The sequence below is a fragment of the Sphaerodactylus townsendi genome, linkage group LG12 (genome assembly GCF_021028975.2).
Source record: "Sphaerodactylus townsendi isolate TG3544 linkage group LG12, MPM_Stown_v2.3, whole genome shotgun sequence".
Lineage (NCBI taxonomy): Eukaryota > Metazoa > Chordata > Lepidosauria > Squamata > Sphaerodactylidae > Sphaerodactylus > Sphaerodactylus townsendi.
In genome coordinates this window covers 56,204,793-56,491,347 of record NC_059436.1, presented here as the reverse complement: position 1 = coordinate 56,491,347, position 286,555 = coordinate 56,204,793, and the positions used below count along the sequence as shown (strand labels likewise).

General features: G+C 45.7%; 6 protein-coding genes across 23 annotated transcripts; 2 read left to right on the top strand and 4 right to left on the bottom strand.

Moving 5' to 3' along the window:
- Positions 1–53,659: 53,659 nt before the first annotated feature.
- On the bottom strand, positions 53,660–151,263 carry SNAPC4 (small nuclear RNA activating complex polypeptide 4). Of its 6 annotated transcripts, XR_007245902.1 has the most exons (25): positions 151,211–151,263; positions 150,605–150,866; positions 150,276–150,319; positions 149,009–149,188; positions 146,793–146,918; positions 146,417–146,495; positions 146,120–146,201; positions 144,279–144,383; positions 143,343–143,415; positions 143,025–143,189; positions 141,893–142,040; positions 139,790–139,896; positions 138,154–138,248; positions 136,215–136,309; positions 133,742–133,827; positions 125,401–125,772; positions 118,383–118,475; positions 117,797–118,016; positions 115,914–115,984; positions 113,320–113,427; positions 112,808–112,943; positions 110,645–112,302; positions 108,626–108,712; positions 105,851–105,970; positions 53,660–54,323 (listed from the first exon to the last, which is right to left on the bottom strand). XR_007245902.1 is itself a non-coding variant. In XM_048512646.1 (24 exons), exons 2-23 carry the CDS (start codon positions 150,654–150,656, stop codon positions 108,635–108,637), a joined length of 4,173 nt encoding a protein of 1,390 aa, XP_048368603.1. In that variant the 5' UTR covers positions 150,657–150,866; positions 151,211–151,263; the 3' UTR covers positions 105,585–105,970; positions 108,626–108,634. The 6 variants fall into 6 exon arrangements, 5 of the variants coding, with proteins under 5 accessions (XP_048368603.1, XP_048368606.1, XP_048368605.1 ...); XM_048512646.1 differs by lacking the exon at positions 53,660–54,323 and having other exon boundaries at positions 105,585–105,970; XM_048512649.1 differs by lacking the exon at positions 53,660–54,323 and having other exon boundaries at positions 105,585–105,970; positions 112,919–112,943.
- On the top strand, positions 57,896–65,987 carry ABO (ABO, alpha 1-3-N-acetylgalactosaminyltransferase and alpha 1-3-galactosyltransferase). The gene is made up of 4 exons (XM_048512190.1): positions 57,896–58,011; positions 59,693–59,796; positions 63,514–63,667; positions 65,287–65,987. The coding sequence occupies exons 1-4, from the start codon at positions 57,896–57,898 to the stop codon at positions 65,969–65,971; spliced, it is 1,059 nt and encodes a 352-aa protein (XP_048368147.1). The 3' UTR covers positions 65,972–65,987.
- Positions 151,264–160,782: 9,519 nt separating the features above from the next.
- ENTR1 (endosome associated trafficking regulator 1) lies at positions 160,783–175,444 on the bottom strand. 4 transcript variants are annotated; one of them, XR_007245921.1, is made up of 8 exons: positions 175,274–175,444; positions 172,309–172,424; positions 171,090–171,479; positions 169,945–170,018; positions 169,276–169,387; positions 164,805–164,940; positions 162,988–163,127; positions 160,783–161,407 (listed from the first exon to the last, which is right to left on the bottom strand). XR_007245921.1 is itself a non-coding variant. In XM_048512815.1 (8 exons), the coding sequence occupies exons 1-8, from the start codon at positions 175,338–175,340 to the stop codon at positions 161,314–161,316; spliced, it is 1,053 nt and encodes a 350-aa protein (XP_048368772.1). In that variant the 5' UTR covers positions 175,341–175,437; the 3' UTR covers positions 160,783–161,313. The 4 variants fall into 4 exon arrangements, 3 of the variants coding, with proteins under 3 accessions (XP_048368772.1, XP_048368773.1, XP_048368770.1); XM_048512815.1 differs by having other exon boundaries at positions 164,805–164,867; positions 172,309–172,425; positions 175,278–175,437; XM_048512816.1 differs by having other exon boundaries at positions 164,805–164,867; positions 171,090–171,376; positions 172,299–172,424; positions 175,274–175,436.
- A 14-nt stretch (positions 175,445–175,458) lies between these two features.
- On the top strand, positions 175,459–194,789 carry PMPCA (peptidase, mitochondrial processing subunit alpha). The gene is made up of 13 exons (XM_048512806.1): positions 175,459–175,589; positions 176,639–176,844; positions 177,685–177,764; positions 177,974–178,056; positions 178,859–178,953; positions 179,305–179,405; positions 181,457–181,720; positions 183,201–183,293; positions 186,299–186,417; positions 190,600–190,690; positions 192,856–192,918; positions 193,713–193,857; positions 194,237–194,789. The coding sequence occupies exons 1-13, from the start codon at positions 175,543–175,545 to the stop codon at positions 194,404–194,406; spliced, it is 1,557 nt and encodes a 518-aa protein (XP_048368763.1). The 5' UTR covers positions 175,459–175,542; the 3' UTR covers positions 194,407–194,789.
- Positions 194,790–198,288: 3,499 nt separating this feature from the next.
- INPP5E (inositol polyphosphate-5-phosphatase E) lies at positions 198,289–220,333 on the bottom strand. Of its 8 annotated transcripts, none has more exons than XR_007245919.1 (12): positions 219,719–220,333; positions 215,959–216,784; positions 212,404–212,527; positions 209,806–209,903; positions 209,089–209,213; positions 208,459–208,578; positions 207,498–207,605; positions 206,224–206,385; positions 203,624–203,739; positions 202,589–202,725; positions 199,084–199,267; positions 198,289–198,747 (listed from the first exon to the last, which is right to left on the bottom strand). XR_007245919.1 is itself a non-coding variant. In XM_048512811.1 (11 exons), the coding sequence occupies exons 2-11, from the start codon at positions 216,219–216,221 to the stop codon at positions 199,135–199,137; spliced, it is 1,383 nt and encodes a 460-aa protein (XP_048368768.1). In that variant the 5' UTR covers positions 216,222–216,784; positions 219,719–220,333; the 3' UTR covers positions 198,289–199,134. The 8 variants fall into 8 exon arrangements, 6 of the variants coding, with proteins under 6 accessions (XP_048368768.1, XP_048368764.1, XP_048368767.1 ...); XR_007245920.1 differs by lacking the exon at positions 198,289–198,747 and adding an exon at positions 202,172–202,301 and having other exon boundaries at positions 199,172–199,267; XM_048512811.1 differs by having other exon boundaries at positions 198,289–199,267; positions 206,224–206,382.
- A 2,323-nt stretch (positions 220,334–222,656) lies between these two features.
- Positions 222,657–272,517, bottom strand: SEC16A (SEC16 homolog A, endoplasmic reticulum export factor). 3 transcript variants are annotated; one of them, XM_048512221.1, is made up of 32 exons: positions 272,211–272,511; positions 266,464–270,194; positions 265,043–265,182; positions 264,020–264,108; positions 263,177–263,312; positions 262,613–262,793; positions 261,661–261,835; positions 260,986–261,128; positions 256,836–256,897; positions 255,412–255,550; positions 253,299–253,541; positions 251,820–251,917; positions 251,533–251,614; positions 250,946–251,063; positions 243,502–243,613; positions 242,906–243,011; positions 242,064–242,204; positions 241,706–241,819; positions 240,958–241,162; positions 238,784–238,960; positions 237,758–237,846; positions 237,147–237,194; positions 236,840–236,989; positions 235,978–236,055; positions 235,427–235,483; positions 234,098–234,209; positions 227,312–227,449; positions 226,725–226,819; positions 226,391–226,465; positions 225,743–225,802; positions 224,494–224,556; positions 222,657–224,157 (listed from the first exon to the last, which is right to left on the bottom strand). In XM_048512221.1, the coding sequence occupies exons 2-32, from the start codon at positions 270,133–270,135 to the stop codon at positions 224,086–224,088; spliced, it is 7,170 nt and encodes a 2,389-aa protein (XP_048368178.1). In that variant the 5' UTR covers positions 270,136–270,194; positions 272,211–272,511; the 3' UTR covers positions 222,657–224,085. The 3 variants fall into 3 exon arrangements, with proteins under 3 accessions (XP_048368178.1, XP_048368179.1, XP_048368180.1); XM_048512222.1 differs by lacking the exon at positions 235,427–235,483 and having other exon boundaries at positions 272,211–272,517; XM_048512223.1 differs by lacking the exon at positions 225,743–225,802 and having other exon boundaries at positions 272,211–272,497.
- Between the last annotated feature and the right edge of the window lie 14,038 nt (positions 272,518–286,555).

Here is a 286,555-nt window from a genome sequence, read left to right as displayed (position 1 = left end):
GTTTCTCCTGATGCTTCCAATGCTTGTCTTTTCAGAGATAATTCATTTGGGGTGTAAATTCTGATTTGGGGTGAAGAACCACATGGAATTCAGTATGGTCTGGAAAAAGATATTTTCCCTTCAGATCACGGAAGGACAATCAATGCATGATTATGCAGATCTGGAGAAGAGCAACAGAACTCCTGTGCTCAACTAGTTATATGGAAATCTGAAACTCCTGGGTCTTATATCAAGGTTGTGTGCCTTGAAGTGGTGTGCTGGGGAGCATTTGGCCACCAGAAAACTGTGTTAATTGGCTCTGTGGTAAAGTTCAGGAGTGCTGCCCTGAATTTTGTGTGCAAACTTGTGAAATGAGGAAGAAAAAAACTGTTTATACAATCAGAGAGGAGTTGCATCCACCGCTCCTTTTATGTGCTCAATTGGTATAACAAATTATAAAGTGCATGTGTACATTAAAATCACAATACAATGTATGACGACAATGCAACATTTAAATCATATAGCCATTAGCTGCAATTGTAATCATAAAGGTGTCCGTATTTATACGTTGTAACGTCACTTTCCTTATCCGCGGTTCCGCGCTGCGTTCTCTCTTGGCGATACAAAGTCCTTCTGACTATATGGTATCCAAGAATCCAGCAAACAATCTGTGTGCGTGGATAATGAACGGAATGCGCTATTTAGTGACCGTTTCCGAATAATCTTCTTCTGTTTTATATCCTAGTAGCCATAAGCGGGGTCTATACAATCAATATTAATATTAATAAGTCATTCTTCTATATTTTCATGTAAGTATTGTATACATTCCAAATAGTTTAAACAATAAATATTTTATAACCATTTCATATAAATATCTAAAATCTCATTCCCAAGATCCAAAAGTTATATAAATAGTAATAAATATTAATAAATACATACTAATATCTATAAAAGCTCATAATAAAATTACCATTTAATATCATACTCACAATAAATAGTGGTGAAACCTTCACATTCATGTATCTCCCCAGCAGGCTCTCTAGTGTATGTGGATTCTTAAGTAGATCATTAAATACATTACTAAATGAAGCTTGGTTCTCATTCTTATCAGCTATGCTTCCTACATCCAACTCTTAAAGGTGTAAACTTATCTGGGATTCACAAATAGCATGAACAGTCTATTTCTCTATTGAGCCCATTTTCCTTGATGACTTTTAAATCTGTAAATCCATCTAGTTTCCCATTGCAATAAATGCTTTTTTATGTCCATGGATCCATAGGTTGGAACATCGCAGTGATATAGTATTACAAATGTAAAATCCGTCTCATCATGTCCTGCTTGTACAAAATGTGACACTAAAGGTGCTTCCATTTTTAAAAGTCTGATGTTCGATTTGTGTTCAATAATTTTCAATTTCAAATTTCTGGTCGTCATCCCAATATAAATAAATTCGCATTTGCACTGTATTAAATACACGCATTTTGGGGTAGCACAGTTGGAAAATTGTTTCAATTGCCACTTGTCGTTGGAATTGGGGTCAATAACTATTTTAGTATTTTGGGACTGATGACACACTGCACAATGCCCACATTTATAGTGCCCAACAGTAGGCGGATTGTATCTCAATGGTGGTCTATAATCTGATTTAATCAGTTTATCTTTCAGATTATCTGTTTTTCTGTATCCTATTTTTGGCACCATGTGGCAACCAGGTATATCTGACACTAAATGCCAATGTTTAAGTATCACATTTTTTATTCCTGGTGCTAGGGGTGTAAAAGTTAAAGCCCAATTAATAGGTATCCCTTAGATGTCTAGGATGATAAGAATTGTAATGTAGGGCATGATTAGTGTCAGTAGGCTTATGATAGGGAGTGAAGTGAATACATCCATTCCCATCAATATTAATGTAAGTGTCTAAATAGTTAATCTTCTCTGTATCACTGGTTGCTGTAAACCTTATAGAGGGATGACAATTATTCGACCATAACACAAATTCCGTTAGTTCCATGCCTGGTTTAGCAATAATAACTAAATCGTCTATATATCTTTTGTATAAGGCAATATATTTATAGTATGGGTTGACTCCATCTTGCATGATGAACGTTGTTTCGAACCAGTGCATAAAAATATTGGCTGCACTTGGAGCGAAGTTGGACCCCATACTCAAGCCTTTTATTTGTAAAAAGAAATCATTGTTAAACCGAAAATAATTCTTTTCCAATATTATTTCTACTAGGCATATAAGAAAATGAGATGGTGGAAATGGATCCTGCCTCTCACTTAGTCTTTGCAGGATAATATCTCGTATTTCATCGTGGGGGATGTTGGTATACAGGGACTCCACATCTAATGTAATTAAGATGGACCCCTTATCAAATTGTTTTCCCTCCAGTTTATTAATTAAGTCACCCGTATCCTTAATATATGATGTCATCATTTTTACAAATGGTTGCAGAAACATATCAATATAGTTGGACAGAGGTTCCAAAACCGAGTTTGTAGCCGAGACTAAAGGGCGTCCTGGGGGAGGACGGATGGTCTTATGTATTTTTGGTAGAATGTAGAATACAGGAACTCGAGGGTATTTGTTCATTAAATATATTCCTGTTTTTTTCATTGATCCAGTTCATTGTTATTGCTTCCTGGATTACAATTTTAATAATGAATTTAATATGTTCAGTTGGATCGTTCCCAATTGGTCTATAATAGGTGCGGTCCTGTAATTGTCTGTGTACTTCCTTGAAATAGTCTTCCCTGTCCCAGACCACCGTCGCTCCTCCCTTGTCTTCCTGTTTAATAATTATGTCAGGATCCTTCATGAGATTCTCCAGAACCTGTTTATCACGTTTACTAAAGTTGTTAAATGTTCTATTTTGATTCTGTGTTCTTTCTAACTTTTCTATATCTCGTAAGATAACCTTCTCAAACGTGGTAATTGCAGGATCTATGATGTTGGGGACAAAAGAAGATGGAGGTTTAAAGGGATTAAATTCTTCTGTACCCTCATTACTAGTGCCAAAAAATGCCTTCAGTTTTAGAAGCCTAACTAGCTTAAAGATGTTGATACCTTGTTCACAGCCAGGCAGATCCTGCATAAGAGGCCAGCACTTATGAACTATACATTTTTATTTTACTGCTAATGGATGTATACAGCAAAGAACACACAAGTCTGTCATTGCTCACATTTGGGAGTCATGAGATCTCATCTATCTAAAGAATCTGCTCTTATTCTAGAGTTTTTAATCACATTCCAAGGATAGTCCCAATTAAGTAACTGGGTCTCTGTAGATCTGGCAGGTTTCTTATAATCCTTCATAAAGGTACTGTTTCTCTTGTCTCTGAGAAGCAGATCATAAGAAACATTGTTCCTGAGATGTGTCCAGCAGAAAGAGTTAAAACATTGGTAAGAATTCCTGTCAGTCGGTGTCTTGTGCATGCAGACTTATAATTTACCATCATTGTCCACCTATACCAAAATGTGAAGAAAAAAACTGCTCTGTTGTCTGCTATGCCAGCAAACTTAATAGAGAGGCACAAAGTGTTTAGCCAACTAATGAGCCACTGGGCCTCCTGTGAGTTAACAAAACTCATAAATAAATACTATATAAAACATATGAAAAAAATAATATTTTTAAAAAAAGAATTAACGTGAGAACAAAAAATAGTTATGTTCCAACTGTCACTAACAAATTGACCACCGAGGGGTGCTAAAGGGCTGCTCATCGGGACACCTCGATTGTAAATAGGAAGTGCCATGGAATCTAAAAAAATTGTTCCAACACTAGGGCAATAATTCAATCAAAAAATGAGATGCGGGTGATAGATCCTTCCTTCCTGTTGACCTTAACATAGACATTTAAAGACAGAGCATGAACATGGTATATAACTACTTCCCTTGTGAGTGAAATGTTATTGGAACAATCCCCATAGTTATCAACAAAAAACACTGCCCTCTCCAGTGGCACCGTACAGGATTCTACCTTTATTGGCTTCAGAAAAGGCTAAAGCTCCCTTGAGCCAGCTCCAAATTAAGCCTAGCAGTAGTGACTATCAGGTGGGGAGGTACATAGTGAAGTAATCAGTACAGAAAAGAATTATACCCATGGCTTCCAAATCACAAAATTATTTGGATCTCTCCCCATATGTACAAGTGCACACAGACTTGGTAATGTGGTGACTGATTTCAGCTGTTGTAGCAATGGCTTGAATCTTATTAGAGTAATGCAGAGGTTTCTCTATTAGGACATATGCGGGAAAGGAGGAATGCTGTAAGCAACGCTGTCCACATTTAAGTTATTCATATTTGATGAATAAGAGATAGCTCGTGAACTGAGTTTATCCCATGTTGTGTGTTTTATTTTAAACTAGCAGCAAAAGCCCTTTGCGGGGGCGGGGGGAGGATGCAATGGGCTCCAGTTTTCCCTGGCAACGGAACATTCGCATGGATGAGCATTCACATCTCCTTATCTCAGCACTCCATGACAGCCATTTTCTTGGTGCCATCGGAGTGTTTTTTCTGGTTTCAAACATTTGGAAAAAGCTAGATCACTGTAGCATTGTAGTGCTATAACAATCCATTGCTATGATCTATTAGCTCCCAGCTTTCTTTTAAAAAAAACCCAACAACCACACAGACAAATGAGCCTCTGGCCCTTTTCATTGTGGATTTTTAAGGGGAAATATTCAGCCCGCATCTTTTCACTTATAACTCACCCTAAGGTCTAGAGATAAAAATGGAACATGCAAACTACTATATTGTTGCATAATGTAACTTTACTTTAAACTTTAAAAAAATCTCTCAGGGGCTGGGGAGAAAAGGCAGCCAAGGGTTAAAGGTTTTAATGTTTAGTGCCCATATTTATTTTGTATTTGGATTTAATTTATGAAGGCGCTCTATTTGTTCAGTTATGTTATGTTGTTGTGTTGTACACCGCCCAGAGCCCTTTGGGGGTGGGCATTATAAAAGTTTAATAAATAAATAAATAAATAAATAAATAAATAAATAAATAAATAAATGACCAGGAAAGGTTGGGCATCTTAGTTGATAGTTCCGTAAGACCATCAATACTCAATGCATGGCAGCTGTGAAAAAAGGCAAACTCTATGCTGGGGATAATTAGGAAAGTCGATGTCAAAGCTGCAAAGGATTGTCATGCCCTTATATAAAGCAGTGAATTAGGCACTGGAGTACTGTGTTCAGTTCTGGTGTACATCTCAAAAGGATATTGAAGAAATAGAAAAGTGCAGAGAAGGGCAAGGATGATTGAAGAGTTGGAGCACCTTCATATGAGGAAGAGCTGGCGTTTGGGACTCTTTGGTTTGGAGAGGGAGCGTCTACGAGGGGGGATATGATTGAAGTCTATAAAAATTCCATGCATGGGGTAGAAAATGTTGACAGAGAAATTTTCTCTCTTTCTCTGTCTACTAGAACCAGGGGCATTCATTGAAAATGCTGGTGGGAAAAGAGTGGTTAACAAAGGAAACACTTCTTCCTTAGCGTGTGATTGGTGTTTGGAATATGCTACCACAGGGAGGTGGTGATGGCCACCTGGATAGCTTTAAAGGGGGCTTGGACAGATTTATGGAGGAGAGTCAATCTATGGCTACCAATCTTGATCCTCCTTGATCTCAGATTTCAAATGCCTTAGCAGACCAGGTGCTCAGGGCAACAGCAGCAGAAGGAGCCATTGCTTTCACATCCTGCATGTAGGCTCCCAAAGGCACCTGGTGGGCCTCACAGTGTAGAATGCTGGACTAGATGGACTCTCGTCTGATCCAGCAGGCTAGTTCTTATGTTCTTATGTTCTTAAATATAACAATTATTCAACACAAAAGAGTTCTATCAGATTCTCCCATCATCTGCGAATTTCCCCAGAATCTCCAGGAGTCACTTTCAGTGCTGTTGGAAATCTTCAATTGTTCTATCAGTCCCAGTAGCAGACTCAGGCCTGTGACCCTGAACTGCTGCAAGCCCTTGGGACAGCCCACATGCAGAAAGAATCACCCGACTCAGCACAGCCACAACCACCTGTAGTCTTCTGGCATCACCACTGTACCTGTCACTCCACCAAAGTAAGCTGAGCATGATTGGTAGAAATCAGCAGGAACCTCAGGACACAGCAGAGCCTGGCCAGCCCTGGGCTTCTCTCTCAAGAGCAGAGCTAGGCTTCGGGACAGAAAGCCACTCCTCCGGCCAAAAGGCAAGATTTCCCTGTCACGGCACCTCCTCTCACAGGATGATGGTCACATCGTGAAATCTAGAGTGGGCCGGAGATGCCCGGGTACAGCTGATCTCAGATTATAGTGATCAGTTTCCTACAGTGGTTTCAGAGGGCATCATGTTGATCTACAGCTGGATTCAGATCAAAAGCACCATAGAGACCCACAAGATTCTTTGAGATATGAGCTTTCAAGAGGCTGCTGACTCTCAAAAAAGCTTGTACCCTCAAAATTTGTTAGTCTCTGTTAGCCACTGGACTTAAATCTGTCTGGAAATGGGTACTTTGGAGGGTGGACTCAATGGCATTATACCCTGCTGAAGAAGACCCTCCTTCTGCAAATCTTGCCCTCCGCCCCAAGTTTCATCCCTTAATCTCAGGAATTTTCCACCCTATAGTTATTAACCATAACAATAACAACAACTGCCTGTTAGCAGCCTAGAGAGAGGATCTGCCCACCTTCAAATCTGCTTGTTTTCAAAAAATAGACCCTGGGATTCATTATGAACCCATGTCCCTTAACCTTGCTATCCTCAAGAGAGCCCTGCTAGAAGTGAAAATCCAGTGAGAAAACAGTCTCTCTAGTTCATAAAAGTTGATGCTGAGAATGAGAATCTTGTTAGTCTTTAAGGTGTCATAATTTAATTTACAGATGACAGTGGAAGAAAGGAGGGCATTTGGATATTTGTTTTGTATAATTGCTTTTAGAAATACTGAGGTTTCCTCAACAGCTGTGAGCCACAAACATTGGAATGGACACGAGGTCTCGGTTTCCAGGGAGTGTTTCCAAAGTGGCCAAAGAGGCCCCCCTGTTATTTCCCAAAATGCTGGGATCCCCAGTTGCTGTGGCTTCATCCCTGCGTGAATTGGCATATTTGTAAACAAAGTAAGGGATCCTAAATGACCTGGAATGGCAGTTTATTACCTTCTTGTGGATTTTAGAATAACTGTATGTTATGAGGCCAGCATGGCATTCCTCAGCTAGTGTTTGCCTCCAAAAAAGTAGTGAAAACTTTTGGAAGAATGAACAAGCCAAAGAAAGGAATATGGAGTCTTTCCAGGCCGGCTTATCTGTCCAAGTGGCCCTGCCAGCCACCAGTGGAGCCTGGAGGGTGTGCCAGAATTACAATCCGTCTCCATGCTAGAGCTGTCAGCTCCTCTGGAGAAAAAAAAATTGCTTTGAAGGGTAGAACCCTATGACATTACTGTGTACCCTATCGAGGTTCTCCCTCTCCACGCCCCCACTCCTCTTGGCCTCCACCCCCAAATCTCTGAAAGATTTCTCAACCCAGAGTTAGCGGCCCAATGTCAGGTTGTTGACCATCTCTGAGCCATGGAGGTGAGGAGTAGCCAGAAGCAGCCAGCAGAGACAAAGCATTATCAGAGGAAAATTTTAAAAAACAAACTGCCAATTCTCACTGTAAGAAGCTTCCACACACCTACAGCCAACACTTGGCTTAAAAAAAGCCAGTAGCCCAGAGTTTGAGTTGCCTAGGCATGGCTGGAAGCAGTGGCAGAGGGCCGGATAAAGAGGCAGGGACATAGGGGGGCCCAGTCAGGGGGGCAGCAGGACGTGGATTCTGTGGAAAATCTAAAATTACATCACTCCTCTAGGAATCACTGGAACTTTAACCATAGAGTTTTGGGTGGTTCCTAGACGAATCAGTCGCGTCACTTTCAGGTTTGCTTGAGGTGACATTAGACAGTGGGCTGCTGATTTTTTAAAAAATTTTCATTGGCTGTCATTCCAAGTGGCAGCAGGAAGATGGAGTTGCCAGCAGGAAATCTCCAGCCATAAAGGGGGGCCCCTGACGCCTGAGCAGCATAGCCTTTAATTCATGCTTTCGGTTCCACCAGGCAAAAGCCAACTGATCTAAAAATGGAAAACTGTAGATAATACAACGAACAAGCTTCGTTCACTTATTTTGCTCTCCTCATGCACACCAGCTCCCTGAAGGGCTTCAGTTCAGGAAAAAAAAATTACGTGCAATCTATATATATAAGCGAAATACCACTCGCTGACTGACTGACTCATCAGCAGAACTCAAAACCACTGAAGCCACACACATAAAATTTGGCACACCTGTTTCTTCGTGCTCCAGGTGCTCACTAAGAAAAGGATTTCCCAAAATATTGGATTTCCCAAATACTTTCACTCACGATTTATTACCTATTTACTGTTTTAACTGCTCATCTCTGGCCATCTCATTGAACATTCTAAGAGGGCAAACCAACCCTCAGTCCACAGACATGCATGAACATTCTAGGGTGACAGTTCAACACCAGCAGCTTCATGTCCTTCTGCTGCACTCTACCACTGCCCTCCCACAACACCGTGAACCTATTTGAAAACAAAACCCATCAGTCAGGCAAGGCTGCAGCGAGAAATGTGCTGCATGTCACGAGTTCACAAACAGGCTGCAAAAAGTATGTTGAATGTCACCCTGAAGTTAACAGACGGAGCGTGAAAGAATGCTCCTTCACCCACTCTCCGCGTTAACTTAGCACCTTTACAGCTAGAGAAATACTATCAAAATAGATTACAAAACCACACACTATCACCTTGGACTACTAAACATTTGTCAGGTTTGCATATGGACATCAGATTGATTGTGTGGAGTCAAGTTTACTGCTCCTAGGCCTCCGATCACCCTGTGCTTGGTGTCGTGCTCGGAAGTGGTGGGATGCGTCCCCCCGTATGTGCTTCAGTGGCGGTGCAGTCAGCTCCCTGCCAGCCAGCCCTACCTGAACCTCTTCACAGCCTTCTCACTCATCAGCATCAATGGCAGAACCTTCCTTTCTGCATCCCGAGAAAATGGCGGCTGCTTCCACATGGCGTCTTTTGGAGCCCACCAGGTAGAAAGAGAGAAATGTACATTGCATTAGAAAAGACAACTACAGGAAGCTGCTGCATGTGAAACCCATCAGTGATCCTGAACAGGCTGTGAGGAAATATGCTGCATGTCACTACAAAGTTCACAGACAGGCTGTAAAGAAGTATGCTGAATGAAAAAAAAGATAGATGGATTAAATTTGAAAATGAGGATAAAATCTGAATATTGGTAGCTTTGGAATATATTCCAATTGTTCAAAAAACAGAAGACAAAACTAATAGGCCCTGAAAAGTGATGCTCCCGAGGTTTTAGGGGAATGGAAGAATGGATGCCAGGAGTTCTGGACATGGCACCAATAGGGAGGCATGAATTAGGAAGGAGGAGGCCAAGTAATAAGATCTCACAAAGACAAGGACTACAAAAGTAGCACATTTGTATAATGAAAAAAAGGGGATTTGATAAACATTTCCACATTTTATGGAAAAAGGAGGCACTGAGAACTGCTTGGTACTAGAGGCATTTGGGAAAAAGATAAAAGTTTCAGGATAGAAGTATAATGAAAAATTGTACAAAATATCACGATGAGAAAGGAAGAAAGAGGAAAAAATGCTAGGAGTTTTATATGAATATATGATAGAAGATCAAGAGTTTATAGTAGAGTAATGAAAAAATATGGCAACAAGATGGAGTAAAAGGCATAAATTTTATAAAACAAATAATGAAAACATAAAATAAGATAAAATAGAAATATGCAGAATTGGAGAAAACTAATATTAAAATGGTATAGAACATACCAAAACAGTTGTATATATGACCAGAAGTGGACTCAGCCCAAAATGCTGACATTGTGGGGATAAAAAATACGGTATACCCATATGTGGTTAGAATGTCAAATTAAAACACCTGTGGAAAATGTTACAACGTATATATGGAAAAAATATGTGAAATAAAAATAAAGATAAACATAGATCTATTATTTTATAGGTATACTGGATTATACAATAATAGAACAAAAGAAAGAATGCTATTTAAACTTATGATCAGAGCAGCCCATGCAGTAGCAGCATTAGAGATTACTTGGAAGGACAAAAGGAATCTGGACAATAGGAAATGGATTTGGAATATATATGGGAACAAAAAGAATTAGAAATTTTTTTGACATAATGTCAAGAAACCAAATATAGCAAAGAAAAACAAAAGATGAAGTGGATCTGGACTGAATTCAAAGACTGGTTAAGCAAATTGGAATCACAGAAGAAAAGCGGGGAAAAGACTAGAAAGAATGGACCTATGCGTTTAAAGAAGAGAAAAGAAGAAGGGGAAAGGGGGGGTAAAAGGATATGGAGGATGAGAAACATAAGATGTATAACATAAATCTGTAACAATCAAAATATCAATTAAATTTTTTTTTTTTAAAAAAGAGAAGTATGCTGGATGTCACCCGAAATTCATAGAGAGCCTGTGATGATATCGTGCTTGAAACACAGTGCCCTGCTAGTCTGTTATAAGAAAAAGTCTCTCAGAAAATCAAGGAGGAAGTTTTGAAATAGCTTGGAGTGCCCCATTCAGCCTTCTGTCTCCCTGCTATTTCATGGCCCGTGCCTGCCCCTTTTAAAACTGCTACCCAAAGCGTTTCTCTCTTTTATTCCCTCGTTCTGGACTCACAGCCAGTATCATCAGAAGGCTGCCTGGGATTGGATCTGACACACTCCCTAACCCTAATCTCAGATACATCAAGCCTTGGTAGTATTGTTCAGTGTTGAGAGGAAAAGATACTCTGCATATGAACAGGAGTACACTTGCATTGCTTATTGCTCTGCAAAATTAGCACATATGCATGAATTCTGAGTTTCTACCAGGGTTGGATGGATTTCAGGTGAGACTGTATTTGGACTGCAGTAGAAGAGCAAGAAGACAGGACCAAGATCATGTGGATGACTCTATATATAAAATGCATGGTTTGCCTCAGGGGTCTTGCAGGAGGAGAGACAGGGCTGGGATCTTCAAATTCCATTCCAGTCCTCTCTATTCTGAAACTGGTCTCTCTGCTTTAGCAGTTCAAATGAGAAAAAAGGCATGTCAGCTAAAAGCAGGAAGGTGAAATCTCACCCTCCAAGCCTTTCTACCTGCTGTAACCAATCTCATCATATTTTCTTGCTCTGAACCTTCGTCCCTGCCTTGTTCTCTGCAGCACCCCCCCTCATCATCTTACTGGGATAGAAGGTCTCAGTACTTATATAGATGAAACGGGGCATTACCACCCAGGGGGGAACTTATATGGGGGTCAAATGTCCTGGGCTGCAGCCATTTAGTCATGTGGGGGGGTGGAAAATGGCTTGCGCCTCTACTCTTCCACCTGTGTCCATATACTGACTTCCAGCACCTGGTGCAAAAAAAAGTTGTTTGGTTGTGGTGGGGAAGGGCAGCATACATATAAGAGTCTTGGGGATGGAAAAACTTAGATTTTGCACCAGGCTACATTTTTTCCCTAGATATGCCTCTGTGATGAAGGATCTTTAACTCTTAAAAGCACACTAGTTGGTCTCCCCCCCCCCATTTGCATGAAAAAAATCCCAATCCAAAACTCAAGATTTGAATCCAAGGTGCTACCAGACTCAAATCTTGGGGTTTTAGATGGACCCCTAATGCATATGAGGCGGGGAGAATCACCTAGTTAGTTTTCCTCTTTACAAAAGGTCATCAGATCTCAGAGTGCTGATTGGCTTTCCTGCAGACTTCCGTGGTTCTTTCCTCATTAAGTTGAAGGATGGCTCCTGTTCCAAGTCACCCTTTGCCAAGGGATTGCGCAAGTTTGTCAGATAACATAAAGGAGACTGTAACCTACATGTGCATAAATGAAAGCTTCTAATAAAGGCATTTCACCTTGGGGACAACCCATAATGTGAGGAAGGTTGAAACCTATAATGTGAGGAAAAGCGAAAACTGTTATGGACAGCAGCAGACTGCCGTCGGCCTCATGCAGCAAAACCAGCAGCAAAATTAGCTACAGACAAAAAGTGCATTAATGCTAAAGACAAACACAAAAAACCCCATCCAGTGCATCTGTCAAGATGAATCTCTCTCTCAGCCTGAGCTGGAAGTGGTATCAGGGCCCAAAGAGACATGACAGAGATGGTGTATATCAATCTGTCCATAAAATGCAAATATGCTTGAACTCTTGCAGCCTCAAGTTAATCTCAGGGCCATGCAGGAAGGAAGACAGGGGTTTAACTCTTCAGCTTCCATTCTGTTTGCTGTCCTGAAACTGGCCTCCCAGCTTTGTTAGTAGTGTTAGAAATGTGGGTTCAAGATCTCAAAATGTATAATAGGCAAATTTGGTAAAAGCATCAATCTTTCATTAAGATACATCCTTGCAAGCACAAGCGGCTGTCTTCAGGCAGGCAGGCAGGGAAGAGGCGAGCAGGCAGAAACGCAAGGAAGTGTGCAGCATGGTTTTTTTCTCTTTCCCGCCCAGATATTTTCTCCTCCCTCCATCTCTGATTGGGTTAGGGACATTGGGAGTTGCAACACCTATTCCACCTTTATATACTACATTATAGACCCCTACTCATATGGCTTTAAACCCATACAGCTTTGGTCGTGTCTTCACACTTATGCCTCCCAGGGGTGTGTCAGTAAACATACACTAGCTCATTCACATTCTTGATCTAGATTACCTTGGCCTTTTGGTCTTCAGGTACAGACTAATTTGACCTTCTCCTCTTGCAGTTGCTGTAGCAGGTAGGTATTTTTCCTGGCCTCTTGAGACATCTGCTCAGCCTGTTTTTTTCTAATTAGACCTATGCTTTTTGCAACAACTTCCTTTCCACATATAAGTTTTGCTAAGCGAGCCTTATTTTTCTGGTTTAGTCTTATGTCTCCCTTAGCCTTGGAGCCAACCATTTTTTCTAAACTAAAACCTCAGTATTCAGGTTAAATTGCCATGTTGGCACTTTGCAATAAATAAGTGGGTTTGGAGTTGCAATCCTGGGCACTCCCAGTCTCAAAAGGTTAGATCATCATAACTATATAATTTTGGCTGAAAAAAGTTATTTGTGAATCACCTGTCCCATAAAAGAACTCAGATTGATATGTGTGAGTACAGTCCCTGCTTCAATGTCTCGAGGTTCAATGAAAAGCTAAAATGTGCAACCCGCCACCTCAAATTTTCTTCTTGGAATAATTTCCCCAAAAATGATGGATTGAGCAAAATATGTCTTTTTTAGGAAGATAATAATTACATCATTTAAAAAAGCAAAAAAACCCCAACAAAATGCATCAATGCCCCACCCAACTTATAAATAATTTGGAAGGGTGAACAAATTATTTTCCTCTATCCAATATTTTTTAGAACTGGGAAGAGCCAGCCATGCTGTACCTTCTTGACCTCATTTCAAGCATCAATTCCAAAGCCTTTATTGGCGGTAGAATTGCAGAGTTAGTAGAAAAGGGGCATTTATCTACTAACTGAGACGATAAAACTTATTTCAAGCATCCCTAAGCTGTAATATGTTTGAATTATGCTTCATTTGACTTTCAACGTTCTAAGGAGAGGGATGAAAGTAGAAAGAGTCCCCTGGTTGGTGGGAAGAAGGGCTGTTCTTTAATCCCCAATCCATTCTCTCTGCATGAGGTTCCGTTCAGGTGGAAGCCCAGACTGCCATCATTTTAACAAAAAAAAAATTCTTGAAAATGGCACTCTGAATACCTGAAATCTTAGCAGCGATGATCCATCAGCAGCTTTATTAGCGTGGCATCCAGCTACCCATCACTCTGCAATTACAAGCACATCTCTTACTTCTGAAAGACGCTTCGGTCAATCCAGCCCCAGTCACCTGGCATCCACATGTATCCAGCAGAGCCTTTCATGTATTATAGAATTCCTGTGTATCTTCAGCTACTCAGTTATCTGGCTACTTGCTCTAAATCAACATACAGCCCCTTCCTCCTGCCTCCTTGCCCCATCTGCTGGCATTCCTTCTCTAGCTTTCTCTATATTTTCCTTCAGCACCAGAGCAGGCACCCCATTCTGTCACCAGGGCAGACAAGGAAGTGTCCTGCCCACGTCTGCAGTCTCAAATGAATAATTCACCCAGTTAGCATATGCATATGCTGTTCTTTATTGAAGCATTGCTTGGCAGGATAATGGCAATCAAGTATCCACCAATAAACAGATCTGAAAAGTTATGGCGGGCGAGGCATACGCCCACAAGGACAAGTGTTGTCACATGTCCTGAGCACCATACCACCTACTCCGTGGAGCGTGCCAGCCAATCCTTGTGCCCGGCCTCTCCTGCAGTGCGGTCAACTCACAAGCTTCAAGTGGTTAACCCAGCCGAGTTAGGTATGCAAATTAAACAAAATAAATAAATAAATAAATAAATAAATAAATAATAATAATAATAATAATAATAATAATAATAATAATAATAATAATAATAATAATAATAATAATAATAATATGTAATAATAATAACCTGGGCACCTAAGCTGGGTTTCGGGCAGTGAACCTGGGCACCATCACCAGCCTGGCACTCCTCTGTGAGATCAGCAGATGGCTCAATGGCTCTCTTCTGCTGCTGTATCTATAGGAAAATGGAGGCGGGGGGGGGGGGGGGGCACTCAGGCTCCATTCCTGGGCTCCACATTTCCCTAGGTGCGCCTCTGATGGCAGGCTATGCATTGATATACCCAGAAGAAGAAGAAGAAGAAGAAGGAGGAGGAGGAGGAGGAGGAGGAGGAAAGGAAAAGGAAGAGGAAGAGGAAGAGGAGGAAGAGGAAGAGGAGAAGAAGAGGAAGAAGAAGAAGAAGAAGAAGAAGAAGAAGAAGAAGAAGAAGAAGAAGAAGAAGAAGAAGAAGAAGAAGAAGAAGAAGAAGAATGAGAAGAGTTGGCTTTATATTCCCCTTTCTCTTCTGCAAGGAGACTCAAAGGACTTACAATCTCCTTCCATGCTCTGTAAACACCCTATGGGGTGGGTGGGGCTAGAGAGAGCTCAGAAGGAGGAACTTTGTGTCTTACTGTGACAAGGTCACCCCACAAGCTGGCATGTGTTGGCATGCACAAGTAATCATTTCCCCAGATAAGCCTCCACAGCTCAAATGGCAGGCCCGAGGGGAATCAAACCCAGTTCTCCTGTATATACTTAACCACTGCACCACACTGGCTCTATTGAATGTTCTGTGATATTTTATTGCTATATTGTTATCAATTACTGTTGTAAGCTGCTCTGAGTCTATATGGGAAGGGTGACCTATAAGTTGAATAAAATAAAATAACATGAAGATCTCCAAAATGGCCAGCTCAGCCTCCTATATGTAGATCAACTTGTGATTCTGTGCTGCTTCTGTAGTGTGCTAATACTGTTTTATTAATTCATACAGCAATGGGAATTCACTGTGGAGCTGAAACATTATTCTTATGTCAGGGATGCCTCTATCCCCAAGTCAATTTGGCACTGAAATGTAATTCTGTGTTTCCAAATCCAACAACGCTTTGTAGCCCGGCTGGGGACAACTTCACGTACCAACAACTGTCCTGCTTCAGTCACCCCAATTCCCCAGCCACCATTCATTGCCCAGAAACTGTCCCATAAGCAGTTATTTATTTGCTTATTTAATTTAATTGAAGGTGCAAGAGGAAAGGCTTCCTCATTATCACATTTGGTGATAAACACAGAGTTTTTTCTGGGATTAGTTCTTTGCATAATTTATATGATTGCATTATTTATCATGTTTTTTTAGTTTAACACAAAGCTAGCGATTTTGATGTTGAGCCATACAAAGGATATTTGGAGTGGAAAAGAGATTAAAAGGCCCCAAATGCTGACTTAACAGTCATTACTTATTTGCCCTCAAACTACTTAGTTGCCCGTTTACCACTGAGCACAATCAACCCAAAAGATACACCTCAGCCCATTAGAAAACAACAAGTTGGACCTCGCTGAACGGTGGGCTATTGCCCATGTATTGACTCAGTCAAAGGAAGCCATGGCTCTCTCTCTGCACTGACCCAAACAAGGCTCTGGCTGTGAGGACATTCTGGAGTCCTACTTATTTGGTTGGTATTTGGCAGATTACCAGTCACACCATTCCAGTAATGAAGGAGTTAATTTTGTGCATGCTAATTGGTCAGTGAGGTCAGAGTCAGTGTCCAGATAATTGACCCCTCTTGGTCAAGCAGACCTGTGAGCCTGCATGTAGACAAAATGGGTATATATAGTCTTTGTTGCTCTGCGTGCTCAGTGTGTGTAGTAGCTTATTAGCCGATAGTCAAGCTGAGGCTAGTTGATGAAGCTAACCAGCTAGAAATATATTTTCTTGTTTTGCATCCAAGTTCCCCAGCCTATCTTGTAGTTAGTAGGCTTTGTTTACAGTAAGCAACTGGCCATCTACCGTTGTGCAAAGTCTGCATAAGTAAGGAGTGTGATAGCCATATCACAATAAAAAATACATCACTTATTCATAGGGTTGCCATGTGAAAGTGACTTAATGGCAGCACACACACACACACACACACACACACACACACACACACACACTTCTATCACTTCTGTCCAAAGCTGGCTTGCAATGACCAGCCAATAGAACTATCACAACAAATGTCATTTAAAAGACTCTTGAGAAAGGGGTCAAGTCCAGGTCGGATGGAGTTCTGCTTGGCTGCCTCTTCTCCCTCTGCCCTCATTTATGTCATTTGGTGCTTGGAAACAGAAGCTTTCCCTTAATAGCTGGATCCAGTCATGGGTGGGGTGGGAGGCTAAATACTGTCTCTTCTCCATCCTAGCCCTCTAGGCTCATCACTTTTGTGCCCCTAGACCTTTTTTTCACAGCTGATCTTACTGGCTGTTATAGTCCAGGATTAGCAGTCATGCTAAACACAAACTGCCCGCATGTTTTCCTCATAATCTAATCTCCTTTTTCATTTTGAGCCCTCAATGGAATCTCTCCTAATTATTTTGGTAAACAACTCTTTTAGACGGGATGGGCCACTGATAAGAGCTTCGCATAAAACTCATTGGTATAGCAGAGGTCGGCATTATCACTTTTATAGCGTTCCATCAGTTCCAGACAGCCCACATTGTTGTGCCCTTTTATTGCTGCTGCTGTGGCTAGATGCAGACCCACAGCCACCACCAAGCAAAGACTGTTGGTTTTAATCAAACTGGAAACAAAGGTGAATTTGCACATTATACTCCACACCTTGTGTCTGGGGTCCCTACTCTCTTTCAATCAGACCTGAGTTGAGTACTTCCTGCCTGTATGGTGCTCAGTTCAAATTAGAACCATGGTACATGGAAAGATGGAGATTCCCACATACACATGCCCATACACACTATAGTGGTTACTTAGGTTGCCCACTATGGAGACGAAGCTACCCTCCTGGGGTCTGATGCTTTTATACCCCCTCCTGTGTGGAATCAAAATGGGGATCAACTATGGCCTCACTTCCTGTTCTGAAAACAGAGATGGCCTCAGAGTCTACAACTGTAGTTTTGAAGTCTCATCCCTCATTACTCACAAGAGCTGCCAGATTGTTTCCTCCTCCCTCCCTCACTCCCTCCTCCCTCCCTCCCTCCCTCCCACACAGAAACACATACAACATTTTCCTGACCTGAAATAGCCTTTGGGTGTTGTTGCCCCATTGGGGAAAAAAGCCATATAGTGCAGGATAGCAAAGGATTAATTTATGAATGGGTGCTGCAGTGGAGAGTGAGTGAACTAGGACAGGGTCATTCTTGCGATCAAAGCATCCCTTAAAATCTTTGGAAGTCGATATAGGAGCGCCTCTTTCTAGAAGTGACTTTTATTGGCTTCTTTGAAATAAAGACAAAGGAATAGGCCCTGTACCCACCAAGGAATGTTAGAGTTTCAGCATATCATATTTTAATTACAGGCATAAAAGTGCAAAGTCATGAAAGAGTGATTCACAAGACACAGTTATAATCCCTGCCTATAAGCTTTAGAATAAACTCATTTGTTCTGAGTGCAGACATTAAATAATGACAGAGTGTCTACCTCCAAGATTAAATAGACAATTAACTGCAAGGGTGGACACTTGAATGTGTGTAAAATCTAAGGATAAATGCAGGTGAGAGTGGGAGAGAGGGAGAGAACGTCAAAGAGCTTCCTCTGGCTGCACCACCAAAGAATACAGAACTCTGGCAGGAGTTCTCCAGCCTTCAGAGAATTGCTCCCAGCCAGGAATCATCCTCAGCCTCTTCATCCATGTTGACTGGGCCTCCTCCCTCAGAAAGATAATCAAGCATCCCCTGATTACTCTCTTTTGTGTGGGCATCTATTTTTTAATATGCTGGTTCCTTCTCATGCATTGTGCCCATATTAGCTTACTCTCTAGAAGAGCCACAGCGCCATTAGTGAGAGGCACCCTGTTTGTGGCTTCCACCTCTTTGGAAGGAATGTCTACGAGGGAAGTGGCTCCAGTTCACTTCCTTCCTCACAACTGCACACAGAGAGGCACCGAGAAGCCCAAACTACATGATACACCAGACAAGTGCCAGGTGACAGAGTGTGCAGCTGGACTCCCGATCGAGACAAACATTGGAGAACTTGCCTTAAAAATGCTCGTGCCACTGCCCCCATTGTGACTGAAACATGCTTGACATTCTCTGGAAATGGAGGTGGTGGTTAGAAACAGTTTGTGAACAAACTTCGGTTAAAGTGATTTGGAGTGTTTTCCAGTTATTGTTCCGTGTGTTCTTAAGACATAAAACTAAAAAAAATTGCGTCCTGCCATTTCCTGATTGGCTTATTTGCTCAGTTCCATAGGGACACAAGAAATGGTGAAAAGTTTCCCGCTGCCACAGTTTCTGCTGAGTAGAAACTAGGCGAAAACCAGAAACTCAGCCCTTCGATCGTCTTTTTGCAGTATCCAAGCAAATGGCAATTTTTTAAGAGTAGGTTCTAGATGTACCTCTGACTTCAAATCTAGTCCCGCACATCTATTGTACAAGTGGATGGTTGGTGAGAGCAGACTCAAAATTACCAGTACCAGAGTATCTGCCAGAGGACATGGGGTATCACATGTCCCAGGCGCTACCATCTAATCATGCGAGTGCGGGGACCAGGCGTGCTTACCGGCTGCAGGTGGTAGATCTCAGCACGGCTGGCTCTGGAGTGAAGCAGACTTGGGTGTTGGTGGTGGGGGGTGGGGGGGGCAGAAAATTAAGATTTTGGCTCCAGGCTCCATTTTCCCTACATACACCTCAGCTAGAGTACTCACCAAACCTTAGATCTTTTCCAAAAACAGGGATTAAGTTTTTTATTTAGGGAATTATAGGAATACAGGAATTGAAAAAGTCCAAGAATAGTGAAGTTGCCTCTTACAGGAGGCAAACCACTGATCCATCCGGGTTCAATATGGTTTTACTCTGACTGGCACCTGCTCTCCAGGACCTCAGGAGGAGGCCTTTCAGTCACCTTCTGCCTGGTCCTTTTTAAGTGGAAATTCCAGGAATCTTCTGCATGCCAGCCCCCCCTCCTCAGTAGAGCTAAAACATACCGGCCTGTAGGTGATTTCTGGGGCAGGGAAACCAGCCATGCAGTGAAGTAACTATAGAGCAAACTGGAGCCTGGGCAAAACCTGGAGTTGGATACCCCCCCAAGTGCATGCCGATTGTAGCGTGCACCCCGGCCCCCTTGTAGGTACCATGGCATATCTAGGCAAACTGGGTTTGGGCCCCATTGGCAACTGCCCTTTGCTGTCCAAGCAATGATTTTTTTACACCAGGTGGTTTCAAGTCACCATCACATTTATAAGAACTTAATGATGGCAAACCTTTTTTAGAGACTGATTACCAGGGGCAGAGCAGAGAGAAAACTGTATCTGAGGCACGTGTGCCTTGTGTGCCCCTAATCCTGCGCCCCCATCCTGCTCTGGAGATGCCCTGGAATCTTGCAGGCACCCCATCCATGCCCAGACACCCTCTAAGCCCCCCGCAGTGCTGTGCTTTGCACACCTTATAGTGCTGTCTGCTGCCAAGTGCCCAAACTGAGATGATGGCACGCTAACTAGCAAAAGGCTCTAGGTGCCTTACCTCTGTCCTACGTCTGTGGTTTGCGCCACCACTGTTATAAAACATGCCCCAACTCACAAATTTGAACACAACAATAGGCCCATACCACACCTTAGAAATTATTTTTTTGAAGCATTTTCAAAATGTTTTCAAAATGTTTTATTACTGCTATGAAAGCATTATAGTGTTCCCCAATTGGAAACAGCATCACTTTCAATATTATTAAGCTAAGGAATTTGATTTCCTTTAAGGTGGATTTAAAGGAGAATCTGGGCTCCTAGATTTAAACAAGTGATGTAGGTCCACCCCCAAAAAGCATCACTTTCAATGGTGTTTAAACTAGGGAGCCCAGATTCTCCTTTTAAATCACATGAGGAGGCAGATCCCGTTTAACATTGTAAGTTAGATTCTCTAGCTCTGAAACAACATACTTTCAATCTTTAAACTGGGGACCTCCAGATTCTGCCTTTGGCTCCCAAGGGGATTTAGGGAAAATCACAAGAATTTAAAGGGATGCCTGCCGTCAGAGTGCAATTGTAAAGCTAGCAGCAAAATGTCCAGGAGTATCTTTAGGAGACTCCTGATGATACCTCCCAGGTTCTAGTGAAGTTTGGTTCCAGGGAGTTTAAAGTTTATTGACCCTCAAGGTGTATCCCCATCTCCTGTGGCTCCCATTGCAAACAATGGGGATGCATTATCCTTTGGGAGTCTATAACTGGACTTCGTAAACCTCACCAAACCCTGGTGATAACATCAGGAGAGTCTCCCAAAGACCTCCTGGCATTTTGGTGCTGCTAACTAAAACTGCACACCTAGAACTAAAAATGCTTACTCAAATACAAAAAAAAAACCACAAAGCAGACCCTGCATTTTTGGCCCGCCCTGAAACAGCTACGGATTTAATGGGCATTCGCCTCCTGAAACCATGACATATACTTGGGAGTTGAGGGGTTTAATGACAAGGCAAAAGAGATCTGGGAAAATGAAATGAAAAGTCAAGTCTGTGAAAAAAGGAGGTTTGCCTGTTCTCAGTCTGTTGTACCAGGGCGGATTCGATTAGTGGTGATTGTAAGAGGTGGGGGTTGGATTTCTGCTCTTTCTGCTACTGGCCTTGGCGTTTCCTGGAATCCTGGGCTTTGTTGCAGGGGGTGGATTATGTATATGCTGTATTGTGTGTTTAGAGCTTGTTTCTACTTGTTCTGTCGTGGAAAACTGCTGGGGCGTTTGGAGGTGGCTGAAGGTTCCGTAAAGCGGCGCCTGAAGCCGGAAAGTCAGAATCCATCCCGTGTATTGCGACCATTGGAAGTTTATGAAATAAACGTCCTGAACTCATTTCCTTTGTTTTGAGTCCTTTGAGGTTCCTTGCATTATCTCACAGTTCTGACTTTTCCGGAACTGCAGCGTAGAGAGCGGGATAGACTGCGGGGGCGACAGGAGGTTCGAAGAGAATCTGGCCTCCTGCAGTTGCAAGGGGAGTGTGGAGGCAGGGTGACTGCTGATGCGTCCCACGACGCTTCGTAAGCAGAGTTCTACTGGCTGGTCATGATGCGACAAGCGGGACACTTTGGATTTTAGCGCTTCACCTGCGCCAAGGCCCGTTTTGATTTGTTGGCGCTGTCGCTTAAAGGACATTGAGCATACATAAAGTGTCCGGTAATGGCGCGCGAGGCTAGGACATCCTAGTAAGCGCCGCAGTTACTCGCCCCAGCCCGGCTCCAGCGTGGCAGAAGTGATTTCCATGGATTTCATCACAGATCTCCCCGAAGAAGCCATGGTATGCAGTACTTTGGGCCAGTGGTGGACCTCTTTTTTTTCCAAACAGAAGCACTTTGTTTCGTGTTCCACCATTCCCTCGGCCTTCAATTGGCCAAGTGACATTCAACATATCTATCGTTTGCATTCATGGCGAGGAGAGGGTGATCTCATTAGGGGGGCCACAGTTCATATCTAGAAAGTTTTGGAAAGCGTTCTGAAGTTGTTGGGAGCATTTTCGGCTATGTGCCCATTACCACGTGCAAAGTGGCGGCCAGACGAGCAATGGACCAACAGAGCGCTTGAGCAGTATTACCTACATTGCTACACCAACTATCATCAGGATAACTGGGCCAGACTTCTTCCCTTCGCGAGTATGCCCCTACATAACCAGCGGTTCACAGCAGCACCAATAAAACTCCATTTGAAGTGGTCTGGGTGATTGTTTCCCCGTTGCCCCAGCTCGATCATCAAACAGCCCTGACTTTGGTGACTGGAGGCTGAAAACAAATCGTTTTCTTCACCGGCTCTAGCAAGGCGCGAAGCCCAAAAGACAAAGCGGACAAACATAGAGATGGATTTTCCTCTGCAAATTAAGGAAGCGTGGGTTTGTTGTCTACCAAAACCTTAGGGATGTGCATAAATATTCTAAGCTAGGCAAAGAAGTTCATAGGCCTGTTTAGGATACTTGGTGATCACTTGATGTGACTGTTGGTTAAATTTGCTTTAATTCTCTCGATAATATTCACTGTATTTCATTCTAGCTTACTCAAAGCGGGCTCAGATTCAGATGCTTGTACGACCGCGGAGGTTCCCCGCCGGTGATCGTTGATGTACAAACACCTCTGAAATGGCTATTCTGGATTCTCGTTACATCACATAGCGTTGCAATATTTGGTGTCCTGGGTGGGATATCCCTGGGGCCATAATCAATGGGTGTATGTTGAAAACAGTGGCCTTGTGTCGCTGCTTTTCGCAGGCTTTCCTCGCAAACCAGGAGGGGCTTTTCGTGGAGGGTAGTGTAAGGGTGGGGGGTTAGTTCTGCTCTTTCTGCCTGCCTGCCTGGCCTTGGCGCATTCCTAGATCCTGGAAGCCGTGCCGGAGTGGTTATAGCCTTAACCTTGCTGTGATTATCTTGTTTGAAGCAACACTGTTCTGTGGGTGGGAAAACTGCTGGGGCGTTTGGGGAAGTGGCTGAAGGTTCCGTAAGCGGCCTGAAGCCGGAAAAGTCAGAATCCGCATCCGATGTATTGCGACCATTGAAGTTTATGAAATAAGCGTACTGGAACTCAAGTTCCTTTGTTTGAGTCCTTTGAGGTTCCTTACAATAATCCAGAAATCCAGAGGCGCACTTTTCCCCACAGGCAGGGGCCAATGGTAGAATAATTAGGAACTTAGGCAAAGTTCAAAAAGATCCCAGGATACTGTGTCATGAAGGTTCCTTTGTGACAAGGAAACATCAGCGTTTCCGGAAGAATAGGAGTTAGCTGCCTCTGACCAAATGGAGGGATAAGGTTATCACCACACTTATTTGGCTGATAGAGCGACGCGAAAGCCACACATAAAATGCAAAATACAGAAAGGCAGCAAGCTGAGGTAGGGTGAGTCCTGCTCCAGGGCTGGGGCAAGGAGTCATCAGGTTCAAGGTGCAGGAAAGAGATTCTACCTAAGCGTTAGGAGGAACTTCCTGACTGTGGGGCTGTTTGGAAGTGGAATATGCTGCATGGAGGTGGAGTTTTCTTCTTTGGAGGTTTTAAAATAGAGGCTGGATGGCCATCGTTAGGGAGTCGCTGACTATGTATTCCTGCATGGTGATGTGTTTGTGTGTTTGTGTCACAAACTTGATGGTAGTCTCTATGATTCTTACATGAGGCAATCCTATGTCAGCATCAACAGGAAAGATGCCCTCAATCAGGACACATTCTGTGACAGCAGTGGTGTATTTGCTTGGGACAGGGGGTATCCTTTGTCCCCAGGTGCCACTGATCTGGTCGTAAGGGGCCCCACAAAATTGGACCCCCATGTGATCAGGAAGCCTTGTTGTCTTCTGGCACCCTCAGCCCTGCCCATGACTTCATCGACATGGGTGGGGCCAAGGAAGACCCCCCCAAGCCTCACCCCTCTCTGGCTCCCCGGGCCCATTCTGCCTCAGGGCTGCTGGCTCTGGGCACACTGAGCCAACAGCCGGCAGTCCACTCTGCCCACCTCCCCTTTAGGGGCAGTCCTTCTGCCCTCCCATTAGAGGTGGCCCCACCCCAAACTATAAAAGCAAAAGGCCCCAGCAAAGAGCCTTCCAGTTGCTTCCAGAGGGAGGGCAGGGGCAGAGGGAGGCAGAAGGGACTGCCATCTGCCAGCTTGGGCTGGCAGCCAGGAGAGGCAGGGTAGGGGTGGGGGTGGCTAGGCATAGCAGGGGGGGGCACGAGGAATGGATGTCTCACAGAGCACCGGCTTCCCACGGTATGTCTCTGTGTGGCAGTAAGCCTATGGGAAGTTGTGGCTGGGGTGAGGAATAAGGAAATCTGGCCTTTTTTTATTTTTTTAAAGGAGGTGACTGCTAGAGCTTCATCTTGGCCACAGTCCTTTACTGCAAATTAACAAATATTAAATTTTGCAGTTGTTTTAAAACATGTTGGTACAATACATGGCCCCAAAGGCCAAAGCCTTTATTTTCCTTGGCCCTATTTGACAACAGGTGAGTGCTTTCTAACCTTTGAGGTCTTATCAGGTGATCACAGGTTAACTGCACAAAATGAAACATGAGGAGAAAACATAGTCCTGGAAATGGTGGGAGGTTGTAGCCCAAAGCATCCTACAAGAACTGAGGCAGCCCTGTTCCTAAATTGGTAATGTTTGTAGACACAAATTTGGATAATGACTTTAGATTCAAGTACCTTCTACATCAATGAAATTATAAGAAATCCAGGACTAGTTCTTTCTTAAGAGGCCTCAAGACAAAGGAATAGCAGGACAGCAAGGCCAGAAGGGCTTAGGCCCTTTCCGCTGGAGTCAATAAACATGGGTGTGGGACAGAGTGAAAAGCTTGTTTTGGGAGGAACTTCACACAGATCCACTCCCTTAAAAACAAGTCAGCCCTGTGCTATTTCCCGAAACTGGGTTTTGAGAATCAAGTTGCTAACAGGTCTTTTTCAAAAAATCCCAGGTCTCAACTCTCCATGTGAATGGCCAGGCAGGAGGCAGCTGGAGTAGCCTCATACTCTTTTAAAACATTTTTTGTGGAGTACATCTGCGTAACTACACAGGTACAAATGGTCATATTGTGAGACATCAGCATGACTGTGTGTGGGAAGTTCACAGTGGCACAGGCTACACATTGGTGGAAGTTGTCAGAGGGATGCTAGCTGGGTGATTAAGCACATTCCTAATCCTATGTTTGGAAATAACAAACCAATTAGTAGTGCTTTTAGGATATATATAGCCAGCCTGCTATATATAACCACTGCCATCAGTGCGTTCTTTTCTTGATCTTTACTTGCTATGGCTAGACACTTTGTAGGAAACTAGGCTTCCCCTGCACCTCTGTACCATGAAAAGGTGCATCCGTTATCTCTGTTGGGGCGGGAAGTCAGGAAGGCTCTCTCACTATCTGCTGCTGACTTTGGGGCCGTCTCAGCTCAAGGGCCCGGTGTCCGAGAATTCTGGGACAGCGGGAGGGACCTTCTGCAGGATAAAGGAACCAAAATGCCAGCAGCCAGAACTGGCTTTCACCAAACATGGTGTACAGGCCTCCTCAATCAATGCTGCTGACTGATACTTCAGAGTCTGCTTATTGACTGGTTCCAAGTCCTAACAGAAATAAATGAAGAGATCGTCTCTGTGTGAAGCAACAGCAGCCAGTTGTTTCTGTGGGCTCAGTGCATGCCTAGCGATGTGAGCGGCTGTGATGCCGTGAGCGTCAAAACAGGAAAGCGGATTACTTTATCCCAGCAGCAAGTTATACATCATCAATCAATTAAATACCTTTAATGGCATATAAATAAAAAGAAGAAAAACACATGACATCCCACAACCCCTTCCAGTTAACACAGGTTAGAATGACTTAAGAATTACACCATTTAAAAGAATTTGTACAGCTTCCAGCACCTCATAGCAATGACTGTTTAGAAGAAATATAGCCTTCTGTTTTATCCGTTATTGCCTTCCCTTTTCCACACAAAGAGAGGGGTTACTTATATTTTTTTCCTATCTAGAACATAGAAGGGACAGTATAAGGTTATACATTTGCTGTAGAAGGGTCCTTAGGAAAGGAAGGAGCTACTGTCAGGGGTTGCGACCCGCGAGTAAGTTTCCATTCCTAGTAAGTTTCTATTTCCCCAGTCATACCTGTTCCGCCACACGGTGGGACCCGCCCCCAACAACTAACATATACTGGAACTGAGGAGGCAGAACCCTCAGTTCCAGCACCTATACCTTAAGAACGCTTTAAGCTCAATAAAGTTTGTTCCTTTGCTACCAGCCGACTTTGTCACGGCGTGTCAGCCTTACAGGCTACTCTGGCCGGTGCCTCCAGAAGGCGTTCCTGAGGAAAACACTCTCAAAAAATAGAAAGCTGTGCTTTTCTTCGTAAATGCTGCCCTGAGGCAGAGTAGGAAGCATCCACAGATATATGGACTTGCAATTTTCAAGTTCCTTCATAACTTACTAATGGCTGGTAGTTTAGGAGAATGCAATCTTCAACCCAGAATGAATCAGCTAATATTGCTCTGTGTTGACATAGTGTTTTGTTGGGATGGGCGGCTCTGTTTTGTGCTCCTACCTAGCTATAAATGGTGCCTGCCACAAATGACTCCCTGAGACACCCTACAGCGCCTTTCCACCTGGCAATTGAATTGTAAAGTTGCACTTGCTGGCAATGAAAATGTTTCCCCTACAACAGCCTGTTGCTATAGCAGGTGCAGGAAAAATTGATCCTCCAAAACTCCGTTCTAGGCCCAGCCAAATAAATAAATAAATAAATAAATAAATAAATAAATAAATAAATAAAAATTAAAAATGAGGACAGTATGTGTGGGACCTGCAAAAAATGCACACCATCCCATTTACATGCTGTCCTGAGGTGCTTTGACTGATCTTTCCAGGAAATCGTATAAAACCACATTTTGAAAAGAATGCAGTAAAGCGGGGGAAGCACAGAATCAGGTTGGATATAAGACAACGTCATGTGGGTGCTCCTGAAAACAGCAATGGTGTAAGGTGCCCCAGGGAGCAAGGCACAGGTGAAAAATCAGCCATTTTCATAAAGGTCATTGAGATTTTTAACCTGTGCAGGAAGGTTGCAGTACTTTTTCTAATGAATTAAAATTGTAATTTTATAGTTATGCATTTTAAATGTTATAATTTGAGAGAAAAAGTCAGAGCTACAGAGCTACAGATATAGCGACAGAAGAAATGACCACAGACCATCCAGTGATTTTCATAGATATATGCGTGTTTGAATGTAGATCACTGATGTCCTGCACTCTGTCTACTGCACCAGAGGCTACACTAAACATGAGTGTGTCTTCCTAAGAGCCAGCATATGTTGTCGAAGGTTTCCATGGCTAGAATCAACTGGCTGTTGTGGGTTTTCCAGGCTATGTGGCCATGGTCTAGTAGTTTTTGCTTCTAATGTTTTGCCTGCATCTGTGGTCAGTAGAGTGTTCAGCCTATAGGGATATGGGGTCGCCCATGTCCCCAGGGGCATGCCTTTTGGGGGCACCAGACATGCGTGACAAAACAGCGTGCGCCCCAGCCACATGCCACCGAGCCCCACCCATCCCCCTGCAGGGGGTGGGACTCAGCAGTGGGGAGCTGCAACAACCACCTGGGGCGCCCACTGCCACCAAGCTCGCCCCCTGGCCTCCGTGCAGGCCAGCTTTGGCCCTTCCCAGGCCCTGGGGACGGCAGGAACCAGCCTGCAGAGGTGGGGGCGTGGCTCAGTCTGAGCCCCAAGCCCCGCCCCAGGTGGGGGGGCACCCAGAGGAGATGTTGTCCCCGGGCGCCATCTCCCCTCGATATGCTTCTGGTGGCCAGCATCTTCAGAGTTACGTCACAGCAAGATGTGTTTCTCTCCAAGGCGCCATGGAGAAACACATCATACTGTGACATACCTCTGAAGATGCAGCCATGGATGCAGACAAAACATTAGGAGCAAATGTAACCTCTAACTGTGGGTTCTGTGGGGCAGAACTTGGAATGAGTTTGCAACAACAAATTTTAAAAACAAAATGGTTTACTTTCTTAATACATAACATCAAACATCAACATTTAACATCACACTTCAAGGTCCTGTTCAGGTTGCATTTTCAAGTCCTTATAGTTACAGTCTACTGATATTGCCAAGTCCAATTCTTCTTTGCAAGTGGGTTGGCTCCTGAAGACTCCAAGGGCTTGATGAACGGGATGCAACATGATGAAGATTTCCAGGAGAACTCTCACCCATTACAACCACAAAAAACCCTGAAACAATAATCTCCAACAATTATAACATAGCAAAAACAAACAACTACCTTCCCAGTAGTTCCCAACAACATTGCAGTTACCTTAACAAGGTGTTAAGGGCTTATAGAAATCAAGGTCCGAGTCTGGTAGCCTTGTCTCCTCCAAACAAATGAGCTCTGCAGCCTTCTGCTGCTTTGAGTCTCCACCCCTTACTGGGTCAACCCATTCTGAGCATGGCAGTTACACAAAAACTTCCAGACCACAGCCACGTAGCCTGGAAACCCCACAACTGTCAGCCAGCATGCACATTATGTGTGATGTAAATCTGATAACAGGTGCCTGACCAGACTCTCAGCTGCACATTCACACAGAGACCAGCCTTGAAAACCATCCTGCCCCTATGGCTCCAGACACTACTAAGGGAGCCCATGGAAGGGGCAAGCAGCCCCTCACCTGCAGTTTTTTCTTCTAGCAGAAAGGGCACAAGAGGGAAGCCTGGCATCCTTCCTTTAAATCGAGAGGTTTCTAAAGGTTAGTCCTCGCGTGTTCCTGAGAGTGGGGTTGAGCATCCCTGACTTGGGTCATGTCACACGTAATGTGCATTTTGGCCCTAAACCTGTTCCTCACCTGAGAAGAACTTCTCCCATACTGCTCCTGTTCTCCTAGCCCTCTATTTATTTATGGATATAAGAAAACTGACCTGCAACAATGTGTGCTGCAGCTCACGTGACAAATATGCTACCCATGAGGCCCTAGCTTGGAAAGCATTGCATTTACCAGTGAAAACGTAGTGTGGTTTTGAGTCTAAGGAAAATTCAACACCCTGCAACAGAAACATGGCTTTGAGCAGTGTGTGTGTGTGAGTGCACGTGCCCTGAGCACAGTTCCCCCTCACTACGGCTCTGGCTTTGAGAGAACATGTAGATTCTGCAAAGTAAATGGAGGATGTAGCAAGACTCATATTTGTATTGACTGAAAGTAGTATATAAAACTCGTCTCTCTTACAATGTTATTTTGCAGTGAAAACCATCAGAGGTCTTCTTTTGAAATATCGGGCTCTTCTGGTCTTCGGACTATGCTTACTACCATCATTTTTCCTGGGATTCTCGTGGTAAGCCACTCATTTGATCATGACAATTTTCTTGGAAGCTCATCAATGAGAATGGATTGTCTATTGTGATATCTTAGATTTCTCACAATGGAAACAGAAATGAAAACTAGAGAACAATTATAGACAAAAAAGTATTATCTGTGGTTGATTTCTTTATGGACAATTGTATGAGAGATTTAGATGAAACATGGTTTGTTATTTTATTCATTTTGTAGGCTGTCCTTTCCCATATGGGTTCAGGGCAGGGTACAACAGTAAAATCCACAACTGGATCTCAGCACTGAAATCTCCACTAAGGGAATAATAGTTAAATTAAAACCTTAACATCATCATTTCTATCAATATTGAGGAGAACAAAGGGAATGAAGGGATGGGCATGGGCTAGGGCAGGGGTAGGGAACCTGCGGCTCTCCAGATGTTCAGGAACTACAATTCCCATCAGCCCCTACCAGCATGGCCAATTGGCCATGCTGACAAAGGCTGATGGGAATTGTAGTTCCTGAACATCTGGAGAGCCGCAGGTTCCCTACCCCTGGGCTAGGGGAAAGAGGGATGGGAGGAAGGAGGGGAAGTCAATCATGATTTTGATGATACTGTGATGGAATTTGAAATGTACAAATGATGAACATGTTTTTGCTAAAAAATATAAACTATTTTGGAAATTGGAAACTGAAGAAGAAGAGAAAGAACGTATGGTAAAATGGGCTATCAACTTTGGGTATAATATCCAAATCAAACAATGGGAAAATATGTTATCAAAGGGACTTCAATATACATTAAGCTCCAATCTTAAAGATAACTTTTATAATATGATGTACTATTATGACACCAGACAACCTGGGAAACATGTATAAAAATGTTTCAAATAAGTTTTGGATCATCCTTCATATCTTAAGGACCTGTTCAACCTCTGTGTTTGGCAGAGGCCAATTTGCTGGTGGTCCCGAGCCCCTCCATGATATGGCTGGCCTCTACCCAGGCCAGGGCCTTCAGTGCCCTGACCCCAATTTGGTGGAACACTCTCCCCCCAACCACGAACAGTTCCACAGGGCCTGCAAGATGGAGTTGTTCCGCCGGGATTTGGGGGAGGTTGGCCATTGAAGGTGCCATCCCCTGAGCCCCATATTCCACCTTGGGGGCGTGTCTATATTATGCCGCCTGCCCGATGAGTCATTGTTTATGTCATCATCATTTAAGATGGAGGTTGGAGCTGGTTGTTAATTGCGTTTAACTGGTATTTTAAAATGTTGTTTTATTGTACATAATTTACTGTGATTGTTTTATTGGTTGTACACCACCCAGAGCCCTTTGGGGATGGGGCAGTATATTAAATCTGATATATAAATGAATATAAGAAGGGATGTGTTATTGTCAGGATGGCATTGTTGGGAGGGGGAACTGTTAGGGTAGTGATGGCAAACCTTTTTGAGACCGAGAGCCCAAATTGCAACCCAAAACCCACTTATTTATTTCAAAGTGCCAACACGGAAATTTAATCTGAATACTGAGGTTTTAGTTTAGAAATGCATTACTCAGGAGTAAGCTTGGTGAAGCAACCGTGCAACACTTCAAATGGGTGAATCACAACCCTAGGAGGGTTTACTCAGAAGCAAGCCCCATTGCCAGCAACCAAGCTTACTCCCAGGTAAACAATTGGGCCCAGGCCAGCCTAGATGTGTGTGTGTGGGGGGTGATTTTCCGTCCCTCCACATGATGGATTCTGTGCATGCATGCCCACAGAAAGGGCTCTGAGTGCCACCTCTGGCACCCGTGCCATAGGTTAGCCACCGCTGTGCTAGGGAGTGACTTTCGCTTTTGCAGGTACACCACTATCTACTGACTCTGGCCTTGGAATTCTGCTGCTAGGACGGGTTTTCAGGCTGGTCTTTTCTATCTCCTTCTGTTCACGTGTGGGGGTGGGAATCTTGTTACGCATATTATCAACTGCTTGGCACCTTTTCCACCAGAACTGTCTTCTTCTGTTTCTTTCATGTCTGTAATAAAATCCTTGGAAACTTACAAGTGGTTTGTTGTCTGATCTGGGAACTGACAGTTATCATTTGTGGGGGACTTGTGGAAAAGCCAAGGAATTTTTGAGGTTAATACATTCAATAGTTCCAAAGATCTTAAAGTTAAATATTCTACTGAAACCAGAGGCTTTCCTGTTGGGACTTATGGACAGATCTCTGGATAGAAAACATGGAGCTTACTTTTTATAAATGGCAGCAGCAGCAAGAATACTCTATGCAAAGAAATGGAAAACTCCAACTACAGCTACAATCGAAGAATGGTGGGTGAAGGTATTAGGGTTGGCAGAAATGGTCAAACTCACTTTGTTACTTGAAGAAAATAATTTAATTACATTTTTAAACAATTAGAAACTTTTGATTCAATTTGCATAAAACAGAAAAAATAAATTGATGATTTTGAAAGTTAGTGAATTGTTAAAATAAGATCTAACAGAGAAAAGTGTGATATTTCTCATTAGCAGCTTTAAGATCCAATTTTACTTACACTATTGGAGCAAGTGATAACATTTTTAGTGCTAGTGCAGATTAAATTGGGAGTCCTTATTAAGGTAAATGTATTTTTTCTTGTAGTTTTTCTTTGTCTCTTTTGTGATGTAAAGTTATTTAGGTACTAATGAAAACTTTAACTTGGGAAGTTCATCAATGAGCAGGTCAGTCATTGTAGACAGGATCAGCAGGCCCATCGTAGCTGATCAATTCCCGCCCCCCACCCCCAATAATTCTCAGAAACTGAACAAAAGAAGAAAAACAAAGGTCTAATAGAAAGTAAAAGGACAAGCTCAACAGAGATTGTAGCATCCCTGCACAAAACTGAACAACAGCTAAACACTAACCAACAAAACAGAGGTTAAAACACCACTCCACCCACATAGAACTAGAAAGAGCAAAGAGAGGCAAAAAGACTGAAAAGAGAATAGAGAGAAAAGGAAACCGAGTCAGTCACTGGGCCATATTATCACTGTACCCCCCAAAGTGGCAATTCAAAAGAGAAAGGTATAGGATGTTCTTGAATGTGCATGGAGTAATACTGTATACATTCTGCATCAGCCAAATAAGTCCCCAGAATCCTCTTCTGTCTAAAAAACTCTTTGACAAATGTATATGTGTTCATCAACAAAAAGTATTTGTTGTTGGTGTGAAAAATATTCCTCAAAGGCAGAATATTAGACAGACATTAATCTACTGTATGCCCAACTTACTCACTCCTTGTTTGAGAACACATCAGATGTACAGTGTTCCTGTTGGGGTGTTAATTCCAGGCTTGCTTCTGTGGATTTTATAAATCATCAAATTGGCTTTTGAACTGGTCAGAGCACTAACATGCACATAATTTTGTGATATCTTGGCATAATCATTAAATACACCGTCATTAAACAGGCAGTCTGTAAGCACTTAGATGGGAATGCCATGATCACTAAAGGTTAACATGGGTTTCTCAAAAACAAGTCATACCAGACTAATCTTCAGAGACACATAGGGGGGGAATGGCACCCAGAGACAACACTTGCTCCTGGCACCCCTCCCCCTCTGCCTGCCAGAGCCCCCCCTCCCTGCCAGTAAAGACAGGACTGGGAACCCCTGGCAGCTGGCACAGCTTCTTGCCTCCGGCCAGAGGTGAGAAACTGAGCCAGCCACCAGGGCTGCAGGGGCTCCCAGTCCTTCCCTCCCCAGCTGGGGAAGACAGGACTGGGTGCTCCGGTGGCCAGAGGCTGGATGAACATCTGTCAAGATTGTACATTCTTGCATGGCAGTGGGTTGGACTGGATGTCCCTGGTGATCTCTTCCAACTCTGTAATTCTATGTTTCTGTAACTGTGGACATTGCCAAACAGGTGGGTAGATCAGTACATGTTTCAGTCTTAATAGCTATTGTTTTAACCGCTGTTATGTTATGATGAAGTTGAATTTTTACATTACTGTTATGATTAAGCTTTATGATTTTATGATTGCAAGTGCATTGTGACAATGACACTTGAGAAGGGGTTTGTTAGGATTTGCAAGTGTCTGTCACAATCCTGACAACAAGGAGTTAACTGTGTGCATTTTAATTAGCTAGTGAGGTCAGTGTCTTGCTATCTATTCATTGATTAGTCATTGGGCAGTTAATCCGACATTGCTTATGTGAGGCAAAGCACGTAGGTCAGAGGTAATAAAGTTAACTATGTTCCTTTGTCTCACACTCACTGTTCCTTTTCCTTGTACCTGTAAGATGGATTCACCTTAAGAGGTAAATGCCTTAGGCCACATGTGGGCTCACATGTGCCTAAGTTCTGCAACTAAGTTTGTACTAAAATAGTAAGGATTTGTTATGTTTATTCCATGTACACCCCACCCTGATTTAGTTAAGTAAAGTTTCTTTTTATAATCACAGCAAAAGTCTCCTGGCCTTTCCTCTCACTCTGCTTATTACCCAAATAGGGAAACAATTCCCCAACACTAACGGCTTAATTGAGCTCTTAGCAAAACAGGCCTTTCTAACGTCCAAAACCTTTGAGCTTCTGCTGACTAAACACCAAAATTGAGGCTCTTCTATCCTCCTTCACCTCAGAAGAAGCTAAGACCACATTCTACAACAATTCCGATCTCCAGACTGCATCCTATCAAGCTCCTGCTTGTTCATCTTCAGACTGCATGAACTCCTCTATGTCTCTGGTTCTCCAGAAACACCAGGTGGCCAGGAGTAATTAGGAGACACTAACTCAAGTAAATGATTCAATCTCCATAGAATTAGGACTTCCTTGAGTAAACTGCTGAACTAGACTCGAAGGAAGGTTCAAATCAGACTGGTTTGAAATACCTAGCCTCCAGATTACAGCAGTCATCACAGGATGATCCTAAGCTTTGCAACACCTTCCTCCCCAAACCAGCTGCTCAATTGGAAAAAGTACTTTGCCAGTTGTTATGATCTCATATTCACGCTTAGCTCCTAAGAATATTAAGTCTCCCAATCTAGTGGCTCCAGCTTGCCAAAACACAAGGGTTGGTGAGCCTGCTCCCACGAGGCACGCATCTCCTATGGTTCCCTCAGTGTTAGACACCCAACATACTGCCACACCAGTGGGAATCCAGAACTTTATTGATGAGTGGAAGAACTTGGAACTTGCAATAGAAAAACTGCTAGATCCCAACATCTGGTTAAATCCCCTTCGAATGTTGCTTCTGATAATTTGCCAGTGACAGCCAATTTGGGAACTATTTCTCTGTCCTCAATAACTCTACCCCCGGACCTGCATGGCCAAAGAAATTCGCTCCAGTTTATCTCTGGACCCTCCACTCAGTGTTATATGGACACTAGCTCCCCCCACCTGAAGATCTACTAGTTCCGCTGTCTTCTAATCATATTCACTCATCCAGTGCTACTAGCTCCACCAACATTCCTCACTCTGAGAGTGCTCCCCCACAAGTGGCGTTGACTCATCTGGACATGGACATAGATTTCCACTCAACAAGGGTGCTTAGGAGGAAGAACTCACCTTATCCTCCAGGCAAATCCTGGGCTAAGGAGCTTGAGGAAATAGAATCTTCCCAGCTCTCTTCTATAGCTCCCATTCGACATATTGTTTCACCTAGATCCCTTGGGGCTCCTTTGTCCTGTGAGGAGAATCATGATGTTTCTCCCCAATATATGTCCAAATCCTTGGAAGAGGAGGTCCTTACAGGGTTTCAGGACCTCCCAAGTTCAAAACAAAAAACTGTCATTGCTAATCTAGGCTCTACTACCTCCAAACTCATTCAGCTAATGCAGTCTTCGTCCTTGGCTCTAGAGGGTCAGACCTCAGCATTCTGCTCTGTGCCTGAGCGTCCTGTTGCACCAATAAGTCCTTCTACTTCGTGCCCTCCAGAGATCATCTTGGTCGAGAACTCTATGCCGAAGTCGAGACCCTTGGCACCGCCCCCTATCACAAGAACAGCCTTACCCTCCAGAAATGGCTGCATCCTCCCTGACATTCCTGGAATCACGGACTTAGAGCTAATAATCAATGACGCCACAACTCTCCTAGTTGGCCTCTCCATCCTATCATGGAATATTTCAGGATGGGGGAACAAACTCAGAAACCCTCTCTTCTGTGGCTACCTTAGAGAGGCTGATGTGATTCTCCTTCAGGAAACATGGGCCAATTACCATATTTGCTTTATGAGCTGTAAGTCCTTCTGCCTTCCAGCAACCAAACTGTCTAGATCTGGTCGCTATTCCGGTGGCCTTTGCATTCCAGTTTCACATTCAATCCAGGCACAGGCCCTACCCTCCTTCGCTCAGACAGCTCAGGCTGTTCAAATTCTTTGGGAGGATCTCTCTCTAGTCCTTGTTAATGTTTATGTTCCTCCTGGTCTTCAGAAAGCTACCTTGTGTGAAATTTGGGATAACCTATCCATTTATATTGAGGAGCTTGAATGTAGTCACCCCTCCTCTGAGATTGTTCTAATGGGGGACTTTAATGTAAGAGTAGGTGCAAATTTAGCTTCCCTTCTTGAGCAGGAAGGTTTTGATGATGAACCCTACCACTCACTCTTACTTCTTCTGCTGGTAGGAAACTCATTCACTTGGCCATCAAGCACAACAAACTTTGGCTTAACGGCTTAAAGTGCTACACCCATGCTCAAGATTATACCTTTGTTTCTCCTCATGGCTGCAGTGTCATTGACTATCTCCTCACTTCCACAAAGTTGAGATCATCTGTTTTATCCTTCCAGATTGGAGATCATCTGCTGGGTGATCATCTTCCCCTTAGACTTGTTTTATCACATCAAGAGGCCAGACATGCAGCTTCCTCACCACCAAATGAACCTCCCCCCCAGACTAGTTTGGACACCCAAGCTGGCCTTAGCCACTCAAAACTTCCTCATTTCCCCTAGCTTAGCCAGCCTTAAATCCTCTGTCCTCACTGCAGATTTCCCCCAGGAGACTATTACCAGGTTCAAAGATCTTAAACAAATTGTGGCTGGTCTTTCGACGTCCAACGTGGGGAATCCCAGCAAAAACAGAAAGCGAACACCTTGGTTTGATAGAGAGTGCATGGAGCACAATAGTCAAATTCGCTCCTTATATCGTGGAAGTCCTGGGTTTCAGGAGACCAAGACCTCCTCGTCCTCCCCACAAATTGTAGGAACAACTTTCGCCAGTTAATCAGGAAGCATCCAAATGGAACATGCCATCACTCAATGGGTTCATCTCCATTCTGTAGTAACTTGAACAACTCTGGGCTACTCTAGCTGTCCTGAATAATTTTAAATCAAGTAAGCCTCCTAAATCCTTCTACCTGTAATACACCCTTTGGATATTTGGCATGATCTGTTTTAGCAAACTTTTTAATGATGATATTTTTAAGCAATGGATCTCCTTCACCCATCCCTTTAGATTTGCTACATTGGCCTCCTGTCTCATCTCAAGGAGTAGTTGTTTGTTAGAGGATCATCCAGTAGAAGGAAAGCCCCTGGCCCTGATTCTATAATTCCAAAGATTCTGACATTTCATTCTGACTGGTGGGCCCCTATCCTGGTCACTCTTTTTACCCGAGTAAACAGCTCAGGTATGATACCTAAGACTTGGCTGTCTGCGACTGTGTTTCCCATTCATAAAAAAGGAAGTCATTCAGAGCCTGCCAACTTCCGTCCCATCAGCCTCCTCTCAGTGATAGGGAAGATTTATGCTAAATAGTTACTGAAGAAACTTCAGCTGTGGCTTTCCCACTCTGGTGCAGTGGGGGCTGAACAAATAGGCTTTCGTAAGGGGAAATCTACTCTGGACCATGCCTTGGTGCTACTACACCTAGCCAGTAAATACTCAATCAATGCAGATAACAAACTCTATGCTGCCTTTATTGATTTAAAGGCTGCCTTTGACTCTGTGCCAAGAGTACTTTTCTGGGCAAAACTGGCTGCCCTCAACATTGATGCCAGACTCCTGTTCTTAATTAGGCAACTGCACACAAATACCAGCTGCTGGATCAAGTGTTCCCATGAAGGCATTTTGACAGACAGTATTTCAATTTCCAAAGGGGTCAAACGGGGCTGCGTCCTGGCCCCCACTCTTTTCAATCTTTTCTTAAGTGACCTCCCCTCTGCCCTCTCAGCAGTGAACAGCCATACCCCAAAACTGGGAACATCCCATGTATCAATTCTGCTCTATGCAGATGACACTGTCCTCTCTCGATCCAGAGTTGGCCTCAGACGCTTAATGAAGCGCTGTGTGGATTACTGTGAATCCAACAGACTGACAATTAATTATGGAAAAAACAAGGTATTGGTCTTCTCTAGGTGCTTTAAGAAGCTCACATGGGCAATGAATAGCACCCAAATTGAACAGGTTAAGTGCTATAAATACCTTGGCCTCTCCCATAACCTTTCATGGGCAACCCATAGGAAGGCCGCTCTCCTAGCTACATCTAACAATATGTCAGCATTACTACGTTTCTTCTACAGCTGTGGCCATTCCTTTATCCCTCCTGCCCTCAAATTTTTCAATGCCAAAGTCGCCTCGAGATTGCTTTACGGAGTCCCAATTTGGATTCAAGCTATTAACCACTCCTTGAATTCCCTTCAATCCAAATTTTTTCATAACTGGACTCCCAAATTGCGTGCCCTATGCAGCCCTTTGTCTGGAGTTGTCAAAACTCCTTGGAATCAGCTGCTTGGCTGAGGGCTTTTAGATTCTGGCTGCAAATTCATTTTCTCTCGGACTGTAATTCCCTGGTCCACCGTCTGCTCTCTGATACCCAGCCCTGTCCCCTGGTTTTCCTATGGTTCAAAGAAAAAATGGCTTCTATTGGACTGTCAGTGGATTCACTTTGCCCTTTGTCCTATTCAGAAGCCTATAGAAAATTAAAAGGTTAACTATTGGATAGAGAGTTCTCCACCCTTATCACCGCAGCCAAGAAAACATGCTCCCCCCTGTATTTTTCTCTCCCATTTGAACAGGGCCACTTGGCACACTACCTGTATTGCTTAATAAACCCTGCTCAAAGGAGAGCCATAATGCTTGCCAGGTTTAATGTTATGCCTTCTGCCTTGTTACATGGCAGACTTAACAAGCAAGAAAAGGCTAATAGATTGTGCCCATGTAATGATGGCTCAGTTGAATCTCTGGCCCACCAATTACTACACTGTCTCAGATTCAAGGAAATCAGATCCAAGTCTTACTCCTTTACATTTACCCGATCTCCCCGATTTATTTAGATTACACTACTTGCTGGACAATCCTGATCCTTCTCTCTGTATGATAGTGGCAGACTTTCTTCTGGAAAATACTAAATGCCAGTAGGGCCAATCCTGCAAGCAACTCTTCATCACTTGCACGCTTCTGGAAAGGCAAGTGTAGCTTTCCCATCAGGGTTTTATTAATTTTTTAATCACACCCCCTTGCTGGGATACATGCTTAGTTCCTGCTCTGACTGGTGAAAAGCCAATATGTTGTTTCCTTTCAGAAGAGAAAGCCCCTCTGTGAGGCTTTCTTAACTGGGCTGCTCCTCGCATTTAGCACAGTACCTACAGCACAGTACACAATAATATATCTCATACTGTGCCTGGCAGTGGCACTTGGGAGGAGCGGCCTGAAACACACAGCTGTCAAGGACCATCAAGCAGGGAGTGAGCAGAGCTACTGGTGTGCGTTTGAGCATCTCAGACAGAAGTGGTCCTCCCATTCAAAACGGGACCCAGAGTTAATGTCACCAAATGCCTTCATCAATGCACAGAAGAAACGGTCCTTAAAAAATAACGAGAGGAACTTCTCCTTTCCAAGACACAGATCTCAAACATTTCCAGGAAGTTGAGAGCAACCACAGAAAAACAAAATGCAGCCCAAATAAAATTCTGATGGGATTTACTACTCCATCTCCAAGTCAGTTATAAAGTCTCTATTGTGCAAGTGTAACCCAACTTAGATTTTAAAAGGATTATTATCATAAGTGGAAAAGAAGTTCGAGTCTTTTGACAGTGTGATCCCACCTTGTGACCCTTAACATCCACCAGACTTACAACAAAAAGAAACTTTAAATCTGTTCTCTGTTTCATAAACAATAATGTGCAGTACAACAGTGAAATATGGCAAACCAATACAGAAACAATAGTCAACATATAATAATTCTGCCCTGTTGTGCAAAACAGACTAGGAAGGTCTCAGTCCTTTACAATCCTGTGGCTTTGCTGTTCTTTGCTGAGCCCTCTCTCCTTATTGCCAAGCCTTCAAGGGTAGCCCTGAAACATGAAAATATAGTTCATAACAGCTGAACTCTGTGAAGTAGGCTGGCTCCAGCTGCAGGCCTCTAACAAATCTGTACATGAAAAATCTGAGCTCTTTAGCTCCCCCTAATGGACTCTGGGTTACACAACCACAAGATCTGGAACAAGAATGCTTTGGGGATATATACATCTGATCATCCAATAAAAGTCAGCAGAAGCATTTCAGAATGATCAGTGAAACCCATACTATGACTCAAAGGGATATTTACCTGAAGAGTACTATTGGATCCACTATTGGATTAGAGTCCTCCATGTTATAGCATGAATATAAAAGTAATTGTGGTTAATGCAGTATTATTTGCTCGAAAGCTACTGTAATTTCAAATGCCGTTTTGTTTTTCATTTCAGATCAGTGTGACTGTGTACAAAAAAATCAAAGGGCAAAAAGTTATTTGTAGCACTCATTACAGTCCAGTTTAGAGAGGTGATATGATTTTATTGAAGAAGGTTATTATTTGGAAGGTGTTGCTGATATAATTAGCACAATGTAGCAAGAAGTAGAGACCAACAAGATTTTCAGAGTATATGTTTTTGAGGGTCAAAGAAAGTCAAGTTGACCTAGCACAGGGGGTGCTCAACTATGGCTTTCTTGTGCTTCTGCTAGAGTGCATGAAAATCATAGGATCATAGAGCTGGAAGAGATCACCAGCGCCATCCCTGCCATGCAGGAATACACAAAGTGCTCCTGTCATCCAGGCTCTGTTTAAAAATCTCCAAAGAAGGAGACTCCACCACACTCCAAGGCAGTGCATTCCTATGTCAAACAGCTCTTGCTGTCAGGAAGTTCTTCCTAATGTTTAGGTGGAATCTCTTTTTCTGTACCTTGAATCCATTACTCCTTGTCCTAGTCCCCGGAGCAGCAGAAAACAAGCTTCCTCCCTCTTCAACATAACGTCCCTTCAAATATTAAATCATGGCTATCATGTCACCCCTTAACCTTCTCTTTTCCAAACTAAACATACTGAGCTCCCTAAACCGCTCTTCATGGATTCCAGACCTTTTACCATTTCGGTTGCCCTCCTCTGGACCTATTCCAGCTTGCCAATATCTTTCTTGAATTGTGGTGCCCAGAACTGGACACAACATTCCAGGTGAGGTCACTGGCGTACTTGCCTACATGGGGTACCCCTTGTCCCCGGGCACATCGATTGAGGTCACGTGGGGGGCGCCAAAACATCCTCCTACACAGCAAGGGATTGAGCAAGCCCTAGCAAGCAGACTGCTCCCAGTGCCTGTCGTAGCCCCGCCCACTCTGTACGGTGGCCTGGAGTGTCCAGGGGACGGGGGAGAAATCCCACTGGGCTCCCAGGAGCAGGACTGGGGAGCTCCGCCTCCCCTCCCTCTGACCCAGCGTGCCTTATTCGCCTTAAATTAAGTGTGGCATTACTCAGAAGCCTTCAGGCAGGCACAGGAAAAGGAAGGTGAGCAGGGAGCCCAGCAGCAGCATCAGAACTGAAGAGGATGCTGATGTTTGTTTGGTAAACCTTCAGATGGGGGGTGACTTGTGAGAGATTTACATGCTTAAAAGTTAATTCCCCTTGCACTGGTTTGGAGCTGTTTCTCAGGCTAGCAGCCTACCTCACAGCCATGTATGTTTTGTTGGGGGTGGGGTGTGTTTTTTGTGAGCTGGTGCAAAAAATCATTGTTTGGTCGTCGTGAAGGAGGGTGGCCACCTATGCCGGGCCGGGCCGGGGGGGGGGGGCAGGGCGCCAAGCTCAGGTTTTGTCCCTGGGCTCCAGTTTGCCTAGATACGCCTCTGGGTGAGGTCTGACCAAAGCAGAATTGAGATGTACTAGTATTATGTCCCTTGAACTACACACTATACTCCTGTTGATGCAGCCCAGAATTGCACTGCTTTCCTGGCTGCCGAATGACACCGCTGACTCAGGTTCAGTTTGTGGTCTTGTGCAAATGAAAATGTCCCATGGGATCCAGAGCATTAACTATATGCAGAACACTCCGATTATGCTTATTCAGTTATAAAACTTTTTCTAGTGTTATTGTGTATAGCAGTTATTTCAGTAGGTGATGTTCATGGACTTTGTTCACCCATAAATGCATCTGCAGCATATAAAAGTATATGAATTGGGGCTACACCTAATCTTTGTATCACAAAATGTTCCAGCTACTTGCACAAAGAACTAGGAAGGGGAATGTTTCAGATTCATCCTTTTGTTTTTCTGTTTTCATTTTTTATCAGTCCTTAATTTATCAATTGATAAATTACCATGTTTATTTACATCTTACAGGTCTCAGGCCACCCAGTCTTGGATGGTAGCGCGGGGAGGCAGAGGAGAGTCCAGGGAGAAAATGTGGTTGTACTAGTTCATTTCCTTGTTAGAGTTACTCCAGAATGGCCATTGATTTCAATGGGTTTAGATCACAGTAATTCAAAATGGATGCCAGGGATTCTGGACACGGCACCAATAGGGAGCATGGTCGGCAAGGAGGGAGGCCAAGTAATAAGATCTCTACATAGACAAGGACTACAAAAAGTAGCACATTTGTATAATGAAAGAGGAGATTTAATAACGTTTTCACATCTTATGGAGAAAGGAGGTACCGAGAACTGGTTAGTACTAAGAGGAATTTGGGAAAAGAGAAAAGTCTCCAGGATAGAAGGAGATTGTATAATGAAAAACTGTATAAAAACATATGATGAAAAGAAAGGAAAAATGTTAGGAGTTTTATTTAAATACATGATGGAAGATCAATAATTTATGGTAAGAGCTGTAGTGGAAAAATGGCAACAAGATGGAGTAAAAGACATAGATTCTATAAAACAAATAATAGACAATATAAATAAGATAAAAATAGAGAAATATGCAGAATTGGAGAAGAAACATATTAAAATGGTATAGAACACCGAAACAGTTGGCATATATGATAAATGGACTCAGCCCGAAATGTTGGCATTGTGGGGATAAAAATGCAATTTACACCCATATGTGGTTAGAATGTCCAGAGGTACAACAATCTGGAAAAATGTTACAAATGTATATGGAAAAATATGTGAATGTAAAAATAAAGATAAACATAGACCTATTATTTATAGGCATACTGGATTATACAATAAATAGAGTCAGCAGAGAATGCTATTTAAACTTATGATCAGAGCGGCCCATGCAGTAATAGCATTAGGGTGGAAGGACAAAAGAATCTGGACAATACAGAAATGGTTGGAATATATATGGGAACAAATACAATTAGAAATACCTCATTATATAATGCCAAGAAACCAAATATGGCAAGAAAAACAAAAAGATATGAAGTTGGATCTGGACTGAATTCAAAGACTGGTTAAATGAAATTGGAATCACAGAAGAAAACTGGAAAAGAAGATTAGAAAGAATGGACCTGCTGCTGCACATTTAAAGAAGAAAAGAAGGGGGGAAGGGGCTAAAAGGATATGGAGGCTGAAACATAAAGATGTATAACATAAATCTGTAACAATCCAAAATATCAATTAAATTTTTATTTTAAAAAAAAGATCACAGTAATCCCTGGGGGCTAAATTAGATTTGATCTCCCATCAAATTTTAAAGACACAAGCCTCAGGAAATGGATCTGACGTGGTAGCTCCCTTTTATTCAGACACTGCCTATTGGCCTTCAAGGCCTATGCCCACCTGGCAGCTAAAGCTAGATAATATGAATTCGTTAATTTTGCAAAAAGAGAGAGTGGTGTTGTATATTGGACATTCCAAGCTAAACCAAAATAGGTGGTCAAATTATAGTGCAGTTAGGTTCTCTTTGAGCCAAAGTGTGCTCCAAACAAGATTCAGTTGATTTCATATGAATACTTGCCCCCTGTGGATTACTATAAAAGAATTGCCCTAACTTTTAGTACATCTAAAATGCCTTCACTATTGTTGAAACATCGCCATTTTCCCCCCAGAAGGTAATACATGATATTAAAATTATATGCTTCTTTAGGAATACCACCATCCACAGACTCATTGATGACACTCATGCTACACCTGACAAGAGGAATGCAAATTTAAAGGAGTTCAACAAATCAATTGCTGTTAGAAACCCTAACAAAAATGGACACTCTTCAGTAGCTTTTACCAAAGGAATCATCAAAGAACTAGGTGGATGAGTGGAAGCACCTTGATATGTCCCTTTAATGAACTACACCCTTATCACCCAACATATCCTTGAGGAAGTGGAGGATGCTTTATACCTCAATTCTGCTCCCAATTCTGGGTTCCAGAGGGGCCTTGGGGGATGTATTATGCTCTGGAAATTCCCCTTCAGTCTAACTTCACTTGCCTCTAATCCTGTAATTAAAAGTTCCTGTTCTCCAAATACCCCCCCCAATGAAGCAATTTGTGTGCCCATAAGTAAAGGGGGGGGGGGAAGCTGTCTGATAAGATGGGCACAATTGAGTTTGAAATTGACTTAAGATCTACTAAAGTGCTTCAACTGACTCAACCACAAAGCCCAAAGAGAAAACATGGGCGCAGGAACTGGCTGAACTTTCAGCTCCAATGGATAATAATTGCCCCTCTGTGGATAGTTACAGTAAAGATTCTGTAATACTCTCCGGTGACCTTGTCTCCTTCACTGATGCCACTGTCTCCTTCACTGATGCCAGCTAATGACCAGGGTAATAAGAGGCCTGTTGCTGACTTCAGATTACTATCATCGGAGGAAACAGAAAAATGTGGTTGGCATAGGACTGTTAGGAACTAGATTACAATTACATTAATATCATGAAGGCTCCTGATGGGCTTGAACTTAGATATGGAAGTGTCTTGTTCAAACGCAAAACCGGTCTCCAAGTTCATCAAATCCTCCTGCTGTCTCTCCAGATACTCGTATTTAAGCTTCCAACAAAGGCTATTATCCATCATATGAGTACTTGTAGGTCTGACATTAATTTGTTCCCCACCATCAGCTAATTTGGCTAATTTAAAAAATGGTTTGCATTCAACAAAATGTAACTGATATTGTGTCCCTAGGGTGATGGTAATTGACTGAGAAATTCCCCAAGTATTGAATTCCTCTCCTGGAATGTTGCTTGGTTGGAGCAGGAGGAGTATCAATCCCAGTTTTATTTCCTATTTGATTTGATCCCACTTCAAGAAACTTAGTATCTACTGATATAACCCTTAATGGTTGTCGCTCACACTGCCTTAGCGCTTCTAGAGTAAAAAAAATATAGGACGCCCTTCTGGGGGGTTTAACCATTCTAGTTTCCAAATATACTAACTTCACAGTTTTACCAAGCTGTCCCCCCCTTGTAGTACATGCTATCAAAATTCACCTTAGGAGAGTCTTCTTGGATCATATAGTAAATGTTTAGGTATCCCCACAGGCTTAACCTCCATGGTATGCTGTTGAGAACTTGGGAAAATTTCATTACTTACATGGAAGATCTGGAAAACAACTTTCCCCCCCCCATTGAAATAATTTTGGCTGGTGATTTTAATGCTACAGTGGGTAACTGTGTGTGTACTTTATTGGACAGTGTGACCAGTGACTTAAGTAATACACTTTATTTTCATCTCGCGGCAGTTCAAGAATCAAAAGATCAAATCAGTAATTTTGCAGGTCTTCATTTAGCCAAATTTGCTATGCGTTTCAACAAACTTTGGTTGAATGGTTTGGAGAAAGTTCTCTCACGCAGATAATACTTTTATGTCCGCCAATGGTTGCAGTGTGATAGATTATGTCCTTGTTTCCCCTCAACTTTTTATAGGGTTCAATTTCCCAGTTTGTTGTCGATGATTATGCCTTGAGTGACCATCTCCCTGAAGTGTTTTCTCTTTCTGCTGAGTCTACCACAAACTCTGAATCCATCAACAATGATCTACATTTCCGCTTGAAGTGGTCATCACAAACTGAGGCCACTTTTAAAGCTTTTATAAAATTGCCTTTTATTTCCCATTTAAAATCGTAGGTATAATTAAAGCAACCAGTCCAGGAGTGGGGATAGAGCTACTTTGACAACTTACCCAATTGGACAAATTCTTGGATAAGCAAAGACCATCCCAGAGGAGATACAAGAAGTTCAAAAAAATCCCAATTTGACAAGGAATGCATTAAAAAATTCAACCAACAAATAAGGTCCCTATATAGGAGACTCAGAAGATCTAATTCCAAACACGGATCTTGCTAGTCTTCAGAACCTAAAGCGCTGGTTCCAACATTGCATACAACAGAAGCAGCCATATCTAGCGGAACTTAAATGGACCGAACTATTACACGCGACCGCAACACATAATTCCCCGCAGCTCTGGTATCTAATTAATGGACCGTGTAATGTGGGCCTGACATCATCCCTCATCAATTTCCCACACTTAATTGGCATAGCTACTTTTCTAACCCTTTTGGCGCTGGGATGAGTTGGAAACCTAGTGCCCAGTGGTAGACCCTCTTGAATTGCCTGACTGGCATTCTGTCTCAGCAGAGGGAAATTGTTGATCTGATAAGCGGCCCAGAATGGGAAAGCAGCTATCCAGATTCAATTATCCCGGAGATTTTGAAATCAGGATCTGGAGTGGTGGACCCTTCTCCATGCGGTAGTGTTTACCATCATTAATAACACAGGTGCTATCCCAAACAGCTGGCGATGAGCAGTATCAGTACACACCCACAAAAAAGGGGAGACCCCTACTGATCCTTCCAACCACCGGCCAATTAGTCTACTATCAGTAATTGGAAAGCCATTCAAAAAATTGTTATTGATTAGATTGCAACCCTAGCTTGACTAAACTAAAATCGTTGGACCTGAACAAGCAGGTGGATTTTGTAGAAATAAGTCAACCTTGGATCACTGTTTAGTACTCTCCCATCTAGGTAAATAAGTATGCTACTACAAAGTGTTTCTAAATTATTTGCTGTTTTTATTGGACCTAAAAGGAGCCTTTGATACTGTGACAAGAAATCTCCTGTGGGACAAGATGAAGTCATTGATCGTTGACCCCAGACTTCTATTCATGCTCAAACAGTTGTATACCAACACTGTTTGTCATGTTAGATGCTCTGGGGAAGCACAAGTTAACCAGCAGAATTAAAATTCCTCGTGGGGTTAAGCAAGTTGCTGCATACTGGCTTCTACTTCTATTCAATTCTATTCCTCAATGATTTACCTCATGCTTTGGTGTCCAAACAGTAGTCCTAAATTACATCCTACCTATGTTCCTTTAATGTTGTATGTAGATGATGTAAGGTTATTGTCCAACTAGTAATTGGTCTTTAAACGCTTAATGTACAGTTTTGCTAACTATTTCGAAGAGAATAGACTGGAAATTAACTGTGCTTAAAACTAAAGTTCTCATTTTTGCTAAGAGTTAAAGCCCACATCCTGGTGAATTATACACAAACATTGAGCAGGTCAAATATTTCCGATAATTCCTTGGTGACACTTACTATAGGTATAATTTGGCCTGCATCCTCACAGCTTAATTAGCAGTAACTACCTCGGCACATACCAACATGACAGCAATATATCAAGCTTTTTTTTACAATAAAGGCAATCAATACATCTCTCATGTAGGCTTTGAAGGTTTTTGAGGCTAGGATTGGCTCTTTGCTACTGTAATGGTTCCCTCATTTGGATTTCGGCAATAAATAAATCATTTAATTCTATTACATTCCAAATTCCTTCGGAAACCAATGGGGCTCCCTAGATGTGTGTCTTAGGTTGCGTTGTGCATTGAGATACAAACAACCTCTAGAACCCAATGGATAAGGGACACAAAATATTACTGCATATACATTTTCTAGTGGGATCCAACAGCTATATCTCTCTCTCTGTTATCAGATCACTCTGAGCCAGTATGGTATACTTTGATCTTTAGAAAGGTTGAAGCTATTGGTTTCCCCTTGGAATCACTCCTTATGCTCACAAAGGTGGAAGCCTTCAGTTAAGAATAGGCTCTTGGATCTTGATTTTCATAATTTGACTCGTGCTGCCAAGACAACCTGTTCTCCGACTACATTATTAATCCCATGCGAGCGTGGAATTATGGCAGCATATCTTTGTCTGCTGATAAATCCCACCCAGAGGAGAGCCTTGGCTACTGCAAGATGTAATGTGCTGCCATCAGCTCTGGTGGAGGAAAGATTTGAGAATATGGAACATTCTAAAAGAGTTTGTTCATGTGATAGGACTACAGTTGAAACACTTGACCATTCTTTGTTTCTATGCCCTAGATACAATAAGATACGCATGAAATACATGAATTCCATTTTCTTGCAATGTTCTCAGTGGCATGAGTGTATAAGATACCCAATCTCCTGAACAGCTCTGATGTGCTCTTTTGTGAAACTGTTGCAAATTTTATACTGGAAATTAGTAATTTTAGCAATTTTAACTGTATTTCTTAACCTTGTTTTGTTTTAAGATTTTGTCCCATTTTATATGCCAATAAAGGCTTGTGTTGTTGTTGTAGATCACAGTAATTCTACATAGGTGTCGCAGGGCAAGGTATCAGGTTGGGATCTGCTGCCACACTCAAGTTGTACATTTCCTTTCTGGCCTCCAACATGCTGGCACCTGGTCAGCACTGGGCTGGGCAGGGATGTAGATATAGATTTTTATGGGGGGGTTGGGGGCGAGGCCATGCCCCAACCTGCCCCTGGGGGTGTGGTCACGCCTCCCCAAGCCCTGCCCCTAGCCTCAGTGCTTATAAAAGCAACTCTCTGAGGCCAGCGGCAGCAGACTCCCCTCCCCTGCCTGGGGCGTTCCTCCCATTGGGCTAAGTGGGCAGTTGCCCAGGGCGCCCCTTTGTGGCGGGTGCCAAAAATGCAGGGTTCATTTCTGGGATTTTTTTGTATTTTCAGTGTTTTTTCTGTTTTTGGCCTGCAGGGGGCGCAGATTTTAGGCTAGCAGCACCAGAATTGCAGGGATTTTTTTCGGGAGACTCTCCTGATGATATCACCCAGGTTTGGCAAAGTTTGGTTTAGGGAACACAAAGTTATGGACTCCCAAAGGGGGTGCCCCATCCCCCATTGTTTCCAATAGGAGTTAATAGGAGATGGGGGCTACACCTTTGAGGGTCCATAACTTTGGACCCCCTGAACCAAACTTCACCAAACCTGGGTGGTATCATCATTAGGGTCTCATGAAGATACTCTGAAATTTTGGTGCTGCTATCTTAATAATTGCACCCCTGACAGCAGACACCCCCTAAATTTCCCCAGATTCTCCTTTTAAATCCACTCCCTTCCTGCCGATGCTTGTTTTCTTTCTTTCTTTTATTCTCTCAATGCCTAATAAAAGTTGTTGTTGTTGTTATTAATTTTAAATCCACCCCCTTCGGCATGGATTTAAAGGGAGAATGTGAGGTCCCCAGTTTAAACATTGAAAGGGAAGCTGTTTCAGGGTGGGGGAGAATCCCCCCCAAACAGCATCACTGTAAACATTGTTTAAACTGGGGACCCCAGATTCTCCCTTTAAGGTGGATTTGTTTAAACTTGTTTTAACCAGGGAGCCCAGATTCTCCTTTTAAATCCACCTGAAATGGAGAATCTGGGGTCCCCAGTTTAAATAACATTGAAAGTGATGCTGTTTCCCCCAATTGGGGGGACTGGATACAACACCATAAAATGTTTTCACAGCAGTAATAAAACATTCTGAAAGCATTTTGAAAATGTTTTCAAAAATATTTCTGCTATGTGGCATGGACCATTGCTGTGTTCAGATTTGTGAGTTGGGGCATGTTCTATAATGTGATGGTGTCTTTGAAACGACCTGGCGGAAAAATCATTGTTTGGTCACGGTGGGGGAGTGTGGCCGCCCATGGGGGGGCATCAAACTCAGGTTTGGCCCAGGGCTCCAGTTTGCCTAGGTACACCCCTGCCTGCCCCCCCGGCTGGGCTCCCAGCCAGCAGTCCCTTCTGCCCTCCCCTCCAGGCAGAGGCATAGCTATGAAAGATGGAGCCTGGTGCAAAATCTTGAGTTTTGGGGGGGGGCCAATGGGCGGCCACTGTGATGCTGGAATCCATCCCCAAACAGCATCACTTTCAATGGTGTTTAAACTAGGGAGTCCAGATTCTCCTTTTAAATCTTTCTGATACAGCGCTGTGGAGTGCACATTTCTCATGGTAAACCCACAAAACTTTCAGGATATCTTCAGGAAAGTCTCTAGATGACGCCATCCAGGTTTGGGGAACTTTGCTTCAGGGGGCAGTGGGAGATGGGTCCTACCCTTTTGGGGTCCCATAGAATTGAACCCCCTGAAGCAAAGTTCTCCAAACCTGGATGGTGTCATCCAGAGACTCTCCTGAAGATAATGTCAAAAAACGGACCGGAAAAATTATACAAGACACACGTATGCTGCTAAAGTGGCATTCAATGTATTACCCTCTTATATTTCTAAACATACATAAAATACAAGTGCAACAATGCTTATTTGTATTTCTATTCCAAGTTCTATTCTATTCTATTTCTATTTCTATTTCCATTCATAACTCTCCTGAAGATACCCTGAAAGTTTTGTGACCGTACCTTCAGAAATGTGCACCTCATAGCCCTCTACCAGAAATTCCCCATTGACAGCATGCAGCTAAGTCACTGCAGAACAAAGAATCTTGGGCAAATTTCTGGGGTGCCTGCAGGGGGTGCATTTTTAGACACCAACTTTTGGCATTTTTGGCACCAACTTATGAAGATATCATCAGGTGACTGTCCTGATGATACCCACCAAGTTTGGTGCAATTTGGTTCAGGGGGGCCAATGGTATGAGCCCTCAAAGGCAGAGGCGTTCCTCCCATTGGGCAAAGTGGGCAGTTGCCCTGGGCGCAGTCCTGTGAGGGGCGCAAAAACTGCAGGTTAATTTGTGGGATTTTTTGTATTTTCAGTGTTTTTCCATTTTTGGCCTGCAGAGGGCGCAGTTTTTAGGCTAGCAGCACCAAAATTTCAGGGATGTTTTGGAAGACTCTCCTGATGCTATCACCCAGGTTTGGTGAGGTTTGGTCCAGGGTGTCCAAAGTTATGGACTCCCAAAGGGGGTGCCCCATCCCCCATTGTTTCCAATGGGAGCTAATAGGAGATGAGGCTACACCTTTGAGGGTCGATAACCCTTCGGGACCCCTTGAACCAAACTTCTCACCAAACCTGGGAGGTATCATCAGGAGAATCTTTTACTGATACCACTCCTAGTGTTTTGTGAAGATTGGTCCATTAGGGGTCTTTGAAAGCTATGGACTCTCAAAAGTGCTGGGGTGCCCCATCATCCACATTGTTTCCAATGAGAGCTAACAGAAGATGGGGTTACACCTTTGAGGGTCCATAACTTTGGGACCCCCCTGTACCTGCCAATTGAACTCTGGGTGGGTGTATCTTTAGGGAGAGTCTCATAAAGATACCCTTGGAAAGTTTGGTGCCAAGTAGCTTAACTATTGCAACTCTGACAGCAGGCACCTCCCAAATTTCTTCCCCAGATTTTCCTTTTAAATCCCCCCCTTTGGCATGGATTTAAAGGGAGAATCTGAGGTCCCCAGTTTAAACATTGAAAGTGATGCTGTTTCAGGGTGGGGGAGAATCAACCCCAAAAATAGCATCGCTTTCAATGTTGTTTAAACTGGGAACCCTAGATTCTCCCCTTAAGGTGGATTTAAAAGGAGAATCTGGGCTCCCTAGTTTAAACACCATTGAAAATCGATGTTGTTTCTTTGGGGGGTGGGAATCCAGCATCACTTGTTTAAACCAGGGAGCCCAGATTCTCCTTTGAAACATTGAAAGTGATGCTGTTTCCCCCAATTGGGAGGACTGGATACAACACCATAAAATGTTTTCATAGCAGTAATAAAACATTTTGAAAGCATTTTGAAAACGTTTTCCTAAAAAATATTTCTGCTGTGTGGCATGGCCTATTGCTGTGTCAGATTTATGAGTTGGGGCATGTTCTATAATGTGATGGTGACTTTGAAACAACCTGGTGTAAAAAATCATTGCTTGGTCACAGTGGGAGAGGATGGCTGCCCAAGTGGGGCGCCAAACTTCATTTTGCCCAGATGTCATGCCACTCTCATGTGAGCTACAAGGTAAAAGCATGAAGCTGTTGCATTGGGCACGCACCTGGGGGGCATCAAATTCAGGTTTTGCCCAGGGCTCCAGTTCGCCTAGTTACGCCACTGCTCAAAGGGGGTGCCCCTATCCCCCATTGTTTCCAATGGGAGCTAATAGAAGATAGGGGCTATTTTTGAGGGTCCATAACTTGGGCCCCCCTGAACCAAACTGCACCAAACTTGGGGGACATCATCAGGACAGTGTTCAGAAGATACCCTGAAATTTTCATGCCTTTAAAATGCGCCCCCTGCAGTCACCTCCAGAAATTCCCCCATTGAAAGCAATTGAAGAAATTCAATGCAAAACACAGAATCTTGGGCAAATTTCTGGGGGTGCCTGCAGGGGGCGCATTTTTAAAGGTATTGACATGGAAATTTCAGGGTATCTTCTGAATACTGTCCTGATGATGTACTCCACGTTTGGTGCAGTTTGGTCCAGGGAGGCCCACGTTATGGACCCTCAAAGATAGCCCCTATCTTCTATTAGCTCCCATTGGAAACAATGGGGGATAGGGGCATCCCGTTTGGGGGTCCTTAACTTGGGCCCCCCTGAACCAAACTGCACCAAACTTGGGGAACATCATCAGGATAGTGTTCAGAAGATTCCCTGAAAATTTCATGCTGGTATCTTTAAAAATGCGTCCCCTGAAAGCCGAAATGTGAAAAAACAGCAAAAAATAAAAACGCATCCGAGAATCTCGGATGTCACCACAAATTCGGGTGTATCCGAACCTGGCAGGCTCGGAACTGGAGGGATCCGAGCCCATAAACCCGAACTGGACCCGAATCCAAACCAGGGCCAAATTTTTTCCCCATTTACCAACCCTAGTATATACTCTCCTCAAGGCATAAATGCTGGTGACAGCCCAGCCCTGCCCCACCTTGGTATGTCCTTTTTATTCACAAAACTGAGACCAGACTTGTAACAAAGGAAACCCTGGAAGAAGGACATGAGCCTGCCTTAATCTCATCACCCAGCAGATATGGGGTGCTGCACCCTTAGATTTTGTTTCCTGATCTCATCACCCAGTAAATCCTTTGTGTTTTTCCAGCCTTGGATTTGACCGCGCCTACGTCAGCGCCTCACTCTGAATCCACCGTGAAATTCAAGAAGGGACTGCCCTCTGGAATGTGATTGGTTCTCCTTTTGTTAATGAATGGTGGTGGGTTCCCGGCGGGAGAAAGTGTTTAAAATGCCTTGTAAAGCTGCTAGGCAGCGCAGTTGCTGTGGAACGAAGGTGCTGACACTTAGGTCAGCATTGCAATAAAGAATCTTTTATTGTTTACTATACTTGCTGTGTTGGGTCCCAATTTCTGTTCCTCCACACTACTGAGAGCTGAAATCACACTGAAAGCATTAAAGTTACCCTGGTAGCGTGGTAACAGTATTGGTTTTGATTGTTTTTAGGTATGATTTTAGGAGATATTTTATGTGTTTATGATTATGTTTTATGGTAATGTTTAGATGTATTTTTTATATTATGTAACCTGCTCTGGGGTGTATTTATTTAAAAAAATATTTTAAAAATTATTTTAAAAATATTGATATTTTGGATCTTTATGTTTACATACATTTTACAACCTTTTATTACATCCTTAATATCATTTTACCCCCTTTTTACCCCCCCACACCCCACATTCCTTCTTTTTTCTTCAAATGTGCAGCAGCAGATTCATTCTTTCAACTCTTCTTTTCCATTTATCTTCTGTAATTCCAGCTTTAATCATCCAATCTGTAAATTCAGTCCAAATCATCAGCATGTTCATTTGTTTATCCTGCCATAACTGGTTTCTTGACATTATTCCAAAAATTTCTAGTTGTATTTGTTCCCATACATATTCCAACCATTTCTGTATAGTCCATATATTTTTCCATCCCAATGCTATTAAAGCATGGACTGCTCTTATTATTCATTTAAATAACAACCTCTGTCTTTGTTCTATTATTGTATAATCCAGTATGCCTATAAATAATAGGTCTATGTTTATCTTTATTTTAGGGTGTATTTATTTATTTATTTATTCAATTTATATTCCGCTGTATCCCCATAGGGCTCAGGGTGGGTCGCTAACGGAGCGGGTTCCTTGTCGCTGGAGAGAGGCTCGGACCTTTTCTTCGGTTAGCGGGTCCTCAAAACGTAGGGCCAGGAGGAATTGCTCTAGGTTATAGAGCTCTGCGGCATTCACCTCCACGAGCCCGACCAACCAAGTTTGCCGCTTCCCCTCTCAACTGGGTCCCGAGTTCAAAAACTCGCTCGCGGTCTGTGTGGAAGCCAGCCCCATGGACCTCCATATACGAGCCTTCCTGTATTAGAAAGAAGGCTAGTTTGTCCAGATCTCCGCTGAAGGTCACCCAGACCTGTGGGGTCGTCGGTTGGTGCTTGAGTTGGCTGGGTAGTGAGGTGTTGGGTTAGTCGCTCGCCGAGCAGGGGGGCTGGAGGCCACAGTCAGGTCGTTGGTGACATAGTCCACCATCGGGCTCTCAGCCTGAGAGGGTCTCTCCCGGTCACGGTCGTCCATTAACGACGCCACCTGATGCTGTAGGGTCAATAGGTTGGTTCGAAGTTGGTCTCGCTCTCGACTCAATTCCGAGGTCCGTTGCTGCAGTGCTGCGTAGGCCCACTGCTGTTTGTCCATTTTGCGGTCCGCCCGTCGCACCGGTTCCTGGGATAAGAACATAAGAACATAAGAACTAGCCTGCTGGATCAGACCAGAGTCCATCTAGTCCAGCATTCTGCTACTCACAGTGGCTCACCAGGTGCCTTTGGGAGCTCACATGCAGGATGTGAAAGCAATGGCCTTCTGCTGCTGCTGCTCCTGAGCACCTGGTCTGCTAAGGCATTTGCAATCTGAGATCAAGGAGGATCAAGATTGGTAGCCATAGATTGACTTCTCCTCCATAAATCTGTCCAGCCCCTTTTAAAGCTGCTATCCAGGTTAGTGGCCATCACCACCTCCCTCTAGTAGCATATTATCCAAACACTAACAATCACACGCTATAAAGTGAAGAAGTGTTTCCCTTTTATTAGTCCCACTCTTCCCCCCCCAGCATTTTCAATGAATGCCCCCTGGTTCTAGTATTGTGAGAAAGAGAGAAAATTCTCTCTGTCAACATTTTCTACCCCATGGCTAATTTTTTTTATAGACTTCCAATCATATCCCTCAGACGTATTCTCTCCAAATCTAAAGAGTCCTGCAAACGCTGCAGCCTCTCCTCATAAGGGAAGGTGCTCCATATCCTTCAATCATCCTCAAGTCTTCTCTTCTCTGCACTTCTTTTTTCTATCTCTCCTGATGTCCTTTTTGAGATGTGGCGACCAGAACTGAACACAGTACTCCAAGTGTGGTCGCACCACTGCTTTATATAAGGGCATGACAATCATTGCAGTTTTATTATCAATTCCTTTCCTAATTATCCCCAGCATAGAGTTTGCCTTTTTCACAGCTGCCATGCATTGAGTTGACATTACCATGGAACTATCAACTAAGACGCCCAAATCCCTTTCCTGGTCTGTGACTGATAGCACTGACCCCTGTAGCGTGTATGTGAAGTTTGGATTTTTTACCCCTATGTGCATCACTTTACATTTTGCTACGTTGAACTGCATTTGCCATTTCTTAGCCCACTGTAAAGGTTTCAATGGTGTTGATTCACAGCACAGCCGCTTGGCCTTGACTGGATTCCAGGACTCGGGCGATGGGCCAGAATCCGCAGCAACGACTCTGGTAGAGGCCTTATCTCACAGAGAGAGATGAGAATTCCATTCCCATGAGAATAGAACTGGGGGAACCGGGAGGGGGATGGGACGGAGAAGGTTATAACCTGTGGTTCTGGCGGGAGACTTCATTCCTGTCACGTCGTGTACGTGAGCTTTCTAAGATGTCTGAATAAACGGTCTTTCTACCAAAAAAGCCTTTTATTTCTGCTCTATGGAATTCCTTACACCCACTCACCTAATTTATCAAGGTCCGCTTGGAGCTCTTCGCAATCCTTTGTGGTTTTCACCACCCTACATAATTTGGTATCATCTGCAAACTTGGCCACCACACTACCCACCCCTACTTCCAGGTCATTTATGAATAGGTTAAAGAGCACTGGTCCCAAAACGGATCCCTGGGGGACACCACTCCCTACATCTCTCCATTGTGAGAACTTCCCATTTATACCCACCCTTTGTTTCCTGTTCCTCAACCAGTTTTTAATCCATAGGAGGACTTCCCCTCTTATTCCTTCATTGCTGAGTTTTCTCAGCCGTCTCTGGTGAGGAACTTTGTCAAAAGCCTTTTGGAAATCCAAGTAGACAATGTCCACCGGTTCCCCCTTATCCACATGTCTGTTTACACCCTCAAAGAACTCTAGTAAGTTTGTAAGACAGGACTTGCCATGGCACTCTTCCTCAGCAGGTCTTGCTTTTCTACATGTTTTATAATTTTATCTTTAATGATAGATGCTACTAATTTACCAGGAGCAGATGTCAAACTGATTGGCCTGTAATTTCCCGGGTCCCCCCCTAGACCCTTTTTTAAAGATTGGTGTGACACTGGCCATCTTCCAGTCTTCAGGGATGGAGGCAGATTTCAGGGATAAGTTGCATATTAATGTGAGAACATCAGCAATTTCATGCTTGAGCTCTTTAAGAACTCTTTAAGCAATCTGGGCCAGGGGACGGTAGCATTTAGTATATCAGTCGCTGTGAACTTCTTTCCCTTGTCTACCACTATCTTCGCTAGTTCCTCGGATTCGCCTCCTAAGAAGTCTTGGTTCAGGTGTGCAGGAATTTTCCTCACCTCCTCTTGGGTGAAGACAGATGCAAAGAATTCATTCAGCTTCTCTGCAATCTCCCTGTCATCTTTTAGCACACCTTTTGTCTTTTGTCATCTAAAGGGCCTACTGCTTCCCTAGCTGGCTTCCTCTTCTGCTTTTGATGTACCTCTGAAGAACTGTTTGTTGCTGGTCTTGATGTTCGCAGCCATGCGTTCCTCATAATCCTTTTTTGCCTCCCTTCTTTACAGCTAATCAACTTGCTTCTCTTTTGCCACCATTTGTGTTCTCCTTCTGGTATTTCTTTCTAATCAGTTGTTGGACTTCCATTTTCTAAAAGACATCTTTTTTTTTTCCTAATAATTTCTCAACCTCCCCTTTGTTGCCAACCATGTGGTGGCTTTTTTTTTTGGACTGGCTGCTGCCTTTCCTAACCTTCCATGTACACATTCTAGCTGAGCTTGTTAGCACTGTGTTTTTTAAATAACCTCCAAGCACCTTTGGACATTTTTTGGACTCTCTTGATTTTCCCCTTTCAGCTTCCTGCAACACTATCCCCCTCTATCTTTGGAGAAATTTCCCTTTCTGAAGGCAAATGGGGAAGGTTTTCACTCTCTGTTCGCATGCAGAAATACTGAATCTGACAGCATTGTGGTCGCTGTTCCCTATCGACTCAACAACACTGACTTCCCGCACCAGGTCCTGGGTCCCACATAGAACTAGATCTAGGATCACATCTCCCCTAGTTGGTTCTACAACCATCTGCTCTAAGCCACAGTCATTTAGCATATCCGGGAATGTTCTACAACCATCTGCTCTAAGCCACAGTCATTTAGCATATCCAGGAATGTTCTACAACCATCTGCTCTAAGCCACAGTCATTTAGCATATCCAGGAATGTTCTCTCCTTACTATGACCTGAACATGCATTTTTCCAGTTTATGTGGGGATAGTTAAAATCGCCCATTACCACGACATTTTTGCTTTTGTTGGCCTCTCTAATTTCTTTTTCCATCTCAGAATCCTCTTGTGCACTTTGGTCAGGGGGATGATAATATATTCCTAATGTTAAACTATGCTTCACCCCTGGTATTGATATCCACAGTGCTTCTGTAGAGGAATCAGCTCCCCCTGCATTGTCTATTTTATGTGACACTATGCTCTCTTTGATGTAGAGGGCCACCCCACCCCCAATACGCCCTGTCCTATCCTTCCTGTAGAGCTTGTAACCTGGGATAACAGCATCCCACTGGTTCTCCTCATTCCACCATGTCTCTGTGATGCCCACTATATCAATGTCGCACTATATCTGGGATCTCGCAAGGAACGATGCCAGGCGGATTTGTTCCACCGTTCCCACTGTAAGGTTGTTAAAGAACTGTTGCCAGATCAATAAAGAACTGTTAAAGTTACTTTTGGCCTGGACCTTGCTGATTCCTTACACCCACTCTGTGGAGGGTGCCTACTCTCGTCCATGATTCGCGACGAGGGAGACCGGTCCCTTTGTGGATCGGTGAGAGTTCTATTGGAATGGAACACTCTCCTGGTCCAGCCATTCCGTGAAGATCTGGATGCCGTAGAGTGTGAAAAGTGAGTTCCAGCACAATGTAAGGCTGAACACACTCAAACGAAGTCGACTTTGAAACAAAGGAACGAACTTTATTGAAATGTATCGCCCTAGGTACAAGGTGCTGGAACTGAGGGTTTTGCCCTCAGTTCCAGTATATATATGGGTAGGAGTGGGTGGTCCTTCCCAGTGGCGGGAACGGGGATAATTGGGAAACAGAAACTTAACATGAAACAGAAACTTAAGTGAGGGTCGCATTTTTGACAGGTTGGTTGCTCAGTTTATGATGGCCAGAATGGAGAGATTCAGCAGCATAAATTTAACAATTCTGTATGTAAAAGGGGATGTTTTTATTTTATTGCAGGCAGAGATCCAAAGGAAGCTGGCTGAACACGACGATCTCAATATTATGTGAAACACAGAGGTAATATGCATCCAGGTGCAAAGGCCCTTAGGCAAGATGGGACTGCTGTGAGGCACGTTTTAAACAAACCTTTACAGTGGAAAAAGCTAATAATTTTTCATTTAATTCAGTTAATATGAATTCTACTGACTTTTCAAAGCTGACAAGTTATAGCACTAAAGGAAAAGATGTTTTATATTCTGAGTAATGATTATTATTATAATAATTTCTCCTTCCATAATAATTTCTCCTTCCATAGAAACCAAATCTGGTTTACCAGAAATAGAGCTCTTCAGCTGAAGTTTTGGGTTACTCTTTTCATAGCTGAACTTTGGGACGGACCATAATTGTGAGATAGTGGGGATGCTCTGCACGCAGAAGACATCAGCATCTCTGCTTAAAAGGATCTTGGATTGTGGATCTAGTGAAGACCCTACAACAGTGATGGCGAACCTTTTTGAGACTGAGTGCCCAAATTGCAACCCAAACTCCACTTATTTATCGCAAAGTGCCAACCCAACAATTTAACCTGAATGCTGAGGTTTTAGTTTAGAAAAAACCGATTGGCTCCCTCTTCCTTCGCCCCACCCGCTCAAGCAGGAGCCAGCCTGCTCTAGCCTCCAGCAAGTCCCGCACGCACCGCTCTGTGCCTCTCTAGCCTCTCTGCTTCCTCTGCACCCCTACCCCTCAGACAGCAGCCAGGCCTGCCAGCCGAGTCCTCCCTGCCCACTGCGGTGCGCACACCTCATGCTCAGTGACCCAGGCCAGCCTAGATGTATGTGGGTGGGTGGGTGATTTTCTGCTCGCCACATGACAAACTCTGTGTGCGCATGCCCACAGAGAGGGCTCCGAGTGCCACCTCTGTCACCCGGCCCTCACTGCCCTACAACAATAAAGCAAAACACTTGTTTTATATTCTGATGAATTGTTACTATGACACTAATTCCTTTGCATCCACTGGATTTTCCAGTTTCTCATTTCACAGAAACAAGACTGATCTTTTGGATGGTTTACCAGATATAGCATTACCAAGGTACCATTTTATGTTACACCGGTTCCCATTATAACATGGGAAAGAGCTGTCACTGTGCGGTAGTGCACATGCTTCGCACCAGGGGGAGTGCCGGGCATCTTGAGTGGTGTTAAGAGAGCAGCTGCCAGAAAGTCCTGGGGAGAAGAGTCACCGATGGAACTCAGCAAAAGCCAAGATGTTTGTAGCCTGCAGGGCCATGATCTGGTGATCACGCACCTGCTTTGCATGCAGAAACTCCCAGACACAATCACTGACCTCTCTTGAGCAGAAAACTTCTTGCCCCTGAGATCCCAGAGGGCCGCTGCCAGTCAGAAGAGGTAGCTCTCAGCTGCATGTACCAATGGTCCCACTCTGGAGAAAGTGGGACCATTGGTACATGCAGATTAATCACTGGTCTGCTGCCACATGCGGAAGGGAAATTCTTGCTGGGGCAGGGCTTCTGTCTTTTCTCCCCTCTCACACTTACTGCATGGCAGGTCCCACAATCTCCACTGTCTGCGAGAGCAGGCAAAGAATTGCCTTTCCCCTGCCTTGCGGGACACACGGAACAACTGGTCCTGCGTTATCCTCTGCTTTGGGCTTTTTGCTCCACTCTAGTCTACTTTCACCCTCCCTGATGAGCAGAAGAGCTTCTAAAAACTTTATTTCAACTTAAAGCATTTGTACCGCATTAGATCTATCAAAATAATGATAGCTTTAATGCAGCAGCAGGAAGTATGCATGTGTGGAGGAAGGGCAGGAGAGAATATAAGTGCTAGGACATGTTTCCCCTCTTCAGCAGAGTGTGTCTCTTTCATTTGGGAGGGAATTATTTTTGGAAAGGGGCTACAATATCAGTATAACTGCAATAAAAGTAATATCAATATAACAGTAATTTGAAGGACTTTAACAAAGCAAACAATCTTGCGACTGTGTGCCTTTAAGAGTGAGTTGATGGGTAGAGTTAAGAGAACCAGGATAAGCAGACCTGGAAAAGTTCAGCAGGCAAGCTGCACGCAGTAGGGCGCCTCCTCGTGTGTAAACAGAGAAACACGAGGAGACTCCATCATAATCCCACTTTGCAGAGAAGAGTCCTGAGGTAAGAGTTCCATGCATAATGGGCCTATGTTGGAGACTCAAGCTACAGTATCTGTTCCCCATCTTCCATTTGTAATAATTATTAAAATAGCATGTATTTACTCAAATACTTTTACTTTGCATTATTTGCATTGGTAAAGAATACCACTCAAAATGTAATAAACTTAAACTCATGAATTATAATTAAAACACTGAAAGAGATATCTTAATTATGGTTTTCAAAACAAAAGTAATCAACAGCAACACTGAAAATAGTAAAATAGTAAACCCCCCCCAAGAAGAAATAGGATAGTGCAAGAATTGAACCAAGCCCAATTAAAAACAATCCAAGAGAGTAATTAGATGGCAAACATTAGTTGAAATTTTGAACAGGCAACCATACTGATCATATCTAAAAATTTGGTAAGATCAGGAGTGGGTTAGCAGGAGCAATCATGAGGGTTTTTATTTTGTGAGGATATACAATACATGCCGTGTGGCATAGTGGTTAAGTGCTTGCACTGCCACTCACATGGTCAGGAGTTCGAGCCCCCTGTGGGTCAGATATCCCGGCAGCTGACTCATGGTCAACTCAGCCATCCATACATTTCTTGGTCGATAAATGAGTACCTAGGGGTAAAGAATAGCCGGGAAAAGCAATGGTAAACGGCCCCACAAAAGTGGCTTGCCCATAAAATCACTGCTTGCAGTGGTACCCCAGGGTTGGATATGACTGAAGGGAAAGCTTTACTTTTTTTACACAATGCAGGCAGCCCATTCAATAAAACCTAAAATGTTCCTTGTGGTAGCATATTATTTCGGGAATTTGTGGACTCATCCCAGACACAGGGCAAACTCGAATAAGCAAGTGGACAGAGAATTATTTTGGAATCAGCCTAAAAGTACTTAGTCAACTCTCTGCAGACTGACTGTAATCTCAGTGCTGTCACCAAAAGGGCATGTCAAATATAGCAACCAGACAAAGTTCTGACAGTGGTGGAACTGGGCGCAACTGGGCTCTACCAGATGGCCTGAGTCATGGGTTAGCTTGGGGGAAAGCAGTCCTCTGGGAAAACCTGTCCCAAACAGTTTACAGCTTCCGAGAATATACAGCACAATCCAAGACAGGATGAACCTTCAGTCAATACTTCCTGCATCTGATCTGGATGAAGCTGCAGTGATGCTTGCCCACCTCATCTGTCTAGTGGTGAATGCCCCCCACCTCTCCCTTGAGACGCTGCCAACTCTGCCATGTGTACGTTGTGTACTCATGATGACCTCATGATGCTTCTCATCCCCTAACTGAGGAGCTGGGATCACCGTACTGTTATGTACTTTATTCACTGAAGCCACCCGATGAACAGTGATGTAAATATGGTCCAGAATTCTAAAAATATAGAAGTATCTTAAATGTCATAACACAGGTAAATAGAGTATTACAGAACTATTAAATGCCATGCAAAGCAGTGGGGGTAGAGATTGACACATGGCCCTAAATCTCATGTTTGCAGAAAACTTTAGGAGGACATTTTCATCCAAACAAAAGAACATTGTTCTTGCAAAGTCCAGGCTCCTCCAGTGTCCTGGTTATTTTTGGCAATTTGCCGGCTCTCCCAGGGTTAGGACTGGATGCCATCTATCAATTTGATGATGGGATGTACTGCTGCTACTGTTTTAACTGGATTTTAATGATGTTATTCGATTTGTTTGTATAGTTAGTTGTTGTTTTTCTGTTTAATTTGTTCACTGCTCTGAGCCCTTCGGGGATAAAATGGTCTATCAAATCGAATAAATAAATAAATTAAATAATTTTAGAGTTTGCGACTGGATCTAGGCTGAGTGAGGGTACTGTGTAAAGTGTCATTCTGTTGGAACCCTGTATAATACTTAAACCAGTAACAACAACAATCATCAGTAACTGCCATCTAAAATAACATTTAAGCTACTGAATCTGAACTGAAACTTATCCAGCTGAATAAACCTAAATAACAGTGCCTGTGCCTAAAAACTAAATATCTAAGCTCTTGCGTGTGTATATATGTGTCGGTGTGCGTGCGCGTGTATCTTCTGCCTCTTTTCCTTCCATCTAAATTATCTCTTATTCCCATCTCCTCTGTTAATAGACTTTTCTGTTTTATTTGAACCTGCCTCATTATTGTGACTTGAAAAGGGGTTTGTCAAAAATTAAAATAACGGGCTTATTAAAAACCTTCTGGGACAGTTATAGGGCTGAGTGATAGGGTTTTTGAAATCAGTTCACATTACTATCCAAAGAAGCTGTCTCTGCAAAAGGTGGAAAATCTGACAAGCCTGTTCAGAAAGGAGTCAGCCAGCCTCAGTGAATGAAGAAGGGGGGGGGGGGCGTCTATCCCAGTCCACAATCTGAGCACTGGATCCAGTGCCCCAAGTCTCTAGAGAAAGAGCACAGATGGTGACGCACAATGCATTGGTGGTGGGGGGGGAGGGGTTAATGGCACTGGGTCCTGCCAACTGCCCAGTTGCCTTTACCAAATTCTCTGAAACGGAGACAAGCAGGCTAAATGTAGCCCATATTTAGAAGAATCTTGTACAAAAACCTGCAGATATTCTTCACTCTGTGGTAAATGATTCCTAAGACCCAACCTCTCTCTCTTTCAGACTGCTGTACTCAAAACCACACATCTTTAAGCCACCGTAAGTAATATTCAAAATGATACAATATTTGCAAGGACAGCTGTTCTGGTCATCCGATGAATTCTGCCCCAGCCTCACTTGGGAAGAGGGGATAACGATTGAGTTTTTAAGAAGTTATCCTCTTTTCTTGCAAGTCAGTATGGTGTGGTTGTCAGAGTGGAATCTGGGAGACTCAAATTTGAACATCCACTTCGTCATGGAATTTTGCTGGGTGATCTTGACCCAGTTACAGCCTAATCTACCTCAAAGTGGTGTTGTGAGAATAAAATGGAGGAGCAGAAAGTGATGTAAGCCTGTGGGAGAGAAAGGAGGAGAATGAATTAAGGAATTCCTGTGCAGGTCTGCAATGTGATTCTGAAGAAATCTTATTTCCCTACAGAAGAACCGACGTCCTTACATTTACTCCCTGGCTTGCCCCAATCGTTTGGGAAGGGACATTCAACTTGGATATCTTGAATGAGCAGTTCAGAAAAAGGAACGCAACTGTTGGACTGACAGTGTTTGCTATCAAAAAGTGAGCATGGCAATCAAGCAGTTCCCGCCCTGGGATGTATTTGAAGGGTGGGATATCACTCACTCACTCACTCACTCACTCACTCACTCACTCACTCACTCACTCACTCACTCACTCACTCACTCACTCACTCACTCATGTTCTCTGAAGCCAGACCTTTTGTGTGTACAAGGTTTTATTATTTCTGCCGGTGGTCTCTCACCCTACTCTCCTGTCTTGTTAGACCATTGGCAGGGAGTAGCCATGGTGCTTACTGAACGGTCTGAATCTCCCTACTGTAGAAACATGAATCACCTTTTGTGCTTGCAGAGTGATTGTAAGGTTGCCAGGTCAAACAATAAATCATGCAGAGATGTAGTAGGCAGCCTCCTCTGCCAGTGGTGCTTTCTCTTATCCCACCTCTTTTATTTGGAACACAAACATTCAGAGTGCTCCCATGTTACCTCCTTTACCTTCATTTTAGACACTAAAGATTGATTTTCACAAGATGGATATCCGACAGTGGGACCTAAACTGCAGTGTCTATCACAATCCAGTCCAATATTGCTTGTGTGTTCTCCTCACACTCTGCACTTGATGTTTCCATTCTGGATTGGAACTACAAAACTGTGCAGAAAGAGCTGTAGCCCCTTCCCACTCGCAGGTGCCCCAGACACACAAGGTATGGGGGTGGGGGGTTATTACTTCACCGGACCATTTATGTTCAGGCCAAAGTTTCTTCTGCCCTGGGCCACACTCCCAATCCGTGACAGGATCAGCAGATGAAGGAAAAAAGGGGGCACCCACATGAGGTATGACAGAGTTCCCAGAGTGGGTCTGGGGCCTCCAGCTTCTTGAACCCTGTGAACACTGCCTTGTGGAATCTGACCAGCAGTCTTCCTTTTGATGCTGAGGGCTACCCTCCCCCTCCTCATGTGTAATTATGTGGAATGAGGTAATGTAATAAATCCCTGGCATGAAGAGCACTTTGTATCCTATCCCCTGTTGCTCTCTGATGCTTTTACAAATTACAATCACTGCTGGCTGTAACCCCCAAATTCTAGCTGCCCAGGTGAAAAAAAGCCCTCCCCTCAGGTGCTCCCTGGTCCTGATTCCTAGAGAGGGGTTGAGAACTGAGGCACTCCAACCCAAAACAGAGGGATGTCCTTCGAAGGTGACTGAATTCTGTTGATTTGGTGGTGGTGGAAAGATCCATCAAGTCACAACTGATTTGTGGTGACTCCGAGTTTTCAAGGCCAGAGGTGTTCAGAGGTGGTTTGCAGCTGCCTGCCTTCATGTTATGACCCTGGGCTTTCTGGGGGTCTCCATCCAAGGACTAACCAGGACTAACCTAGTATAGTTCTGTTTAGGATTGTACTGGAAAAGTGTATCTTAATCATCTCTTACTGCATGGCATCGTGGAGCAACACTGCAGAAAGAAATAATTCACAATCAACCCATTCTCCATCAGATCGATATTGCTCACATGATGCTCACAGGACAATTTCCTACCTCTTGTGGGAACAGAAATGTATAAAATCTATTTAATTTTCAACTCAAAATTCTGTTCTCAGGATGAGCAGTTTTTGCATGTGCTTTTGCTCTGTAACTAATGGGAAAGTTCTTTTTGTTTCTTCTAGGTATGTTGTCTTCCTGCAGCGGTTTCTAGAAACTGCAGAGACTCATTTCATGATTGGACATAGAGTGAACTATTATATCTTCACTGATAGGCCTGAAGCTATTCCTAACATAACTGTCAAAGAAGGAAGAGAGATAATCCCTCTCCGAGTCCGAAATTACCCCAGGTGGCAAGAAATCTCCATGCGCCGGATGGAGATGATCAATCACTATTTGCAACAGCGCTTTATCCATGAAGTCGCCTTTCTGGTGTGTGTGGATGTAGACATGCGCTTTAGTGACCATATTGGAGTGGAGATTTTGAGTGAGTTAACTGGCACCATTCACCCAGGTTTCTTTGCTGCTGGGCGCCAAGCATTCACCTATGAGCGGCGCAGCATCTCAGAAGCTTACATTCCCCCAGAGGAAGGTGATTTTTACTATGCTGGAGGCTTCTTTGGAGGAACGGTGCCTGAAGTTTACAAGCTCACCAAGAAATGCCACGAAGCCATCATGGTTGACAAAAACAAAAGTGTGGAAGCCATCTGGCAGGAAGAGAGCCACCTAAACAAGTATTTTGTGTACCATAAACCAACTAAAATACTTTCCCCAGAATATCTGTGGTTTAGTGAACGCTATACCCCACATTTTCTCAAGAAAAAGAGATTCATTGCAATCCCAAAGAACAGTTATGCAATGAGAAATTAAAGAACTTTGCACGTGAAATGACAGGCAGACCTTTTTGGCAAAATGAACAATATTCGAAATAAAATATCATTATCTGTAACAGAAGAAGCTTGTCGTCAGGAGATGTGTTTACTCAAGTAAAAACAGAAGTCTGTATAAGGGTGAAAATGATTGGGACATGAAGTGATCCCATTTTTTCAGACAACTCCCAAGGGAGATGACATCAGTCTAGAAGAGTCACTGGCCTCCACGTTAAGGTTTACAAACATTTTTAGTCTAGCATAAAGTGTGATGGGCGAGAGCCCACTTCATCAGATACATGAGAGGAATTTCCAAGGAGAAAGTGTTGTAAATGTATCCTGACATTCTTCTTCATAACCATTACCAGAGGGAATCCCCTTCATGCATCCTATGAAGTGGACTCTAGTCCAGGAAAACTATGCCCTGAATAAAAGTAGTTAGCCTTTAAGAGTTTGTGGGTTTATGTGTGTGTGCAACAGTCAAATAGTGAAATCCTATGCAAAGTCTGATCCCATTACTTCCAATAGGATGGATTCTTTAGGATTACACTGTACATGCCTATTTTTCTGGAACTGACGGACAGACATGGGAAGAAAGCTATGGAGAAAATGTGCAGGGGGGTGGGGGTTGGTTTAATGGTCAGCATTTCCCTCCTGCTCCCCCCGCCCCCGCTCCCTCCTGGCAGGGCAGGGTGCAATCTCCCAACTTTCCAAAGAAAATGAAATACATTTGTATGTGTTAACAGCTGCCAGAGTGACAATAGCAGCCAATTGGAAGATTGAAAGATGCCCAAATACAGAAATTTGGGAGGATAAAGTAAGAGAATATGCTATAGTGGTGAAACTGACAAATTTTGTAAACAGAAAATCAAACTCTGAGTTTGATCAGAAGTGGGTAGTATTTTTTAAGTATGAGGCTGAATCAGTAACATAAATATGTTAATAAGGTTACAAGTACTTGTTAACTTGATATATATCAGTGGGTGTCAATGAAATCATCCAAGAATAGAATGCTAGATGGGAAAAAAAGAATAGAAATCTCTCGCTCAAAATGGTATCATGTTTACATGTCTATAAGTTAGAATGTTAAGATCCATTCTGTTGCTGTGTGCTGATTTTATGGTTAGTTATTTTTTCTGTTTACTATTTTCTAATTCTTTCGATTTCGATTTCGAATACCTTTAATGGCATATAGATTGTTTAAGATTAGCTTAGCAAGATAATAACAGCCTTTACAACTTTACAATTTCTGACGAGTTAAAATAACACCATTTAAAAATTTAGCCACCGCTTCCAACAGCTCGTAGTTGTGGCTGTTTAAAAGATATATAACCTTCTGTTTATCTGTAATGCCTTCACTTCCATGCAGGAAGGGGATTATGTGCTTCTTCCTACCTATCTCATAAAAGGGACAATCCAACAGCATATGAGATACTGTTTCCACAGAACCCATGCCACACGGGCATTTCCTTTCTTTATGTGGGATTCCAAGGTGGCGTCCAAGGCTAAAGGAAGAAGGCAGGGTGTTTTCTAATTCTGTGTAGAACTATATTGAGAAAATTTATAAAAAATTATTTCAAAAAAGTTGAAAGGAAGACTGTTTACAAGTCCAAACTGCTGCTAAACAGTCTTTCTCTGTATTCAGTTTTATCAAAAGCTTTCTCTGTCTAGGAAAATAAATGCAGTTTTCTTTTTAGCAAATACCAAAGCATCAAATATAAATCGAACATTGTCTTTTGTATATCTTTTAAGTACAAAGGTTGTCTGGACTTTGTGAATCATTTCAAGTATACATTTTCTTAATCTAGTCGCCATTATTGTTTCCAACGATTTATAATATGCATTCAGCAATGATATTGGTCTGTATAAATGTGGTAGTTCCGGCTCATTTGTAAATTAATATTACATCTGCTTCTTGCCATGGTGGAAAGAATTTCCCATCCTGACCAACTTGGTCATAATTTCTTGTAAAGGTAAAATTAATTTCAACTCTTCACTGAGCACAAACTGCTAGTACCACTGATCAAATGTGAAGATTTGGATAAAGTTCCAATGAGATGCCAAAGCCTCCTTCTGTGCTTGTTGAGACATCATCCAGGTAAAACCCTAGTTATTGCTGATGCACTGTCAATGGCATCCCTTGAAGACTATTGATGCTATCACCCTTATTGAAGAAGGTGAATGCTATTAAGCCACTTTGTGAGACTTAAAGCCAATTTCAAAGTCTCCTTGTGCCTCCGCTTCTCAGCAGTAAGTCAGACTGGAGGGTTCGTGAAATCTGTGTTTACTGGGAAATTGTGATTGTCACCCAACTGGCTATTGCCAGGACTGGCAACCAAAAAGCTTAGCAAAAAATATAAGACTGAGCAGAACCCCACTCCCTCCCTCCATCTCCAGGAAAAAGCAAAATTTCTGCTGGACACAACTATTCCCAAGGTCAGAAGATGAGATAGCAACATCCAAGTGCTTGAAACCATAACATTCACCCTCCTCCAAGCACCCTGGGCTTAGGTGAGTAGAGTTAGTGGGAGAGGGTTTCTCCACGTGTCTCCCCGAGGTGTCCCGCCATAGTCGGCATTGTGCAAGGCTGGTCCCGCAAGAGTGCAGCGCTCTGAAGAAGGAAGCTTCTGGGCACATTTACAGGCCTCAACATGTGCAGGGCCTGGGAGAGGGGCTGGCTCTCCCCACCGTGGTCTTCAGTGCATGGGGGGGAGGGGCTGAGGGGGAGGGGAGCCTATTCCCCCCGCATTTTGCGCCTCGGATGGAGGGGAATGGCATGGGGCAGGGGAAGGATCCCCTGCTTTGTAGTAACAAGCCATGATGGCACGATTTTCTTGCACACTATATTATTATTATTATTATTATTATTATTATTATTATTATTATTATTATATTGATACAAAAACAGTTATACACAGCAAACAAGATCAATATGCTGGATTTTGTATTATATCACACGTTGGACACTTCCCAAGCATCTAGGACTGTGTGATGTATCGACGAATAATGCATGCAGAGCCGAGTAGGGTGGCCTTTTGCAGCTGACATATGGTGATTTTGTCAGCGCCGATTGTTTTTAAGTACCGTCCAAGGTCTTTAGGCACTGCACCCAGTGTGCCCGATCACCACTGGGACCCTCAACCTTTGACTGGTTTGTGCTACAGTCTTTGTGAAGTTCAATCCTTAAATCATCGTGTCGTGTAAAGTTTTTTCCAGTTGCTGCTCATCAATTATGCTGTCACCAGGAAGTGCGACATCGACTATCCACACTTTCTTTTTTTCCACAATCGTGAGGTCAGGAGTATTGTGTTCCAAAACTTTGTCAGTCTGAATTCGGAAGTCCCAGAGTAGTTTCACGTGTTCATTTTCAGTGACCTTTTCAGGTTTGTGATTCTACCAGTTCTTTGTCACGGGCAGATGGTAGTTGTGGCACAAGTTTCAGTGAATCATCTGAGCAACAGTATTATGCCTCTGCTTGTAGTCCGTCTGCGTGATCTTCTTGCTTTGTATTCATCATTGTAAGGAATTCCAACGAGGCAGAAATAAAAGGCTTTGGGTTGAAAAACCATTTATTCAGACATCTTAGAAAGCTCACACACACGACATGACAGGAATGGGACTTCCCGCTCAAACTACAGGTTATAACCCCCTCGTCCCATCCCCCTCCCGGTGTCTCCAGTCCCATTCTCATGGGAACGGAATTCTCATCTCGCTCTAAGAGATAAGCCGTCTAACAGTGTGGTTGCTGCAGATTCTGGCCCGTCGCCCGTGCCAGGGAACTCAGTCAAGGCCAAACGGCTGTGAAGAGAATCAGCACCACTGAGATCTTTACATTCTGCCTCCCCTAAGAAAAAACCCTTCCCCCCCGGTTTCAGTGGAAAGCGCAATTGCGCATGAAAAGCAGAAATAAGCGGAGGGGCATCGATGTTTTCCGAATACACCCATTGATTATGAGGTTAAAGAATATCCCACCCAAGAAACCGTAAATATTGCAAGCGTTTGCTATGACAAAGCTGAGAGTCCAGAATAAAGCGTCAATTTCATAGTGCGCTTGTGGCCATCAATTATGAAGTCCATGGGTATCTCCGAGGGTCGTGGCCAGGCATCGAAAAGCGGGAACTTCCTTGAGCAAACTGGAATGAAAAGACGGGATGGATATTACTTAAGGAATTAGGCAGTTCTGTAAACTTGGCAGTAACATCATTGATCACTTTTGTAATCCCTAAAGCGTGGACCCGGAGTTTCTTTGCCTAGTTTTGAATACATTTCCAGTGAACGTCTCTAAAGGTTTTGGTGGACAAAATAAACCCAAGCCCCCTACATCTTAAAAGGAAAGTCAGAACGATGTTTATCATCGCCTGAAACTTTTGTGAGTCCTTGGCTTTGCTGTAGGCGCAGTCTGGACCGCTTTTCCACCCCTCAGCCATTGGGATGAAATCCATTGATTGAACTTTCTGGAGGATGCAGCCTCACGTGGGCAGTTGGGGCAGTGGTGGGAAAGAATGCCCAGACACAATTTCAAAGGGAGTCTTCTGTGTGCTGCTATGAATATGGCATTGTTGTAAGCGCATTCCGCCAAATGGGATTAAATCGCGATCTCAATTGTCTTGATGGTAGTTAGTGTAACAAACGTGAAATATCTGCTCTAGAGTTCTGTCTAAGTCCTTTTCTGACTCACCGTCACTTTGAACGCATTGGTAGAGTGACAGCAACTGCCGGGGTGGTTCCCAACAAGTCCATAGGAAAGCCTTCCAAAACTTGGAGATGAATTGGGGCCAGCGATTAGGACACCACCTTGAGGGTATGGAGTGTGGTAGAGGCGATAGATGTGTTGAATAAACAATCGCGCCAATTTAGGGGCAGAGGGAATGGTGGTGCAGGGGATGAAATGTGCTTGTTTGGAGAACAGGTCCACCACCACCCATAAAACAGTGTTTCCCTGGCTTTCCGGCAAATCCGTAATAAAATCCATCGAAATAACCTCCCAGGGCCGGGAGGCAACAGGGAGAGGTTTTAAAAGGCCATGGGGTTTTCCCGGAATGGGCTTGGCCTCCGTGCAGACTGAGCATCCTTTGATATAAGTCTGAATGTCTTTGCGCATGGAGCACCACCAGAACTGGCGACGGGCCAGATGTAGCGTTTTTAGAAAGCCAAAATGTCCAGCCGACCTGGCATCATGGCAGGCTTCGAGAACCTGCTTACGGAGGGGGGGAGGCACGTACCAACACCCCCCGTTTCCAAACGCCATCCTCCAAGCGCACCTGGGAGTCTGTTTCCTCCGCTGGGAGTTCGCGGAGCCCCGCCTCTTCGAGTTCCCGCAGGAAGGGGGAGACGATGCTCGGAACGGGCGAAGGGGGAGGAGAAGCGGAGGTCTGTGACCGAGTGACAGCCAAACCCAGCTGGGAGGGAGAGAACGGTCGCAGCCGGGATATCCTGTAATGAAGAAACCGCCCCCCTCCCCGGGAAGGCGAGACAGCGCATCAGCCAGTTTATTGGTTTTACCAGGAAAAAAAATGAACCCGTAAAAGAGCGAAGCGGGAGAAAAAAATCAGCTCCAACGTAGTTGCTTCTCGGACATTTTGAGGGGTGGAGAGGGCTAAATTCTTGTGATCCGACCAAATCTTGGAAGGGTGTTTGGCCCCCTCAAGCCAGTGGGCTATGAGTGCATAAGCGCCACCTTGATAGCAGCATTCTCTTTATCCCCCACGGTCCAGTTGAGGTTCAGGGCCAGAAAATTTTTTGAATAAATGAAAAGCACACGGCACAAGTTTTCCATCTTTATTTTTTCCACCGAAGGGAGGCTGCGCCCGGCGCTTTATCCGATGCATCCACGTGAACTACGAAGGTCAGGGGTAGGAGTGTTTCAAAATAAATACGGCGGTGAAAGCTGACTTCAGATGCTGGAATGCCGATTGACATTCCTGAGACCAAGGGGAGGCCGGGCTTGGCAGCCTGTGAATCCTTGCCTTTTAGTGACGTAAAAGATCTGTAGGCCGGAAGGGCTAGTTTGGCAAATTGGGGTATAAAAAAATCACGATAGAAATTCGGGCAAAGCCAAGAGGAAGGATTTGTAATTCGCGCTTTCTGTTAGTGGGGGCGACCCATTGGAGTAACTTCAAGGTCTATTTTCGCGGGATCCATTTTTAAGCCTTCGGTGAGATCCGATAGCCTAAATAGTCTATGGAGGACTGATGAAAACAGCACTTTGACAATTTCGCGAAGAGAGAGTTGTCAAGCAAACGTCAGTGAATACCTCCCGAACCAAGGGTTTCATGCTCTTTCCATAGTTTGTGAATAAATCCCAGAAACATCATCTAAGTACACGACCACACCTTTATAAGCAATAAAATCTTGCAAAACCTCATTGATAAAGTGGCCATAAAAAAGCTCCAAGGTGCTCCAGCCAAACCCGAATGGCATTATTAAGTATTCATATTGTCCAAAATTTGGTATTAAACGCTTTGTTTAAATGTTCATAGCTCACTCCCGCGAATTCTGACCCTGTAATAAGCCTCTCTTAAATCCAACTTATAGTAGTAAAATCCATTGCCCTTGCCCAGTGCATCTAAGAGGTCTTTGATTAAGGGCAAAGGATATTTATTGGACATGGAAAACAGCATTTAATCCACGGTAATCAGTACGAAAGTCTTCAAAGAGCCATCTTTTTTTACCTTCACAAAACAGAACAGGGGCTGCATGGGTAAGTGTTTGGTGGCTCGTCAGTTATGAATCCGCGAGCCAGATTCTCTATCTAAGAAAGCACGGAGCTCCTTTTCTTCTGTGGGGCTCTATGCGATAGGATTCTACCCTTGGGCAGTTGAAAGCTCCGGGCTGTAAGATTGATTTTGCAATCGGTATCCCTATGGGGGGGCAACTGATCGTCGCATTCCTGTTCCTGGAAACACTCTGGCCAAGTCTTTATAAGCTTTGTGGGATATCCCGGTGGGGCTAGGAGTCACCGGCACGTGTGCAATGCGACATGGAAGCCAGCGGTTCAATGGTCATTTGGAGGTGGATGCTTCCCCACTTCATGTGCTCCCCCGCGCAGGGGATCATGTGAATTCTAGAATTCGCTCTTTTCCAAATAAATAATAATATTTGGCTCATGCGTAATAACAAACCATGGCATGCCCAAGACAATGGAGTGTTTGGCTACTGGAGCAAGAACGAAACTAATCTTTTCTTCCCAAATGGTCGAAGCGTTTTAAACGGAGGAAAACAGGTTTCTGGCGCTTTGAATCGGGCCTGGCCTCAGCTCCGGAAAGTGGGCTTCGCCATCCATTTGGAGTAAACGGAATGGAAGCTTCTACTCAGGGGAATTTGGTCTAAGCCCAGCTCCTCAGCGCCACTTCGTGCGGCCGCATTAAACAGTGGGAGCAGCCAGAGTCCAACTGAGGAGCAGAGGCTAGAGATAATGCGATGTATGGTTTGGCAGGATTTGGCTAAAGAGGCTTTGAATAGTAATGGGCTACGCGCTGCCTTCACTCACTGAATCCGGAGTAGGACCCACATGTCCATGGGCTGAAGATAGTGCAAACTGCCACTTACCCTCCTACGAAGTCCTCCTCGATAGGCATGACTTTGGACCTAAATCCAGAAGTTGGGGAGGACCAGACTTCCGAGGAGGCTTGGCGAGATTAAGGGTGCGGGAGACCGGGACGGCGGAGGGGCCTTCTGTTTTCTTGGGGCAGTTGGCAGCCAGATGGCCAGGACTCACTCACAATAGAAGGCATAATCCCAAACGGCGGCGTATGCGCTTCAGAAGTGGTCTCGTGGAGACGGTTGGAAGCTTTGGCTTGCGCAGTTGCTGGGGCTTAATCGTGGTGAAGTCTTCGGACGCTACGTCCCCCGGCACGAAAGCGTAATCCAGACGTGGGCTGCAACTTGTGATCCCCAGATCGAAATCCCACTCAGCGACGGTAAAAGCGCTGAATGCGGATGAGGAGTAACTGTTTCCCGAAGTTTGGTATTCCTAGCCTCGAAGAAGTATTCACATTTCATGCGCTTCAGGCCAGGTCAGGAGGAAGTTTAGTAGCGCCCGCCGCGACGCAAATCTAATACGAGGCAAATTCGGCAAAGGAGCGGTTGCCCTGCTGAATGGACTTTATGGTACGAATAGCTTCGTTTTCAGCATCCGGATCTTGGAAGCGGGCACGTAAGGCTTGGAGAAATGCAGCCACGGTGCGAGTATCATCCGCTTGCAATTCATAAAGAGTCACAAACCAGCTCAGCAATAGCCAATTTCCCATCCAAGGACGGACTCTCGGCGTCCCGTGATCTTTCTACGTTCCTAGAACGTATACAAATCATCAAATTCCTCCATAAGTCGCTGGCGTCAAGTTGCAGAAATCGAAGTAGAGGGGAGTTTAGGAGGCGGTCCCGTCTGAAGCCGGGCAGGGATGAGGAGAGCCTACAATATCCCCTTCTTTCAACAGCTCTTGGAGCTTCGCTGGGGTTGTGGTTGTAGGTTGCAATGGCACAGGGGCGGTGGGGCTGGGAAGAGCAGGAGCTGGCTTGAAGTACCATTGCCGGGTTGAGGAGGCAGAAGCGGCGGGGCCTCTGCAGCGTCGTCCCTCCGGCCAGAAAGGAAGGCAGCAGATGTGCGCCGAGTGGATCGGCGGAAGTAAGGGCCTTGCAGCGTGTCGATCCCATGGCAAGGCGCTGTGGTGGGCGCTCTGGTAAAGGTGTAAGCACCGACCCGGGTTCGTGTCATCAATTATCCCGGCTGCCAGTTCTTCAGCTCCTGCTCCAAGGCAGTTTCAATTCTCTCTCTTCTTGGCGTAGTTAAGGCATCATGAATTGGCGCGCATGTAGGGCTGTTTTTTTCACGATCCAGTTTTAGTTTGTTCATCACGCTTGAATGTAATGAAACGCGAGTCAGCTCGCTCTGCGTTTGGATGGCTCTTCTATCGTTTTCGCGCTGGCGCTCCAGATCCATCTTTGGAGTGATCCAGGACTTTGGTCATGGATCGATAAGTTCTGCTGATACTCGCTGCTGCAACGCTTCTTTGGCCCGGTTCAACTCCGCTCGAGAGTTGGACGTCCTGGCGCTTTGTTGATCTCAGGGTCCCTTTGCAGGCATTCACGCGATCTTTTGCAGCTGTTCGCTGTTCCTTTCCTCCCAGAGCCTGCGTTCCCGGTCCCCATTAATAATACGCTTCCTTAGCATGGCGCGCAGTCTGAAAGCTACGCTCTCCATCAGTCTCCAACTTTTCTTTTGGACGGAGGGGAAATAAATCTGGATGGGAATCTTCCTTCCCGGATTCCTCCTCTCCGGATGGTAACTCCTCCAGTCCTCTAACGGCGCTTCATGGGGCGCCTCTTGCACATCGGGTAAACACACACTGCCCATTGAGGCTGGAAATCCGGATTGGGAACCGCACGGAAACCCTCCCAATAATCGACATCCTGATTCCTCACAATCAACGCCCGGTTTCGAAGCTGTGGGTTTCGGGACGGGGCTCCGGTGCTGTGCCACGGCGGGTCTTTGGGAGCATCATCAAAGTCACGAAGTCAAGAGAATCAGCTTCACCATTGACTCCTGGGTACGCATGAAGTGCGTAGTCAGACCCATCTCCTCCGAGAACAGGTTGCATCTGGGGTTTGCATAACTACACGGAAACTTGGTAGAGATCCGATCCACAGGCCATACTGACGATCTCATAGATACAGCGCCCCAAACGGCTCATGCAAATCCACACATGGTCGCGATCTCAAGCATCCCTCATCCCAACGGGTAAGTAGGGGAAGACCCATGCTGGAACGAGGGATGGGAGAGAGAGTCACCAGCCTTTCAGACCCGCTCTCCTGCTGAAGTTCCTCAGAATCAGGAAGGGAAGGCTTCGAACCCTCTATGGGGGCTTTACCGCGCACTTCCGACAGTTCTCCTTATGGAATATTCAATCTCTGCATGTTACAACACCAGAGATCCACTGAGTTTTAAAAAGAAAAATAACGATTGATTCCTGTCATAATGTAAGGAATTCCAACGAGGCAGAAATAAAAGGCTTTGGGTTGAAAAACCATTTATTCAGACATCTTAGAAAGCTCACACACACGACATGACAGGAATGGGACTTCCCGCTCAAACTACAGGTTATAACCCCCTCGTCCCATCCCCCTCCCGGTGTCTCCAGTCCCATTCTCATGGGAACGGAATTCTCATCTCGCTCTAAGAGATAAGCCGTCTAACAGTGTGGTTGCTGCAGATTCTGGCCCGTCGCCCGTGCCAGGGAACTCAGTCAAGGCCAAACGGCTGTGAAGAGAATCAGCACCACTGAGATCTTTACAATCATCATCATCATCATCATCATCATCATCATCATCATCATCATCATCATCATCTTAATTAATTAATTAATTAATTATTGGCAGCCCACTTTTCAGACATTTCCCAAAACAGGTCATGTCAGTTCGGAGACACAGACCTCTACTCTCAGGCTTGCATAAACAACTGTGGGTGAGAGTCCACGTCATCAGGTGCATGAAGTGGCTCATCAGCTGGCAGATGTATGCACGGTTATGGAGGAAAATGTGGTCACCATTACCAGTGAAGATCCACTTCATGCACCCAATGAAGCTGTTGAAGTCTGAAAAGCACCCCTATGCTACATGCAGTTCTTCTGTTCACAACAGGGAACGGAGACTCTCTAACCCCAATTTGGTTGCACACAGAGGAAGGTTATTCAGGGACTAGCAGCAAAGTCCACTGTGGTGGAGATGTAATGGGTAGAAGAGGAAGCATCTCCTCCTGCAATGGGCTTTACTGGGCTGCAATGGGCCTACGGTGGGCTGCTCCCAGTGCAAAGCTTGCCATCTTCCTGGCTTGGGGCTGGGAGAGATTAGACAGGTGTGGCTTGGGGTAATTGGGAAGGTGAGGCTAGGGGGAGGGTGAAGTGGCTTGGGGAGGGTGGCAAGGTGAGGTTTGGGGTGGGGAGGTGAGGGTTGGGGTGAGGGATGGGGTGTGGCTTGGGGGGAGAGTTAGAAGGTGAGTATTGGGGTGAGGGGAGGGTGGAATGGGGATGTTTGGGGGGGGGAGGCATGGGGCACCCGATCCTGCTTGCAGGATTGAGCATGGTGAGTCCAGTGGGCAGGATTGGGTCCACTTCTGCCCCCACCTCCCTTCCCGAGCCCCACATTGGTCTTTCATTTGCCCAAGCCTGGTAGAAGTACATAGAGGTTATTTTGCTTCATAGGACAGATGTTCATCAGCAGGTTAGTACTGTGGCGGTTGCTAAAATATGCTTCACATGAATTCATGGATATGCACGAATCTAAAACAGCTAGTTCGGTGTGAAATCTGCCCATCACAATCCTCTAAAAGAGGCAGAATCATTCCTCTCTGATGCTGCAATGAATTTCTGCCAAACTTCTCTCTGGCTTGAAATTTCCCCCCTTTAATTAGTGCTTTATATTTCTTCTTTCAGGTCGAACCATTCTGGTGGGAACTTTGGCTGGTTCTGTTCCCTACGTGATGGGTACTGTTCAACCAAAAGGTGTTGAGCAGCAATGCGTTCCAGATGAAACCAAGGCTTAGACCTGTCAGTGAAGGCCCAATCCCTGATAATGTTTTTATGTCAGAGAATTCTGCAAGAGTTGAATCAGGTTATGTTTTCAGTGCTGAATATGCTTTTAGTGCTGCTTCAGCTGTATCAACCAATGGAGATATTATGGAGATATTAGATCGTTTTAATTATTTTGGAGGAAACTCCTTTGTTTGACAAGGATCTCCGACGAGACAGTCTGGAGAAAATGCTGGAGTGGGACAATAATGAAACACAGCAACACTCTGGCTCGTTCCACACATGCAGAATAATGCACTTTGAAACTGCTTTCAGTACTCTTTGAAGCTGTGCGGAATGTCAAAATCCACTTGCAAACAGTTGTGAAAGGGGTTTGAAAAAGCATTATTTTGCATGTGCGGAAGGGGCCTCTGTTACGGATTTTGTGGCCAGCACATGCTTGCTAAAAGCCGAAGCGGGAATTAGCATTTATGATCAATTTGCCTTAGCGTACAGCAAGGCTGAGTGTATGAGTTACCTTAGAATCCCTTATTGGATGGAAGAGACCCATTGCCACAAATAATCATCTGACCACCAAAGCAAACATGCTATACTTGGAAGAAAATATCTTTTTTCCTGAAGTTGTTTGCAAGTCATTGTCTACTTGCTGTATGGAGCTCAGGAGTTGAGAAGATGCCATCCCAAGCTGAGGATTTTTCCTCCCTGAAAGCTCTCTTGCCAGTTTCCTCCACCACTCACGCCCTACATTTCATCATGCTGCAGTGATTCTTCATGCCTGCAGCGATTTTCTGAAGGTTTCCGCGGGATGTTTGCTCTGCAGGCTCCGCTGCTGAATGCTTTTTTGGCCCAAAAAGTACATGGTTGTATTCAGCTCGTCTTGCCAATTCCTGCTATAGTTTCCCCTTTCTTTAAACATTTAGATGAGCTGTCAGAATCCATGCCAATTTTCGTATCCTCTTTGTGTGTCTTCAAAGACAGCTTACTGAAAATTGTAAAAGGGAAAACTATATATTGCCAGAATTGGCAGAATGAGCTGAGTACAACCATGTACTTTTTGGGCTGAAGCCTGCAGAGCAAAGCCTGCAGAGCAAACGCCCTGGGGAAAACCTTCAGCAAATGGCTGCAGGCATGGAGAATCACTGCAGCACCATAAACTGTCAGGCATGGGAGCTTTAAACTCCGGTAGGAGGAAATGACGGGCGGGGGGGGGGGGGGGAAGCCTCTTTCTCCTCTGATGCCTTTTTTGTCTGTGCTGTCCAGACAAAAAATGAAGTGGAGGCTTTTGTTAAGAGGCCCCCAGGACATCTTATTCATGCTGTGCAGCATAGCCCAGTCTCTCCAACTGCAGCCATATTAGATTACCCTTTGTATTGGTCAGTATGTTGAACACTGGAACATTTGTAGAAATGTTACCAACACTTTGAGTAAACTATTAATACTGATTTACTATATATTAATCTAATTGCTGTTAGATGATTGCTATTGATGCCAGCAAGGAAGAGGGTACTTCTGACTTTTAGACAAACTACTCTTCCCTAAATGCTGTTAAAAATGAAAGCCTATTTACTGTCATACCAAATTACTCCAGTGCAAGTGTTTCAGGAGGTGAATTGCCAAAAGATGTGTATCACTGCAAAAACAGTTTTGTTGGGTATACTACCAGAAAAGCTCCCCAAGAAACTGAATGAATTGTGCTGGTATTTAAAAACCACTGTAAGAGTAACAATCACAACAAGATCTGATCAAGGTCTCACAGTAGAATGCTGGGAAGATAAAATTAGAGAATATGCTACTATGGCCAAACGTCCTTATTTTTGTAATGTGAGTCCTTATTTTTTAATGTATCTAAAACGATTGTGTAAATATAAGATAATTCAAGCACTGGAAATTAATAGTTAAGATATAATAATTAGAGTAGCAAAAGTACTTTGGAGCAAACAAATTACAAAGATTAAAAGATTATATAAGGTCTCTCTAGTAATCAGAAAATGTTATATTGGGAACCATTATGTAATATGGACTTAATATAATGGTTGGTAGATATCTTCTATGTTGTGGCTTTTACTATTTTCTATTACTTTCTTTTTCCTTCTTCTGACCTGTTTAATATATGTTGGAAAATAATTTTTAAAAGTTTTTTTTAAAAGATGTGTAAAACCAGTCATTGGCAACAAGCAAGATAATTGAACAGCTGATAAAGAAGCCAATCATGAAGCCCAACACTATAGAGAAATCAGCCTGTCTCAATGGTATTAGCAAATCTCCCCTCTCTCTCACGGGGATCCTGCCCAGGGAAAAAAATGTAAAAGAATTTGGGATTAAATCAGTTTGTCCCAAAAACACAAATAATTTTCTGTTGTCTCCTAATGAGACCTTGCCCAAAGAAAAAACAACAGAAACTGGAAAAAAGAGGAGTTTGGCATGGGTTTAGCACAACATTTTCTGTAGAGCTGTTCTGTGATTGGTTCCTATTTCTTTGTCTCCCAACCATAATTTCTGAAATAAAAAATCTGAGTGGCAAAAATGCCCCTGTAGTCATCTCGGATTTAATTATTACATGATCTGGGGTAATCTTGAAGAAGTTAATAACCGGTGGTATACCTGCACTAGTTAAAATACCAAATTTAATTAGAACAGAGTGCAGAAGGTTTCAGCACAATTGATAAAAGTATAAAGAGCTCCAAAGAATGTTATGATATTTTGCTTAATACCATTCCATATTCATTTTATTGAAGGTTGTAAGGATCTCAGTCGTTCTTGTTTCCCTTACAGCCCAACCTGGCCTTGACGGAGATTCTTTTTGGCCGGGCATCTGGCCAGGACCTGCACCAACCTTGTGAGAATGCTTATCTCGCTTTCGCATAGTAGCATTCCGTTCTCATGAGAACGGGGCCGGGTGGGGGGATGGGTTAGTAAGCATTATAACCTGTTGTTTGAGCGGGGTTTCTCATTCCTGCCATGTCGTGTGTGTGTGCTTTCTAGGATGACTGAATAAACGGACTTATAATCAAAAGCCTTTTTATTTCTGCTCCTTGGAATTCCTTACATTATGGCAGGAATCTAACTCACTTTTTCTCTTGAATTTATTTGGATCTCTGGTGTTGCAACATGCAGAGATTGAGTACTCTTGAACATGTGGAAGGCACGATAGCCCCCATAGAGGGTTTCGAGCCTTCCCTTCCAGAATCCGAGGACCTAGCGGATGATCCGGATTTTAAGCCAGTAACCCTCTCTAGACCTCAATCCAGTACGAGTTTGCCTCTCTTCCACTGGGACGATCGACATGGAGTCGATCGTGTGGAGATGCATGAAACATTTGGGGCGCTATCTATGGATAGAGCGCCTGTCGACCGGTTTGTTTCCACCCGACAACGTATGGATTACAAACCCCAAATGCAGCCAGTCCCTGAGGAACTCGGACTGACGAGCATCCATGCTGACACCTAGGAATCGTTAGAGAAGTTCTTAGACAAGTATTTCGATGACACTCCCCAGGATCAGCAATGGCATAGTACTGGGGCGCGCCCCAAAACCACCGCGGAAACAGGGACTATGACGAGGGTCGGATCGGTAATCGGAAGGGGGTATCATACCACCTTCTCGGCTCCTGAGCCAGGAGCGGAGGAACGGATGGATGAGATCCGTGGAGCTGTCGGGGGAGTTGAGCAGGACCCGCCTGCAGAGGAACTGAATCCCGACCCTGATCCTTTTCCCATGCCTTCTAAAGAAAATTGGGAGGATGAAGTAGCCATGCTTCGCGACGCCAAACTTGCCTGGGAACGTGAACGCGAACTTTGGGAGGAGGAGCGCGAGAAACTGCAAAGGGATCGTGAACTCCAGCGCAAAGAACTCCAACTTGAATTAAATCGTGAAAGAGAGGCGTTACGTCTACAGTATCAGCAGAATCTCACGATCCATGATAAAGTATTTGACCACTCCAAAATGGAATTACAACGTGAACGCGAAAACATCAAGGCTATCCAAACGCAGAGTGAACGGACTTTAGCCTTACAGCGAGACGAAAGAGCCAAATTGGATCGAGAGAGGGCAGCTTTACACGCGCACCAAGATGCCTTAACACGCAAAGAAAGGGAATTGGCTGAACTGGAACAAACTCTACGACGGCAACGTGAGACGATGGCTAGAGCCCCGGTTGGTGCCTACACCTTCACCCCCGCACCGGCGGCCCCCCCCTGCTGGAGGCGCGGCGCCTCGCGGCCCGATTCCAGCTCTTCAATTTAGAGCACCTCCTCAACCCCCTGCTCCTCCAGCGCCCCTACACTATCCAGTACAACAACCAGGTTATATGCAGCAGCAACCCCAACACGCACCTAGAGCGATTGAAAGAGGGTTCTACAGACCCCCCATTCCAGCTCGCTTTGATGGCACCACATCTAAACTTCCTTACTTCATCCTGCAACTCGATGCCCATATGCAAGAATTTCATGACCTATATCGTTCTGAAACGCGAAAAAATACGAGACATTGGGTCGGTTTTGGATGGGGTAGCCGCTTTGAGTGGCCTGTCACTCTTTCGAGTTGTAGGGGGACGCATAATTCGCGCACGGTAGCTGGTTTCCTCCAAGTTTCTTCTGGCGCATCCGTTTCCGTGGATCCTACCGCTGGAAACGATGCCATCCGTGAAGGCAAAACCATCCAGCAAGGCAACCGCTCCTTTGTTGATTCTTTGTGAATTCCGTGATCATGGCGCGCGCTGCAGGCTTCCCCCAGACTGGGCCTGAACGCATGAAATGCAAGCATTTTTTCGAAGCTTTCGCGGATGCTAAACTTCGCGAAAACAGTGCGATCCTTTATTCGGATCCCGCAAACGCTTATGGATTGGATCGAGCTCGCCTCGCAGGTTGCTGCCCGCCTTGGTTTATGCCCACGCTTGAGGCCGTCCATCACCGGCACCGTCTTTCCCTACGCTTCAAGCAAGGCACTGCGTCACGCTATGAAGCCAAGCTCCGGGCGTGAAGCGTAAGGCCGAGATCACTCACGCTTTCAGAACGCTGCCGCCGCTTAGGATTGTGCCTTTACTGCGGGTAATCCCAGCTTACCTACAAGCAACTACCCGGGTTAGCAGAAGCCTCCCCTCCCGGTGGCTCCGCGACTTCTGCGCGGGTTTGCACGCAAATCCGGTCCACAACTCAGGGATCATCCAAAGCCGCTTTTGATGAATTTTTCCAGGAGGAAGAGATTGTACTTGGTCTTTCGCTACAGCGCTTGTGGATCTTAACCCTCTTCCCCTGATGCGGTGAGTGAAGGCAGCGCCACGCATTACTATTATTCTGACTTCCTTAGGCCGCCAACCCAAGTAAATATACACGTATTTTGGCCTCTGGCGCTTGTGGACTCCAGGTTGCTCCCACTGTCTTGCGATAACGCAAGTGGTCGAAGAACTTGGTTACTTGATCGAGTCCCCTTTGGTGCGTTCCATTCCGCCTACCCCAAACGGAAGGTAGCCCACCAGGTGCAGGAGGGTCCGGCCCGGTACAAACTCCAACCGGTAATTCTCCGCTGCACCGATCATTGGGAAAAGATTAGTTTCATTCTGGCTCCAGTCGCTAAGCATTCCATTGTATTAGGTATGCCATGCGTTACTTTTATATGAATCCAACTCTTTTGTTTGAAGGAAGGAACGGATCCTTCAATTTATAGATCCTTCTATGAGATCATACATGGACGGGGTGAAAGATCCAATCGTAGGGGGGGGGGAAACTAATGATCTCTATAGCTTTCAATGTACTGTCAGCTCCTACTCGCTGTAGAAATCCTAAAGGCGATTGTGGATCTTATCCAGAGTTTTGTGGAACAGGAGTGCGATCAACTTCTATAGGGATATATAGGATTGCGGGATCTTGCCGCAACCTGGAGCTCAATCATCTAAGGGTAGGATCTATCGCATGAGTCCCGCCAGGAGGAGAGAAGGAGCTCCTTCTTAGATAAAAATTTGGCCCGTGGATTCATAATACGGGCGAGCCACAAAACACACCCATGCCGCCCTTGCTTTATCTGCTAAGAAAAAGGACGGGGTTCGTTAAGACTTCTGTACTGACTATCGTGGACTAAATGTTGTTTCCGACCTCCAACAAATAGTCCTTTTGCCCTTAATAAAGGAATTTCTCTTTGATGCTCCTAGGTGAAAGGCCGGATTTTTACCAAATTCGTTGGATTTGCGGGAAGCTTATTATCGTGTCTCGCATCGCTGGAGGGTAAGTATGAACATTTAACAGCCGCTTAATACCAAATTCGGACAATATGAATATTTAATAAATGCCCTTCGGATTAGCTAAATTTGTGGGCTTTCATGGCCCTCACAACGGGCATTACACGATTTGCTGTACAAGGGGGTAGTCGTATATTTCGATGATGTTTCGATTTACTCACAGGTGACCCTGGAGGAGCATGAGGCTTTAGTCCGGGAAGTTTTACAACGTTTACTTGATAACTCCCTCTTTGCCAAGTTGTCAAAGTGCTGTTTTCACCAGTCCTCCATAGACTACTTGGGCTATCGAATATCCGCTAACGGTCTGGAAATGGACCCGGCAAAAGTGACCGCAAGCGTTTAATCGGGCCTGCCCCCACCAATAGAAGGGAATTGCAATCTTTCTTCTTAAGGGCTTTGCATAACTTCTATCGTGGACTTCATTCCCCATTTTGCCAAACTTCTGTCTTACTTTACTGATCTTTTATGCACTAAAGGAAAGGACGCTTCTGCTGCCCGGGGCCCCCCTTCCCTGGTCTCAGGAATGCCACCTAGCGTTCCAGCAGCCGGAAACAGCTTTCACAACTGAAATCCAATTCTGACACATCCCGAATTCTGACCTTCCTTTCATCGTTCACGTGGATGCTTCGGATAAGGCGCTTCGGGCTTCTGCCCTCTTGCAGAAAATATTAAGACAATAAATTGGCGCCGTGGTGCCATTTATCCAAAAAGTTTCTTGGTTCCGAACTAAACTGGACTTCGTCGGAGATAAGGAAACCGCTGCCATCAAACTTGCTTTGAGTAATTTGGTTTCATTGGTTAGAAGGAGCCAAGCACCCCTTCCAGGTCTGGTCGGATCATAAAAATGTGTATTGCCCTTTCCTTACACCCCTCAAAATGCTGTCCGCAAAATAATCCACGCCATTGGGCTGATTTTTTTCCTCTCGCTTCTCTTTTACATTTGCCCATTTTTTCCCTGGTGTTAGCAATAGACTGGCTGATGCATTGTCCTCACTTCCCCGGGGAGGGGGGTAACGACTTCGGCGGGATACTCCACGCACCGCTCCAGCTGATCAGCCGTCACTTCGCTACAACTTCGGTATCTCCTTTATCCAGCCATCATCTCCCCCTTCCTCCAGGTGAATTCAGGGAGGCTGGATTATACCAGCCGCCAACAGAGGAAAAAGATAAGCACAACTTCGCTTTGGAGGATTTCAGTTTGGAAAAGGGGGGGGTGTTGGTATGTTCCTCCTCCCTTCCGGAAACAGGTTCGCTTCAAGCACGCCAAATTTACGTTCGCCAGGCGGGCATCACTTTGGGTTTGTAAAAATCTTCCATCTAAAGCCTGCCAAGGCTGGCCAGTTCTGGTTTGGCGCTCTATGCGCAAGGATGTCGAAGTCTTACATTAAAGGGTGTTCCATATATGCGGAGGCTAAGCTCTATACCTGTGCCTCATATGGATTAATACTTTCAAAACCTCTCCCCAAGGCCTCCCGACCCTGGTATAGTATAAGGTTTCAATGGGATTTTTATCACTGACTCTGCCTGGACAGGCACGCCGGAACACTGTTTTATGGGTGGTGGTGGATCTTTTTTCCAAACATGTGCCGCATTTCATTCCTTTTGCACCACCATACCATCAGCCCCTAAATTAGCCCGGCTGTCTATCTAAATACATCTACCGCTTCGCATTCCTCTCCTGAGAAGGTGGTATCGGATCGCGGGCTCCCCAGTTCACTTCCCGGGTTTCAAAGGCTTTCCTGGAGTTGTTGGGAACTACAATCGCAGTCGCCGCCCTCTACCAATAGCCGCCTTTCCGCTCAAAGTGACGTGCGGGCAAAAGCAACGGACGAACAGTATCAATGGAGCAATATTTACGTTGCCATGCTGCTACCATCAGGGACAACTGGTGTGAGTTCCGGTTTCCCTCTTATGAGAGTACGCTTTGCTACAACAATGCAATTCATAGCAGCACGCAAAAAAACCCATTTGAAGTAGTCTCTGGTCGCATCCTTTCCGCCGTTGCCCCAGCTGGCCGCGGAGGTACTCGCAGCCACCGGAATTCCAATCAATGGATTTTATCACTAGCCAGGCCGGAAAACAGTTCAGTCTACCTTTAAAACAGGCTCTGCTAGCTCAAAAGCTTCAGGCAGATAAACATCGTTCAGAATTCCCTTTACGTGCATAGCTTGGGTTTATCTATCCACTAAAAACCTTCGAGACGGGTACACAAATATCTTTAAACTTGGCAAGAAATTTGTGGGTCCCTTTCGGATTACAAAAGTGATCAATGATGTTACTGCTCGTTTAGATTTGCCTAATTCAATTAAGTAACATTCATCCGCTCTTTCATTCCAGCTTTACTCTGGATATATTCCCGCCTCAGATGTTCAAGCACGATTTACCTCCGGAGACACCCCCGCCAGTTATAAATTGATGGACACAAGCATTATGAAATAGATGCTATCCCGGACTCTCAGCTTCTTCGGCAAACGCCTTCCGCAAGCATATTTAGCGCCATGGGTATTATTATTCCTCTGGTCACGGCAATCAATGCGGTGCGCTAATATTCATGCCCCCTCTTAAATTGCTGCGCGGCTTCACCAAGCTTTTCCGGACAGACTGAGGGGGAAAAAGGGGAGATTTCTTTTAGAGAGGTAGGCAGAGCAGCGATCCTCAGTCGCTCTTGTTGCTCTTGCTGTTCAACCTGGCCTTGATCGAGATTCTTTTGTAATGGGCATCCTCGCCAGGACCTGCACCAACCATGTGAGAATGCTTATCTCGCTTTCGCATAGTAGCATTCCGTTCTCATGAGAACGGGGCCGGGTGGGGGGATGGGTTAGTAAGCATTATAACCTGTTGTTTGAGCGGGGTTTCTCATTCCTGCCATGTCGTGTGTGTATGCTTTCTAGGATGACTGAATAAATGGACTTATAATCAAAAGCCTTTTTATTTCTGCTCCTTGGAATTCTTTTAAGGTGCAGTTTGGTACCGTTTTATGTCTCAGATCATAGAAATTGTTTATTTTTTTGTCCACTTTACGTGTTTGCTTGAACAGGAATGTTGGTATCACTGGTTGTAGCATATCCTTTGGTTAGACTTTTATTTCAAGTAACTGGATCTTGAATTAATAAATATTGTCTTAAAAATAGAGATTGTGGAGATGTAATGTTCATACAATCCTGAGAATCAAGCAGTTATGTCAAAGAATTCACCAGCTTTCAGTAGAGGCTAGTAGAGACTCCGCACTGGCACTGGACTGGCCAGAGAGATTTGCAGCTGCGATGTTACAGACAATCACTTTGAAAGTAGAAGCCAGCCTGGAAAACCTTTAACATTGAGCTTTTTCAAACAAATGGTATGAGGGTATCATATAAGTAAGCTTCAGAATTAGATATCAATGTAAATTTCCCTGATTGATTCTCATAATCCGCCATGTAAAAGAACTAAATCAAACCTATGAGCCAAATTCACCTGGCAGAGTCCTGCAAAATTGCAGCCATTTTTCATGGTTGATTTGTCCTTAGATGTATGGTGGGTTTCTTTGTGAATTACCAACCTAGTCTTCCTAATTGGGGAGGAGGAATCTATCATAAAAGCCATGTTAGAGTGCATCTGAGTAGTGAAGCACTTTCCTCATTTGAATGAACTGGAAAATGAAGTAGAATACTCAGAGGTGCCATACTGTTGTGGAAACTTCAGATCTATTCTAGAAACCTGTATATACTAAATAAATATAACAGACCACAAGGGTTATATTGAAGCTGAAAAATAAATGTCACCTCCTGAATTATCACACCTAAAAGAAGCAATGAAGAAGAGGATCCAAGGACACATGGCCCACATAGCCTTCTCCTCCTTCATTCTATGGAGAAAGAGCCTACCATTCCACAGCACATAGCTTTCAATAAAACAAGGAAGAACTGGGACTGGGGAACCTGAAGGCATATCAAGATGGGCTTCTACTCAAACTCCAGATCCTTAGGGATATTTGAAAATCTGATTCTCAGCAACTCTGGCAGCCCCCTCCCCAACAAAGGGATGGATGCATGGATATAGGGAGTCAGGTACAAGTGAGTTGGCTAAGGTTGCCAGCTTCAAGTTGGGAAGCCTGGAGATTTGTGGTTACAGCCTGGGAAGGTGGGTTTTGGAGAGGGAATGGACCTCACTGGGCTAGACTGTCATGAAGTACCTTCCAAAGCACCCATTAGCTCTAAGGGAATGGATCTCTGTCATTTGGAGATCAGCTGTAATTCAGGAAGATATCCAGGCCTCACCTGAAGGTTTATAATCCTGGAATTGTCCACCAGGCAGCCTAAACATACCCACTTCAACATTCCCTCACTCTCGCTTGCAGCCCCTGATCAGTTCTTCAGCATTCCAGTATGACATCATCTGTCATCATCACCTTCTTCTCCAAAGGTTCTTTTTGACCCTCCCTCACAACCTGCAGGGTTACCATAGGGATGGCAATAAACAATCTTGAATCATAACACTTCTGTTGGATATTCCTTACCGGACACTTGGTCTTGGGGGAGCATTGATGGTGGTCTCTCACTTCAACAAATTGTGAACCTTCAGAATAGAGACATTATCCTTCACTATGTCAGGTAGGAAATTAGTAGAAGCAGATGTTCAAACTGACTCCATTTTACTAGGTATTTAGCAAAGTGCCATCTTTAATTGTAGCTGGGAAGTCTGGTAGCAGGTTAATTAATGTGAAACAAACTAAAGTAGAAATAATTGCAGAGAAACAGAACATTAAGAAATCCACTTGAAAGGCACCAGATCTAGTGCAGCAAGTCACAACTGAGTCTTGGTCAAGTAATTGCACTAAGTTTAGTAAAGACTAAGATCTACTCACTGGATTCCCATAGGCCTTAGTGATCTCAGTTGCTAGACTATGCCCACAATATAATATTTAACTATGTAATATTTAGAAATGTCAATTATGACAATGGTAGAAACCACAGATGAAAAACACGGATGAAAAAGCAAGATTTACAAGGTTATTTCCAAGGGAAGGCTATGCGAAAGACGGCTCTACCTCATGTTGGTACATCAAAGTTTCATGTTCAGTCTGAGAGGGAATTGGTGTTTTCAGGGCACCGATTCTCTGAGAAAAGCACACACAACCCCATGGAGCTTTGAAGTAAGTATTGTGGAGTGAATTGACAGAGAACTCCTGCCATAGGACTAGTATTAGGAAAATGGGCACTTCATAGATTATGCCAGAGTATTGCCAGTAAAGGAGTTTTTGAACTAGGGGCTGAAAAAACAGAAATTCTTAGGTTGATATGCTTTAAGCAAATGGGTATCAAGATCTCCAAGTCAATAACAACATAAGGAGCTGCATCTGTACATAGCACCTTTCAAGGGCCCACTCTGCTAATCACTAGGGAAAGGGGCAAGCAAAAAGGGGGGAGAGATTTAGAGAGAGAGCACAGACTGTCCCCCAATAAAACAATTAGAGAGCTTTTTCCATTCACACCATGAGCAATCTGACCAGCAGATGGTATAGCACAGTGACTAATACCTGAGCCCTGAACCTGAAATTTTGAGTCCGCATCTGGCCAGAGTCATGAACTAAGAGGCCTTCAGCCAGCCATTTTTAACTGGACTCCAACTATTCTCGCTGCTCAAGAGGAGGTGAACAAAATTAACAGAGTTCGACAAGGTATAGCATGGACTGCAAAAAATAGAGGTTGATGGCACTCCAAAATTCAGGATATTAAGGCAACGTGGTGTGAATCGGTCTGCTGACTGTTGCTTAGAGGTATTTTAAGGTTCACAACCTTAGTGCCTAACCCTTTTTATTTTAATATTTCTAGATAAGGCCTTTCCTCTAGAAAAATCAACTCACCAGCCACTGAGTACCCTTGTGGAGATCTCTGCTGCAACCACAGGAAGGAATCCTCCCAGCCTCTCCCAAACATCTGCACCATGTCTAAGCACAGCGTGGCTCCAGCCTTCAATTCCCCCTCCAATGGTCCAGCCAACTGCCATCACTTTGAACTATCTGCTACCTCAATCCTCTCTCTTGAGACCAACACTCAGGCCTGATGAATTGTCACAGAATCCCCGGTTTATGGGTCCCCAACCTTCAATCTATGGCTGGGGAATGACCAGCAGTATTCCTGGCCCAGTCATTAGACCAATATCTTCTCAATCCTTTTCAATAGATCCTCGGCATGGTCACCTGCAGCCCATGGCCAGCCGTCAGACGCTTCTAGTGCAGCCCCACCATCATGGCTGGCAGAATTCTTCCCATGGTGGAAGAGGCCTGTTCATGCATAGCCACACCACCTCTGCTCCTATTCCTCAGAGGCAGAAGCACACTGCTGCCCAGGCCGGCAGGAAAGTTACCATTTCTCCTCCATCCACGTTGGAACCACAAACTCTATTGAAAGCTTCTTCAGTCACTGAAATCTGTCATTTTCCATCAAACTCAAGGAAACACAAGATCACAAACATCACAATAACAGGTTTGTGCTCATCTGTCTTTTCAGAGGGGACATGAGCCTTCAAGGGGACTTGGAGTCATTCCTGGTGTCCAAGAGTTTCACTTATCAGAACGCTAGCTAACTGGACAGTGGTTTTCAAAGAGTGTTCCAGGGAGCTTCCATGTTCCCAAGGAGTCATCAGGCAGAAGGCTCAATAAGGAGATCAACAGTGGCAACATTCGCTAAGACACAGAATTTGCCCAGCCCTTTCAATAATGCCCCAAAATCAGAAAATAATCATAATCATCATCATCATCATCATCATCATCATCATCATCATCATCATCATCATCATCATCATCATCATCATCATCATCATCATCATCATCATCATCATCATAATAATAATAATAATAATAATAATAATAGGTGGAAATGATGCCTACAGGCCATGTCTTATGGCACCCTGAATTTTCAGTTGTTGGGGATGAGAAGTCCCGAGATTCCTGGCCAGCTTGCCAGGTGAGTGATTCAGGCAAACTAAGACACATCCCATAATCCTCACGTCAGAAGTCTTCAGTCACAGGGCTGGTTCTGCAACGAAGTCAATCCCAATAATGCAGAACCATTAACTCGGCTTTTCCCGAACTGTCTTCTCTGTTGTTGGAGTTGATTGAGCCAGACCTGTCTTTTTCCCTCTTGTTGCTGAGTGTTAAAGGCTGATATAGAGAAATTCCCTTGAATCTACCTGGTTTCTGTAGGCATCATTTCCCCCTATTATTATTATTATTATTATTATTATTATTATTATTATTATTATTATTATTATTATTATTATTATTATTATTATTATTATTATTATTATTATTATTAATTTGAATTGATAAACCGCCCTACCCCCGAAGGGCTCAGGGCAGTGTACAACAAAACAACAACAACCATTATAAAACAAATTGAATAACCCCAGTTAAAACAGAATAACCCCTAGAATTGTTTCCATGCTGCATGACTTGCTTGGGCTACTTGTGCAGTCTAGTCACACTGTGCATAGATGTACCATTGACACTGTGACTACCATCAAGTTTCCAAGTGTTTCACAATGATGGGATGTTGCTGCCTCTTGCAATCCAGAAAGAATGAAAAGGTTCCACAATGACTCATGTTTTGGGGTTTTTTTTCTTATTCTCAGAGGCCAAAGTCAGTCGTGGACAACAGCATAGGCCAATGCTCTACCACATTCCCAGTGCTCCTGTTCAGCAACAAGACTACAAGAGCACCACCAAGGCTTTGCAGGTGACTTGGGTCTTGGGTGTGCCTCAGGAGTCCCTGGAGCCAACTACATTCCCCTTGGAGAACCCAAGCTTCGAAAATGTCCAGGAAGTCCAGGCCATTACTGCTGGATGCCAAGGTTTGTACTGAGTGTTACTGTGGAACAATCACAAATAAGCCTGTGTATATTCTGTAGGCATTTGCTCAATGCACGGTCCAATGTGGTTGGTATTTCCTAAAGTTTGTACCAGTGAGATTTCCCCTTGCCTTGGCCTGACCTCAAAGATGCTATGAGGACTGTGAAGATCAACAAAATGCTTACACTGGGGCATACACCGTTCCACTCCAGTATCTTCTTTAGACTTTTTGCTAGCTTAACTCTTCTCTTTTACCAAATGCATTCTCCTTGCAAAAATCATTGAGCTACCTTGTTAATTATGACACTTGTTGACTGCTACCAGCTGTAATCAAGAAGAGAGCATTTGCCCTCTACTCATAATTTTCTACTTTCCCCCTTCTTATAGTGTTAGATGCTCCAGCTGACACTGAGCAGGTGTCTTTTCGGCTGCACAAGGAAGAAACTAGGAAGGCTGACAATAGCCTTCTTGTTGCCTTCACTAATGAGTTCCAACTGCCACAGGATCTCCTCGATACAAACTCTCCTGATACTCAGAAGCCAACAGTTTCCATTGAACCTCTTCTAAAAAGTACTGATCCTGAGCTGAAAAAACAAGAAATTTCCTTTAAAGAAACTGATTCAGAAGTTTTTCCATCCAGTGAAGCTGCAGGAACTGATGATGTTTATTCTGCTGGAGGACAGCCCCAGGACAGCAACATGCCCATGACAGACGTTCAAAACAGAACACAGACCTGTGTGTGTCCTTTGACAGCATCATTGTCATTGGCATCCACACAGCCTTCAAGGAAAGGGCAGATGGAAATAATTGACTTGTGTGCATCAGAGGATGAAAGCTCAGGGACATCAGGAGCTCAGAAACCTGATTCCTCTAGGCCAGGTCAAAGTGGACAGATGATGGAGACAAAAATCCTTCCAGTGTCAAAAAATGAAATTACAGAGAAATGGAAGAAAGGCATTTTGGATCCAGCAGGGGACAACCAGAGAGATTGGCCAACTGAGAAATTACCACTGAAAAAGCGATGGAGAAAGAGAAAGATGGCTGACCAAGCATCACCCATAAAAGGCAAAATAAAAATTGATGTTCCAGAAGCAAAAATTGTAAGACCAAATGAGAAGAATCTAGATGTAAAAGTAAGTGGTTCAAGATCTAAAGTTCTGCAAAAGGAAAAGAAAAATACACAGCCCAAGAAGGCACAAACAACTAGAGCAATGAACAGCAAAAATCAGATGGAGGCCAAAGCAAGACCAGAACACTTAGAATCGCTGCCCAAGAGCAAACTGGCTTTGCGTATGATGGAGTCTGTACAGGTCTTCCATCCACTGGGAAAAAGCAATGTTTCCACTGTTACTGCTAGAAAGGCTCCTTGTTCAACCACTTCTGCAGCTAATACACTCTCCACATCTGCAAGGTCTGTCCCAAAAGCAATGCTTCAGCCAGTCCCCAAAGAACAGCTAAACCCATGCACATCGATCAAAGCAAAGCCACCAGTTTCCCAGCCAAAACCACCACCCTCTTCTCTGGCTAAACCATCAGCTATCCCCATTTGGGTACAGCAGCCACGCATGAGACCTAAGCTACAGTCAAGTTCATTGAAGGAAACACTGCCCAGTATTGTTGGGAAAAGGCCAAGCATTCAGTCAAGGGAAGGCATCCCAGTGCAAGACACTTACAGGCCAAGCCATGGACAATCTAAGGGACCAATGAGCACAACGCTCACCTTCCGTCCACGAACTGTCCCAAGAGATCATGGTCTGCTTTTTAGGTATTCTCCACCTCCGCCAATCTTACCCTTTGAAATTGCATTCAGGAACTGGAAACGTCCCCCCCCTGACCTGCAAGTGTCAACCCCCATCACAGAGCAGCAACGACCAATAAGGGAGATGATGAAGCGGCGAGCTCAAAGAGAGAGGGAGGAGGCGGCCCGCTGGACTTCTTTGGGGCGTGTGCAGTTTTTTGTGGAGCATCAGAAAGAAAAGGACACATCTGTTATGTTTGGCTATCCTTGATGTTGCTGATCGGTCTCAGGACCAAACTCAGGGTGACGGGGTCCTCATGGCAGTTCCTCTTTTACAGTCATTTGAAAATGCTGAGCACCTGCAGGGTGGCTGGTGGTGGAGCATTCTCCTTTCCACCTGAAGCTTATGAGTTTTTTGGGTAGATTTTATATCATGTTTAAGGTGTAACAGTATCACAATTTTATTAATTTGTGTGTGTGTGTGTGTGTGTGTGTGTATATATATATATATATATATAAAAATATAAAATTTTTGTGGTATGTGCTTATTCTAAAAAAAAAGCTGGTTTTGCAAAAGGCCCAACAATTGTTTAGACTGTTTTATTATATTCATATTTGTTTCATACCTGTAAATATGCAAAATTAGATGTTATTCCATGCTGTACAATTCCATTCATATCACATGAACAAGATATATATGTTAATAGATTAGATGTCTTCATTTTAGAGTGTACATCTTTTAATATTTTATTTATTGTATTGTAATTTATATATTAATTCATTTATTGTAATTTATATTATCTCTTATGTCATCCTTACCCAGAATTTTCAATAACTGTTCTTTGTGGGCAGTTCCACTATATTAGATGTCTAGAAGTTCTTTCTGTGCATTCAGAATAAATGTATTTATTTTTTTTACATTATTTACAGTCTGCCTTTTCAATGGGACTCACAGCAGATTTCAAAGAGTAAATGGCTAGATGGGACATAAAAAGAGGATTTGGATTGTGGACAACTGGAACTAACCAGAAAAACCGAAACTGGGCTGAAAGAAGCACAAGAATTCACATGGTGTATTAAGCATGAAAATTGTATAATAGCAACATATGGTACAAACTATACATGGTCCACATTTCTGAAACGTTTTGTTATAGAGTACAATACTATTGTGTGTGCAAAGTACTGGCAAGTAACAGTCAACTAGGATTGGCAAGTAACAGTCAACTTTGGGTCTCCTCCCCCTGGCTGTGTCAGCTGGTTGGTGGGAGTCTCACCGAGCCTAAAATGAGCCCTAGGCCTTCACATTGCCAGCATCATGACATCACTTCTGAAAGTGATGTCATCACACAGATGACAGGATTGATGCTCTGGTATTTGGGAAAAACTCTACTGAAGAAACACCTTCTATTGTAGAGCTTTGCCCAAATACCAGAATGACATCACTTTTTGAACTGAAGTCATCACACAGGTGAAATCAAGGCCTAGGACTCATTTTAAGCCTGTTAAGATCCCCCCCCCACCCTTCTCTCCTACCAATGACTAGAGAGAACCTGGCAAGCCAACAGTTGACTCATGGAGACCACAGCAAAGGGGTTTCAAGGCAAGCAGTTAAGCAAAGGTTGTCTGCCACTGTCTTCCTCTGCAGAGTCTTCCTTGGAGGTCTCCCTTCCAAGTACTGAATCTGCTTACCTTTTGGGAACTGATGAGATTGGACTATACCAATTGGCCATGCTGACAGAGGCTGATGGGAATTGTAGTTCCTGAACATCTGGAGAGCCACAGGTTCCCTACCCCTGGACTATACCATGCCATCATCCCTCTCATAGCATTATTAGCTATGTAAAAAAGCTCCATTGAACCATTCAGCTTGCACAGATTGTGGAAATCCAGAAGAGTGGAAAAATTCCTTACCTCATCAGGAAGGCCCATGTCTCAAGGTGGGAGACACAACACAGAACATACGGGTTCAGGAAGTTTTGCTAGATCTTTTTGTTTTGCTAGATTTTAGGGTGGCCTTTGCAGAAGACCCCATTCCAATCAGTCAAGCTGTTGCGTCAGACTGCAGAGGGAGAGGCTGCCCCACAAATATGAGGGACCAAGGCCATAAAGGCTTTGTACAATAGTCAATACCTTTAATTGGGCCTTTCAAGAATGCCATACATTTGCATCACAGCAATTCCCATACATTTAATTCCAAGTGCTATCCTACGAAGTTATACCCTTCTGAGCCCACTGACTTTAATCAAATTAGAAGGGGCCTAACTCTGTTTAGGATTGCAGTGTTACCCCAAACCACCCATTCTTAGTCATCAACAATTGCAGCCCATGTATCAGTCTCAAAATGCCACGGGTCTCCAGATGGCAGTCTATTTTCAGTACTCTCCGTGTACATTCTGTGCTTCCACTTCACATAAAAAGAATGTTATCAGGTCTACAACTATTTTCCTGTAATCAAAATGCTGCTAGTCCTCATGATGCTGCAAAACTCCTTGAAACCTGTCAGCATTGGAGAGGATTCACAAAGCATTCTGAGGCTCTAGGAATGTAGTGGCTGAATTAGGGACTGGATTTGGGCTTCCACGATGCCCACTGCCCTTTGCCAAGAACAATTTCCTGCCCCATTCTCTCTTCCCACCATCTCTCTTCTGCCCCAGTCAAAAGCAGCACAGGATGAGGAAATGGAAAGTGAGAGTGGAAGATCGCTGTTCTCCGACTACATTATTAATCCCATGCGAGCGTGGAATTATGGCAGCATATCTTCGTCTGCTGATTAATCCCACCCAGAGGAGAGCCTTGGCTACTGCAAGATGTAATGTGCTGCCATCAGCTCTGCTGGAGGGAAGATTTAAGAATATGGAACGTTCTAAAAGAGTTTGTTCATGTGATATGGCTACGGTTGAAACACTTGACCATTCTTTGTTTCTATGCCCTAAATACAATAAGATACGCACGAAATACATGAATTCCATTTTCTTGCAATGGTCTCAGTGGCATGAGTGTTATAAGATACCCAATCTCCTGAACAGCTCTGATGTGCTCTTTTGTGAAACTGTTGCAAATTTTATACTGGAAATTAGTAATTTTAACTGTATTTCTTAACCTTGTTTTGTTTTAAAATTTTGTCCTGTTTTTTATGCCAATAAAGACTTGTGTTGTTGTGTTGTTGTGAGTGGAGGATCAGAGACTGTGGGGCCATCAGAAAACCTGCCAGGCAGAGCTGACTTGATCTGGATATGTAAGCCTGAGGAAGCTTCATTGAGGTTAATGCATGGGAGATATTAATATTGGATTGATGTTCCAAAGGCACAATCCGCTATCCTGGTAAAGGTGCAAGCAGAGTCATTGCTGACACATGGGATGGTGTCACATCATAATGTTTACTAGGACAGACCATTTACAGGGTGGTTTGTCATCACCTTCTCCAGTTGTCTACACTTTACCTCCAGCAAGCTGGGTATTCAATTCTACTGACCTTCAAATGAAGGAAGGCTGAGTCAACCGTGATCTGGCTACCTGAAACTGGATTTTAAAATCCTTGAGTAGGTGGGAAAAGAAGTTCTTGGAGAGAATGACTTATCAGCTGGAACTTCTTGAACACTGTCCCTCTCTTAATTCATCGAGCACATTTCAAATAGTTTTTTTCTCTGTGCAGGGAAACATCTGTCATTCTCATATAACCTAATTTCTTCAAGTATGCAAAGTTGTTAGGGTTTTTTGGTTTGTTTTTGACATCAAGTCACAGCTGACTTATGGAGATCCTGTAGGATTTTCAAGGCAAGAGACATTCAGGGGTAGTCTGCCATTGCCTGCCTCCACATCTTGTTTCTGGTATTCTTTGGAGGTCTGCCCTCCAAATACTTGCCAGAGGTGAAGCTGAGTGTGTGTGACCAGCCCAAGGTCATGCAGACAATATCCGTGATAGAGGCGGGATTAGAACCTGGATTTCCAGATCCTAGTCTGACACTACACCCACTGGCTGTCTATGCAACATACAACTTCATACACAAACTGCACAGAGGAGTGAATATACTTTAAATGATATAGAAATGCATGTCTTTGTTGGAAACTTTCCCCTCAGACATATAATAATCTTTTAAATATAAATATATATTTCACCATTTGAAGAAGGATTGCCATGCTGGTTTACAAGAAATAAAAAATTAATTGAATTGGGGTGTGCTAGTTCTTTGATCGTTAGGACTGCTCTAAGGTAGCATCACTTTCAAGGCCGTTTTAAATACATTTTGTACAGACCCTTTGTCAAGAAAGAACTTATATCAACTTAATTATAGTCATGTTATAACATTTTCTGTAAGTTTTGGTATGATGTTTTTAAAATCATAATCATCTCTGGTTTTTCTCCAGCTGGTATTGAATAATTAGCTGAAGGTCACTGCCCAGCTGTATGAAGTTCTCTAGCTGTTGAAACTTCAAAGAATGCTGAGTTTCACACCTGATAAGTCTGACTCCTGATTAGTTGGGCATCTAATTGGTAGTTGAAAACAACCAGGTTAGAGGCTTATGGCTGGTTAGAACACTTTGGGAGGAATTTATCATGCTTGCCTTATATTTTGTATGTATTAGCCAAGTCAATAGCAGTATGCATCATGCTGTGGTTTTATTTGAATTGTTTTGATGCTGGCTCTTATATTACTTGCATGCATTTTATGCCACTATATAATAGTTTGTTGAATGGAAGCTTGATTCAATAAACCTTAAAAATATTTTTTAAAGACTATTTGCCTCTGAGTTATGTGTTAATACAAAATCCTAACCCACGTTTAAGGAGGATCAGTAAGGTCTTCCTTTACATGGTGGCAGAGGTGGGATTTTGAAACACACTCAGTGGTTAGGGTTTTTTTGGCAAGCAGAGTGCTGAGCTTTTGCTCTAACATGGAGAACCATGATTTTTATTTGAAAGCGCAGGCAGATGAACCAGTGGTGAGACCTCGACCCAAAAGGGTGACTGAATTACAGGTCACACTGGAAGGCTGATTCTGCGTGGGCCAAAAACAGTGGTGTGAAAATGGTGTGAAAACAGTATAAACCCTTTTACACTGTTTTAAACCCATTTATACCGTTTTCACACTGCTGTTTTTGGCCCATGCGGAATCCGCCGAAGATTCTAAGGGAAGCGTGCAAGTTACATCAGCTGAGCCAGAAGCAAGCAATGGAGTGGCAGCTCAAGAGTTGGGAGCCACGGGACAGTTGCTGAACGGCATGGAGCTGAATGAAATAGGTGAGGATGACCAAGGGATGTTTATGTTACGTCCCAGGGGGTTATCCGGAGCCAATGCAACCAGACGGGATAGTTTGGAGACAGATGATTCCTCAATATCGACCAGCACTGAGGGGTGGATGAAAATGATGCAAACGTTTATGCGCACACAAGAAACCACCATGAAGTTACTAATACAAGATAGACGGAGGGAGTCGACTGCAGCCTGGCAGAAAAGACAATTCCCACGGTACCAGCAGAGTGAGTCTGTGGAAAGTTTTTTAGCTTTGTTCGAAGCTGCCCTAAGAGAGAATGAGATTCCCAAAAGAGATCAAGTGCGGGTGCTATGGCCTTGCATAGCTGGAGATTTAGCCTCGAAGAAGAGGCCACCTATAAGAATTTTAAAAGGCAAGCGTTAGCCAGATTTGGGAAATCTGAGGGCCAATTAAGAGAAGAGCTGAGGGGAGCCTTCCCTAAGAGGAAAGAGAGCTATGTTGCCTTCATGGCCTGATTGAAGCTTACAGTTCAGCAATGGTATAGAGCTGCAAAAGTTGAATCTATTGAGGACTCCTGCAATCTCATAGCAAGAGAGCAATTTTTCCAAATACTCCCTGAAGAAATTTCAGCTCTAGTTCAAGCCAGAGAGACTTTTGATTTATCTGACTTGGCTGCTTTTGCAGACCAGATGGCTAACATAAAGAACAAGGAGAGAAAAGCATCACACTTCATGCCAGGGAAGAGAGAACTGCTTAAAATCATCCCGAGAAAGGCTGAGTTCACTGGCAGGGAGGGAGTTAAAACTTTGCTTCAGAAAAAAGAATTCTCTCCGAAGCCCAACAGACCTGCCGAGACCTCCATACCACATGTTTTTATTGTGGGAAAAGAGGCCACTACAAATCACAATGTGCAGAAAGAAAGAAAGAAAGAAAAGTCCAGTATGTTGGAGGTGATCGAGTTTTGGTGCAGGCTGAAGATTGGGAGGAGATTAGTGATTCGCCAGCCAGTTCCGTGTGTTCCAGTGAAGGAGAAGAGCCTGTGACCATGATGATAAAGCATTCCACAAAATCCTGGGCAGACCCTGAGCTGATAGCTAAGAGACGTACGGGTGGTGAGAAGCCTGATGAACAGGAGCCCATGGTGAGAATGGGAAAATTACAGCTTATTGATACAGACTTGGTTATGTCTAAGGAGCAGAGACGTTGGGTGGGAGCCTCAGGGCTATGAAAGTGTTACTTGGGGGGAAGTTGTGGGTAGAAGGTTCTGTTGATACAGGGGCAGATGTAAGTTCTATCAATAGAAAATTATTAAACCAAATAGATCATCAATTGGTGGGAAAGATGCAAGTCACCCCATATGAAGGGCCCCCTATGTATTTGGATTTAGCTATGATCCATATCCAGACTCCCAGGGTCAAGAAAAATGTCTATGTCATTGTACATGATGTTTCTGACATGCCTTTCATAGTAGGAGCAGATTTGTTGTTCCAGTCCAGCCAAATGAGAACAGTGGTCACTAGATCAAAGGCTAAGAATGAGAAACAGATTGACAATATTAAAAGAGTGGGAAAAAGTGAAAACCAGAATGTTCAAATGGGGGAAGTAGAAAATATGAATGTAAAGTTCCCAACCACAGTTCCCCAATTTGTGGAGAAACCCAAATCAAATATAGGTAAGCAAAAGGTTAAAAATGGGGCGGAGATGGAACGGACAGCAGAAGCTGAGCCGATTAAGTTACATTCAGAGGGAGAGAGGAGTCATTAAGTGCTCCTAATTCAGTTACCCTGGCAACAGAAGTTGAAACTAAAACACGAAGGGGGTAGCCACTCCCCAATATAAGTTGAAACTTCTCATTCCAAGAGTGGAGAAACTGTAATTCATGAAATATCTGAGCAGTTTAAAAATGAACAAAGATTTTGTCCCACTCTGAAAGAGTTGTGTGAAAAGGCAGAGGCTGCTGTTGAAGAGGTTGGCAAAATGGTTTATTATATAGACAACGTTGGAGTCGAGGTTTTTCTGAGAAGGGAGAAATAGCCTTAAAGTTAGTAGTCCCAAGAAAGTATAGAGAGGAAATTTTAGAACTGGCTCATAGTGTCCCATTGGCAGGACATCTAGGAGTAAAAAGGACTATGGAAAGAACTTAAATATTTTTAAAAGACTATTTGCCTCTGAGTTATGTGTTAATACAAAATCCTAACCCACGTTTAAGGGAAGATATTTTTGCTCATTAACAACAAGGAGACAAGCACCACTAGCAATTTTTACAATGTGATAGAACGTGATCTTCCTTACTAGCAGGCCATAGACCAGTGATGGCGAACCTATGGCACGGGTGCCAGAGGTTGCACTCAGAGCCCTTTCTGTGGGCACGTGCAAACAGAGTCCCCCCCTCACACATCTAGGCTGGCCTGGGCCACTGGGCTCGATTATTAGCATTAAACCTAAGACCTAGTTTTGGGGAAGCATTATAGGTAACCCTGTAAGCACTGTTAAACCCCACTGATTTTCATGCAAAGAACTAAAGCGCGATCCTTTACCTGGGAGTAAGCTTGGTTGCTGGCAATGTGGCTTGCTTCTGAGTAAACCCTCCTAGGGTCGTGATTCACCCATTCGAAGAGTTGCATGGTTGGTTCAAAGCAAAGCCACCAACTACCACCAAGCTTACTCCTAATGCACACCTTGGAGCCAACCGTTTTGTCTAAACGAAAACCTCAGTATTCAGGTTAAATTGCCGTGTTGGCACTTTGCGATAAATAAGTGGGTTTTGGGTTGCAGTTTAGGCACTCGGTCTCGAAAAGGTTCGCCATCACTGCCATAGAGGGACATACAGGTATGTGTGGCTTGATGCAAACTTGGTTGTGACTTGATGGTTTTCAAGAAAATAAAGACAGAGAAGTTGTCAGGTATAATAAGAGGCTTAGTGGAAAGAAAAAGTAGATGAATAGAAATGGAGGCTGAAATCTAGATTTGGTTCCTTTAGCACCTTAGAAATCAACAAAATCTTTTTTGGGGGGAGGGGGGATTTTGAGAGTCAGAGCTCCCTTCCTCAGATATCTCCCAAAATCTTGTTGGAAGCCCAAATCAACAAAATTTTGTTGATTTCTAAGGTGCTACTGGACGCAAATCTAGCTCTTCTATTGTAGACCAACACAGTTGCCCTTTAAGATCAAAATCTGGTTTTCTTCTTGGGCCTCACCTTAGGTGGCTTTCATATACAAATACCAAAGCCATTTTTAGCCTTTAACCAACAACTTATCAAATTGGAGATTTTGGAAGCCTCAAACATGAGTTGCTGACACTGATTCTCCCTGCAGCTGCAAACCAGCTGGAATATGTATCCAAGCAAGCAGAGAGTGCCCTTTTAGCTCCACTGAGTCACTTGAGCTTCATTCAACTTTCTGACATAAGAAAATTAACTTTCTGGGTTTGGTTTTGAGGTTTCCCAGCCCCAGGCTTTCCTAGAGCATTTCCTAGGCATGCATTAAAAACCTAGGACAGGTTGATTCTTTGGGCAAGGCAGCAGAAAAATGCCAGTTGTGATGGATTCCTAGACTTTGCTGAGCAGGAGGCAGAGCAAAGGCTCCTGAAAACCAAGAGTAACTCTCAGCAGCTTCTGATCCGCTGGCAGTTGGAGAGCCAGATTTTCAGTTAGGGCTGTGGGGACTGAAAGTCAGTTGGGAGTCGGTTCTGAGAGCGCTTCAGAGACAGGTGCTCAGTGAACTGCTCTGTTCTCTTGGTTCAAGCATCTCTCTCTGTGAGGGAGACTTTAGTCAGACAAGACTTGTCTGTTCCAAGTTCCCTACCTGGCAGTTTAACACTAGACGTTCACCTATTTGTTCTAGGCTCTGGGGAGATATACTGAAGGGAATGAGTGTGAGGACTTTAATCCTTCTGAGAGGGATCAGAAGGGAAATTCCTATTATTTTATCAGGGTGTAAAGGGACAGTTGTAGAAAAAGATAAAGTATGGACTAGTCTGCTACTAGATTAACCTGAGGGTAAATAGAAAAGCTCTCACCAGAACGTGAGACTCAGGAGTTCTGAGAACAACAAAATAAATAGTTTTGAAAACCTGAATTTAATTATATAAGAAATTAACATCTTTTGAGGTTACTTATAACCTCTTGTTAATGCCCGAAGAACTGCACTTAAACTGGAAACATTGCCAAAGTCAAAGAACAATTTGATATACTAACAATCCTTGTCATCCAGGCCAGTAATTTCCTCTTCCTTTCCCTGTTGTGAATGTTCCATTTATAACAGATCTTGATCTGAATCTGAATTCATCACTAAAACCCCTTTTGTATCTTTCAAGGAATTATCTCGCCTTTGGAGTCATAGTCAATCTGAATCTACGTTGCTTGAAAGTAAAAGATACACCTTCCAGTTTTCCCCAACAAAACAGAATCTCCCCGAGAAGCAGATTTTGTGGGGTTTTGTGCAAAACTCACAGTTCTTGTGCAGCAGCTAAGGGTATGTACAAGCAGTGGTGTACCAGGGCTAACTTGCACCTGGGGGCATGATTGCCTCCCCCTACCTCCCACTTATGGGAGCCAGCAGGGAGGGGTGTAGGCTGGGACAGGCGCCGCAGCAGCAGGCCAGCCTGCCGCCACAGCGCCCACCTGGGCCTCTTTGCAGGCTGGGTCCTGCCCTCCCCAGAGCCTGGGGAGGCAGGAAGCGGCCTGCAGGGAGGTTGGGGAGACGTGGCTGGGGGGCACTGCAGAGGTAGGCCTGCTCTTCCCCCCAGCCTCGGGGGGGGGGGTTGTCGAGAGCTGGCCTGAAGCAGCAGCAAACAGCTCAGCTGGCAAGTGGCACCCCACCACAGGGGGAGTCGCCGGGTACCGGCTGGGTCGCTGCACCGTGGGAGAGGTCAGACATGGGGACCCAGCCAGCACCCAGCGCCCCCCCCCCCCGCATGACGGGACAGTGTGCACCCAAGCACAAGGGGTATCCCATGTCCCCATTAGCAGACTGCCACTGTGTACAGGCCTGGAAAGGATTAGGAAACGAAGCCCTGCTACTAACATTACTCAGTTCTACATTGATACAGAATTCCCACCAGTGGATCCTTTCCATATACCAGCTCTTCTCTGAGATCTGTCCTGAAGAAGGCACACTTCAAAAACAATGTAACGTGCTGAATTGTGTGATTCTCACCTTCAAAACTCGAGGGTAGAAGTATCTCACACTCTTTTATGAATCTGTCCATTAGCCAAACCCCTTCTACACACCCCTTCCCTTTCAGAGTGTAAATGGGTGACCACTACAGCCAGGGCCTTTTCTAGATCCTGGAACTCTGCTTCGCTGCTAAGTAATAAACAAATAGAAATAATGATTTCCATGAGGCATTTGGTTAACCCTCCCCTCCCCCACCACATCCACTACACCAAAGTATTTTGGATTGCTAGATTTTCAGCAGTATTTTATTAGTTGTTTTTATTGTTGGGTCTAACTTTTTGGGGTCTATTTTTATCTATATTTCTTATTGTTTAATTGATAAGGCTGGAAGTCTCAGAAGCCTTTCTGCTGAGTTTGTAGGACAGAGTATTCGAAAAAGAAAATGTACTGAGATACTACATTTCATTAGAAATAACAAAAAGCCCTCATTTGATTTCTTGATTTTTAAAATTGTTGCTGTATTCCTTTGCAATAAGCTTTTTTCCCAATTGAACTTTTTATTACAATTTTTAAAGAAGAGGAGTTTGGATTTATACCCCACCTTTCTCTCCTGTCAGGAGACTCAAGGTGGCTTACAAGCTCCTTTCCCTTCCTCTCCCCACAACAGACACCTTGTGAGGTAGATGGGGCAGAAAGAGATCCGAAGAACTGTGACTTGCCCAAGGTCACCCAGCAGGAATGTAGGAGTATGGAAACACACCTGGTTCACCAGATAAGCCTCTGCCACTCAGGTGGAAGAGTAGGAAATCAAATCCGGTTCTCCAGATTAGAATCCACCTGCTCTTAACCACTACACCATGCTGGCTCTTATAAGTGACATGAGAGGAAGCTGGGGGGATCCTTGGGTGCCACTAGCAATTATTGCTAGTAATTGCACAAAAAAGTTTTTCTTTTTACTAGTAATTGATCCCTTGATTTCATTTTACATACAAATCTAAAATGTCACAATATGTAATCCACCTGTTTTCAAACAACATTTCACGTCTAAACAATGTTTCTTGTGGAGTGTTTGTGGTGTTTTTTGACACAGGGCTTTTATGCAGATGTGGTTTCCTTTGCAGGTTTCCTTTGCATTGAACAATACAGATTTACCTTCCAACCTTACCAAGTTTGCTGAAGGCCTCGTACCCTCCCAGTTTGAAATCCCAGTTTGTGGTAGACTAGTGGGACTGAACAGTTCCTCGTGAAGGGCATCAGCTGGCCACTCAATTCCTCCCGTCCTTTTTCTAAGCCCGCCCTCCCAGCAAGTCATGTTTGTAGAAACCTTGCATGCACTTGGGGACAGAGGGAAATGTAAAAGACAAGCTTTGGGGCCGAGGAAGCAGGACTCAATAGGGAATGTGGCAGCTTCATCCAGGGCTAACATGATACAGGAGATACATTTCTGAAGGCTTTACCAACAAGCATCTTCTACCAATATGCAAGTTCACTCTCTGCCCCGGGGCAGCAAACTACTAGTGAGATGGCAGACTGCTCTTCGAGATCGCCAGAGTTTTCTGCATTTCCAGGCCTCAGCCTACCGCCCCGTCTTGCTCTCTGCTCAAGGTGGATCCCTAAGAAGATCACAATGCTTCCTCCTTCTGATGTCTGTTGCACCTGTGACACTTCCAATGCAATTAGTTATTTGTTTTTTTGCACATTTTACTGGAAGAAATCAGGTTCTGAAATGTGTGTCATAAGCAGCAAATGGGGAGAGCTGGATTTTGGAGACTGAGGCAGAGTTATTTTATCCTCCTCGCAGTGCACTGCCTATCCAGCTAGTCCACAGCAGAGGGTCTCCTCCATCCCTCCCCACCCCTCCCTTTTCCATGTCAGGCATAAAATGTCAGACAAAATGAAGATATTGCAAGCCCGGGATTCCTTCTTAGGACCCCCCCTAAAATGAAATCAGAAACAAAGGCAGATGTGTGTAAAACCAATGTTTAATACCACTTCCCCCAAAAGGAGAAGCAGCAAAAAGTCAGACATCTCCAAAACAAAAGCGGCACAGAGCTGCTCCAAATCAGCTAAAAGGTGCAATATTAGGAACTCAGTAGACTCAAAGCAGGCCAGGTATACTCACAAATCTTAAAAATAAGTGTTGGCTTCTCCCTCATGAGCATTCCTACCGCTGTCTGGCTTTGTCAAAGGACAGGAAAAAACACAAAGCAATCCATGTAAACAAAAAGTCACCTTCTCCAAGGCCGACCCACAGGCGGACTGCTGCTCCCAGCTGGTTTCTCTTTTCCTATCATCAAGGTGATGGCCTTGCCATGAATTAGTGCAAAATATCCAACGGGTTCTCAAGAGAGCCTGCAAGGCACAAAACCCCTGTTCAGAACTCAGAACTGTGACCCAGTCTCAGGCAGGTCCACAGGCCACAAAAGCCAGAACAGCCAAAATGTCAACCCAAACGATGCAAAAGCCAGAGGGTAATTTGTGATAGGAATTCTGTTTCTGGAGACAGAGGCGAAAACAGTTCCTCTCCCAGGGAAGGCAGAAGGGCCAGACTGCCAAGTTCTGGTCTATACATGAAGCAGAACTCTGGGATGGTAGAACCGGCTGCACCACCTCAGTCTGGTGGTCAATAAACATGGCTGTTTCTTGGAATTCTCTCCTCGACTTCAATAGACCCCTCCCCCCCACACTAAAAGCTTAATGTTCCCCAGTGTTAAAAGTCACTGGAAATGTAACATCAGCACCTCAGGAAGAAAGGGGCTACTTTGGCCTTTTACATGCTCTGCTGGCTTGTCATTTACATTCTTTTCATTACTGAAAAAAAAAACTTGGAAAAATGGAACTACCTCCCACCCCCTCGATACTGAGAGTCCCATTCCTTCCAAAATCAGCAAAGAGCCAGTTTCTGGCAGTGAATTCATCTTTGCAAGACAGACCAAGTGTGGGACACTGGCGACAGTTCTGGGCTAGGATCTGGGAGACCCGGGTTCGAGTACCTGCCAGATCTGGATGACCTCGGCCCAGTTAAATATTCTCAGGGTTGATGATGTGTGGAGACAACAGAGGACAGGAGAAGGATGGAAGCTACTTTGGGCTTCCATCAGAGAGGAAGGTGGGATATAAATGAATAATAAATAACAAGTGGAAACCTGCAATAAATTTACTGGGAAGGGCATTACTCCGACTGTGACAGAGAAGGAGGGAGAGGGAAGGAAGCAAATCTCCCTTGCTTTTTCCACCCCAACCCTTATCTATCAATCATCTTTCACCTCCCTTCTCCCCTTACCCTTCCTATCTTCCCTCCTTTCTCCCCACCATCTTCTCTAGCCCTTTGTCAGGGATGTACCTAGTTGATTGAGATGCATTCCTACCTCAATGTAATCACTACAAAATGTATGTAACCAGCCCGCTACATGTTACCACTGCTGTAATGGGACTATTTCCTTGATCTTCACTTTATGGCTTCACACAATGAGCAGATAACTAGGCTTACTCCTGACACTTCTGGTTCCATAGAAAACGGGATGTTTCCGTTGTCCTGTGGGGGCAGGAGGCCAGTGGCTTTTTTTCTATCTATTGCCAACCCTGGGGCGCCTTAGCTCCAACATAACTCTTTCTCACATTCTTGGGGAAAACCACCTACTCCACCTTTTATCAACTTCAGGATAAGGAGACAGCAAAAGCCACGTTCGGTAGAACTGACTTTGACAAGCTGGGTGCTTCGTTGCCTACCAAACAATGCTGCTGATCAACAATACAGAGTTCATTTAGTGATTCAAGGTCTGAGACCTAACACCCTTTTATCTTCCTTTCCCCCATCCCTTTGATGTCAATCTTCCCCCCCTTATCCCCATCCTTGTACCCCTTTCTTTCTCCCAACCTCCCCCTCTGCTTTCATTTCTCTACCTCCCTCAGACAATCCCCCCTTCTTTCTCCCCCGCCCCCAGACAATTCTCCCTACTTTCTCTTTCTCTCCCTCCTCATCTTTTCCCCAAACTTGGGAGCCTGGGCGGCTGTAGTCTGCTTGTCAGGAGGCAGCATAACAGCTGCAGGGCCCCAGGCCCACATGCAAACAACTCGGGGAGGGGGGGGGAGGATTTAAGCATCCTATGTATTTTTAAAAACTTTAAGATTTTTCTGAAAATCAGTGGGAGCCCATGTGACAGAAATCCAAAACTAGATAAGGTCCAGACATGTTTCATTACAATCTTAGGTCCAATTTAGGTCCATCCCATGCTGGGCTATCCTGGCAGACTTTTGGACAAAGGATGAACCGGTTTAGACAAATACCAGGTATTTGTCATGGAAGTGCAAAGCCATCACCAGGTGCTTGATGGCTCTGATTGGTAAAAGTAGCCTCCGACACCAGGAGTAGGGATTTGCATGGAACTGGAGAAATCTGCTCACCAGTCTTAGAAAGGAGGCTGGTTTATGTCAAACTCTATTTAGCATAAATATCTGTACATTTGGGGGTTTTCCTGGACTTCAGTTTTCGGTCTCTCATGGACCACAGGAAGTTCAGTAGGCATGGGATTCCTGGGACAGGTTTGATAGCCTGTCAAATGCTGGATATGTTTATCATAAGGGATGCTGCCAGAGAGATCTTTTTTAGGAAGTCTTGTACTGGCTTAGGCAAATTGTCTACCATCTGCCACAGGTAAGCAGCTCTAGCAAGAACTGAATTTGGATCCAAGACTGATGGAAACTGCTTTAGAATAATTTTTTCTTCACTGATGCATCCCTGCATATGGCAAGTATCCACGTCTGCCTCGTTTACTTACTTGAAACCCCACCTTTCTGCCCACAGGACCCCTAATGGCTTATACTGCTCTGTTCACTGGTGCCAGAACAAATATTCCCTGGGAGAAAGAAACATGTTGCACACAGCAAGGAAGAGCTCTTTCAAAGAAGCTCTTAAAAACACTGCACCTTAGTCAAGGTCAGGATTTTTGGCTGCATGGGAGAAAACAAACATCTGGGGACAATATCAAGATCCAAAAAGCTGCTCACCTGTTCCTCCTACAGGTGCCTTCCCCGTCTCCTGAGACGTGTGCTCCTCCGAACCCCTGGCATGTCAGTCTGAATGGTATTTTGCTCCTGTTGAAAGGACATTCATAGGGTAAAATGCCCCGGAAAATGACCCATTGTTAGCACAGGGACACTGAGGGGCAATCTGGTCTGCAGACTGTGGACCACAGTCACAATGGCCCTGAGACTAAAACCCAATTCAGAGACCCTAACTCTGGTCAAGGGAAAGTGGATACAAGCAGCAATTCCTGCAACATCACCACCAAAGCAGCACCTTAACGGCTGTCACCTTTTTGCTTCTCAGAAAAACTCTCTGCTTGGACAGAACAGCAAAGGACAAGAATGTCCAAGTTCCAGAAATTCTAAAGTCAAGACAGGGAAGAGACACTGTAGTATATATAACGCTTACTTTCTTATCAACTCTAAATGTATTATACTGCTATAACGAGATCAATCACATCATTTCTAACTTCAGTTGGCATATAAGATTGTCCTACTTGGTACATGTGAAATAGAAATGAAATGCGCCGACACTTGAAGCCAGGGAGAACTACACCCTGCGGCACTTTCTGCTACTTAAGCCCCTGTGCCTTGCTGCTTGCCTTGGGACAGCTTCAAAAAAAGAAAAGCTTGAAGCTGAAAACCACTGTTGCACTGAACAAAAACAGCCTCATACAGTCCCAGGAGACTAAAGGCATTTCTGGATTTGACTCAAACGTTTCAATATTTTCAACATTCTACCATTCAGTACTATCATACACATTAGAGTGGAGAAAATTAGGCACAGTTAAACCAACATATCCGTGAAAATATTCTGTCTGTCATAGGAGTCATTACCAGCATCATCACCCCTAATGGTGTAGAACAGGAGCATCAAACTCATTTGTTATGAGGGCCAGATATGGCAAATGTGAGACTTGGTCAGGCTGAGCCTTGGGGAGGGAGGACGACTGCCCCAGCTGGCCCCAGAACAGCACTGGAGGGGGTGCCTGGACTGGCAAGCCTGCAGTGTGGTGGGGTGACTGCCTGATCGAGTCCATGAGCCAGCTGAGGCAATCCCGTCCCCCAATCTAGCCTGGCAATCCCCCCAGGGGGATTGCCTCAGTTGGCTCACGGGCCCAATAAGCCCTTTCGAGAGGCTGAATTCAGCTCCTGGGCCACACGTTTGACACCCCTGGAGTAGAAAGTCTTACATAAAAATCTTCATCCCACACATTCCAAGTGAGTAAAACACACTTTAAAAAGCATTTCACTCATTCCAAAAGAGATACACTTCTTAGGGTTTCTTTCAGTGCTCTCTGACTTCTAGTGGGTTTTGTTTTTGGAAAAAATGGAAAGAAAAGCCCTCAAAGGTGGAAAAAGTAGAATTCCAATGTTTTTCCTCGTCTTCGCAAAGGAACCTCTGCATTTTTGATACAGAATCCCAACACATTTCAGAGGACTCCCAGATGCATTCTAGAGCATCTTGAGAGTGAGTTTACAGCTTCTGTGGGCTGTACTGGCATAGGATATACAAAACACCCCAAACTCTCCTCTCCAAAGAAAGACCGCTCACGGAAGCCTCTTTGCCCTCACTGATCCAAAGATCAACCTTCAAGGAAGCCCAGGACTTCCACTGGACACAGAAAGTCACTGCCTTTAAAATACACTCCCAGTGGCAGTTTACCACAAAGATAAGGCTAACAACCAAAGGAAGCAGCCTAGAGGACACAAAGGCTCAAGCTGACTGAAACAAAAGTATACCTGAGGTTCAGAAGATGAAATCTGGTGCAGGAATCCAAACTCTGAAAGTAAATTGTTCCTTGACCACTAAAAAGGAGCTTTTCCCTCCTCCACAAACTCTGCAATTTTGGTTTCAGAGATTTTCAGGCCTTAGAAGCAAGAGTCTGGCTGGAATCCAGCAGCCCTGCCCCCTCCTCTCTCCATCTGAAATCGCGGCAGTCAGAAAGTAAATCCAAGTTTCCCCCCTCCTCAAAACCCTCTGCTACTGTTTTTTTTTACCTCCAGTCTCTCAGATGCTCTATGGCCACCTTCTTCCTCTGATGATGAAGAGGATGATGATGATGGTGCCATGGGTGAGTCTCCCTTGTGGCTACCTTCCGGCCACCCTTCTCCAGAGAGCGTGGTGGTCACCCTAGCAGGAGAGAGGGCTGCAAGAGCAGCTGGAAAGGCGAAGGCTGCTAGGAAGCGGGCTTTCAGAAGCTGATAGGCAGGGTTGCACTGGAGCCTCTGGCACACTTCTTCCCGCACAGCATTCAGATTCACCGGCTGCCTGGCCTCCTGCAGCCCTCCTGCAGCCCCCAGGTGTGCGGCAGTCTGCTCCAGGGTGGCTTTATTGAGCAGCAGTGCTGACAGTGTTTTTAGACTACACAGAAAAGGTGGCAGATAAGGCAGGCTGGTTTCCAGCAGTGGAGCCCTTGGGCCCGAGCCTCCCTTGGCCCACTCCTTCACTGCTGCTACATCTTCGGTTGACAGAAGGCGATAGTCCGGGGTGACCTTCTCCTGCAGCAAAGGTGGTGCAGAACACGATTTCTCTGGGGGACTTGTGACCCCTTCAGGAATGGCAGGATGAGAATTCCTTGCCATGCGGCTTTGGGGTTCCTGGGTGAAATGGGTTCTGTTTTGGACATTCCCCACGGAAGCACTGGGCAAAAGGGGCACCTGAGGGGAAGCCGCGGGCAAGGGGCGCTGCAATTCTGCGGAGGCTACAGGAGCAAGCAGAACAGCAGGGCGTGTTGAGTCCAGCTGTCCGTCCTTCTGAAGGGCACTGTGAAAGGCTCCTTGCAATTGCTGACCAGCAGCATCTGGGCCTGCACGCCCAGGAAAGGCCTCTGCTGCTTGGCTCAGACCTGGAGTGATGCCAGGACTACTCACGGCACAGGGCTGCTTGTCTGGATGGGGGAGGCTCACAACGGTCACTGGAATGAGGCCCTGTGCAGTGAGCAGCCAGGTTATGGGAAGGAGGTGCTTGGTCACCTCACCGGAGCCAGGCGGGAGGGCTACTGACTGGGGCAGCAACTCAACTGGTCCCAGGCCATGGGCAGCTGCTGCTGAGTGAGGAGCCTTCTTTGGGCCAGGCTCCACACTGGTGGGGCCCAGAGAAGCCACAGGGACCTGGAGAGGCAAATGGGACTGCTTTGGCAACAAAGGGGCAGAACTGGCAGCTGTTGGTGCTCCCTGGCTTCCCTTCTGCAAGCTGCACTCTTTACCACGGCCATTTCCTTTGCTTCCGGCAGAAGTCTCTTCACCTTGAGAGTCCTTCGTGTCCCCCACAGACTTCTGTAGCAATGCCAAGTTACTCTGCGCTGATGGACCAGAGGGTGCAGAAGCTCCGACACGACAGAGGCTGGGCCATGGTAGACCATTTGAAGCTGCAGGAGCACCCTCACACCTTGTCTGAGTTGGAGGAACCACTGGGTGCTGGATTAACACAGAGGAGGGCAGCAGCAACTGAGGCACAAGGATGGCCCTCTTTGACGGGACCCCCTTGGCCCTCCAGTCCCGCTGCCTCTTCTCCCTTAGCAGTTCAGAGACAGTTTTGGGTTTGGGAGTTGGGCGAGGAGGTGAAAAAGGAAGCCCAAGATGAGCAGGAAGATGGTCCTCCTTGGCCTTCAAAGGGACGAGCCTCTTGCTGGGGACCGCTTGGTGCCTCAATTGGGCTGGACAAAAACAGAATGAAAAAAAGAGGTTAGGAACGGATACCAGTTCCCAAAGTTCAGAGTCTGAGATCCTACCACTCCACAAGGCCCCCAGCTTCTGCCAAGAATGCCTGCTGATCACACTGACAGGACAGCTTTTGAACAACTCAGCCAAGGCAGCCAATTTTCTATTTCCCCAGATGCTTAATACTTCAAGTGAGGAATTCAAGACTCCACTTCCTTTGTTTTGCCATCCCTTCCTTTCCCAGGGCTGCCAGTGGGCTACCTCAAGAGCACAACCGCCTCGGGCAGCCTTCTGGCTGTTTAGGACAGCTCTCCTGCTGACATCTTCCCAGCCCAAGACACCCCTAAAGGTAAGGAGAAGCAGCTGAGAACAGAGGAAGACCCCTTATGCGGGGGGTGGGCAGCAGCAGCCTGGGAATTCAGGAGGAGCATGCGGTGGGATCCTTTCAGCACCAGCACAAGCCAATGGCACACCCAACTCACAGCAGGGCAGGTACCCAACTATTCCCAAGCAAAGGCTGGCAAACTCTGAGGAGACCAGTCCTCTCCACCCAAGGCTGGTGATGGTGGCCGGGAAGATCAGCTTCAAGCACAAGCTGAAGAGGGCAAATACCTGTAGAATCCTGAGCAGGAGACGCCTACGAGAAACAACAACAACAACAACAACAAATCAGCTCCAGCAGCCCAGTGGCCCATGGACACAAGCCCCACAGAGTGCCAGTGAAGCAGAGGGAGGCTGCGCTCTTGCACTGCACCCATTCATCTTTGCAATGGAGTGGGGGGGGGGAGGGGGGAGGTGCATGTGTGAAGGTGGACTTGGTGCTTCCCCCTGAAGCAGGAACACATTTTTGGCTGACTGATTTCTGCTTCAATCCTCCAGCCTCTTTCCAGACCTAGTACAGCATACAAAGGGACCCTCACCTGTCGGAGCAGCGCTGCCATGACCAGCTCCTGGAACTGGACCAGAGACTCTCTGGACACAGAGAATGAATGCCTGCGCCAAAGAGGCAGTACCTGATCAGGGCGTCCTGCGTTGCCAGCAATAACCTTCAGGAACTTCAGCTGTCGGGATTTCCTTTTCTGGATGATTTTCATGCAGCCACCAACATCAATACAGAGCAGCTGTAAGGCAATGTCATGTCTTGCATTATGTAAAAGGAAGAATCCACAGCAGAAAAAAGGCAGGTGGAACAAAGTTCCATAGCCAGGGGGTTTATGTCGTTTACGGGTAAGAAGCAGGATCCCGAGATTCCACTGCACTTTTCCTGCAATATTTGCCAAGCGTTTGTGAATGAACGTATGGGCAGGACATTCAGTCAGATTGGGCAAGATGCCTTCTGCATCCAGAGAGGTCCAGGCTAGATGAACTTTTGGCCAGAGAGCAATTCCTTTAATTCATTAAATTTACACTCCAGTAGAGGCAGATGCCCTGTTGAATGGCAGAGACCCATCAGCAGCCAGAGATTTCAAGGCACCAGGAAACAAGTCTCACATTTTTACAGCCTGTTTCATCACTGAATGTGGCTCCTAAGCTCTTCCTCCAACCATGTGCAAAGGCTTCCCTCCCTCCTCCACCTGCGAGGACCAGAAATCCCAATCACTACAGAGGTGCTTTTATTCCCCCACCATTTCCAGCATTCTGCATCCCCTCAAGCCATTCCTTCTCTAGACAGCAGCTACTTCTCCCGCCGGTCAATGAGCTCATCCTCCCACTTAGTCAGGCAATAGCACAAAAGACAAGGGAAAGACAGGCTGGTTTGTTCATTCAATATTCTTACGAAATGATACATGTTAATTTGTCCTTGGCACTACACTGTTTTTGACTTGTCTGAGACTAGAGCCAAATCCTGCCTTTGCATTTTCTGTGTGTTGGAGAAGCTGGGACTCTCCTACCCTTGAAAGAACCAGTCAAATTTATTTTCCTGAAGGGGGCGGAGGAGAAGAGGGGCTACGTGGTCTGACACATTTTGGGGCTCCTGTTAAATGAAGGCTTGTTGTTGCTTTTTCAGTTGCTGGTCAGGATGTGCTCCTCAAAAAAAAATCTGTAGTTTTTGGATCTGGCCATCAGGGAGCAAAAACAAAAATCCGCATTCCCAGTTATCCCAGTTCTAAATGCCATTTTGTAATTTGGATCTTGGTATTTTTGGTGCTGGCCCATTAAATAATCCTCAAGTTTAAAGTGAACTAGACCAACAGGTCCAATTCGATGGCTGGGACTTCATCCACCCATCTTTACTTCCTATGGGGAGGAAATTCCATTCTTTCTCCTCGGCAAAGAATAGCCAAAAATAAGCAACGCAACCATTGGCCAAGAGCCGCCCCAAAACAGACAGAATCAACAAGCCAAAAGAACCAATGCAGACCCAGGGAATCCCAGCACAAGGTTGAGAAAATGTGGTAAGCCTAACGCTTACCCCCCTTCCCTCAGCCCTCTTTTTTAATTCGGTAGTAGTTGTCTTTGAAACTGTTTAGTGGGATATTAAAAAATTAATATTTAATATTTAAAAATGTTCCACCAGCAGTTGCAAGTGAAGCAGTTCAATTACCCCCTAACCATGCTAACATCTCATTCTGCTTCATATGTAGACCTGGCCAGGGTGCAATTTCAGTGCTGTCTGGAGGCGGGGAGCGAGCCCACACTGACCTCCCGGTCACCAGGGAAGCCCCCAGCAATCCCACCAGGATCTGACGGCCCATGGGGTCATCGAAGGACGAACTCCCACCCACCTGCCCAGCCCGCAGCAGCCCGCAACCCATCCCTCAACCATTACACCCTGCCCCCGGACTTACCCTATGTTTGGGGTGACCAGCCAAGTTTGGGGAACTCTCAGGGCCGCGAATGGCATCCAGCCGGCCTCCTCCTGGCTGGGGACGCCATCAGCAGGCCCCCTGCAGCCACCCCAGCCAGGCGAGCAAACAGCTTAGCCAATCAGCTGGGCCCACCCTTGCCTTAAAAGGCAGGGCGAGGGTTGGGGCACGACAGGTGGAGGAGCCCAGCCCCAATGCCGGGAGCCATGCCCCATTGGCCAGTCAGGCGGGGGGGGGGGATTCTCAGGGGAGGAAGGGGTCCAAAGGAGGGCATTGGAGGGAGAAGTGGAGGGGACGGGAGGAGCGGGGCGGAGAGAGGTGTGGGAAGGACTGACGTAGCAAGGAGGGAAGAAGCCCCTTTCGGAAGGGAAAGTGCAGGTGAAAGAGACCCGCAGAAGAGGGGGCGAATGGGGAAATTTCACATGCAGAACATGCTCTTGGTGGGGCCACACTGGGGCAGGATAGAAGCGCCACAATTACTTGGGGGGGGGGAGGGGGCAGCTGTCACTGGGACCCAGTACAATGGCTCAAAACCAGCTCCCTAAAGACCTTGGCTATTTGCCTCCTTAGCTAACCCAGCAATATCATTCCTGTTTCCCCCATTCAGAGATGGCTTGCCATTGCCCTGGCATTCATGGGCGGTCTCCCAGCCCCACCTAGCTGCTTAGATGGGAGGAGATTAGGCTAGTCTGAGCTATCCAGGTCAGGGCAATATTATCGCTACAGCAGAACTTTCCCAAGATTAACCATGAAGAAATGGGGGGAGGGGAGAAGGAAAAGGCAGCAGAAATCCTGCTTACCTGAAGGAGAAGTGTGAACAAGGGTGTGCTTTTGAGGCTGGCCACCTGCAGGTGCTTGAGGATGAATTCAGCTGTGATTCCACCAAAGGAAGACAAAGATGTTTAATCAAAATCTCCTGGGCAGGCTGCTGCCTCAATGAGCCTGGCTCCTCTTTCACTCTTGTTCCTTCTGCAAGACTTCCCACAGCTCAAAGCACAATCCTCTTTACCTCGGAAAACGTGATCCTCCACCATCCCCCTGTAAAGAGTGCACTTACTGCTACTGTAACGCACAAGGAAAAAACTAAGAAGAGAGTTTGGATTTATATCCCCCTTTCTCTCCTATAAGGAGACTCAAAGGGGCTTACAAGCTCCTTTCCTCCCCATCCCCCCAACAACAAACACCCTGTGAGGTGGGTGGGACTGAGAGAGCTCCATAGAGCTGTGACTAGCCCAAGGTCACCCAGCTGGCGTGTGTGGGAGTGCACAGGCTAATCTGAATTCCCCAGATAAGCCTCCACAGCTCAAGTGGCAGCGTGGGAAATCAAACCCAGTTCCCCCAGTGCACCTTCCACTACACCATGCTGGCTCTAAAGGGATATTGTGCACTCTACAGGCTGTGCTGGCAGAAGAACTCTGGGAAGGAAATGGCTGAGGTTTGCTTGGGCACCCCTTGCCCTGTTCTGTCACACAAAAGCAAGATCTAGTGCTGTGGTCAGGAAAGGTGGACTGGCTGGAATGAGAGCAAAAGGTACACTAAGGTGCCCAGTCAATGCAGCTAACCAGGAAAAACCCAGGACAGCCTCATGGGGGAATCCAGATTTTGTTCCACCTGAGGCCGAGGCAGCAGTGGCTACAGAGAACTGAGAAGGCTTTGTACCTTTGCACCTCTTTGCTCCCTCTTCAAAAGCAGGATGGTGTAGTGATTAAGAATGGTGGACTCTTAACCTGGAGAACCATACTCCTCCACATGAAGCCTGCTGGGTGACCTTGGGCCAGTCACAGTTCTCTCAGAACTCTCTCAGTCCCACCTACTTCACACACAAGGAGCAGCAGTGGCGTAGGAGGTTAAGAGCTTGTGTATCTAATCTGGAGAAACTGGGTTTGATTCCCAGCTCTGCCGCTTGAGCTGTGGAGGCTTATCTGGGGAATTCAGATTAGCCTGTACACTCCCACACACGCCAGCTGGGTGACCTTGGGCTAGTCACAGTTCTTCGGAGCTCTCTCAGCCCCACCTACCTCACAGGGTGTTTATTGTGAGGGGGGAAGGGCAAGGAGATTGTCTGCCCCTTTGAGAGAAAGGGGGGATATAAATCCAAACTCTTCTTCTTCTGTTGTGGGAAGGGAAGACAACAGTAAGCTACTTTAAGGCTACTTGTGGTTGAGAAAAGAAGGTATAAAAACTAGATTTCCTCCCCTTCCTTCACCATGGGAAGCTGTGCCTCCCCACCTGGCCTTCCCAAGCTCTCACAAGAGCCCTTCACCTCACGTGAGCTTGGAAAGAGGCGTGTGAGTCTTGGCTTGCTGCACAGAAGCCTGGGAGAGGGAGGAGGCAAGGCACATTATCTCTTCCTGACTCTTGTGGGACGTGGGCGGGTTGGCAATGGGAGAGACAAGAAGTTGCTGCCCCTCAAATCCTCCTTGCAGAACTGGCCTTGTACATCCCACCTTTAAGTCTGCAGCCGAATACTTCCAGCCATCTGGTTTCTAATTGTTCCAGTTTGCATTAATGTGAGAGAGTGACTCCAATGACAGACTCTGTTGCGACCCCTGACATGCCACCAGACCCTCCCCGTAAACTTGGGTCAATCACTCCAGCAAAGAATAAAAGGGGAGAAGAAGAGTGTTGTCATTCCTCAGAGAAAAAAATGAACTCTACAAAATGGCTCTTGGGTGGTATGTACCTTTGGACTTGTGAGTCGTTTCCCTCTTGACCTGAAGGGCCCAGGCCTGCACCATGCTCCCAGCCCACGGGGTCACCGCCATCATCAGCCGCCGAGCAAGCGTCATCTTCCCCATTCCAAATCTCTGGCTGCTGGCAGTCTCTCCAGCTGGAGGGATCAAATCTCTCCCAAGACCCCTCTGTGAAGTAGAAGCAAAGCGCTTCTTTCTGCTTCTCTCTCTCTGGAAGATGAATATAAGTTTTAGTACGGAAAATGCCCCAGGGAGTAACTATCGCGGGCAGAATCAAACTTTACTTTATCCAGAACCTAGCGAAAAATCCAGAGGTGACCTTGAACTGACATCCCACTCCATTCAAAGTCTTGAGACAGGAAACATCAGAGTAAGATAAAAGCTCCAAACCTGCACCACACATTTCCTCCAACTAACATTCATTTGAACTGCGGCCAGTTCAAGCTTAGCCCAGTGCCCCAAAGCCAGCCTGAACAGAGCACCTCTGAACAAAATCACACATAGCTGAAGGGAGGGTTTGTGCCACTCAATCCTCTGACGAGAGAGGGACACCAGCAAGCCTGGAAAGGTACTTGCATTTCTCCTTTGCACCTCGTAGCTGTTTCTCCGCAACACACATTTCACGTAGGCCAAAGAAATCCTCCATGAGTCCTTTTTGCTTTTGGAAATCTGCAGAAAAGGTGTAACCATAAAACAAAAGAAATGCTCATCAACCACGTGACCATTTGAATAAACCGTGAACACAGAATTTGGGAGGGAACAGGACATTCAACACAGAAATCCCGCCAGGCTGTTATGTGTCAGGAAGAGCCTTCCGGACATCAAAGGGGCTCTGTACTCTGTTATGTCAATGGCCCTTCACTCCTCTTTACTTTCAGTTTCCCACATTCTCTTGACTGGCAACATGTAACTAAGAGTACCCAAGTGCCGGTGCCTGGAGATATTTCTTCACACCGTCCTTGAGAACATTCCTGTCTTGACTTACTCTGCCTTCGATATGGGGTGTGAAAGTTAGGAGGGGGGAAAACTCGGGGATAAAAGCTTGTACCCCAAGACAGTTCTTTAGAACTGGCTTCTTTAACCATACCGATGTCTGTTAATAAAGGCTTCTGATTAAAATCCAGAGTCGTCTATTAGTCTGCAGATCCGGGGCTTGACATTATGAGCTCCAGAAAATGCTTCAGTAGTCTGACAATGCTTACCATGGCAATTTGTGGCATAGGAAATTTTTTTACAAAAGAGAACAAACCCAGAGAAAAGCAGCCTAGCTTCTGCAGAGAATGTCCCGCCCTTTGGAATTCTTGAAAAAGGTTACTAAACTTGTGGGAGTGATCCAGTAAGATATTTGGACTTCCAGAAGGCTTTCTGACCTGGTGTCTCAGCTCAGACATGGGATAAAGTGACAGGTTTATCCCATACAGAACAGAAATTGATTAAACAATAGGAAACAGGAATAAAAGGACAGTTCTTACCACAGAGAATTGGTACTGGGACCAGTATTATTTAGTTTTTCCATAACTGACCCGAAATTGGGAGTGAGTAGTGAAGTGGCAAAGTTTGTGGATGATACCAAATTACTCAGATTGTGAGAAGCTCCAGGAGGCTCCCTTTAAACTAGGTGAATGGACAACAATGTGTCTGATGAAGTTCAATATAGTTAACTGTATGGAAATACGCATTGGAACAAAAAAGATCTCCCCTAACTTTAACTATATACTAATGGAGTCTGAGGTTAAGACTCACAGGGAAAGAAGTCTGGAAGGTATAGTGGACAGCTCAATAAAAATGTCAACTGAGTGATGAAAAAGGCAAACTCCATGTTGGGGAGTATTAGGAAAGGGACTGAAAATAAAGCTGCCTAGATCTATGTTGAGGCCTCATTTGAAATCCTTAGAATTCTGTTGACTACATCTTTTCAAAAGATACAACAGATGTAGAATTGCAGAAATTTTAAAAAGATACAACAGATCTAGAATTGCAGAAGAAGGCAACAAAGGAGGTTAAAGGGAAGTTTGGCGATTTTAAGGGCCAGGTCCCAGAAGTTTGGGGCTTTTAAGTACATAACAGTATAATAATATAAACAGCTAAGTGCGGGTGGAGGGCATGACAGGTTTCTAAAATTGGGTATGAGGATGGAGAGTTTTTTCTTTCACCCACAGTATTAGAAAGGGTGCTCAATGAAATTGATGGGCATCAGATTCAGGACAAACTAGAGAAGTACTTCATTTCTCAGTGCAACTGTGGAATTCACTGCCAATGGAGGGTCCCCATGGACCATGAGTATAGATTGCTTTAAAAGACATTCAGAGATTCATTGAAGATCGGTCCATCAATGGCTACTAGCCACAGTAAGCAAAAGAACCTTGGAATTCAGGGGCAGTGAGCCTCTGCATACCAGGACTAGGAGACCACATCAGAACTATTCAATTTTTGCAAATGGATGGCCGCCCAATGGAGGGGCCTCCAGCGACCTTTAAAACAGAAAAGGTCATGGCATCCGCCATCAGCTTGTCTGATTCTGTTCCGACGCCCTATTGCAGTGGTGGCGAACCTATGGCACGCGTGCCAGAGGTGGCACTCAGAGCCCTCTCTGTGGGCACGCATACACAGAGTTCATCGGGGGGGGGGGGCAGAAAATCCCACACACACACATCTAGGCTTGTCTGGGTTGCTGGGCACAACGTGCGCACACCACAGCGAGCAGGGAGGACTTGACCGGTGGGCCTGGTGCCTGTGCTCCTGGTGGCTGCTGCCCGAAGTGGAGGCAGATGCAGTGGAGATGCTGGAGAGGTGCAGAGCAGAGCCAACCGTTTTTTTCTAAACTAAAACCTCAGTATTCAGGTTAAATTACCGTGTTGGCACTTGCGGCTAAATAAGTGGGTTTTGGGTTGCAGTTTGGGCACTCAGTCTTGAAAAGGTTTGCTATCACTGCCCTATTGGGACCTAAGTAAAGTGTTTGAGGAAAAGGAATGTAATTCACTACCACCACATCATAAAACTGACTGTAAAATTGAATTGGTCCCAGGCCATCTTTACCCCATGAGCCCTGCTGAGGATGCGGCCCTAAGGGACATCCTGGAAAAAATCTAGCACAAGACTTTATTAGAAAAACCACAAGCAGCTTTGCTGCTCCGGTGTTTGTTAAGAAAGATGGATCCCTTTGTTTATGTACTGACTACAGAGGGCTAAACGCTGTTTCCAACTCCAATAAATACCCCCTTCCCTTCATCAAGGACTTGCTGGCAAGCTTGGGGAAGGGGCGGATCTTTACAAAACTGAATTTATGTGAAGCCTATTACCGTGTTCGGATTGCAGAGGGCTATGAACATCTGACAGCTTTTAACATGTATCTGAGTACCAGGTGATGCCCTTTGGGTTAAGTGGAGCCCCCGGGGTATTTATGAGCCTCATCAATCTTCTCCAAGATTTGTTGTTAAAGGAGTTGTAGTCTATTTGGATAATGTGCTCATTTATTCTCGGGATGAGGAATCACACATACATTTGGTGCGGGAGGTTTTAAAAAGACTTATGGACAATTCTCTTTTTGTGAAATTAAGTGTGCATTTCACCAAGAAAAACTGGTTTTTTGGGGGCTACTGTATTTTGGGAAAGGGAATTGAGATGGATCCCTCTAAAGTTCAGGACGTTCTTTGCTGGCCACCTTCTGCCACCTGCAAACAATTGCAGTCCTTTTTGGGTTTTGCTAACTTTTACCGCGACTTTATTCCTGACTTTGCTAAACTGGCCTTGCCCCTCACTGATCTGCTCCACATGAAGGGAAGGTTCTGCCACTTCTAATCCCAATGCCCCATTAAGTTGGTTGGAAGCTTGTCAAGCGTTTTTTATGTCCTTAAATTAGCATTTACTTCAGAGTCAATCCTGAAACATGTGGACCCTACCCTTTTATTGTTCATGTGGATGTGTCAGACAAAGCCCATGGGGTGGCTATCTTTCAGCAGGGTTTGGATAGTGTTTTGCATCCCTGTGCCCACTTCTCTAAAAAATTTACTGGTTCTGAAGTCAATTGGACTGTAGGTGATAAAGAAATGGGTGATATTAAACAAGTCCTTTCCACCTGGAGACACTGGTTGGAGGGGGTGGAAACTCTGTTCGAAGCATGGACTGATCTCAAGAACTTGGCATCCTGTTTTCCATTGCAGCCTGCTCAAGAAAGCCGCATCTCCCGATGCCTGGCATCCGGCCCCTTCTCCTCCACCTCCAGTTCTGGTTGATGGGGCTAAACAATTTGAACTGCAGGATGTGCTGAACTCTTGCATCTATCATAACCGCTTGCAATATTTGGTGTCCTGGAAAGGTTATTTACCTGGACAGAATGAGTGGGTGAATGCCGATGACATCAGAGCCCCTCAACTCATTAAAGCTTTCCATCGTGCCTGTCCAAGCAAACTGGGAGGAGGGCCCTAGGGAAGGCGTAAATGTCAGGATGCCATTCCTCCAGGTGGAGAGAAACTGTGGGGATGTGCTTTGCTTTTGCTTTGCAGGTGCTTATCATGAATTCTGCCCTTGAAGTTCTGTGGTTGGGACAGACTCCCAGGCTGGACTCTTACTGTTATTTTTGGTTCACATGGGGGGTGGGGATTGCAACATTATATTATCAACAGTTTGGCACCATCTCACCAGAACTGTCTTCTTCTGTTTCTCTGCTGTCATGAATAAAATCCTTGAACCCATCAAGAGAGTCGTTCTATGAACTGAGAGTTTGACAGAAGGTCTCTCTGTTTGCCCACAAGGGCAAACAACTGGCCACTGTGACAAGTAGGATGCCGGTCTAGGTGGGCCACTGGCTTGATCCCATAGGGCTCTTCTTATGTTCAGTTTCTTCCAGTTTAAGAAGGGCTTTACTGATTTGGAGGCCACTCTCACAGGAGACTAGTGTCAGGAGGCCTGTTATTAAGGGGATTTTGCTTTTGCTGCTTTCTGTATGCTGAGGGTGGAGGAATGGGTTAATTGCATTTCTAACTGACTTTCAACTGTCTTCTGTAAGATGTTATACTGTACCAGGTGCTGCCCAAGGTCAGTGCCTGGCTGTCTTCACCATTATCTCTTTCACAGTTCCTTTTAGGTGTGCATTCCCACGAGGGGGGGGGGGGGTTTGCAGTCTGCTTTAACTACTGCGTTTTGCGCGGGTAAACCTTAGTTCTGGCATGACCAGAGAAGATCTCAATACACTACTGTTCTTTTACATGAGTTTGTTTCAGTTCTTGAGATTCTGACATTATGCCAGAACTCCTCTTAGGTTGAATTCCATGCTGCTGAGCATTGCTGGGATTTCACCTTCCACCTTTGCAACTTTTCACAAAGACTTTTCCTGCCAGTAATATGTCTTCGGAGCCCCAGCCAGTGGGTGAGGTTGCGGCTACAGACCAAGGGTGCCCCATTCCAGTTGATCTGAAAGGGACTTTGGATTCAGCTTCTGACCAAGCCGAGGGGCCTCGGATCTTGCTTGGCACTGTGGCAGACGGGGAAGCCCCTACCCCAGGTGGATTCCTGGGCTCCATCAACCAGTTCATGACTGCCCCGTTAGATGGCTTGCAGGGAGTTACCCTGCGCCGTCACCGGGGTTTGGACTTTCAAGAATCTCAACCTTAGGGTTTCGGCAGTGCAGTGTGGGCTACGGCACCTTTGGCTGGAAACGTGTCGTTGGCCAGCTGCCCGTCGGAAGGGGCCGATTCATCGGAAGCAGAAGCCTGGCAGTTGCTTTAACTGTCGGAGGAGGCCTGGGATTTGGAGAGAGAGGAGTATAGCTGGGTCCTGCGCCAGAGGGAACGGGATATCGAGCACCTGCAAGCGGCCCTCTCCCAGGCTCGCCAAGTGGCCCCTGCTCCTGGAGATGGAGTGGCTGGGACACCAGCTGCCCCGCCGCCAGCACCTGCTCAGCCAGCTCAGCCGGCTCTGGTTCCAGCCACCGCTCCTGTTCCAGTACCTGTTCAGCTCACCCAGCAGGCTCCGGTTCCAGCCCCAGCTCCTGTACCGGCTCCAGTCCAGCCTGTTCAATCAGGACCCGCTCCAGCGCCAGTACCGGCTCAACCAATTCCAGTACCAGGCCAGCCGCCTTTCCAGCCGGGCCCTGGAGGGGTCCCCCTGCCGCCTGCTGCACCTGCTCCATTACCGGTTCTGCCTTTGATGACGCCATTTGTACCACCTGGATGGGGAGCTCCCAGTGGAGTGTTGCCAAACCTTGTTTCATATGGGGTCGCTCCCCCTCTGTTTATGCCCAGGGTCCAGCTGACTACTCGTTTTGATGGGACTCAGGACTTGCTCCCGGCTTTCCTGGTTCAGGTCAATGCCCACATGTTGCAGTATGGGCGGCAATACCTGAAAGACTTTGAACGTGTGTGTGAGGTAGGATCTAAGCTGGATGGTCCTGCCGCTAATTGGTACGTGAACCTGTTTCAACGTCAGGCGGCTGAGCTGCGCAATTTCCAAGATTTCATGACAGTCCTTCGCCGCCGCTTTGAGAGCCCATTTGTGGGCGAGCAAGCTAAACAGGAACTTATGGAGATGCGTCAGGGTAAGACCCCTTTCGTTGAGTTTGTGGAAAACTTCCGTACCGTGGCCAGTAAGATTGGGGTGACCCAGTGAAAGTGTTTACCTTTAAGAAAGCCCTACACCCGGACTTGTTAAACTGGGCTCTTGTTTGGGACAGCCTGCAGACTTCCCTCTAGTGGAAGGAGATATGGTGTACCTCTCCACAAAAAATCTTCGGGACATACATAGGCACTCGAAATTAAGTGTGAAAGTATATTGGGCCCTTCAAGATTGTCAGGGTGATCAATAAGGTGACTGCTGAACTGGAACTGCCTAATGCATTGCATAAAATACACCCTGTGTTTCATTGCAGCTTACTGAAAAAGATGAATTCCCTGGATGTCTGGCATCCCGAGATGAAGGTTCCTCCTCCGGTCCTGATTAATGGAACCAAACATTATGAACGTTCTGACATTCTTGATTCTCGCATCTATCAGAACCGCTTGCAGTACTGGAAAAGTTGTTTACCTGGGCAGAATCAGTGGATATTCGCTGAAAATGTTAAAGCCCCCCGCCTCGTTAGAGCTTTTCGTCAACGCTGCCCAAGCAACCTGGGGGGAGGGCCCTAGAGGGAGCGGAATGTCAGGAGGCCTGTTATTAAGGGGATTTTGCTTTTGCTGCTTTCTGTATGCTGAGGGTGGAGGAATGGGTTAATTGCATTTCTAACTGACTTTCAACTGTCTTCTGTATGATGTTATACTGTACCAGGTGCTGCCCAAAGTCAGTGCCTGGCTGTCTTCACTGTTATCTCTTTCACAGGTTCCTTTTGGGCACGCATTCCCATGATTGGGGGGTGCAGTCTGCTTTAACTACTGAGTTTTGCGCGGGTAAACCTTAGTTCTGGCATTGACCAGAGAAGATCTCAATACTCAATAAACTACTGTTCTTTTACATGAGTTTGTTTCAGTTTTTGGGATTCTGACAACTAGCCAAAAGAGATTCCGCACAGAAAGAGGTGGAAGGAACGAGTGGGGCACTGAAAGAGGGATGGGGAGACAAGGCCAGGCCTCCCTCATAGAAGACAAGTCTAGCTTCCAGGACTTACTTTGGTGTCTTCCACAGCTAATTCCTCCTTTGCCTGACCATTAACCAATGGAGATGTCCTGGACTGTAGATCTTCTGGCGCTTGGTCATTTTCCGCAAAAAGAAGAGCCCCCCGGACAGCCTTCCGCTTTCGGTTCACATCAAAGCCTTTTGAAAGCAGAGTCACAGAAGGCAGCTCCTCAGGAACGCCAGACAGATTCTGTCTTGTGGGGATCCACAAGTCCATGTTGGGCACCCTCCAGGCTTTACTCCTGGGGTTCTTGGACGACGACTCCTCCGTACTGTCTTCCACCAGTTCCAGGTCAGAATCTTCACTGCTGGACTCTGATCTCCACTTCAGGCGAAATTTATTCCTCTTCTTCCTCCTTTTCTTCTAAGACAAAAAGAACGCACGAACTATTAATTAATTAATTAATTAATTATATTCAAGGACGTAGGTAAGGGGAGTTCTTGGGTTCAACCCCCTCATTGCATATCTGAAGCTCCGCCCCCTGTTTGTGGATTTTTTTGTATTTTAAAGTGTGTTTTCGCGGCCCGCCAAGGGGGCTTTTAGTTTTGTATTAGCAGCACCAAATTTTCAGTGGTATCGCCAGTTGTAGACACTCCTGGATGATAATCTAGTTAGTAGTTTGATGAAGTTTGGTTGAGGGGGTCCAAAGTTATGGACCCCCAAAAGGGGTGCCCCATCCCCCATTGTTTCCAATGGGAGCTAATAGTAGATGGGGCTACCTTTTTGAGGGTCCATATCTTTGGACCCCCTGAATCAAACTTCACTAAACCTGGGTGGTATCATCAGGGGAGCCTCCTGCTGATACCACCCAGGTTTGGTGAAGGTTGGTTCAAGGGATCCAAAGTTATGGACTCCCAAAGGGGGTGCCCCATCCCCCATTGTTTCCAATGGGAGCTGATAGAAGATGGGGGCTACACCTTTGAATGTCCATAACTTTGGACCCCCTGAATCAAACTTCACCAAATCTGGGTGGTATCATCAGGAGAGTCTCCTAAAGATACATCTCCTTCTGCATGGATTTAAAGGGAGAATCTGAGGTCCCCAGGTTAAACACTAAAAGTTATGCTGTTTCAGAGTGGGGGAGAATCCACACCAAAACAGCATCACTTTCAGTGTTGTTTTAACTGGGGACCCCAGATTCTCCCTTTAAGGTGGATTTAAAAGGAGAATCTGGGCTCCCTAGTTGAAACACCATTGAAAGTGATACTGTTTGGTGGTGGATTCCAGCATCACAGCAGCTGCCCATGGGGGGGCGCAAACCTCAGATTTTGCACCGGGCTCCATTTTCCCTAGGTACCCCTCTGCCTGGAGGGGAGGGAGAAGGGACTGCCGGCTGCCAGCTGGGAGCCCAGCCAGTGGGGGGTGGGTGGGCTGGGGGTGCAGGGAAGTCTGCCTCAGCTGCTTTTATAACCACTGAGGCTGGGAGCGGGGCTTGGGGAGGTGTGGCCTCACCCCCAGAACCCCCCATAAAAAATCTATACCTACGTCACTGATTATATTTATACTCCGTCCTACCCCAAAAGGGCTCAGGGTAGCTTAAAATGGCACAAAGTCTAAAATCATACATAAAATTCATTAAAAACCTAAAAATAATTATCAATAAAACAAATAATAAAACCATTTAAAATAATCCCCAGATGCCGAGACATATTGTTTCTCCCACAGGAGGCTCAGGGGTAGATGTCGTAATTGGGAAACATCCGGCTGGCTTGATGGAAAGACCTGGTGGAACAGCTCCGTTTTACAGGCCCTGCAGAATTGGGTCAGGCCCTGCAGGGCCCTGATGTTACTCGGCAGCATGTTCCAGCCAGCCGGATATCCCTTGGGCCTAGGACCACCAGTAGATTCCCCTCCGCTGAGTGGAGAGGTCTCTGAGGGTGATATTGGGAGATGCGGTCCTGCAAGTATGTTGGTCCAAGGCCAAAATCACAACATTACTCCTGGGGACTCCAGTAATTCTGTTGCCATGGAATGAGGTGGATCTTTACCATCATTTACAAAATACTGCAGAGTGGGGCGTTCTGCAGATTACCAATAGCCAGAGCCTGCCCCAAGGGACTTACCGTATAAGCTTCGAGCCAAGGGAAACAAAGACAAGGGAGATATGGGGTAAAATATGCTGAGAAGAGTTAGTTCTATGTGCTGAGGCTGAATTTCAGTAAGTGAAGGGCTCAGGGAGGGGAGGGGGGGGGGGTTTCCCCAGCTTTCCTGTGATTCTGCCTTTGATTCCAAGGGGGGATTTGAAGGGAGTAAGAAAAGTGGTTTCAGGCAGGTGTTCTAGAAGTGGTTCTAAGGGGCAGCAAGAGAGAAAGACAGGTGTTGTCTTGAGGAAGCAGAAGAGCTTTGGACAGATAAGCAAAGCTCACAGGCAGAGAAGTACCAGGACATAAGGGGATGATGGTGAATAATACAGATGAGAATGTGGAGTTTGTATTGGAAGCAGTGCAGGCTTTGAGGGGATACTTTATGTCAGTGATGGCGAACCTTTTCGAGGCCGAGTGCCCAAACTGCAACCCAAAACCCACTTATTTATCGCAAAGTGCCAACACGGCAAGTTAACCTGCGTACTGAGGTTTTAGTTTAGAAAAAACGGTTGGCTCCGAGGTGCACGTTGCTTGGGAGTAAGCTTGGTGGTAGTCGGTGGCTTTGCTTTGAAGCAACCGTGCAACTCTTCGAACGGGTGAATCATGACCCTAGGAGGGTTTACTCAGAAGCAAGCCCCATTACCGGCAACCGAGCTTACTCCCAGGCAAAGGATCGTGCTTTCGTTCTTCCCATGAAAATCAGTGGGGTTTAACAGCGCTTAACAGGGTTACCTACACTGCTTCCCCAAAACTAAGGTTTAATGCTAATAATCTCCCTGAAATAATTACACTATTATCACATGACAAACTCTGTGCACGCGTGCCCACAGAGAGGGCTCTGAGTGCCACCTCTGGCACCCGTGCCATAGGTTCGCCACCACTGCTTTATGTGATTAGAATAGGACAATATATTGACGAAGGCTTTCACGGCTGGTATCACGAGGGTGTAGTGGTTTTTCCAGGTTGTATGGTCGTGTTCCAGTAGCATTTTCTCCTGACATTTTGCCTCCCACAGATGCAGGTGAAACATCAGGAGAAAATGCTACTGGAACACAGCCATACAACCCGGAAAACCCACAACACTCTAGAATAGGACAGTTGAGTGAATCCAGTGGGAGAGCACAGATGGACGTGAAGGAGCTCTAGCATGAGAGCAGAAAACCAAGGGGGAAGACAGAAAGGGATGCATTTTGGCAATCTTGTGTAACGAACAGACTGAGTCCAGGCAAAGTAACTACCTTGTTAAGAGAACAGACTGAGTCTACCTTGTTACTACCTTGTTAAGAGAACAGACACAACGCTTGTTAAGGTTGACACAACATGAGCTGGCAACACACTGAGTGTGGGAAAGGAAGAGGCAGAAGGGAAAGCTAAAGCTTCATGCCTTATCAATAAAGAGGATAGGAAATGAATGAATTTATATGGGAAAAATATGAACTGGTAAAGGTTTGGGAGGAAAGAGAAGCCTCAGACAGGTGGACGGCTGCAACATACTGACAGTATGGAAAACCAGTGCAGTGAACGCTATCAACCAACAACAGTGCAAGAGAGAACAGAACAGGGCCAACGAGGACAGATCCTCTGGGGACCCAAGAGCAGCTTCCAACTGTGGAAGTACTGAAGGAATAATTAGACCAGGTGGATATCATCACCAGGTAATACTACTGCAGGACTCAACAACGTCAGCTACATCTTCTTGAGTTCATCCATTTGCACACCACCCAATCTAATTTTCACCATCATGTACCAAGAAGCACCTTTCTGATATCAACCCCGGGCAAACCTGAGAAAATCAGTGAACGAATCTGACACATCAGAAATCACAACATTCAGAATCTAGTCAGGGAACATTTAACCTTCCTCAACACGCTGCTGCAAATCTGAAAGTCAAAGCCATCCAACAACAACAAAACCTCAAAGGGAACACCTAGTTCAAAAGCATTAAATTAAAACTCATCAAGAAGTTACACGCTATCAGTTACCTTAGCTTGAACAAAGACTTGGACTTTCTTATGCAGTAAAATTTCAAATTGTCAACAGACCAACTTACGATAAGCTTTAATTGGCTTTTCTTAATCTTTTTTCTTCTTTTAACCCCTCCCCCCAGTTTATCTTACCAATAAATATACGTTTAATTTTAGCGATCATTTACATTTTTGTTCCTGCGAGTGTTTGTGCAGGTAGAGAACCCAGCGCACTGCTTTGCCCGGGGGCCTATAATGCTGTGAAGACAACCCTGCTGAAAAAAGGATTTTTAGCAGATGACCCAGCAAAACCTCTGAAAAAGGGCAATTAAATTTTGCACGTGTAAAGGTTCTACACAACTCTAAACTAACCAGAGAGTCCAAATCGGGAGGAAGATCACCCTTAGACAGAAGCCCCAGGGCAAGCAGAGAAGCAGTGTCAAAATGAACAGTGTCAAAAAGTATATACTCATGCATAAGTCGAATTTTTCAGCACATTTTTAATGCTGAAAAAGCTCCCCTCGACTTATATGCGGGTCATTAAAATTTTGTGTGTGTTTTTACTTTGCCGGCCAGCAGAGGGTGCAGTTTTTAATGCTAGAGGCACCAAAATTTCAGGGTACCCTCAGAAGATGCTCCTGATGATACCAGCCAAGTTTGGTAATGTTTGGTTCAGGGGGTCCAAAGTTATGGACCCCCAAAGGAGGTGCCCCCACTCCCCATTGTTTTCAATGGGAGTTATTAGTAGATGGGGCTACCCTTTTGAGGGTCCATAACTTTGGACCCTCTGAACCAAACTTCACCAAACCTGGCTGGTCTCATCAGGAGAGTCTCTTTATGATACCAGGTAGGTTTGGTGAAGTGTGGGTCAGGGGATCCAAAGTTATTGACCCCCAAAGGGGATGCCCCATCCCCCATTGTTTACAATGGAATCTAATAGTAGATTTTTCCATTTCTGATAATATCCCTCTTAAAATCTAAGTTGGGTTACATTTGGACATACAGATGATGATGAGGAATCCAGTTTTGAAGGATTTTAACTCTTATGTTTTAGCTTGGTTGCTGGTTGAGCTAAGGTTTTTGTACTTTTAAAGTTATTGTTGATACCATATTGTTCTTGTTGACCCTCTTTTCCACTTACAGAGCCAGTTTACTGTTTTAGTTTGAAATAAATATTCAAAAACATTTAACCTACTGATGCCTCAATTGATGTAATTTTATTGGCATCTATTTTTATTTTTGAAATTTACCAGCAGTTGCTGCATTTCCCACCCTCGACTTATACGCGAGTCAATAAGTTTTCCCAGTTTTTTGTGGTAAAATTAGGTGCCTTGACTTATATGCGAGTCGACTTATACACGAGTATATACGGTAACTCTTATCTCTAGCAGTGAACAATTTGGCCGCATGTTTTTTTTCATTGATCTGCAGGTCCTCCACCTTCAGATGGACAAATGATAACCTGTGTTCAAAAAGCTGAAGCCAGGGAGAAGCATCAGAGTCCCCGAGGGTTAAGCTAACCAAGCTTCTTTCCCAAGCTTCAAAGAATAGATGGATCCAAAATTATTGTTCCCCCGTCCCTACCTTCCATTTATACCTTTCATAAAACTATATTCCTATTTCCTTTCTGTTCTCATACCTGTTCATGTTCCCAGTTTCCTTTTATCAGCAGGGTTTTTTTCTTTTTCGATATGTTAACTTTTTAAATCCTTTTATTTACCTTATGCTGGCCTAGGATTGCTTAACTGGGGTTACAAAAGACTGAGAGTGAACGGAGATGAAATGCAGTCAGTCTGTCAGATCCTCAATGATTGAAACAACACCTTGTAGAGAACAGAGGTTTATTCATACATCCAGAGGATAGCTCGGAAAAGCCAGAATTGACTTTTCCGTGCGCAAACAGAAGTAATCAGAACCACTCCCCCCCATGAGAACAGACAATGAAATATGTAGGCAGTTTGATAAGAGCAAAAGTCCGTTGGCCAGCACCTGGTGGTGAGAGCAGCAAGAACCAATACACAGAATAACTTTCCCATCCCCCCAAAAGCCCAAAGAGCTAACCCACTAGGCATCCTGACACAGTCACAAAAAAAAGATGTGGCTTATCAGTCCCAACAGTAGAAAAATGTGATCCTGCTGCAAGATCTGTGGCAATAAAGTCCTCACTTATAGGAAGACAACTTACTAAACCCTGGGGCTTAGACTAGCTGGAGTTAAGGCTGCCACTCACAGCATGGTTTTGGTTAGATGATAAACCTCATACAGCGACAACAGTAAGCCCAACCTGACATCTCTCTTTCTAAACGCAGCCTGGGATAAGTTTAGGAGACAATTACAGTTTGATAAGTCATTGTTAATACCAGTTTTTATAATAATTTCTTTTCACAGGCTCGAGCATCAGGAAATAGTTCTAAGTGGGAACAAACAGGACACAACAGATTTACATGTATGTAGAGAAGGCAAACTTGAAAAGAAACGAAAAGCATATTAGGTGAAAACCTCTGGGAAAGAAAGCAAATTTTGAAAATTCAGCATTTTATCAGTGAGCTAGCACAGATTTTCAGATCGCTGAATGTCTTTGACAAAGTGATGACATCAGCAGGGCCTTCTCAAGGACTCTTGGCAAAGTTTTACAATATTCTAACTGACATGGAGTACAGAGATCCAGTTTTTAGATCTAGATGGGAAGCAGACTCAAGGCACGAGATACCCATTGGAAAATGGAAACAAATCTATATATATAGATCACACACCTCAATAAACATCAATATTAGAGGAAATGGACTAAAACTTATATTAAGATGGTTCTACGCTCCTGTGCAAATTAACAAGATGGTCAATAACATGAAAAGTTATTGCTGACAATGCGCTTTCCATTTTATCAAAGAAGAAGGAGACCAAGCCTCGAGTGGGGAGCAGAGGGCTGGCGGGCGGGCTCAGAGGATTCCTAATGTTATGGAGGCCCGGGAGCTGCCCCTTGGCTAGGCCAATGAGGAGGAGAAGAGGATGGATGAGGAGCGGACAGGAGCTGCTCTTCTCCTCTGCAGACATTCCACTGAGGACAGAGAAAACAAACGTAGAAAGCCAAAGGGCTATCTGGCCACAACATCTTAACTTGCTGAGGCACATTTTCATTTACCAATAAAAAAACCCAGGTATATTCAGAAAAGCTGAATATCTTTGTCCTGAAAAAGCCAAATAATATTTCAATTCCCTTCCACTTCTTAAATCCCACCCCCTGCCATCAGTGAATGGGGGAGGTAGAGAGAGAACTCCATGCATGGAGCTCTCTCCCCCACCAATGCTTTCCAAGGCCTCTGGGGTTTGGGAAATGCCAGTGGGGGCAGTTCTCTTTTAGAAATGGCCTGAGGGTACAGGGAGGACGCTGAAAATGTCAAGTATCGGCTTTCCAGGTTTAAAAACCTCAAAATCTACCGAGCATAAGATACTGTGCTTAGCCTTAATCTTAACAGCTATGGGGAGAAACAAAAGAGGGGCTGAAGAGAGCAGACAAACTTCCATAATGTCATGTAAGGCACTCAAGATACTCTGGCCGAAAGAAGCATGCTTTTGAAGGACATGAAATCATCCTTCTGATGTTGTGGGCTTTCTGAGCTGTGGGGCTGTGGTCTGGTAGATCTTGTTCCTAATGTTTTGCCTGCATCTGTGGCTGTGTAAGGCTGAACACACTCAGACAAAGCTAACTTTAGAATAGGGAACTTTATTGATTTATGTAGCCCTAACTATAGGGTGCTGGAACTGAGGATTCTTGTCCTCAGTTCCAGTATTTATTTATTCCTAAACCCGATAGCAACCAATCAACTCCCTCTCCCCCTCCTGGTCTCTGGTCTCCCATTGGCTAGGAAGCTCTGGTGGGATGCAGCTTCCCAGCTCATTTTCCCGCTCCGTTGCGAACAGGCGGGAGCTGGTGCTTGCTGGGAGTTGTAGTCCTGACAGGCTGGCAACTTCAGAGGTGTATCACAGAGAGAAGTGTACTGTAGCATACTTCTCTCTGTGATGATGCCTGCCACAGATGCAGGCGAAATGTTAGGAACAAGATCTACCAGACCATGGCCACACAGCCCCGAAAGCCCACAACAACCAATTGAGTCTGGCCGTGAAAGCCTTCGACAGTATATCCTTCTGATGTTTCAGTACTCCTGAGGCACTGGTTTCAACACAGCAGTCCTTGACATTCATATTCCAAGCACAGCTCAACAAATCTCATCAAAATTGCCGTTAAAATCCCACACAGGGGAAAAGGCTCACAGGAGCTTCACATACCCGATAGCCCAGGAGGATCTTCCACTTGCTGAGGCACTGAGTCCCTGAGCGGTGGGGCAGCTCCAAAGCGATCTTTGCCCAGTGACCTAAACAGAGGAAGCTGTCATGAAACCAGATCAAATGGCAAATTATGCACAGTCTGCCTTTGTCAAAATAACACTCAAAGCAGGGGGTGGAAAGGTAAGGTAAAGGGACAAAAAAACCTGCCAAGAGCATAATTTCTCAGGTTTTTCAATCTGAACTCTGATCAGAGGTAGAACAACACCTGGGGCAGGTAGGAACACCATGCCCTCCCTTGGACTGTCAGGTTCTCCTTGGAGGAGAAGCACCCCCTAAGCCACTCTCCACCACAGTACTGAGTGGTGCAGGGACCCTTTTTCATCCTCCATAGGAGAAGGTAGACTAGGGGGCACTCAACCCCTGCCCTCCTTAAAACACACCAGTCAGGATGTCTGCTATGGGGGTAGAGTAATATTGGGATGCTTCTCTTTGCAATGCTCTGTCTGCTGTGTTGATATGTGTCCTTCCTATCTGTAACCTTGGAAAAGTCTAGTGAATGCTGTTCTGTTTAGTTTTGCGTGTGTGTGTGTGGGGGGGGGGGGCTTCTGTTCTATATTATCTGCTGTTCTGAGGAGAGCCACTCAGAACAGGCAATCGCCTGCACCCTGACATTAGCAATAAACTCTGAACTTTCAATGGTTTCATTGTCTATGAAGGGGAGTTCTGACACACCAATCAAATGGAAGAAAGTCACAGGAAAGATGCAAGGAAAGAGAGAAAATTTCTAGGGCAGACCACAGCCTGAGGAGCCATTGTCAAGACTCCCTTGACCAGACAATGAAACACTTGTAGAAAGTTCAAAGGTTTCTTTATTGCTGGAACAAAATGAAGCATGAGGTTGCAAAGAGTGCTCTGGGGCAGGACACAGTACACAGAGATAATATAGAACACTGATTCACTCCTCCCCACAACACGAGAAGGGAAACAGGCTAGCATTCATACACTATAAGGCACCTGAAAAGGCGAAACACACAAGCATTTACAAAGCAGTCCATAGCCCACCAAAACTCCCAATCCCCATAGCAGGCACGGCCTGACAGCCATATGAAACATTCTTGTTATTTATATAGTTCACTGTGTACCATATGCAGTCCTATGCCTGGAATCTGGATAACATCTTTAAGATGCCTGGATGCTTACATTTAAGTTTTGGATAAGACTGTTTTAACTTAGCATCCAACAGTCTAATGTATATAGCGTTGCCAGATCTACAATCTTCGGAGTGGTGGTCGCTCATAATAACCAAATTATCTTTACTTGGCCTATCTTTAGAGGCCATCCATATGCTTCCCCCAAATGAGATCCTGAGTGCTATCAAAAGGAGGCTGTTTGATCAAGAACAACAATTTCTTACAAGCCAAGCCAGGAAGACGTGTTCTCCGCTTAGTCTTGGAATTCAGCCCAAATCAGGGCAGATGGCAAAATCTCTGTGTTTTTTGACAGAGCCCAAATATAGGTGGATAATAACAAGGGATGTAATGCACTCCCCACCGCTTTGTTCCATGGCTGATTATAGAATATTCCAACTCATGACAGTTTGTTCCTACTGTCTGAAAACGCCTGAAACTCTTGTACATATCTTTTTTATCTGTCCCCAATACTCAACATTAAGACACACCATTCCTGTCCTTGAGTGTGACTCTAAGGCAAAGAACATTTAAAGATGATACAACTGCTGGACTATGACTGTTGTGAGGACACTGGAAGCATCGCGACCTTTTTATTGCAAGTGCTTAAGATCCGTGACTCGTCACCTTTGTGACATCAATTTCTATTTCGTGTCTATTCTGCATTATGCAGCAGGTTTTATAATCATTTTGTGTTTATTCTACTTAATGCCTAACAAAGGTTTTGTTGGTTGGTATATAGTTCACATATACCTGCCTTTTCTCAAAAATCTCAGGACCCAGGATGGGTAGTAACAGTTCAAAGAGAATCTGGTAAAACAGCACACACAAAATGCAAAGCCCAAGGACATTTCCCTCTCCCCCCCCAGCCCCATGTCCCTTTTGTCCAGGCTCAGGTTGCCTCCAGATGATCCCCATGACCTCTTCCAAAGTCATGGGGGAGCTAGTGAAGAGATTGAGACCAGGTTATGGTCAACCGTCCCTTGGCCCGGGGGGGGGGGGGGCACCCAACACTAGACCTCACTGGGAAGGACCAAGCTGCTGCACCCAGGCAGGCCACAAAGGACTTCCAAGGTGTGCATGGGAGGTGGACCAGAAGCTGGTCAGAAGCCAGCAAAGAGACCTCAGGACAGGAGTGACTCAGACCCATCTGCCAGTCAACCCCCACCCATCACCCACAGGCTGCAGAGTTTTGAACCAGCCGCTGCCTTGGTCAGCCCCCCACAGGACTGCCCTTTTTCAAACCTCCTACCAAGAAAACAGCTCTGTTTATGACTCCGCCTTACCCACGCCATATTTTTCTGTTAGTTCAATCAGCTTCCTTTCTTCTTCCTTGCTCCATTTGCCCTTCCTTATATCATAGTGCAGAGAAAACAAGTACCTGCAATGAGAGGTTGGCAGTGGGGGAGAGAAGAACAAGGTCAGAATGGCCACAGGCAGGCTTGAGGGACAGCTTTCCTGGAGCGTCTCCTTAAGCCCATATCCAATTTCTTCATTCCCTCAGTTCCACACCTCTCCTATTGCCATTTGCAAATCTCACTGATTTTCTATCATCCAGCTGTTGTTTTATTCCTTTTATTCCCACAGATTCTCTTGCAGGGTACTCAGCCCCCACAAGGAAATGACAGGCCAGAGAGATCTCAGCTAATTTCCCTAACCTGCAAGAATTCCCTAGGGGTGTGGGAAAACAATCAGGAAAATTCAGAATTGTGTATATTGGACCCCAAAATTTCCAGGGTTCCCAAATATTCAGATATATTTTGGGGGTGCAGTTCAGGAATCTGAAAAAACTGGTTCCTTTAGAACCAATGGAACATAATTCTGGAGCTCTAGGGGGACAGTTTTTTAAGGTAGAGGTGCCAAATTTTCAGTACAGCTGCGAGTAACTCTCCTTAAAACCACTCTGATTGGTAGAGATTGGGTCAGGGGGGTCTAATTTAATGGGTGCCCAAAGAGTGTGCATCATCCATCCTCTGTTGTTTCCAATGGAAGAAAACGGGGCCCCATAAAATTGAACCCCCTGTCCCAACCTTTACCAAACTTGGAAGAAGAGTCTCCGGTAGCTATGCTGAAAATTTGGTGCCTCTACCCAGGAGTGCAGTTGGGTACAATGGCACCTGGGGCTCACCCTGGGCCCCACCCCCCCACCCCCACACACACACAGCTGCACCCCCTGCACAGCAGCATCCTGCCCCTGAACGCCACGTGGAATCTGAGGCAGGGGCACAGTTGAATACCTGCCAGCAGGGATCGCCCCACCCCCAAACTTCACATTAAGACTGGGGCACAGCTGAATGTCAGCTAGCAGGGTTCACCATGCCCCCACACTCCACATAGAGTCTAGGACAGTGGTTCTCAACCTTCCTAATGCCGCGACCCTTTAATACAGTTCCTCATGTTGTGGTGACCCCCAAGCCTAACATTTATTCATTTTACACATGGAGAACACTGATGCAGAGAGTCTTAGGCGACCCCTGTGAAAGGGTCGTTCGACCCCCAAAGGGGTCCCGAACCCCAGGTTGAGAACCACTGGTCTAGGAGCTGCACAGGTCTGTCTGATGCTGACCTGAATGAACTGAGGACAGCATCTAGTGGGCCCACACTGCTCCTGGACTCCACGTGCAGTTCAGGAGAAGATGAGCCCCACAGGCTGAACCCGAGCCCTGAACGCCACATGGAGTCGCGAAGCAGGGAGAGATCCACTGGCCTGCGTTCAACTGTGCCTGTGCCCCACACTCCATAAAGAGTCCAGGTGCAGTTGTGTATGTTGGGGGGGGGGAGCACGGTCCTGCAAACTACCCCACACACGACCATGTAAAGTGGCACCCGGTGCTCTAGCCCCCCTTGCACCCCTTGCTACACCCATGCCTCTACCTTAAAAAAAATAGCCCCTCACCCCATCCCCTGTAAAGATTCCCCATAGACTGTAATGGAGCTGAGGGCATTTAAACTTTAAAGTCCTGCTGAACCTGAAGCGAATGTGCTGAAGCTGGGCTTTTTTTAAGGCATCTCTTTCTTTTCTGCTGCTGTCCCTGAGGATCCCAAAATGATTCTGAAAAAAAGTTGGATCTTTCAGTTCTTTCGGTTTCAGATAGTCAGCTACAACTTGGACCCCCTGGGGGAAACACACCCCCCCCCCCAGTTCTGCTTACTCGAATGCAGACCCCAACAATTCCCATCACCGACATCCTCCTCCAAGAGAAGAGGAAGAACAGAGAGACTGACCTGTCTCGGCACTGAATGTCATTCCTCCCTGGCACCTCCATTCGAATTTTATACCAGTCCCGCTCCCCATATTTTGCAACCGCCTTCAACAGCAGCTAGGGAAGCAACACAGAAGCACATGCAGGTTATGGACACCCCATCATCACTGGCCTCAGGCTCATCACTGGTCTCCCAAACTCTGGAAGGAAGGGTGGAAAAAGAAAGCCCCCACCCATCGCCCACAGGCTGCAGGGTTTTGCATCCTTCTGCTTCCCAAACACACACTTGGGGTCTCACATGGTTATGCGTATCCCCAATGAGCTTTTTCTGACCAGCTCCCTGACATTAGAGTCAACATCTACTGGAGGAGCTGTGCAGGATCCATCGTTCATCCCAGGTCCTATGGCCAGGATTCTCTCTTGCGAACAAGTCTGAAGCCATGTGTTTGTTCACCCCTTACAGATTCCTCTGGACCAGAGCTTGGAGGCAGCAGAAGTGTTGGGGAGAAGTGTGTGAAGAGGACAGAGTGCTGGCTGGCAAGACTGTAGTCTGCCAACTTAGAAACAGGGTGTCCGGCCTGGACAGGCATTCCTCACAGCCCTCTACAGAAAGCAGCCAAACCCTATACTCTGTCTCACAGAAAGATCTAAGTGCGGTTGTTTGTGGTGCAGCAGAAGGGAAAGCATCCTTCTGCTGCTCAAAATAGTCTGCCACTTGTATCAGCCCCCCCCCCCCCCAAGAAAAAGTGTTCCGAAGTGGCAGTTCCACCTGCGGCAGAGTTCGTGGAGTTCCCAGGAGGAGCAGTCTAAGGCTGGAGTGGGATGAGGAGCCCAGCAAGCTGTGGTAGAGACTTGGGATATGGGAACTGCCAGCACTAGGTGAAGTCTCTCTGCAGCATCTGGAAGCGCAGGTGCAAAGGCCAACTCCAGGGCCTCAAGATCCTGCTTCCTCCTCCTGCAGCCTGCCCAGGGGCAGAGGGTGTGCTTCCTGGCTGACCTCCCAGCCACCTCCGGGAGGTGTTTGCATGTGACTCGGCCTGACTGTGTAACCTGGCCTGGGTAGCCCAATGGGGCCTGGTGTGGCAGCATGGCCACAGAATGGAACTCTGGCCTCTCTGGCCCAGGAATCCGCAGGGTGGCTCTACTCTGCTCACCCTCCCCCTGCCTCCCCCAAATTGCCTTTTATTTTTCCCTCCTGAAAATTGATCTTTGGCTCTTTGTGTCAAAGTGATTTGAATTCGACTTGGTAGCACTTTGTGCAGTCGTTTTGGGCTGATGGCTTTTGGTGGAGCAGCTGTTTGGGTTTGACATTCCAACATGGCAGAGACTGAAGTCTATCATCCTTTCAAAAACTTGGGAGTTATGTCAGTAATAAACCTCCCAGTAAGAGATTCCATTGCACTTTCCCCTCCAACTCCTGTTCCCCTTCATCCCACTATGTTTAAAGTTTTATATAATTTTATATGTATCCCAGATGGCTACGTGGGTTTTAAACTGCCTGCATGTGCTTAGGGTAGGCACTAGGACCACCGTGCAGCATTCAACCACGAAGGTGGTCTAGGAAGAAGGGGCAAATTAATTCACAAATCTCTTGAGATCTTTTGGTGAGGCAGAGGTATCCCACTAGTGAACAGCAGCAATAAATGGCCCTTCCTTACAGCATCTTCCTCTGGAGTCCAGGATCCATGCTTCAAGTTAGGATCTAGTCGCCTGGTCCATCGATAGATCAGCTGGGCAGAGTCCCTCCCTTCCATGTAGTAGGCAACTGTGAATTGTAGAGAACTTTCAGTTCACTCTTTTCTTGGTCTGGGAGATACTTCCCACACACAAGTGTCAAATGCAACACAAATACCACATTGCCTGCAGAACCGGCCCTGTGAATGGACTGCACTCAAGCCCAACTCATTTCCTTTTGGGTCTGTGCTTCAAAGCAGAGCCCTGGAGCCACCACCCAAGGGTTTATGCCTTTCCTGCTCTAGCAATGTCTGGAGATGCAAAATTTCTGGAGGTTTTGGTCATGGAATCCCCCTATCCCCCCATGCCATACAGGGAAAAACCCAGACATTTTGGGAGGAAAAACCTATCAAATACAAACCTATTTTACTGATTTAACCGCACTGGCAATATTTGACATATTTACCAGATTTACCAGTATAAATATGTTTGTAGTCTCAAAGAAAAAATTTCAGGAATATCCAGCGCTTGACTAAGGGTTGCAAACTGCTGCACCCGATGCTACCGCAGCATACACATCTTTTCACCATCTTTTTTTTTCATGGCGACCCTGCAGGGTTGTCAAGGCAAGAGCCGTTCAGAGGCAGAGGTGCCCCTGTATCACGATTCTGGCATTCCTTGGAGGTCTCCCACCAAAATCCTGGCCATCTTTAAGGTGCCCAAAAAAAGGCAGAAAAGAAATTCCGCAAGATTCCCAATTTTCCCATTTAAAAATTCTTCAGAATTTTCCCACTATACATCAAGATATGACAGGCCTTGATAAATTTTCTTTGGCTCTAGCAGCCAGTTCAAAAACTCAGGTGCCCGACTCTTTTTTCAGTCTTCCAAGTTTAATATATTAATTACCATAACTTCTAATGATTTAAACCACAAAATCTATGCAGTGGCGTAGGAGGTTAAGAGCTCGTGTATCTAATCTGGAAGAACCGGGTTTGATTCCCAGCTCTGTCGCCTGTGGAGGCCTATCTGGGGAATTCAGATTAGCCTGTGCACTCCCACACACGCCAGCTGGGCGACCTTGGGCTAGTCACAGTTCTTCTGAGCTCTCTCAGCCCCACCTACCTCATAGGGTGTTTGTTATGAGGGGGGAAGGGAAAGGAGATTGTAAGCCCCTTTGAGTCTCCTACAGGAGAGCAAGGGAGATATAAATCCAACTCTTCTTTTTTTCTTATTTAATTGTATATTGGAGCTAGCATAGAAAACAGTTTAAGAAATTAATTCATCCCCCAACACTGAACGGTGAACAGTTAAGATAAGCAAGCGATGCAAAGACTCTGATGCACACATATATTTTATGCCACAATAAAACATATTTTGATTTGAAATGATAAATAGGCTTTGCACTTCTCATTAAGAGACACGACAATAAAACCATTGCTGAAAATAACAGGTGCCAGTAAAATTTCTAGATGCCAGAATGGGATGAGTCAAGAAACATTTCAGTCATTCTCAAAGAGAAAACATTTCATAGGAGGGATTTTTCCAATGATCTCCTAAGTTTATCAGATTTTTAAAATGTATTTTTCCCCAACAGTTTTTGGGTTTTTTCCCTCTGGCCTTCACATTTTTACCGCAGACTGCTGCTGGAAACACAACTCCAAAGCAAACCAACCCTTGGTCTGATCAGGAAGAAGGACTTGCTTTTTAAGACCAGAGTCTTACCAATAACAGCCACCTCGACACTAAAGCAAGCAGGCCTCCATTCTGCTTACACATGAACAAGGCACCCTGAAGACCCTGCAGCAAATCATAACAGCAAGCAACAGGAGAGGACCCAGTGGGCACATTGTTTCAGGCAGGTCAGCTCAAGTGACTCAAGCAAGCAAGTCAAGCTGTATGCAACAGGGAAAGGCCCCCCCAAAGAAACTCAAGAGTCTTTAATGCAGAGACCAGGAAGACAGCTCCTTCTAGACCCTGAGACTATAACAGGGAATGTTACAAATACAAATGCAGAGAACTGGGACTTCGGAAGTTGGGGGTGCTGCAAAGTTACTAAACAAAACGGCTTCCCAGAGGGGCAAGCTTACTTTTCCGGTATGGGATGTGGCTCCCAACCCGCATATCCTGCACCAGCTGCGAGAGCATCTGGTCCTCTTCTGGGGTCCACTCACTCCTCTTGAAATCTTTGCTGTTTGCCTGAAACGTCTGCAGGCACTGAAAGGCAGTCCTCTGCGTCTGCGGAGAACAAAACGAATGAGGGTGGGTGAGTAACTTGTACAACAGTAAGGTGGCAGAGAAGACACTGTTCAAGCGACAGCAGTGTGAAGCAAAAGAAGTCAACAGGACACACATATACAGACTGAGCATTTCTGACGTGCTGTGCAGGAGTCTCTTCGAGCCTGTGGGTGCCTTTGGAATTCTGATAGTGTGGTGGGAACAGCTATGCGGAGCCAACCCCAAAATGGATGCCACAGCTTATCTCCAGTCACACCAGTGGAGAACTTTGTGCTGTTGAGGCACTTGCTACCAAAGCCGTGTTTTTATAGCTCATCAAGCCAGTTCTCTGATGGCCAATCAGACCCTTGCTGGGCTAAAGCCCCACCTGGCCCTCTCTGCTTTCAAAAAACACTTGGCTAGTACCAGGAAAGATCTCATGCACCATGTTGGGGAACACTGATGAACCCAGTAAAACGTGGACAGAAATTGACGAGGGGTACAGATGTAGAGTAAATTGTTGACCAAATCAGAGTTTTGACATCCAGCTGGAATTTCCTCATTGGCACGCCCAGCAGCCATGCCCAGTGCCACACCATCTTCATATTTCAGCTCACCTAAAAGCCTTACAAGATTTAAAAGGCTTTAGATGAATATTTTTATTTATTTGGCCATAATCCAAACAGCCCTTTATAATTAAGAGTCCAGTAACATGTTAGAGACCAGCAAGATTTTCAGGGTATAATCTTTTGAGAGGCAAAGTTCCCTTGATCAGGTATCAGACCAAGGAAGCTTTAACCCTTGGAAGCTTCTACCCCAAAATCTTCCTGATCTCTAAGATGCTACTGGACTTGAATCTGGTTGCTCTACTGCAGACCAACACGGCTGCCTTCTAGAAGAGCCTTTTAGATTTAAAATTCTTTTAAAGTGAACATCCTGCCTTTTCACAACAGTCACGCCAGCTAGATCTTCAGCCAAGTGATTTGGCAAGAGCTATGGCCTTACCCCCAGCTCCTGGGTTACCGCTTCCCAGTTTAGGCATTTGTGTCTGGCAGCAATTTCTTTGAGTTTCTCAATTTCTTCCTCATTCCACTCTTTCTTGCTGATATCAGGATGTTCAGAATTCTGCCAGTATTTCTTCAGCTCTTCTGCCCCACGTGTTCCCTCAAACTAGAAAAACATCAGAGAAGGTGAAGCTGAAAAAAGCATCCAGCCTCTTTGTTCGCACCAAGAATGTGCAGCCACCAGCAAGATGACCTCACAGGCATCCCCTCCTTCCATGAAGGAGATCAAGGGAAGACAGCTGGTTTCTAGGCTACTCACATCGACGTTGGCAATCTTGTCCCAGTCGCACTTATCCAATCTGTTTCCCAGCAAAACCTCCTCTGGCAGCAGGCTAGGCAGGAAGAGGGTGGAAGAGTTACCTTTCGTTAGGAAACCCACTTGCAACCAGGGTGGGGGGCAGAATGCACTTGAATTGAATCACTATCTTCAGAGTCTTTTGGGGAGCAAATGTGGCACAAGCTCAGCCAAACAGAACATCACACACGAGTCACAAAGAACAGTGGACAATCACAAAAAAACAGCAAACAATCATGAAGTAGTACTTCACAATTGCAAACACCCTTTAAAAAATATACATCTATTTTCAAAAGTCTTAGAACTGAAATATCATCATGACAATTTCAACAGCCAATTTATTATCTAGACTGAGCTTTAAATACTAAAAGATTTCAAGAGACCAGTTTTCATTTGACCTTTACTACATGGTGGCATTGCCACAGAACTTCACTCAAGACTCGAATCCACTTACAACTAGCATTACTAGCTATGTCATCAGCTGCAGAGTTTTATTCTTCTTCCTCACAGAATCTGAACATGGCAAGAAGTAAAGCCTACCTCACTCCATTTCCTTGGCCCCTGCCCCCTAACTTGGGTAGCTCCAATACCTGCCCCCAGGGGCTGGCTCAGTGGAGAATGGTAAGGAGCAGCAGCCAATGACTCTCCAGGGCTCCGTTCACATGCTTGGGAGTCCTTGGCCTGACTGGGCTGAAACTGCAGTGGCTGGAGGGTGAGTGATCCTGCCCGACGCCTAGGCGGCCACCACAGTCTTCCACCTGCCGCTGCAAAGACTGGTAAGCAACCCAAATGGTTTGCCTGACCAGGCCCTGCTAGAGCAGCTTCGGTTTTTTAGAAGGCCACACACACAAATCCTCAGCTCCCCCACGGTATCTTTGAGTGAACGCTGTTCCTGCTTACTTGATGTCACGCAGCTCATGCTCCACATCTTGGATTTGCTTTGTTAAGATCTGTCTTGCCATTTCATCCTTGAGTCTTTCCCGTTTGTCAGTCAGAAAATCAAGCCTGTGCAGAAACTTTACTATAAACAACTCCAGACACAAAAAGAGGACCAGAAGGACAGGATGACCCCAGTATGCAGGATCCACGTCTCTGAAAGAAGGCCCTCTGGTCAACAGGGTGGCAGTGTTTTCAGATCGGGAACAGTGCCACCAAACTGAGTGGTGTCCCCTAAGTTTGGACATCTCTGGAATGGCAAGGGAGCCACAGCTCAGTGGAGCACAGCCCTGCCCAATGCACATCTGGGGCTCTTGCTTCTCAAGCATCTATTCTTCGCTATTCTTGCCCGCCTCCTCCCTCCAGTGGTGTACCTACGCAAACTGGAGCCCTGGGCAAAACCTGAGTTTGATACCCCCCCCCCCAAATGGGCGGCCACCCTCCCCCACCATGACCAAACAAAGATTTTTTCCACCAGGTTGTTTCAAGGTCACCATCACATTATAGAACATGCCCCAACTCACAAATCTGAACACAGCAGAAATATTTTTGAAAACATTTTAAAAATGCTTTCAAAATGTTTTATTATTGCTATGAAAACATTTTATGGTGTTGTATCCAGTCCCCACAATTGGGGGAAACAGCATCACTTTCAATGTTATTTAAACTGGGGACCCCAGATTCTCCCTTTAAGGTGGATTTAAAAGGAGGATCTGGGCTTCCTAGTTTAAACAAGTGATGCTGGAATCCACCCCCAAACAGGATTATTTTCAACGGTGTTTAAACTAGGGAGCCCAGATTCTCCTTTTAAATCCACCTTAAAGGGAGAATCTGGGGTCCCCAGTTTAAACAACATTGAAAGTGATGCTGTTTGGGGGGGGATTAATAATAACAACAACAACAACTTTTATTAGGCATTGAGAGGATAAAAGAAAGAAAGAAAACAAGCATTGGCAGAAAGGGGGTGGATTTAAAAGGAAAATCTGGAGAAATGTAGGGGGTGCCTGCAGTCAGGGGTGCAATTATTAAGATAGCAGCACCAAAATGTCAGAGTATCTTTGTGAGACCTAATGATGATGCCACCCAGGTTTGGTGAGGTTTGGTGTAGGGAGTCCAAAGTTATGGACCCTCAAAGGTGTAGCCCCCATCTCCTATTAGCTCCCATTGGAAACAATGGATTGTTACACAGAGGTAACTGTGGACTCTCCCCTTTGAGAGTCCATAACTTTGGACTCCCTACACCAAACCTCACCAAACCTGGCAGAGATCAGCAGGAGAGTCTCTCAACAAATCCCTGAATTTTTGTGCTGCTAGTCTAAAAACTGCACTCTCTGCAGGCCAAAAATGGAAAAACATTGAAAATACAAAAAATTCCACAAACGAACCTGCAGTTTTTGCGGCCCCCACAAGGTCCCCCTGTGCAACTGCCCACTTTGCCCAATGGGAGGAACGCCTCTGCCTCCCTCCCCCATTCTGTCAGACAACTGGCTCTCTAGGAAAGGTAACTTCTGTTTCTCTCAGCATCTAAGGCAGGGGCTAATGGGAACTGTAGTCCATGATATCTGGAGAGCCCCTGCCCAATTGGCCATGCAGCCCAATTGGCCATGCAGGAAGGGGCTGATGGGAATTGTAGTTCCTGAACATCTGGAGAGCCGCAGGTTCCCTACCCCTGCCTTAGATGAATAAATCAGCTGTGTAGAACAGAAGGCGAGTCTTCCACAACTTGGATGGAACTGGATGGGATTGTCAGATTTCTTTTCTCCTGACCCCTAGCCTGAAAATATTTTGGTGGGATCCATACTTACTTCAGAAGTTTTGGCTGAAGCAGACGCTGCAAATGATCACTCACCACAGCCTGACGCAGCAACAGCTTCTCTCGGCTCTTCCCTGGAGAAGAAGGAACAGGGATGGCTTACAGAAGTCCCCTCATCGATGGGTAAATCTTAATTAAGACTCGCCTGAACGGTTTCAGGAATACCTCTGTTCATTAGGGATACCCAAAGAGCTTAGAGCTTGCAGGCAACACCAAGCAAGGACCCCAACTCTCATCAGTCCTGGCAGTGGTTCACAAATGAACAGCTGAGTACACAAAACTTTCTTACATTTTATAGTGATCAGATCCTCAAAAGGTTTCATGCCTTGCATTGCCTTGTCTCGGGCATCGCTGTTGCTAGGAGGACCCTGGGAGAAGAACCAGACAAGCCACACAAGTCAACTCTACCACCTTCTCAGCTCCAGGAGACTATTCCTGCCACAAGACAACCCACATGCCTGTAAAAGTGCCATCTGACATCAGGCAATCATTGATAGTTTAGTGAAAGCAGAGATCTAGACTGTGAGCGCCCAAATCAGGGTTGGCCAGAATGCCGAAGGAAACAGCACTTGCATTAAAGCAGTCTTCCTAACTGTCACTCCAAAAAGCAGACTGCAAGTCAAGGAAGATGCCCAGTTCATGATGAAGGGCTCCAATATACTTACCATTCCTGATGTCTTATCCTTAAAGTACGGCCTCTTAAAATGGCCCAAGAATATGTTTGTTGGCATGGCTTTGCCATCACTGGATTTTGCTGCTCTAGGTCCAGCAAGCTCCCTGGTGAGTTTTTCCTACCATGAACCAAAACAAGAGGAGTACATCAACAATGCATATCAATGACTGGATTAGCAGAGAATCGGAGGAGGCTTGAAAGACACACAGTCCAACGACCAAGCCCCAGCCCCCTTGGGTCTCACCATCACCACCCAGGGCTGCCTCGGAGATTGTGGCCCCAAAGAGTTCCTTGCTTACACTTGTGCTTCGTTTAAAATTGCAATAATGAATCTTCTAGCCTCGGCCTTGGAGAGGGCTGCACAGTAGACTGAGAATGCTTTGAGCTTTTCGGCGTTAGGAGAGGGGGTGCTTAGCTGGACACATAGACTGCTAGTGTCTGTGTGAATGGCAGAATCAGAGAAACCTTCGGTGTGTACCAGTTTGTACTCTGATGCAATAAACCTGAACCTTTTGGGGAAGGGTGTGATATAAATTAAATGTGAAATGAAAATTTCTGCAACCCAGAGTCTGGTTTTGTGAGGAGACTGACAGTCATGACACCAACCACTTTCGTACACAAATGTCACATGCAAATTAATTCATGGGGCTAGACAAATGAGACTTGAAGAACTAAATTTTTGAAGAACTAAATTCGATGGCAAGCCCCCCCCCCCCCCCCCGCCCCCTGCGCCAATGGCACAACATGGACAGGGCTTGCTGGCAAATGCAGGTGGTGACTGGAGAAGCCACCAATCAACACATGAGGGAGGGAGAGGAAGAAGTGAGTAGGCCACCACAGGGCTCACATGCACTTGACTGATCCATGAGATGCAGCTCAACAGGGGACCCTTTTACACAAAGTGAACAAACTAAACTTACAAAGCGAGGCACTTCAGTTACTTATAAATACAAAGGAATTTCAAGTTTGTTTACAAAGAGAATGACTCTATAACAAAGTCCCCTGTCTCATCTGCCCTTTCGGACCATAACATCCAGACTTGCATAGTGCTGGTGGATCAGGTTTTCTTGACTGAAAAGGCTTCTCCATCTTCCTGCTCCATCTCCTCAGAGAATAGATGAGAACGCTGCCAACCTCTGCTAAAGAGTCAAGAGTAGTAAGAACGAAACCTCAGCCTCACTGTGAGGCTTTCTTATCAGCAGGGAACTGGAAGGTGTCTTCAAATGGGTTACATCTCCAAAATAAGGCCACTGGCAAATTAATCACAAAGATTTTGTTATCTGGCTGGGATTAGATTTCCCCAGTATGTAGTTTGCCAAGCTGCTAAGGAATGGAAAGCTCACTTTGGAACTGGGGAAGCTGAATTGGCTCTTAAAGCAATGGATGCCTTTTGGAAAATGCAGAGATCTTTCTGGGGAAATGAGGTATGAAAAAACAGGTTCGAAGAATGCTCTCTTGAGGAACAAAATTCACAGAGGGATGCACCTGTCAGGTTCAAACTGGTCCCTGTGCAATACCTGAAGGACCTTTTAGGAAATCCCATACTGTGACCCAGAATGGCACAACCACAGAGTATAGCAAGGGAGAAAAGCGGCTGGTGCACTGGTGTATCCTCCGCCCTGGTCCTGGAACATCCCCGGAACACCCCCACCACGCCCCCACAGGGGCACACGCCCGGTGTGTCGCACACCCCTTCCCCCTTGGAGCTATGCCTCTGCCCAGCCATATCCCACTACTGGAACCAACCGTGGTGTTGCCAAGAACTGCATGTCAAAGCCTTAGTGACAGAGGCATGCTGACTCAGCAGCACTCCAAAGGCACATAAAACCTCTGCAGAGGAAGAACCTTCCCAGCTTCCCAAATCTGAAGTACCAGCACAAGACACTAATACCAGGAGCAGTCACAAGACTGTAAAAAATTGAGATGTTTTGGTATTTGAAAGAAACAGCAGAACAGAAATAACAGAGGAGATGGGCCTAAACTACAGTAAAGAATGAAGAAAGATCCTTGCAGGAGCAGTAAGAGCCCCCATCCATAAATCAAAGTCTTTACAATTAATTTGCAGGTGCCCTACCTGAAGGTCAAGGAAGTTCAACCAATTCAAAGATACCTCCCTTCACAGGCAGAAAAATATTGCTTTCTCCAGTACACCCCGTCCCTAAGTAAAAATTTTCAGAAGATCCTTAGAGCAGCTCCAACTTTGCTCACCTGCTGTTCTTTGTTTTCAGCAAGCAAAACATTGACCTCCTTGATCTTCTCTTCAATAACTTCCTGATAAACCATATTCATCTGTAGGCAGGTCTCTGGCGTTTTAGGAAGATTAATAATGTCGAGTTCGTTTTCACTATCCTCTTCAGCACTGCTCTGCCATTCGACTAGGTTCACCTCCTGAACCAGGAGATGAAAAAGCAGATGAAAAAATGGATGGGGGAACGTCCCAGTTGTTTAAACAGACAAGGGGCTCAACAAGCATCTCAGGAGGCTGTGGAGAATGCTACTGGTGCACCTCCTCCCCAATTGCTCTGCATGCTCAACCTTCCATAAGCCCCTCTGGCTTTATCCCCAGGCATGAAGAAGTCCAGGTGTTAGGGCTCTCATCTTAATTAAAAAAAACTTTTAACCACTTGATTTTTTGCTTACACAATTCTGTACAGTGCCATGACCCACTTCCCGCTCCTGCAACAGATGGAATAAATGTAGCCAGCTCCTTCTGGAGTAATTAGGTAGGGGTGCCAGGTTGCCTCTTTTGCAGCAGTTTCAGTTAATGTAGTCTTAGCACTATTGTTAATGCTTTAGTTATTGTTAATGCACTGGCATAGAGTTGATGTATTGATACATTGTGAACTTACGGTTGTAAATGTATTGACATATTGTTAATTGATATTGTCTATGTGTTGATATTTGTTATGCTGTTGGATTGCTAACGTATTATTGATGTATTTTTAATATACTGATGTTTTGTTAATGTATTGATAGTATGAATTTAGTACTGATGTATTGATATATATTACGTAGTGCTGCTGTTATTGTTATTAGTTAATTGTTAGGCTTGGGGTATTTAAGTCACCATCAGAAATTTCATTCTTATTATGTAGTTTTCATGTATGTTATTAGTATTTACTTTGTTACAATGTATATTGTTTTATTATGTTGTTAGCTGCCTTGAGCCCTTCGGGAATAGGGCGGGGTATAAATCGAATTACAAATACAAAATACAAATAACCAAGAGAGATGTGGCCTCAGACCCCTTTGGGGAGCAGCATGAGGCATTTTCTTCAGAAGTACGAGCAGAACACCTGGAAAGCAAATTAGCTCAAAGCCCCCTCAGAGGGTTCAGAAAGGCAAGCAAGGGAGGTGCACACAAATGCCCCCACCCCCAGCTGTCTGCATCCTGCCTTGCTTGCCTTTCTGAGGGGGACTTCGAGCTAATTCGCCCTCCAGCTCCGATCTTTCTCCCCCTCCGACTGTTACTTGCCATATCAAAAGAAGAATCGGAGTCATCTTCATCTCCATGGTCTGCTGTTGGGACAAAAAGAGAGCACAGGGGCCAGGTAAGGGGCTGCAAAGCCACGCGGGGCATCCACAGCCCGCACGCAGCCCCGGAGAAGCCGCCGCCGCAGACGGAGAAGCCCAGCCCCCCCGCCCGCGCAAGGCCAGCAGCCCCCCAGGCCTAGTGGCCGGACCCACCCAGGGGCCACGAAGGAAGAGGCGGGATGCGGCCTTGCCAGGCCATGGGGCGTTCCCGAGGCAGCGGCAACCGGCCAGAGCCGTCGCCCTCGCGGGGCCTCGCAGAGGTAAACTCACCTGCGCCGCCCAACACCACCTCCGGGCTGTACGCCCGCATCTCCGCAGCCATGTCCGGCGCGCAGGACGCGGGAGTGACGTCACACTGTGCGCCAGACGCTTTAAGGGCCCCCAACGGCTGCCCGGTGACGCGCCTGCCCCGAAATGCACTGATTGAGGCTGGGGAGCGGGCGGGCTGTGTCCGTTTGGCCCCGTCACGTGCGCAAGAGGGGTGCGGGTGACCGGGCGAGGCGCTGCAGAAGCTCCCGTCCTTCTTTTGTAGCTGACAGAAGACAATTCAAAGTTTAAGAATAGGCAAAGAGTCCCGCCTCTAGGAGGGCTGCTCGGAGGAGGCATCTCATTGCACCCCCACTCAGCTATTTCCTCGTTCCTTTTCCCTGGCAGCCCTCATAGCCTTCTCGCCTTCCTTCCCACCCAGGTGGATCTGCCCCTCGGACTGCAGTTCCGCCGCTTCTCCTGGTAGCCTCCACCTGGGAAACCCATGGCCGGATTGGATGGTGCTGGCATGGAACTCCAAGGGGGGAGGCACGTTACTATCCCCTCCCTCACCATTTCCCCTTTTCTATCCTCTCGCTTTTCCTTGCATCATTTTCTCCATTCACCAACCTTCCTTTTTGGGGTGTTGTGGTTTTTCCGGGCTGTATTGCCTTGTTCCAGTAGCATTTTCTGCTGACGTTTCGCCTGCAGATGCAGGACTGAGCCTGTCAGTGCGGATGGGGGACATGGCAAGGGGGGAAAGTTTTACTGCTTGTTACTGTGAAGATGTCCGGTGCTCTCCCCCTCCCCTTCCACCCCAGGACTTCCTGGACACAGATCTTATCTGCAAAGGAGTGTGTACTTTGTAGTGGAAATTGTAGAGTCCATTTGGCTGTGGGTGGAGGGGTGGCCAGGGGGGGCATAGGTGATGGATCTGAGCGAGGGGCTCAGATTCCTTTTTACATTGTTGCCCTTCGCATCTTTTGTAATGAAGGCTTTAGAACAAATTACAGTTTCTGTTATTTCCAGACTCGAGAGTCTGACAGCTGTCGACCAGTAGTAAGTTGCCAAGCCTAGTTGTGTTATATAAGTCAGGTAGTATCAGGTTACCCAGAGGATGCTATCAGGGTTGCCAATCTCCACATCTCCCAGAATCACAACTGAACCCCAGACAGCAAACATCTGCCCCTTGAGAGAAAATAGCTGCTCTGGAGGTTAAACTCTACGGCATTATATCCAGCTGAGGCCTCCCCTCATCAAACCCAGCCTTCCACAGACTCCACACCAGAATCTCCAAGAATTTCCCAACCTGGAGCTGGCAACCCTAGCCAGACCTGGTCCTGGTGACTCTTAGTCCAAAGCAACCTTGGAAAGAGCCCTGTCCCCTTCCCCTGTTTTCTACTGTCAGAACAAAGCCTGGCATCTGTGGGATGGCTAGCAACAGCCACTGAGGGAATCTGCTGCTTAAAGCTGCAGGCATTTCTTTCATCATTTTTGGCTTTTTAAAACTCCCCAATTTTTAAAATATTTAACATTTTTATGCAGACCTGGGGCATTTTTCAAAAAAATCTGTCTTGTCCATTCACTGCTCCAGTCAGTGGATTTAAGTATCCTCAGATTTGGTGGATTTAGTTATTAGTATATAGACAAGTGAGGACCCACAAGAAACTTGTGGGAGCAGCTATCCCATTCCCTCCACCTTCACTTCCTCAACTCCCCCTCCGCCACACCTTTTCTTACACACACACACACACTCCCTCCCTTTCAATGCCTGTCACTTTCTCTGTCCTTCTGCCCTATTTTATCAGCCTTCCTGTTTCCCACCTACTCCACACACACACACACCCCGCCCCTAGCAGCAGTGGCTCTTCTGGAATCACAATAGATCTCCAAACTACAGAGAATGCCTTGGGGTTGCCAGCTCCAGGCTGGGAAATGCCTAGGGATTTGGTGGTGGAGCCTTGGGAGGGTGAGGTTTGGGGAGGGAAGCAACCTCAGCAGAGTCCACCCTCCAAATCCTCCTCCTCCTCAAACCCCACCTTTTCAAGGCTCTACCCCTCAAGTGTCTAGTAATCTTTCCACTTGGAGTTGGCAATCCTATCTCCTTCTAACCCAACAGCCAATCTACTTTTATCTCCTCTTCTTTCTTAAGTTTTCCCTCTCCAGCAACCTCTACCTTGGGAAATCGTGGTCTTTCTCAACAGCGGGAACCAAAGTCAGTTACATTAGTCTCTGTTCTTCCTTTTTATCTACACAATAATCCTGTAAAGCAGGTTAGGCTCAAGTATGTGATTGATCCAAAATCACCCAGTGAACTTCTATAGCAAGACCTACACTAGGTCCCCCAGACCCTACTCTGAAACCCTAACAGCTATACAATACTGATGCAGAGCCGTCTTTATCCAGCGAAAGCTGCATTACCGAGGCAGGCTAAATGCAGCTGCAACAGACTAGGCACAGCAGAATAAACACCACACCACGAAGTAGTTTTACTTCCAAGAAGGCTTTATCTTAGGTGCAGGTATTTACAATATATACAAACATCAGCAAACAGTTGGATAGCATGCTTTGCAGAAACTCCAAAACTCCCTAGACACAGAACTAGTGAACAGGCTGAACTTTTATACTGTTATACTCTACTGTTAGCCTATCACTGTGAAGGTCAGTTTTCTGGTTTGTACCGGTACTGTACAGTTACATCTGGCTTTTGACAGGTTCTTCCTCTGGAAGGAGCTGTCAACTAGATCACTTTGATCTATCTGCTCACAAGATGCATACCAATTTTCTGTATTCTCATCTTGTGTGCAGACTGTTTTATTTACATTTTACAATTTACATTACATTTCTGATTTACTCAATATTCATTTCACCAGTCACAGATACAATACCAAGTTCTGGTAACACTTTCTGGAATTTTTGTAAAGTGCCTACTTTAGTTGGAATGTCAGCACAATTATGTTCAGTTGCAACATACTCCAATTTTATATCACCCTTTTGAACAAGATCTCTAACATTTTGGTACTTAACAGCTATGTATTTGATTCTAGCTTTCAGATTTTCCATGTTAGCCATATGGATACATGTTTGTGAATCCTCTTGTATCCTAACTGGTTTTTCAAATGGTTCATTTAAATCTTTTAACAATTGTTCTGTCCAAAATATTTCAGAACAGGTTTCAGAAAGAGCACAGAATGCAGCTTCTACTGTGGACAACGAAATGGTATTTTGTTTTCTTGCTCTCCAGCTAATTACAGTGTTGGCATATTTAATGAGGATGCCTGAACACGATTTACGAACAGCTTCTTCCACCAAGGAACTATCAGCTACTACTGACAATATGTTACTGTCATCTGGACAAAGTGACAAGCCTTTGTTACATGTTCCTTTTAGGTATCTGTATGTAGAAGTTGTATAGTAGCCTGGAGCACTACCAGTTGGGGCGTTGCCTGGAGGAGAAGAGATTATTTCCTAGAATGAAAACACCTGAGGCTGATTAATGGCAATAGCTAATAACAAGCACCAGCTGTGGGCTAAGGAGATCAAGATAACTGATGAGGACAACAAGGCTGAGAAATCTTTTGCTTGAAAACATACTCTGAGGTTTGGCTTCTTGAAACTATGATTCAGTCTCTCTTGATTACCTGAGGAGACATCCTTGGTTCCTGAATAAAAAGGCTATTGGACTTTCTTAACATCTTGTAGCCAGGAGCTTTCTTGTCTTGTTTTATTTTGTCTGGAGGAGGAAACTCCTACAGAGATTATTTCTTTGGAAGCCTGGGAGAAAATTTGCTGGGGAAGTCAGCAAGCCATTTGTTATCTGGCATGCAAAGCTACTGAGAAGCCAGAACGACATCACAGGCTCATACATGGTGGCAGCAGTATTTGAACCCTCAACTACTCTGCAAGAGCAAGATTGTAAGGGTGAGAATCGTTTGTAAAACATCTCTGATTCACCAAACTTACTCCTGTGTGGTCTGTCTTGCATAAGATATTGCCCTCCTTATGGACCTTCTTGTGAGGAGGCGGAAGTATCAAGGAGATTTTGAGCATGGAGAACTTCAGAGGAACTTTTCCTGTTGCCTCTGAGACTTTACAATTTGTTGGTTCTCTTCAAACAACCGGTTTAAAGAGAGATAGGACTGCCAGTACATTTTGTGAATGTTTAAGACTGGTTGCCAACCTGCCTGGAGAATTCAAGAACAATATTTTCTGCTGCCCCCGGGACTTTGCTATCTGTTGGTTTGGGGCTTTGAGCTGGAACTGTTGCAATCTGTCCACCTGCAAGATGATGATCCAGGAGAAAGGGGGTTCTAATTTGTCACGTAGTTTTGGCTATTCTGATTGCATGAAATGGAAATGTTTTGTATTTTGGCCTTTGAAATGTAAACTTGTACTTGCAAGGTTTCCTTCTATTTGCACAAACAATATGGAGTCTTCAAGTTGAGGTCTCTCTTCACCCATATAAAGCCTACCTAAGGGAGTGGCACTGCTAGAGGCTCATTTTAAGGAATGAAAGCCTCTTGCAACTAAGTGTGGGGATGCTTAGTGCTAGTTATATGGGTGAAGGTAAAATCTTAGGTCTCCTTTTATGTCTCTTGAAATACTGTTTGACCGGTGTATATATTATGCTTTTAGGATGTTTGAAGCTTGTAGAGCTTGTCTCCCTGGTTTGGGAGGGTGTGTTGGATAGGATTTATTCCTGAAGCTTGTAGAGCTTGTCTCCCGAATATTACCTTCTTGAAAGATAAAAGACAAGGAGCCAACTGAGAGCACTCCTGTGAACTGCCCAGTTGCTTTTAGGAGGACTGAGTTAGTACTGATTTGAGCACTAAGGCCAAAATACCTGTGAGAGGTTGTGCTTGGCCGATGCTCGGGTAAAAGAACCAGCTGCACTGAGAATGTGCAATGGAACTTGTGTTATACTACATGTATGTATTGTCTCAAATGTCCTTTTAGAGGGGGAAATTTTTTTGTAATAGTGTCCGACTGGACACAGACAACAGATGTTTCTCATCTGCCCTCTGTGTGGGAGGTTGTATGTAGGAGTTGTATAGTAGCCTGGAGCACTACCAGTTGGGGCGTTGCCTGGAGGAGAGGAGGTTATTTCCTAGAATGAAAACACCAGAGGCTGATTAATGGCAATGGCTAATAACAAGCACCAGCTGTGGGCTAAGGAGATCAAGATAACTGATGAGGACAACAAGGCTGAGAAATCTTTTGCTGAAAACATCATGATGTGGTTTCCGTCTGCTGAGAGGCTGCTCCCAGCGGAGCTCTCCCACCTTCCAAGATAAGTTTTAATTTTTTTCACCCTTTTAGCCCTTATCTTTTAGTACTTTTTAATCTCGGTGTGTTTATGCTACTCAAGGGCAGAGCCCTTTGATGTTTGTGTATCAGGAGTGGAGCTGAGCGTCCCCCAGCCGCCTCTTTTACAGCTCATTTGGAATGACAGTGCATAATGAGGCTCCAACTGAAAACAGCATTGCCCCCGACGCCTGATTTGTAGGCAATTGTGATACCGAAATGTCCCTATTTTTCAGTTGTTTTAAATGCTTTTAAAGCTGTCTTAAATGTTTTAAACGTTGTTTTGAATGTCCTAGCTGTTTTAATCATCTATTTTAAAGAGATTTTAACAGGCTTTATTAGGACTCTATCAGGTATTTTAAAAGGTTTATTCATAAATCTTAATTCCCTTTCATTTAGTCACCTTCATTTTTAACTGCTTAGTCAGCCCTGAAGAGTCAGTCCTAATAGCTATTGTTTTAACCTCTGTTGCAGCCCCTGCTTTATGAAAGCCAGAAAGCGTAACCGTTCAAATTCTTACCCAGCTTTAAGTCAAAAAGCATGCAAGCAAACCAGAATTGACTCCCACACCAGCAGTCAACACTCAGTCCCTTCCGCAGATGGGCTTCAACTTACCAACAGATTTTCTGTTCTGGACTGTTCCTTAGCTCCCCACTCTGGGATTGGAAATGAGCCTGCTTCCTCCTCTCAGCCCAATGAAGGCATATGCCCAACTGTGGAGGGGGTTACAGAGCCCAGCAACCTTGCTGCGTACAGTGGAAATGATCCTGTCCCTCCCAGTACTAATGGCTTAATTGAGCTCTTAGCAAAACAGGCCTTCTAATGTCCAAAACCTTTGAGCTCCTGCTGACTAACTTTGCCTCCCTAAACACCAAAATTGAGGCTCTTCTATCTTCCTTCACCTCAGAAGAAGCTAAGACTACATACTACAACAATTCTGATCTCCAGACTGCATCCTATTCAAGCTCCTGCTTATTCATCTTCAGACTGCATGAACTCCTCTATGTCTCTGGTTCTCCAGAAACACCAGGTGGCAGTAGCAATAGGAGACACTAATAGGAGACCTTGGCAAATGGTCTAATCTTCATAGAATTAGGACTTCCTTGAGTAAACTGTTGAACTGTGACCCGAGGAAGGTTCAAATCAGATCATTTGAACACCTACCGTATTAAAACAGTCATCACAGGATGATCCTAAGCTTTGCAACACCTTGCTCCCCAAACCAGCTGCTCAACTGGAAAGAGTACTTTGCCAATCATTATGATCTCATTAACGTGAGTCTTTAAGAATATTAAGTCTCCCAATCTAGCGGCTCCAGCTTGCAAAAACACGAGGGTTGGTGAGCATGCCCCCGCGAGGCACACATCTCCTATGGGTCCCTCAGTGTTAGACACCCAACATACTGCCACACCAGTGAGAATCCAAAACTTTATTGATGAGTGGAAGAACTTGGAACTTGCAATAGAAAAAACTGCTGGATCCCAACATCTGGTTAAATCCCCTTCGAATGTTGCTTCTGATAATTTGCCAGTGACAGCCAATTTGGGAACTATTTCTCCATAAGAACAAGCCAGCTGGATCAGACCAAAGTCCATCTAGTCCAGCTCTCTGCTACTCGCAGTGGCCCACCAGGTGCCTTTGGGAGCTCACATGTAGGATGTGAACACAATGGCCTTCTGTGGCTGTTGCTCCCGATCACCTGGTCCATCCTCAACAACTCTACCCTCGAACCTGCACAGCCAAAGAAATTCACTCCAGTTTATCTCTGGACCCTCCACTCGGGGTTATATGGACACTAGCTCCCCCCCCCCGAAGATCTACTAGTTCCGCTGTCTTCTAATCATATTCACTCATCCAGCGCTACTAGCTCCACCAACATTCCTCACACTGAGAGTGCTCCCCCACATGTGGCGTTGACTCATCTGGACATGGACATAGATTTCCGCTCAACAAGGGTGCTTAGTAGGAAGAACTCACCTTACCCTCCAGGCAAATCCTGGGCTAAGGAGCTTGAGGAAATAGAATCTTCCCAGCTCTCTTCTATAGCTCCCATTTGACATATTGTTTCACCTAGATCTCTTGGGGCTCCTTTGTCCTGTGAGGAGAATCATGATGTTTCTCCCCAATATATGTCCAAATCCTTGGAAGAGGAGGTCCTTACAGGGTTTCAGGGCCTCCCAAGTTCAGAACAAAAAGCTGTCATCACTAATCTAGGCTCTACTACCTCCAAACTCATTCAGCTAATGCAGTCTTCGTCCTCGGCTCTAGAGGGTCAGGCCTCAGCATTCTGCTCTGTGCCTGAGTGTCCTGATGCACCAATAAGTCCTTCTAATTTGTACCCTCCAGAGATCATCTTGGTCGAGAACTCTATGTCAAAGTCGAGACCCTTGGCACCGTCCCCTATCACAAGAACAGCCTTACCCTCCAGAAATGGCTGCATCCTCCCTGATATTCCTGGAATCACGGACTTAGAGCACACCGAATGACGCCAACCTCCAGCTGGCCTCTCCATCCTATCATGGAATATTTCAGGATGGGGGAACAATCTCAGAAACCCTCTCTTCTGTCACTACCTTAGAGAGGCTGATGTGATTCTCCTTCAGGAAACATGGGCCAATTATCATATTTGCTTTATGAGCTATAAGTCCTTCTGCCTTCCAGCAACCAAATTGTCTAGGTCTGGTCGCTATTCCAGTGGCCTCTGCATTCTAGTTTCACAGTCAATCCAGGCACAACCCCTTCCCTCCTTGCTCAGACAGCTCAGGCTGTTCAAATTCTTTGGGAGGATCTCTCTCTAGTCCTTGTTAACATTTATGTTCCTCCTGATCTTCAGAAAGCTACCTTGTGTGAAATTTGGGATAACCTATCCATCTATATTGAGAAGCTTGAATGTAGTCATCCCTCCTCTGAGATTGTTCTAATGCAGGGGTAGGGAACCTGCGGCTCTCCAGATGTTCAGGAACTACAATTCCCATCAGCCTCTGTTACCATGGCCAATTGGCCATGCTGGTAGGGGCTGATGGGAATTGTAGTTCCTGAACATCTGGAGAGCCGCAGGTTCCCTACCCCTGTTCTAATGGGAACTTTAATGCAAGAGTAGGTGCAAATTTAGCATCCCTTCTTGAGCAGGAAGGTTTTGATGATTAACCCTACCACTCACTCTTACTTCCTGCCATTCGTGACTCCAAGGATACTCACTCCGATGCTGCTGGTAGAAAACTCATTGGCCATCAAGCACAACAAACTTTGGCTTAATGGATTAAAGTGCTACGCAAACAACTCTGGGCTGTCCTGAATAATTTTAACCGAAGCAAGCCTCCTACCCCTACCTGTATTACCCCTGATATTTGGCATGACTATTTTAGCAAATCTTTTAATGATGATATTTTAAGCAATGGATCTCCTTCTATCCAATAGTTGACCTTTTAATTTTCTATAAGCTTCTGAATAGGACAAAGGGCAAAGTGAATCCACTGACAGTCCAATAGAAGCCATTTTTTCTTCAATTATGAAAAACCAGGGGTTGGAATGGGTGTCAGAGAGCAGATGGTGGACCAGCGAAAGTTCGAGAGAAAATGGATTAGCAGCCAGAATCTAAAAGCCAGATCTGCTGCCAGGCCTAAGGATGCCAACCTCCCTCCAGGAGGGATCTGTAGATCTCCCGAATTACAACTGATCTGCAAGAGACAGAGAGCAGTTCCCCTGGAGAAAATGGCTGTGTTAGAGAGTGGGCTCTATGGCATTACACCTTCCCCAAATCAGGGCCTCCTCAGACACTACCAGACAATCTCCAGGAATTTCCCAACTTGGAGCTGGCAACCTGGGAACTAGTGCTAGACCATGCAAGGAAATGTAGTAATGGATTTTGATTTGTTGTCCAGTTGTGCTGCATGTGGCACAAATAGTATGTTGTAAGCACAGGAATAGCAGGGACAAATGGCACTCCCTGCCTGCCCGTGCCCCCACTTGCACCCCACTTACCGGAGCTGGGGGCGGTCCCAGGCAGCCTGACAGGGCGGTGCTGAGGGGTGCCCAGCAGGCCTGAAGAAGACTGCTGCCCACCCTACTCCGATGGAGGTGTGGTGGTGCAGTCTGGCAGCTCTGCTGAGCACGTGCAGCTTGGCCAGGCTGCTCTCTCAGCCAGCCGGGCTGCCCCACCTCACCTCCATTTAGCAAACACAAGTAGGAGCCAAACGGGCACTTCAAAGGGTGGGGGACCGCATGGCAAGAAGCAGAGTTTTCCTGAGAGGAGGGAGACAAGGGGAAGGGGAATTCCGTCATGGACCTAGCCCTGAGAAGCATCTCTCTTGGCTTGGGGTCTGAACAGAATAACAAGAATGGGCTCAGCTGAGAAAATTCTGTAACTCAGTGGTTCTCAATCTGTGGGTTGCGACCCTTGTTCTCCATTTGTAAAATGGATAAATGTTAGGGTTGGGGGTCACCACAACATGAGGAACTGTGTTAAAGGGTCGCAGCATTAGGAAGGTTGAGAACCACTGCTGTAACTGAAGTTTATTTTATTTCTTTGTTTTGAATTTTCACAATAAAATCCTTGAGAGTTATTGGAAGAAAGGACCCAGGTTTTACAGAAACAAGCGTGACTCTCCCTGGCTTGATTTTGTCAGATAGTAGCAGAGACAGAGGAGTTGACCTCCACTGATCCTGGCTATCCGTCATATAGCTATTAAATTAAAACTCAACATTAAGCTACACATGCTTACCCTAGCCAGGCCTGGCCCCATGAGTCTTCCCTCAAAGGCCAAAATAGGATTAGAAATAAAGTACAGGGACCGAATAGCTTCAGCTGTGAACCACTCATTAGCAAGCGATGGAGCATATGAAAGGAATTGTTCTGAACATAAAGTCCAAACAATGTTTTCATAAATAAATCAAAGTACTATAGATAAGCATTTTATTTTAAGAAAATTAAAATAAAATTACTATTACAAAATGTAGTGGAATTTAAAGTTTCAAAATGATGCATTCTGGAAACTTGTCAAATCTTGAATGTTTCTGTCTTTGCTGCACAAAACATAATTAGTCATCTCTCATTGTTTACATCAGTAGACTTAGAAAAAATTGATTTTCTCCAGTGAGGCAGTGCTCAGTCAGAAAGCAACGCCTCCAGCCACAAGGAGCCAAATGTAAATTCTGAACAAAGCTCCCAATAAATACCAAATCTTTTACCGTACATTTTAAACAAGATGCAAACACAACCAGCTAGCCCCAGCCAAGTGGGAAAAAGGATCTCTAGGTAGCATCTGCAAGTCAAGAAAGGATCTGAATTGCATACTTGCTCTGGATCAGGGTGTAATATTCAAGGGTTGCATACTTCTAAAAAATTCTAGCATGCAGAATACGAGGCATCTTCTCAATATTATTTCCAAGATATACATGAAGTCTCTCCGAGAACCTTCCTTGTGGTTTTCTTATGGTGAACCTTCTGGTATCTCAGAGATTCTGTCTATAGACTTGAGGAGATCAGCAACGAGTTGCAGTGCTTCCGCCCCAGACAGCAGTTGCCTAGAAAGACAAGGCCGGTTATCACAAGCAGGAACAAGGAGAAGCAATCCAGATAAACTCTAGAGCCAAAAGCAAGGAACAACTGCAGACATGAACGTTACGCAACATGAAAATGTGAAAAGTCCTTATAGTTTACCTGACCCTCTTTTCTGTCCCGGACATTTTCAGAGCTGGGAATTCAGGCATTTAGTCAGAATGAAGCATCCACGCTTCTTGCAGCACAGAATGAAACACAGAACTTACTTCTTGTGAGGGTTACTCTTCCTGCCCACTCAAAAGGCTTTTGGCAGAAGAGGCATCCCCAAATTTGGCAGCTGGAATCCCTGATTGAGAGTGCCTCATCCCAGCCACAGGACCTCTATCTTAGTTGGATTTAATTTCAGCTTTCATTGACATCAGCCTGGGAGAGCAGACTGAAGTGGTCCAGTGGTGGACCTGAAGAGAGCCAAGGGACCTCCAGTTCATTTGCTAGGGTCCTGCAGAGCATTCTGGAAACCAATTGGGTCCATAAGTCTCCACTGGTGGGCATAAATTAGCCTATCGCCTAAGAAGGGTGAGGCAGCAGTGTTCACTCGGGCCAGACCAAGGCACTTTCTCAGAGGAGATTAAGTGAATGCCCCCATGCCAAAGATCAAATCCAGCGCGTGCCCTGCTTGGTGCGTGTGGCCCCTGTTAATCAAGGCCAGTTCTAATAGGTGTGGCCTGTGCTCAAGATACAGCAGTCTGCTTATGAGAACCCTGTGGTCCCTTGCTGCAGCAGGCATCTGGAGAGATCTCATTCAAACTGTCTAAGGAGGACCTTCTGTGTCCAGCTGATGTGCATGCCTTCTTTCTGCTACTGCTGAGCTTAATGGGAATGAGTGCTGTTTATACCTCTTCCGGCACATATCTGCTCTAATGTCTTTGACTGCTGCCTGTTTGATCTTGGAACATAGAACCAAGCAAAGAAAAGATCCATCCAGCATGGGAGATGGTGCACCGGCACTTCCGCCCATCTCTCGGGGGGTTCTCTGTGTCTGAGACCCTGTGGGGGAGCACATGACTCCCTGCAGCTGTGCAAGATCTTCAACTTGCAGAGTGGGTAGGGCCAGCAGCCCTCACAAGGACACTTTCCTCTGCAGAAAATTACATGGTTCTAGCACACAAAGGAGATGTTAATGAATTGTCGAAGGCTTTCACGGCCGGAATCACTTGGGTGCTGTGTGGTTTCCGGGCTGTATGGCCGTGTTCTAGCTAGAACACGGCCATACAGCCCGGAAACCACACAGCACCCAAGAGATGTTAATGAGTTTTAGAATGAAGGTCATGAAATGAGATTCTGCAACCAACACTACTAAGAACTGATGCAGAACTAGAAATACTGAAGTAGCCGGTTAAGTAACCAACTGATTTTCATGAGAACCCAATTCTTCCTCAGGGAAACAAAGAGGCATCTCTCAACTATCAACACATTTTTTTAAAAGGAAGGCAGTCATTTGTTATATTATCTGAGAAGGGAGACTGAGGTTAACTGACAACAGCTGTCAAACTGCCATCATGTGGCATTTCTGTCTACCTACTGAAAAGTTAAAAAAACCTACTTGATAGATGAGTGTGATTTTGTTATGACAGACAAAAGATTCTGCAAGGCAACATCTGCATTTTGTTTCATTACAGCCAAATTAGCTGAGTGATTGGACTTCAAGGCTTCATTTTCCACCTGGCAGTTCTTCATTTGAACCTGAAGGAAAGCAAGAGAGCAGCTATTTACATCAAAGCTCCACTCACACACAATTGGATAAAAACTACAGGAAAGTTACATCCTTCTGAGTCTAGAAGCCAACAGTAATTCAGAACGATGAATTGGAACCTATTGTGAAGGTGTCTTCTCTTCAGTGAGACAAAGTCATTCACAGACTGTTTGGTCATGCTCCCTAGTGTCTGAGAAGGGCTACAGAAAATGTTGTTACTCTGAGGAACTGTAGGGATGTCCTTCCCCTTTTGTCCAGGAGTTACAAGCTCTGCTCCAACTAAAAAATAAATTTCGCCTTTCAAACAGATCCTATGGAGGGGAAAAGTGAATGACTTCACCTTACTGAAGAGAAAACACCTTCACGGTAGATTCCAATTCATCATTCTTCTTCAGTGGGGCTCCATCATTCACAGATGGTAATATGTCCAGGCTATAACCTTGGGAGGGAAACTCTGGTTAATCATTTATGCTTTTAACTGTATTACATGTAGCAACTGGCCCCTTGCTGGAGTTGGAGCAATGTGACGTCCATCTTTCCTTTCTTCCCTTGATGAAGGAAGGTCAAATTTTGGGTTGTCCTTTCCCACACTGCAGAGTTCAGTGGAGCTTATTCAAAAGCAACCTGTTCCAGGCACTTGGGAGCTAATGAAAGCTGGAGGCAGGTCAGCACCCTACAGTTCCGGAGAGGAACAAAATTTTCTATAGTGCTGCTCAGACAGCACGTGGTGTGACCCAACTGTCTGTGAATGATGGAGACCCACTGAAGGAGAACATCAGTGCATGAGGTATAATCCTAAGGGTACCTACTTATTAATCCAGCCTCCCTGAATTCACTGGGACTTCTTTCCACGTTTGCTCAGGACTGTGGCTTGGGTCACTCTTGCCTTCTGAGAGGCCAAGGAGCTGGGCCAGAGCACTGTGATAGTGGCCCTGGAGAAAACTCTCACTTCTGAGTCTTGTATATGCCATGTTTAAACTGGGCTGCAAACTGTGCTAGTCATCTGCACAGCACCTTGTGCCAAGTGCCACACTCAGTGCCACGTTTGGCTCCAGGATATGAAAAATCAGTTGGATACCCCTACGACTGGACCTCCTACTAGATTCCCTAATTCTATACTGGGTTAATATATGCCGGTCTTTAGAAAAGCGCTATTGCTGTGAGCATTACCTTGTTGGATGATATCCAGGCCTGCTATCTTCTGGTGTGGCACGAGGGCAGCAGCCAGTCTTGTGCAGCGGAAGAAATTGTGGTGCCTCTCAGATAGTTCAGAACTACACCCGTCAGCATGGCCAATTGGCCATGCTGGTAGGGGCTGATGGGAATTGTAGTTCCTGAACATCTGGAGAGCCGCAGGTTCCCTACCCCTGGGTTAAACGCTGGACCAGGAACTGGGAGGCCTGGGACCAAATCCCCACTCGTGCCAGGGAAGCTCAGGCCATGGCTACCCTCGGGCCAGTCACACATTCTCTGCCTAATGTCCTTTACAATGTTGTTATGAGGATAAAATGCTGGAGAGAAGAAAACCGGTGGCATCTGATACACCAAGACTTCAATAGTAGCCTCATCCAATGTCAGAGCTTGGTAGCAACTTGCAGCTATTCATGAGCAAACTGCTCCTTTCACTCCTGCCGCCGCCGCTCCAGCAGAAAGGGCAGAACTTTTACCTGAAGTTGTGCATTTTCTTGTTTCAGCTTCATAACACTGTTTTCTGCCTTCATGGCCCGTTTCTGGAACAGAAAACAGTAAGATGGTGCATTTCACAGCTATGAGGAGTGGGCCAGGTAAAACAGATTGTCGCTCCTAAATTAAAGGAACGCAAGCAGTCAGGGTTAATTTTTAACTGTCAGACAGAAGCCTTTATTGGCATTATAAATTACCATGTTACAATATTAAAAACAAAAAAGGGAACATTTATCTATTAACTGAACCCATTAAAACACATTAAAAATATGCATTAAACATCTACGTACAGACCCTGTATATGGAACACAAAGAGAACTAAATTTACCATGACTATTTTATGGAGAACAATTACGTTTAGCCAGGTAATGCTTCAGAAAGTTCGCAGCATTTTCACAGAAAAGTTCACAATGACCATTAAGTAGGAAGTTCATAGCAGATGATGACATATCAATATTTAACCTCTCTATCAAAGGATGAATATACATAGAGCGTGGAAGATCATATACAGAACACTCTAAGCAATCAGGGTTGTTTCTCTGCCACTGGAAGCAGAGCTCTGGTCTGTTATAGTGGTTGAAGTGCAGGACTGGGATTTAGGAGATTCTTAAGTCAGTGGTTCTCAACCTGGGGGGGAGGTCGGGACCCCTTTGGGGGTCGAACGACCCTTTCACAGAGGTCGCTGAAGACTCTCTGCATCAGTGTTCTCCATCTGTAAAATGGATAAATGTTAGCATTGGGGGTCACCACAACATGAGGAATTGTATTAAAGGGTCGTGGCATTAGGAAGGTTGAGAACCACTGCTCTAAGTGAATGGGAATTCTTGTTTTCCATTCAGCTTACAACAGGGCAACAATAAGGTGTGCTTTGCAGCTGTTAATGCCCATGGGTTGTAACTCCGTTTGCTGAGGCTGCAAGAAACACTTCCCATTATGTCAGACCTCGGATCTGGAAGCAACAGAAACTGTAGATTTGTTCTAAAGCCTTTATTTCAGAACATAGGTAGCATCTTAGAAAGAGGAATCTGGGGGTTCCCGTGCAAACCCTCTACCTATATTCTATTGCCCGCTCCCACAGATTCAAACTCCCCCTACTCTCCTCTACAAACTACAAAGCATTTACTACAAAGCATTGCAAGCCTGGGAACAGCTCACACCTTCCTTTGATAAGATCTGTGTCCAGGATACCCCGGGGTGTCAAGGGGAAGGTGCTTTCGCCCCACATCAAAGGATGGTAAACTGCCTCCCGCTGCCCTACCTACCATTTGGCACAGACAAGCTCAGTCCTGACACATTAACAGGCAGCTTCAGTGACCCTTCTGGGGGCAGAAAACCAGGATATAAATTTTGTAAAATAAAGTGATAGAAATTCTTCCCCAGGAAGATCACTCCAAGCCCCACTCTGTAAGGTTACAGCCGGTTTGCTTGGCAGGGCCAAGACTGGCTAACCTTGGAGATCTACATTCCTTCCCTCCGAAGTTTAGTACTTATGGGTCAGTCTTTAGCTCTTGTCTCAACAACACTTAGCTGCTTGCCTGCATCTTTGGCTTCTGTTCTGTGTGACCCTCATCATCTTGGTGGGAAAGCTGGAGTTTGTTTTGGTTTTGGAATTTCAAGGAAAGGTTTCTCAGCCTGCAGTGCCGACGGGGGAAGTCTGGTCAGATTTCGCATTGTCTGTAGAAGATCATGATTGCCTACCAATAAATGAACTGTTACGGTTACTATTGGCCTGGACTATACTGATTCCTTACATTATGCGAAATCTGACCAGACTTCCCCCAGCCGCCGCTTTTACGGGCGAAACCTTTCCTGCGAAATTCCAAAACCAAAACAACCCAGCTTTCCCACCAAGATAGAGATTCACACAGAACAGAAGCCAAAAATGGCAAGCACACCTTTCTGAACCTGTTAGGGACCACTCCGGCAATCGCAGCCCCCTACCACGTTCAAAGTGACGGTCAGTCGGAACGGACCAACAGAACGTTGGAGCAGTACCTACGTTGCTACACCAACTATCATCAGGATAATTGGGTAGATCTGTTGCCCTTTGCCGAATATGCCTATAATAATGCTTTGCACAGTAGTACCGGCAAGTCTCCTTTTGAAGTGGTTACGGGGCAAGTATTTCCCCCGTTCCCCCTTCTTACCAAACAGCTGCTCCAACCTCCGGAGTTCAGTTCCTGGATTCAAACATTGGCGGAGGGCTGGAAGTCGGTTACAACTGCTCTCACTCAAGCACAAGAATCTCAGAAACAGCAGGCAGATCGGCATTGATCTGACTTCCCGTTAAGGGTGGGCGAGTGGGTCTATCTGTCCACAAAGAACCTTAGAGATGTCCATCGCTACTCAAAGCTTGGCAAGAAATTCATAGGGCCATTTTACATTACACAAGTAATTAATAACGTTACTGTCCGCCTTGAACTGCCTAACTCGTTAAGCAACATTCACCCTGTTTTTCATTCCAGCTTGCTCAAGCGGGCTCCAGATTCCGATGCTTGGCACGGCCCTCCGGAGAAGCCCCCGCCTAACAGGTTCAGAAAGGTCATGCTGCACTAGCACATCTCTCTTTACTGGTTGGGAGCTTGGACTGAGGCAAAATGCTGGTTTTTAACCCCTTATTCACCCCCTGACCTGTATAGCCTGGGCTAACCTGATCTTGTCAGATTTCAGAAGCTAAGCAGGGTCAACCCTGGCAACTATCTGGATGGCAGACATCAAAGGAATACCAGTGGGGTGATCCCAAACCACTTCTGAACGTCTCCTGCCTTGAAAACCTCACCATAAGCCAGCTGAGACTTGACAGCAAAAAATTTTTTTGACCATCTTGAGGGTCCTAACTGAGCACAAGGTGATATACAAAATAATAAATGTGACAGGTTTTACCACAATCCTCAACAGTGAGCCTCCTGGGTACTCCCCCCACCTCCGCATCATCATAAGTCAACTGCGATTTGACAACACTTTACAGATACTGACCTTCTTCCATCTCAGCAGGATACTACCTCATTCTGCTCCATACACAGGTCAGGCCTATAGGGGTCCTGATCACAGAATGGGCACTCCAAACACAGACAGCTGCCTTATACTGAATCAGCCATCTTAATGAAAGAAGGGGAGGAGGTGGACCAATGATACTTATTTTAGCAATATCTGCACTTAATGGCTATAAGATGCAACCAAAATGTATGCTAAGATGTTTTTTTACTTTCAAAATAAATATTCTTTCAATGAGTTATTGGGACAAAGGACTTCCACATACATCTACTATGGGAACAACACCCCCCCCCCCGAGCCCCCACTGGGGAGAAGGGCAGACTGTAAGTAATTAAGAAACTAATTTCCAAACAGCTTCTGGACAGGATTTTCCTAAACAGGCTGCTAGGACAGAACATGCTTCAGCAGCAGCAGCAGCCTGGCTCAAGAGTGCTACAAACGATGAAAAAGCATGGCCACTGTGACCCAGGTGCACGTCGTGGCTTCTTCCCAAACTACGGTACAAACACTGTTTTAAGTATGACCTTGCCTGATATTTCCCTGCAGCTGGTATGCAGAAAACCCTGGGTATGCAAGAACAGCTCAAGAGACAGTGAAAGAAATGCCTCACTCCAATGTTGCCCCATGCTTGTATCCCAAGATCTGCCTTGGAACTAAACTGGGAGGGGTCTTCTCTTGCCCTCCTTGCAGAGCTCTTTTGGGGTTCCTGATCACCGGGGGACCCTTAAGAAATTAGTTAAGTCTTCATTTCTGCTCATTGATTGGGAAGGGTCAGGATTTCTGAAGAAGCCAGTGCCTTTCTTGGGCTTTGCTCCTAACCTGCTCCTCCATAAAAGCACAGAAATGGTGTGGGAGTCTTTTGCATTTCACTCACTGCTTGCTCATTCAGATCCAGAAGAGGCTTCTTTCTTGCCCTGCACCACCACATGAGGGTGCCTCTTCTGCCCCAAAAGGCGCTCAGCACATGCAAGATGCCCAAGAGGCCTCAGCTCAGTGGCAGAACTCCTGTTTCGCATGCAAAAGATTGCAGATTCACTCCTCAACTAAAGCATGCCAAGGAGCAGAATCCTTCTCTGCTGGCACTGAAAACAAGTATTGACCTCGGTGGGCCAAATTCCAACTGATGCAAAGAACGCCAAAAACTAGTGTGGCAAGAACGCCAAAAACTAACAGAGATGCTGGATGGGTGATTTTAGTACTGTTTTTAAATAATTCATTTCTGAATTGTAATTTCTTGGGTGTTCAAGCTCAGATCTGTGGGTTGCCCAAGAAGGAGGTTAGGACTGGTTGAGGAGTGCAATGATCCTGCTACTAAAAACAGGAAGAGGCAGAGAAGTTCCCTTCCTCTTATTCAGGGCAATGTCTGAGTTCTCTGCAACAGAGCCTTCACCTTCTGCAAAACAGATCATTGCTCAGGAGACGGCAGCACATTCGGCTCTGCAGGAGTGCAGTTCAACTCACAGTCATCAGCCGGAGGTTTTCTTCCACCTGCTGCACCATGGCTTCTAAGTCCCGGGCCTCCTTGGCTTCTTTCAGTTTGTGATCCTCTAGTGTTCTTTTCAGTTCTTTTACCCTAGTTTAAGGGAAAGCAAAGAGCATGCATGGGGGTGCTCTCTTCAGCAAGCTTTCACATTTGGGAGACCTGGCAGTCTTACACTGCTGAGCACACGTGAAGCTCAGAAAACCTCAAACTGCTAGTTACACTGGGAACATATTTTGTTGAAGCTGCCTCAGAATGCACCAGCCTGTACTCAAATGCAAGACTACATCTTGCATTCGCATACAAATTAGTTATACCTTATAATCTGTGTAACATTTGGCAGTGAAATTGTCTTAGAAGAAGAGTTTTTCTCTCCTGTAAGGAGTCTCAAAGTGGCTTACAAACTCCTTCCCTTCCCCACAACAGACACCTTGTGAGGTAAGTGGGGATGAAAGAGTTAAAAAAAACCTGTGACTTGCCCAAGATCACCCAGCAGGCTTCATATGGAGAAGAGAAAAATCAAATCCAGTTCGCCAGATAAGGATCAACCACTCATGTGCAGGAATGGGGAATCAAACCCAATTCTCCAGATTAGAGTCCACTGCTCTACATCATGTTGGCTCTCAGGTTTGTCTGAGTAAACGTATTACCTCTTTGCCTGAGCTTCACAAGCTGCTTGAAGATAGCTGATCCTATTCTTAAACTTTGAATTGTCTTCTTTCAGCTACAAAAGAAGGAAGGGAAGAGAACACTCTCAATAAAAGTATGTCTTTAATCTGTAAGCAACAATGCTTATGTGACAACAATTAAAACCCAACAGACAGAAATTAGGGATAAAATCAATGGATTGTACAATCCAGCGTTCCATTATGATGACTGGCCAATCAGATACTACGAGGAAACTCGGCTGGTAACAGCTTTCCTGCTAATTGTTTCCTATCTTTGAGTAACAGAAGTACTGGAGCCTCAAAACCCTAGAGGCCCATTTGGCTATAATGGCCAATAGCCAACCACAGACCCATCTACCATAAAACTTTTCAACATTCTTTGAAATCCATCAAAGCTAGTAGCCATCAACAAACCTTGAGGCAGAGAATTTCACAAGTGAACAACACATTCTGTGACACATAACTTTTCTCTGTCCTGAATCTACTACCAAACTCACATGGTGACCCCAATTTCTAGTATTATAGTTCTAGTATTACAGTTTCTATCCATATGATTTTGTCAATTCCTCAGTTACCTTTATCATTCAGTTACCTTTTATCTAAACTTAAAACCCCTAGAGACTTTATTCTACCTCCCAGCCCTGCGGCTGTCTTCTCTGGCGCTGCTGCGGCCCCTGCTGGGACTGTTGCCACTGTCGAAGCCAGGGCCGTTGCCACTGCGAGCTGGCTCTTCCCAGCCTCTTTGGTGCCCCATGATTCCCCACTCAACTCCGGGTAAAGCTGGCCAGTTTCTGGGGGGATCGTGGGTGAGATCCGGGGTGGTGTGGCCACCCCAGACACTAGGATGATAGGGGAAGGGGGGGGGGGCTTTCACTAATCTTCCACTCGTCAGCTGCAAAGGCTAAAGTAGCAAGAGGATATCAAGAACACCCAGAGGGATGGCTGGAAGTAGCAACTTTTACACTAACTTTCTCTCAGCTCTTGAATGGCAGAAGATCACAAGCTAATATTTGGAAAAGTAAAACTATTTCCTACAGAGAATTCTGCCTATCACAACTGGCTTGCAAAGAAGTCCAATACTTCCACTTGCTGCAGATAGTAAAGGAGTGTTATAACAAATCTCTCACTTCTTCATAGGTTGCTTGCAAAGGTGGATAAAAGCCGTCTTCTGCAGTTTCTTCATCAAGAGATGAGCTCTGGTCTCCTCCTTCAAGCGGACCATCTTGGTAGCCATCGCTCCCTCCCAGCTGCCATGATGAAGGAGTCGGGAGGTCAGAGGGGTCACAGTAAAAAGAGTCAAAGGTGCTGCTTAGTGAAATACTGGAGACCCTGGCCAAGTGAGCCTCTTCCACAGCAGATGGCTGGTACAGGCCACTCCATCCTTCCTCTTCCTCTTCCAGCAAGGAGCCTGCAGCTGTTGGGTGAGAGAAAAAACATTCCTGGCATTCCAACCTCAGTCCTAATGATTCAGGGGATAAGGAGGCACCATCCAGCACTGCAGGACACCTGGCAGACTCCTGAGGTGACAAAAGGAAAGAAGATCAGTCTTTATATTGATGTTTGATTTCATGCCTGTCGCAAGCAACTTTATACTTCAATTAACAATATGACTTTCTTTGTGCACAGTCAAGAAGTGATAAGTTCTCAATTTATCGAATGGAGCAGTGTTACTGTAAACCAGTGGCTCTCACGATATGGTTTGTGATCCAAAAGTGGGGTCTGAGACTCAAACACTGTAGCAGGGAAAAGAGATTATAGATCCCCTAATCCCCAAGAGCTGGAAAGGTAGCTGACAAATACCAGCTGTACAGCAGGCTGTGGTTACTGCTTATGGCTATTGTTAATAGACCCCTACTGCCGGCTGCCTGCAACAGCTGGTTACAAAAAGCACTAGAGATTTAAGAAAAATGCTGAACCACTAATCTAGAGCTGCCGTGCCGTGCCTTAAAGGAGAATCCACCTGATCAAAGGCAACAGCTTTGTTGCTGTGACCTTCAACACTGACCAAGGCAAAAAACATATCCTTGTCTACACCGACAAGGGGCTCAGAATGCCCAAGGCTTTGTCCAACCTTTGATAGAGATCCAGTAAGGGTCCAAGTGTTACCACACTTCTTTTTGGCTGCAGGGGATGATTCATAAGGAAGCAGGTCTATCTGTTTCCACACAACACATGCCTGCAACACTCATCCCACTTGTCAGTAAGAAAAAATATATCTCCCTGCCACACTATTACACCAGGCCACTGCATCCTGCCAGCCCAAGCTTTCAGGTGTGAAGGCTAAAAATGTCAGACACCAGCTATCCCCCAGAGAAAAACAAGCAAGCTTCACTTACCCACCCTTACCTTGGGATTGGCCTTATGGCTCCTGCCCTCACTGCTATGTACCACAGCTTCACGCTGGTTCTGGCTCCGCACAAATTCCTTGAACGAGAAGGGGTTGGCCTCCTCCACAGCTCCATCTGAAAAGGATGTGATAATGAGGCTATAGATGCTCTATACAAACCTGGGCAGTGTTACAGAAGGTTGCAGATATAATTTCGCTGTTGAGCATTTCAAAGGAGTGAACAAAACAGACCCTACTAAACAACAGATTGTTTCCACAGAACAGGTTTATAAAATGCAACACCAGCAATGCAGTTTCATAACATTATGGCTAGGGAGAGAAGACTTCTAGAAATGTTGAAGCCATGGGGGGGGGAAACATAAATGTTTGGGGAAACTGAAATATATGCAATACATTTCCTAGCAAATCTTAATGTCTCTTACTGATAGACCAGAATGTATCACATCATTATACTATCTGGGATATTTATGGACTTCAAACATAAATTTTCATTTTCGATAAGAAAAACTGCAAGTTCACTGAGGAAAAAGTTGCAACCTGTTGCACCCTCTGCCACCACAGGGCACGTGTTTACCAAAATGAGAGCAGAAGAGAACAAACAAGTTCTGCACTAAACAAAACTTGCAATAGGCTGGTCTGCCAGGATGTGCATAAATGCAGAGCTCTTCAACAATGTATTATCATTAAATATGTTAAGAACATAAGAACATAAGAACAAGCCAGCTGGATCAGACCAAAGTCCATCTAGTCCAGCTCTCTGCTACTTGCAGTAGCCCACCAGGTGCCTTGGGGAGCTCACATGTAGGATGTGAACGCAATGGCCTTCTGCGGCTGTTGCTCCCGATCACCTGGTCTGTTGAGGCATTTGCAATATCAGATCAAGGAGGATCAAGATTGGGAGCCATAAATCGACTTTTCCTCCATAAATCTGTCCAAGCTCCCCTTTTTAAAGCTATCCAGGTTAGTGGCCATCCACCCACCTCCTGTGGCAGCATATTCCAAACACCAATCACTCGTTGCGTGAAGAAGTGTTTCCTTTTATTAGTCCTAATTCTTCCCCCCAGCATTTTCAATGTATGCCCCCTGGTTCTAGTATTGTGAGAAAGAGAGAAAAATTTATCTCTGTCAACATTTTCTACCCCATGCATAATTTTGTAGACTTCAATCATATCCCCCCTCAGCCGCCTCCTCTCCAAACTAAAGAGTCCCCAAATGCTGCAGCCTCTCCTCATAGGGAAGGTGCTCCAGCCCCCCCTCAATGCAGATCCTTTTTTGTTGCCCTTCTCTGCACTTTTTCTATCTCCTCAATATCCTTTTTGGGAGATGCGGCGACCAGAACTGGACACAGTACTCCAAGTGCGGTCGCACCACTGCTTTATATAAGGGCATGACAATCTTTGCAGTTTTATTATCAATTCCTTTTCTAATGATCCCCAGCATAGAGTTTGCCTTTTTCACAGCTGCATGCATTGAGTTGACATTCCCATGGAACTATCAACTAAAGACTTTTCCTAAATCCCAACTTTCCCTCTGGTCTGTGACTGATAGCACTGACCCCTGTAGCGTGTATTGGTGAAGTTTGGATTTTTTTTGCCCCTATAAGCATCACTTGCTACATTTAGCTTTCCACATTGAACTGCATTTTGCCATTTCTTAGCCCACTCACCTAATTTATCAAAGGTCCGCTTGGAGCTCTTACATGCAATCCAACTTTGTGGTTCTCCCACCACCCTACATAATTTGGTATCATCCTGCAAACTTCGGGCCACCACCGCTACTCCACCCCTACTTCCAGGTCATTTTATGAATAGGTTAAAGAGCACTGGTTCCAATACAGATCCTTGGGGAAACCACTCCCTCCATCCCTCCATTGTGAGAACTTCCCATTTACACCCACTCTTTGTTTCCTGTTTCTCAACCAGTTTTTAATCCATAGGAGGACTCCCCCTCTTATTCCTTCATTGCTGAGTTTTCTCAACAGTCTCTGGTGAGGAACTTTGTCAAAAGCCTTTTGGAAATCCAAGTAGACAATGTCCACCAGTTCACCCCTGTCCACATGCCTGTTTACACCCTCAGTTGGTGTAAACAGCACAACTGTGCTAGCATTTAAAGTCCATATTTATTTATTGGTCTTATAGACCGCCTTCCCCTGGAGGGCTCAGGACAGTGAACAACCGTATAAAACAACAATCAGATAAAAACAGCATAGAATAAAATAAAACAGGAACCATATAAAAGCACATGGCATTATCCCACCCGATCCCCACCCTCGCACCCACAGGAGGCCAGATGTAACAACAGCAATGACCCTAACCAGGCTGGTCAAATGCCTGGCGGAACAGGTCCATCTTACAGGCCCTGCAGAAACTTCTCTTCCCGCCGCCCCCCTGCCACAGAAAAATTGAAGCAATCCTCAAACTTCTCTGTTTGCAGCGGGAACAGACTCGCCCTAAAGGAAGAAGAGTTTTTGGATTTATATCCCCCCTTTCTCTCCTGCAGGAGACTCAAAGGGGCTGACAATCTCCTTTATCTCTCCCCCCTCACAACACACACTCTGTGAGGTAGGTGGGGCGGAGAGCGCTCCGAGAAGCTGTGACTAGCCCAAGGTCACCCAGCTGGCGTGTGTGGGAGTGCACAGGCTAATCTGAATTCCCCAGATCAGCCTCCACAGCTCAGGCGGCAGAGCTGGGAATCAAACCCGGTTCCTCCAGATTAGAGTGCACCTGCTCTTAACCACCACGCCACGCTGGTAAAGAGCAGCTGCCTCACAAGGAACCCAAAGGCCTCCAACCCCCCGCCCTCATCGGGGCCTCGAGGGGAAAACCCGCGCCGCAACCCCGCCGTCCACGGCTCCGCGGAGCTGAGAGCCTGGAGCGAGGAGGCCGGGCCGGGCCGGGCAGCTCCAGCGGCCGTTTCCTGCTTCCCCCCAGGCAAAGAATGAAACAAGCAGCAGTCGCGTCTCACCGGCGGCTGCGGAGGCCTCCACGGGCCCCCCGGAAGGGGCGGCAGAGAAGCGGCCGCGGACAGCCATGGCCGCCCCACCCGCGCCCGACTAGGCGCCTCGAAGGCAAAGGGCGGGCCTTCCGGCCGACCTCGCTCTGAAGCCGAAAGCGCCTATGGACAGGGCCGGCCACGCCCCCACCCGGCGCCGAGCCCCGCCTTCCGCTTGACAACCGGAGTGGGCGGGGCGGCTCTTTGGGGCGTCGCGCGCTGCAGGCGTCACTGGAGCCAAGATGGCGGCCGGCGTGGCGCGGAGGTGCTACTGGGCCCCGGCACGCAGGTGAGCAGGGGCCGCGCGGGAGGCTCTCAGGGGGCGGGGATCGCCCGAGGCTGTGGCGGTGGTCTCGGCCTTCCTGTGACCGGGCGGGCGGGCGGGCGGAAAAAGGCACTGGTGGTCCCGCGGGGTTTGCCGTCTGGGGAGGTGGAAAGCCCCCAACGCTGCCTGAGGATTGACAACTCTGAGGACATGGCGGGGGAGGGGTCTGCGTCTGGGGACCTTGGAGGTGCGGAGAGGAAGGGGAAGAGGGATGAGAGAGGCTCATTTCTCCAGGGAATTGGGTCTGTATAGTCTGGAGATCAGTTGCAGCTCCAGCAGGATTCTGGGCCCCACTTGGACGTTGGCAATCCTAAGAACCAGGTCTCCTGGCACCGGAGGCCCCGCTCTGGCAAGCTGCCACGTGTCATACTAGGGCTAAGTCGCATGAGGGGTCATTTCCCAGTTGGACTTGGAAGCTAAGCAGGGTTGGGCATGGTTACTACTTGGATGGAAGACTACTGAGGAAGACTGGGACTGCTCTGTGGAGGAAGGCCCCACCTCGACTCATCTCCTGCCTGAAACCCCCATGGATGGGGTCACCACTAGGGACCTGCTTCTTCTCTGTTCAGAGGCAGCTATGTATGTCTATTGGGCCCACTTCAGATGCTGCAGGAGGGCAGAACATGTACTTTGTATGCAAGAAGCCCCAGATCTAAACCACAGTATTGTGGGGACAGGCCAGAATGTGTATAAAAATTGTATTTTACTATAATTCTATTGTGTTAGAATCAGTGTATGCATAACTCTTGTAAACCATGTTTTAAGGGCTGCTGCCATACAGAGGGGCAAAACTGAGCTGCATGGATTAATGGTATAAGGCACCATCAGTGTGAAACCATCAGTATAAAATGTGTGTGTGTCAGCAGGCAGGAGGAGAAAGGCTCTTCTTCCCCCCTACAGCCAGGCTGCCTGTCTGAGCCTTTAATCCCATCCCTCTGCCTCCTTTCTCAGTTATTACAACTTCATCACTCATGGGCTTTGTATTTGCTAATAAATGTCTTTTCTCACTCCAGGCTTGGACTGGTTGCCTACCGCAATTACAGCAGTAGTGGGAACAGTTACCCCAGCATTCCCCTGACAACACCTCTGCCTGCTGTGCCAAAGCCTCTCTTTGCAACTGTTGACACCCAGCAGGGCTTTGAGACTAAGGTGACCACTCTTGAAAATGGACTGCAGGTGGCTTCACAGAATAAATTCGGCCAATTCTGTACTGTTGGGAGTAAGTAGAACTCTGTGGCAACCACGTGTGCCATGGTCTTATGGGGATCAGATGTAGTTGGATTGGAACTGGTTCAGAGGAAGTTAGCAAAGACAATTTGAGCTTGGGAAAACAAGTCCTGTGAGGGAAGGTTGAAGGAGGCAGGTATCTTTTGCCCAGAAAAGAGAACATTTTAAGTCCTTTTAATCTCAGTTGGCTCAAATGATTTCTGACTGTGGGTTATAGCACAATCTGATTTTCTGATCGTATACTCAGATTTGTTTTATTATTTCTTTTTAACTGATGTGTCTTTTAGTTGATTATTTGTGGGGCTTATGCTGCTGTTTTGTTTTTGTATGTTTTAATTTAACATTATAATGTGTTTCGACTGTTCATGGTTAGTGTAGAACCGTGGTGGCGAACCTTTGGCACTCCAGATGTTATGGGCTACAATTCCCATCAGCCCCTGCCAGCATGGTCAATTGGCCGTGCTGGCAGGGGCTGATGGGAATTGTAGTCCATAACATCTGGAGTGCCAAAGGTTCGCCACCACTGCTGTAGAAGATACATGGTACAAATTAAACATGAGTGGGAGCATGTGTGATTCGATAAACATAGGCCCATACCCTACCTCACCCTTCTGGCTTTGGTAAGAAGCTTCATGGGCAGGGTGGGTTATGAAAGAATTGATGAGCAGCCTGATGATGTGTGCCAGGAAGGAACACCAAACAACAGGGGTAGCAGACACTGGATGGGGAATGTGGACTTGGAAGGCTGAAGAAGGACTGTTCTGCTCCATCTACTGTGAGGCCTTTTTAGAGTGTAAAAATGACTGTGTCTTTTCTTTTTTTGTTCCAACAGTCCTTATCAACTCAGGATCAAGATATGAAGCAAAATATATTGGCGGTATTTCTCATTTTCTGGAAAAGTTGGCTTTTTCTGTAAGTTACATGGCTTCTAGCCTTGGAGATTGGAAATGTGCTATTTCAGAATGCTCCATGCGTGTGAAGCACGCAAATGTGCCCCATCATCCTCTTGAACTGATTTCTGTCCTGTTAGTCCTCCCAAGGTATTACAGGCCAGCCTGCTTAGAAAAACGTCAGATGTGATGTGAACCCAAGTGTTTACTGCTCTTTGTCTTTTGTGTCAGTCCACAGCTCAGTTTGGCAGTAAGGATGAGATCCTTCTCACCTTGGAAAAGCATGGTGGTATCTGTGATTGCCAGGCATCAAGGTATGCGTCTGTGTTTTTACACTCTAAAAAGGTATGCTTGTGTGTTAACAGAAGCACATGACTGGTGTTTTTCTGCATTTTTTTCTGATTGGAATCTACTTTTATGGCCAACATGTGCTGCTGCTTCTGTTCCTCTTTGTCATCTGGATTTATTGTTGATGTTCTGCAAGTCATCTCTCTTTTCAGTTTTGTCCCTCTTGCAGGGGCTTGCATTTGTTTGCGTTGTTCTTACCCCCATCCTGCCTCACAGAGGGTTTTCTCTGCCTTTTGAGTGTTGGGTTATGGTTTCTTCAATTTATTGGCTATCTGCATGGTGTAGGGGTTAAGAGCAGGTAGACTCTGGAGAACCAGGTTTGATTCCCCACTCCTACATTCCTGCCGGGTGACTTTTGGCTAGTCACAGTTCATTCAGAACTCTCTCAGCCCCACCTACCTCACAAGGTGATTGGGAGCAACAGCCGCAGAAGGCCATTGCGTTCACATCCTACATGTGAGCTCCCAAAGGCACCTTGTGGGCCACTGTGAGTAGCAGAGAGCTGGACTAGATGGACTTTGGTCTGATCCAGCTGGCTTGTTCTTATGTTCTTAAGGTATCTGTTGTGGGGAGAGGAAAGGAGTTTGTAAGCTTACAAGAGAGAAAGTTGGGGTATAATTCCAAACTCTTCTTCATATTATCATTTTAAAGATTGCTTATTGCATTATTTGAGGGAGGCTTATGGTATCCCTAAAAAATGACTAGGCTTTTTGGAAACAGTTACCCTGAAGCCAACTGAATATTAATCCTGTTTTGCTTCAATTTTAGGGATACTACTATGTATGCAGTTTCGGCAGATATTAAAGGCCTGGACACCGTAGTCGGTTTGCTGGCTGATGTAGTGCTACAGCCCAGGTTGTCAGGTGAGATAATACTGATCTTACTATTTCATAGAACAAGTACAGGACTCCATGAACTGCATTTCTTGGGGCTGAAATATAGTAAGGACTGTTGAATCCTGTCAGTATCTGACATGAGATGTTGCTTTGGCAGCAGATAACTATATACTAATTACAGCATACTAGTTACAGCAGATAACAACCATTTGGCTAGGTGCATGGCAAAAATAATAATGTATATACAATGCTTGCAGTGTTTGATTATTTTGAGGTCTGGGGAGAAATCAGTCTGACCTGTGAATCACCTGCTTTGTGTCTTACCGTGTGTGGACCTGGATTCCATTGAGTGCATCCTTGTTCTTTCTCTTGAGACAGATGAGGAGATTGAGATGACTCGTATGGTGGTTCGCTTTGAACTAGAGGACCTAAACATGAGACCAGATCCAGAACCATTGCTGACAGAGATGATTCATGCGGTGGGTTGCACAAAGGATTCATTTTAATCTTCCCAGGAACAAAACTGTACTCTTGTGGGTTTTGAAAGCATCCTATGCTGTGTAGTTAAATTTTAGAGATATGGCAGGGAGCTTCTAAGGGCCTTGTAATCTCTTGGATGAGCTCTGGTTCCTTTATGCCAATCTATATGCCAAGTCCAGGTGTTGCACAGGCAGTGTGAGATGCCCTTGGTGGCTTCTACCCAACTCAGTGATTCCCAGAGATGTGTCCAGTCCTCTTTTGAAGTCTTCTGTGATGTGATTCAACATTTTCAGACTAGTTGCAGTGAATACTTTGGACCTTGTCTTAGGTCACCACCTGTCTCAGAGCAGAACGTGTTCTTCGGGTGTGATCTCAACAGAGTCTCCTATGGAATTAGGAGGCCCTTTGGGTGTGCTGCTCCCAGACAGTAGCCCAGATCCAACTGAAAGCGAGTGAAGTTTTTTGAGGCCATGTCAAATCTTGGACCAGCTGTAGCTTCTGAATACTTTTAATTGTGAGGTTTTGTTTAGGCTGGACAAGCGTATTTTGACACCTTTTGTTTTCAAAAGTTTGCAGAAACAGGCTGTACAATTTTATCTAAGCCCAACACTGCTTCCATTGCTCCCCGGAAATATGGGGCAGAAAAATTTTGTGAAATTTTTTTTGAAACAAAATTGTCCCATGCTTGACTGTTTTCACATACAAAAAGCATTTCTAATGGTTGACTGTTTCATAAAATAGAGAACAATGAATGGATGCCATTGCCAAGACAATAGGAGACAAGCGTAGCAGTTTCCAAGTTAACATAGTTCAAATGATGTTCCTACTAATCATGTGAGAGAGCGAATTTATTTTATTGCTGGAGGGTGGGAATAAAATCACAAGTACATATAACCATCTAAATAAATCAAGTTAGCAATTCCTTGTTTGTATGTGCAAATCAAATCAAAACCATGCTAAAATTCTTATTTGTAGATCTCTTCTCACATGGTGGAAGAGATACTGTAATCACCAATTTGACCGGGAACTAGCAAGTGGAAAGTGGCTGAGGTGTCCCCTGGGTGAGAGTTACATTCTGTTGAAATAAGCGTGTCTCATCCACAGCATAGCAGGTACAGTTCTTTGGACTTGCTGAGTGTTTCAATGCCCTGTTATGAAAGCATTTACATAATGTCAGAAAAGTACCTGCTGTATTCTCATTAAATCTTTGCAAGGATTATTCCATTAAAATCATTTCCATGTAAAGCTTTGGATTTATGTGAATATAAGGCATTCAACAATTCTTAGTTTTTTTCTCTAATCACGTGTTTCAGTTCCAGGTTTTGTTGCTGTTGGACCATAAAATTAACATCAAACATTTCACAATTTTGTTCCTAAAATACAAGTAAAAATGCTAAATACAATACTAAAAAATGTTCAAATTTAGCTTTTTTTTGGACACTGTTCAACACTGTGTCACATGGATTGTGGGTCCTGATGTCTTGCCAATAAATTCAGCCTAGTGAGGAAAGTGATCTTGTTTACACACATCCAACAAGAATTCATGTCTGATTGATGCTTTGTCCTTCTAGGGTACAGCTCCTCTTCCTCCTCCAACTTTTGGAAATATATAGGTGTTATTGTGAGAACTATGTGCACTGAAATATCTGTTATATCACTCCAGAAAATCTTACAATGAATGGGTGGTTTTTCGAGGCTGCATTGGGAGTCCTAGATCAAATCAAAATAGCAGAGAATGATGATTTTTAACCCTACCCTGGAATCTTCTAGTTTCACGTTTCAGGATGAAACTCTGGGAAATAATAAACATACCTTTCTTTCATGCATCAGCTTACATTTCCTTTCAGCGCATGGAACTGGCCCCCCAAATGGTACCACGCTCATTTGCTAAGCAAAAATTTATTCATTCTCACAGTGTTCGGTGGGGAAGTGTAATTTTTATAGGGAAATGAGTATGCATGGGGTGTGATACTTTTCCTCCCCACAGCCTCTCCTTCCAATTGTGTGTCTCATTCACATTGATTTCTGTCCTTTTTTTTGCCTCCCATAGGCAGCTTACAGAGAAAACACTGTGGGGTTGAACAGGTTTTGTCTAGCAGAGGACGTAGAGAAAATTGACAGAGAAGTCGTGCATTCATACCTGCGGAATTACTATACACCTGACAGGATGGTGCTGGCTGCTGTGGGTGTTGAGCATGACAGGCTTGTGGATTGTGCCAGAAAGTATCTTCTTGGAATTGAGCCGGTGTGGGGAAGTGTGGCATCCAAGAATGTAGACAAGTCAGTTGCCCAGTACACTGGCGGGATCCTCAAGGTAAACTAAAACAAGAACCACTGTCATCCTCTGCTCCCGTGCCATGAGTGCATCTTGGGTATTTGTTAAGGTGTGTAGTCCCAGCTTTTTTGGCTTAGATGTTCTGGACTGTTCTTCTGGACTGTTCTTCTCTCCTGCTGTGTCTGTTCTCCAAAAGCATGATCTGGCCAGGGGGATCTGCTCTGATTACATCAGGGTAAGTGTAATGTTCTCCACGCGTGGCTCCCCTTGAATTCAGTCTGGTTTGGAGTGCCATGACCAAGCAACAGTTGGGTGGGATACAAGACCGCATCATACTTGCATTGAAAGATCTTCACTGGTACACGTTTCAAAGTGTTGGCTCATCTAAAAGTCCCTAAGTGGCTTGGAGCCAGGGTATGTGAAGGTCTGCCTCTTCCCATACTGTCCATCCTGCTCTTCCTCTTTGTCCCTGCAGGGGTGAGATAGGCAGCAACTAGGACTTGTTCAGGCCCATCACCTAAGGAATTCCCCCCCCCCCCCTCAAAATTCACCTGGCATCCATCCTACTGCCTTCTAGTCACCAGGCTAAAATGCTTCTTTTGACCACGATTTGAATTAAGGGATTAATCTTTAATTGTTTATACCTCGAGAATTGTTTTTTAGTCTCGTTTTATACTGCTTTGTATTTGATTCTCTTTTTATCCTCTGAGTTTTTAATGCTGGGTTTTGAAATAATTTGTAAACTTTAAACAGGTTTATGGTGTTATATTGTCATGTTTGGAAGCCTCCTTGAGTATGTTCTCTGGAGAAGTGGAGCATAAATTTCCTAAGTGAAAGGCAGATGGAGCCAGGGGTGAGGGCAGCAGAGCATCAGAGGCTCCTCTTGCTAGAGGTGTTTTAGGGTTTGCATGTTTATACAGCTCCATGGTGCTCCCTTCCTTGTGTGAGTGGGGCGGGGGGGGGGCAGTTACTGCCCATGTGCTTTGTGGAGCATTTCCTTTTGGGCTTTCTGTTTCATGGCATCTGTACAAATTGTTGCTCTGTGATTTTCAGGATCAGTGGTGAGTAATGGAGAATTTTCTTGGCTGATCAGTTCCTTTCCCTTCTAGTTCATCAGGCAGTGATTCCAGATCCACTCAGTCAAGAGTTCTTTAGCGCATAAGGAATTTTAGATTGGAAATCATTACTTTTTTTGAGCAGAGTTCAAGTCACCAATGCTGCTGAGGATTCCAAGCCTCGTTTAGTTGTCAGTACAGGGAAGGTGGAAAGAAAAAGATTGAAAAAGTAAAACATGGGTGGGAGCGATGAGAAAGTTAGAGGTGGAAGTGCAGAAACCATAAATAAGGGAGAACTGAAAGTGTTGGAAGACAACAGAAGAAAATGGCCCAGTAGGTGGGGGGGGGGGAATCACCTGGAGGGGGACCTCGTGGCAGAAGGCTCGGCAAGCATCAGGGTGCACTTGGTCTGTTCTGCCGTCTTTTCATTGTCATGGCAAACCCACGCTTATTTTCTTCCACAGCTTGAAAAGGACATGTCAAATGTGAGTTTGGGGCCCACTCCAATTCCAGAATTGACGCACATCATGATTGGGCTGGAAACTTGTTCATTTCTGGTAAGCATAAATCCCAGAATTCCTCACTCAGATGCTGTGTGTACAATGGATGCAAAGCTGACAAGATGCAAACTGTCCTTAAAGACTCATCAGGCAGGACCCAGGTTGAACCTCCCCCCAAGAAATGGGCTAGTAGCTAATGACAGTGATTGGAGAAGACTGTCAAATTTTATAGGTGACTTAGAAGCCAAGCACCCCCAGTCAGAGTTAGTAGTGGCGGGGGATTTTAACGCCAGGGTAGGAAACGATCCCATCCAATTATGTTCCCAAGAAGATATAGATCAAGAACTCCTTCAGCTACATTTTACACCATATGCAAGGAGATCTAAGGATCTTAATTCCAACTCAAATGGGCTCCATTTAGCCAAATTGGCCCTTCTACACAACAAATTTTGGCTAAATGGATTAATTAAGTTTCCAAATTCAGGTGAATTCATTTTTATCTCTTCTCATGGGTGCAGCGTAATAGATTATATACTTCGTGTCTCCACACTTGTTAGCCAATCTCCAAGCCTTTAGGATAGGGGATTCTATGATCAGCGATCACCTCCCACTCATCCTCTCCCTCGCAGAGACCTCTACTGCCACAGTTTCAAACCATAAGGTAATTAGCACTACTCCCACAATAAGATGGTCAATCCAAACATGTAATAAAACCAAGGAAGCGCTAAGCAATACCACCTGCAAGTTTCTAGGCTCCTCAGTAGTTAATGCAAAGAATGTTAGCAACATATAGGAAACTATGAAAAACTTGTCACATATTTGGTGTCCCTTTTAGGGGAACCAAGAAGGAAGGGGAATCTCAAAGGCAGAGATTGGTTTGACACTGAGTGTAAATATTTGAATCAACAGATCCGGATCATATACAACAGATTTAGGGCCTCCAAGGCCAAATTCCCACCTCCTGAATTGTTTAGTCTCAAACAGACTTTATGCAACCTCATTAAAATAAAACGTCAAGAGTCAATAAAGCGCAACTGGGAGCAACTACTATATGCCACCCTATCCAATAACACAAAACAATTCTGGCAACTAACAAATAGGGGCATGTGTTAAAAGAATCTCCCAATGGCAGCTGACATCACTCCTTCATTATGGCAAAAGTACTTCTCTAAAATTCTCTATACCGACCAAGAAAGTTGACCAAAGCTCTAGCATGAGCCCAGTCGAGGATTTTGCACAGATAGACTGAGTTAACAAGGCAAGAGGTTATTGAATTAATTTATCAACTAAAGTCTAGCAAAGAAACAGCTGGCCCTGATATCATTGTATGAGATTTTAAAAACAGATCCAGACTGGTGGAGCTCCAGTGCTAGCCTCATTATTTACTTGCATCAACAAATCTTTAATGATTCCCAAGGACTGGTTAAAGAGGCGATCGTTGTACCCCTCTACAAAAAAGGAGACCCTGAGTGTCCCTCTAATTATAGACCAATCCAGCCCTTTTACACATCTATCGTAGGGAAATTGTATGCTAACTATTTACTGAAAAATTAAAAGAGCTGGACAGACCAACATCAGCTACCATTGGCCCAGAGCAAATCGGGTTTCGTGCAGGTGAATTCCACTCCTAGATCACTGTCTAATTCTCCAACATCTTGTAAGCAAATGCAGTAGGCTACTAAAGGAAAAGCAAGCTTTATGCTGCTTTTCTAGATTTGAATTGCCTTTGACTACCGGTGAATGGGGAACATTTATGGTATAAATTAAAATCCCCTAAACATGGAACTGAGACTTTTAGCTCTAATTAAAGCGTTCACCATGAATACAACTTATGAAAATAGAACTCCAAGAGATGGCACGTTAGCTTAGAATCAATTAAGGTTAACAAAGGGGTTAAACAAGGTTGCCCATTGGCACCCAGTCTATTTTGTCTATTTCTTCGCAGCTTCCCTGCAACCTTAACTTCACGTCGATAGCCATCCACTGCGTTTAGGTTCCCTACATATATCTACCCTGCTCTATGCAGACAACACTGTTCTTTTGTCATCCTCCCAAGTAGGCTTAAAACGCCTACTAAACTGCAGTGCAGATTACTGTCATGTAAATAAGCTGACGCTCAATTATGACAAGTCAAAAGTTATGATCTTTGCAAAATCTAGGCGTAAATATAGCTGGAAAGTGAACAACCATGTCCTAGAGCAAGTAAGCCAGTTTAGATATCTAGGGCTCCTATTCAGCTACAACCTATCTTGGGTCCCCCACAGCAAACAAGCAGAGAACAAAGCTAAGGTGAACGCTGCAGCGATTCTCCGATTTTTCTATTCTAAAGGACACCAATTTGTCCCTGCTGCACTGAAAATCGTCAATGCAAAGATAATCCCTCAGTTATTATAAGGAGCCCCAATATGGATCCCCCAAATTAAATCACCTTTTGAGTCAGTACAGGCATACTTTTTGCGAAGAATTTTAGGGAATTGATGGCATGGACAAGAACATTTAAGTACGGGACCCAAATTCATTTTGAGCCCAAACCCAATAGCTTTATACATCAACTCTTACCAGGGATTTCCACCAATTCTCCCTCCTTGTTTCAGATGACCTTCATGTTATCCCTCAGAGTCCCCTATTCCCTAGGAGCCACATCCCTTGAAGATTGTGGAGCTTCGGTGGGAGGGGAGAGATGGGAAAATTCTGTTCCTCTGATAGGAGTCTTACAGCCCAATCCAGAGCACAGAGCAGCCAAAAAATACCCCGCTGCCTGAAAAAAACAACCCATTGCTCAAAAGAACGTGCCCCGTCTGCAACTGGGGAGAGGAGTGTTCAAGGACTAAAGTCGGTTCCACCCCGGGAACGTCCCTGGCCTGCCCGCTGCTGTGCTGCAGAGCTGTGCGGCACCCGCCTGTGTATATGTTACACCAGTTGTGGGGGAGGGGGGCATCCGCATCAACACAAGTCCACGCAGCTTCCAAGACTCCATTTGGCCCAACCTCCTCTGAATTGGGTGTAAGTGTGAATCCAGCCCAGTATGTACAACTGATCCATCTTCTGTTCTGTTGTTTAAGGAAGATGACTTCATTCCCTTTGCTGTCTTAAACATGATGATGGGTGGGGGCGGATCTTTCTCAGCTGGAGGACCAGGCAAAGGCATGTTCACCCGGCTGTATCTCAACGTGCTCAACCGGTGAGTCTCTTTTCTCAAGGAGCAGAAACAATAATTCCGCCACTGGGTAGCAGATCCCTGTAGGGCCCCACGATTGATTTGATAACAGGTGGCAGGCACCATTTGGCCCCGACCTGGGCAGGGTGTCACCTCCTCCTGAGCTTGGCTCATTCCTGACTGCTCACTGGGACTCTCCCCAGTCCACTTTCCATCCCCATGCTGGGCCTCATGGTCCTGCAGCTTTTCCAGAGGGAAGAGGGCAAGCTGAACTGGGTGCAGACCTGCAGCTGCTGCCGGCTTCCCTTCCTGCTGTGGTTCCCGCTCCCCTGTGGTGCGTTTAGGGCAGTGATGGCGAACCTTTTTGAGACTGAGCGCCCAAATTGCAACCCAAACCCCACTTATTTATTGCAAAGTGCCAGCCTGGCAATTTAACCTGAATGCTGAGGTTTTAGTTTAGAAAAAAGCAGTTGGCTCCCTCTTCCTCCGCCCCACCCATTTGAGCAGGGGCCAACCTGCTCTAGCCTCCAGCAAGTCCCATGCGCACTGCTCTGTGCCTCTCTAGCATCTCTGCCTCCTCTGCTCGGGCAGCAGCCACCCGGAGCACAGGCACCAGGCCTGCCAGCCGAGCCCTTCTCACCGCGGTGCGCACACGTCATGCTCAGTGGCCCAGGCCAGCCTAGATGTGTGTGCGTGTGTGTGTGGGTGATTTTCCACCCCCCACATGACGAACTCTGTGTGCACGTGCCCACAGAGAGGGCTCCGAGTGCCACCTTTGGCACCCGTGCCATAGGTTCGCCATCACTGGTTTAGGGGGACTTTCCACTTCTGGTCATCCTGAAACATTCTTAGAATGAGCAATATTTCTTTGGAAATATTTCTGTCTGCTTTTCTCTAGAGCACAGAGCTATGATTTAGAAGTCTCTAGAGCTGCTTTTAGACTAAAAAATCCTCTCCCCTCAGTGCCCCGAAGGAGAGTTGCACCATCCAGCTCCTTCAGCAGCTGCGTTATGGAATCTTCTGGCAGGAGCCTGTTTTTGCTGCTTTTTATTTTAAAAATGTGTTCTCTCTGCCTGCAGCCAAGTTGCACGGCCGGGCGTGGCTTTGCATCCCTGCTGTTTGAGTACTGACGGTTCCTTGGGTGAGACCGTCCTTGGCTTAGGCTTGAGAGTTTTACTACATCTACCTACATCCTTGGAGATGGTGTCGATAGAGCCTTAACAGCTGAGCAGTTAAAACCAGCTTACATGTCCTCAGATTTCTTTAATTGCACTTGTGGCAAATGAAAGCCTCCAAGTGGAAGTGTTGACTTTCCACATGATTTCTCTCCCATCAGCCCCTTCTTCTCTGCCAACGTTTGTGTTGTTCAGAGGCCAAACATCGGAAAACCTGGATCCTTAAAATCATCCGGTGGGGATATGCCATAGAGTTTTGTATACTTCCCTAGCCGTATGTTAAGAACATCAGAAAGAGCCTGCTGGATCAGACCAGAGTCCATGTAGTCCAGCACTCTGCAACTCGCAGTAGCCCACCAAGTGCCTTTGGGAGTTCACATGCAGGATGTGAAAGCATGGCCTTCTGCTGCTCCTGAGCACCTGGACTTCTCCATAAATTTGTCCAAGTCCTTTTGAAAGCTATCCAGGTTAGTGGCCATCACCTCCTCCTGTGGCGGCATACTCCAAACACCAATCATGCGTTGCGTGAAGAAATGTTTCCTTTTACTAGTCCTAAGCAGCAGTGGCATAGTGGTTAAGAGCAGGTGCATTCTAATCTGGAGGAACCGGGTTTGATTCCCTGCTCTGCCGCTTGAGCTGTGGAGGCTTATCTGGGGAATTCAGATTAACCTGTGCACTCCCACGCATGCCAGCTGGGTGACATTGGGCTAGTCACAGCTTTTCGGAGCTCTCTCAGTCTCACCCACCTCACAGGGTGTTTGTTGTGAGGGGGGAAGGGCAAGGAGATTGTAAGCCCCTTTGAGTCTCCTACAGGAGAGAAAGGGGGATATAAATCCAAACTCCTCCTCCTCCTCCTCTTCTTCTCCTCCTCCTCTCCCCCCCAGCATTTTCAGTGTATGCCCCCTGGTTTTAGTATTGTGAGAAAGAGAGAAAAATTGATCTGTCAACATTTTCTACCCCATGCATAATTGTATAGACCTCAATCATATCCCCCCTCAGACGCCTCCTCTCCAAACTGAAGAGTCCCAAACGCTGCAGCCTCTCCTCATAAGGAAGGTGCTCCAGTCCCTCAATCATCCTCGTTGCCCTTCTCTGTCCTTTTTCTATCTCTTCGATATCCTTTCTGAGACTCCCAAGTGCGGTCGCACCACTTCTTTATGTAAGGGCATGACAATCTTTGCAGCTTTATTATCAACTCCTTTCCTAATTATCCCCAGCATAGAGTTTGCCTTTTTCACAGCTGCCATGCATTGAGTTGACATTCCTATGGAACTGTCAACAAAGACGCCCAAATCCCTTTCCTGGTCTGTGACTGATAGCACTGACCCCTGTAGCGTGTATGTGAAGTTTGGATTTTTTGCCCCTATGCGCATCACTTTACATTTTGCTACATTGAACTGCATTTGCCATTTCTGAGCCCACTCACCTAATTTATCAAGGTCCGCTTGGAGCTCTTCGCAATCCTTTGTGGTTCTCACCACCCTACATAATTTGGTATCATCCACAAATCACCTACATGTTACAGATGTTCTCCTGGTCTTCCCCCTCAGTGTTGTGCAATTAGTGCTTGGGGGGGGGGAGCGGATAGGCTCCTTTCCCGCTCTTTCTCCACTTGCATCCACCGAGACACCACCCCCAGTAGCCACCTTCACACAGAGATGCCGGTCAGAACTCCCCCCTTCCTTGGTGCACTCTTGCCTCTTCCCTGCCCCAGACGGCCCCTTTTGCACCTCTCTTTTCCCAGTTCAGTGAGGAACCAGCACATGCACGGAGAGCAGGGGTTGGCTTGCCCTGTTACAAGCCAGCCCTGGGGTCCTAGCCAGTGGGCATCTGCAACCAGTCCCGCCCAAGTCGAGGTCCCCCTCCTTCCCCTGGGCTCCCTATTTTTACCTCCCATGGAGGGAGGGGTCCCCAGAGGCAGCCTGCCAGTTTCCAGGGAAGCAGTTAGTTATCACCCATTGGGGTACCCGAAGAATGCAGTTCACATGATGCCCCCCCCTTTCTGGTGGCCGCAAGACCAAGCCCCGCTCCAAGAACCAGAGAGTGCTGAGGACTCTTTTTTTCCTGGGAGGGTGCTAAAGAAGGGTGGGGGGTTGTTGCAGGCCCTGGATGGACCTCTCCTCATGAAGAGGAACTGAAGCAGCAGCCGCTGGTAGTGCTGCTGCTCCTGTGGCCAAGTGTCTGACCGTGCTTTGTTCCAAGGAAGCCTGACGTCTGTGGCAGTAGTTCAAGGTGTGTAGCTCCATTGCACTCAGGCTGTGGTTTTTGACTGATCACCATATTTTGGAAGATGCGCCCCAGCAGGAAATCCTGAGGGTGCTCAAAGCCCAGATGTGCTTCCAGCCTATCACCACACGCTGTGTAGAAAGATTAATCCCTCAGGCAGAAAGAGCTGGTAGAAGTTCCACGGATGGCTCCTCTGAGCTATAGACCAGGGGTGTGAAATGTCTGGCCCCATGAAGGGGCTTATCAGGCCTGTGAGCCAGCTGAGGCAACCCCCCAGCATCAGCTGGCTTGTGGGCCTGATAAGCCCTCTCAGGGCAGCCACCCCACCCTCACTAAAGGCTCATCAGTCCAGCCCCCACCCCCCTGGTGCTGAGGCAGCCCATCCTGAACCTGGCCCAACCAAGTCATAACAACAACACCACTGCTGTAGATGGGGAATCTGAGAGGCACAGGCCCAGCGGCCTCTGACCGCACCCGAGCGCTGTCACCTGCCACAGGAAGGGAAAAGTGAAGCTTAGTGAAGACGCCACAGCTGCAGAGGTTCTGCAGCTCTCCCCCTGTGGATGCCCATGGCCTACCCACCTTCCCTCAATGCGTACCTTTAGCTTGCAGTGGGGGATGCTTCTTGGGTTGGTGCAGCTCCTCCCGTTACCTCAGCTGTTACCTCAGAAATGCTCTTTGCTGGAGTGTGCAAGACTTGGGAGACAGGAGGACACAAATCCTCCTTGCTCTGCAGCGATCCCCTTTGGCAGTTTCTTGTCCTGGCGTTCTTTGGATGCAGCTGAGACTTCTTTCACCCCCTCAGGCATCACTGGATGTATAATGCTACTTCATACCATCACAGCTACGAGGATACAGGCCTCCTGTGCATCCATGCCAGTGCAGATCCCAGACAGGTGGGTGGCACTTCTTTATCCTCCCCCTGCCCCAATTTCCAGCCTCCAAGGGGAAAGGCGGTCATCCTCCAGCTCATGGAACAACCTCCCCGCGGAGGGGTGCCTGCCTGATCTTTAGGAGGCAGCTGAAGATGGCTTTATTTAGGGCCACTTTTGATTGATTTACTAACTGTCCTAAACTGTAATTGTAAATTTTGGGATAGTCAGTGGAGTTTATTGTAGTCATCCCCGCAGGGTCGTCGCTAAGGAAGAGGCGAGACGCGGAGGTTTCATCTGGTGGAGAGCGCCAGCAGCGGGAGCGCGGGTGTCCGTGTTCCTAGCGACTCTGCCGCGTGCTGGTTCCTGGCACCTTTTATTATGATTCTAGCGGGGGCGTGTAGAAGGGCGAAACGGGGGGAATTCCGGGAGAGCGGGAGAGCGGGAGACTGAGAGATCATCATGTGATGCATGATCTCACCTGGCTGCTACATGCGGAGAGGAGCATCAGCGTCTGGGCCTAATCCTCACCTGGGGGCAAGACCATTGTCCCTTTGTCTGGGACACCCGGTGGTTGTGAGCCAGGTAGTTCATGACCTGTGACTCATCGGGGGATGAGGGGTGGGGGAGCGGTGCGACCAGAAGGCCATAGGAGCGCCGGTGTGCCAGCGCTCTACTTACGGTGCTGCTGGGTCAGCAGCTCATCCCTACAGTTTATTTCATGGATTCTTATGCTACCTGGAGCTCTGCATAGGAAGACCGTGGCACTCATAAAGGTTCTAGATCAGGGGTAGGGAACCTGCGGCTCTCCAGATGTTCAGGAACTACAATTCCCATCAGCCCCTACCAGCATGGCCAATTGGCCATGCTGACAGAGGCTGATCGGAATTGTAGTTCCTGAACATCTGGAGAGCCGCAGGTTCCCTACCCCTGTTCTAGATTAATAAACATATGCTGGCTAATGACCAACAGCTGGTTCTGCCACTGGAGGAGAGCTTTTATCTGTATTTCTACTCTGTGTATTGGCACAGCCCCTCCCAAGGTGCTTTCTACAATGTAAAACTAAGGGAATCAATGTAGAACGGAACCCTGATATTATGCACATGCGTGCATGCAGAACATCATCATATCACACCTATCCTGAGGGAACTGAACCAGCTCCCTATTCACAAGCCTTATGTGGCCTGGGCCCTATATATCTGAAAGAACGCCTCCTTGTTCCTGGCGGCTCCATCACCTTCTGAGATTCTGTGTGTGTGTGTGTGTGTGTGTGTGTGTGTGTGTGTGTGTGTGTGTGTGTGTGTGTGTGTGTGTGTGTGTGCGCGCGCGCGCCAGATGCCGACACTGCAAGAGTTTAAGCAGCTGTCTAAGACTTCTTTCTGTACCCAGGCATGTGGACGGGTGATCCCTCCTGGGGGGTGCCTCCCCCCTGCTCCTTTTTACCTGTGATTGCCATACCACACTCTATTGATGCAGCCCCAATTTTAGGGAGAGGAATGATTTTGAACTTTTAGGAAGGTTAGGGTGGGGGTGGGTGGAAATGGTTTTAAAGTATATTGATGTTTTTAAGGTTATTTCATGTGTTTTATAACTGTACCTCACCCAGGGACTTTGGGTAAAAAGTACATAGATGAATAAATGCAGCTGTTGCTGACATCTGAGAGAACTTGCATTGCCTGCACGGTAGTAGCAGGAGTACCTGCTGGCCATTATGTAATCAGTAGCATTCTGTATTGCACTATGCTCAGCTGTTCAAGCAAGGAGTCAACTCCTGCTGTGTGGTTTTGTTTTTGTTTTGCAGTCAAGTTACATCTGACTTATGGCAACCCCTGATGGGATTTTTAAGGCAAGAGATGTTTGGAGGTGCCTGCCTCCGTGTCCTGACCCCGGTATTCCTTGGAGGTCTCTAATCCTTGGAGGTCTCCCACCACTGGCCATTGCCTGCCTCTGTGTCCCGAACCTGGTATTCCTTGGAGGTCTCCCATCCAAATACTTGCCAGGGCCAACCCAGCTTAGCCTCTGAGATCTGAGAAGGTCAGACTCGCCTGGAGCCATCCAGGCCAGGGCCCTGCTGTGTTACCCATTAGCCTTTTCTCACCCTGCCTTCTTGGTCTCCAGGTAGAAACAAGAGTTGCCTGCAGGAGCCTTAGGAGGGTGCCTTCCATGCTTTTTTTGTTTATTTTTGTAAGGTTCGAGAAATGGTGGAAATAATTACCCGGGAGTTCATTTTAATGGCTGGAGCAGTTGGAGAGGTAAGTCCCTCAAATTTACTGGTTGTCTTCAAGTATTGTCCACTTGAGTTAAATGGAACAATAGAGCTGTCTATCAAGGATGGGTTCCTGCCAGAGTTTGCCATTCATTCATTCATTCATTCATTCATTCATTCATTCATTCATTCATTCATTCATTCATTCATTCATTCATTCATTCATTCATTCATTCATTCATTCATTATTGGCCGCCCTCCCCCGAAGGGCTCAGGGTGGCTTACAACATGGTAAAACAATAATCCATATATTACATAAATCATTATTGGTTTAGGATTAAAGAGATCTCGCTTCATTTAACCTTACCCTCTAAGAGGGCAAAATTGCCCCGGAGCATTTTCCTGGCATGTAATATTAGAGCCTGACACTTTGTTTCAAGTTTTGTCCTTATGGATGCTGGGGTGGGGTGGGGAGTACATTCTTGTGTTAACTTGCTCCGTTACTTCAAATAAATAATATTTAAGAAGGTGCTACAACAGCAAAAACAAATTCAACGTACAATGCACTACATCAGTGCAGTATCTATTGTTGGATCTTCGTCACAAAATGTTAATGTCCTCTGAAAAATAAAAATGTCATTCCGATTCCTGCTTCAATGCTTGAGGAATCGCAGGGGTTACCATGCGAGGGCTGCACATGGCTCCACTCTCTCGTTGCATACTCGTTGGTTTGTGATACGTGATGTTCTGTATGTGTGTGAGAATGCTCAGTGGCTGTAACAGCCTCGTGAACCAAGTTGCCTCTTCAAGGGGTGAAGCTGCGTTCTCCTGCTCCTCCAGGTTGAGCTTGCACGAGCCAAGACCCAGCTGCAGTCCATGCTCATGATGAACCTGGAATCCCGGCCAGTGATCTTTGAGGATGTTGGAAGGCAGGTGTTGGCAACAGGCATGCGGAAGCTTCCTGATGAGCTCTGTGTTCTGATAGGTAAGTCTGTTTATCCGACCCAACCCTTGCTGGGACCTCCGCTTGGGAAAGCATCTTCCAGCGGCTTGCCATCTTTTGGACCAGCCTTCTGTTCCTACCCCTCGCTTCTCATTCTGGCTTTCTCCTCTGCATGATGCCATTCCTTAGCCTCTGTCTCCTTCCTGGCCAAGCCTTGTCCTTAAGATGCTACATCCTCTTGCTTGCTTTTCCTTACAACAGACAGCTGTTGGAGCTCTCCCATTTAAATGCAGTGTTTTTGTACAATTCTTCATTTGTTGTTTGTAGAGGGGAAAGGATGTGGAAATGGGAGTAAACCTCATTCATGGTTTCCTGTGGCCACTGCAGCAGTGCTGATGGATTTTTTCCCCCTCTACTATAGGTAAAGTAGGAATTGAAGACATCAAGAGGGTGGTGACAAAGATGCTACATAACAAGCCAGCAGTGGCTGCCCTGGGGGACTTAACAGAGCTGCCCAGTTACGAGCATATCCAGGCAGCCCTTTCCAGTAAGGACGGGCGACTCCCGCGGGTGTACCGGCTGTTTCGCTAAAACTGCAGCAACTGCTGTCCAGAGATCTCCTGTGGTTCAGAGTAAGCTGTTAACTGTGTGCAGGAAGCACTGCACGGATCATGCTCCCGTCACCGGCAGAGCTTCTCTGGTGTGCCAGCTTGAGTGCCTTGAGCCCTGCCAGTCACTCTTGGGGTGCTGAGAGAGCTCGCTTGCTTTCTTCCAGATTTTGAGTTTTTTTATCCATGTTAGCATCTCACACCAGATGACTGTAAGCCGCTGGCCAAGTCCTGTCGTGCACCACAGAAGAGATTACAAATAAACTGTTCAGTGGGCCAGGCATCCTATATCATCGTGATTTTGTCCATAAAAAAGACTTCTGCGGCTGAAACTAAAATGTGGTTAGTAAATAGATTTTCATTTAATCCCCAGGAAGTTACTGTTGTGATTGTTCTTGATGGAGGACTGTAGGAGTTTGAACAGCTACCATGCATGTGAAATCTGTATAAGTAAAATAATTTACATATATGCTTATAAATTAAGCTAGGATCAAATTAACTAGCTGTAACCTTCAGTTTATGCCAGCAAAGATTTGCATCCAAAAACCTTGAGGGCAGCATTTTGAAACAAGCAAGGACATTCCATTGAGTAAAATCAAAAATCACTCTTGGCATATGGAAGATGCAGACTTGGTGCTGGTGTCCATCTGGAATCACCATTTAACCAGTTTTGTTTAGTTTAATACTGAAATAATGTAATTCAGGGTGCATTATGTCCTCCTTATATGCAAAATTACATACATTGGTAGGTGCCTATCACATCTTTTCAAATTTAAGGGTAATTCAGCTTACTCAAACAGGTTTCTGTCCAAATGCTCACTTTAGAAGGATCTGAGCTGGGTCCCCTGTGGAATTGTGGGAACAACTTATTAAAACTCACCAAAGAATTCAACAAAACCAACACCGCCCCCCAAAGATAATTACAGTTTTTTCAATGAAAAAAGAAAAAAAATTATATAAGGACCCCTAATTTATTCTGCAACTAATATAGGCCGATTCCACACAGCATAATAATATTGGGTTACATTTGTTATTTTAAAATCCAGGTCTGTTTACCCAGTTTCTCCCTTCACTTGGGTGAAGGCATCAAGTTAAGACCCCGGGGGAATATTTTGGTTTCTTTCGCACGGGCCCAGCTTTTTTTTGTTTTTACAATGCAGATGCAGTCATGCTGCATTCTGATTGGCTCTTCCCCCCTGCAAAGGCAACGCTTCTAATTGGTGGATCCACAGCAACTGCAGGAAAACCAAGTAGGATACCCTTTCTCTAGCTTTGGAAAGGAGCCAGTGCAGTGAGCAACATGGCAAGCACATTGTCCTATATACAAAGTAAAAACTTTTGACCAATACTGGGCTATGTCCCAGCCACATTTAAAGGTTTGGAGGTTTATGTCCAAGTTTCTTGGAACATAGTTGTCTGGAACAATAAAGCTAACAATACTTAATGTCAATAATTATTTTAAAAGATTTGATATTATTTTATTGCAAGAAACTTGGACTAACCTCCACATTTCGATAGACGGTTACCAGCCATTCCATATACCTGCCACCAAAACTTCTTACTGTGGCTGTTTTTCAGAGGGGCTTTCTGTATTTATTAAGAATAGTATCAAGATTAAAATTCTTCCAAGCTGTCCACCTATAGCACAAGCAATACTTCTATTTTTAGTGAGTCCACCAGTCATTCTATTTAACGTGTACATATCTCCAGCTCCAAATCTCTTGACAACCCCTGGTCTTCCCTTAAGGCCTCTGTGGAAGGCCTACAGATTAGGCAGCATCTGAAATTGTATTGGCAGATGACCAATGCCCCTACTGGGGATCTGCTCTCAAGTTCTCTTACAGACTAAATGATGAGCTGATATATCATTTACTTTTACCTGATTTGAGAACATCATCTGACAAATCCTACAATACAGCCAGTACAAATTTAATTAATTTTGCAATTCAGTTCAACAAACTCTGGCTTAATGAACTGAACTTGTTCAGTAACTCTGGAAATCATACATACTTCTCTTGCCATGGCTGTAGTGTAATTGGCTGCATAATAGTCTCTCCCTGCTTATTGAGTTCAGTATACAAGTTTTATGTTGATGATTTCCCTCTGAGTGATCCAACCATCTAACCTCTGTCTTTTCTTTAATGGTTGGATGGCCTCACCTGAGAAATGTATAGCGCCTAATACCTTGAATTCACTTATATGTTGGACCCACATTTTGAGTCCCAGGTTAATTGATGGTCGGATTCACCTTTGATTATTGCCTCAAAAGTCAAAACTGAACTACCTCAAGTCGAACTTACTGATGCCATTGCCAGTTTCTATCACTAATATTGTAATGTCCAAAAAGGGGACACAATTGGTTTGATAATGAATGTCTCGAGGGTAATAAGAAAAGTCAGCACTGTAGAGGTGGGAAGGTCCTTCTAGTTAGCACCAGACAAGCTCAACAGACCTTGGTTTTCATTCCCAGCTCAGCCGGCCACTATGAAATGATCCCCAAAGTCCACAACCTGCTTCAATAGGAGGTCCAGTTCTCTTCACTGGTCTTGTCCAATCCAGCCATTCTATCAGGAGATTGAACAGCAAATGCTGAAACACAATTCTAACCCATTCTACCATTCACATATGTGTGATGACCCGGAGGGCATTTGCACATCACGTTTAACACAACACATGCTGAGCAAAAAGGAAGAACCAGAGTTTCTCTGGTCTGGGCCCAGCACTCTCAGTCACCAGGACTCAGCCTTCTCATCCAAAAGATTAAAAATCCCCCTCTGTTCATCAAATGCTTTTTGAATGGGGCTTCTCTCTTGCGCCTTCCACCTTTCCTGGGATCTTTCTAAAGTTCTAAGGGCATGAGCCCCACCTACACAACCTGTTTCTTGAGATAGTTTAAAAAAAAACCTAGTCCAATGGACCAAGGGTATTTCAGAATTCAGTGCCCTGTTGGTCTGAAAAGAACAATTGTGTTCCAGAATGACTGGGTAGTTCTGCACATAGACCCAACCTTTCTTCTATCTTAAATCCCAGGATGTGGTGTTCTCTCTCTTCCCCTTCTCTCTGGCCCTAGGAAGAGCGGCACAAGTTATAGAGGGCCTCAGAGTGTCTTCCCTCAGTACAATGCACACAGCAAAGTTCATGAAAACTGACTTTCTTTTTCATTACCTTTTCATCTGTTTGTGATAGGAAACAGGGCCTACCCAAGCTAGGCGGCTCATGGGTCTCCCTCACTAGCCCGCAAGCTACAGTGTTTAGTGGCTACCGTCTGTATATTCTATGAACGACATCAGTGCCTCTTGGAGGATATCTTGAGAGACAGAGCAGGAGTGCTTGGCTGTGGCTTTCCATCATGACTTCAGAGCTTGTAACTAAAAATACTGTTGTTAATGTCCAACTAGTCCATCTGTTGGTTTTTTTACTGTCATGCCCCTCCCTTCCCTTTTCCTGTGTCTGCCTCCTGTCTAGGGCTACAGCAGCTCAGCTGAGAGTAGCAATGGTCTGCTAATACTTACTAAGACATAAGGACAGTTAAGCCAATCTTCACCCCTGTGCCTTTGTGTGCCATCAAGTCACAGCTGACTTATGGCAACCTCATTTATTAGTGCACCACAAAACTAACACCAGGCTAGGTCATCATGTATAAATGCAAAATCAGTTGCAATATCATACATTTAGCATTCTGAAAACTGCAGTTGTTTTCTGAAAACCAGTTCCTGCTCTCAAGGAGGTAGTCAAATGAAATCGTGTCACGCTGTTTCCAAGAGTTCAACACATCAGCCACATAATGGCTGGGAAGCACACACAGGCCGGAAACGGTTGGAACTACATAGAGAAAAGTGGGCAAAGGAAAACTCACGACACTGTCTTTAAGATCTGGTTCTTTTATTTGTTAAAAGGAATTTTGGACACAAACATGATCCAGACCAGCAAGTAGCTGAACATGGGGAAAAAGGCAAAACTCAACATGAACATCTCTTGGACCCTGCCAGGCAAGCATCCCTTCAGCAGCACAAGCCAGCCAGGAAGAGGCAGCTTCCATAGGAGACAGGCAGAATCTTTCAGAGCTGCTAATGAAAACAAACTGTCCCAGGGAAGCCAACGTGGCCCACGACTCTTGGTCCCTGGCTGGTCCTCATCCAGGACCAAGGGAGGCACTTGAGGGGGTCTTTGGGAGCCTGGGGAGGGCTGAAGTGCAGCAGCTGGCTTCTCTGGGGTCTCCCTCCCCAGGGCTCTTCTCCAACGTACTTTTCCTTCAAAAAAGGTCCTCCAGATACTTAAGCTGGCATCCATTTCACTTTTTCTCCTGCTTGTGGGGCTTGTGTGGCTGCAAAAGCAGGAAAAGGGGAAGCTCAATAAATGTTTGCTGCCATTCCCAAAAGGCACCTGCTGAAAGTTCTGTGCTTCTGCCTCTGAATGCAAAGGCTGCCCACGGCCAGAGTGGTGGTCACAAAGGAGCCAAAATGGCCCACAACAGTGTCCCTCGTAGGGAACAGACAGGCCATCCTTTGACATCCCCCTGCTAGAACATCAAACCTATTCAAATGGGCAGATGCCCTCGACGCAAGGAAATGCTCTCATTTCCCACAATCACTGCAGCACAGTGCAAAGATGAGCTGGAAGACCCAGCTGCACAAGCCCCAAACAAGTTGCCAGCGCTCACTGGAGTTGGTGGCAGGACACCAGGACATCCTCTTCCAGTGGCATTTTGAGGTCAGGAAACAGAACAGACTGTGCTGCCTTTCTGGTCCTTTAGAGCCCGCTTCTCCTGAAGTTCTCTTGTGATCCGCCTCTTGATGCCAATCAAATACAGCTCTCGGTCAAACTGCCCTGCAGCAAGGGGAATGCTGTGAAATACAGAGATGCTGTTACATGATTGGGGACCCAGCCACAGCCACAGCCCAAAAAGAAACCCCAGTTGACTAGATGATCGAACACTGAGCAAACCTTCAAGAGGCTGTACTTTGGAAGGAGAGGGCTGCCTTTTGTTATCACAGCTACCAACTATGGGCAGAATGTGTATGACTCCTTTTAAAGCCCTCTGTAGCAGTGAAGTCTTTGTTAATCATGTAGAATATGAAGCAGTGCTGTTATGTGTCCTAAATCTAAAGCTTGTCAATTTCACTGAGGGTCAGACTACATGGGGCACTGGAAACACTTGTCTTCCTTCTGACCGTAAAAAATAACCACAGAGGGCACATGGAGTACTACTGGAAGGAGTCAAAGCTGGATCATGAACTGCTCTTGGCCTTTTTGCCAGTCTCCCCACTCCCACTGGAGGGGAAAGCAGGTTCGAACCCCCACACTGCCAAGAGTGGGTGACTGTTGCCCCCACTAGGCGGCAGCAGGACATTGTGGTTTACATGGTAGGCAGAGACTCACCCAGAGTCAGTGGCTCCTTCTGCTATCATGAACCAACTCCAAACAATTCCCTTCACCTGCCCCCTCTCCCCTTGGAACACTAAAGGGGCTGGGTGATGCCTCTCAGTCTGTTCCCCCAAGTCTGATGATTTGTGTGTATATGTGCATGGGGAGGCTTTCCTACAGATGGCACACCCTCACAATTGCTGGGGCCCAGAGGCGTTCCTCCCATTGGGCAAAGTGGGCAGTTGCCTAGGAACAAGAACTGCAGGTTCGTTTGCGGGATTTTTTGTATTTTCAATGTTTTTCCATTTTTGGCCTGCAGAAGGCACAGTGTTTAGGCTCACAGGGGTCTGCAACCTGCAGCTCCAGAGCCGCATGCGGCTCTTTCAGCCTTATACTGAAGAGCCTTATACTCTTTCAGCCTTATACTTATTCGCGTGGCCTGGAGGTTGGAGGGTAGCGTGGGCATGTCCCTCCAGCCCTCCAGAGCAACGCTGGAAGGAAAGGTGAGTGGAGGGGCCGAACTGAAGGCGGCTCGGTGTGAAGCTGCCTCTCCGGCTCGGTAGATCTTCGGGGCCGTGGAAAACGGGTCCAAATGGCTCTTTGGGTGGTAAAAGTTGCTGACCCCCGGGCTAGCAGCACCAAAATTTCAGGGATGTTTCAGGAGACTCTTCTGATGCTATCAGCCAGGTTTGGTGAGGTTTGAGGGTCGATAACTTTGGACCCCCTGAACCAAACTTTACCAAACCTGGGAGGTATCATCAGGAGAGTCTCTTACTGATACCACCAGGTTTTGTGAAGTTTGGTCCAGGGGGTGCCCCATCCTCCATTGTTTCCAATGGGAGCCAATAGATGGGGGCTACACATTAGAGGGTCAATAACTTTGGACCCTCTGAACCAAATTTCACCAACCTGGGTGGTATAATTAGGAGAGTCTCCTAAAGATACCCAGAAAGTTTAATGCTGCTAGCTTAACAATTGCACATCTGACAGCAGGCACCCCCCAATTTTCCTTTTAACCCCCCCCTTTGGCATGGATTTAAAGGGAGAATCTGAGGTCCCCAGTTTTAATATTGAAAGGGATGCTGTTTCAGGGTGGGGGAGAATCAACCCCAAAATAGCATCACTTTCAATGTTGTTTAAACTGGGAACCCCAGATTCTCCCTTTAGGTGGATTTAAAAGGAGAATCTGGGCTCCCTAGTTTAAACACAGTTGAAAATGATGCTGTTTGGGGTGGATTCCAGCATCACTTGTTTAAAGTCGGAATTGCACTAGCTTGTATTATGTGATGCACCTTGAATGTCACTGAGACAGACTATAAATAAAAATATCAGCATGACATTTGCTGCAACAAAACATAACAAAACCCCATGCTATACACTGAATATGTGGTTGAGAGTTTGGCCCAGAGTATCTGACGAAGGGAGCTTTGACCCTCAAAAGTTTATACTATCCCCCCTCCCCCAATCTTGTTGGTCTCTTGGACTTGCATCTAGCTGGCTCAGAGTGTATCACTTTACACAGATCCACTATGGAGAGATACTATTGCAGCTGTTTCTGACTATCCACAACTTAGCTATCTGCTTGCTCTGTCTCAAAAGATGCACCTCTCCAGGCAGTGGGCACCTGGGCATGGCAGTGCACCTAGGTATACAGAAGCCTACTTCTGCTTGTAACCCTCCTTTGCTATATGAGGGCAAGAAAGTTGTCTATTCTGGCCTTCCAAAGTTCTGAAATCACATTTGAGAACAGGTCATAACTCAACAGTGGAGCAACTGGCTAATTAGGAGGAGGTCCCAGGCTCCATTGCCAGCCTCTCCAGAACAGATCACAGGTGATATGAGATCTGTGGTCTTCAATGTAAACTCATCAGATGCATGAAGTGTTGACTAACAGAACTCCTTTTTAACTTAACAATACAGTGATTTAGGACAGCATAGCATTCATATTTTTCAATTCGTTTCCTTGCACTGTCCTGAACAAGAGACCATGATTTTGAATTACTGCCAGGTTCTGTGGATTACTTGTATTGATTTAAACTGAATGCAACATAGCATAAAACCTTTCCTTAACATGCCTGGTTTTAAAAATGATATCCCATATCTCCATGTTAACTATTACAACTTCCCTCAGCTTGTTCTGTGTCAAATAAAAAATCAATCTCCTCTTTTAAAAGGAAAAAAATCACGCCTTTGTCAAGTTACTTCATCCCTCAGTTACTAGCCAGAGGCTTGAGAGGGTTTTGTGCCCAAGTCAGGATTCTATCCCCAGATATCGTTTCCTGGGGGATCTCTGGTGGAGTGGGAAAGGCAGGAAGGTGTCACGTTCTGAGGGGGTGCCTGGCAACGACTGCCTCCCCTTCAGAACAGTCACACCCAGGATTTACCCTCTTCCAACTGAGAATCAGCAACACCAGGGCTGAAGCTGGATTTGTCTCAGCAACACTTGTCAGGAGAACGGCAGCTGGCTCATGATGCAGACGGGATGCCTCTCACCTGGGATGCTGACAGGTTCTCCTGAGGAACAAGAATTTATCTGCTGCTCTCCAGGAACTGATGAGCAAGACCTCCATAGTTTGCTACACTGTCCGTACAAGCAATGCACATACACAAGGATCAAGGCTGACTGAAATGACAGTCCATCTCCAACCCTTATTTGTCAAAACATTTATATCCCATCTTTCTTGACTCTTGACTCCTCTTATCTGAAATTCCATAAATTGTACAACAGACTCAGGTGGTGCACAACATACTCTAAGACCCCAGGCACGAGCTACCAGAGCATCCTTAAATCTAGTACTAACTTGTCCCTTCCAGGTCTCACTCTGACACAAAATAACCCATAAACAGGCCGATGGTCTGATGTTTTCATCCCAAGGCAGGAAGAATATTTCACAGCTTCAATGTCACCCTTATTACGGCATCGGAAGATCACTCGATCCTGAGAAGATAAAAGAGCAAAGAATGGGTGAGAAATTAAAGAAACCGTCAGCAACCACTGCGGAAGTCAACACAGGAGGAAGGCCCTGTCTCACCCCCGGGAGGAAAACATGCAAGGCTGGTTGACTCCTCCCATCCACATTGAGAAGGATTCCTTGAGGAGAAGCCATCCATCCACTCTCCTGAGCCTGCTCTCTGAGTCCAGGTAGGCAGGAGAGAGAAAGGCACATGCACTCTTGTTCTTAAGATCGTGTGTGTGTGTTTTAAAAAGGAGATACGTCGAGCTCCAAAATGGGCCACAGTGTGGGACAAAACCCTCTTAGCCAGCCAACAATGGCCCATCCACTGTGCAGAGGCATTAATGTGCATCTTGCCTCCCCAGATAAGGCTGTTGGCCTTTAGCAGGGTCAGCTGTACTGTAGGGGCCAGAACTGTCTGCAGCCCCACTGGCCAATTTGTCTGAGGCTGGCAGGAGGAGATCCTGAGTCTTCAGACAGGCTGCAGACTTCAAGCACTGTCATTTGGGGGCCAAGGCATGTGAGGAGGAGGAAACACTGGCTGTAAGCTCCAACACAAGTCCACTCAGCAATTTGAGTTGGCTCCCAAGGCCTAGACGAGAACCCCCTAATATTCACCCTTCTCTTAACACCCCTCCAGGGTTCCCACAGCGCCCTTACTCCCCAGATTGGATGCTGTTGATGAGCAGTCCCCTGGCCTTTTATGGATGGATGAAACAGAGAAGTTCGGGAAGTTCTCAGGAAGTTCTACCTCCTCAAAGTGGATGAGAAAGTCACCCCTCTCAGGATGTCCTCCTTCTCCACAAGCCAAAAGAAGTAGTCCAGCGTTCATTTCCCTCCATTCTGAAGCATGGGGTGGCTGTCTCACCCGCAGGGCCTCACCGTGTATGAAGGGGTCCTCTGCTTGGAGGTAGTGTCATAGGTGTCCTGGCCAACGTCAAATTTGTAGGAAGGACAAAAATGGATGGGAGCCTCTTGAAACCCCTTAAAAATAGACCCTGAGGGAGCAAATCACACAAACACAGAAGGGTTACATTTTTCTCCTTAAGAATTCTTCACAAATGCATGTGCTCAAGTGCCGATTATTCCTGGGCTCTAGAACAGGGGTAGGGAACCTGCAGCTCTCCAGATGTTCAGGAACTACAATTCCCATCAGCCCCTACCAGCATGGCCAATTGGCAGGTTCCCTAACCCTGCTCTAGAAAAACAAAAGAAGTAGGGAGGATGAGGAGAGCCATTCTCTTGCCATTCTCCTGCCTGCACCCCAAACATCCCAAGGGACGGGACTGATCCCTTTTCTAAGCAACTACTTTGATTCAGAAGCTTTGCAAGCCATGAACTGGGGGATCCATCTACAATCTGAAGGGGAAGCCTTGCAAAGAAAACGAACAGAAACTCTGCATGTGGAGTGAGCGGGAGGAATAACAGATCTCAGTGATGTTTGCCAATCTACTGATGAGAAGAAACCTTTAAGGAGAGTCCCTCCTTCATTCTCTTGTCACGAAAACAGGTTATTCTTATAGGGATAAAGGTTGCCCACTGCAATGGAGTTGGGTATAGAATGACTGAAAAGGAAACTACAGTCTTCTAGTTGGATTTTGTAATTTTCCAATCCTCTTCAACATAGGTGGAAGTGAAGCTGGTTTGAGTCTTTTGTGAGCATAAGAAAGGAAGGGTTGCTGAGCAAAGAAACCAGAGAGTGGGACTCAAGAGGGTGTACAATCCTCACCACTGGGTCACTCACCAAGTGATCTTTAACTCAAGCCCAGTTGCCATCAAGCCCAGATAAAGTTTACTGAATATAATCTAATATTCTTTGTAGGACAGAAACACTGGACTAAAAACCACACTGAAATCCAAATCTAAAATCTGGCTGGAGTCACTGGAATCAGAAGGAGAAGAGCCCCTGCTTTGAAGGCACAGAATCTGAGGAGTCCGGGGGAAGAGTGCTGAATAGCAGGTGGCACTGAAGGCCAATCAACTGGCATTTGCAAAGCTGGCAAGGAAGGAATTAGTAGCATTAGTGGTAAAGGGGGAAGAGACAACATTGGTGGAGAGTGGGCATACTTTTCTAGAACTGGAGGCCAAACCTCCAGTGGCGGCACTGGAGGCGGTAGAGCAGAGGTGTCCAACTCTGGTGTCCCAGATGTTCATGAATGTTCAGTTGGCCATGCTGGCAGGGGCTGATGGGAATCATAGTCCATGAATATTTGGGGTGCCAGAATTGGACACCCCTGCAGTAGAGTTTCCAGAGCAAGCAATGGTAGGCTGAGGCAGCCTCAGAACCATTGCCAAACACTCCAGTCCTGGGTCTGTAGGTGTCTGAACTAGGGTGGGATATCATTGACCCAGAGGCACAGAGGACAGTGATTCAAAAACTGTGGAGGCTATCAACCCCAGCTTCCACGTGGGAGGAAGTTTCTTCAGAGTGAGAGGAAGACCCCTCAGGAGAAGAGGAGCCCCACCTCGGAAGATACAGGGGAAGAACTCATCCACCATCTCCAACTGCAAGCTGGCATTCAAGATCCCATGGGACAGGCAGACCAGGAGCCTCCAGCCTGCCCACCCCCATCGCACAGAATCTCCCACAATTCCAGGGACAGAGGAGGGGGGGCAGAGCCAAAGGTTAGACAAGGCGAAGGAGTGCATGCATGGCAGCCTGAGGCCTCCTGCCTCCCAGTCTCACTCAGCGCAGCACCGCTCTCCAAACCTTGGCAGGATCAATTCTGGGGCTGTCAGTTACCTATGCAATCCTTCAACTGAGCCCAACATCTACTGGCTCAATATCTCCTACAAACATCAATGTGTGTTTCAGACAGGACAACTTGCTGCATCTTAGGCTTATTCTGCATGGGCCAAAAACAGCGGTGTGAAAACGGTGTAAACCCTTTTACAACATTTCAAACCATTTACCCCGTTTTTACACCGCTGTTTTTGGCCCATGTGGCATTCGCCTTAGAGAGATCCCTAAGCTCGAAGCTCCAGCACTGATTATCAGTTTTTGCTCTGCTTGTTCTTGACAGTCTGCTTGTACCTCTTGTGCCTCTCTCCCTACACTAGGTATGGAATGGGAAGTAAGCATTTGGCTAATTTGGAGAAACTTGCAAGAGGAAAACTGTAATAATTGCTAGGAGGGTAGGTATAACACCCCCCCCCCTTCAGCAGAGAACAGGAAAGGAAGAATGGTGTGGAATGGTGGAAGGGAATGGCTTTGGTTCTTCACACCAGTCTCCTTTCATTCCTAGGGAGTAATTCAGAATTGCTTCTGAGAAATGAGATCTGCCACAAATCTAATGGATGCCTAAGCCTTCACTGAAACAGTTAAACTCATCTCCAATGTAAAGATATAAAGCTACCCCAAAATTCAACACAGGTTCTGCATGGAAATGGTTATGGAAATGAGTCATACACTGGCTGTTAGGTGCAGAAGCTGCAATTGCTTTGGGGGAGAAAAATGGGAGCAGCAGAAAAACTGCCCTTACCATTATCCATTTCCTTCAGTAGCTGGTCATGCCGTAGCAACTCTGACATGTCTGTTTCCAGGCCTTGGCTGAGGATCTGCTCCACCACCTCCCGATCTTCATTCAGGCGGAAATTGAAGTCTCCGAACCAGAAGACATCATCGAAACGTGTCGTGACATCTGCTGCAAAGCCAAGCAAGGGCATGAGATGGAGCAGCAATGAGGGGAGAGTGCTTGGCACAAGCTGCACTTTGATAGAGAACCAGAAAACAGAGGGGCAGAATCCCAGAAAGTGAGGGAGTGGAGGGAGGCCAACAGGCTGCTGCACAAGGGCACCGTCAGGGCACAAGAGGCAAATGTTCTAATATGAAGTCCCCATCTTCAGTTATCAGTTATCATGATCAGTTATCTGATTCCCTTGTTTTGCAGCGCATGTAGCTGTATCTATCATTTCTGCAGAGTAAAGCTATTTATTTTTTAGGCCATTATGATTAATTTTTGCCAACATACCTTAGCCCCGTCAATAAATTGCATCTCAAGGTGGGTATTTTTTAGCTTGAACATATCTTACAAATATATTTCTACAACAATATTTATAAGCTGTCTATAGTAAGATGTTTGAAGACAAAAAAAGAGGACTGTAAATAATTACTGAAGGGCTTTATAACAACTTCCTGTTATATTTATATAGTTTATACTTTTGGCACTGTACTTACTTTATACATACACTTTTATTTTTTAGAGACCACTGATAAACATTTTCTTACTGTGTTATGATTTTTAATTTGCATGCTTTCTTATAGCCTGTGTACTTATCAAAGGACAATATTTCCACTAGGATTATATATGTTTTTATAACAGATTTTATGTGTTCCTAAACCTTTTGGGAAGTATTTTTGGTTGCATATATTACTAGATGGCCAGTCCCTTTTTTCCACCTAACCTAGCACAAGGAGTTGCTGTGAGAACAGAACAGAATAATTTCACCTAAGGTTCTCAGAACTCTACGGGGCAGCATGCCGTACATAAAAAAAACCCCACACATAGTTCCTGGTACTGGAACAGTGAATGGCAATATTTACTAGAATTTGACAAGGATGCCCAGCACTAGAAATATGCATATTGCCCACAATAATCCACGGCCCATCTATACCTGGCCTTGTCCACACCTTTTCTGCAGGAAGGTTTTACCATTGCACACCACAATGGGAACACTGACTTGCAAGGGACAGCTGCATTTACAGTGAAAATCCTTTCGATAAAAACAGTGTACATCTGATGGCCAAGTGACTCACATGGACTGGAGCGATAGGGGTTGGTATCTGGAATGGTTTTAGGCAGTGCAAGAGCCTGTATGGTCTTGTTGTAATCCAGCACCCTCTCATACACTTTGCCATCTCCAGCTGAAAAAGACGAGATCTGAGCATCAGGGAAACAAGGCTGGGGCCACAGATCCATGTCAGTTTCTACTTGCATTCTCCTGAAGTGATTTCTATGCAAAGAAGAGGAAATGGATGCCACTTCTGGGCCACAGCAGATATCACTTGGCCAAATTCAGACAGCCAAAGAGACAAAGGCTGATACTGAACATGGCACCTGGTAATACAATGTTTGGCTCAAAGCAACAAGGAAATCCCCAAATCACCAGTGAGCAATTTAAGGCAATTCTTTCCAGATCCAGGTTCTCAAAGAGCATGGGATATTTAAAAAGGAACATAATTTTCCAGCAATGGAAAAGTGGGAATGATATAAAGATTGATGAGAGGGATAAAAATGCTAAGTGAGGGTTAAGGAGATGCCCTTAGCACTGGCAAGTCCTATCCTGATCCTTCTGAAATGTCAGCAAGCGCTGCATACACACCTTGGAGCTCTGCTGAAAGGATTCAGACTTGATTGGGAGCAAGAGAAGAGCAGGGAAGTTGAAGTGCTAAGGATGCCAGATGCCATACTCTGCAGCTGCCCGGGAACAGCATCCATTGCAAGGAAGACAGCCCCCCCTCCACCCCCACCCCCCAAATAACACAGGACAGCCAATGAAACTCTCAGAGGAACATTTCTTGCCAACTGCCCTTTCCTGTAGAGGTGTGCACACTTCCCCTCCCAATCAATCCAGCACTCTCGCCTCTGGGAAAGAAGATATGCCCAATCTTAAAACCAAACAATAGCAGAGAATCTGATAAGGGTGTTCAAATCAGCAGCTCTGCTTCAAAACCTTCTTTCCTGCCTATGCTGGTGGGAAATTTGTGAGCTACTTACATGTGAAATGGGATGTGATGAAAAGGAAGGATGTGCCAAAGAAAGTGAAGCAGACTCCCAGGGCACCCTTGGTTTTGATCTGGGACACGATGCGAGTAGTCACTGTAGCACATTCCACTTCTGGAGAAAGACAAGGCCTGAGGTCAAAGGGCACTTCAAGTAGACCTGGTCAAGACAGCACTAGAACCAGCTCTTGGCCAATTGTTATTTCTAACCCTCTAACTTCCACCATAAACACGGGCCCTGCTGACTGTTGTGGGTTTGGCCAGTCCTTCTCATAAAAGTGGCAGTGTTGGCTCCCACAGAAGGAAAACAATCTTATTGAATAAAGCAACTGTATAAACTCTGGACAAATTAACTATTTAAATATTAAAATGATAACTAGCTCACAATCTGTCTAGTCTCCCAAGCCTTGGAAATACTTACAGCAACACATAAACAGTACACAAACCCTTGCTGTCTATTGTTTAAGCACCTAGTATTTAACAACACTACTATTTGCTTAGTTTAAATGACAAAATCAGACTGTACATGAAGTAACAAATAAATCACTCTGCTAATCTCCAAGTCCCCCAAAAGGCAATTTCAGTGAACTAGTTAAAAGTTGAACATCTAATGGGTGAAACACACCTGAACAGAACCAGATGAGATCCCTGCGCAAGAAGACCGACAGGTAAAGCACTCCATGGGCAGCTGCATGCAGCATAACGTAATGTGGGCCAAGAGTCTCCTGCAGGCGGATCTCCCATTCTCGCCTAGTGAAGAGAAGCCAAGCTAAGCCGTTCCTTATTACTTCTTAGTAAACCACAGACTTCACCAGATCCAAGGAAAACTCAAGGCTTACTAACATGATATAGCATAGCTGAAATAGGTTTCAAGGTCAGTGGTTCAATATGCCTGTTTACCCTGACTTGGCTCACACTAAAGTCTCTGCTGGAAGGGAATTCCAGCTGTTGGAAACAGAAGCAAGTCCAAAGCCTCTGATTACAAGCAAACAAATGTTAGGCTTTCCACCTCTGACTTGGGGAATCTTGAGATTAACAAAAAGGAAAATTGAATGATGTGCAAACAGCAGGGAGACACAGGCTTCAGGAGATTGCCTCAGAATAAGATCTATAGTAACAACATTATTTTAAATGTAAAATTGAATTAGGAAATCCTGCTTCCCACAATATTATTTTACCAGGTACGGAAAGTGTCTGCTAAAAATTTACCTGCCTCCTCACAAAGTCAGCCTATACAGAATGTGCAGGGTCTGCAAGGACACAGGCAGGCATGGCTACGAGCTAGAAAAGGGTGGGTGAAAAGAGCTCTCCAGTTTGGCAGATTCTGCCTTTCTTTCCATACCTATCGGGACAGCCTTCTTGGATCCCTATCACATACATGTCCTGGGCATAGTCAGGGTCTGCAGGCAGCAGCAAATCATCCAGCAGCTCAGGAAGCTCCTGCAAGAAAAACAAGACATTTCCAAACTTTAAGTGAGCATTCAGAGGAAGGGAGGCTACAATTACTGCAAGAGGGCCATTTGAAGCCCAGGATATGTGGAATTCCTCCATGTAGGATTTGAACGGTTCTCAGTTTTATGGCTGCCTAGAGATTAGCAGTTCTAATCTACTTGTGGGATTAAGAGACTGGCCTGTTCCCCCGTCCTACCCACAGACCTGCTACAAGGAAAAGGCAGGTTCCGTTACATGGGGAAGGTGACCTCAGGAAAACCACTGTGAGTTCCATCCATACCTTCCTAAGCATATTTCTGCTTCCTTCTCTCCCTTGCACCCCATATTGCACACTTGTTCCCTTAGCCTCACCCAGCAGTCTTGGCACATCCTCCCCACCAAAAGAGGGATCCTTTAACCAACGGGGGCTGCTTCGGCTCTTATACTCAGTCCCAGAGGCATAGCTAGGGGAGATGGAGCCCGGTGCAAAATTGGACTTTTGCTCCCCCCCGCATGTGCGTTTGTGTTTTTTGTATTTTTAGTGTTTTTTCAGTTTTTAGCCCGCAGGGGGCGTAGTTTTTAGGTTAGCAGTATCAAAATTTCAGGGTATCTTTAGGAGACTCTCCTGATGATACCTCCCAGGTTTGGTGAAGTTTGGTTCAGGGGGTTCAAAGTTATGGACCCTCAAAAGGTAGCCCCATCTACTATTAGCTCCCATTGGAAACAATGGGGGATGGGGCACCCTCTTTGGGGGTCCATAACTTTGGATCCCTTGAACCAAACTTTACCAAACTTGGCTGGTATCATCAGGAGTGTCACCGCTATCCTAAAAACTGCGACCCCTGCCAGCCGTCAAAGTAAAAACACTAAAAATATCAAAAATGCATTTTTGCTCTCCCCCCCACACGTGCCCAGTGCGACGTGCACACCCCCGCCCCGTGGTAGCTACGCCACTGCCCAATCCTGCTCTGAAATACGATTCCACATTTAGTTTGTATACTGCTATGCTGCACAGAAAGGATTTGCCCTTCTTCAAAACAGCTCTGTTGCTGAAATAAAAATGGAAGCAAAAAGGCCTTGGTGGGGAAAATGTATGGATCAGGCTTGTGGTCAAAAGATACACCAGAAACCAGAGCTGATCAGTTTTCCTTCAGCAACCAAACTGGAAACATCTGCACCACCCTGTTTGTCTTCTCCTGGGTTGCAGAGGTTTTCAGACATGATGTTTCCCAAGTACCGTATATACTCGTGTATAAGTCGAGTTTTTCAGTACATTTTTGTGCTGAAAAAGCCCCCCTCGACTTATATACGAGTCAGCATTTTAAAAAATATTTAGGGTTTTTATTTTGTCGGCCTCCAGGGGGCGCAGTTTTTAGGCTAGCGCAGGGGTAGGGAACCTGCGGCTCCCCAGATGTTCAGGAACTGCAATTCCCATCAGCCTCTGTCAGCATGGCCAATTGGCCATGCTGGTAGGGGCTGATGGGAATTGTAGTTCCTGAACATCTGGAGAGCCGCAGGTTCCCTACCCCTGGGCTAGCGGCACCAAAATTTCAGGATATCATAAGGTGATACTCCTGATGATACCAGCCAAGTTTGGTAAAGTTTGGTTCAAGGGGTCCAAAGTTATGGACTTCCAAAGGGGGTGCCCCTATCCCCCATTGTTTCCAATGGGAGCTAATAGTAGATGGGACTACATTTTGAGGGTCCATAACGTTGGACCCCTTGAACCAAACTTCACCAAACCTGGATGGTATCATCAGGATAATCTCTTGCTGATACCAGCAAGGTTTGGTGATGTTTGATTTAGGGGGTCCAAAGTTATCGACTCCCAAAGGGGGTGTCCCATCCCCATTGTTTCAAATGGGAGCTACATTTTGAAGGTCCATAACTTTGGTCCCCCTGAACCAAACTTCACCAAACCTGGGTGGTATCATCAGGAGGGTCTCCTAAAGATACTCTGAAAAGTTGGTACTGCTAACATAAACATTCCTCCCCTGACCAAAAATCCAGTTTTGAATGATTTTGACTCTTGTGTTTTAGCTTGGTTGCTAGTTGAGCTAAGGTTTTTTAAAGGACCTTATTTGTGAGACTCCTCTTCATTTTGCTGACTCCCTTTCCGCCACGAACAGGAAGCTAGGTTGCTGTTTTTCTTTGCGATAAATGTTCAAAAACGTTAACCTACTGTTGCTTGCTCAATTAATGTAATATTTGTTGGTATCTATTTTTGGTACTGGCATTTACCAGTTGCTTCTTGCCATTTCCCACCCTCGACTTATAGGCTTGAATATGTTTTTCCCAGTTTTTTGGTAGGAAACCAATTAGGTGCCTCGACTTCAGGTGTGGGTCGACTATTACCTAATGCTCATCTACGGTATATGTTTCTTTAACTCCAGCATTGTGACACGGTGCATTTTTATTTCCTCCCCCCCCCCCCCCCCCCCGTTTTGTAAAGCTACCCTGGACAAAGGGTCAGTAATCAAAAAAATCTCACCAGACTTTCTCCTCTCACCTTTTGGCCCTGCATATTCCATGTGGCCACAAAGATCCCAATACTCCGATGAGGGAAATATCGGTCCAACTCTTCTGCTCCCAGTAAAGCACCATTGGCCAGCAGGCTGCCTTCCAAGTAACTTCTATGAGCAGAGGACAATAAAATAAAACCAAAAATATAACCATTCATATTTTATTCCTCACAGGATTCACTGGCACAGAAAAAGAAACTATCTCCAAACTGGCATACACCCAAGAAAACTACCATTCTCCACTGATATCAGAATTTCCTCCCAGCTTCTAGCAGCAGATTACAGAACACCTTCTTACACATTTTCACTGTTAAGTAATATTAGAAATGGTCCACTCAGCTGTTTATTCTACAGTCACCAGAAGATGGAGAAACCCTTCCTCTACAGTCTATCCACAGCAACTAGTCACCACTATCTAGGCATGACCCAGGAAGCTGCATTTCTATGCCATCATGCATCGTCTATGGGTACCATTACTGACATTCAGCAGCAATTATTCAGCTTGTCAGGAGATACCATGTGTAAAGTCATATCAAGTCACAGCTGACTTAAGGCAACCCCAGCAAGGGGCTTTCAAAGCAACTGAGAAGCAGAGGTAGTCTGCCATGGTCTTCCTCTCCAGAACCTTCCTTGGGTGGTCCCCTTCCAAATACCAAGGTCTGAGGGGATCAGGCTATAGCATGTTGCCTTTCCTTCCCAAAGGTTAATTATGTCTACTCAAGTAGCAAGTTATGATCTTTTGAGAAATTCACAAAGTACTAACCAGTCAACTGGCAGGTCTGAAGCTTCCTTTTCTTGAGGCATGCAGCTTAGTTCCTTTTAGTTGTCTTGGCTGAGACCTCACAGTTATTTCTATGATTATTAGCCCATCTCCCCAGTTTGAGGGTCTAACCAGAGGAGAAAGGAGAAATTCCATGCCAGGAACCCCCAGTTTTTTAAAGTCTCTTAGTAGGTGAGTTTGGAGCCAACTCAGATTGGGACTATGGTGCAAGGTGGGGGGGGGGGGGTTAAGTTGCCACCACACTGGTGCCATTCTCCCAGTCTAAAACAACCCCGGGGGCTACTGTTTTCCCTACTGCTGGAAATCGACTTTTTTACAATGCTGGGAGCTCCTGATACAGAATTCTTAGAGTAGTATCATCTGATTAGACCCTGAATCTGGTGTCCATCACTAAGTAACCAGGTAGCCTTAGGTAAGTGTCAGGGCCTGCCCCACAGTCTTGCCGTTTCTCCTGAAAAAAGACGGCACCTTGCGGATCCTTCTTGGCATGCTTTGCTAACTGCTCTTTGCTTTTGCTCCTGCACCTCATCCTCTGACCTTGGAGACTGCTGTGTCCTGCAGCAGTTTCATTTTTAGTTGGAGGAGAAAGGGAGCTTAGCCTCATATTTACTGTTATGCTTACTGTATCCATCACACGTGCTTAATAAAATCAGATTTTGATAACCCACGAGTCTGTCTCAAGTGAGTGTCAAAACTCTAGTCAGAGAGAGCTGAAGCTGTGAGCATGGCAGAATGTGTTAGGACTTCTGAGTGGAAGGACCCAGTGTTGAGAGAATTACTCAGTGGGGTCAGAGGGCATGCAGCGAAAGTCAGAGCCTCAATAAACTTTTAGACCAAATGAAGCCAGAGAGTCTGAGATACCTATGAGAGAGAAGCTGTCAGAAAGCGTCAGAGTGTCATGATCAGCCTGTTTGATCTTGCCATGCTTCATATCCTGCCCAGGATCTGGACACCAGCTTCTGTTCAGACCATCCCCCTTTCCTTTTCTCAGGCTCGTTATCATCTCCTTAGCCACCTGTCAGTGCAGCTCTCTCAGTGGTGTGGAACTGTCAGGAGTGGCACCTGCCCACTCCTGACCTCAGACCAGGAGGCACACCTGGGCTAGGGGAAATTGGTTCAGCTGGGGCAAGGGTGCGAATGCTGACCTCCTATGCAACCACACCTATCATATGCTAATGGGTCTTTTGTTCTGTTTCAATGCACTTAGTAATGTACATAACTATGGCACCCCTGTTGTGGACTCCGGATGGGAGGAGGGAGGAATGGAGGCCACAGGCGCAGCCTGGCAAGAGATTGTCGCTGTGGTCTTGGGATATCCGCTTTCCAAAACAAAGTCTGCCACACCTCATTGTTCCCACGTTCTCTGTGGAGGAGGGAGGGGGGAGTTGGAGGAATTGGCAAGGGATACATATTACCGTAAAAGCCAGGATCTTTGGAGCTGGCTTTCTGAAGCTGAGTGCCTGTTGCCAACCCAATAAAGATTTCCGATTCCAAAATTTAGAGTCCACTTATTGAGACTTGGTCCAGGACCTAACAGAAATGTAGGCTGTTTTGACCCTGGTGGGGGAAGGCAGTTCCTCCTTCCAGCAGACCATGGGACTGCAGACGTGCCATCCCCGCTTGGGAACTGGTCAGTGGGGCAGGATGACAGGACGCTGGGGTGATATAGGGTATAATGGTGCTTGCAATATTGGCTATGCTTAGTTCTGGCAATAGAGTTCTATACGCTGATTTCCTAATGCTGTTTCATAACACAGAAATCAACTGAAATGAGAGTCTTGTTATTGAACATGCCGATGTGTAACACAGAGTGAATTTAAGTTGAATAAAGTCTTCAGAGTATTTGTTGCCTCAGTTTGATTTTATTTTGCAAATATATTGATTGAAACCTTGAAGTTACCTATCAGTTCTAAATAAAATCTTACTTTGTCTGAAGTAATATTGGAATCCCACCCTATTTTCCTGAGGGTCAACCCACGGCAGAACTGCGAACTGTGCCTAAAAAAAGATGGGCAGCCAGCACAGGTCTTTCAGCGCAAGGGTGACATGACCCAGCCCCCAAAGTCACCGGGCAGACATATTTTGGACCACCTGAAGCTTCCACCCGTTCTCAAAGGCAACCCAATATGCAATAATCTAGCGTGGGGTGTGGGTGGGGTTGTGGATGGGTCCAAGTTATGCTTCCTGATGAATGGCCAGAGCTGGCACACTATCTGGAACTGATCACTTCTAAATACTATCTCAGGAGAAGATTCAGAACTTCCTTTAGTTTTGATTCTGTATTGCCTCACATGAGGTCAAAAAAAGCAAGCCTTCAACTTTAGCAGACTAGTGAAAAAGGACTGAGACTTCACTTTAACATCTAAAGGTTCACTTTAACATTAATGGAAGGCTGGACTCTAGTTCACAATGCAACAGATTTATTTGAAAATGGACATTATCTATAATGCACTACAATATTTTATCAGGATAATGTTCTTTTTTGCATTGTTGAAACAACTGAGAAAGTTCTCAGACTTTTCATGCTATACATCTAGAATGGATTAAATGCCTTTTAAGACACTCTTTATCACCCAGAAAGAGAAAATACATCACAGGAGTGGGGTTTTTTTTAGTGCTCCCCCAAATTTCCCAACTTTCTATCAGAAAAATGAAAAGGGGCGGGGGGAGGAAAATCCTTGACAAAAAGTTTTGTTCCCCTGAATTCTCCCAGACTTTCCTCAGGGCCTTCACACCTTCAACCATGGCTACAAAAACATACCTGCTACGCACATCTCTGACACGGAGGGGTGTCAGAAAGCTGAAGGTGGACTTCATGGAGGCTGTGGAGCAGTTGTGGCAGACCATCCCTCGACTGTGCAGCTTGGTGTCGCTCCAGCTGCTGCCTGCCCTTTTGCACAAGTGGGAAGAAAAAGGCCTGTAATCTGCGCAATCCAGGTCAATCCTATTAGCTGTCCTAAGAGCAGGGAAGGAGCCATCAAGTTCCACGGAGGGAGGAGGAAGGGTGGGTGTTACCTGGGGCATGACAGGCTTTGCCTGTGACCTCTCAGATGAAGGTTTAGGCTGGACTTGCCTTACCTTGGCTCAGAAGGAGTTTCAGAGGCGATGCACAAACTGTGCAGCAGAGTCTCCTGGTTCTGACTGCTGCAGGAGGCTTGTCTGAGCCCTCCAGGAGGACTCTCCTGCAAGGATCGGGTGGAGGAGCCCATCTCAGCAACATCAGTCAAGCTGTCTTGGCTCATTCTGAAGAGCCGCCTCCTCTGCCAGACCAGTTCATCAAGAGAGGAGGTTCGCTCAAGCCTTGGTTTCCGAGGAGGCTTCGGAGTAAACGACAGGTGAAACTTCATACTGGCTTGGAATCCTTCTGGTGGGAATCTCAGGGTATCATTGAGAAAGGAGGATTCAGTGCCTTGCTGGTCCTCAGAAGGAAGAACCCCACTGTCTCCAGCTTCCTTTCTTGCAGTGTGACTGGTTCTCTTTTGGGGTGGGTTTTGCAGCATCCTGCCCTCAGCACTTGCAGTAAGGGGATGCATTGTTCACCGGCAGAATCCATTGGGTGAGGGGGGAGGTTCATGTCAGGGTATCAGCTAGAAGGAAATCAGAGAATCATTCTCCCTAAGTTTAAGGCAGACTTGAACATGTTTTTCAAAAGAACAGAAGACGGTCTTATAAAAGAATGCTAATCTGCACTGTAAAATACATCACTGAAATCTATCTACATATTCTAAAAAGCAACTCAACCACTTCATTTTAAAATCACAATGCATTCCAGTTGAGGCTCTAAAAATATTGCATGTATTAGCCATGTTCATTCCCAATTACAGATGGAAAACTGAGATTTAATTCCAAGTAGTGATCCTGGAATCAGGATACAGCAAGTTCAAAAAGACAAACTTCTAGGTAAGTGTGCTGATGGGAAACTACACTTGCAAAATATAGAACTAGCACTGGCCTCTTAAAACATTTAAGCAACCAAACTGGGTGCAGGGGTATTTCTTTCTTTTTTGCAAAAGATGAAAAGCAAGATGCGTTCATGGACACGTTTACAAAATGTGGGGGAAATTACATATGATCATGAGGACAGTAGGCTGGACTTCCAGAGGTGGGCCTTTAACCCCACCAGGAAGTGCTGCCACCTGCCCTGCCCCCCTTCCTCTCTATGAATTCCCTTCCTCCAGGTCAGTGTTTCCCAACCTTTTCGAGGTCAGGGTACCCTTGACCTCACTCTTCATATCTCACGGTACCCCTGCCGCCACCCTCCACCTTCCCCTCCCATTGCCCCTGCTTGCCACACCTCCCAGGGTGAAGGGTAGCACTGGGGGGGGTGGGGGGGGGTGGCTGCTGACCTTGTGGCAGGCCTTGCCCCATGGGCCAGCTCCATGTCCTTGCTGGCGCCGGTGGGAGACACCACAAAAATGGAGGGGGGGCGGTAGTGTTGCCGTGGTGCCCCTGGGACATGCTCATGGCACCCCAGGGTACCACGGTACCCTGGTTGAGAATGGCTGCTCCAGATCTTTGAAAACCAGAACGTGAAATAAACACTCATTAACATCTGCATAAATTATCCCAGAGTGGGGTTACCACATCACGGGTTGTTAACTCGAGGGATTATCCCCAGCATCACCGTCCAGGTTGGGGACATTTTAATGCAAGGCTGGCTGTACTCCCTCTCAGTCTACTGGAAAGCACTGCTCGCTACAATGAGATCCACTCAGCAAGCAAGCCTGTCCACACCAAGACAAACCTGTGCCTCCAGCTACGTATCTGAGTGAGCTTTGGCTTGGGGCAAGCAAGTCACCCAAATGCTTCCTCAGAATACACACATGACCGTGAGGATGCAAGTTCCTCGACATGGAATGAACTGGAGCCAGGGTATCTTCGGAAGGCAAGGGAGCGGGAAATGGAGACAGGCTCTTACCACATCTGGCCCCTACTCTCCTAAATTTTGTATGCCCAGAGAAAACATTTTTATTTGCCTGGGCTTTTGTCACTGGATGACCTTTGCTGACTTTATGACCAGTGAAGCTGTTTTATTGTATTCTTGATTCCCTGATGAATTATGCTCTCTGTATTCTTAAGCTGCCATTTTATCCTATTTTATCAATTGAGAACCCATCTGGTGTAGTTGTAAAAGTGTGGGACAAGGATCTGGGAAACCCAGGTTCGAATCCTCACCCTGCCATGAAAACTTATTAGGTGACCTGGGACCAGTCACACACTCGCAGCCCAGACCCTGAGAAGTATTTGGACAGGAAGAAGAGTTTGGATTTATACCCCCTTTTATCTCCTGTAATGAAACTCAAGGTGGCTTGCAAGCTCCTTTCCCTTCCTCTCCCCACAACAGACACCTTGTGAGGTAGGTGGGGCTGAGAGAGATCTGAAGAACTGTGACTTGCCCAAGATCACCCAGCAGGAATGTAGGAGTGCAGAAACACATCTGGTTCACTAGATAAGCCTCTGCCACTCAGGTGGAATCAAACCTGGTTCTCCAGATTAGAATCCACCTGCTCTTAACCACTACACCAGGCTGGGTCTCAAGGTCATGATGCAGAGACAGGCAATGTCAAACCACCTCAGAATGTCTCTTGCCTTGAAAATCCTACAGGGTTGCCATAAGTCAATTAATGTTTTCTAATAATAATTTAATGTTTACATTGCAAACTGCTTTGGCCATATTTTACTGGCTGCTCTCCAACTGCTCTGGCATTGACACGGTGGGTGTGCGATAGTAGTTGCCCCTTGCTATGGACTATGTACCCAGCATTCAAATGCAAACACGGGGTTTAGTTGTTGTAAAACAGAAATGCACCCTTCTGCTTCACAACAACTGAAACCCGTGTTTGCATTTGAATACTGGGCACATAGTGGATAGCAACTACTCATCTCACGCTGCTGCTGGGTGTGGCCACCTTAACAAGGATCTTCATAGTTCCTCTAAGGAACCATGCAGATCCATAGTTACCAGCACACAAATTAACTCAGCCAGGTACAAACCACCTTCTCCAGAACGGGTGCTGAGCGCTATGTGAGGGTGGCGCTCCATTCTCAAGCTCCTCCACCCCGCCTTAAGAAGGCGGCGACAGGGACGAGGAGGCCTTCTTCCCCAGCCGCCGTTGGAAGGTCCACTGATGCCAAGTTCAAAGCCAGCTGGTGGCGCCTGAAGGGACTTTCTGAGCTCCGCATTCAAAACGTTTCCAGCGGGGGGTGGGGTGGGGTGGGGTGGGGGGTCCCGGTTAGCGGCAGGGAGCGATCCCCCCCCCGCCCCGCCGCCGCCTCCAGGCTACTGATTGACTCCTGAATGCCCAACACGTGTCGATCATCCGGCGTGCGTGTCCTTCTGCCCCTGTGCTCAGCCCGCCCGCCCGCCCGGCCCGGCCCCCCATTGCCGCTGGGCCGGCTCGGCGCCTCCCACTCCCTGGCCGGCCGGGCTACGGACCCGCGCGGCCCAGCTGCTCCAGCCAGCCCGGGATGGCGGCCAGGACAGGAGAGGCCTGCTGCGCTCCCCGGGCGGGCGGGCGGACCTGCCTGAGGCGACGGGTCTGGCGGCGCCCTCCGCTCCTGTGTTCCGGCAGACACGCAAAGCGGCGTGTGAGCGCGTGACGGCGACGGGCCTGGCGGCTTCTCTGGCCGGGGCCTATTCAGCGGCGCCTTACAGGTCGGGCAGGCAGGACTGCCGCGGCGCGGCCCCGTCCTTCCCGCCTCCTCCGCTGAAGCCGCCCTCAGGAGAGCGGGCGAAGGAGGAGGCCTGCCTGGGCGCCTCCCTCCACAAGGCCTCTCTGCAGCGGGGGCGCGGAGGGAGGAGGCGCCCCTTTCTAACCTCCCCCTTGGGCGTCCTCAACCTGCCTCTCCCGCCCCCGCAGCCCAAGGAGGGGCCCGGCCGGCCTTTGCGGCCCTCCTCTTCCCTGCCTGGCGCCCGCTGGGAAGGCCGCCGCCGCCGCCGCCTTTCGGGGGCCCCCTTCGCCAGGAAGCTTCTTCCACGCCGCCTCCTGAGAGACCTGCTTGCCGCGGAGAGAGCAGAATCACGGAGCCCCCGCAGGGGCGCGCGCGCGCCACGGCCCTGCCATGGAAGGGCCGCCCGCGTCTGCCGGCCGGCCAGCGCAGCCCTCCGCGACCCCCTGCATCGCCCCTCCCTGGCCCGGCCCGGCCCATTCCCGGCTCCTAGGCCAGCTTCTGCACCCCACCCTTGATAGCTGTTGGCCGACCCCCGCCCCGCCCCGCCCCGCCCTTCTGCCCCGTTCGCCCCTCGCTTGCTCCTGGGCCCTCCAGCAGTCTTGTCCATCAGATGACTCTCATCACGCCTCTGAGTTCATTAGAAGTCCACCTCCCCGACGTCTAGCATGCACGTTTGGTTGTGAACTCCCCTGGCTCCCCACAACAAAAGTTGTGGGACGTAGTGCAGTGGTTCTCAACCTTCCTAATGCCGTTGACAGGCACAGGGCAAGGCCCCGTCCTCAGAGCTAAGGCTCTGGCCGGTTCCTAAAACCACCATCCCAAAAGCTTCTTCAGTGTTCAGAGATTTATTGTTTCAGTTCTGCGCAGAAGAGGGAACTCTCCTCTGTTAGCAACAGGGAGGAGGTTCAAAGGGGCTGTTGCTTGCGTAACATAATTTATACCCTCTTACAAACATCCCTCCTTGTCTTCTTGCTCATTGGTTTGAGTCAAGTAAACGTACAGACCTGGTCATCTTATCCCACCTCTTACCACACCTTTTCATCCCATATTTTTAATGTAACTTGAGTCTAAAACACCTCATGTATAAGGTTTCTAGAACAACTACTGGTTTCTATGAACATCTTGCTAACTCCTTATCTCTGTTGAAGGGGCCCTATTTCTTTCAACTCAAGGCCAGTGTCAGGCTGCTCTGAGTTTCATTTCTCAGTGCCCTTTAAATTACCTTTCTGCATTCTTTTGTGTTTACCAGACTTTCAGTAACCTCAGTAGTACAGGCCCCATCAGCTTCATTAGCAAAGATGAGTTTATGTAACGTGCTCCACCCTTTGTGCAGGCTACTATATGGCTTAAAACACTATACACTTATATATGTGTACATATCACCCTTTAATACAGTTCCTCATGTTGTGGTGACCCCCAAGCCTAACATTTATCCATTTTACAGATGGAGAACACTGATGCAGAGTCTTAGGCGACCCGTGAAAGGGTTGTTTGACCCCCAGAGGGGTCACGACCCACAGGTTGAGAACCGCTGACATAATAGATGGATATGGCCAGGTTATCAGGATGAAATAATAGTAGCTAAGACAACACAATTTATTCTCTTTTCAAAAGTGATTATGTATACTCTACACTTATGTATATGGTTGTGTATACAACACATACATTCATACAGGTTCCACTGGTATACTGAGGGTTGACTGTTCAGGCCAGGTTTATCCTGTGCCATCCACCCTCTGCTGCCTCCTCAAAGTACAGGGGAATGTGGCACCCACCCTCTGAAGGGGAGAGGGATCAGTTTAAATGGCATGCTTTCTGATGTCGGAAAGCTCTGAGGCATTTTAAGACTCCAGGTGACAGCTCCATTGAGATTGTGGTAGTAGTTTGGAGTGAGAAGATCCTGGAAGCCATCGATGTGGTTACCTCACCCCAAACAACCTCTCTTGCCCTTTAGGCAGAATCTGCACCTTGCTTTATTGGGGAGCTGGATTGGGAGATGTCCAGGACACACTGGTCAAAAAATCCAATTGAATCTGACAACATGCTGTAAAGCTCACTGAAGGATGTATGAGTGATGCCAGCAAACACATTCTGTTTTTTTGCTACCATTGCTTTAATTAATTTGCACCCAGATCAAGTCGCCTAAAGTGTTTTGGCTCTTGCTGACTCCAAAATCTGAAAGTTGCAACACTCCTGCCAGGGGTTTTGCTCAGAAGTCCTTTCCGTACAGCGATCTGGATGCTGGCTGTAATACAGTAAGACATTACAACTGCACTGTAATTTTGCTCTCGTTACCAGGATACTGCCAGTATTCATTGCAGTATCTTGAAGACTACTACATGTAGTCTAGATCCTTGTCCATCTTAATGGCTAGAATACTGTCAGATCACATCCATGTTGATGGTTGCCTTATCATCCAGTCTCTAGTTTGCCCTTTGTAGGTAAGCTGAGAGAGAGCACCTGCAGAACTTCCTGGATAATGCACTGGCTCTAGAGCCTTTCAACCTGGTTTCAGGCTTCTGATGTGCAGATTGTGCCATCTTATTGAGATATTTGGAGGCAGAAGTTGGAATTAAGATGGGGTGGGGGTTACATCCACTACTCCAGCTCCACATTTAACAGTTAAGATCAGACAATGCAATAAGATGCATGAGCGGACATGATAAATCTTAGCACCCATCTTCCTTCACCTCGCCCTTCACATTTCTTTGAGCCCCTCCTAGATCCTGACCACCTGGTGGAGCTGCTTCTGTGCCGAGTTAGCAACTCCAATAATCACAAGTCAAGTAAAATGTGAAAAGTGCTCCAGAGCGCAAAATATTTTATTTAAGAATGTACATTGTCAAATCTAACATTTAGGAAAGACAGTGGCTCTTTGCTCCAAATAAGTTTTTAGACTGAAAGATATTTGGCTGTCTACACGGACAGTAAAGACAAAAATCAGAAAAAAGAAAAAGGAGGGGAAATGTGCATTTGAGAAGGGCTTGGTGGCAAAGTGCTGCCACACTGGCAGGACCAGCGGGTTGTTACTAATTCCTTTTGAACACAGTCCCTTCATAACGTACTTAAGGCTTTCTAGATCCCAAATAAATGGTACTGACGCACAAAGGGTCACAATAAATAAACCCTAATTAACATTCTATCCTTCAGCATTATTAATATTTGAGAGAAGTGGTTTCCAAAGCAAACCTTAGTCTCATGTTGGGCTGCAAAAGTTCTTTTGATGCAGATGTGAAGGTTTGGGGAATTTCCCATCTAAAACTGAAAAAACTTCCAAGACCATCACCTGAGAGGCTCACTGAATCTAAAGCCACTTAAAGGTGTACCTGTTAGCTAATTAAGATCTCAGTCTTTGTGATAACGGAAGAGAAGAGAAGATAACTGAAACAGAAGGGTAGAAAACCAGACTCCTATGCTACAATTCAAAACAGAAAACTCTCCAACCGTTAATGCTTCCTGCTGAGTTTTCTGAAGTTTTAACAGGAGAAGGAGCCATATTGCACTTCAAGAAGACTCATCCAAAAGGACAGCAATGCCTACTGACAAAGAGCTGCTGTTTCAGACTAGACAGTTGGCTTAACAAGATGCCAAAACACAGACACATGTGAGGAAAATCTACTTCCAATTAACTCTTCGATTACAAATCACAGTTTTGTAGTTTCCATTCATTTTATGTCTCTGTTTATTTGGATGAGCTACAATTCCCTCCAAGGGGAAAAGGGGAGAAAATGGGGTCAATATGTGAAGGGAAAAAAATCAGCCAAATATCTTAATGCTTCAGGTAAGTAATAAACTCAGATGGTGGTTTATCTGCATAAAAATTGTGCCCCAGTCCCTGTAAGGCCACAAACTGCACTGTTAAAAGGGGGTGTATGTTTTTCCTACACATTGGGAAAAACTTTCCAAAATTACTTAAGGAACCGCTGAAGAGCAGTCTCCAAATTCCAGTCATGTGACCTGAAGGGAGGGAACATCCCTGCACCTTCCATTCTTGTAAGAAACAGAGTGCAGTCCTTACATTCCTGTTGGTTTGTCCCTCTCTAGTCGCCAAGAGCATTTTAATTGGCTTCAGGACAACACGTACATTTGGTAATCTATCTAAGTATCAGCCCATACAAACTGATCATCCTCTCACTACTGAGAATGAATTCTGTGTGCCATGGGATCTTGAGTCATGGTTCAAACGTCCAGGCATGAAGTAGTCATTTGCCGCACACTATTTTAAAACGGGGTATTTTCTTTGTCCTGTTCTGCCGCCCAGTCTTGAGCTTCCCGAAAGTGCAGCAGTCTGAAAGGGCAAACACTCTGGTTAAATTCAAACATCTCGGCTGAATCTAATTTTTACCAATACAAGAAGGAAAAGACAAATACTTCCCCTTGAATACAGACATAAGCATCATGTTCTGTGTTATATCCCCCCACCCCCAATCAGCAAGACTGGCTTGTGCAGGTACATTTTCAGTCTGCCCTGTGAGGCCTCCCCAGCCCCCAAATGAGACACTGATTTTGAAGCAAATCCTGGTTTTGCTTTTCATATGCCTCCTGCGCCAGCCTTCGCTGAGTGAAAGGTTGCCTAGTATCTTCACAGAATTGCTGCGAGGATGAATGCCGTCAGGATCATTACCTGTGCAAACTGAGCAGGGTTGTAGAACTGGACCATTCCGGCTGAGGATCCTTCTAAAGGCAGCTAGAATGGGAGAGAACTTCCCTTTAGTGAGATGCAGCAAGTAAGCCATGCTCTATACCAAGCTGATTCTGTACAGTTGACCAACAACAATGCTGGTATCCCAGCAGACAGTTCACAGGGATACGACAAAGAAAAATCCTCATGTTCCCAACATCTGGAAAGCTTTCAAGTGATCCACACCATAGGTTCTGGTGAATGGAAGGCCCATGCAAAAACCTGCAGCAGTGCATTTGGAGAAACGGGGAAGTGGGAGGGAAAGACACCCTAGACATGCCCACCAAGATGCAGCTGGCTGAAGCAGCACTAACTGGCTGTTAATATGCCCAGTGTAAGAACCAACAGGGCCATACCTCTCAGTATTATCAGAGCAGCCCCCAACAGAGAGATCAACTAAGATGAAGCACTTGCTTCATTCTGATGAGGGCTGGAGAACACTGGCCATTTTGCTGTGAGATATGAAGCTTCTTGGCAGTCTGGCTCTCCTCAGTGACCCACAGCATGAAGTGGAAAGCCAAAGCAGCCCCAGATACCAAAATGCAATACAGACCAGCCCTCAAAACTTTACAGCAACTAGGAAGAGCATTTCCTCTGCAAAGAGTCTGTGGACATTCAGGGTCCAATAGATAAAATCCCAAGAGCAGTGGCAGTTTTTATTAAGAAACTTTTAATCAAACCATAAGTATTACAATAAATGAATATTTTGGGTGGCATAAATACAGTCATCTCCTTGTTCTGGGGACTGGAATGAATTTTTCCTTCAGGCAGAGGAAATGAGCTCCCAGTATTGGAGCCACAGTGTACTCCACCATCCCTACTCTGGGGAATGGACCCACGGCCCTTTTTGCCTCTCTGCTGGTTCTACAAAGGCTAAGTGAGACTCTGCACCCCAGCCTTGCACACCATTCCTTTGGGTAAGCAAGTCCAAGGCCACAGGTCTCCCCAGTGAAGAAGGGACATGCCCAGTACATTCAGACTCTCAATGCTGGTCTTGAGAGGGTGACTAAACAAGACAAAGAAGCAGCTCCCCGAGAAAATGGCAGGCTCATCCAGGTCATTCTCAGAAGAGGGGGAGGAGGGGCTTTGAGGCATCAGCGCAAGTACTGAGAGAATGGAAAATAAAAAAAGTGGGGCGGAAGAAGAGAACAGAACAGAAGGACAGCCAGTGCAAATGGCCAGCCAAAGGTACCTGATTAAAATGCTGGCTTACTTCACGTGATAATGAACTCATTGAACTAGAGCGCGAAAGCTATAAAACAGCAAAAAATGACATACAAAAAAGGAATCAAAAAGTCACCATGCAGGCAGGTCACTGCCTCAAGCTCTCACTTACCCTAATTTAAACAAAAAGAAAGAGCAAGTCTCCCAGCACCAACAGCTAACATTATCCACATGATAAAATGCATGTTAGCTTGCATCAAAATAGGACACTCTGCATTGCAGAACACACACTGACTATGTCACTAGAGAGAATGCCTATGTGATCTTGGTGTCTGCAGCATGGTACAATTTAGCATGTTCCTCGCATTTAACATCAAATAAATCAAATGCAAGCACAAAGGAAAAGAAAAGTACCTCCTCATTTAAATTAAACAGCAAGCTATTGAGGGTGCCTTTTTTGGAAAGGGCACTTTTATAAATCACAGAAAAGAGGTTCTCAGCTATAATTAGACTAAACCGAGTGCTCCATTAGTTCTCAGTTTAAGACAGCATTACATTTCCATCCAATGCTCTTTCCAGCTGCTGTTTCAGGCCACAGGGATTAAGCAAACATAATGGAAGGGTTGAAATATGTCACCAACATTCCCAAATACCCACATAAGCAAGTCAGACCTACCTCTCCACACTGAGAACCATCTGTATTGGATGAAAAGAGCTCAGAGCCAGGTGGCAGGACAGCAGAATTTAAATACTATGGAAAAGAAAGGATTGGCCTGATGGTTATGTGGGGAACTAAACCACGGGACAAAAACAAATCTGCAAAGAAGAGGGCTAAAGGTCTTTAGATAATGTGACATTACAAATGTTTTTTCTAAAGGGAGATCCTGTTGGGGAACAAGTTCAGGACCACTCGTACCTTCCTTAGGGACTAACGGAATTCGCTTGACACTGCCCCCCAGTAAGATCTTCCACCTCCATTCATGTGGAACATCTGCCATCCCCCAACTTACAGGACGTTCGTCACCTATTTCAGGTGCGGTTTGGTTCCCTGATGCCATCTGCTCTTCTGCCCCCTGGCCTTCCAAAGGCTGCTGCTCCTCCAGAGCTGCAAAAAGAAATCGTGTGCTTAGCAAACAAAACCAGTCAAAGTTCGCAAAAGGAAAACAGCCTGAGCCCACCCAGCAAGCATGAGTCGAAAAGACATTGGGTTGGATCCTGACACAAATAGAAATCATATCTGCCTTTAGAAAAGTCTGTGACTTGCTAGCAAGCTTTAACATACAATTTTGTAGGGAAAAAAATTTACATTGCTTGTTCAAAGTGTCAAATTTAGAGGCCATCCCCCTTTTAAAAAACCATCTAAACAAAACCAGTACTGACAGCAAACTACCACTGCAGAATACCACACCAAACAACCCTTCTAAATGCCAAATATGTACCCCATCCTTCCTCCAGACAACACAGAGAACACAACTCAAATACTTTTAGAAGGGAAGCTGTTGGGAGGGAATGAGACAACAAAGTCCGAGGTACAAGTCAGCAGAAGCCTACTAAGAGGGGGCAATATGGAGGTCTTCCTTTTTCGAGCACTACTCACCAGGGTTTGGTACAAACACATTTGCTGGAATAGGCATGGGGGCCAAAGGAGCAAAAAGGTCAGGTGGAGCAGGAACTGCCCCAGCTGGCTTGGCTCCACTCGGATTTAAGACATCGACGTAGCGTCCTCTGTTTCCTGCTGCAAAGCGAAGGCAATAAACAAGTGGTGGTCAAGGTCTCATTCAGCCCTGGGAGGCAAAGAAGCAGCAAGCCCAAAACAACGCCTGGCCTGCCTGCAGCTCCTCAGTGCCCAGGTGGGAAAGCACTTGGCAGCTGTGGGCGGTACGGACAGCAGAGGCTCTGGAAGAAAAGCAAGGACATTCACCTGCCTAGGACTGGGTCCAGTTCGTACACAATTTGGCACTGAGGAGTGGAAACTGGCACAATACTTCTGTCAAATACATTTCCTAAGAAAGAGTATTCTAGCCCCAACCAAAAGGGGAGGAATTTTGTGTCAAGGACCAAGACACCAGTTCCCACTTGCCCATTTACAGGAAGTTCTTCACAGTCAACTTATGGAGACACTTCATGGGCTTTTCAAGGTAAGAGACATTCAGAGGCGGTTTGTGCTGCAACCCAGAAATCTTTTCACTTAGTCTCTGGAACCAGCAGAGAAGAGTAGCAGTGGAGAAGAGGAGTGGGCCAGAAAGGGCTGAGTGAGCTCTGGTTTTCTTTTCAGAAGGCTTTTCAAAAAGCCACATCTTTTAAACAGTGTTAAAAAAACGATGTTAAAAAAACGGCGCGCGCAGGTGTTTTACTAAATAAGAACATATTTTTAGGGATAGTAGAAGGTAAAGAAACCTTAAGAGGGAGGCACTAATTAAAATCAGTATTTGAATATCTAAACAAAATTAGATATGAAGGCAGGATGCCAGCAGGGGTGTGTGGGCTTTCCAGTATTTTGCATTGAGTGTCACATGTATGACTATCTGCCACTAGGACAGAAGTCATGGGTGTGCCCTCGTTGCAATGAGCTCCTGGCACTCAGGAAATGTGTCCGTTCTCTTGAAGCCAAGGTGGCAGACCTGGAGAAGCTGAGAGAGGCAGAGAGGGCGACAGACAAAGCTTTCAGCGACATAACAGCCGGGTCCCACTCCCAAGGTGACATCTCTTCAGATGTCATGGAGAATGAAAGTCTGGGGGATGGAGGGTGCCAGTCTGAGGTGGGGGAAGATGCTCCCTTAGATAGGATCGCTTCCTTAGCTGGTGATCAGATATCCTCTTGCACTGAGGATACCCCACGGGGAGGTGGGGGGCTCCTTGTAGTGGGTGATTCGATCATTAGGAATATAGAGAGTTGGGTTTGTGAGAGGCGTGATGACCGCATGGTGACTTGCCTGCCTGGTGCAAAGGTTGCGGATGTCACGCTTCGTCTAGATAGGCTGTTAGACAGTGCTGGGGTGGAATCAGCAGTTGTGGTCCACATTGGCTCCAATGACATTGGGAAATGTAGCCGGGAGGTTCTGGAAGCTAGATTTAGGCTGCTAGGAAACAGGTTAAAATCCAGGACCCCCAAGGTGGCATTCTCGGAAATGCTACCCGTTCCACACGCAGGACGAGCTAGGCAAGTGGAGATACAGGGTCTCAATGCGTGGATGAGAAGGTGATGTAAGGCAGAGGGTTTCCAGGATTTTGTATCCTGAGGAAGCCTAGGAACCTTTTGGGATAAGGCACGACTGTACAAAAGGGACGGGCTTCTATCTTTAACCAAGAGAGGAACCAGGCTGCTGGTGCTCTAACATAAAAAGGTGGCAGAACAGCTTTTAACCTGATCCCTGGGGGAAAGCCGACAGGAGCTGAGGTGCGACTTCGGTACGGAATACAGTGTCCATGGGGATGCAGACAGAGAGGGAGTAGTTTTTCTAAATCCAACCACATACAAGCTGAGGAGCATAGCAATATGATAAGTGATAGTGTCTACAAAAGGCTAGAGGGCAAAACACATAAATCCCAGGTTAGGGACAGAGACAGAGTATACAAGTGTCTCTATGCTAATAGTAGAAGCCTTCGACCTAAAATGGGGGAGCTGGAGTACAGAGTTTTGAAGGAGAACATAAAATAAACAATACAGGGGAAGCTGATTCCCCTACAGAAGCATGGTGGATATCAATACCAGGGGTGAAGCATAGTTTAACATGATGAATATATTATCATCCCCCTGACCAAAGCGCACAAGAGGATTCTGAGATGGAAAAAGAAATTAGAAAGGCAAACAAAAGCAAAAATGTAGTGGTAATGGGCGATTTCAACTATCCCCATATAAACTGGAAAAATGCATGTTCAGGTCATAGTAAGGAGAGAACATTCCTGGATATGCTAAATGACTGTGGCTTAGAGCAGATGGTTGTGGAACCAACCAGGGGAGAGGTGATCATAGATCCTATGTGGGACCCAGGACCTGGTGGGGGAAGTCAGTGTTGTTGAGCCAATAGGGAACAGCGACCACAATTCTGTCAGATTCAGTATCTCTGCATGCAAACAAGTGACAACTACCAATGTAGTTACATTCGCCTTCAGAAAGGGAAATTTCTCAAAGATGAGGGGGATAGTGCGCAGGAAGCTAAAAGGGAAAATCAAGAGAGTCAAAACTGTCCAAGATGCTTGGAGGTTATTTAAAAACACAGTCATAAAAGCTCAGCTGGAATGTGTTCTGCAGGTTAGGAAAGGCAGCCACCATGGTTGACAAAGAAGGTTGAGGAAATTGTTAGGAAAAGAAAGATGTCTTTTAGAAAATGGAAGTCCACTTAACTGATAAAGAAAACCAGAGAGAACACAAATGGTGGCAAAAGAGAAGCAGGTTAGCTGTAAGGGAGGCAAAAAAGGATTATTAGGAATGCATGGCTGCGAACATCAAGACCTGCAACAAACAGTTCTTCAAGTACATCAAAAGCAGGACCCCGGCTAGGGAAGCCGTAGGCCCGTTAGATGATGAAAGAACAAAAGGTGTGCTAAAAGATGACAGGGAGATTGCAGAGAAGCTGAATGAATTCTTTGCATCTGTCTTCACCCAAGAGGAGGTGAGGAAAATTCCTGAACCTGAACCAAGCTTCTTAGGAGGTGAATCCGAGGAACTAGCAAAGATAGTGGTAGACAAGGAAGAAGTTCTGGCAGCCATTGATAAACTAAATGCTACCAAACCCCCTGGCCCAGATTGCATTCATCCAAGAGTACTTAAAGAGCTCAAGCATGAAATTGCTGATGTTCTCACTTTAATATGCAACTTATCCCTGAAATCGGCCTCCATCCCAGAAGACTGGAAGATGGCCAATGTCACACCAATCTTTAAGGAAGGATCTAGGGGGGACCCGGGAAATTACAGGCCAGTCAGTTTGACATCTGTTCCTGGTAAATTAGTAGAATCTATCACCAAAGAATTAAAATTAGTAAACATGTGAGAAAAGCAAGACTCGCTGAGGGAAAGAGTCAAGCCATGGCTTTTGCAAGAGGCTTAGATCCTGTCTTACAGAAGCTTACTACAGAGTTCTTTGAGATGGGTGTAGACAGGCATGCTTGGATAAGGGGAACCAGTGGACATTGTCTACTTGGATTTCCAAAGGCTTTTGACAAAGTTCCTACTACCAGAGACTGTTGAAGGAAAACTCAGCAATGGAAGGAATAAGAGGAAAGTCCTCCCTATGGGATTAAAAACTTGGTTGAGGAACAGGAAACAAAGAGGGTGGAAGAGTATAAATGGGGAAATTCTCAAAGATGGAGAGAGATGTAAGGAGTGGTGTCCCCCCAAGGATCTGTTTTGGGACCAGTGCTCTTTAACCTATTCATAAATGACCTTGGAAGTAGGGGTGCAGGTAAGCGTGGTAGGCCAAGTTTGCAGATGATTCTACCAAATTAGTAGTAGGGTGGTAGCAAAGGGAACCACAAAGCGAGTTGCTAAGAGAAAACTCCAAGCCGACCTTGATAAATTAGGTGGAAGTGGGCTAAGAAAATGGCAAATGATGCAGTTCAATGTAGCAAAATGCAAAGTGATGCACATAGGAGGCAAAAAAAATCCAAAACTTCCATACACGTTTCTCCAAGGGTCGAGTGGTATCAGTCTGAACCAGGACCAGGAAAGGGATTTAGAAGTCTTCCGATTCCAGGACAGTTCCATGGGAATGTCAACTCAATGCATGGCAGCTGTGAAAAAGGCAAACTCTCTGCTGGGGATAACTAGGAAAGGAGTGATAATAAAACTGCAAGGATTGTCATACCCTTATATAAAGCCGTGGTGCGACCGCACTTGGAGTACTGTGTTCAGTTCTGGTCGCCACATCTCAAAAAAGGATAATATCGAGGAGGAGATAGAAAAAGTGCAATTGCAGAGAAGGAGCAACTTGCAGGATGATTGAGGGACTGGAGCACCTTCCCTTATGAGGAGGAGGCTGCAGCCGCTTTGGGACTCTTTAGTTTGGAGACGGCTGAGGGGGGATATGATTGAAGTCTATACAATTATGCATGGGGTAGAAAATGTTGACAGAGAGAAATTTTTCTCTCTTTCTCACAATACTAGAACCAGGGGGCATTCATTGAAAATGCTCGGGGGAAGAATTAGGACTAATAAAAGGAAACACTTCTTCACGCAACGTGTGATTGGGGTTTGGAATATGCTGCCACAGGAGGTGGTGATGGCCACTAACATAAGCATAAGCATAAGCATTTTATTGTTATTGTGCACGCACAACAAAATTTACAGCAGCATTCCTCGATGCACACAAATTTCAGACTCATACATCATCCTCACTTTCCCCTTCCTCCACCCATCCCTACACAGCCCCAAATACATCAATATGAAGCAGCGGAGTTTAGCATAGCCACAGCTCTAGAGTAGAAGCTGTCTCTAAGCCTCTTTGTCCTTAGTTCTGAGGGCCCTGTAATCATCTGCCAGATGGTAACAGTTTAAAAGAGAGTGTGCTGGATGAGAGCCGGGTCCCCTCAAGAATATTTTGGAGAAAACTTTATTTAGGCTTCGGGAATTATAGATTTTCTTCCAAGGAGGGAAAGAGAGGCGAGCCCGATAATCACTTTGTGCAGTAGTGATCACCCTTTGGAGGCGCCTTCCTTGATTAGCCATACTGTGCAACTGGAGAACCATACACAGATGCAGTAGAGGTTAGGACACTCTCCTATAGCACACAGCTGTAAAAGGACACCAGAAGTTTTCCATCTGGAGTTGTTAAGCTTCCTTAAAAAGTCTCCAGAAAGTACGAGTGCTTTGCTGGAAGCTTTCTTAACCACAACGCTGACAGTCTATGTAATTTGCCCAAGGTCAAGTCCTCTTTAATCTATAGCATGTGAAGGGAATTTAAAACTCAGCCACCCGCTCCACTTGATCTCCATTTATAGTCAAGGGCTGAATTTCTGAGCTATTCCTTCTATAGTCCACTATGAGCTCCTTTGTCTTGTTAGTGTTAAGAACCAGGTTATTTTCCCTGCACCATGAGAGCAGTCGGTCCACTTCATTCCGATAGGCAAACTCATCCCCTCCAGAGATGAGCCCCACCACCGTTGTGTCATCAGCAAATTTGATAATGGTGTTACTATGATAGACAGGAGTACAGTCATATGTATAAAGGGTGAACAGTAAAGGACTCAACACACAGCCCTGTGGCGTTCCCATATTTAGAGTAAGAACTGAGGAGGGTGGATAGCTTAAAAAACCTGGATAGCTTAAAAAAAGTCTTGGACAGATTTATGGAGAAGTCGATCTATGGCTACCAATCTTGATCCTCCTTGATCTTAGATTGCAAATGCCTTAGCAGACCAGGTGCTCAGGAGCAGCAGCAGCAAAAGGCCATTGCTTTCACATCCTGCTTGCGAGCTCCCAAAGGCACCTGGTGGGCCACTGCGAGTAGCAGAGTGCTGGACTAGATGGAGTCTGGTCTGATCCAGCAGGCTAGTTCTTATGTTCTTATGACTTGTTTGTTGGCCTCCCATCCAATTGCCAAACAAGGCCAACCTGCTTACCTTCAGAGCTGATGAGACTAGGCCAGGCTGGGCCAGGCCAGGGCATCTAGGTTTGAGCCCAGGATGGCACCTATGAAAATTATGCTGGATAAAGACTCACCCAAAACTACAGATTTAGGTCTTCTGTCCAAAGCCCACCTGTCCTCCTTATTGGGATACAACAATTGAAAGGGCCAACTCACACAGTGGTGGCCCACCCCGGACAAAAAAAATTCAATGAAAATTGGGGAGCTCTGAAAATAACTCCTATTAAAATTTCCCCTTTTGGAACCCTTCAAATGCAAGCCGCTGTTTTGCTCAAATTACATGGAAAGAATTTTTTAATGTAATAATCTACAGCATTAAAGAATTAAAATTCCTATATGCATACTGCTGACATATACTACATATTTTCAGAATTGTGTCCATTGTTTAAATGAGACTAGTTTTGTCCCATGCAAGGACAAAATTATGCCAAAGATTTTTCTGTTTGAATAACAGCGTTCCTTCTCTTTACTACAAAACGGTGTTCCCATTCCACCTCTCTCATGCAACAAAAAATGTATGAGCTAAGGCACCAGAATGCAGCAGTTTGCTGCTCTCTCTCTGCTGTACTGGGTTCATTCACCATTTGAATTGCAGACAGTACTCTGTACTCTGGAAAAGCAGTGAAATGAGTTTGACAAACATCGCACATATTTCAATTTGCCATCTCATCATATAAAGCACGAACAGAGACCACCACTTAGCCACAGAGGGCAACCAGAACCAGGAAGCCTAGAACATCAAGTCAATTTGGGCTCTATGGTTCAGAATAAAGCCCAGCTGGGTGGTGGTGTAGGATTACCTGCTCTCCTGGAGAATATGTTGACAGGGCCACTTGGAGGACCTCCATGACCAGAGGAAGGTGCCTGAGGAACTTTAGGGAATTCTGTAGGAGGTGGAGGCGGTGGCTTGCTCTGCAAGAAAAGAAGATTAGCTCCTGAAGGAACATCTTTGTGACTGGTGCTTCTGTCCTGTGCCTTTGCAAACACACCTGCTCACTTGACCCAAAAGAAGGTGCATTTTTGATCATACTGAGCACAAATCAGAAAGGAACTTCCAGGGATCTGCTTCTGTGCCAGAAGAAAAGCAGACTCCTGGCCCTTCCACCCAGGAAATTCTACTGAACTGACACCCACTCAGTTGAGGTAGAAGGCAGAATTACTTGCCACGCTTTCTTTAGCTGTGACTATGTCTAGCAAATGCAGCTTTTGACAGACATTAGCCAAAGAGGATTTTCATAACTCAGGAATATAGGATCACACTGGTACAGAAAACTTCAGGGAAGTAGGACAGAAGCAGAGACCAGATCTGGAAGGTAGAAGAGTGATGCCCGACTGTTCAGTGCTACTGCTGGCACCCCCACCAACAGGTAAAAGCTCCAATATTTAAAAGCTTGGCAAAAAAGTACCCTCTGATCTAACACTAACTGCAGACACTTCACTGGCTGCCCATCAGTGACAGGGCTCAATTGAAGGTATTAGCTGTCACATACAAAGCCCTTCATGGCCTTGGACCCTCAGATATCACCAAGACCACATCTCCCCAATGCTCCACTATGACAGCTTTGCTCATTTGAGCAGGGCCCTCTGCAGGCGCCAAGATGTAAGTGGGCAAAGTCAACAACTGCCTGTACACAGGTGCCTTCTCCATAGTGGTCCCTACTTTGTGGGAATGGTCTGCCTGGGGGGGCTGAGGAAGGCTCCCACTCTCGTGGCTTTCCACACGCTACACAAAGCTGAATTATTCAAGACAACTTTTCTATTCAGGCAATAAGAGTCACACTGTACTAAATGTTTCACAAAGTTATCTGGATAAATTATTACAGACTGTGGTCTGTATTGCTGTGTGGTGAACTGCAGTAAACTGGATCCTACTATGTGATTTTGTGTCATTTAATGTATCAGGTTAACAAGCTTTGCTTCAGTTCTGCATTTAGTCTTCTGGTTGATCCTACAACCCTAATTCCTCTTGCTCACTGAATGTTCCATCCTGTTGACTGTACTTACTTGCAGCATTATAATTTGTCTTCAGTCCAAATGAGAAAGGTGGACTATTAATGGTGCATATAACAGTTTACTACTCAATGGACTGACTAGCATCAATTCAAGCTTGAGTCTGGCAGACCATTTACCTCTTCTTCTGGTTCATCCAAGTTGACCCACCGCTGCTTCTTTTCATCCCAAACAATCTACATGAAAACAACATATCTGTTTTTACAAGGATAACAAAAGAGCTTGACTGCTTGGAAGAGGGTCTGGATTCAGATTCTGCATCTAGCTCAGAAGTGCTCATTTCACCGCTTACAGAGAGCCCCATTCATAATTACCATTGTGTAAAAGAGTCATTTTGCTTCCATCCCCGGAATGAGGCTGAATCTCAGGTTTACCCATTTCTCTGCTTGCAGCTGTTTCAAAGAGGGAACCACCTGCCAACCACAAGCCCCATCCGAAAAGAACCTTGACCACTTTCCTGACATATGGGGCAAATGCCATGCTGAGGAAAGTGGTCAGAAGGCTACATGAGGTTTCTGCACCGCTGAATACCACGGACTGAGCTGAACATTTTGATTCCTGCTAACTGCCAGCAATGACAGCCACACTGCCCAGGACAGATGCCTCCTCCACACCCAGCTTGCTGCGCACATCAGAATCAGGAGTCACAGGTGATGGTTCAGCCACTTACTGATTTATTCTTATCGTCAGGGAGGTGAGCTTCATTCTTGCCTTTCCGCATTAGCCAGTCAAACCATGTTCCACCTCTCTGAACACAAAAATATCATTTCAATAACTCAAATATATTCTGTACTGGAGGCTGCTATGTGAACTAGCTGCAAGACTTATAAAAAGCTGCAGGGGATTTAAGACAGCGTTCCCCAGAAGCAAAGCACTTTGAGGATACACAGCAATTGAGCAAACACCCCACCACCACCCCAAGAACAGGACAGGAGTAACCACAAGGAGCCCCTGCAGACCTTGGCCAGCAGGCAGGTAAATGCCATAGGAGAGTGAAGGGGTGGATTTATGTTACCTTGCTGGGGATGAGGTGGGGGTTGACAGGAAGTTTGCATTGGCATCCACTGGCTGAGATAAGTTACATTTTAATGCTTTGGGCATGTACAAGAATTCCATTTCAAGGAAGCACAGCAAAGAGGCCAACAGTGCCAGACAAAGCGATGTACCCAGAGCATTTCAGTTGGGAAACAAACAAGTCGAAAGCTGCCCTGAAAGCCTTCTGGATAAGCGTGGACTAGTCTGGAAGCAGAGAGGAGCAGTTGGCTGTCAAGATGGATGTGGTGAGGCCCACTGGCAGAAAAGCGGTCTGGGAATTCTCCTGTGTGTTCCGCTGGGACACTACATTGCGATGCTATATAGACACAGGGTATAGAAAGGCCCTGAGGGAGGAATCCTGTCATACTACCTGTACACTTTGCAGGTTTTGCTGCAAAACCTGCACCATACAGACAAACAAGCTGGGAAGGAGGTGGAGGCTCAGTAGAGGTCACTGGATGTATTTACAAGCTAAAGCAGAGGCAAGTCTGAGCTACCTTTTGCGGCGCTGACTCTTTTTTTGTTCGCTTTTCTTCAGGGATTGGCAGACGGGGCAGAGAAGGCTGCTGTGCCAAGGAATTTGGTCTCTCTTGTCCGATAGAATGCACAGAGGATTCTGAGGTAGTCCGAGATCGCCGCCCAAAGCTCTGTGATTGCAAGTGACAAAATCACATTAGGCTCCAAAAGACAACACTTGTGAGTGGGGAGAGGGAAGAGACAGTAAAAAATTAATGGGCACGCAAAGCCATTGGAAGAGTGAAATTTAGAAGTGATTTAGCAGGAGTAAATCTTTTTGAGACATACCATGTGGGCTGAAGACTGAGATGCAGATCTGGATTGTCGGCCCGAGCCCTGGTTGGATACAAAGCCCACAAATCAACAAGTAGATCAGCCAGCTTTCTAACAAAGGAGCAGAGTTGGGCCATGGCCTTCAGCCACAGGTTGGGTTCACTAACCAGCAAGACCAAGGATGTGCAGATGTCCGATGTGGTGGGTTCTGCACGTATCCCTCTCTGCTGTAAGGAGTCAAGAAGTGAGAAAGCTCTGACTGCCCTCTGGGCTATACAGATCCAGCCCATGCCATCTGGTCTTGCCAAACCCACCTGTCTTTTTTAAGCTGCAAGGTGCTCACCCAGTGATACCTGCCCAGCCAGGCCCCACCATCCTCCACATACACCTGGAAGTCCAACATCAGACACTGTTCCGTGTGCACCCAACACACCAAATTTAAGAATGCCACATGTCCACCAGGCCATTCACACATCTGTCACCAAACATGAATAAAGCATTCCAAAGTGGCACCTCACTCAGGTGCCTGCTAAACCAGGGACTGGCAGGGAGGAGTGGAAAGCTTTCACATAAACTTTGGGCAACATAAGGGCCAATATGCCTAGGAAAGAGTAATAAATGGATACCATGGTTTCCATCTTCCCATAGAAGTCATCATCCCTTGGATCTGGTCCAGCCTTCCAGACAGGTGACTCATGAGGGCTGCCCTGGAGGACTAAGAGGTGCAATGAGATTAACAGCACTGCTGATTTATGACCACTAATAGAACAGCTATTTGATTACACAAAGCCAAGAACAATCAAAATACTCTCTACTTTTATTTACATGTCTGATAAAGCTCATCTTGACAAAGACTTGTAAAACCCTCACTAAAGAAAGTAAAAACTACAGAGCAAGAGGGAGCTGACCATTTTCAGCCCAGAAATAATCACAGAGGCAACTGTTTTCTTGCCTCCTTCCACCCATTCAAATCTTTCTGCCTTGGATGCACCCACAGTGGAAGCACCCCTCAGCAGAGACTTCATCATTCTCTTACCCCACCATATCCACAGCACAAGGGGCAGGAACAACAGCGCAAAGAATGAGAGCAGGGAACAGCCACAGTCACAAACCAAGAAGCAGCCTAGCATGTAGTGCAACTAGGAAGAGATAGGAACAAAAGAGGAGGAAAACTATGGGCAGTGGCAGCATGTGGCCAGCAAGCCGAGCACAGCCTTTTGTTCAACCAAAAGACCAAGCATGCTGGAAGCACAGCTAAGCCGTAAGTCTCCTGGAGAGAGGAAGGCCTCTTGGAAAGGATCAAGGAGAACTGTGGCTTTATACTCTGTGGTCCTGAACACACCAGCCAGTGGGTGGAACACACTGGTGTACAGCAAAAGAAAAAGTATTTCCCCAGCCCAACTAGAATTTTTAAAAACAGTGAAGTTACACCACAATCAGTTTAATTCCTGCAATTGGCAGAAATCTCAAATACAACATTCCTGGAAGATACCCAGGAAATCCCAAAAGTGGAGATCAACCACCCAGAAAACCTTATGCTGGATGGCTATTTTGCTACAGGCTGCAATAGACAGCACCCTGCAATAATCAGAAATAATCCCTGCAAGACATAGGCAAGGGCCTCAGAGACCCCAACCCCACTCTGGACAAACCTGTCTCTGGGTTGATCTGTGCTGGCGAAACTGGTGGTGCTGCTGTCTCCTGACTGGGTGCAATCTGCTCAGCTCCACAAGCATTTGGAAAGGGAGACCCCAGCCCCACAGCGCCAAGAGCCTCCGGCCGTGAGGGAGACGCTAGGGCAGCTGAGCCTTCAAGAATGTTTGGTGGAGCTGGAGAGGATTTAAAAAATGTATTATTTATTTCATTAGATTTTCATGCTACTTCTCCCATCAAGCTAAAGGAGGTTTCCAAACAATCAAACATAACTTCATTTCATATGAATACAGTAAAATCCGAAACCAAAACCATATTACAGTATATATACACCTACATTTACAGTTCCTTGATGGCGATAAAAACTTCTAGATTCACCGAGTTAGCTATAAAATCAAAAGAGAAAGAGGGGGAAAGGACGCAAAGGAGGTGGAGGCCACAGGTGGTAACTGTTGCTGCCTCAACCATATGCCTGGTGGAACAGCTCTGTCTTAACTGGCCCCCCTGAGGAACTGCATCAGTTCCTGGTCTCATGAGACAGACCACTCCCACAGGGCGGGGCCAGGGCCAAAAATGCCCTGGCCTTGGTCAAGGCAAGTCAGACCACAAGTCAATTCTCGCTGGGGCTATAGCAGGGGAGATGGTCCCATAAGTATGTTGGCCCCAGACCGGTTAGGGCTTTGTACATTAGTACTAAAACCTGGAACTGCACATTGTACTCCACCTGGAGTCCATGCAGCTGGCAAAGCACTGGCTGAAAATGTGCCTGCCACAAGGCTCTGGTAAGGACCCTCCCTGCCACATTCTGGACTAGCTGGAGTTCCAATCAATCAATCAATCCATCAATCAATCAACAACCTTTTATTGGCATCGTTAAAAGAAAACAAAATTTTACCAAGTTGGGCTCTTAAGAGAACAGAGTTGCATGGCTTGCAGTAAAATTTTTAATACATCCGCTGTTCTCTGGGGCTGGTAATCTAGTAGAAGAGAACGGACTTTCCCACTGTCAGTTAATGAGGAGACATCCTTAAAGGTGTGTATCAAGACAGGAATTCCTCAAAAGGGAATATAGTTCACAGTGTAATAGAAAGTGACTGGAAGTTTTGGTCTGCCTCTGGGAACATGGGCATAGTCTTTCATGGGATGGTATAGACATAAAGTGGCCATCTAAAACTGATGTTGGGAAGATGTTAAACCGCACTTGCATAAACTTCCTTCGTAATTGTGGTGAAGTAAGTAAAAATATGCTGGGAGGCGCCCATCTGTAGGGGTAAGCCCACAGCCTAAGGGTGAACAGGTTGTAAAAGTCAAGGAGAATAAGATCTGTTTCTTGATGTCTTGAAGTCTCTGCTTAAGAATTGAAAAAGCACGATATTCATTTTGGATAGAATCCAAGGAAATACCAATAGACTGGATCTTTTCTACAATTTGCCTATCCCACCTTGAGCGAAAGGTATTGGAAAGCATTTGCCAGGTCAAACTACAGAGTTTGGCTTTGGAATAGAGACACAACCAGTATTCGAAAGTGGAGACCCTTACCCCCGCCCCCCCCCCCCCCCCAAGAAGGCTCCAAGTGGGATACACCCCTGGGAAGAGCTGGGTATTGCCCATGTATTGGTGACAGCTGCAGGTCCAACTCCCTGATGACCTCTCCCAGTGGGTTCAAATAAATATTAAAAGATTGAGTCCTCCAGAAACCCACAAGGCAATGTAATGGAGCACAGTAAGAATCGCTCAGCACCACCTTTTTGGACTGACCTTGAATCACCTTAACAAGGTGCACCCCTCAGCAGAAGTGCTGGAAAGCAGCCTAGTAGGATATCATAGTTGCTGGTCTCGAAGGCTGTGGAGACATCCAACTGAACTAGCAAGGTCACACTCTGAGCACTGCCAGTGCCAAGCCTCACTATGACCTGTCCTCTTTTCTCAGACAGGAATTTCACACACACACACACACCCAACCCACCCACCCACCCACCCCCACAGATGGGCAAAGGGATTCTTCCAAAAACCAAGCATGTTGACGCCTTGACTTCTTGAGTATGCAGAACGCCTAAGGGAAACAGCAGCCTGTAACCTAGTAAGTGCTCTCATGAGCCCAGAAGCCTGCTAGACTTCTGACCCCTACACTCATCCATAGCCTTCTACATCTGAAGAGGTGGGAAACACCTACCTGAAGGCATCAGCTGGATGTTCTGCATGGGGTGTGCCACCGTAGGCAACAAGGAGGCCAATAATGTGTTGCCAGAACCAATGGTCATTTCCTGGCCAGCTCCCATTTCCTCATGTTGGCCAACACGGTCTAGCTCAGAGCTTGGTGTATTGCAGACATATTGCTGGGGTGTGGATCGGTCTGTGTTGTAAGCTACAGTACCCTCCTGCCGTGAAAGCAACACAGACAGAAATCCAGAAAACATCTCTGTGGTATCACTTACACAGCCCAAGCACCTCACTACAAAAGGCTTCTAGGGTTCACAGCCACAGAACTTAACCTGCTGCTCGGCTGCCCTCCCCTCTCCTCCTGAGCACAGCAGAGAGCCTCCTAATTTACACCAATTCAATTTATGCCTATCTTCGTGGGGGTCTTTCACAGGTTCCCTTTTGACTTGGAAGATCCACTGTCTTGATTACTAGGCTAATGGGAATCCAAGGAGGATCCTGATTGGGTGAAGACCACCAGTAATTGCAAATGTCCCTATTCTTTATGTTGAGCCAAATGCAATTTGAGGAAACTTGTATTTGGTATAGAATAAAGGTGATATGTGTGTGAGAAAGAAAACTTTTTCCTTAAAGCAAAAAAAGATCCTAAGCTCCAATCCTAGATATATTTACTGGGGAGTGATTTTCACAGAACTCCATGGGGACTACTTCTAAGTGAAACAAGTTTTGGATTATAAATTCAGGAATGAGGATACACTCACCCTTATTTGTCCATCTAAGTTTCGAAGTTGCACTAACCAACCTGGCTCAACAAATAATTCCTGTTCTGGTTTCTCCTTCAACTGTGGGTCAAAGAGTCGTAACTGTGAAGATATCTGAAAGTACAGCAATGAAAATGAGGCCCGTGTGCCATGGAACACACACAGTTTCCAGGGTTTCTTCACTGATCTAAGAAGGGGAAGGCACTGTTGCGGCTTCAAGCTCAGTCAAAGCCACCTTCATGGAGAGCCCAAGAAAGCTGAGAGGGACCACTCACAAGCGGAGGAATGCTCTAGCCAAACAGCCAGCCTCTCATCTGACCAAGAAAGAGTTTCCCCACCACAGCCGCTGTTACTGTACCTGGATCAGCTGACTGATAAGGACAGGGGAATAGCTGCAAGGGCTTTGAAGGACAGCTTTGGAAATCACTTCACAATAATGGAACGCTTGTGCAGCAAGGCCCATCTCGGCCAATCGGCAAGCATAGATGAACTTAAAAACCTGCAGGAATTCAAGAGGCATAAGTGGTTGCCTAGCTAGACACCACACAACAAGCTTGTAGAGGTCACGGGCAGTGCTGCACTGACATTCTGAGTCCTCAGCACCAGCAACACTCTGGGTGTAGCTCCAACTACATGGTACATCACTGGCAAACCCCCAAATCCCCCCACCCCAAAACACCCAGCAAGTGCAGATTTCGTCTTGGCAGCTGCCAACATGCAGCCAGAAGCAGCAGTGGGGGCAAAGACAAGCCCCCACCCCAGCACAAAAGTTACAGCAGAACTTCCTCAACCACTTCTCAGCAGTGGGGCTGGACCCCATAACTCCCCCTTGCACTGAGTCTTCATCCATCAGAGAAAGCCTGCTTTATGGATACAGATGTTCTCCCACAGAAGACACTCTCTGTTGGAATAACTCTTCCTCCACCTGGCAAAAAGGTGTCACTGGACCCAGCACATTGCTCTCCACTGGCAAGAGTCATGTGGCAACAGCCCCCACTGGAGAGAGCCAGCCTGGGAGCAGAGGAGAGCCTGGAGCAGAGCCAGCCACCCCTGCTCTGAGCTTCCTAGAAGGCCTGCTGCAGGATGGAGGCAGGCTTGAATCCTGCTGGTCATCTGCAACCAATGTCAGAACTGCAAGGTTTGGCAGGCCCCAGGCGCAACTGCTAAGTGGCTATGCAATGAGGAAGAGGAGACCCAAACCTGGAAATTGGGCAAACAGCACGCTGAAGTTCCCAGGGATTGGGCGTATTCATAGGCTTCAGTCCTTTGAATAGCTTCATTGGTGGCAAACTTTAAAAGAGGTAAACTATGAAAACAGAGAAAATGCACTCTTAACCACAACACACAGGCTTGTTTATTGCATGCACTTCAGTTTTTTACCATCCAGTCACAGCTAACTTATGGCGACCCCACAGCACAATTCATTTGTTACAAGGGCTGGATATGACATAAATGTGACTTCACTGGGTCAGGCCCAGGGGTGGGCAGAGGGAGTGGCTGCCTCGGCTAGCCCCAGAACAGAACCAGGTGGGGGGGGGGGGGTAACCTTGACTGATGAGCCTGCAGTAGGACAGGGGAGCTGCCTTGAGAGGGCTTATCAGGTCTAGCCCGGTGGAACTACAACAGCCACAAGCCACGGCTGCCAGACTGCCCTAAATGGCCACCTCAAACCTCCAAAGCAGCCCAGAGTGCTGACAAGCAAAGGGCCATGAGAAAGGAGGCTCGTCCAAAAAGAACAGGCAACGAGGGGGAGGGAGGGAGAATGGGGAGACAAGTGGAAATCCATTTCCACTCACCTGTGATTTGACCCGATCAGCACCAACTTTGCTGTTTTCTTCATATATATTCCAAATCCAACCTGAGCCATCAGGTAGCAAAAGTGAGCAGCATCCAAGAGGCCTTTTGAAGCTGCAACAACAAAAAGGTAAAGTTTCCCCTTCAGTCGTATCTGACCCTGGGGTACCACTGCAAGCAGCAGGCTTTTATGGGGTAGTTTGCCATCGCTTTCCCCAGCTATTCTTTACCCCCTAGCTATGTGCTAGGTACTCATTTACCGACCAAGGAATGGATGGATGGCTGAGTTGACCATGAACCAGCTGCCAGGATATCTGACCCACAGGGGGCTCGAACTCCTGGCCGTGTGAGTGGCAGTCCAAGCACTTAACAACTACACCACACGGCTCCTCCAACAACAACAAAGCCTTCAAGAAATTGCACCTGTAAGGCAGGATCAGTGAGCACCACTTTGGCCTCACTTCTCCTACTCATTTCATGGCTCACATGTGCCATCCATCAATCAAAAGAGCCACATGACCATGGGATGCTCTCTGCACATACTCTCTGCCACGGCATCAAATGTAGATATACTAACATTAAGTCCTGTTTGATAATCACAGTGTTTTAAATGACAAGAGTGTATAGTTTTATAATTTCCCAGAATGACTTCTTCACTCATGTTCTAAAAGTCTTAGCTTTTTAATATGTATATTGAGAATGAAAACCATGTTCTGTTACTTGAAATTATAAAACAGAAGTTGATTCATCAGGAAAAATTGTGGATATGACTGGTTAAATGATAGCCCTGAGAATCTTGGGGAAGGAGAACAAGAGTTAGAGAGTAGGCACCAGCACTTGGGAAAAGTGACCATCTGAAAAACATGCTTGTTGGGCGGAAGAGCACCACAGACAGTGAAAGGTTTATCACCAATAAAAGACAACATAGGACAGATAAAGTTACAGTTAACAATGTATTGTTGAAGGCTTTCATGGCCAGACTCAACTAGTTGTTGTGGGTTTTCCGGGCTGTGTGGCCGTAGTCTGGTAGATCTTGTTCCTAACGTTTCACCGGCATCTATGGCTGGCATCTTCAGAGGTATATCACAGAGAGAAGTCTGTTACGCAGACTTCCAAACACTGGACACAGCGTGTAACAGACTTCTCTCTGTGATACACCTCTGAAGATGCCAGCCACAGATGCAGGTGAAACTTTACGAACAAGACTGACCAGACCACAGCCCTAAAGTGAACAGTTTGGGTGTGTTACGAGTATCAAGATCATAAGAACATAAGAACTAGCCTGCTGGATCAGACCAGAGTCCATTTAGTCCAGCACTCTGCTACTCGCAGTGGCCCACCAGGTGCCTTTGGGAACTCACATGCAGGATGTGAAAGCAATGGCCTTCTTCTGCTACTGCTCCTGAGCACCTGGTCTGCTAAGGCCTTTGCAATCTCAGATCAAGGAGGATCAAGATTGGTAGCCATAGATCGACTTCTCCTCCATAAATCTGCCAAGTCCTTTTTAAAGCTATCCAGGTTAGCGGCTATCACTACCTCCCGTGGCAGCATATTCCAAACCCCAATCACACGTTGCGTGAAGAAGTGTTTCCTTTTATTAGTCCTAATTCTTCCCCCCAGCATTTTCAATGTATGCCCCCTGGTTCTAGTATTGTGAGAAAGAGAGAAAATTTCTCTCTGTCAACATTTTCTACCCCATGCATAATTGTATAGACTTCAATCATATCCCCCCTCAGATGTCTCCTCTAAAGAGTCCCAAACGCTGCAGCCTCTCCTCATAAGGAAGGTGCTCCAGTCCCTCAATCATCCTCGTTGCCCTTCTCTGCACTTTTTCTATCTCTTTGATATCCTTTTTGAGATGTGGCGACCAGAACTGAACACAGTACTCCAAGTGCGGTTGCACCACTGCTTTATGACCACTGCTTTATGCAGGCTTTATCTTTGCGGTTTTATTATCAATTCATTTCCTAATTATCCCAGCACAGAGTTTGCCTTTTTCACAGCTGCCATGCATTGAGTTGACATTCCCATGGAACTGTCAACGAAGACGCCCAAATCCCTTTCCTGGTCTGTGACTGACAGCACTGACCCCGTAGCATGTACGTGAAGTTTGGATTTTTTGCCCCTATGTACATCACTTTGCATTTTGCTACATTGAACTGCATTTGCCATTTCTTAGCCCACTCACCTAATTTATCAAGGTCTGCTTGGAGCTCTTCGCAATCCTTTGTGGTTCTCACCACACTACCTAATTTGGTATCATCTGCAAACTTGGCCACCATGCTACTCACCCCTACTTCCAGGTCATTTATGAATAGGTTAAAGAGCACTGGTCCCAAAACGGATCCTTGGGGGACACCACTCCCTACATCTCTCCATTGTGAGAATTTCCCATTTACACCCAACCTTTGTTTCCTGTTCCTCAACCAGGTTTTAATCCATAGGAGGACTTCCCCTCTTATTCCTTCACTGTTGAGTTTTCTCAATAGTCTCTGGTGAGGAACTTTGTCAAAAGCTTTTTGGAAATCCAAGTAGACAATGTCCACTGGTTCCCCCTTATCCACATGCCTGTCTACACCCTCAAAGAACTCTAGTAAGTTTGTAAGACAGAACTTGCCTCTGCAAAAGCCATGCTGACTCTTCCTCAGCAGGTCTTGCTTTTCTACATGTTTTATAATTTTATCTTTAATGATAGATGCTACTAATTTACCAGGAATAGATGTCAAACTGATTGGCCTGTAATTTCCAGGGTCCCCCCTAGATCCTTCCTTAAAGATTGGTGTGACATTGGCCATCTTCCAGTCTTCTGGGATGGAGGCCGATTTCAGGGATAAGTTGCATATTAAAGTGAGAACATCAGCAATTTCATGCTTGAGCTCTTTAAGAACTCTTGGGTGAATGCAATCTGGGCCAGGGGATTTGGTAGCATTTAGTTTATCAATGGCTGCCAGAACTTCTTCCTTGTCTACCACTATCTTCGCTAGTTCCTCAGATTCGCCTCCTGGTGCAGGAATTTTCCTCACCTCCTCTTGGGTGAAGACAGATGCAAAGAATTCATTCAGCTTCTCTGCAATCTCCCTGTCATCTTTTAGCACACCTTTTGTTTCTTTGTCATCTAAAGGGCCTACTGCTTCCCTAGCTGGCTTCCTACTTTTGATGTATTTGAAGAACTGTTTGTTGCTGGTCTTGATGTTCGCAGCCATGCGTTTCTCATAATCCTTTTTTGCCTCCCTTACAGCTAACTTGCTTCTCTTTTGCCACCATTTGTGTTCCCTCTGGTATTCCTCCCCAGTCAAGTTGGACTTCCATTTTTCCTAAAAAGACATCTTCTTTTTTCCTGATAGAAAAATTTTCCTCAACCTCTCTCTTATTGGTATAACCATGGTGGCTTTTTTTTTTGGACTGGGGTAACTCCTTTCCTAACTTGCAGAAGACACATTCCCAGCTTCTGAGCTTTTAGTACTGTGTTTTTTTAAATAACCGCCAAAGCATTTTGTGTATAGTTTTGACTTCCTTCTTGTGATTTTCCCTTTCTAGCTTCCCATGCACTTTTCACCCCTCATCTTTGAGAGAATTTCCCTTCTCTGAAAGCTGAATGTAACTACATTATTAGTTGTTTCTTGTTTGCATGCAGAGATATTGAATCTGACAGCATTGTGATCGCTGTTCCCTATCGGCTCAACAACACTGATTACTGCACCAAGTCCTGGGTCCCACATAGAATTAAATCTATGATCACCTCTCCCCTGGTTGGTTCTACAACCATCTGCTCTAAGCCACAGTCACTTTTAGGCATATCCAGGAAATGTTCTCTCCTTACTAGTGACCTGAACATGCATTTTCCAGCTTCTATGTGTAAGGGATAGTTAGTAAATCACCCAGGCTACTCATCTACACAAGTTTTTTTGCTTTTGTTGGCCCCTCCAATTTCTTTTTCCATCTCAGAATCCTCTTGTGCGCTTTGGTCAGGGGGACAATAATATATTCCTAATATTAAACTATCCTTCACCCCTGGTATTAATATCCACCATGCTTCTGTAGGGGAATCAGCTCCCCTTGCATTGTCTATTTTATGTGACACTATGCTCTCTTTGATGTAGATGGCAACCCCACCCCCATAACGCCTGTCCTATCTTTCCTGTAGAGTCTGTAACCTGGGATAACAGCATCCCACTGGTTCTCCTCATTCCACCATGTCTCTGTAATGCCCACTATATCAATGTCCTCCCTCAGAACTCTGTACTCCAGCTCCCCCATTTTAGGTCGAAGACTTCCACTATTAGCATAGAGACACCTGTATACTCTGTCTCTGTCCCTAATCTGGGATTTATGTGCTTTGCCCTCTAGCCTTTTGTAGACACTATCGATTATCACATTGCTATGCTCTTCGCTTGTTTGTGGTTGATTTAGAACAGGGGTAGGGAACCTGCGGCTCTCCAGATGTTCAGGAACTACAATTCCCATCAGCCTCTGTCAGCATGGCCAATTGGCCATGCTGACAGAGGCTGATGGGAATTGTAGCTCCTGAACATCTGGAGAGCCGCAGGTTCCCTACCCCTGATTTAGAAAAACCTCCCTCTCTGTCTGCATCCCCATGGACAATGTATTCCAAACCGAAGTCACCTCAGCTCCTGTCGGCTTTCCCCCAGGAATCAGTTTAAAAGCTGTTCTGCCACCTTGAGCGACAGCAGCCTGGTTCCTCTTTGGTTGAGCGCCTGCAGCCTGGTTCCTCTTTGGTTAAGATGAAGCCCGTCCCTTTTGTACAGGCCTGCCTTGTCCCTAAAGGTTCCCCAGTTCATGACAAATCTGAAACCCACTGCCTTATACCACCTTCTCATCCATGCATTGAGACCTTGTATCTCCGCTTGCCTAGCTCGCCCTGCGCGTGGAACAGGTACCATTTCGGGTTCAGTTACCGGCTACATTTCCCAATGTTGTTGGTGGCAATGATTCCACCCCAGCACTGTCTAGCAGCCTACTGAGTTTCCCTGAAAATAAGACAGTGTCTTATATTAATTTTTGCTCCCAAAGATGTGCTATGTCTTATTTTCAGGGGATGTCTTATTTTCTCTCAGTGTTTCTGTTCATGCTGGGCGTATGCTTCTAAACAAAACACTTTAGCTACGTCTTACTTTTCCGGGGATGCCTTATATTTACGCGCTTCCAGCAAAACCTCCTACTACATCTTACTTTCTGCTGGGGATGAAAATGCTTATAATTGGGAAACAGGGGTATCTGAACGAAGTGTGACATCCGCAACCTTCGCACAAGGCAGGCAAGTCACCATGTGGTCATCACGCCTCTCACAAACCCAACTCTCTACATTCCTAATGATTGAATTGTGTACTATGAGGAGCCCCCCCACCTCCCTGAGGGGTATCCTCAGTGCGAGAGGATATCTGATCACCAGCTAAGGAAGTGATCCCATCTAAGGGAGCATCTTCCCCCACCTCAGACTGGCACCCTCCATCCCCCAGACTCTCCTTCTCCATGACATCTGAAGAGATGTCACCTTGGGAGTGGGACCCGGCTGTTAGGTCCCTCGTCTGTCATCCACTCTGCCTCTCTCAGCTTCTCCAGGTCTGCCACCTCGGCTTCAAGAGAACACACACGTTTCCTGAGTGCCAGGGGCTCATTGCAGCGAGGGCACACCCACAACTTCTGTCCTAGTGGCAGATAGTCATACATGTGACACTCAGTGCAAAACACTGGAAAGCCCCCACCTCCCTGCTGGCTTCCTGCCTTTATATCTATTTTTGTTTAGATATTCAAATATTGACTTTTAATGAGTGCCTCCCCCTTAAGCTTTCTATACCTTCTACTATCCCTCAAGATATGTTCTTATTTAGTAAAACACCTTCGCTGCTTCCAGAAACTGGCTCAGCAACACAGCTACCGTGTTTCCCTGAAAATAAGACAGTGTCTTATATTAATTTTTGCTCCCAAAGATGCGCTATGTCTTATTTTCAGGGGATGTCTTATTTTTCTATGTTCTGTTCATCGGGCATGCTCTCAAACAAAAACTTTGCTCACTGTCTTCCCTTTTCAGGATGCCTTTTATACTTCTACCAGCACTTCCAGCAAAACTCTTCTACTTAGGGTCTTTATTTTTCAGGGAAGATGTCTTATATTCAAAGTTAGGGTAATAGGTGCCTCCCACCTCTCAAAAGCCCCACCTATCAGCAGCCTCAGCAGCCCTACCTATCAGCAGCCCCAGGACAAAGAGAAAAAAGTGAAAACCCCTGTTAACCCCTTTTAAAAATACACTGTTTAAAAGATGTCACTCAGCCCTTTCTGACCCAGTCCTCTTCTCCACTGCTTCTCCTTTCTGCTGCTTCCGGACACTGACTGAGCAGCACAGCTGATAGGAAGCCCCACCTCTCAGCAGCCCACCTCTCAGCAGCCTCAGCAGCCACACTCAGCCCTTTCTGACCCAATACTCTTCTCCACTGCTTCTCCTCTCTGCTGCTTCCAGAGACTTACTGAGCAACACTGCTAATACAGTGACCTGATACAGTGATTTTAAGGGGCTCAGAAGGAGGACATAAAGAAATGTGCAAGGTTGACTCTGAAGCTATCTACTTACTCAGGTTGCTAAAACAGATTTTAATAATTTAAATTATTGTGTTTTCTTAATAGTTTCTTTAAAAGGAATTTTGTTAAGAATATCACATTGTGCTCATGTCTATTATCCAGTTATCAGGAATAAATGGAGGAACTGATCTAACCCTAAACTGGGATTTTTCAATAAAGAAAAAGTGATCCTGCATATCCACATGCATAGTTTAAAGTTTGGAGTGGAAGCAGTGGCAGAAAGAACAGATGGCCTGCCAGGGAAGCGTCCCACCTGGACCTAGGGCAAGCAGGCAGAGCAAGCCACCAGCTGCTGAACATGGCTTCCTGCCCCCTGCCACTTCCGCTTCACTCCTGTGTCTTTGCCCAGCTGCTTAGCAGCCCATTCTGACAGGGCAGGACCATGAATATTGATACTGCAAAGCCCATTGTCCTGATTCTCAAAAGGCACAAGCCTCATCTGAGTTCTGCTATTCACAGTACCTCCCTACTCTGAAGACTGCAGGCAACCACAAGCACAGCTCCAGCTGGCCAAAACCTCACAACTACTAGCTGGAGCCTCTGTGATAAACCAATGGGGCAGAAAACAAATTTTTAGTAGTCCAAACCCTTAACACAGGCAAAGCCTAAAGCAGAAGAGCAGCTCCTGACAGAACTAATGACCAACAGCATTTAAAAATCGATGCTGTGATTCTTTTATTATGCTTAAATTCTTTTTTGTGGGTTTGCCACCTTGAATTTTGAGAAAGGAAGCTGTGATAAACCAATACGGAAAGAACAGAAAATTTAAGAACTACTGCCATCTAAGTGCATTCACAAGTCTCTCTGTTCCCAGAGATTCTCTCCCCCGCTCCCGCCCTCCCAGTGGTTTACCAAGTGTGTCGCCCATGGTGGTGATTGTCCTCAATTCCACATCCATATTGTAAGTCAAGTTGGACAGGACCATCGCCAGGTGGGGTCTCCAGTCCCCCCACTTCTCATCTCCACAACACTGGAAAGAGGAGAGAGGCTTATAATACCAGTTACTAGAGGACAAGTCAAAGGAAGTCACAAGGCCATGTCAAGTTGTTTTAATCAAGGCAAGACTAGTCTCAACATAATACTGGGGGCGGGGAACAGTTGGTACCACAGAAGGCTACATGGTTTGAAGGGACTGATACAGACTGAGCAGTAACAGTAATTTAAAAACTGGACGCAGGACAGATGAGACTTGATGTTCCCCATTTCTAAAGACTGGATATAGCACCATCACAAATCTGCCTCCAGACATACAGAAAGTGAATGTTTTTGGGATAACTGGAATCCCAAATGGGTTTAATTATAAATACATTCACAAGGAACAGGACTACCAGTTTTCATTCTAGTCAAGGCACACGTGCAGAAGAACAGCTCTTAATTTAATCTGAAACTGTTTCTGGGCCTGCAGAGAGGCTCAGAAGCTGTCCTGTGTTTGGACTCACTGTGGAAGCAGCAGGCATCCTCCCAGACATGAGCTGGTAAACTGTCTGCAGGGGATCATTAGCAGGAAGACTGTTGGCAAACCTGGCAAAAGAAGAACACCCAAGACAGGGCTAAGTGCCAGACTGGAAACCAAATCAAGAATCCTTCAACGGAGGTCACCTGCAGCATCTTCACTGTAGCACAAAGAGGACACTCAGGCCAGTGTCCTTCTCATCAGAGGTATGAAGTACAGTTAAACCTGGCATCAACCGTTGGTTGAAATAAGGTGAGCAAAGTCTTTTCTTACCTGGTCATCACTCTTGCATGGGTTCTGCTGTCCATTTTACTGGCAAGTAACAAAGCATGACCCCACAGCCCATGCTTCATGGCAGATTCCAGAGCATCCTTTTAATACAGAAAGGAGCACAACAGTCAAGTCAGCTATGAATGGCAGGATGGAAGACAGTGCAATGCATTACACAAAGGACTGCTGATCACCTCAAATGACCTCTCACCACCACAAGGGTCAACACCTCCCAGTCCCAGGATTTGATTCTGAGAAGGGAGGGGGTCAATGGGCCACGTGGAACAACAACTGCCCAGCTAGTGCCAAGACAGATATGGAAAGCAAGAAACCCATCCAGAGTCTGAGCTGAGTAGGTACAGATTGTATTGCCGAAGGCTTTGACGGCCAGAATCACTGGGGTGTTGTGGGGTTTCTGGGCTGTATAGCCGTGTTCCAGTAACATTTTCTCCTGATGTTTTGCCTGCATCTGTGGCTGGCATCTTCAGAGGATCAGAGAAACTAGAACACTGCCATACAGCCCAGAAACTGCACAATACCCTAGGCACAGATTGTTTCATCTCCAAAACAAGAGAAAAGCTCTGGTGGGAGAAGGGGCAGGAAGAGTGGTGACTGCAGATCCCCCTAAAGACACGCATGTTTCCAAGGAAGAGGGAAAGAGTTCTCTAACCCCAATGAGGCTTTTCTTCCACTTGCAAAGTACCTTTCTGGTGCAAGCCACTTTCTGATCATGCAAGATCCTGGACTTGCACGAGCTGAACGGCTAACCCCAGGGGAACAACCTCTGCAAGAGGGCCAAGGATTGAACTGGTTCTGTTCCAAAAGCAAAGCCTGTGTTCTGCTGCTGGACCACACCTCCACCCCATCAAACATGGACCAGTGCAAGGGGCGACCTCCCCCTCACACTCCCGGTGCTAGGGTGGCATGATTCTGGAGGTTAAATATACCAATGACAAGACCAATGCAGCTTACAGTTCATAAGCAAACACCCCACACTGGTGGAAGTTGAAGCTATGCAAAGAAGGGGGCATGCAAGCGGCAAAGGTCTTGTGGGAATGGGGTGTGCTTTGACGCTGTGCCATGGGATCCCCATGGGATCAACTCCTTGTCACTCGGGCCACCCCATGTTCATCTTCACTGAAATATGACCACATGAACAACACAGTTACATTTTCCCTTAAGGAGTGAAGGGCAACTATTCAATGAACTGGAAGGCATCCCTGGAGAACAGCGCTGGGATTGAGGGCAAATCTACAACTTGACCCCAGTGGCCCCCCCCCCCCCCCCAGTCACTGAGAATTCCTACCACCACTGGTCATCATGAGTTCCATTTTGTGGTCACACTAGAAAGTGGGGTCAAGATATCTAGAACTTTGAATCAGGATCTTACTGGATGGCTTCATCAGAGCAAGGTGAGAAAAGGCTTGTCCTAAAACAAGAAACCAAAATACACCAAGAAAGAAGTCCAGAGTTGCTGTTCACCTTCTTACGACCATAAAGCAGAAGCTCCCTGAATCGCTCTGTCTCCTTCTCAAGGCTGTCGATCGTGGCAATGAGACTGTCTGTGAGGAAAGACAGCTGAGCCTCCCCGGACTCTTCTTCCACCTGCTCCACAGCTTCATTTGTGAAGTCAATCAAATTCGCCTCATTGGGTGATTTCCCAGGGAGCCACACAGTTTTATGATCCTGCAGTAGTAACTCTGCAATATCTGTGCCTACCACTGTCTATAAATAAAATCAAGAGAAGCATTTGGTCATGTAAGTGGCTTGCTAGCACGACATCCTGAAACACAAGAGGAACCTTGACTGTTGGAGGGGGGAAATGCAGTGGAGGGATTCAGCCGGTTTGCACTGGTTCAGTAGAATCGGTACCTGACCTTATGGTTGAGCTTCCATGAACTAGTTGTTAAAAGTGGAAGCTCTCTAGGAGCCTTGGAGCTGCTGGTGTCCCTCCACCCAGCTGCTCTGAGGCACTAAAAGCCCTGTCTCCCCCTCTCCCAGGGGAGCAAGGGGGATTTTAGACCAGCAGCGGCAAGGCCCTACTGTCTATTAGCTAGACACCCCCACCCCCACAAAAAGTTCCTCTGCAGCTGGTAAGTGGCAAACGGTGGGAGGTTGTTAAATGGGTTGTTAAATTATTAGAATCCCACCACTGGGAAAATGGTGTTCTGAGCAGCTATGATCCCCATCAAATGAAAGGATGCCTTGGAAAAACAAACTACAGGCAGCAACCTTTGGAGAGCAGCATCTATCAGCAGGCCCTGCCCTTGAATTAGCAACTTTCTGTCACAGAATCATATAGAATGGCTGAAGAACATTTTATTCCTTTGCAAACAATCACTGAAACATGTGTGACCATTTGGTCTAAATATATTAAATTCAGCTCTCCATCATGTGTGTGATGTAACCTTCCTTTTATCATTCATGATCCACTGAAACCTCCAGGCAAGATGACTGTAATGCATTATAGGCAGGGTTGCCCTTGAAAATAGCTTTAGGAAGCTTGTAGGTACAGAATTTGTTACAGGGCATCAACAAGGTGCTGGTTACTGTAAAATGTCTTTTGATATCTACAGGACAAAGTCTATTTCTGTCTGTAGACAGACAAATCCAGCCCCTACTCTGACATTCTAACTACTATAACAGACCAGCCCTTTCCAGTCCTCATGTTAAGTGTGTTTTGACACACTGGTTGGTTGACAAGTAAATGTGATACCAGAGGAGGAATGCTGCACTGCACCCTCCTTTTTTAGGCAGCAAGTTCCTTGACTTGTCCAGGCCCCCAGAGTTGGATGTTTGCAAATACTTAAAATTCACCACTGTTGTTCCATTTCCATGTGTGAGAATTTGCCCCAAAGAAGTCTCTTGATGGTTTTAATTTTCAAGTCTCAAACATGGCATTTCCCCAAGTCTCAAAAGCCAGGCAGCTCTTTTAACTTAAATGTTACTGTCAAAAAGAGATGCTTTCCCAGGGCAGAAATCGCCACCCCCGCTTTTCTAAATTGTGCAACTGCAAACCGCATATCTAGCTAACAGACTGCCTTTTCCCATATGAGCCCATGTCCCAGCTAAGGTCACTAGGTGCCTCACTCTGGAATAACATGCCAATGACAAGACCAATGCAGCTTACAGTTCATAAGCAAACACCCCATACCCCACATTCTCAGTGTGCCATGTATGTGCCCTCCTATCTACCCTTTCCTTCTGTAAAAGATACAAAGTGGAATTAATTTGATGTGTCTTTAGGGGAAACAATTAATGAATATCTCTGGCAGCTGACAGTGACAATATTTTAATGTGACATATTTTAATGTATGTGTTTTAACTATTTTATAATTGCTTAAGTGTACATTTGTTAATCCACCCTAAGCACTGTGGAAAGGCTCAAGGAGTGGGGTATCTCCTTGCTGAACTCATTCTTGCAACAGCTCTGTTAAGGGTCAACCATGGAGACCACTGGGATCATTATGGCTCTCACATCATGCATATATTCTAATCAACAACCTGCTACTGAAAAGCTGAAGGAAACAGAGCTGGAGCTGCAGGTGATGAGGAGGGATTTCACAAGGTTTATAAGAAAGTCAAGAATACATACCCCGTTCTGCCTGCACAGAAGAACAATGAAGTCCCAGAGCAGCCGTGCAGACTCCCTGTCGATTAGCGCTTCATTCTGACAGCACCGCATAGCTTTGTTTTGAGCAAAATTAATAACGTCTACTTTGTGAGTGTCATCTCTGGAAGACAATGAGAAGGCAGCAGTGATACCAAGAATTAGAATGCAGGTACTAATGACCAAAGCTATGATCACAGTCAACAAGAACAGCCTCCTCCCACAAACACAATCATACCATAAAAGAAAAGAAAAGGAAGCTGTAGAGTCAGCTCGGCAGAAGGCATCAGTTATTTTGCCCTTCAGAAATTCTGGATTCTTGCTTGGCCCAGGTGCCACTGCCTGCCTTGTGCTGGCTGCACCCTCCTGAACAATGTGGCAGGAAGAGGTGGCTTAATTCCTGTAATACAGGAGGGGGGATCGGTCTGCTCCTCTCCTATTTTCTGCTTCAACTGGTTAATCTTTCACAATATTTGTACTATTATAGATTATATGAGAATGGTGCGACTGTAATTTTGGTAACAATATCAAAATTACAGAACAGTCAAGACAGAACAGATGAGAGGGCATTAAATAGCATTGGTCACCACTGAAAACGGAAGCACCTGATCACAAGACAGGCCTCCAAGTGTCACGCCTGCTCCGATTACAGAATGGACCACTGGCATCTCCAGCGAATGCTGCCTCCTCTGACGGGCAAGGGCTCTATAGGGCCTCTGGCAAAGGCAACTGCGGCCCTCAAGCAAAGTCTCTGGCACAAATGCCATCCCAGTTGCTTTTTTGATAGAAAACACAGAGTGGCTGAACAACTTTCTCCGCAACAGCTCACGACTTATGATTTCCAGGGACATAAAAATAGTTTTCAAAAATCAATGGATTGGGGTGATGGCAAGCTTTTCTGTTGTAGCCAAACCAACACATTAAGTTGAAAGATGTCACATTACTTTTTTTTCACAAGAAAGACTCATGCAAAGAAGCACAACAGTGAAGCAGTTATGTTAGGCTGACACAAACTGGGAAACATTTACCCCACCACAAAGGGACAGATCCTCCAGACAGAAAACTAACTACACAATGCCAACAACATTGTTTCTGTTAGTTTTCTAATGTCTTGGGCTTGAATTGTGGTTATTTGTAAATCATTAATTTCTGCTGCTCCAACAGAGGTGACAGCTCTACTTGGTGACAGCTGAAATTTGGAGCTGGACTTGAATGGGGGCTGGGGGGGGTATGTTTTTCCCACTTTCCCCCCAAATTAACTAAAGGTAGCAGGGACTGAACTCTCAGTGTGCCATGTATGTGCCCACTGTCCCCAACTCATGGCCCCTCCCACATCAGATATGTGCACAGGAACCCAGAGTGACCCCCAATGCCATGAAAAACAGGCTCTTAAAATTTACTGAACATACTTGGTTAGAGGGCCAGGAAATGCTCTCATCTCCTCTTGTTCTGAAGAATGCTGCAGGGTCACCTGGAAGTAAAAAAAATAATTCACATGCCCTAACACTGCATATTTTGCTGGCCACACAAACCCAATGGGTCTTGATGGGAAGCAGACTTGCCATCATGCTGGCTCTACATTCCAGGAGTTGCCCGTCAATGAAACAGAGTGAGGCATGAAAGTGAGTCGATTCTGCTTGAAAACACACGGTGCATTCCATCACTCTACTCACTCATGCCATGATTCTCTTACTTTCACATGACAAATAATTAAGCCCTTTCAAAGCCCATTTTTCTCTTTGCCTGACTCCTGTGAAGGTCATCTGCATGTACGCAGATCTGACAATTACATGATACACTACAGAACAAATTTAAACGACAATTGACTGGATTCAACATACAATTTGGGGAAGAAGATGAGAAAAAGGGATGAGGGGAAAAACTTTTAATGCAAGGCTAGGAGATGCTGCCAGAGAATCCAAAAATACGTGTGATGGTGGCGGCTAAAGGAAGCCCCAAGAGAGCTCCTGCAAGCCTATTTTTCCTCATTTGCCTTCAGAATTGCAAGACAGATCACTCACCTCGTCAAACTACAGATGGGAGAAATACATGGCACATTTGATTTTTTAAATCTAAATATATAAGGAAAGGACACTCCAAACTGTATACTGCCTTCCTCGATCTCAAGGGAGCATTCGATTCAGTTGACAGGAATAGGCTCTGGCAAAAACTTGAAATCCTGGGTGTGGAAAAAAGATTACTCACCCTGATAAGATTACTACACCATAAAGCCTATTGTCAAGTGAGATGCAACACCTGGGTGAGCTCACACCCAAAAAACTACAATTACAACTGGTGTAAAACTAGGCTGTATCCTTGCCCCTACACTATTTAACCTGTTCTTGAATTATTTGGATCCAGCTTTAAAAGCACTGAACTCCTCCAGCCCCTTTGTGGTAAGTACATTGCTATTCCCATCTTGTTATAGGCAAGACGACGCAATCCCACTCTTAAGAATCCAGAGCAGGGTCTTAATCAGCTGAGCATCAAAATGTGCGAATTACTGCACAAACAATAGATTAAGTATGAACAGCATGAAAACCAAAATCGTGGTTTTCTCCAACAAATACAAAGTATACAGATGGTCTATACATGGAGTTCCCATTGAACAGGTTAAAGTCTTCAAATATCTAGGGATCCATCTACAGTCCAACACCAAGTGGGTCTACAAGACAGAAATGTTATGTAGGGCTACACCCCAAGCTATAAGCAGGGTAAGGTGCAACTTTTTCTATTCTAAAGGGCAGAAACACATTCCCTCAGCCCTAAAGGTATTACGAGCCAAAGTCCTGCAGCAACTCCTGTATGGGGTCCCGATTGTCAGGACCATGCCTGTCAGTATCTTCATGTCTTGCTGTGTGTGGTTTGCAATTGTTTTCCTGTTTTCCCCTTCGCTTCCTAGCAATCTCCTGTTAGCAATTTCCTGGCGCCAGCCCATCTTCAAAGAGGTGTGAAAGGTTCCCAGGTCCTTTGTAGTAGAAACTATAATGAACATTTGGTGTGGCGCGAAAAGGGGGGGATTAAAAGATATAAGTCCTGGATCTGAGCTCTCTAGCTCAGATCCTGCTTTACTTTGTTACTCTTCGCATCACCTGGAATAAACTGCTTTTGGACTTTCCTACGGTCTCTATTATTTCCACGTTCGAGAGTCTGACATTAAGCAGGATCTCCCAGTTTGTTTGACCCGCACTCCGATCCATGGCCGGCAAGGATGGAGCCACAGGCGGGTCCCCGGCTGGCGAACCTGATGAGGGAACGGGGCAAGTTCTAGACAAGGACGAGATGCCCCGTGACCCGGACTTAGGAGATGAGAAGGATGCTCCCATCCCCAACTGACACGATCCTCACTTGGGTGCCGCACAAAGCACCAGCGGTGAGGAGAGCATGGGATCGCCCTACTCTTGGGCTCCCTCTCGGTGGCCGTGCTGGGGGGCCAAGGAGGTTGGGTTGCATGGAGTCCACTGGTCTCACTTAAACCCCATGGACTTGCATTACATTTACCTCGGAGAGGGACTCCAAGCAAGGCAAAGTGAGTGGTCGAGGGTCCAGGTCCACGCAGGGGCGTGGGCCCCTGAGCAAGGCGTGGTGGCCTGGTGGCGGGAGCGAGATGAGATGCGGCAGGAGATACACTTCCTACGGCACATCATGGAACTCCTCTTGGCCTGTGCCGAGGCGGCAGAGCGGGATTGCCAGGGTCCGCCACAGCTGCCGCCGCCGCCGCCACTTCTGGAGGGGGAGCAACCGGTGCCTGCGCCCCCCAACAACGGGCCATGATATCATATTATCATGGACGCAAGAAAGGTTAAACTCCTTTCAGTAAATATGCTGTCCAGTGGAGGAACCCTTATGGAATATGTAAAACCTAGAACCTAGTGTACATTGGTCTATTCTTCTAATCATAATTCTCCTTGTCATAACGAAATCAACACCCAAAATATTATCTCTATGACAATGTTTATGCTGTGCTACCAAACGGCTTCTGTAAAAGAACTGGAGTTTTCGACATTACAACTAGATATAGATGGCAACCATAAACCTCCCTAAATCTTGTCCTTTTTACCTGTGTCCATCTGTATTATGCCAATAACGTTTTTGTATTGTATTGTTATTGTTGATATTGTTTATCAACGGCTTGGATGATGATATTTTTATCAACGACTTGGATGATGGAATAGAGGGAATGCTAATCAAATTTGAAGATGACACCAAATTAGGAGGGGTAGCTACTACCCGAGAGGACAGAGTCAGAATTCAAAATTACCTGGACAGATTAGACAGCTGGGCCAAAACTATCAAAAATAATTTCAGCAGAGATAAATATAAGATACTAAACTTAGGCAGAAAAAAATGAAATGCACAGATATAGGATAGGTGACACCTGGTTTGACTACGCTACATGTGAAAGGGATCTGGGAGTCTTAGTAGACCATAAACTAAATACAAGTCAGCAGTGTGATGCAGAGGCCAAGAAAGCCAATGAGATTTTGGGCTGAATCAATAGGAGTACAGTGTCAAGATTGAGGGATATAATTGTATCTCTCTATTCTGCATTGGTTAGACCTGGAATACTGTGTACAGTTCTGGGCACTGCAATTCAAGGATACTGACAAGCTGGAATGGGTCCAGAAGAGGGCAACCAAAATGGTAAAAGGTCTGAAGCCCATGACCTACAAAGAGAGGCTTAGGGAGTTGGGGATGTTTAGTCTGGAGAAGCAAAGGTTAAGGGGGAACATGATAGCTATGTTTAAATATTTGAAGTGATGCCATGTTGAAGAGGGAGCAAGTTTGTTTCTCTGCCGCTTCATAGAGACTAGGAACCTAGTAATGTATCTTACAGGCAGCAGTGAAGAGATTCCATGTAAACATTAGGAAGAACTTCCTGACCAACAGGGTTGTCTGACAGCAGAATTCACTGCCTCAGAGAGTTGTGGAGTCTCCTTCTTTGAAGGTTTCTAAACAGAGGCTGGATGAACTTATGTCAGGGGTCCTTTGATGGTGTGTTTCTGCATTGCTGGGGGTTGGACTTGATGGCCCTTGGGGTCTCTTTCAACTCTATGATTCTATGATTTGCTTATATGACTGAAGCATTTCCATTTCACCTTCCTCCAAGGGCTTACAGAAGCTAGCCACTCAATCAAAACAACACAGTAAAATTGGAAGGCCACATGACACTCCTGACCAATGAGACCATCACATTCAGCACTGAACTTGTTTCTGGGAGTCTTCTGAAATAGGAAAGCTCCCTGCATATCAACTCGAAGTGCAGTCTTCTCACACAAGCAACTGGTGGCACAAATCAGCATAGCCCCCAGATGAGACTCCTTTGGAACTGGGCAGCCAATGCCCCTTAAATCACAGCTCTCCAAATCTTGTATCAAGGGCTCCACCCATGCCTTGCTATAACTTCCATTTATGATGTGCTCACTTTACATGTCTGAAAGCTTGGGCGGGAAGGGATGTGTGTTTGAAATCTGAGTGTCTACAGCTGGCAAAAGAAGGATACACTGTTTAGTGCTGGAAACTGCATGTTCAGGTAACACATTCCTGTTTCTCACTTACCTCTAAGCTGCTAATCTCAACCAAAGCAGGCTGTCCCTCTGAGGGCAGGTTTGGTAACACCTTCATTAGGTAGCCTCCAGGGCCAAAACGTGCACATACATGAGGCACAGAAAACTTCTCAGGTGTCAGAGGTCTTGAAGGGACTACAGGGGGGAAACACGATACAAAGCCAGGTCAAAGTCCAACTACTGTGCAATGTCTGCTCACCATCCAGAGCTCTGCGCCACAGACAAACCAGAGGCACAAGGCAGCTAATGGCTTTGCTTAGCATGTCTGCCTACCACCCAAATGAAAGTAAGGCTGCAAAATGGCCTCCCTCCATATTTTCACCTGTCTTGCATTACCTTGTATCTTCGTCTAACTGTGCTGAAGAATCAAATTCACAAGTGTGACCTCGCACTTCCACTAACACTTTTCTAGACTTCAGTTCTCTGAGCCAATTATGCTTATGCAGATTCTGGAGAAGGAACGTCCTGACTCCACTCAGAGGCATATGATGCAACTGAACTGCTGGAGCCCAGCAGGCACAGAGCTACAAGCTGCCTGAACGGGAGAAAGCCTGAAATCCCCTGCTCAGCTCAGCACATGGAGCCCCTGGAAGGAGGAGCGGGACAAAAGCACAAAGTGGCCCACCCTCAGGACCAGAAGTCAACTCTAAAATATTCTAAGCAGTACCTTGTTCAGCTGCTGGCCAAGCAGATTTGGCTGGGTAGCCATAATCTGCAAAAGGTGCCTGGCTATCAAAACTGCTGTACCCCCCATAGGAATACTCTGCATGGAGCGAGGCTGGCTGGTGAGCAGCTTCATAGGCACTGGCGGTCAGGTCATGGTTGCTTCGATACAGCTGGCTCTAGAGAAGAAACACAAGTGTAGTGTTAATACAGAGAACAGCAGCGAGGAGAGGGGCGGCACAAGGACTCAGCCAGCATCTCCACACAGGCCCGCAAGGCTTGGGCTAGACTCCAAGGGGAGAAGACAGGCCCTGGTGGCTATCAGAAATAAAGTACATGCACAAAAGTTGTGTAGGACAAGGCTGCAATAAGGAAAGGGGGACCGGGTGAGACGGAGCGCAAAGGCTGCCTGGCTCCAACTGCTGGCCCCACTGCATGAGACAACGAAGCACACACACAGGCAGCTGTTGAGCAAGGTATCTTGTTCTATTTGCAAGAGAGGAACATTCCACAAAATGCTAAGGTTTCAAGCCACAAGACGGGGCCTCCTGTTCAGATGGCTTAAAAATGAGATTAGCGAAATTTATGGGAATATATCCATCAAAGGTTATGGTCATGATATCTCTGCTCAGATATCGCTGTGGGAGGAGGAGCAAAACCATTTTAATCTGATCCTCTGAAGATGCCAGCCACAGATGCCGGCGAAACGTTAGGAGAAAATGCTACTGGGACACGGTTGTACAGCCCGGAAAACCCACAACACCCCAATTTTAGTCTCCATACCTTGCATTCTAGACCTTCCGGAGGCATCTGGTGAGCCACTGCCTGAGACAAAATGCTGTGCCAGGGGATATGCGGGTCTTACTTACCACTTACAAGAGCAGGCAACCTAAGAAGCATTAATGTAGCACAAGTTGTTGCCCCCCCCCCCCCCCGAGATCACAATGCATTCTTACTTGTTGGGAGCGAGAGCTGAAACTGCTCTGGCGGCTGTGAGAGCTGCGGAGGCTGTGTCCTGAGTGCTCACTGTGGATACTGCGCCGGTCTAACTCATCCCCATAGGGGTCCCTGCGGGGCTCCAGGTCATCCTCAAAACTGCCAGCAAAACGAGGGTCATAGCGCCAGTGGTCTTCATGACTAGCAGGCAGGGAGAACACAGAGAGCCATCAGGCACGCTCGCACACTCAGAAGGACCCCAACCTCAGCATCTACTTCCATTCAGCCATTTCACTGGGCCAGTCAGAAATGACAGAAATAAACAAAGCAGAAGATAAACTATGGAACTATATCAACCCCCAAAACTGCCAGGTAAAGAGAACCAGAAAAGACACAACAACTTGTCACAGCTCTCCACCAAAAGAAGGGAGATGGGGAAACTGGCCCTCAAGGGACAGAAACCTCCTCAGCTTAGGGGGTCACTGCTCAAAAGGCTATGTCAGGAAGCTGTATTCTGCAGTCTTTCAAAAATCTCACGTTTCAACAGATATTAACTAATGCCACCATGTGTGATGTTTACACACCTGTTTTCATATGGATATGCCTCTCTCTTTGGGTAGGGATTCTGCTCCGAGTCATACCAGAGTCTCTGGTCGTAGCTCCTAGAGTCTCTGAGTCTGGCGTCATACGCTGATCGGTAACGGCTCCAGCGGCCTGGATCTTGAATTGGGAGGGGGAGAAGAATTGGACATCCTGCAAGTTCTGTGTGGCAGTCAGAACTGCAGTGAGTGAAGCATCCACTAATACCCTATGGGGGGTCAAAATCAATGTCAAAACAAAATTTTGGGTGCACCAGATGTGCAGCCTTGAGACAGCTGCAGTTGTAATCAAGTTCGCCTCTGCAGTGAAGATTCAAGGTCTTTTCAACTCAGGAGCATCTGAAGAGCCATGAAGGCTGAAGTGACCGGGCAATGGGGAGAACAGGCCTCAGGAAGCAGCCTCAGAGTGTTAACACAACTGCCCCATTTCAGCTCAAAGCTACAACTTTCTCTTGTCATTCCTGAACATTCATGGTGAGCTCTATTTCCTCACAGCAATACTACATGTCTTCTTTCTTATACACAATGAATTAAATCCCTTTATAACTGAAATATCATCCCACGTCATTAAGGGTGCTGGACTAGTTTTTCCAGGCTTTGGGAATTGCCATTCTAACACCTGCTGGCAAACCTTGCAGTTTCTAGGGTCATAACCTGGGCCAAGTAGTAACATGGTGACCCAGATTTCCACCTGTTAGTCAGAAATTAATCCAACAAGAGATGGTTGGAATTAAGCAGGCACATACTCTAGGAACTGATTACTGGTCACTTCATCTTTTTATCTGAATGTCTTCTGATGGAGGATGAAAGTCTGTCGGTATCTCCTACCTTCATAATCATATGGATTTGCATAATATTCAGCATAGTAATTGCTCCATCCACCTTTGGGGTTATAATAGTCATCCGAATACCCCTGTCTAAAAGAAGAAGAAGAAGAAGAGTTTGGATTTATATCCCCCTTTTCTCTCCTGCAGGAGACTCAAAGGGGCTTACAATCTCCTTGCCCTTCCCCCCTCACAACAAACACCCTGTGAGGTAGGTGGGGCTGAGAGAGCTCCACGAAGCTGTGACTAGCCCAAGGTCACCCAGCTGGCATGTGTGGGAGTGTACAGGCTAATCTGAATTCCCCAGATAAGCCTCCACAGCTCAGGCGGCAGAGCGGGGAATCAAACCCGGTTCCTCCAGATTAGATACACGAGCTCTTAACCTCCTACGCCACTGCTGCTTAAGAAAGAAATTGATTTTTTCAACTAGAAAAAATGCAAATGTGTACACCACTAACACACACAATGGGAGGTTAAATTCACTTGAAACTGTGAACTGGTTGTTTCTTAGAAGACAGGACAGATGATGATTTTTGCTGCTGTTACTAAAAGTGCAGGAATTGTTCTCAGACTTGAAACTGAGATCTGCTGAAGGTTCCCACAATTCTGCCCAACAGAACAACTTGCCCCTCCTCCACAGTCCCCAATAGTCACTCCCTTCCTCAACGACAGTAAACCCTACACACTATGAGCATTACTGTTTTTCTTTCATGGGACGGGAACCTTAACCACAGCAAGGGACATGATTTGGATCCAATGTGGCATCTCTACAGATGGATAAAATTATCCCTGCCTGAAGAGAACAACTTCCTTGCCTCCCCTTTTCTGCTCCAAACCAGAATTCTGCTCCATTAGATCCAAGCCCGTGTGTGGATATCTGAATGTACTTTAGATACAATTTCTTGCATCTCAGTTATTTATTTGAAAAATCAGTGGAGGTGGGGAACTGCTCTCTCTATGTCCTTTGAACAGAACATCAAGTTGCAAGTCCACCAACTGCCCTGCAGAAAAATTTTGAACTGCACACCTGGAAGACGGCCTGTCTGAGGTGTGGCTGGCTCTGGAACTGGGCCGTTCGGGTTCCGTGTATCGATAGCTTCCGGGATCTCTGTAGTCTGTGCTGTCGTACTGCCAGAAAGCCCGATCATACTGACCATAGGCATCCTCCTAGGAGAAATGGATTTTGAATGCATCAGGCTCAAGTGCTAGCATATTTTCAGATTTGGATTAATTAGGAATAATGCTCACCCAAAGCGACTGCAGAAATTCCCACAAGGAACACCATACTTTAAACAACCAGGGCCCACTGTATGCCCTCTACACCTCATCATACACACGCCTGTCCACAATAAATACTTAAGATCCTGAAATAAATACTGCTGGTCCTGAGTTTCCTTCTGAATGTACAAGCACATCCAAAGTTAAAGCAAACTTGGCATGGAACCTCAGCAAAATGTCAACTCTGAAACTTTTACCAGGAAGCTGCAGCCTTGGAAAGTGGCCACAACTGAAGCATATTTTAATATGTATAAAAAAATTCTAAAGGGATCAATATATAGTTTAAATACACTTATTTTAGTGATAAGTAATTACAGTCATTAAAGTCTGCACTCTAAAAACAAAAATCTCTTTCATTATATTTTTTCTTAAAGGAAAAATGGTATAATCAGAGATTAAGCCAAAAACTTCAGATGAGTAACTTAATTTTAAAGGTTTGAAAATTAAGGAGATGGGGGAGGGGCAAAACCATTTTGATTCTGGTACATTAGCCTGTACACAGTCATTCCTCTTGAAAATAGTTGACAGTTTTAGTATGCTGAATTATAAATTATTTGAAACACACCAATACTGCGGTTTTGAAAATATGCCAATTTAAACTCCAATCTATTCATCAGTTTGTTAACTGCAACTTCTTTAATTGGTGGACAGAGGTAGATTTATTAATTACAGAGTGCTGAAATGAATTCAAACCACACCAAAGAAAAGTAAACTACTTCCAATATCATTCCAAACATGCGAGCACATAATCCAAATTACAGGATGTCCAAAGCAGAGAAGAACATTACAACAAAAGGGATCCATAAAACAGCAGCTAACGTACATCTGTAAGAAGGGCCGCACTGAACCACTCCAAGCATCTAGCTAGTCCAGTGGCTGGCTGGTGCAGAGGCCAAGCAGCGGCCTCCAAGAAGTGCCTCGACCCTGTCAGAGGCCTGTATCTGAGAAGTGTTTTGAGCCAAACCAACAGTACATTGGAAGACTTCCCCAAGCACCAAACACAGCAATTTCACATACCCCAAACATGAAGAAAAACTTCTTTCACGGAATTAGAATATTCTCTGCCCCCAATCCCACCCTGCCCACCCGCTCTCATCTGAAATCAAGGAAAGTGTTCACACCACAAAGAAAAATGGCTATGAAAAAAATGGAGAGCAAACACAATCCTACCTGGTAGTACATTTGTGATGTCCTAGGATTGGTGGGAGGATAAGGTTGTTGATACTGAGATGGATAGGAATCGTAAGAATGTCTATAGTAATAGTAAGGGTTTGCTGGTGGGCCAGGCACAGTCTGAGAAGGTGGAGGGTGCTGCTGGTCTTGATCAGAGCGGGCCCCAGTTGGCTGACTGCTGCCAATCGATGTCAAGGCAGAGGGCAGGCTGGTCGTAGCTGCAGCACTCAAAGGCTGGGCCAATGTAGCCTGCCTGTTATTAGCAAAAACCTGATCATGGCTTGTGGAGAGATGTGCTGAACTTTCTTCTACAGCACCTGCCAGGCAAGACCTGTTGGTAGCTGCCTGCGCAGGACTACTTTCTGGAGGAACTGAAGAATGCCTAGAGGGCAACACTTGCAATGCTGTAGCAGTCTGTATTTGCTGCTGCAAGGGTGCTGGAGACTGTACACCTTGCATTACCTGTGTATAGAAATGCAGCTGGCTATCTACCTGAGGCTCCACTTGCCTAGCAAGACAGGCTGGCTGAGGCTTCCCCGGGCCACCAAAAAGCAGCTGAGTTTGCACTTGGGTACAGCTGGCCAAGTTGCCCTGCTCCAGGGTCTTTGCTACTGTAAAATCAAGAGCTCTGGTGGGCTCCTGACCTTTGGAACCATTCTGAGATCTTGTAGGATTGCTGTTAGGAGGAACTGTGGTGCCTGCTGCAGAAGCTGATGCCAAACTTGCATTGCCACTGGAACAAGAAGGGTTCATGCCAGCCTTATTCGTGAACTCAGGAGGCACCCCTTCGAAACTGGCTGCCTGCTGACCTTCTGAAGTCAAGTTGAGTGGAACTTGAAAGGCAGACTGCTCTAGAAAGTTTGCAGATTTATTTGAAGTCATTTCAGAGGAACTGGGAGGGTCTTTTAATAAATTAGGATTGTTTGAAGCAGAAACAGGACTGGTCTGTGAGATAAATACTGGTGCATTATCTCCAGAAGGGTTGCTGCTACTGTGTACAGCAAGCAAAGGCTTGCTACTAATTCTAGGATCCTTTGCTAAGTAATTATTTTCATTCCTGCTCAACTGATTCACAAGGCAGAAGTTAACCGGCTGTGTCAAGCTGCAACTTTGATTTGGCTGGGCAATCAAAACAGGCTGGTTTTGCAGAGCCTCGGTAGGTGGGGAAGAAAGGAGGCTGGCATAGCCTGAGCTTGCTTGGGAGGGGAGGGCCTCAAAATCACTGGTTTTAGGAGGATTTTCCAGGTTTTCAGAAGATGTATTTCCAGACTGTGATGTTGGGAGAACCAGCCCTGGCTTACTAGGCTGCTCACCAGCCAACCCTTCATCAGGTGGCTGAACCACCTGGACTGTCTGCTTGGCTGGTACATACACTGCAGGGGCAGCTGGAGCAAGAAGCACATTCCCCCCAAAGTTGGGCAACTCATTGGGTGCCCACAGTGTTGTGGCTGGGCTTTCACATTTTTTCGTGATCCCCTGAGCTCTGCTTGGTGGTTTTTTCTCAGGAACTGACTGTGTATTTTCCATTTCAGACCCAACAAGGGGCCACAGCCCATTTCCAGCATCACCTGCAATTGTCAGAGGCAAAGGATGGGTCTCAGGGGACATGAAAATGGTTTCCAAGTTGTCAGGTGGCTGTTCAAGGTTACCCGGGGAGATGACAGGTATGGCTGCACTCTTCTTGGTATTCTTTGGGTTTGGGCAATTCTCCCTCAACTCAACCATCATCTTGGCCTCGTCTACCTCTAGGGGTTTTACTCCAAACCCATGAGACCTGACTGGTTCAAACGAACTATTTGCACTAGTCTGAAACACTCCCATTGGTTTGGGGGGACTCGGTGTTGGCATCTGAGGAAGACTGCTATGGAAACGTGTACCCTGGTTTTGTTCACTTGAATCTCCCTCCAAAGGAGAGGAATCAACTTGCTTGAAGAAACCTGCTGCAGAATCCTCAGCAGGCTTCCCACTTTCTTGCTGAATGAAGGTGCCCAGCTCTCGCGGCCGTGTGGAACTAGGCAGACTCCTGTGACTCCGATTGCTGTAGCTGGAAGAGCTGCTCTCAGGGCGGACAGGGGGAGGCACTGAGTCGGGTGCTTCTAGGTTTGGTCCTCCTTCTGCATGGATAGCAATGCTGTTGTTTGGATGCAGCGGTGCCAGTGAGGCATATCTGCAGGAATCAGAAGCTGCACCTGGTGATGAGCCGTTCTGGGTTTGTGCCTCACTTGGCAAAACTTCTTGATTCTGAATATACTCCAGATTTTCAACATTTTCATACTGTGAACCAACATGGCCCTGAACTTTTGGAGGGCCAGCTTTGACTTCACTGACATAGGCCATGTTTTTACTGCCCTGGATGTCATGTGGCTGACATGTCACTCTGGGTGAATGCTGGACATCCATCCCCTTTTGAACAGTCTCAGTTGAAATATTAAGGTTGTGTGACTGAGGAAAAGCAGCTGCCAAGATCTGCTGTGCATGCAGTGGTTGGTAATATGTATGTCCTACAGCCTGCTGAAAAGTCTCAAAGTCAACGTTGGTAGCCTCACTGTTTTTTTCTGATGAAAGTATCTCTTCATTTTCAGCCTCATCTCCTTTGAAAAACATGGAAATCATCCCTGAATCCACATCAGCTGCATAATGCCCACTTCCTGCTTCATAAGCATCTTGGAATTGGACTGAGGGGTTGTTTTCCTGAATGGTGGGACGACCGGCATCACAGCTTGATTCAAGTGGTTGCAAATAAAAGTGTTCTTGAGGAAACTGTCCCGGCCAAGGATTGGCCACTCCTGTACTCTGCCAAGTGGTATTTTGCGTACTGCTTTGAGTACATATCATGGCAGATGCATCAAACATCAGTGGTACCTGCATGGCATTTTGGACAACAGAATGCTGCGGAGAGCTCTGTTGGGGAACAGTATGTGGACTTGGTTGGGAAATCCTAGAGGCAGACTGAGTAACATGATAGAATGCATTTTGGGATGGTGGCTCTGGGTAGGGAGAACAAGTCTGGCCTTGGGGCTGCAAGTTATCTTGGGCAGGCTTCCACTGAGTCCCAATTTGCTGAGCAAAAGTGAAGGCTGGCAAGGATGGGTTGGGTGGGTTTCTGCTAACCTCTTGCTCACTTAGAGGTCTATCTGGCACAGAGGGCAAACCCTGGTGCCCACCAACAGAATTTTCCAATGTGATTCCCACTGGATGAGACTGCCCTAAAGGATTGCGTCCGTTATGTTCTAGATTTGGATGCATTTCAGTGCTATTATTTGCAATATGTGCAGGTACTGAGGACACAGGGGCCACAACAGCCGAAAATGTGCCATTTGATCCAGACTGAGAGATGGGTGCTGGTAACGAAGGCTGCAGTTCATGAGAACTGTCTCCAGGACGCAAGCAGGGAGGACAAACAGCAGCTGGTGGAGGAAATGTCACTGGAGAAAAACCTTGAGGAGCTGATGGATTGCCTCTTGGTACATTGCTCACCAGAGAGCATTTTGGTGCTTGCCTGCCAAAAGCAAATGGGTCCGTCACAGGCTGAACTGGACCAGCTGCCAACAAGGCTTGTGCATTTGCCCGTCTGCCAAAGGGGCCATTTCGCCAATATATGTTCTGTGGTGCTGCTAGAGGTGGTGGGCAACCTGCCCCTGTGGGCACTGCTTGTGGTGGACGCTGCATGATCAACGGGCAAGAAGTCAAAAACCAGTGGCTGCAGGCAGTGCTTGCCTTCCCACACACTGCAAAAGAAAGAGAGACACAGACTAAGAGACTGGCCATTCACAAGAAGGGTGAGCCAGGCATTTGCACAATTATACGAAAAGGCATTTGTCATTTCCTAACAGGCACTGAGAGCAAAACAGCCATACTAGTTAAACCAACAAAAGGCTTTTTCATCTCTGAGAGAAAAGTTTACTCATTCTGTCATGCTGCTGCTTGCACAAGACCCCCAAACACAAATGATCACTAGAAGTATTGCCTTACACCATGGGCTCCGTTCAGCCTGGCATTTTTATGTGTGTATGTGTGTGTGTTTATATACCACCCCATCCCAAAAGGGCTCATTCCATTTTTGATGGTAGCCAAATCCAAGCCCTTCTGATCATTTACAGAGCAAAGGTTACAACAGAAAGGCTTAATCCCTTCCACTTGATCCCAGTGTCAAAACAACCTGAAAGAGAGCCAGCCATTCAGAACAGGCTGTTACTGGATATGTAAAGGCCCAGAAATATCAGGGGAAAGGGAGCCGCATGCCTAAAAACACCCCTCCCCCAATTCTCCTGGAAAATGTACAGAAAAAACTACTAAAACAGTTAAGTGACTAGAGCCCCTTCTTTCAAATAAAAACTTAAAATATGTGACAACTTTTAATTTTGAGAAATGACAACCAAGGGGAAAATATGATGGAGATTTACAAAGCCAAGCATGGGGGGGGGGGGGGGGGCTTTTCTCTTTCTCAAGTAATACCAAAATTTAAAGTAACCCAACAAGATTAACAGGCAGAAACATCCAGGACTGACAAAAAGAAGCCCGGCTTAGCATAACAAGGTGATTTGATGGAACCTCCATGATCCTGGAAGATGTTTTTCTCCCCATCCCCCACAAGTAACCTCCAAAGCTTTGGCTGACCCTAATTAGAGCCAGTGGGCAGCTTTGGGTTTAGGATGTTGAGCGCAAGAGTGATATGTTGGCCTGAATGACATCTTGGCCTCAGTGCTCTGCCTGCAAACTTTGCAGCAGGATGCTGAACCAGACTGCATGTTGGCTTGAACAAGTGTGGCTGCTCTTCTATTTCAGGTTGCCAAGTGACCAGTTTTGAACCAGACAAGCCAGTATTTTCCAATTAAGTAATCCTGGACAATCCAGGCCAACGCTTTCTCTTTCCTCTTGGCAGCCTGACAAAACGACGAAAACAGCTTCTGGCTTCAAGAACTCAACGCCTTTGCTTTTCAGAAAACTGAACCATAAAGAAACCTGACCTAGGTGACCAACTGTGTTGGGGTGGGGAACGTTGTGCCCTTTTAGTAGAGTCTTAGTAGGATCTTACATACTTGGTTGGCACTAAAAGCTTCAACGATGCCTTTCCACCCACAAGCCTCTATTAAATGGGCACCTGGGGTGTACCAGGGGGAAAATGGTGCCGGGGGCAACACCTGCTCTGGGTGCCCCCACACACCCCACTTACCTTAGCCAGAAGCGGTGGTCCCGGCCTCGCCAGTCTGCCCGGGACCGCCGCTGCCAGCTAAGGTAAGTGGGGCGCAAAATCGCCACCCCACTGACTAAATGGGTGGCACCCGGGGAAGATGGCACCCCACACATCCCCGTGGTCGGGAAGGGCGTTTCTTCGGCAACACCTGACTGTGCACAGAGGTCAGCTTCTCAGAAATCCCGGCATCCTCGCCGGAGCCGTCGGGCAGCCCCGCGCTACGTTCCCGGGGCCTCATCCACGCCGCTCGAAGGGGTTTCAGCCGCCGAGCACGGAAGTCCCAGCCCCGACGCGTTTCGCCAGCCCGAGCGCTGCGGCCTCTCCCCACCACAGGAAGCCACCGGGCCCAGCTTTTCCCCGGCACGGTGGCTGGACGAGGGCCCAGCGAGCGTCCTGGGCCGAAGCCCGGCATCTCCAGCGCCCGCAGGCCAGGCCAGGCCAGGCCAGGCCAGGCCAGGCCCGCCGCCCGGCCCACGGAAAAAAGGGAGGGGACGGGGGCGGCTTCCCCGCGCAGTGGCGGAGAGTCCGCCCTCCCGACCTCGGCGGTCACCTGTCAGCCCCGCGCGGCCCCCTCAGCAGCGCCCACGGACAGCGACGGAGCCCCCCGCCAGTCTGAGGAGCGCCATCTTGAAACATCCGGCTCCGTCTGCGCCGACGTGTCACGTACGCCCCCGTGCGCGATGACGCCAACGCGTGCACGCACGTCTTTTGCCCGCCGTCGTCTTTTTTTGCCCAGGGGAGTCCGTCCGTAAAAAGGCGCCGATACAATTCCAGCTCCCGAATGAACGCCAGTCGATGGAGCGGCGCACGCTCCGCCCCCTCCTCCCCGCCAGGGCGGCGCTATGAAAGGCCCGCCTTAAAGGGGCGGGATCGGATCAGGAAGCCGCGCGTGGCTGCAGCAGCGCTCCCGCGACATGCGTTGCCGACGGTGGCACCAGTCACCACGGGGCGGGCGGTCAGCTTTTGAGTGGCTGCTTTGAGGGGCGTTTCAGGAGGAGGAGTGTCTTAGAAAGTGCCGCCAGCCCAAAACCCCGGGCAGCAGCGACCCTCCCTCCACAAACATCGGGGTCCCGGCCGGCCTTGACTTGTCCAAGAGAACCCCCTCTCCCCCCGGAGCACATGCCCGGCGTATTGGCTTCCCCTTCCCAAGCTGGCCTGGCGGAGGAGCTCTGGTTCGGAGCAACAGTGGCGGAGGAGGTTAGGAGCAGGTGCATTCTAATCTGGAGGAACCGGGTTTGATTCCCAGCTCTGCCGCTTGAGTTGTGGAGGCTTATCTGGGGAATTCAGATTAGCTTGTGCACTCCCACACACGCCAGCTGGGTGAACTTGGGCTAGTCAAGTGTTACCGCCCAGGAAAATAAACAAAATATTTTCCTGAGTCAGATTGCCTGACTACACTGGTTCCATGTCAAGATGCAGAGACTGGTGTAGTTCAGAAGCCTCCACGAGGATCATAAAGAGCGTATATGTATGATTGTGCCAACGTTCTATGGTTTCCCTCTTGTTTAGGATGTAATAAAAGCCCCTTTAGAGTTGGATTTAGGATTTGCCTGCTGTTTAGGCAGTTTGACTAGGTTCCCCCGTTAGCTTAAGGTTTTGTTATTGTTACTTTAGGATATTCTCATGTGTTTGTATTGTACTGTGTTCCCTAAAGTTTAAGTTTCAAAATGTTATTTTAAGATTTGTGTTTGTCAGTAAAAGCAGCAGCCTGTAGAGGCTGATATTAAGGGACAAGGAAGTTGGCTCTGGAATGCAGTTTAGACCAACACCCAGCCGACTCCTTAGCCCAGGAGGACGGACGGACTCCCCTGGGCAAAAAGACAAAGACCCCCTTTGGATTTGCAAATCAAATCTGATGGCAGCACCCAGAGATCCCCAGCCGTTGGAAGACGTGCAGGGACCACCGTTGGACAATTTAAACTCCTCTTTGTTGCAGAGACGAGGCGCGGGAACCTCAGGACATAACTGAAGGAAACAGCCATCTGATAAAGAAGATAGCTGGGTGTAGCAACGAGCCCGCCTGGATTTTCTGAATGGACTTTATCAGCTTTCCTTTCAGCACCATTGCAAGATCTCGCGGGACTACGTTTGACAGCGGGATTTCATAATCCCATTTAAGAATTGTAATTGTATCTTCTTTTGATATTGTTGTTTTCTTATTGGTGTTTGGTAAGGGACTTGCCCCCTGACCTCCCCTTTCTACCTGCCCCTTGCCCCTTTGATGTTTGTGAATAAAAGTTCTTGCGCTTGTTTGCAAGGTGTGATTCTCCTGCCCGAGCTCTGACCATTACCTCCTAATAAAATCCTTTTGCTTTGGAGAACGCCAGCGCCTCATTACGTTGCTGAACTGAAATCACTATTGTTACCCGAGCAGCAGCGGTAACAACAGTTTTTCAGAGCTCTCCCAGCCCACCCACCTCACAGGGTGTTTGTTGTGAGGGGGGAAGGGCAAGGAGATTGTAAGCCCCTTTGAGTCTCCTACAGGAGAGAAAGGGGGGATATAAATCCAAACTCTTCTTCCAGCTGCCCCCGTCTCCTGAGATGGGCTGGGGGGCAAGCCAGGAGCTGGCCTTCTCACTCAGGGCCCCACCCAGCCACCCTCCAGCTAGGGACATTCGCTTCTTCTGCCCCCTTCTGCTGGCCTTCACCTGCACGTGTTTTGTTTGGCATTCCCTCAATGATCCGCCTCCCCGGTGTTTTTAAGCTGTGTATATATTTTAGTAGAAGAAGAGGAGGAAGCTGGATTTATATCCCCCCCTTTCTCTCCTGTAAGGAGACTCAAAGGGGCTTACAATCTCCTTTCTTCCCCCCCCCCCAAAAACAAACACCCTGTGAGGTGGGTGGGGCTGAGAGAGCTCCGATGGACTGTGACTAGCCCAAGGTGTGTGTTGTTGTGCACAAGCTAATTGGTTCACCAGGTAACCTCTGCCACTCAGGTGGAGGAGTGGGGTATCAACCCCGGTTCTCCAGATTAGAGTGCACCTGCTCTTAACTACTATGCCACTGCTGCTCTCTCTTTGAAATTGTTTTAATGGTTGTGTGTTTGGGAGGGTGGTTGGTTTGGTTTTAAAATGTGACTTTAGCACTTGAGTCTTATTGTTGGCTGCCTCACTGGCTCTTGTAAGGGCAGAAAGGCAGGATACTAGTTTTGCAAATAGAAGAAGAAGAAGAAGAGTTTGGATTTATATTCCCCCTTTCTCTCCTGCAGGAGACTCAAAGGGGCTGACAATCTCCTTGCCCTTCCCCCCTCACAACAAACACCCTGTGAGGTAGGTGGGGCTGAGAGAGCTCCACGAAGCTGTGACTAGCCCAAGGTCACCCAGCTGGCATGTATGGGAGTGCACAGGCTACTCTGAATTCCCCAGATAAGCCTCCACAGCTCAGGCGGCAGAGCGGGGAATCAAACCCGGTTCCTCCAGATTAGATACACGAGCTCTTAACCTCCTACGCCACTGCTGCTCCAGGAGGAGACAGGCTCATGCACCTTTACTCTGGGTAGGAAAATAGCACCCTTCCCCATCTCCTCTTCCATGGTGATTCTTTCCTTCCTGAGAAAATAGGGGTAACTATTTTTTTCCCTGCAGGGCTAGTTACAATTTGAGGTGGCAGTTTGCTTTGAGAAAACAGTAGAAGAAAGCTTTCTGCAGTTGAGTACTGCAAACTTGCCCTGAAACTCTGTAATTTTGGTACAAGCTGCCACTGGCTGTACTCAAATCAAATTCACGTTTATTAGCCATAGGCCATACACGCATACATAAGACTTCAACCCTAGCCCAACTCCCGAGAGTTTACATAAGAATTAAAACTCAATATGAGATTTATACAAAGCATTAAAATCCAAAAAGAGGCTGTTATATAAGCTTGAAAAATACAAATAGAATAATTGTATGGCATTGAAATACAGCAACAAAATAACAATATATTTAATTATATAATTAAGACAAAGTCAAGTTGAAACTATGAGGGGATTTGGCCACCTACATTACAACATAGCTTTTAAAATTGGAGCTTTGGTTAAGTTTTCTCTAATTTTTGCTGCTAGAAACATAAAAGTTGCTACTTTAGTTGTAACCTCAGGAAAAACATCAGCCATAAGAAAGCAAACCTTCTCCTCCACATTGCCTATCAGGCCTATTAGGATGTCATTGATATATTTGGTGCAGATAACAGCATAAAAAGGGCAGTAGAGTGTGTATTATGTCCTCACACTGCTTTAAACTAAATGTGCACACTCGTAACTCTTGGTGTTCTGGCGTATCTCCCCAGTAAATATTCTGATTTAAACGACTGAAATCTCAGGGATGTGAATTATTTTTTTAGGTTTGCGTCCTTGAGATTTGTAAGATACTGGGCATAACATTTGTTCTTTTTAACTCGAGAGAACCATAGGGAGTATTTCATGGGGCAACTGCATTGTTGTCTAATAGAGCATCTTTACTATACAGCCACTCATGAATTTTACTAGCATCCCATGATCGAATTGTTTCCAGGTCAGGAATTTCATAGAAAACTAGAATTGGAGAAATTTGATCCTCCCACCTATTTGTTCTCATCATGTATCTATAACTCAGATTCACTAATTGATTGGACTTTAGGACGGCCAAGCTTTTGAGGTACAAAAGTATTCTTACGTGTATTCTGGATCTGATAGAGGGTAGCCCAACTTCCACACGAAGCAGTGGGGCAGGGGTGGAGGGCGGTAGGCCAAGAATTTTCCTCAGAAAAATATTTTGGACCGATTCCAATTTTCCTACTGTGGCGATGTTCCAACCCCAAATTTCTGCCCCATACTTGCGACAGAACTTTACTCTGAAATACTTTAATAATTGGGGGAATCAGTAGGCCTTCTTTACCATAGAAAAATCTGAGTTGCTCTGGAAATTTGTTCACTTATTTGGGCCCACCATGATAAAGAATCCTGGAAGATTAAGTCTAAGTATTTATATAGGGAGGTTTGCTCCACTGGCTGCTCCTCTATTTTCTAGTTATGTTTCTTGTTCCTGCTTCCAAAAACAACTATTTTTGTCTTGCTGCCATTAATTTTTAGTTTATTGGTGTTACAATACATTGCTAGTCTAGAGAGCATTTGTTTCGTTCCTATTTTTGTAATCGACATAACAGCCATATTGTGAGCATATAAGAGAATTGAGGTCTGTCTCCCTTCAAGGACTGGAGGGAAAAAACTAGGGTCTCCCACACACAGTCATTTATGAAAAAATTAAATAAGAAGGGGGCTAACAGACATCCTTGTTTTACACCCTTCTTCAACAGTATTGGCTCCGTCAGTTGGCCATTGTTGTTTCCTACTCTTTTAAAAATTTATTTATTTATAATTAAATTTATATACCGCCCACCCCCAGGGGGTTCTGGGCGGTATACAACATAAAACAAAACAACAAAGAGAACTCGATCAAAAATTTTTTTGCATATATATCATCATATGCCCATGTGATATGATTTATATTGGAAAAACTTTGTGTTGTCTTAAACTGAGAATTGCAGAACATCGCAGCAACATCCGCACAGGAATTGAAACCAATTTTGATTGGCCACCATAGCTGTGGGGTTTGCAGGGGTTATCTCTTTTTCTCCTTGTAAGGCGGCTGTGAGCTGAGGCTTCTGAAGCTGCTGAGAGGTGGGGCTTAACAGGGGTTAACAGAGGCCATCTCTTGTTCCTCTTTGTCCTGGGCAGCTGAGAGGTGGGGCTGCTGAGGTAAGTCAGTCAGTCTTTAGTTCAGTCTCTGAAACCTTATTTTAAATTAATGAGGACATTTCTTGAGGGATAGTAGGTACAGATAGCTCCAGGGGGCACTGACTAAAAGTTTAATATTTAAATATCTAAACAAAATCAGATATGAAGGCAGGAAGCCAGCAGGGGGATGGGGGCTTTCCAGTGTTTTGCACTGAGTGTCACATGGATGACTATCTGCCATTAGGACAGAAGTCGTGGGTGTGCCCTCGCTGCAATGAACTCCTGGCACTCAAGAAATGTGTGCGTTCTCTTGAAGCCAAGGTGGCAGACCTGGAGAAGCTGAAAGAGGCAGAGAGGGTGACAGACGAGGCTTTCAGGGACCTAACAGCCGGATCCCACTCCCAAGGTGACATCTCTTCAGATGTCATGGAGAATGAAAGTCTGGGGGACAGAGGGTGCCAGTCTGAGGTGGGGGAAGATGCTCCCTTAGATGGGATCCCTTCCTTAGCTGGTGATCAGATATCATCTCGCACTGAGGATACCCCTCAGGGAGGTGGGGGGCTCCTCGTTGTGGGTGATTCGATCATTAGAAATGTAGAGAGTTGGGTTTGTGAGAGGCGTGATGACCGCATGGTGACTTGCCTGCCTGGTACGAAGGTTGCGGATGTCACGCTTCATCTAGATAAGCTTTTAGACAGTGCTGGGGTGGAGTCAGCAGTTTTGGTCCATATTGGCACCAACGACATTGGAAAATGTAGCCGGGAGGTTCTGGAAGCTAAATTTAGGCTGCTAGGTAACAGGTTGAAGTCCAGGACCCCCAAGGTGGCATTCTCAGAAATGCTACCTGTTCCACGCGCAGGGCGAGCTAGGCAAGCGGAGATACAGGGTCTCAATGCGTGGATGAAAAGGTGGTGTAAGGCAGAGGGTTTCAGATTTGTCAGGAACTGGGGAACCTTTTGGGATAAGGCAGGCCTGTACAAAAGGGACGGGCTTCATCTTAACCAAAGAGGAACCAGGCTGCTGGTGCTCAACATTAAAAAGGTGGCAGAACAGCTTTTAAACTGAGCCCTGGGGGAAAGCCAACAGGAGCTGAGGTGACTTTGGTTCGAAATACAGTATCTATGGGGATGCAGACAGAGAGGGAGGTTTTTCTAAATCAACCACATGCAAGCAAGGAACATAGCAATGTGCCTGTGACAAGGAATAGTGTCTACAAAATACTTGAGGGTAAAGCACATAAATCCCAGGTTAAGGACAGAGACAGGATATACAGGTGTCTCTATGCTAATAGTAGAAGCCTTCAACCTAAAATGGGGGAGCTGGAGTACAGAGTTTTGAAGTAGGACTTTGATATAGTGGGCATTACAGAGACATGGTGGAATGAGGAGAACCAGTGGGATGCTATTATACCAGGCTACAGGCTCTATAGGAAGGATAGGACAGGGCGCATTGGGGGTGGAGTTGCCCTTTACATAAAAGAAAACATAGTGTCACATAAAATAGACAATGCAAGGGGAGCTGGTTCCCCTACAGAATCACTGTGGATATCAATACCAGGTGTGATGGACAGTTTAATATTAGGAATATATTATCATCCCCCTGACCAAAGTGCACAAGAGGATTCTGAGATGGAAAAAGAAATTAGAGAGGCCAACAAAAACAAAAATGTAGTGGTAATGGGTGATTTTAACTATCCCCATATAAACTGGAAAAATGCATGTTCAGGTCATAGTAAAGAGAGAGCATTCCTGGATATGCTAAATGACTGTGGCTTAGAGCAGATGGTTGTGGAACCAACCAGGGGAGAGGTGATCCTAGATCTAATTCTATGTGGGACCCAGGACCTGGTGCGGGAAGTCAGTGTTGTTGAGCCGATAGGGAACAGCGACCACAATGCTGTCAGATACAGTATCTCTGCATGCGAACAAGTGACAACTACTAATGTAGTTACATTTGCCTTCAGAAAGGGAAATTTCTCAAAGATGAGGGGGATAGTGTGCAGGAAGCTGAAAGGGAAAATCAAGAGAGTCAAAACTGTCCAGGATGCTTGGAGGTTATTTAAAAACACAGTAATAAAAGCTCAGCTGGAATGTGTTCCGCAGGTTAGGAAAGGCAGCACCCAGTCCAAAAGAAAGCCACCATGGTTAACAAGAGAGGTTGAGGAAATTATCAGAAAAAAGAAAATGTCTTTTAGAAAATGGAAGTCCAGTTTGACTGATGAAGAATATGAGAGGGAACACAAATGGTGGCAAAAGAGAAGCAAGTTAGCTGTAAGGGAGGCAAAAAAGGATTAGGAGGAATGCATGGCTGCGAACATTAAGACCTGCAACAAACAGTTCTTCAAGTATATAAAAAGTAGGAAGCCCGCAAGGGAAGCCGTAGACCCGTTAGATGACAAAGGAACAAAGGGTGTGCTAAAAGATGACAAGGAGATTGCAGAGAAGCTGAATGAATTCTTTGCATCTGTCTTCACCCAAGAGGAGGTGAGGAAAATTCCTGCACCTGAACCAAGCTTCTTAGGAGGCGAATCCAAGGAACTAGCGAAGATAGTGGTAGACAAGGAAGAAACATTAGGTAATATTAACTTGCAATGCCTCCGAGTATGGAGTGGGAGCAGTGTTGAGCCACCAGTTGGAGGATTTGTGATGTATCACTATCAGGGAAATAGAGTATCAGTGGTTGGCATGTGCAATGTCAGGGTGAAATATCATATGTTGGAAGTGTTGGAAGAAAGGGACTTTACGCTGTTTCCTGCCTCAACCTATAGAGGAGTTTTTTACTAGATAGCCAGTGACTAGAAAGGGACCTAGGAATTTGTCACCTTTACTCTACCATGCTGATCCTGTCCTTTGAAGTAGACTGATACTCTTAGGGACTTCCTCCCTTGCTTCCGCCTTCTTCTCAGAACTCTCCATCTTACTTTCACCATGCCTAGGGAGAGGATGTGTCTCCTGCCCATCCATCTCCATCCAGCTAGAATAGGATAGTTAGTGAACCTATCTCTCCAGCTTTCTATCCAGAATGGAGTTCGCTAATAAATACTCTTTTTAATAGATTAGAAACTACAAACGACTCTGACTTTCTTTTGTGCCTAAGCTCTCTCTCTCTCCCAAGCTCATCCATGGGTTGTCCAGGTAAGCTCTGCTGTGTGCAGCCTCTACTGGGTAAGCTCCGCTGTGTTTCAGCATTACCCTGGGCATGTAAGAGATTTGATTTTTGATCAAGCTGCATCAAGATTATCCTCTGAGATCAGCTTGTGTAAAACTTTTCAGTCTCAGGAAAGTCAGTGAGCAAATGAGAACTTTGCTTTTGTAGCCAAATTACGCTCACAACAGAAAGGGGCAATTAGCAAACATCACAGGGAGAACCATTTGAATGAAGTTGCCTGGGCAAGAAGGACGTGGTCACATGTCTGTAACCAGAGATCAGCCCTTTGAAGTAGGGAGAAGTGTGAATCATTCTTCCGCAAGAGGAAATTCCTTTCAGAAAACCTTTCAGAAGACCAAAAGGCTGCCCAAATGTGTTTGTTGTCAGGAAGAGGGACATCTAATGGACAAATGCCCAAATTACAACCAAGGAAAATATTTCAAACCTCCTGGGAATGTATCAAAATTTTCCAGACAGAAAAGGTCGTAACTATTTCTTAAAAACATCAAACAGGGACCGGCACTAAATTCTCCTAGATTCTGGAGCCAGTCAGTCCCTGTTCAATGACTGACAGTGCTTCACAGAACTGTATGTCATTCCTGAGCAAAAATTCCATATGGCGAATGGCACATTTTTTTACTGTGAATCAATCAGGCCAATGCATTGTTTGCCAATTACCAAATAGTTCAATTAAAGAGATTATCCTAGAAAATGTCTTATACGCACCAAATGTGGCAACCTCATTAATTGCAATTTCTGATTTGGAGACCCAAGGATATAATGTTACATTTTGAAAAGGAACGTGCTATGTTAAAAGAAAAAATATTTTGTGTATGACAGCTTCTAAGATTGAAGGGGTATATGCTGTGAATCAACCTATAGACAACAATACTGTTTTGATGACTCTGACGAGGACACTGACAATTATGACTCTAATTTTGAGATTCATGAAGTGAATTTTGCTAAGTCATGTAAGCCAGACAACAGAGAGAGACCATTTTCTCAGCAAAGCCATGTAGCTAATAAAGTGTTCTGGAATAAGAATTTTAAAGCACAATGCTTTATTGCAAAGAATGATGGACTGTGTTTGAAGGATTATAATACCAGAGAATTGTGTGACATGAATGAACAAAATGAATTTTACTATGCTAATGAATCCAGTGATAATGATGATGTGGATGAATGGGAGTCTGATGAAACAGAGAATGAATTTGATTATGCAAGTGATTGTGAGTTCATGCCTTCAGGCGGGGAACACCATGACCAGACCCTGACCCAAGATGATTGGCAGAAAGATGACAGTGCAGATCCAGATGCCGATCCAATGCTAGCAAGTGCAGCAGCAGAGGGGGATGCAATCCCAAGAATTGAGATGAGACGACCAGAACACCCAAACAAGGAAATGCTTCCATTGCAACAGTCCTACCTTGCAAGATCAGCGATAGATGAACCAAACCAATGGAAAGACTCTGATGAAACTTTTGATTCAACTGTCAATTTTACCACCATAAGAACTTTACTCAGTGTTGCAGCTAGCAAGCAGATGCAAGTTCAATAGGTAAAGATCAAATCTACATTTTTGAACAACGTGCTACTTCAAGCAAACTTTCAACGAAGTAAGGCTGACCCATGCCTTTATGTCAAGAACAGAAATGGAAAATGGACTTATATTTTTGATTTTAATAAAGAATTGCTTCTAGCCTACGAGAACCAAGAAGACTACAAGGGATTAATACAATATCTGAACCAACAACTTGAAATCTAGGAACTAGGAAAAGTTACTCACTACCTAGGAATCCAAATAGAAAGAAAGACAGCAACTTTCTTCTGAATCAACAACAAAAGATCACAGACCTAATCGACAAGAAGCATATTCAGCACCCATTCCTATGCAAAATACTTACATCAAGGAAGATAATCAAATTAAACGACTATCTGATAACACCAAGTATAAAGTAACTTTAGACAAACTTCTGAGCATCAATACTCAGACCCTACCAGATATAAGCACCACAGTCGGTTTACTAAGCAGAAAGTCTGCTTCACCAACAGTTAAGGATTGGAATGCACTTCAGAGACTGTCTAGATATTTGAAAGGAAGTGCAGAACTGAAACTGAAACTACCAGCTACCAAAGATGCTACACTAATAGCTTATGTTGATGCAGATTGGGCTGGAGACTTAATTGACAGAGCATCTACCAGCAGTCAGATCATTTTCTTTGGAAATGGCCCTATTAGTTGGTCAAATACCAAACAAGAAGTAACAGCAGCATCTACAATAGAAGCAGAATATGTTTCAGCTGCCCACATTTGTCAAGAACTGCAGCGGATATGCCAACTACTCAAAGCTTTTGGCAAAGAACCACCACTTCCTATACCAGTGTATGAAGACAACCAAAGCTGCATCGAACTATCCAAACAAGATGTGAAGAAACTAACCAAGCACATTGATCCGAAGTACCACATAGAGAGACCTGCAAAAGGATGGCTTCCTTCAACTACTTCCTTCATCTACTGCCACACCACCGAGATGCTTGCAGATCTCTTCACTAAACCCCTACTGAAACCAGCTTTTGAGAAGCTTAGAAGCAAGATAAGTCTGACTACCTTGGCAGCATTGGCTGGAGGGGACGGCTCATCCCTTCCAGGTGTGATCCGATCGTAAGAGCTTGTCTGCTTTGTCCACTCCTGGTCGGCTTTCAGCCAAGCAGATCCGTTGGGCAGATTTCCTGCTTCACTTTCACGGTTCATTTTTCCCCAGGCAAAGCTAACTGCCTCACTGACATGCTGTCCTGCCTTCCTGATGAGGTGGGTCCTGGGGCTGATTTGCATTCAGAGCCACATACTGTGCTCACGCCTGCCCAGTTGGGCATGGCTGTTACCCAGTCACAGTCTTGTTTGCAGCAGGCTGCCACGCCCCCTCAGCTTTCCCAGCCTCTGGACTCCTTGCTGGGCTCCTTCCAAGATGCTGGTAAACAGCCAGTTCCGGCTAAGGAGGGTGGGCAGTCCCTGACTTCGAAGGATGGTTTGTGAAGGCGTGGAGATTGTTTGTACGCACCGCCTCTGCTACGCTTGGAGATCATCCGGCTGGGTCATGATTCCAAGTTGGTGGGACACTTTGGTTTTGTTTCATTCTATCTATCATTCCTTGTGCCTTGCTTCCTTCAGCCCCTGGCTTGGCAAAAATGTTTATTCAGCACATGTACAAGTTACATTCTGCTACCAATGAAATTATCTCAGATTGGGGCCCACAGTTTGTTTCCAAGTTCTGGAAATCCTTTCCCTCATTGCTGGGGGTGGAGTCAGCTCTGACGTTGCCTTACCACACCCAATCAGACAGCCAAACCGAACATACTAACCAGACACTGGAGCAGTACCTCTGTTGCTATACTAATTACCATCAAGATAATTGGGTCGACCTGTTGCCTTTTGCGGCGTATGCTTACAATAATGCAGTTTGTAGTAGCACTGGTCAATCCCCCTTTGAGGTGGTAAATGGACTGTCAGCAAAGCCCTTGCCTTTCTTGGGGGTGATGCCTGTTGGGCCTCTGGATTTACAAAAGTGGATACAAAGCATTGTGGATGGGCGGGATCCTACTCTTCATGCTTTACAAAAAGCCAAGGACACTCAGAAGCTTTAGGCTGACAAACGCAGAAAGCCTTTGAACTTGAAAGTGGATGATTGGGTTTATCTGTCCACTAGAAATCTCAGAGAGATCCATAAGCCCATGAAGTTGGGCTTCAAGTACACTGGACCTTTTAAATTGTTTAGGTGATAAATGATGTGACTGCTCAGTTGGACTTGCCTAGTGTACTTAGTAAAATTCACCCTGTTTTCCATTCTAGCTTGCTCAAGCGGGCTCCTGTTTCAGATGTCTGGCACAGCCCTCCCACTCGCCTGCCTCCTCAGATGATTGATGATGAAGAACACTACAAGGTGGAGGCTATCCTGAATTCCTGCTTGCATCGCAACCGCTTGCAGTATCTCATTTCATGGGTGGGTTATCCCGTAGGGTACGACCAATGGGTCTACGCCTCGGATATAAAAGTTCTGCAGATGATGAAGGCGTTCCCTGACCGGCCGGGTGGAGGGGGGCCTTAGGAGAGTAAAGAAGGGATTGGAAAGTGACGGTTTCTTGCTAGCACCTTGTCATGGAATGATGCTATCGCTAGACCAGAGGGAAATCACACATGTCTGTGAAAAGCATCTTTGCCTTTTGATCTCATACATAGAGAGCAGGAAACCTGATGCAGAGGTGCCGGGATGCAACTTCAAAGGCCTAAATTACCTCGTGGCCTGAACAGAGTGTTCCTGAGAGGAGGAAAACAAAGGTTTTTAGATTCCATCTTGAGACGTGGTCAGAGAAGGATCTCTGGACCATGGGTTCCCGGAATGGGGACAAAGAACTTCCAAATAAGATTGTATTCAGCTGAGCAATCTCTAACTGCATTTATGTTTTATTTCTTTGCTTTGAACTTTTACAATAAATTGTTGAGAACTCAGCTGGTTGGAGTTATTGGAGAAAAGGACCCAGGTCTTTACTGAAACAAGCATTGGCTCTCCCAAGCTTACTTTCATCATATAGTGGCAGCTTTTGTGGTCTCCGATATTCCAGGGTAAACACCTTCATGGCTTTGCGGCAGGCTTGCTTTCATGATTCCAGTGTGAGAATTTTTGGGAGGAGAAAGCTGCATGCAAGTTGAGATGGTAACCAGAGAGTCTGATGCTGACGGCCTGAGTGCTTGACACACCTGTTTTTACTGTTACAGTTTGTGTTATTTCTTGCTTGGCGCTCTTCCCAGACTGGTCTAGCCTTGTGTGTGAAAGTATCTAAAAAGGCAGACCCAAAAGTTCTCTCCATGTCTTTCTGTATTTTTGAAGTTTAGTTCTCTCAAGGACTATGTTCAATCTAGCCGTATTAAAGATCTTTCTGCTTTCATGAAGATTCTATTGTATGGACTCAGTTTGTTACATTGCCAGGGGGTTGAATTGATGGCCCTTGTGATCTCTTCCAACTCTATGATTTTCCTCTTTTCCTCTTATGAGGAAAAGTTGAAGGTGCTTGGTATGCTTAGCCTGGTAGGAGATGACTGAGAGGTGATATGATAATAACCATCTTCAAATATTAGAAAGGGCTGCCATATAGAAGATGGTGCAGAGTTGGTTTTCATTGCACCAGGAGGTTGGACCAGAATCAATCGATTGAATTTGAATCAAAGAAGTTCTGGGGTAAACATTAGGAAGAACTTTCTTAGTTACACAGTTCCTCAGTGGAACAGGTTTCGTCGAAGGTTGTGTTTGGAGATTTTTGAGCAGAGACTAGATGGCTATCTGACAGCAATACTGATTCTGTGAATTTAGGCAGATAACCACAGGGAAGGCAGGAAGGGTTGCATCAGTGCTTGGCTCTTGTGGCCCTTTCTTACATGCCCAGGGTAATGCTGATGGCCACTTGGAGGTCAGGAAGGAATTTTCCTCAGGGCCATATTTGCCAGGGTTGTTCTGGAGGGTTGCTGTTTTTTTTTTGCCATCTTCTGGGGTCACTGGGGGTGTGGCAGAGTATTGTGCATTTCTTGCATTTTGAATGACCCTTTCAACTCCGTGTTTCTGTGATTTGATGATATTGGTCAAGCAGAGTCTTGTTGGGGACTCAGTTGGTCTTCATTGGGTTGCTTTCCTTCTGAAAAAAAAAACAGCGTTGTAGCTTATGCCAACAGCTGAAGGCTTGAGTTAGGGCTTCTCCAAGGCACATAGTGGAATCTTTGAATAATAAGCTATCAATGGCCATTTCTTGAAAAGTGTGATCTGTTCATGGTGAGATGTGATTTGATCACATCTAGGTTAGATTACTGTCATGTGTTTAACCTGGGACAAACACTAACTATGACTGGTCCAAAATTTGTTGGCTAGGTTATTGTTGGAAGCTAGATAAAGGGATCTCCCACCCCTAGGATGAAGATCTGCACTGGCTGCTCATTGTTTGGGACTCAATTACAAGTTCCCGTTCTTGCCCATAATGTCCTAAATGTGTTTGGGTGAGGGTACTTGAAGGAC

Bases quoted from the DNA above. Each gene is read 5' to 3' on its own strand.
- ABO (XM_048512190.1), top strand. From the start codon at position 57,896: ATGATTCGCGACGAGGGAGACCGGTCCCTTTGTGGATCGGTGAGAGTT. The intron at 58,012-59,692 runs GTGAGTTCCAGC...TCTCTTGAGCAG, and splicing joins GATGCCGTAGAGTGTGAAAA to AAAACTTCTTGCCCCTGAGA. The intron at 59,797-63,513 runs GTACATGCAGAT...GTGATTCTGAAG, and splicing joins TGGAGAAAGTGGGACCATTG to AAATCTTATTTCCCTACAGA.
- SNAPC4 (XM_048512646.1), bottom strand. From the start codon at position 150,656: ATGGCTGCGGAGATGCGGGCGTACAGCCCGGAGGTGGTGTTGGGCGGC. The intron at 125,773-133,741 runs GTATGTGAAGCT...TTTTTGTCTTAG, and splicing joins AGATCCTCCTGGGCTATCGG to AAGAAAAGGAGGAAGAAGAG. The intron at 115,985-117,796 runs GTACATACCACC...GTGGAATCACAG, and splicing joins AACGACTCACAAGTCCAAAG to CTGAATTCATCCTCAAGCAC.
- ENTR1 (XM_048512813.1), bottom strand. From the start codon at position 175,340: ATGGCTGTCCGCGGCCGCTTCTCTGCCGCCCCTTCCGGGGGGCCCGTG. The intron at 172,425-175,273 runs GTGAGACGCGAC...CATCCTTTTCAG, and splicing joins GGAGGCCTCCGCAGCCGCCG to ATGGAGCTGTGGAGGAGGCC. The intron at 171,480-172,308 runs GTAAGGGTGGGT...TTGTCACCTCAG, and splicing joins GCCATAAGGCCAATCCCAAG to GAGTCTGCCAGGTGTCCTGC.
- PMPCA (XM_048512806.1), top strand. From the start codon at position 175,543: ATGGCGGCCGGCGTGGCGCGGAGGTGCTACTGGGCCCCGGCACGCAG. The intron at 175,590-176,638 runs GTGAGCAGGGGC...TTCTCACTCCAG, and splicing joins TACTGGGCCCCGGCACGCAG to GCTTGGACTGGTTGCCTACC. The intron at 176,845-177,684 runs GTAAGTAGAACT...TTGTTCCAACAG, and splicing joins CCAATTCTGTACTGTTGGGA to TCCTTATCAACTCAGGATCA.
- INPP5E (XM_048512807.1), bottom strand. From the start codon at position 216,221: ATGCCCCAGGTAACACCCACCCTTCCTCCTCCCTCCGTGGAACTTGAT. The intron at 208,579-209,088 runs GTGTGTTTCACC...GTCTTTCTCCAG, and splicing joins TCTCATCTGGTTCTGTTCAG to AAGTGGAATGTGCTACAGTG. The intron at 207,606-208,458 runs GTAAGTAGCTCA...CGTCTTTTTCAG, and splicing joins CATCACATCCCATTTCACAT to CTGGAGATGGCAAAGTGTAT.
- SEC16A (XM_048512221.1), bottom strand. From the start codon at position 270,135: ATGCAGCGTCCACCACAAGCAGTGCCCACAGGGGCAGGTTGCCCACCA. The intron at 262,794-263,176 runs GTGTGTAAACAT...CCTGCCTGCTAG, and splicing joins GCATATCCATATGAAAACAG to TCATGAAGACCACTGGCGCT. The intron at 237,195-237,757 runs GTATCCATTTAT...GTATCCAACCAG, and splicing joins ATGGGAAGATGGAAACCATG to GGCTCGGGCCGACAATCCAG.